The sequence below is a fragment of the Carassius carassius genome, chromosome 11 (assembly GCF_963082965.1).
Source record: "Carassius carassius chromosome 11, fCarCar2.1, whole genome shotgun sequence".
Taxonomy (NCBI): Eukaryota; Metazoa; Chordata; class Actinopteri; order Cypriniformes; family Cyprinidae; genus Carassius; species Carassius carassius.
The window spans coordinates 7,165,511-7,433,014 of NC_081765.1; the positions used below are offsets into that span (position 1 = coordinate 7,165,511).

General features: G+C 39.1%; 1 protein-coding gene and 1 long non-coding RNA gene across 4 annotated transcripts; both read left to right on the top strand.

The window, feature by feature from the left end:
* The first annotated feature begins 117,453 nt into the window (after positions 1–117,453).
* LOC132152698 (ephrin type-A receptor 3-like) lies at positions 117,454–224,267 on the top strand. 2 transcript variants are annotated; one of them, XM_059561511.1, is made up of 18 exons: positions 117,454–117,651; positions 126,553–126,617; positions 133,895–134,552; positions 169,176–169,331; positions 173,783–174,118; positions 182,844–182,968; positions 189,258–189,420; positions 191,499–191,601; positions 192,084–192,148; positions 193,126–193,251; positions 194,460–194,645; positions 198,818–198,879; positions 203,002–203,211; positions 206,444–206,593; positions 209,482–209,675; positions 216,958–217,113; positions 221,767–221,859; positions 223,692–224,267. In XM_059561511.1, the coding sequence occupies exons 1-17, from the start codon at positions 117,567–117,569 to the stop codon at positions 221,840–221,842; spliced, it is 2,916 nt and encodes a 971-aa protein (XP_059417494.1). In that variant the 5' UTR covers positions 117,454–117,566; the 3' UTR covers positions 221,843–221,859; positions 223,692–224,267. The 2 variants fall into 2 exon arrangements, with proteins under 2 accessions (XP_059417494.1, XP_059417493.1); XM_059561510.1 differs by lacking the exon at positions 221,767–221,859.
* Positions 224,268–226,058: 1,791 nt separating this feature from the next.
* On the top strand, positions 226,059–226,904 carry LOC132152700 (uncharacterized). Of its 2 annotated transcripts, none has more exons than XR_009436567.1 (2): positions 226,059–226,661; positions 226,802–226,904. It is a non-coding gene; the product is annotated as an uncharacterized LOC132152700 (long non-coding RNA). The 2 variants fall into 2 exon arrangements; XR_009436568.1 differs by having other exon boundaries at positions 226,059–226,657.
* Positions 226,905–267,504: the final 40,600 nt, after the last annotated feature.

Consider the following 267,504-nt stretch of genomic DNA (forward strand, 5'->3'; position numbering starts at 1 on the left):
GACCAAATGATCTGTCATTTAAAAACACAGTATGATTGACAAATATCTGAATTCTGGGTAGACATGTTCCTCTCAATGTTTCTAATGTTCAGTCCACTACAATGAATACACTGTCACATTTTAGTCCCCCTGTATAAATATTTTAGCTCCTCTCACAGAGATATTAATTGTCCCTTTCCTCCCATGAACTCTTTACATTCTTGCGTTTATGAGACGAAGTGCATGTCTGTGTTTTGAATAGCAGTGGTGGAGTGATTCGTTCCTCTGATACAAGGATTAGCTGTGCATTTACTCTGCTCATGGTTTACACAGCTTCACATTTTCCCATGCATTTCATTAGAGAACCACACAGGATCAACAGGTTGTGCTTATTTAAAATGCAGAAACAACTTCTAGGCAATACATCCACTGCTCTATTGTAGGCTGCTTCAGTCCATCATGGCAGAATGTGACCCTGGTGCTATAAAGTCACACTCACTCATTGCTATCCTGTGACAGATGAGAATACTGCAAGTCTGTGGGCATGGCCCAGGCATCCATCAGCCCGCACGGCCTGCTCCTCTCCTGATTTACTCCTCAGTATAGATGGGGCGGTACGGCAGAGGCTGTCCCAGCTGCTGCATCATGCCTCCCCCATCAGCGAGAGCCCAGAGCGCATGCTTCCTTCTGCATCTGCTGTGTGAACGCCATCCATCCATTTCTATGGAGAGGGGATTCTGCTCTAAACAGCTTATGAATCACAGCTGCTTTGAAGTGCTTTGATCCCTTACTTTACCGTTAAAAAACCTCTTCTATGACTCCGACGAGCACCAGGAATACTTAAACTTTCCAATGAGCAACATCAGTGCTATGTGTTGGAAAGAAAAGCTTTTTACACAGTGTTAAAGCAATAAGCTACTGGACGCCTTGTGACACAGTGATTGTACCTAGTGATTTTAGACTTCAGCACACTTCACTCAAATAATACATAATTTAATAGAATATACTTGTGTGAACTGAATGTTTCAGGGAAACTTAATTATGTGTTAATTGCAATTGAATGAAAATGTATTATAGTTTAAATTTAGATTGAATGCAATTAGTTGAACTTTAGAGTGCTTTTTTGACCCACTTACTGTAAGTAGGACTTTATGTGTGATTTGTTTTTGAAATGTGGTTAAAGTGTACTGCTGATTCTGACAAGCATTCATGATAAACTAATGCATGCTCAATACATTTGAGTACACTTCTTTCCCACAAGGTTTATTAAATCAGATTCCAGTTCCAAGATCAAAACCAATTCAAATGTGGTAAAATCACTCTAACACAGCTGGAACAACGTTGAATCTCTGTGCATTAATATAGTCATGTGTACCACTGGTGTGAATTTACCTGCATTTTGAATTCATACACGGTTTATTTGATTTATATATATATATATATATATATATATATATATATATATATATATATATATATATACATACATACAGTATATATACAGTATATATACAGATTCACAAGCCATCACACAAGAACATGATCACTTACAACAAAGGAAACGACTTTGGATAAAATATTTCTGATTCACATTTTCCGGTTTGAAACTTGATCATAAGTCTAAAATCCCAAAGGGCACTGCAAGCAGAAACCTTTCCTGAATTGAACACAAACCAAATTACTGTATTCGGTCATTGTTTATTCACCATTAGGACAAAACTCTGTGACTTTGCGCTCTGTGTATCTCATCATTGACATCAACCTTACATGACGTGTCTATATTGCATATTCGATACTTTTGTGGTTTAAAAGTTTTCAGCACCAAGGAATTTCTTTAAGTACCTGGAAAGCTATTGTTAACACACATTAGCCATCTTGATCACTGAGCAATTACACTATTTATTCCTGAGCCTTCGGCCAAATCTGTAATCTTCCGCTTCAGAAATACAGGCATCACTGCTTGCCATTGCAATACCAAGCTGTGAAAGAAAGCATTTTATCCATGTAAATATAACAGCTCTGACCGAGCATCAAAAAACAGATCTATATCATTAAAAACTCCGGCACCCAAACCACACAAGTCACAGACAAGAATGTCAATGTCAACATGCAAGATTCAAAAACAGTTTCCACCCGCAAGCCATTTGTATTATGAGCGAGTGTGGCTATCTAATATCATGTATCTGCCTTTTACCTCTTAGGATATGATGCCAAGCAGCTACACATCTTTCATATATAGGAGCTCATTTCCAAATGTGCACTTTTTATTTATTGTTATTGCCTCGTATAACCACTATGCTGCTTTGCAATATTGATAAATGTGGCTGTCCGCGGTCTGTTGTATATTATATTGCAGCTGCATGAAGTGGAGTACTTCACTCTGCAACACCTCAAGCTATTTATCTCCATTGTTCTACCTGTACTTTTGCTCAATGAGAATTAAGTTATTTAAACATATTTTTTTTCTTTCCTTTGGTTTTTCGTGTGTCATTATATTTAAGCAAGTTTAAATCCAATGATTATAATATTAACAAAACTTGTTCCATTGCTCTATGTAACACTTTATTCCCATTGGTCAATCATAGCATATACAGTCAAATATATTTCTATAATTTCAGTATAAATGTCCCAAGCTAATTATTTCCTAAACAGCTGAAATGAGCTAGATTCATTTCTCTTGATTTTTTTTTCACAGTCTTTTTCTTTCTTTCTTTCTTTCTTTTTTTTCCGATTGTGGTTCATATATGGGTAACATATAGGTTGGTTCATAAAGTACCTTAAATTTTGATTAAATACTAATCAAACAATACAAAGTAATATAATATGTATATTTAATATAGGAAACATACCATACTTAACCAGTACATTTTAGACAAACCAAATTTGTACTACATAAAGGTCAATATTACATAATATATGTATATTTTAAATATATTTTTTTACTTATTATAATATATATTTATTTTTAATATAACATTTTATTAATTTCACCATAAACAAAAAGCTAAATTAGCTATAATATGGAAGTATATATTGAACTTAGGTAAATAATAATAATAATAATAATAATAATAACTTAGCTAGCTTGCTATTAAAAAGACAGCTTAATAAATAAATAAATAAATAAATAAATAAATAAATGAATGAATGAATGAATGAATGAATGAATAGATAAATAAATAAAACTTGCAAAAAGTTGTGCAGTCAGTAAAGCTAGCCAGTGTGTTTTGATGCACATCAACATTCTTCTGTCAAGCGAGAAGCTGAACAAAACCAGAAACCATCATTTCACATAAGTGACACAACTGTTTCACTTTATTTAGTGCATAACAAATATTTCACGTCCATTGTATTTATTTATTTGTTAAGTAGTCATGTAATAAGTCAGGCTGTCATTTTCACAAACCATTTCAGGTTGATTTAAGACCCTTACACTTCCTGACAAGAGTCCTATCAGAGTTTAATGTGTGATAACAACCAGCTGACTTTACATTATGCCTTATATATTAATCAGCATCTTCGTAAAGTAATTACATATGAATTTTAATGAATACATATGTTTTGTTTAACAGGGCATGTCAAATGAAAGTGGCCAGTTTTCAGTGAGGTTCTTAGGTTCATATACAGACTCCAGATGCTGCTTTAAGCTAGAGGCATTGTATGCTTTTATCTTTTTCCTGTCTCTTTTTCTCCAGCCAGAACTCTGCTGCGGAGACTGTTTGACCGAATACGAATTTCAATGGGCTTTGTATACAGCAGATCAAAGACTTCGGCGTGATGTCTGCCAGTGCTGAAGTGCCTTTGTGAGCCATTCCGCTGCATCATAATTGCTATAAATAGTTCATAGAAAGTCACCCTGCAAAGATATCAGAGGTAGGTTTGAGACGGCTCTATTGCTGTTCAGTCCACTCAGAGCCGATGCCTTCCCAACATTGGGAATAAAAACGAATTTTATGAAGTTGTAAATAAAACAAAGATTATTGGAGTATGTTTTAAAAAGGAAATACAGCCAGTAAAGTATTTTAGTCTTTCTACTTCAACATTTGAAATTACAAATGTTGATTACAAATGAAATTACAGCTGAAATTAAATAGAATGTAATAATCTAATAATAATAATAATAATAATAATAATAATAATAATGCTGAAATGCTGCACTATTTTGGGGTTTTTACCAGGTATTGTGTATTTCTCTTGTAGTGGTGTTTTATCAAACATATTTTTGTCATATTTTAAGTGTTGGAACCATTTGCTGATAATAGATTTATACATAGGAATCCAGACTTATGGATTCAGTCAAATATGCCATGCACTTGTGAGGAGGAAGTTGTGGAACAACTTTAGAAGTGTTTCTTTCCATAAATTACATAAGTGATCAACATTTCAAGTCAATTTTAAGTACCCTACACTGCTAAATGTTGTAGATTGCACATTTACATCAACTGGAAAAAAAAAAAAACAAGATTAACCACATCAACTCTGGGGACCCACCGGTGGGTCCAATATTGCATATGCCTAATTCTCAAAAAATCAAAATAACAGCTGAAGTGGTTAAAGAAGAAAAATGTATTTGTGTAGATCAAAAATAATATGATTGAGTAAATCTAACAATCCGTGTTTCCCCCCTTTTTTAGTGTACAAAACTTAATCAATATATTTTCTTTAGAAATAAGCAGACATAAGCAGTACAACTTAATTTCAATGTAAACTAAATTACCTATAATAAGAAAGCTGAATTTTCAGTTAGGATAAAACTAAAAACATTAGTTAGTCAATGTTTACTGTTTTATTGTTCAATTTAGTTTACTTAATATAAATAAAGAAAACTATGAAAGCAGAAAATATTAAGCTTTTAGTCAAACTGAACAGAACAGGTTTAAACATTTAAAGAAATGAACTCAGACACATCACCGATTATATATCCTCTTCACTTAAAAGAAGAGCTATTAAAACACACACACACACACACACACACACACACACACACACACACACATTAATACTGTATGTTTGTACAGCTTTGAATTTTATTTTATTTTTTTGCTTAGGCAGACTATTAGATTTGTTCACAATGCGCCATAGTAGTACATATAGTTGTGGGTGATTGGCATTTAAGGAATAATATGATGTTTTTTGTTTCTTTCTTCAGCCGAGATGCCATCTAGTCAAGGTGTTTGTGAAGCTGTGTGGGAGATAATATGTACTTTAGCTAGTATGTAATAATAAGAGTCTCTAAATGTAGTGTCTGTCTAACACAACTTTTTCTCCCTTCCACTGCACCCATCTGGCCACTCTGGAGAGGGGTGGCACATCAGTCGCAGTGTTTTACCGGGAGAAATCAGAGCTGGCTGCCGTCTCCTCATTTCTCAGTGTGACTATTCTCTCAGAACAGTCAGCTGGTATCCTGGCATCTGTGCGAGAGATGCGAAATCCAGCAAATTCTCGGCTCTCCTAAATTTCATTTCTAACAGCGGTCCACCCTGAGAGCTGACACCCTTGATTACTCAGACAGAATATTCTGGCATGAGTTGATTGACAACTTTTCATGTACTGAGACGAAATGATGATGTCTGACCTCTCCAGAAGTCAGCGTAATGCTCCTTGAAATTTCCCAGCTAAAAGAACTTGGACTCTGTTTTTGAACTTTGGCGGCTGCAGCTTCTCGCTGGAATTAAAATCCAGGATGGATTTGGATGGGGTTCAGGAAACAAACCCTGAAATTCTGAGGCTGGAGCCTGCGCTCCACCACACGCAGCACTGCCAACATTCCTCTGCTGGATAATCAATATCTGTTCTTTCTCTTGGTATATTGGTATTGCTGATGGTTTGGCCAGACAGAGTCTGTAGAAACTGGAATCAACAAAGACCAAAATACGATGGATTGTTGATCCTGATTGTTTTAGCAACAATCTGACATTCAATCTGCCAAAACCTTGCTGGGAGTTGACAGATTTTAATATTCTAAGTGTCGTGAACATGCCGTCAGACAAATTTGAAGTCATAAAGTCAGAAAATAAAAATAAAAAATTAAATAGCCATGAAGAAACCAAACCAGATTGCACATTTACAGTCTCCTCTAGGAGGGTCTGTCAACAAATCACTTTTTTCTTCATTTCTGCAGCCGAGGAATATTGTCATACAGCCGTAATATTAAAATATATTAACACACTCATTGGACTGACATCACAAGCTGTGCATAAAACAGTGTAAGAGCTACTTGGAGGAAGTGGCACGTTCCCCCGTCACCCGTCTTTAACAAACCTGGCAGAATGAGAGCGGCCGTCTACAGCTACCTGTCAAAAAGGTATAAAATTGATGAAGGGATGATCGGAAGACAGAAGAAAATATTATTTGGCCAATCAACTTTAGAGCTACTCGGCATTCATTGCCAGCCCTGTGTGCTGTTTATCAGAAGAAAACTGTACTGTGGCGAACTTGCGATCGACCCGATAAAGTGCCATGTTAATTAAAGCAGGATGAAGATACAGGGTTTGTAATCCGCGGAGCAAACCCAGGCAGTTTCTCTGAGCTGTGTGGCTTGTTATCTTGCCAGTTCCCACTCTGCCTGTCACTTTTGAATGCCTCACGCTAAAAGGATCGCTTAAATCGCTTAAATCTTGGATTTAAGGTAGCCTGCGAGGATGAGAGAACAACAAACCAGAGGTGAAATCAAGGGCAGTGAAGAGGATTTATGTGAAGGAGCTATTAAAATATGCAAAACTGTAAATAATAACAAATAAAGACTTGGATGATCTCATAGAATGTGTAATTGTGAACAGGGGCTGACAACTCAGAATCTTATCAGTTTGTTTAATTTGAAATGACAGAGAAATTCAAAAGACAGGCATGACCATAGTGAAATTTATGCAATAGTTATGCATTTTAAAACTAAAACGCACTAGTGTAAACGTAGCCTTAAACTGACAACCCGTTCTCATCTCAGGGCGTCATATAAGGCCGTTTTGTCATGTCCTTCTGCGTTTTTTGTCCACGCATATAGCACCCTTTAACATATAGATGACACGCACATGGCTTTCGACCAACTTCAATGTAAAACCATCCGCGATGTTATTACACGCTCAGGGCTTTGCCAGTCATCAATTCACCTCATCACTGACTACACGTAACAGGCGTTTCCAGCAACGACTTACGTTTTTTCTGTGATTAGGATTGCCTGCACCTAACATAGGAGGTCAACGTTTTCCATTATTTTTCTTTCAAGAGGAGTCTATTTGACATTTCCAACACCCTTGTCGTCTGTGAGAGACGCTCGGCTTAACCACCTCTTAATGCAACCCACCTGCGTATTACAGGACGCAGTTGGACTTTGCCAGGCAATCCAAGTGCGTGATATCAGACGCTTTCAGCAACAGTAGCGTGCGTAGGCTACAATTTTGTTTAGTTTTAAATTAGACTGTGGTAGCCTACTCAATTTAAACATGAATGTGTTCTAGGTATCCTAACTAAAAACACGAAAATATAGGTTCCATCATCCCTTAATTGCCCGCAGGAGTATATTGGCCGAATTCAACACACACCCTTTATCGCGTGTGAGAGATGCTCATGGCTTTCAACCATCAACGCAACCCACAGGCGTTTAACAGGACACAGTTGGACTGCAAGCCACTTCAAGTGCGTGATATCTGACGCTTTCAGCAACAGCAATGTGCAGAACATTTGTTTTTTAATAACCTGCCTACTTTATCAGCCTTTGGCTTTTCTGCGGCACTGAGGACATATACATCGCTGTCCTCAGCTAAGTGCTGAAGCGGACAAAGAAATACACCTTCATTGTTGGCAGTAAGCTAACTTCATTTATCTCTTTTGAACATTTCATATTAGCAAAAGTGTCTGTGTCTGTCTTGAATGAATGACGTCCGCCAACATCAACGTCATTCATTTCATTGGATCACTTGCTGGTGACGGTGCAGAGTCCACAGCCGCTGATTGGCTTAGATGCTTTCACTCAAAGCTTTCCTCGGGCTGCTTATTGGATGAACCTCTACAATGAAAATCACTCACTACTCATAGGCCTGGGCCAAAATGTGTGCTTGGTAGGCCTAATTAAACTCTACCATATTATCCCTAGCGAGACTGTCCTCCTCCCAAAACGACCACATGTCGTTTGTGTAAGCAGCGTATTACGACCTATTATTATGTTTTCAAATCAGGCGCCCTCTAGTGGCCTTATTACGATAATCTCGTTTGTCGGTTGTGTCGTCATCAAATGACCTTTGACTGTCGTTACCATCGTTACCACTCACAAAAAGGAGGAGTGACCCAACAGTTCGCAGCGCGTTGTTGTCCAGGTGTGTAAACTATTTTATTTTATGGTTTATTTTTTAAGGTACTGTTCTGAATCTCTGCAATTAATGTGGAAGTACGTTATAAGTGCAGTTTGACGTTTTCTTTACAAATCTGTTGCGAATGCCAGTAAACTAATTTGTGAAATGCCCAGTGACCACAACACTTACCATATTATTTACCATGATAACTGTTTTACTGTGGTATTTGTAGAAAATTAACCACAGTGCCATGCCTTTAATACCTTTTTGTAATGTAATTGTAATTCAGTGTTTTTCTTTTCTTTTCTGTTTTGCAGTTTCTTCATATCACACACATCTCCAGCTCCTACAACAACATTAAGTGTCCAGCAGCTCTTTATGAAGCGCTCTCTCTCTCTCTTTCTCTCTCTCTCTCTCTCTCTCTCTCTCTCTGATGTTCCTTCCCTATTTTTCTGAACTGTAATTTATAATTCAGTCACACGTTTATTTCTTTCTCTTGTTCGTCATGGCATATTTCCAAAGCTCAGAATCAGATTTGGATCAGTCAGAAAGCTGCTAGTATTAACATGGAACTTGAACTCGAAGCTCAATGCTCATAGAATGTGTAATTGTGAACAGGGGCTGACAACTCAGAATCTGACTAGTCATATATTATGACCGCAACATAAATGATGCCCACTGCTCCGTCTGTGTGTGTGTGTTCAGTGCTGTGTGTCCACTTTGGATGGTTAAATGCAGAGCACAAATTCTGAGTATGGGTCACCATACTTGGCTGTATGTCACGTCGCTTTCACTTTTTTGTCACTTTCATTTGTTGTCAATGTTTTAATTGTTCATCATGTGATAAATTCTCTTTTTTCCTTCTTGCAGAATTTCTCACAGATTACTTAGTCCTTCTCCAAAAGCATCCACATCACTCTCTCGTGTGTGGCACATCTGCTCTCAGTCTTTAGCACGTCTACTTGTATTATTTCTCCTCTAGTCAACACTCCCTTCTCTACTGTGAACACTCATCAAGCACAGCGTTAGTTCAGTCAGGCCACATGATGCGGTCAGCTGTCAAAACGCTCCAATCACTACCACTCTCCTATTAGACACGGACATAAATACGTGGCACCACTGCTCGGTAAGCATGCTTAAACGGCTTGCAACCTTCCCTCCCTCCCCATTATAAGCATGAGCATATTACTGTGCACCTTCTGGTTGTTGTCTTCTTTGTTTCAGATCACTAAGGCTTTCAAGTCTCAGCTGGCATGGACCTCACTGCTGAGAGACACTCATCTTCATAACCAGGCTACAGGATAGACGTACCACTGCCACATCTACATGATAATCACTGTTTGCTTTAAAGACATTACTAAGAGTCTTATTTGTCATGTGTTTCTAAGCTGATGGTTCCAGTGGTTAATGTTTAAAGCGCTTGTGTTTTTAATTATTTTGGGAGAAAGAACCCCGATTATAGGAACCAAACTGCCAAAGATAAATTGTGTTCAATAAACTCAAGTAAACTTGCCAAAGTGGTTCCTGTCTGATCTGTCACTATCACCATATTTTATTCTACATGCCAACTAATTCAAAATGGTAATGTAAAAATTATATAATTATTTATTTTTAATATTGTTTCATTAATTGCATCAACAATGTTATTGAATTGTATATTATGTTTTATATGTGTGTGTGTGTGTGTGTGTGTGTGTGTGTGTGTGTGTGTGTGTGTGTGTGTGAAACCTTTAAGGTCATTTAATGATAGAAATGCATTTTCTGACTGAAAACGATTTATAAAAGTATAATTTTTATTAACAGTTTTAGTCTGTTACATATTTCTGTCTCTACCTATTAGTTACTTTTATCAACCAGTCATTTTATAAAGTTGTTATGATTCAGTATAATCTATAATTTTTATAATAACTACTTTTATGTTTGTATGTCTTCATAGTGGCACAAACTGGAGATAGTGAATGCTGTTATGGGCATTATTTTGTCTGAAAAGTTTGAAATATCAATAAACATTGATATGGAAATTACTACAAATGTGTGCAATTTGTAAGCCTGTGTTTTTAAAATTGTATTTATTTTTTATTATTATTTTCCTTTTATACCTGTAGTTCAACTGGTAGAGCTAAGAATGGCAAGATTTGACATACATCTCCCAGAAACACAGAAGTGATTAAATGTATACATTTAATAAACTATAAATATATATATATATATATATATATATATATATATATATATATATATATATATATATATATATATATATATATATATATATGCAAAAATGTTGAGCTTAAATATTGTACATTAATTAAAATTAATGTAAAAATGTGTACAATGTGAAATATTAGGCCCTTTTTGAAAATAAATAACTGTAATCAAAAAAATCTATAGCTGAATCAGGTTTACCCCACATTACAAATCTGTAGTTTTACAGAGTCCAGCCAGTGTAACTAATAGAGTACAGTGCATATGAGGCTGGTGTGTGTGAGTGTGTGTGTGTGTGTGTGTGTGTGTGTGTGTGTGTGGTGTTACTAGTAAGAGTTCAGTTCAGTCTGATTGCCTGTGGAAGGATCTTGTCCTGCAGTCTGCTGGTGCTGGTTCTGCGATTACGTCTGCCTGATGGTAACGGTGAGAACAATCCATGGCTCATGTGGCTGGAGTCTCTGACGGTCCTCTGTGCTTTCCTCAAAAGAAAAAAAAATACAACATAGTCTAGATGACCTGGAGAGACAAAATCATTTTGGGTGTTGTAAATCAATTAACAGTATATAATATTATTTTTTAGAATTGTTGTAATGGACATACCATTGATTCCTGTTGAAGGTTGTTGGAGGTATGGACTCTCACTTGTGAAGTTTCTTTTATGGGCGTAACATCTGTGCTGTCACAGAGCTGTTTGGGAATCTAGTCTTCACAGTTTCAGGCTGCAGTGACTGCACAAGTAGAACATAATACAAGCAGTCATAACAAATCAGTAATGTATTAAAAACTCGTAGTACATATGCAAAGGCCTCTAAGTTCCAACTGACTTGTCCTCCTTAAAAAAAATAAAAAATGTGAATAATTTTGGTGGATACAGGTGCAGGTGTCAGTACTCACCATATTCAGTAAATTTCTGCCTAAATTCCAGAAATGATGCACTGATGATTTGTTCATTCTAGGAGCTATAAAAAAATTATAATCGCTGATTTGAGAAGAGTTCAACATCAAATGCTGTATTAATGCATTGATTGAATAAAGACATACCAATGGCAACGAGCACCTTTTCAGTCTTTTCTGTTTGGGCACAATAGAGCCATGTTCATTCCTCATCCCCAACAGGACTGATGTTCTTTGTGTTTTTGCTCTTCAGCTGTAAAACAAAAATATGTATATTAACCCCATGTTTAATTACTATTTATGGTTAAACATATGAATTAAGACAGATTAGAGAATTAAAGAATATTGATCAAATTTTCCTCAAACCTTTCTTGGAGAGGGCAAAATGTAACTGCAGTAAAGTTCTGTCGAGGTGCTCAGACCGACACAGACGTACCACTGGAAATATCTGCCTTAGCAGCTTTTGGTCTTCTCCATAAACACACAAGATGGTCAAATTCATCCCTCTCCACAAACAAGACGGGTTTGAATAGAGTTTGACAGGCCTTCCTTTGGTCTTCCTTTTCAACTGAAATACAGAAAAAGGAAAATGTTGTTGTTTTAATACATACATGTTGAGACAGTGTGTTAGAAATGATCGGTGAACAAAATATTTGATAGGAAGGACTATAAGGAAGGTTATTAACGCATAATAAATTAATTAAAGTATATTAGGTATAACTAAATGTCTTTAAAATTACCTGTCAAGTGTTGAACCTGTGAAGGACTTCAGCTTCCCTGACAACTTCTTCAAGTTCAGCATTGAGCTTCGAGTTCAAGTTCCATGTTAATACTAGCAGCTTTCTGACAGAACTGATCCAAATCTGATTCTGAGCTTTGGAAATATACCATGACGAACAAGAGAAAGAAATAAACATATGTGTGACTGAATTATAAATTACAGTTCAGAAAAACAGGGCAGGAACATCAGAGAGAGAGAGAGAGAGAGAGAGAGAGAGAGAGAGAGAGAGAGAGAGCGCTTCATAAAGAGCTGCTGGACACTTAATGTTGTTGTAGGAGCTGGAGATGTGAGTGATATGAAGAAACTGCAAAACAGAAAAAAAAGAAAAACACTTAATTACAATTACATTACGAAAAGGTATTAAAGGCATGGCACTGTGGTTAATTTTCTACAAATACCACAGTAAAACAGTTATCATGGTAAATAATATGGTAAGTGTTGTGGTCACTGGGCATTTCACAAATTAGTTTACTGGCATTCGCAACAGATTTGTAAAGAAAACTTTAAACTGCACTTATGACGTACTTCCACATTAATTGCAGAGATTCAGAACAGTACCTTAAAAAATAAACCATAAAATAAAATAGTTTACACACCTGGACAACAACGCTCTGCGAACTGTTGGGTCACTCCTCCTTTTTGTGAGTGGTAACGATGGTAACGACAGTCAAAGGTCATTTGATGACGACACAACCGACAAACGAGATTATCGTAATAAGGCCACTAGAGGGCGCCTGATTTGAAAACATAATAATAGGTCGTAATACGCTGCTTACACAAACGACATGTGGTCGTTTTGGGAGGAGGACAGTCTCACTAGGGATAATATGGTAGAGTTTAATTAGGCCTACCAAGCACACATTTTGGCCCAGGCCTATGAGTAGTGAGTGATTTTCATTGTAGAGGTTCATCCAATAAGCAGCCCGAGGAAAGCTTTGAGTGAAAGCTTCTAAGCCAATCAGCGGCTTCTAAACCACGTGTGGACTCTGCACCGTCACCAGCAAGTGATCCAATGAAATGAATGACGTTGATGTTGGCGGACGTCATTCATTCAAGACAGACACAGACACTTTGCTAATATGAAACATTCTAAAGAGATAAATGAAGTTAGCTTACTGCCAACAATGAAGGTGTATTTCTTTGTCCGCTTCAGCACTTAGCTGAGGACAGCGATGTTTATGTCCTCAGTGCCGCAGAAAAGCCAAAGGCTGATAAAGTAGGCAGGTTATTAAAAAACAAATGTTCTGCACATTGCTGTTGCTGAAAGCGTCAAATATCACGCACTTGAATTGGCTTGAAAAGTCCAACTGCGTCCTGTTAAACGCCTGTGGGTTGCGTTGATGGTTGAAAGCCATGAGCATCTCTCACACGCGATAAAGGGTGTGTGTTGAATTCGGCCAATATACTCCTGCGGGCAATTAAGGGATGATGGAACCTATATTTTCGTGTTTTTAGTTAGGATACCTAGAACACATTCATGTTTAAATTGAGTAGGCTACCACAGTCTAATTTAAAACTAAACAAAATTGTAGCCTACACACGCTACTGTTGCTGAAAGCGTCTGATATCACGCACTTGGATTGCCTGGCAAAGTCCAACTGCGTCCTGTAATACGCAGGTGGGTTGCATTAAGAGGTGGTTAAGCCGAGCGTCTCTCACAGACGAAAAGTGCGTTGGAAATGTCAAATAGACTCCTCTTGAAAGATAAATAATGGAAAACGTTGACCTCCTATGTTAGGTGCAGGCAATCCTAATCACAAAGCAAACGTAAGTCGTTGCTGGAAACGCCTGTTACGTGTAGTCAGTGATGAGGTGAATTGATGACTGGCAAAGCCCTGAGCGTGTAATAACATCGGGGATGGTTTTACATTGAAGTTGGTTGAAAGCCATGTGTGTGTCATCTATACATAAAAGGGTGCTATATGCATGGACAAAAAACGCAGAAGGACGTGACAAAACGGCCTTAGGGTGCTTTCACACCTGCCTCATTTAGTTCGGTTGAATCGTACCAGAGTTCGTTTCCCTCTTTGGTGCGGTTCGTTTGGGCAGGTGAGAAAGCAGCAATCGCACTCGGGTGCGCACCAAAAGCGGACCAAACAGGCGTACCGAGACCTGCTTGAAGAGGTGGTCTCAGTACGCTTTCAAACGAACTCTGGAGCAGTTCGTTTGTGGTGAGAATGTGATCCGACCTCGAACAGACCCAACTGCAAAAAGTACTGATCATTTTTGGACTAAACCAGCTGCCGTAGTTAGCTGCGTTGTGCATTATGGGATGAGGAAGTGTTTGTTGACAGTTTGCACTTTAGCATGGCAGCTCGTGGACAAACTTGGGGTAGTGAGGAGGTGCGGAGCCTCATAGAAATTTGGTCAGATGACCATGGCCTGGTTTCATAGACAGGGCTTAGCCTAAACCAGGATTAGGCCATAGTTCAATTAGGACATTTAAGTAATTTTTATAAACATGCCTTATAAAAAAACATTACTGGTGTGCATCTTGAGACAAAACAAAGGCACTGATATATTTTAAGATCAATCAGTACAAGTTTCTTTCATTTGAAACAACTCAGACTTGCATTTTAGTCTAGGACTAGGCTTAAGCCTTGTCTGTGAAACCGGGGGCATGAGTGTCAGAGTTAAGAAGGATTAATGCACGCCTCCGCTTGAAGTTACGAGCGATGCCCGATCGCCGTTTGCAGTGCATTAGAACGTTGTTTTCAAGCCGCATCCGTGCTTCATTATAGAAATGTATTTTTTGCATATTGTGGTGTATACAAACAATGTAATAGATTATGGCAAGGGACAAAACCAGCCCGCGCAGTCGTCTCTCCATAGTTGTGTTGTTAGCTGGCTTTTCCTCTTATGTTGGAATATTCCCACACGTAAATTCTGACCAATCGAAAAGCAGTTTAGGAAATATGTCATGGCCAATGAGTGATGTAGACATTGTCATGTGACTGCATTTTGGTTCGTTTCAACTGGTACGGACCAGAGCAATCAGTGTGGTGTGAAAAGGAACCCAAAAAGCTTAAAAATGCTACAATGTATAATTGTTTGCCCTTGGTTCGGACCAAATGAATCGAACTAGAGATGTGAAAGCACCCTTATATGATGCCCTGAGATGAGAACGGGTTGAAACTGAAGTTAGGTTCAAACAACAGCAGTTTAATATAAACAATTATTTAAACTTATCTCTCATTTCAAGAAGAAGAAGAAGAAGAAAACTTACAATTACCGTACAATGTAAGTGAAGGCATAACATGATTTTAATCTGTCACCTTAAAATTACTGTTAACATATGTAAACGTGAAGAACAATTTTACAGATTAAATAATACACAGGTTTTGACAGAAGAAAAGTATTTTTTTTTTTATATAAATAATAGAGTAAAAGCAGTTATATTATATATGGTACATATCCCTCACACTGGAATTGTAATGATTGTTAAAGAAATCAATTTTATTTTTATGTGTTTATGATTTATTATTATTATTATTTAAAAAATAAAAATAAAACAATAAAAAAGTACTGTAGTAAACTGTACCGTAGTGCTTTTATAATCATAGATTATTTTTTTTTCATAAAAAAAAGGAGAATGGGTATTTAAATTAGCTTTGCTATTAATCAACATTATTGCCACAAATACTGGAAACGGGCACCTCCACATTTTCCTGTTCTCAACTCTCTTGTCTGATTAACAGTGAAAATCCCCTAGAAAAAGAAGAATGTATCTTGCTTTCTTTGTGGTGGTAATTATGTTTGCCTTAGTTTAATAGACTTTCGAGTCAATGTGTGTCGCTGGGAAATATCACTGGGAGTCATGCCTCCTCTGAGCTGCTGTTGACGCTGAACTGGTGTGTAATCCTCTTGCTGTTGATTCCTCTGCGGATGGCAGATTAATAAGTGTACCGTACGCAGCTCTCTAGATTTCAGAGGCACACAAACTCTCAGACTTTCTCTTATACTCCATAGGGACACTACTGAGGGAAGGGAATAAAAAAAAAGTTTTTTAGGATTTTCCTCGTCTGTTACACTTTTGGTATCATTTTTGACAAGGAACACCAAATTAGGTAAACAATTTTTAGCACAGTGCTAGTGTTATGTATAATATTTTTCTTTCTTTCTTTAATTTAGTGTAAAAACAGTGTGAGGTCACATATTTCTATTGAAAGAATTATAAGAAATCTACTGCAGATCATGCATATCAAAATCAGCTTACAGTAAACGTTATTGTCATAATTTTAGACCCATAGCCTATGTGGCATGTGATAAATCTCTTATCTCAACTTAATATTCACAGAAAACTATTAATAGGTTATGTTTAAGTTAAGTCAACTGAAAAGCATAGATACTGTGACTCTGTGGTTTTAAAACATTGTTTTTTTTTTTTTTTTTTTTTAAGTATCCAGACCAACCTGATATATTAAAACTGACTCAACCAACGGTTTTAGAGCAGGACTGTTTGCTTGACCAATCAAAAGTTTTTGGGAAACCTGTTTGATAATGTGGTTTTTGCAATTCCATTTAGTGATGTTCAACTTATTTCCACTGAGGGCCTGTTTACACTAGTGCGTTTTAGTTTTAAAACTGCAATTTACAATGAAATTGATCCTTGTCTACATTGGTATTTTCACTGTGTTTCAGAAATGTTTTCCATCCCCACTACAGAACCGAAAATGCATTTCACATGACCATTCATGCAGGTACAGCAATATGCATGATGTCACTGTTTACACGGTCGTCAAGGACACGCTGAGCGAATGTGGCCAGCCATGCCATCACTTTCAGAAGTCTCCATTTTTGTCCATTTAAACTAAAATGGCGTTTTTTGAAAGTCTCCGTTGTCGAGGGTCGAAAATGCCAGGGAAAGTATAAATGACAGGCATAACCATAGCAAAAGGTATGCATTTTAAAACAAAAATGCACTAGTGTAAACGTAGCCTTGGTGCTTCAGAAGAACTGGCCCTAAACTATCACTTTGACTATATTTTCTTAGGCTGATGTTAATGTAGAGATCATTGTCTAAATGTGAGAGGAGCTGGTGAGTCAGCAGCTTGTAGGTTAACCGCCTGTTGAAAAGGAGACATATTAGACCGGCCCTCTGAACTCTGACCACAAGGCCAGTCTCTATCTGCTTCTGACTGACAGCTCCTGAATCATCTGGCTCCAGTCAAGGAACGCCACCAAGAATGCAAACCAGGGCTTATCACAGAGAAAATATGTAATTCCCACATGCTAAACGAGTCAGTGCTTCTCCTTATAGTTAATGATAGCAGAGCATCAAAGGGAATTATTTGTTATCCTGACTAGACTGTTTTGAGGGCAAAAGCAGGATGCTGATTTTCACTGTCAGCCTTTTCTCTTTTGTCCTAGAATAAATCCGAGTCTATTTCTTTTAGTGAACCCATACCATGAGAAGAAGTTCTTTGAGTCTCTAGTTGCCATACTGGGAGTCTGATGAAGTCATAACTATTTTTGTACCAAGTACCAAGTTTTAGGCATTGTTCAAATGAATACAAGAGAGAAAGAGAAGGAATAAATAAAGAGGAAGACTTTTTTATGGTGAAGTCAAGTAGCGTCGAAAGAGTTTTCAGCTGTCGCTTGAAAATTGTCATGGATTCAGCATTCCAGATATGGGTGGGAAGATAATTTCACCAGCCATGAATGGATTTTGAGCATCCCCTTCTGGAGGGGATGTAGATTCGTAATAGTGAGTGGAAGTAGGCGGGTGCTGAGCCTATGGCTGTTTTATTTGCAACCATCAATGTCTTGAACTTGACACGAGCCACAACCGGTAGCCAGTTGTGACGATCGTGCACTAGGAAAACACGAGGAGAGGGAGAGATCCACTTGCAGGTATACTTTAATAACAAAAAGGGTAATCCAACAAAAACAGTCCAATGAGACAAACAAAACAAAAGAGGGAACCGGATGGAACGGACAGGGAACTCGGAGGACGAGAAGGCAAGGGTAAATCTCGGGAGACGAGAACATAGTACACGAAGGGTAAGGACTCCATACAAACAACAGGGAAATATAGGTATTTATAAGGAGACTAATGACAATAGATTGCCTGCACCTGTGCGATTAACTGGAGTGCAATTACTGTGAAGACAGTGCCAGACTAGAGGAATTATAGTGCCTATGGTGAAGTGCCTAAGGAGAAGTGAGCTCACTAGTGGACACCCAGGAAAACAGAGACTGACAGCGTGACACCAGTGCAAGGAGATAAAGAGAGGTGTAACATGGGTTCTTTTGGGTTCATTGAAGACCAGTCATGCCGCTGCATTCTGAATCATTTGTAGAGGTTTGATTGTGCTTGATTGAAGTCCACGGAAGAACATTGCAGTAATCCAGCCTAGAAATGAAAAGTGTCTGGGCAAGAAGTAGTTCAGCATGCTCCATTAGAAAGGGCCTAATCTTTCTGATGTTGTGCAATGCAAATCTGCAAAATCGAGCGGTCTTTCAAAGTCAGCTGGTCATCAAAGATTACACTAAGATTTCTGACTGAAGTTGATGGGGTAGTTGAAGGCCGAAGAAGAACCTAGCTGGATGGTGAAATCATGCTGTAGAGTTGGAGTGGCAGGGAAGACAAGAAGTCTTTGCCAGGTTGACCTGTAGTTGATGTTCTTTCATCCATGCTGAGATGTCCACCAGGTAGACTGAGATCCATGCGGCTATCGTTGGATCATCTGGTCGAAATGAAGGTAGAGCTGTATGTCATCAGCTGTAAGGGAAAACAGGTCAAATTAGCTCAAAGGGAATCATTTAAGATTTTAAAGGGAATTTGAACAGAATCACTGTTTCACGGCTGATCATTGAGACACCCTACGATTCACGGAATGAGCCGTTTAACATCAAATTTGGACTGGATATTAATATCCAAACTATACTGAAAACACTATTAGTTAGCACAGTAACAAGATCAGCAGTTTAAGACATTAACTTTTAAGCACAAAACACAAGATACTTCTCTTTTCAATATGAATAAGGCTTTATTAGATAAATCTAAGACATATAAACTAATCTAACACATAAGCACACGCACTCACACATTCACACAAGTTGCAGGGAGATAGAAAGTTAGAAAAGTTTAAGAGAATAAAAATGTGGAATCCCAAGTTAACAGCAATACGTGAAATTGCATAGACATGAACAGCCATCAATCACTTAATTAACCCTCGCATAGAGTTCCTCAATGAGGTTAAAATTATATTAGATACACCAGTATAGATCAGAGTCTGGAGGTACTTGCGTTGCCTGTGTAAAGGGGTTCCCTTTGTTGTCATTGAAAAGGGGGTTTCCCGAGGTTGCTGATTGGCTGGAAGTTCAGTAGTCGTTGAAGTGACGTCTTGGGAAGCCCATGGTTGGGCGTCGTCTGGCGATGCAGAGTTATGTGGGCTGGGTGAAGTTGAACGGGCACTCGAGGTCAGACTCGGAGACACAGCGTTACAAAACTTAACTAAGAACACAAAACACTTAAACGGAAAAGAAAAAGGAAACTAAAGTAAGAGAACAGAAGTAAAGTTTGATGAGACTCTGTGGTGTTTCTTCTCATCGTGGCTAAGTAGCAGCAGGCGTGCAGGCCGAAGAACACTGGAACCGCGCTCTTGGTTGGCTTAAAGAACGCTAACAGTGATGACTAAAAGCATGGCTAATAGCAAAAGCTAGGAAGCAAAGCTACAAGCTAAAAGCTAAAAGCAGGCATGACTAATAGCAAAAGCTAAGAAGCAAAGCTAAAAAAACGGATTTGATGGTGTCCTGAGTATTTAAACTGGCCTTTTGGCCACACCTCAAATGTTGTCTTGACCAATTAGATATTGTCTTTGCTCAGGGTATCATAAATCATATGTTATCTTATCAAGCACGTGGTCCGGATTTTCCTGCTCTTGCAGGGTCTCATTTTGGGCATGATTCCTATAACAAGAATATGATACATTTGACAAATAACTGATGGTCAGGAATGTTTCAAGCTAACAGATTCAAACACATACATACTGAACATGAATATGAATCCTTAAGCTATCCAATAGTTATTAAAAGACATACACAATAAGTGATTATAAACATGATAGTCAAATGTGTGGGTTACATATAAATGAATAAGGAGTTAAACAATGGACTGATATTCATTTACAAGTCTTTTAGAGTTAATTAAAAGACAGTTTTTGTGCCATTCTCTAACAAAAGATGTTCTGTAGGGACCAGGGGTTAAAATGTCCCCTTAAGGAATTTCACTATGGTTCTTCTAGGTGGGGGGAAGTCAATCCAAGGATCTTGTTTATTACTCTTATGGGTTTACATGTGCTGGCCTGCATTGCATCTTGATTACTTGCCCCAAATTTGTCAATCTCTTCTCCGAATTGAAATGGTCAATAATTGTTCAAGTGGTGTTAATGTTGAAAGCTGTTCTGTGAAAGAGTTGGTTGGTTGGTTATCTTGCTTCTGACTTGTGGCACTAGGAATGATTTACAACCTCCTGTTGCCTTTCTGAGGAATTCGGCTCTTGTTTCAACCACAGTCCTGATCGACTCTTTAATTTGTCTGGTTCATAGTAGGGATGCATAAAACCAGCAATAAATCGGAACCAGCCGGTTTTTGCTTAAAATACGCGATCGGATATCGGCCGGTTTTTGGTCTTTTTTTCAGCCGATTTTTCCGGAAGTGCGCCTGCGTGCACATACTATTGTAATTATGGTGTACTGGCGCACAAATAAGAGCCCCTTTTCTGCACACACTAAAGCTGCGCAAGCATACTGTTACAGTCCGCGCCCCTGAACATGAGTAGACCGTGAAGAGATGTTCAGATCAACTTCTCATGTGTTGGATGAGAAACGAAACGGACTAAACTGTGACAAAACTGAAATGTTTTTTTTTTTTTTTTTTTTGTAAATTAGAACTTTCATACACGTTTGAAAAGCCAGAAGAACGTCAGTTCTGCATTAGGATGATTATTTTTATTTTACCTTAAAATTACATTTGATTTAAAAATCACCTGCTGTAGCACACTGAAAAAAAGTGTTTCATTCATCCAATTAAAAAAATTTAGGGTAATGATTCACATCTATATTTTTTTACTTGAGACAATAAGTTATTTATTTTTCATTGGCTCAAGTAAAAAAAAATATAGATGTGAATCATTACCCTATTTTTTTTTTTAATTGGATGAATCACTTTGAAACTCTTTGCCTCTTTGTTTTATTCACACCAACATTATTTGATTTTAACATGTTGGAATAATGTATTTATATAGCATACGATTATTTAGTCTCACTGGTAAAGACCTTTTTTTTATTTAAAACCAAATTTAAAAACTAAAACAAATACTGAATGCTGATTAAGAAACATCTTATTGAATGTGTGTTGATTGTGTTGTTTGGATTGTAGAACTATGCAGTTATTGTCTTTAATTTCACATGGTTACAGTTAATGTTTTAATTTAAGGCCAGTTCTATGTAGTTTCAACCCAATTCAAATAGAAAAGGTAAATGCTGATGTGTGTACCATCTATTTTTGTATTGAATTTAGGCTACTTACTGCCGTTAATTTCAGATGGTTACAGTTATTGTTTTCAATAACCAAAAGCCAGTTTGGCCTATTAAATACCAAATAAACATGTGCATCCCTAGTTCATAGTTCAGTGGTGCCAGGGGCAGAAGAGGGAAGGGGGGGCAAGTTCGGGAGGGACTTTAGTTTCCTGACAGCCTGGTGGATGAAGCTGTCCTTCAGTCTGCTGGTCCTGGCCTGGAGACTCCGCAGTCTCCTCCCTGATGGCAGCAGGTTGATGAAGCTGTGTGACGGGTGTGTGGGATCACCTGTGATGCAGAGGGCTTTGCAAGTGAGACGGGTTCCGTAAATGTGCTGGAGGGAGGGGAGAGAGACACCAATGATCTTCTCAGCTGCTCTCACTATATGTTGCAGAGTCTTTCGGCAGGACGCGTTGTAAAAGTGCTTTCCTTTCAATTACCTGCAATGAACATACAAGGCAGCGTTTTGTACCAATTAACTGCAGCACCATCAGAGGCTGCTGGCAGAGAGGGGAAAGATATGCGCCCGGAGTGTGATTAATTCTCTTCACCTTGCATATAATTTGCATTCGCCTTCGTCCACATCTATGTCTCTGGGTTACTTTGCATTCCTTTGAGATGGTGTTAGCTGTGTTATAACTTCCAGGGTTTACTTGCCGTTGAAGGTGCTCTCAGACCCTCTCATATTCAACTCCCTAGTGGAGCTCTGATGAAGCTCTGCCTTTTGAATGTTACATAGTTGTGAAGTGGGTTTGAAGAGCCTTTCAAGGAAACGTTTGAACATCTCACAGAGGAAGCATTAAAGAGTGCTTCAGGACAGAAGAATGTGATATTGTAGATTTTGGCTTTTGGTTCAAAATGAATGAGTATATTTGGGATTAACATTTTCAAAGGTGCCGGTGAGGCTTAGTGGTGAAAATGTCCCCATATAGAAGAAAATACAAACTGATGTATATGAGCTGTTTCTCTTTCACCATCAGTTCAATTCAGGAGAAGAAACAGTTAAAGAAGGACACAGTCAGACCACACTGACATGACATTTGTATTAGTTTCCTTATTGTTCAAGATGTTTCCTCCTGTTCGTTCCCGAAGTTCCCTCCACATGTTCACTTCTGATTTTCCTCCCGCACAGAAAAAAATTAATTATGAGGACAGAAGGTGGAATGCACACTGTGTGGAAAAAAAACAAGAGATTTCTAGAGTCAGAGCTAAACAAATGAGTCATTTAAATTCATGTGCATGTCAAATGATTTTCAGCAAGGAATTGACTATGTGAGGAATCTCTGTGTGGAAATACACAGCTGTAATTAAGAACACACGAACTGCTTCTAGTTACACAAGTGATGATTTCATGGATCGATGTGTTCCAAAATGTGTAGAACCTGCAATTTATAACATAACACAAGTGCATGTTACATATAGTACATTAGAGCACATGCATATTTATACATTTATATATATTTATACATATTTGGTATGTTGCACAGGGCTGCACACTTAGATTTTTGGTCATGCATTAATGTCCGAATTTATGTACAGAATGTTATTGCTTAATTTTTTAGATAATTTGTGAGATAAACAAACAGTATAGTATAGATCAGAGGAATATGAAGACCAAAACAATCATACCTGATTGAGGGGCGTGGGCCAAACTTGATTGCAATTATATTCAACTATACTTTGTTAAAATGTATTAAACTGACATGTTATATATATAAAGTCTCAAATTATATTACTTAATATAGACTTAATATATATTAAGTCTCAAAAAATTTATCAATATTAGGTGAGTTTATGCTTAAGTTCATTATCCTCTTATAATGTGGCATGGAGGTAAAAAGGTTACCAATCTTGGCCTCCAGGCCCAGGTCTGGACATTTTTGATATTTCAGTTTCACAACTGCAACAAATTGAATTGCAACAATAATGACTGTTTTTGAAAATATGGAAACCAACTTAAAAAAAAAAAAAATCTTATTCCTTGAACTCAATGATTGACTATTGATTAAAATGATTGACTACACATATAGTTTTATGTTTTACAAAATAATGTGAAAATGTATTTATTTTATTTGTTTGATTGTTTACATGTATAAAATAAAACTACCAAAGTTGTATGAAATTTCTAAAAGGCAACAACTCATATGTCATATCTTTGTAAGGAATGGCACTGCATTGTCCGTACATGGGGTGTTTCTGCTCAGGTGGCTGGATGGTCTGCCAAATAGAAATCATTATTTGCTCTGCAAGAACAAAAATGACGGGTCATTGCTCTTTCTTCATCAGATCATAATTTTTTATTAGAATGGTTTAATTCTCTGGACCAAGACCCGTGTGCTCCTCATCCATCTCAGTCACATTACAAATGCCAATAGTAATTTCACCCTGTTACCAATAAACACCATAATCAGAGCATGGAGAGACACAGCTATGTTGACTCTGCTAACTGCATGGCAGTTTCTAATTTCCTCAATTACATAGAAGCACTGCCTGTCTCACAATCTCCTCTCTCTGACTCACTGGATCAACACAGCCCATATTTGTTCAGTTGAGCTACATTATGCGCTGCGCTGAAGAGTGTGCTCCAAACACTGTGACTGATTATTTATATGCACTCAGTGTGGCAGATAGGAAATTATAACTGGATTTTCAGGCCTAACACTCTTGGCTATGCCATACTGGAAGGTTACGATGGTTCCATGTAATGATGGCTCAAATATCTTTGGGCAGTGACTAAGTTCTGGCCTTTGTACTTGCATAAACGGGGCTTTACTCATTACGGCATAGCAGAAGAGAGATATTTTTCTTATTCGCTTTAAGAAGGTCTACAATACCTGGATAAATAATCTCATCTCGATGGCAGTTCCTGAGCAGAGCACGTGGTCCCCTGGAAGAATACCATTTGTATCCTACTATTTTTTCTCATGGGCGCTTAGTTCTGGATACAGATTTTTTTTGTACTCAATCAGAGGTGCGCCCAGAGTGTGATTAATTCTCTTCACCTTTCATATAATTTGCATTCGGTTTTGTCCATCTCTAACACTATGTCTCTGTGTAAATTTGCATTCCTTTGAGAAGTGTTGAAAATGGTTTATTTAGTGGGGGAAGTCGTGGCCTAATGGTTTGAGAGTCGGACTCGCAATCGAAGGGTTGTGAGTTCGAGTCTCAGGCTGGCAGGAATTGTGGGTGGGGGAGTGTATGTACAGTGCTATCTCCACCCTCAATACCACGATTTAGGTGCCCTTGAGCAAGGCATCGAACCCCCAACTGCTCCTCGGGCGCTGCAGAATAAATGGCTGCCCACTGCTCCGGGTGTGTGTTCACAGTGTGTGTGTGTGTGTTCACTGCTCTGTGTGTGTGCACTTTGGATGGGTTAAATGCAGAGCACGAATTCTGAGTATGGGTCACCATACTTGGCTGAATGTCATGTCACTTATTTAGAAATGGTTTCATTTGTAAACGTACAGGGCGTTTCCCAAAAGCTTTGTAAGCCTTAGAAGTTGGTAAAAACGATCGTATGACTGGTCTTTATATTACGGTCTGTTTCCCAAAAGCATCGCACCTTAAGTGGCACATGAAAATCATCATAGATCTATGCGTGTTTTGGAGTAATCTTTAAGCACTAAGTGCATCTTAAGAAGAAAGAATTATGCAGTCACCTGCAGGTGCAGCTGCAGGCAAATTACACCTTTAACTTGATTCAAGTGCAATGGGATTATAATATAATGATTTGATTAGTGTTTTATTGTACACTTTATAACTTGTTTTCTTAATTTTTTTATTAATTTATAAATGAATTAATTAAAAAGGGCAGGAAAAATTTGAAATACACATTTAAATGACGAATTAAAAAAAAGAATTAAAAAAAGAATAAACAAAGTAATGTAGGAAATGCTTCAAAGACTGGTGTGGGGGAGGCGTCTGTCCAGCTATGTCCAACCAGCTATGTATTGGACCCGAAAATAACGTCTCACTCTCTCTCTCTCTCTATACTGTATATCAATAAATAAATGTAAAAGCGACTTGCATTCATTGCATTCAGGTTAACATTTTTATCTAACATAACATATACGTATATAAAGTGTATTATATATTATTATGTAAAATAAAATATTGTATACTATAATATAATATTGTATTGTATTATAGTTATTATATACAAGTTGTCCGTCTGGAACGCAGCATTAGGTTAACGTTAATAAACGATCGTGTACTACAATTACGAGCCATTCGATAAGGCAACATATCAGCACTTGACAAACAGATAGCGACTCATAAGTAGCTACGTGCGATTGCTTTACGTGCATTGTGGGGAAATGCACATGAAACAATAATGAACGAACGTAAAATTACTCGTAGAAAACTTTCTTAAGCGCTAAAATCAATCGTTATCGAGAAAACCAGCCCAAAACTTTTTTTTTTTTTTTTTTGTGATATAATGAACTGTTTTGCATCCAACAATTTATTATTCAATATATACATTATTTTATTTTATTTTATTTATGTATTTTTTCTATATTCATCTTATTAATATGGGAGTAACCTAAGTTTATGGACAGGAAATTACTCTTATTAAAAACCAGTTCCATTTTTATGATTACGTTTTTTTTATTTAATTGTTTTGTGATATATTGTAGTGTTATGCATCTAGCAATTTCTTAATCAATATATAAGTTTTTTTTTCTACTATGATGTAACTTTCATATGTGTAGAATGTGTAGAAGTATTTCATATGTGTAGAATTTTGTATTATTTATTTAAATTTGTTTCAACTGTTATAACTGTCAGTTTCTTATGATTAAAAAAGTGAAAAGATATCTGTTCATATTATACTTATGGTGAAGATATGACATGGCTGGATAAATCCTAAATATGGGCATAGGAAATAAATACACTGAATGTGAACAGGTAACTGATTACTGTTCTGCTGACATCTCATAATTTGAATCAAAATGGGAACAGAACACATTCCCAATGATTCCAAACCCTTCCGAAGCAGCTGCTGTGCTCATATCAAGGCAGTTAAGTGGGTGACTGCTAATGAGATAAGTCTAGAAGATCTCAGGGGATCATATCATGATGAAAGCATGATACTGATGAATACTCCATGCTTTCCTTCTCAGGCCACCTAATATGAATGACGGTGGAGAGACGGCCTCCATCAGGGGGGTCTGACATTCCTCAAGCATGAACTTCATGCCTCTTCCCCCAAGACACTGACCTCAAGAAAAGCAGAGCTGTTATAGTGACTTAATGAAGATCTGTGTCCAGCGAGCCGGGATTGTTTATGCTCTTTAAAGAGGTAATGAGGTGACTGATGAGCAGCAGTGCTTTTAAAGAGAAAATATTTGGAATCATTTCTCTTTTGGCTTTCCTCTGTCTGTCCCTGCATAGTCAGTGAATGATCATAATATTGTAATTTTTATGTGATTCATAATATTTTTAAGAATAACAGCAGGGTCATTTTACAAAACAGTGAATAGCCGATGCTGTGTTTATCTGAGTAGATATTGAAAATACATGGTTATTATAGTGAACTAAAACTGAAACTAAAATAATAATTACTTAAAAAAAGTTTAACGATAATATTTTAAAAAGTAAATAAAAATTAAACAAACAAATCAAACTTAATAACATACAACAAAATTCCTAAAACTTTAATATAAAACTAAAGTGTAAACAGAAAATATAAAATTAAAAACTAACTCGAAATATTAATAAAAACTATAACTGTATAACTATTATAAAAAAAATCATAATAAAAAAAGCTGATTTAGAAGTTATTTACTTCTTGCTATATCAGCATATGCATATTTTAATAAAAAAAAAAATATGGAAATAAATGCAAAAAAATGTATCTTTTGTCACTTTGCCAAGGGAATGATCTTGAATGATCTTGAAATGTCAGTATCAAATGATTTTGTGCAGTAAACAACTATTAACTGAAATGGATTTTTGTCGTTTCTCCTTCTAAAAAGCACTTTGTTGTTTCATGACCTTGAACACAAGACACATTACTTTAAATCTGTCAACCTTGTTATATTTCCTATGATGAAATTATATTCTAACATAATTAAATATGTGTTATTTTAGCTTTACATGGTCTAATGCAATTTATTAACAAATAACCATGTTATTTTTCTGATAAAATGTTTAAAACGAACAAAAATGTATTTAAAATCAAACTGAATAAGCCACCCATTTCATTAAACGAACTAGCTGTTGACGTCCCACTTCACTTATCCATAATGTCTGTTGGTTGCAGTGTTTCAGGGTATTTTTTTCTGTCTGAGTTCTAAAACCCTGTGAGAGATCAAACAAAGTCGTCGCCGTCTCCGCCTGCAGTCTGATCCCTCTGCGCTGCGGAATACTGCCAACAAACAGCAAATCTGCCGTTACAAACCCAAATTAGCACGGCACTGCCTCCCGAGCTTATCACAGCACCATGTACATCATGTGTGCATTTGCATGTTATGATTAAAAGTGACATCTTTATTGGGTATGAATAATAACAAGCCAGGATTTTCCAGTGATTTCCGGCTGCCTTTATGTTCTCAGGAGTTCATAGAGTTCATTTTCATGTGAACGCAAACTTGCTATCATGTAAATAGAGAACGAATGAGTATTTTTGTGTTTTTGACTGTGTCCCATTTGATTTTCTCTTTAAGCGTGTTGCTCTCCCTGCTGTCTTGAGTAGAGACAGACGAAGACAATATAATGTTGAAAACCTTCCAATGCAGACCATAAAATACAGTTGCACTGTCACTGAACCACACTTCAATAGCGTAATGTTTGCATCACTTGCCCCAGACACATAATTTTGATTTCACACTCCTCTGCTGTCTTCCTCTGTCCTTGACAGTTTCCATTTGATGTGAACAGTTGCATCTGCAAACAATTCAACAAAAACTAAGTAAATCTTGGCAAAGTTCAAAGGAAATATTTCCAAAGTTTTCATTGACCATCGTAAATGTATTTTTGTAAACATTAACAAATTTTGATTTTGATGTCTGCAACACTCTAAAAATGGGACTGGGAACTCGAATATGGTCATGTGCAAAGCAACTCTCATACGATCATGTGCAAAGCACACTGGGAGCTGAAAAAAGGCTAATGTTTATCCTATGTTGTTTAAGCCATTGCAGTTTTTTTATTTACTTGTAAGCAAACTTCTTTAATCACATTAGCTGAAAAACATTACCTAGTTTTTGAGAGATTAACCCTCTCAGGCTCAAATTAAGTTTTAGTAACTTAGTAACTTTAGTAACATTTAGTAAAATTTTAGTACTTCAGATACATAAAATATGTATCTGGAGTAATAAGGTTTTTAGTTTTTAACTGTAGCAACGCCTATCTTGAGAGGGTTAATTAATAACTTGAGGCAACTTTTAATTAATAATCTGGAGACAATTCATTTTAGGTGGAATGTACTCAAACTCATACATCTAGCTTGCTCATGTAACACTGCAGTCTTCAAGGAGAAAAGCCATTTAGCCTCCCTCCCTCTGAAACCACATAGATCTAACGTCCGAAAGCTTTTCCAGCTATTAAACAAGAATCAGGAAGATCACCACAGAGGACTAATTGCTCCAGTGAGTCCGTCTGAGGAATATGCCCCACTAAAGAACTCGCATGATTTTCCAGCAGCTTCCAAAGTCTTTTTGCCCCTTGACAAAGATTGATTGAGTGATGAAAGCATCAACACAAACTACTCAAACAAAACAGATTTTGTGGTAATTAAAATATCAACGAAAACAAGAAACATTTTGCGGCATAATTGAAATGAATGAGGTGGAGATTTCCACTCGTGTTGGAGTTTCCTTAAATTTCAGTCAATGTAGTTAATGAAACCCATATGAATGACTTCCTACGTTGCTCCAGGGGAAATATTTCTGTATAATGTGCACACTTTGCTGTTTCCTTGTATGTCATCAAAGAATTTGTATGTCATATCCTGAGATTTTATCGCAATGAAAAAAATTTTGCTTCTACAGCAGATGTTAGATTAGTTCTTCACTGCAATCTACTCGATCGGTTACTGTATGATCAGGGATGCCAATGTCCTTCAGATGTTCTGGATCCTTTTCAAATGCTTTTTTCTTCTTCTCACCCAGAGTTTATAAGTAAGTGGCTTCATTTAAAAGACTCTGACGGTTTCCTATACATCTCTCTGTCCTCAAATTTTTTTTTTTTTTTTTGACATTGACTTATGAGTGACCTCAGAATTTGCATTTAACACCCTCCGGAATATTGAAGCAAAAAGAAAGAGAGATAAATTCCCCCTCCTCCCCCATCCCAACAGATTTCACCCTCAAGAAGCTGATAAGTGTGGAAAGACTTAAACTAATTGGAAATTGCTAGAAAAAGAATTTTTTAAATGTATGAAATCTTTTCTTAGCACTAAGCACTAATTCAGAATAAATGTTTGGATGTGGTTGTTTCTGAGTATACATGAGCAATATGATCTGTCTTTCTCCCTCTAATTTTCACACACACACACACACACACACACACAAAAATGTCACTGATACTGAATCATTCACTCAACGGATACTTTCCCTGAATTCTTCAGAAACAAAACGAAAACTAAATCAGCTGAGTTTTTAGACCCAGTTGAGATTTGAGTCACTGAATCATTTGTTCAAAAACACACTAGTTCAGAAACAAAACATTTTTTTTCTGATCGTTAGTGGATCATAAACAGACAAAGTAAGAGACAATGTGTCTAAAATGTGTTTTTTTTTTTACTGTGTAAAGCCAATATCACACAATTGTTCTGTATCACGGTTATTCTGACTTCACTAAAACAGCAAAAGACTCCTTGTTACAGTAGTTCTAACATGACTTTTCAGATTTGTAAGGGAGATACGGTCAAGCCCGATTCGGACAGTAAATTGTTTTTCATGGGGACATTTTCAACATTTACAGGGGCTAGTCAGTGACTTTAGGGGGGAAGTCATGGTCTAGTGGTTAGAGAGTTTGACTCCTAACCCTAGGGTTGTGGGTTAAAATCTCAGGCCGGCAATACCATGACTGAGATGCCCTTGAGCAAGGCATCGAACCCCCAACTGCTCTCCGGGCGTCGCAGCATAAATGGCTGCCCACTGCTCTGGGTGTGTGTTCACAGTGTGTGTGTGTGTGTGTGTACTTTGGATGGGTTAAATGCAGAGCACGAATTCTGAGTATCGGTCACCATACTTGGCTGAATGTCACGTCACTTCACTTTTTTACTGCAGTATGAATTCAGAATGTCTGTATTTTTCTCCCACCACCGAGTTAGAATTCCTGCCGAATTATCTACTGGTTTTTGACAAAGACCAATGTTTCGAAACCATATTTCTGTTTTTTCAAAGAAGAAAATGATTAAAAATGTACTCTTTAAATCCTTTTTAACCACTGCCAAATACCATATGGTAACTACTGCATTTTATTTACAGTAGACAATCATGCACCTGGCCACGTGAGCAGAACAAACTTCTCCGCTGTGAAAAATCGCCATTATCCATAAATCACAGACCATGTAAATTTATTTTTACAGTCCTCCCCATGAAAAACATTTACTGTCCGAATAGGGCTATGGACAAATCCCTTGAACTAGCAGCATAAGTATTAGCAAAGAATATAACACACTCGTTTTACGACACTCATTTTTAATAAAATTTTTCTTTAATGCATTTTAATACTGTATAATACACTACTTAGGCATACACAATTTGTTACACTACTTGGCTGTAACAGGGTATACCATTCTGATTACATTTATTTCAACTGTAGCACACAGGATGCAGAATTCAAGGAAATATCGGAGTTAAATTAAATGACAAGAAATCACATGAAAAGTAGTTTTAATAACTCATTATTATTTATTCATTTTCAATAGGAAGTACCCATTAACACCCAACAACTTATAGGGTATTTACAGAAACAATATGGAATGTTAATTATCAGTTTTAATCGCCACTCACTGATTCATATTCTATATATATATATATATATATATATATATATATATATATATATATATATATATATATATATATATATATATATATATATATATATATATATATATATTTGCATAAATTATAAGACTTGTGTGCGTTTCTTTTCAAAAACTTTACCTTTTTTAAACTTTGCTCATTCTCTCCCTACCTCCTCATTCTATTTTTTCTTTTTTTTTTTGTCATTTGCTAAATTTGGAAATAGTTAGTCTGGATAACATAAATCCTGAATAATATTGGTTTTAGTGTTAATGATGAGGATTTGCCATGGTAGTCTTCTACCCTCTCATGTGCATCTGTGTTTAATGTCATGGGGTCACAGCTAAACTCTGGTCCCAATATTGTTGGTCTCAAGTTATTTGTCATGGTCCCAGGATTCAGTTGTAAATACAAGGTCAAATCATCTGTCTTAATTCCTCAACCTGGTCCTGATTTATGTGTTTGTGTACATGTGTGACACATGATATGGGCTCATGCCCTCTGCACTCTCACACACACTATGAGAACCACTCTCAGGACAGGACAGTGAGATGCACTTTGACCTCTCAATAAAAAAAACATTTTAGCTTAGAAGAAGTCCCATTGTGGAATGCTGACAAATTGGAGCTGAGGTTTTTCAGTATGCTTTATTAAAATTGCTTTGCCCTGAAATGACATTGCAGTATCAAGTTGGGTTGAAGAAGTCACTCAAAACACCCTATGTTGACACACGGTTTTGCCGTAAACTTATTAGCCTGGGCTAAATGAGGCCAGCGGCTTTTCTGGGCTGTCTCGCTGACCTATCTTATATTCATCACTCTTGCAAAACCTGGCCTTTGTGGTGTGAGAGGAAGTATTGATTCCACTGCTGAGTATGCATGGCACTGAGGTGGCATTCTGAAATGAGCAAATAAAACTAGAGGAACTGCACAGAGTTTTATTTAAATGATCCAGAGTGATATGAAATCGAAAAGGGCAGACACTGTGGCTCATTGACGACCCTGGGAAGCATACAGTAGGGCAGGGAAAAGGCCTTTTGCCTTGTGGGAGATGCCCCGGCCAGTCAAGCAAGTAAGGCAGCTAATAAACGGAAGTGAAGTTCAGGCGGCACTCCAGGGTACGTCTAGAATTTCCACCACATTGTTTCCTGACTGACACTGAAAGGCAAATCAAAGTTTAGGAACAGCTGTCAGCACACTGCTGGAGGGAAAGAGGTGGACACTAAGCAGTAAAATATGTGTTTTCCATGACAACTCATCTGCAGGAACAAAACAAGGTGCTCCCATTTATTTATCCCGTTAGCACAAGAAACCAACCCAGGCTCATTGGAGAAACCTGCTTGTGGCGACATTTCTGCAAATTGATATAGCGTTGCAATGTGTCGCAAAATATTTTCAAAGTGAAATGTCCAATTACTGGCTCTAAAAGTACCTTTATTTTTATCTGAAACAGCTGAACATATATCGGGCAACGTTGTTTTAAGTATTGACACAAAATGTAGTGAATAGTTTTGAAAATGACAGTTCCTACACTAAACTCTAACCTAAACCTTAGTTTAATGAAACAAACATGAGATAAAAACGTATTTGCTGAATCAACTGTGCCATTTTAGCTGTAGTACATAGTATTATGCAAGGAACTACACAGTCCAGTGCTGTTCAATAAAAAAAATTTCAATGATGCATGCATCTTTGAACACTGGCATTGATGGAGCTACTTTTGCATCCTTGGCTGTAGTTCCGTAAAGTAAAGTTGCCTTATCTGATCAATGTCTCAAGAGCCTGGCTAACCTTTATTACCTCGTGTTCTGGAACATCACTGACTTCCTTTTTGATCCAAATCGAAGTATCCCGAGCAAAAGCCTTAGGGCGCCTACACACTAGAGTTAATGTTGCATCCGAGAGTGCTGTGAATCCATTGATTTCAATAGAGATAGTATGTCGCAAGGACATACAGTGGATGAAAAATGGTTGTGAAAGTAATACTCTAGAGTTGGGAAATGCAACCAAAAGTTGAGATTCACGGTTGCATTCACGGTTGATTTAAAAGTGTCATAGTCCTTTTTATGCTCTCTTAAAAGGTTTAAGTGTGCCAAATGCTCCATTAGATCGTTGCACAACTATTAATTTTACTATTCGCACTGAAAATTAGTCAACAAGTCAGTGGGTAAGACTTTACCTTTTGTAAATAACTGACAGGTATGGCATGCAGCATCAGTGGTCATTACTGTTTTTGGAGAGTCCATCACAGTGTAAGGAGACATTGTTGTGATTGGTAAAATACAACCACGGCCCACTCTCATAAAGTTTCTGTCAGCCCTTTGTCACACTTAATTCATTTCTGATGTATGCAACTTTTCAATATTGTTATATTTTCCTTATTTTTCATATTAATTCATACAGTATATTCATGATGAGTTATTCTTTATGATTCCTTTATATTACATTCATATTTCTCATATTAATGTTTTATGTTAAACATTTACTCAAGTATTATTCATTATTTATTTGTTCTCTTTATTTCCATTAATGTGCATATTACATTGACATAAGAAAGTACATGTTATGATATTCGGATAGGAAGTTGGAAACTTATTCTCTGCAAAAATATTTTTTATATGCAAGGATGTTTGCTTAATTTGTCTTCTTCCTCCATGGTACTACGTATTATTTTCCAGGAGCTGGTATTTGCTATTTGCAAGGTGATACTTGAAAATTGTCCAAATCTGCTGTTTTGCTCAAAAGGTGTACAACCACAGGTACATTTGTATCTGATCTTATCTATGGTCCTCAATGTCATGTCTATGACCTAGCTCCGAACTCCAGGTTTATTTGGATGGAAGCAAGACGTAGATAGTGACACAATGGATAAATTCATTTGACGACTATAGATCAGACCAAAACATCTCGTGATGCTGTAGTAACATGTAAGTCTCATATATATTATTCCAACTGGCTTTCAGACAGTTATTCTTCTACTCTCCTCACACGCTCCAAAGGCCTTTGTCTATTGACTTCTAAATATTACTATACTTAGGTTAGGTTGCTATCTTAGAAATGTAACAGAATATGCTCAGTTTGGATCTTGTATTCATTTTAATCTTTTCCATTCATTTTGATCTTTTATTACAATTTTAATCTGTAATAGTTACCATTTATGATTCTATTTTTGAATGAACAATAATTTTTAATTGCCTGCCTGGATTTCTCCTGCATCAGTTTCAGAGCTGTTTTCTGCATTCATGTGAACACTAACTCCAGGTTCATGTTATTTTCACAGTAATTTTGAAATGTATTTGTCAGTTACAGTTTACAAAATGAAAGTTTTGTAGCTACTCCAGGAAATAGTTGACAACATTTCCCTCTTTTAGTCATCTAAAGTCATGTGATCACAACATGGTGACTATGTAGACTATCTATTTATACAAATGTACATTTTAATCAAACTTAATTGAATACTGACTAAATCTTTTATGCATATTTATAAGATTTCCCCAAGAAATCAGCTAGAATTAACCTGTTGCTTCCTAGTTTTTCTGACAGCAAATTTGACTAACTTGTAATTAAACCTTCAGACGCAGAAAGTAGGAAATTTCCAATATCATATGAAGACAGCACATTGATTTTGGGCAGTATTAATCGACCCTCAGTAATCTGTAGCAGGAAATTGCTAGGGTGATAAAATCTTACTAACAACCAGTATAATCATAAGAATTATTTGGCTTTCAAATCACAATATAACCCCAAAATAATCAGTGAGAGAATCATAGTTTTTCTTTCTTTCTTTCTTTCTTTCTTGGTCAAAGTTTTTAAACTCCTTTGAGGGAATGCTAATAAGCATGCATTTGAATAATCAGTGATTATAGATGGTCCCTTGATTTCATGCACATTTAAGATGAGTTGAAATTAATACCGCATTACAGTAACACCTGCTTAAGAGAGATGAATGGTGTGTGTGTGTGTGAGAGGGAGAGAGTATATGTGTGTGTTTTAGAGGGACAGGAAGTCATTGCTGTTACCCTACCAAAGCCTTGTAAGATGGCCAGAACTGGGCTGAGGACACGATGCCAGGCTGTCCCCTTTGAAAGGTATTTAATTAATAGGCTCATTACCTTTCAATCTAACCTTGTTCTCCCTTAGCAGGAGCTGAAAGAGTCTTGACTGCATAAAGAATGCAGCCCCTGGACTGTTAGCAATGGTTCACTGATGGTGCGCAATTGATGTTGCTTTAAGCAAGAGAACAAACAAAGGGATAGGCTGCAGTGGTGCAGCAGGCCTCCTCCTGGTTAGGCCATTCCCAGGAAGCCACTGAAAGACCATTATCTTTTCATCTTCCTGGCCCAGGCGCTGTCAAGTCCTGCTGATGAGATGCAAGTCTATCAGCATGCAGGTCACAGGGGAAATTATTCCACCCCGATGATGCTTAAAGACAAGGACCTGACAATTGTGTGTGTGTGTGTGTGTGTGTGTGCGCAGAGGGGCTCCTCTAGCAAACATTATCAAAGGCTTATTTTTTATCCTAATGATCTCTGAGGAAATCTTTCATTACTAGGCAGATTGTTTGACATTATTTATGAAGGTGTACCTAGTTTCTTCACTTTGTCATTTTATTATTTTTTTTATTTGATTAGTCTTCGCTATGTGATTGCCCTGTTATAATCAGTGCAAAACTATGTTGACCTTGTCTAAAAGCAGATGAAACACTTCTGCATACATTTAGAGGCAGGCAAGCTGAAGGTGCAAAGAGTATAAATGAGAACAATGACCAATGCAGAGGTGCAACAGACCACTGTGTTTTAAAATAAATAAGTTAATTTATGTACAGTATAATTCTCAAATGGATTTAGGTCATCTTAGTGATAACAGCTGTTTTAGATTTGTAAATACTTAACTGTAAAGAAGGGAGGGGTGGTTGAGCTAAAAATTCTCAGTATATTTCACCCTTTGGAAATATTCTGTACACTCTCACTGTACCCTAGAGGAGTAATTTTAAGAGTATTTGCACAATTAATTTTTGTTCTGAGATGGATGTTAGCTGAAATTATTACTTAATGTAAATTATTAAAATTAAACATCTATGATATATTGCTTTTTATGTATTTAATGTATAAAAAATGCAATATTTTTTAAGTGATGATGCGAGGCGATGAATATTAGTCATATTTTGAATTAATTCATAAAATTGTATAAAATTTGCAAACTCTAACAATATTTTTGAGGTTGGATTACATGAATCAAAACCAACTGTTTTAATGCATCTCACATTTGCAAATCACTAAAGAAAAAAATTCAGAATGAACAAACTGGAGAACTAATGACACTTTAGAAAATGTAAGTCTTTAAGAAACTCAAGCACACTAAAACCATCCCAATATTCACAATGTTACATAAATTTAGCAAAGATATTAACAATCAATAAATATTGCCTAGCCTTATTTTAAAGATTTCGTTCATAATGAAATTCTTCCCATGGTTGTAAAACCGTGCTCCATAAGAGCAGATGTCAGTAAGGACTTGTAATTATTTTTATACAACCCTAAGAATGACCCCCAAACCACCCACTTTCACATTGTCATCCCACTGGATTCAGAAAGCAAGTGAGCTAATTGTTGGGCTTGTTCAGACCACCCCAACATTGATAAAGCTGTGAGACAGCCAGCCTGTGAATCCTGAGGGACCATTGGCCAATCGGCTGATGGATTTGATGAGCTTTATCATCAGATGTTTTTATTGATGTGTCGTTTGAAGAAAAGTACACAATCGTGCTGGAGCAGGGCTCTGACAGATATTGTCCTCATTCAGACTGCGTTGTGCTTATTCGTGCGTGAACATTTCCAATACGACTCACTTTGAAAAGTCAACAAAGGATGCATTTCACATCTGATGCAGCTGACCTTGCATACATGCTGTTGGTTTGAAATAAACCACTAATGTGAAATCTGAAATAATATTTAAGGATCATTCAGAAGTATAAATGAAATCACTTTAGGCATTTGTAAGCATTAGCAAGAGAATATAGTGTGATACAGATGAGTGCACTCGAGTCTGTTGGTGTTGATGGTTAGCAGTTGACAAATCTGTGCTTGAATGCCCACAGCAGTGTAAATGCACTCTGAAACTAATTTTGATTTTACTGTAACTAAATGAACAGCTCTTGAAGGGCTAGATCCAGCTGAATAACTAAATTAAATAATTAGCTTTGCACAACAGAAACAGTGAATTTGTGTAACGACTGGGTGAAGGAGTGGCAGGAAGCAAGTGCGAGATTAATGATATTTAATGAAGACAATGATACAGACAGTACTTGAGACACAAACAACGCTGGGAGGAATGCACAGTCCAAGATGGTGGCGATGAGTGACGAATCCGGAAGGCGGAGGTGAGTTGGCAGCAGGAGAGGGTGACACAGGAACTGCTGGGAAGCGAGCCGAAGGTAAGTGGTGTTGCTTGGTGGTGGGTTGCATAGAGTGGACGGGGTTCCGGGGAGACACGGACATCCAACGCAGAAACACACAAGAAAGCAAAGCATAGGTTACAAACATGAAACAACACTCTCACGAACACAAGATGCTAGACAAGCCAATATATAGGGATGAGTAATGAGTGACAGCTGTTGCTGATGACAATTAACTGAGATGCCCACAAACTAATCAGTGCTGACGCGTAACACACAGACTTCACCCACAAAGTGCAAAACAGCACACATATCCTCGTGTTTATCTCTTGTGCGCATTTGTAAAACCACATCTTTACTAAGGTGGTTTATTGAAGTCAACAACATATATTACATAACATTTAGATTTATTCATTTAGCAGACGCTTTTATCCAAAGCGACTTACAGATGAGGACAGTGGAAGCAATCAAAAACAACAAAAAGTGCAATGATAACAACATATATTAAATGGCAGATATGTTGAGGATCAGAGACATTCACCTGTTTGCTGTGTTAATTTTGCACCTTCTTTACATTGTAAAGTGTCTTAAATAAAATTTCAATAAAAAAATAAATAAATGAATAAATAAATATACAAAAAAGAAATTTCTTAATTTTTCATAATATTTCACCAACTGACATTTCAGAGAACATCTAGATAGTAGATCATCAAAGCCCATTAATGAAAATGGACATATCTTATATCTCATTTGTAGTATTATAACTAGCAATAGTTTACATTTATTAAAATAAAAATGTGTGTATTAATATGTTGTGCATTTTAACGGAGTTATATTTTATGTAAGGGAAAGTGTGAGGAACAGTCCTCATTCCTCAATCATCGTCTTGAATATAAGTAAATGGGTGTATGGACAAATTTAATGGTGCATTTCTAGTGCTGCTTTTTATAATTTGACAGTTTGCAAGCTCCCAAAATTATTCACTTACAGTATATTTACATAAAGAGTATTGGACCTAATAATATTGATCTAAATATTTACCTAAAAATTTACCTTGCATGTCAGTCAAAGAAAATGAGACATGCGTATGAACAACTGAGTATGAACAAGAACAAGAAGAGTAAATTTTAACAGAAAATTATTTTTTCTGAGTGACCTATCCATTTATAGTAACATGAATGAAGACTTTGGAGTTCATTAATTGAAACACAAGAGCTAAATATCTGCTTCTGTTAGCTGTTCCTTTTATTTATTTTTCATAGATTTTTAAAAACCTGCTTCAGTATGACATTAGCACTGAACTTTCCTTATTCCTTAGAGGCATTTAGGTGATATATGCATCATATCAGCATCTATTGTCATTTAAATTAGTCTTTTTCACTGAATGGAGGAACATTTAATCTCAACTGACATTTTGCAGTTCAGGTGAACACCTTTGGGGGAAATTCCTGTGGCACTGTTTTATGTTGTACCTTCCCAGCAGGTATGAAAATCATTCAAACGTTGAATTTTTTAGTGAGCTGCTTCACTTATGGGGTAGTCAGTGCAGTTTAGAATGGCTCAATGTGGGTAAAATATTTCTGACCTTGATGATATTTTATCACACACGAGGACCTTTGTTGACATACAGTTAAATATCAGTAATGCATGATGAAAGTTTAAATTCTAATTATAACTTGTAATATAACTAAATATAAACCAGTTGACATTTTTGCTGTCAATGTGATCTCTTTAGAAATTCTAGTTATTTGTAGATTTTCTTTTTCTTTTTTTCTTTTGTTGTTCAATGAGATTTAAATTTACATTCATTCATTTAGAAGATACTTTTATCCAGAGCAACTTAAAACTGCAAGAAAACCCACTAAAAAAATGATGGTAATTTTCTGCCATGACATTTGACACTTTAGGCTTACAGCCCCATTCTCTGCCAGATGACTTCCTTTTACCGGTGCCAGGATCTGCCATTTCTGTTAAATTTACATTAAAATGTACTGACTAAGGTGGGAAAATCTGTGAAATCATCAGAGTGATTCTATCCTTTTACAAGCTGTGGATTACAGTTTGATATTTTGCTCAGCTTGGATCTGGTACACACTCTTCATCTTTCACAGCATCACTGCAATCCATCTGTTCCATCTGTGATCTGCTAGAGATTCAGGTGCCTCTTTCTTAGACTCTTCTTTTCTTTGCTCTAGTCTATGTGGGGTGTGTTAAATTCAACATTAAACATCGCATAATCCAGTTTTTAAGATCACAAACACTTTCCTTAATATATATATTTTTTATTTAGAGCATCATTAAGACACCATTTGGATCTGTGGTTCCTCTCTCCTGATCGCTTATTTCCTAATTCTGAAATGGGAACAGGTGCTGCAAAGCTCCCAAAAAAAAAAGTCATAAATGCAGTCCTCCTGACTTGTGAATTCTATTTTAAGTCCACCTAAGCAATTATAGTGAGTTTTGCTCAAAGGAATCTTTATTCATAAATGCTGTGATCTGAGAGAAGACCATGCATTATCTTTGAATAGGTGTTGGAATGACACGCGATTGAGAAAATAATGACACTGTTAAATAAGGAACTTTGTAATCACCTCAAATTAAAATTTGTACTTTATAAATCATTGTTTTAGGAATGTCAATGTCAATATTTTTAAGAAGTACACTTATTTTGATGTGTTGCCATACAGGTACATATCTACTATGTAAGTACGTAACTATGTCTAAAATTCAGATAATTGCCTTTATTTTTATATGTACGCCAAAGTGTACTACTTTATATATTTGCGTGCACTTTGCCTTTAAGGCATACCCCATTTGTCCATTGTTATTGTGTATAGATTTTGTGTCTCAGTCCATTAGGAGCTAAACACCTTATCCCTGATTCAGCTTTCCATGATGAGTCATTGCTAGACCATCAGGGGACATGAATCTGAGAATGGTGATCTGAACATAAACGGATAATTCAGCAGGGAAAAAACAACTGGGAGGCAGGAGGAACAAAAGAGGTATGTTGACAACATGAATTGCCTCAATTCCCAACAAAGACCTCCGAACCTCCAGAGCCTGAGCTAGTCGTGGTGAAGTAAAGCAGTAAATAAAAGACTCTTGTCGGAGTGATCCTCCCTCTATAAAGCCTAATAGAAAGGCTGGCTTGCGTTTATGCCTAGGTTTACTGCACGCCGTAAAACATGGAGCAAGGGGCTGTAAACGTAGAGTAATGAGATGGCTGAAAAATGGCTCTTCCTCACAGAGACACATCTGGATATGAAGGATCTGAGCTTGCCGAACAGCCTTTATATCCAAGCAGATATTCAATGACTAATATGGCAACTCAATTATCTACCTGACCCCTCATTAGTTCCCCATGCCCTGCGCGGCGTTGTGGACACGGGTTTTATCTGCATTATGCTTACGCACCTGCTCTCCAACGCGTTTCTGGAGCACCTCGGCCAAAGCACTCGAAATCTCTGTCGCCTTTCATTACTCACCCCTATTATATCCCAATCCCCACCCACAGTGGGGAACTGGCAAGCCTGATCACCGTGACAATTTGTTTTCACTGGCAGCCCAGGGTGGGGGCAACTGCTCTTTCTCCAGAGAGACTCAGATGAAGATATGAGATGGAGCACAGTTCAAATAATACAATCAGCTCACCATACACTGTAATACATTTTTATTTTCTTAATTTTTCATTGTTAACCTTCAAATTTGTCTGTTCAGTCAATCTACATATGTTACCTTAAGTTTATCTTTCATTTGACAGAAGCCAGACAAATTAGATAGATACCAACATGAACAGTTTGCCTGATGCCCTCATTCTCAAAAAACATTAAAATATTACACAAAGTCAATGAAAAAAGAAATAATTTAATCAGTTTAAACCCTACCCCTTTCTTTCAACTGAATGCAAGCTCACATTCAGATCTGCTTCAATCCAGTCAGCAACGGATGAATAGTTCCTAGTCCCTGTGTGTGCATATTAATTCATTTAAAATAAGTTTAAGGACATTTTTGTTTACTGGGATTGTCCGCCACTTGATGTCCTGCTCTGTATAAATATATACAGTACAGACCAAAAGTTTGGAAACATTACTATTTTTAATGTTTTTGAAAGAAGTTTCTTCTGCTCATCAAGCCTGCATTTATTTGATCAAAAATACAGAAAAAAGTAATATTGTGAAATATTATTACAACTTAAAATAATAGTTTTCTATTTGAATATACTTTAAAAAAAATAATTTATTCCTGTGATGCAAAGCTGATGCATCATTACTCCAGCCTTCAGTGTCACATGTAACATCCAGTCTATCACATGATCATTTAGAAATCATTCTAATATGATGATTTATTATGAGTGTTGAAACAGTTCTGCTGTCTAGTATATTTGATGAATAAAAGGTTTAAAAGAACTGCATTTATTCAAAATAAAAAAAATTCTAATAATATATATTCTAATAATATATTTTCTTTACTATCACTTTTTATCAATTTAACACATCCTTGCTGAATAAAAGTATTGATTTTATTTAAAAAGAAGAAAGAAAAAAAAGAAAAAATACTGACCCCAAATTACTGACCAGTAGTGTATATTGTTATTACAAAATATTTATATTTTAAAAACATAGCTTCTTCTTCTTTTTTTTTTTTTTTTTTTTTTGAGCCTGTCCTCCAACAAAAAACGACCAATATACATTTTCGTGCACATCCGTTCCCTGGGATCGAACCCATGATAGCATGATTACCTATCAATGTATAGCGCAATAATCTACCAACTGAGCTACACGAGACGCAAATCAGAGCGCACATAAAAGAGTACAAAACATTAATATGAAAACGACCTTGTAGTATACGCTCTGATGGGTCGTATTTCAGGGATTTGGACAAACGACCTATACGGGCGTATTGGTTGGAGGACAGGTTGTTTGCATTACACAAATAAATGATAATTTAAAGTATAATACATTTAAAAAAAATTATTTTAAATTGTAATAATTTATCACAATATTACATTGTTTTCTATATTTTTGATAAATAAATGCAGGCTTGATGAGCAGAAGAAACTTCTTTCAAAAACATAAAAAATAGTAATGTTTCCAAACTTTTGGTCAGTTCTCTATATCTTCAGGCAAAATAAATTGAGAACCACTGGGCTATCTTATCTTAGGTTTGTCCGATAGGTTTATATTTACTAGTTTATCCTATATGTAACACTGCAGAAATCTTTTAAGCCAGGCTGAAGTGCACTTTTGGCTAAGTTGAGACATGCAATGTCTGGCCTCATTTTTTACTTATTTGAGCACATGAGAAGAGAGTATTTCCATAGTGTTGATTAAGGACAGTGGGTGGTGGTCTGTGAGAGTGCCGGCACACTCACTGAGAGGGAGAGTGAGAAAGAGGGTGTGTGTGTGTGTGTGTGCGTGCATGTGTGTGTGTGTGTGTGTGTGAAGAAAAGAAAGAGAGAGGTGATGAAGATGAAGAGCTTGGCAGGGGAGTAGTGAGTGATTCTACAGCTCACAGGCTTGACGATTCCACGGACAAATACAATGCAAATAGGATTTTACACCATGTTGTCAGGCAGAGCTTGGAGCTCCAATCTGGCGAGATCACAGTGGGAACTGGAGGCTAACAATAGCAGACAGTGTTTCACACAAAAAGAGCCGTATGTTGAGCCAAAGTGAGCGGGCAAGCAAGTTCATAGAGACTACACTGAACTTTTCTGTCGAGTTTTACCCAGTAAGGCACAGCACTTTTCAGATGCTTCCACAAACTGAACTATGAGGTGCAAAAAATACTATGTTGTCATTAAATGAAACAGGCTGTTGTCCAAAACCTTGAAGTGCTTTGCTGTCTGTAAAGACAACCTCCTAACTGAAAGGGGACCGATTTAGATGCCATACGGCAGCAAATCCATATGTTGTACAATGTGTTTCTTACATGAAGCACAAGGGAGACTCGATTTGCAATTCTTGTTTGTGAACATTAGCATGTTGCTAAGCTAATAATGAGATACTTGAATATACAAAAACACAGCACACAAATACAGGGATGTAGTTAGAAGGTGTATTTTTATTTTTGTTTATAATGTAATGGTTAATGTAGAGTTCGGTTTTTGAAAAAATTACAAAATAAAAAATATAATAATAATGCTACAGAAAACCATTACTGTACTGACTGATTTCTGTCAGGAAATAAATTAAGGTTTCCAACTCTCAGTCAAAATCTTCCATTACATGCATACAGTATGTGTCCATATACAGCCTGAGAATTTAATAAAAGGAAATTCTTTCAACTTTATAAATAATGCTGAAAACTCAAACCCAGACCAGAGAGGGATTTACAACCAACCAGAACTATTTGTGAGTCTGGTGTTCCTGTTTGGATATTGGTAAACCAAACTGAGACGTCAGACTCTCTTGGGAAAAGGGAGAGAAAGTACCATGACTGCTCTGATGTGCTCAGAGAAGGAAATCAGTATTTATATTTGTTCTTTATTAACAAAAATTCTACACTGTAATCAGATATCATTTTATAGAAGTAACAGTCCTTTTCTGTGATAGAAGCCCACCCATGTTATTAGTCAAATTGTGGTAAGTAGCCAACAATAATACAAATATGTCACAACTGTAAAAGAAAGTTTTTCACATAATTATGACACAAATTTTTACTTATGTTAACAAAACAGACTTAAAAATTTATAAGAATCTTGTTGAACATATTTAGAATACAAGCCACATACATTTGACTGTGTTAATCAAGAGTCAGTCATCCATTAGTTACAGTTCTTGCTCAATCGAATGAAAGGCCACATAAAGCAAAATCACTTCTGCTGCTTTGGGGCGACCCAAATTACAAAGAGATTTATATCAGGATACAGGGTTGGTCGTGCAGAAAAAGACCCTGGACTCTTGGTGTGGAGTTTTGTAGTCATGAAAGACCATTAAATGAGGGTTAAACACTGGAATGTGCATGGCCTAAACAAACTGCTCAACATTTATGACTCCATACAATTTGCATAATCAAGTGCAAAATAATTGGAAAATTACTGCCATTTCTCCACTGTTTAATTCAAATAAAATAGTTAATTTTTAAATGGAGGAATCCCACAGAAAACCAAAAAATCTTTCTTGCATCTTTTTTATCATCCAAACCTAAGTGTACTTAATTATAAGACACATTATAATTTATGTTCATTATACAATTCTCTTCTGAAATTCCGAGGTATTTGGCAAGGCCGTACAGTCTGTGGGTTCCCTTCCAGTCGGTCACTCTCGACACCATGTCGGTGACCGACGCAAAATGGGATATCGCTTTGATAGACCAATCTACTTTGAGTGTAAAATAAACAAGCCAATGCACATTGACATGCAGTTATTGCATCTAGCTGCCGCTGATCACAGCGTGAGTATAAGAAGGGAACAGGTTTTCGCTTTGAAGCCGAGCGACAGTATCGTTCTGCTTACATCAACTGTGTCAACGGTGAACTGCGAGTTCAGCACGCTCTGGGAAGCTTCCTGTGTTGGCGAGACGGCGTTTCAGCGGCGGTCGTTCCAGTGTCAAGTGGGTTGCACACTTCAGGCTGCACTACCCCCTGTTGTGTTGCAAGCGGACATCTCCCCTGTGCGCCTCAGCACTAAAAGAGAATTTCCTAAGAGCAAATTTCCTCTAAAAGAGCTCCACGGGTGCGTCTTTATAAAGACGACGGTTCGTCCTTATAAGGATGCCGTTTCACCCGTGCGTTTCTGGATGCGTTCGTTAGTGTCTGCTTGCTTTAACTGCTCCAGAGTGTCCGTACTGTAGACCCTGTTGAGTTCCTCCATCACCCTAGGCAGCTTGACGCACGGAACGTCCAGCGCCAGGCCTTCATGATGAATCCGTGAGAACCATGGAAGGCTGGGTTCCATATTGAGACCTAAGCGATACTCGTATGTATATAGTCCACGGTAAAGCCTTAGAGCCCGTGTTTCCCCATTAGACTTCTGCCTTCCCAAGAGGATTTTACTCACCTCAAATTTCTCCATATACACCTAAACGGATGCTATATGTGTATTTGCTCCCGAGACCTCCTTCGGGAAGGATGGGGCTTCCGCAGTGTCCCTGTTCCTTGGCCTACACCTAATAGGGGCGCAGGTGGCTCGCAAAGGGCACTGGAAGGGGCAGCACCCATGGCGCTTTGGTAGATCCCATTTTGCGTCGGTCACCGACGTGGCGTCGAGAGTGACCGACTGAATGGGAACATCTCGGTTCCGTATGTAACCCTCGTTCCCTGAAGGAGGGAACGGAGACACCACGTCCCGTTGCCATGGTTGCTGTACCACCACTGAGCTGCAGGGTCTCCGGCTCAGCTCCTCAGCGAAAACCCTGAATGCATTGCACCTATTGCCTTCTTATACTCACGATGTGATCAGCGGCAGCTGGATGCAATAATTGCATGCCGATGTGCATTGGCTCGTTTTGTTTATACTCAAAGTAGATTGGTCTATCGAAGCGATATCCCATTTTGCATCGGTCACCAACGTGGCGTCTGCGTTCCCACCTTCAGGGAATGAGGGTTACCATACGTAACCGAGACGTTTCTGCAACAAATATTCAGTTCTTGTCTAAGCACACTAGCCAGCCAAACAGCTGTTTCTCAGTAAACAAGCAGAATTGCTGTTAATGACCAACAATCTATGTAAATCCTGGTTCATGAAGCCATCAATCTCTCTGGGAAACAGCAATAGGTAATATCCACCAGGACTAAGCACAACAGTTAGTCCAGCCCAGCCTGTCTGTTGTCTCTTGGGACTGGCCATATTTTTAATGTGAGGAAAGAGAAGAGAAAAAACTAAGCTGCATGTGGCACAGACAGGAGCCCAGAGAATCCCAAACCAATTTGTGTTTGACAAAAACAAATGATGCCATGAGTCTTGATCTTGAGGTTTGTGAAGGTTGCAGCAGATGGGAGTGTGCTAGAAAAGGAGGGAGCTAGATTTTGAGGTGCTTGCTTATGAGTTAAATTAAGAATTAAGGTCTGGAGGTGACAGTGGGTGGCTTGTGTGTGCTCAAGTGTGATCATTATGAGGACACGGCTCCAGAAAGCTCAGACTCATCGACACACCTGTGCTTTGTAGTTCTTAAAAAAGAGAGCTGTAGAACACATTCATTAAATTCTGGAAGTGTGGAGAGCAGGACCTAACCCTGATCGATTCTAATGCCCCTTTCAACTGAACGCAACCTGTGGCTCTGAATTACATAACTATGTGGCATGAAATTGCTTTCATGTTTTCTTTGGCAATACCATGTCATTACAACAATGAACCTTTAACATCACTACATTAGATTGTTTTACTCAGCTCCTTTAAAATTTCTTCAGGTTGATATTTTGGAAAGCTTTGCTTTTATGTGTTTAATACACTAGAGATTGAATTAGCAGGCTCTTGTTGAGATGTATTGGTGGTGACCTGTTTAGACTAGAGATCCATGGGCATCTGTCTAGTTCATAGGCACTGAGGCGTATCATGCAGCTCAATAGAGACATGTCAAACCACAGCTATATTAGCCCTTGACTACCAAGCCTGTTGAACTCCTCACCCACCCCTTTAGAGGGTATTCACTTCTTTCATTAGACAAATAATAGCATGCCTTGACCGCCATTTTGTAGGTCAGCTAGCAGGGCTTTTGTGTGCATGCTAAATAACTTAGGAAGCCACCTCTAATTAAAGCTGTGTGCATAGGAATAAATATTTCCCTTTTTGAAGATGAAATAGCTGTAACCTGTGGGCTATATTAAGCTGTTACTGTGCACCTAAATTGGCCCCTATTTTTCAGAGCAGCTTTTGTGACATGAGGCATTCAGTATCACAAGTAAAAAAAAAAATACAAAAATTAGCGAAATTAGATGTAAATCCCACAATTCATTTGACAAAGTGTGCTGTAAGGGTTTAATTCTTCCAAACAGGACCAAGATGGTGAAAAATTACTCTGATATACAGACAAAGGCAGTAACAAAGTTGTTATATATAAGACTATTGTTGGATGCTGGCAGGGAATGAAATCAGCGAATGTGCCGGAACAATAGGGGAAGTTTAAACAGGCTGCAGCATTTTGGTAAGACACTCAAAAAGAGACATATGAGTTGGTAAAGGAGGGAAAACTAAGGTGCGAGAAAGAGAGAGCAAGAGTGAGAGCGATAGAGGAGGGACCTTTGGAGAAGGGCTTGGTAAGTTCTTTTGCTCCATTATACCCTTGAAACAATCCTTACTTAGAGCTTGGATTTGCATTTCTAATAGAGTTCAGGCCACTGTTTGTGAAAGCATTTGCTTGGGCCTGCCCTTGTGGTTCAGCCTCGCGTTGACACACTGTGTACTGCCCCAGTCCCATCCTGCCACAACCCACAGCGCTATCATGGGAAAATTCACCAACTTAAAGGAGCTTTTGGAAGGCATGGGCTGGAATGAAAAGCATAAGGCAGCCGCAGTGGTATTTAGTAGGGGAAATTACTTGGGCGTACAATGGAACCCACTGCTGTTAATTATTATTGCTAACAAGGCTCTCTGAAAAAAAAAAAAACCTGGGGTGACACATGGCCTTGAAAAGAAAAAGGAAATGAATATGAGACATAAAATTGAGCCTTAAATCTCCCAGAAGCCTTTTGCTGCTCAGCCTTTGGCCAGACTCTTCAACGTTCTCATTTCAGTCTCTGAAGAGTACTAATTCATAAGAAAACGTCCTACTTGATTTGCTTCTGTGAACAAAAACATATAATAGCTCTAGGTGGTATTATGGGTGAAATACTACACAATTTGTCCAGCCATTTTGTTATGATTTTGCTTAGAAAGGAAATGTGAGCTAAGAATAAGTTATGCATTTCCCATATTTTGGGTTTGCTGAGGTGGAAATGGATTACATATGTAGAAGCTAAGTAGTGTATGCCATTGTTGTTCTCACAATTAGATATGATTTTGGCCTCTGGGGGAATGATCAGGCCATGCCCAAGTAAACGACACTCACTGACTGCCTTGTAGTTTTCATTCAGTGACCCTCTGACATCATAGTTCAGGATAGTCACAAGTGAAGAGATTGGGACTGTTTCTTTGTAGTGCTGTTAGATGATCAGTGCAGAGTGTCCTCCTTGGTAGAAATCATGTTTAGGGGTTCTAGAAATTGCAGTCACCGATTTCTACTGTCCCCTCGGTAGAAATCAGTAAAGTGGCTGGGACAGGCCCCCTCAGGCCGGCTTGTGGACTTAATTATTTTTTTTTTTACTGCAGCCTCAAGGCTTCGGGCAAATGGTGAGCGATGGTTGGGCTAGTTTGTTTGATGTGTTACACTCGTCAGCTTTTGTCGGGGCCCATGTTGCACTGCGTTGTTTATGTTTCGTACATCTTGATTTATCTTGTATATCTTTGTTTCGGTTTCTCCTTTTGATTGAAAAATATATAGATACTATTGATAGCTGCTTATATACAGTTTATAATAATAATAATACATTTTATTTGTAATGCGCTTTTCTTAGACCCAAAGCGCTACAGTAATAAAGTAATAAATAAAGTAAAACAAAACACCAAAAGCAATACAACAATTCATTATAGAAAGACAGTCTTGAATAAATGTGACTTAATCAACTTTTTAAAATCATCCAACGTTGGTGCATTTCTGACGTGCAGAGGAAGTACATTCCATAGCTTAGGGGCTTTATATGAAAAGGCTCTTTCCCCCATGGTCTTTAGCTTGCATGATGGCTGGTTAAGTGAAAGAGAGTTAGTAGAGCGAAGAGAGCGTGATGGAATATAAGGGCTGATGAGTTCACAAAGATACTCAGGTGCAGTCCCATGAAGTGCCTTGTATGTTAAAGTAAGAATTTTAAAATCAATTCCCGCATTTACGGGAAGCCAGTGTAATTGTGAAAGAACCGGTGTGATGTGTTCACGAGGAGAATTACAAGTGAGCACACGAGCGGCAGAATTTTGTATATACTGAAGCTTGCTCAACGATTTAGCTGGAAGGCCAGAGAACAAGGCATTACAATAATCTAACCTAGTTGTTATGAAGGCATGTATAAGCCTTTCTGTGTCTGCAAAAGAGAGAAAAGGTCTAAGTCGAGCTATGTTTCTCAGGTGGAAAAATGCAGTTTTAGAGATGTGTTTTATGTGTGCTTCAAATGATAATTGTGAATCAAAAATGACACCAAGATTTCGCACCTGTGAAGTGGGGATTACCGTGCAGGAATCAACAATCAAACTGATCTGCTCGGCCTTACGTGTGGCTGCCACTGTACCAATCCGCATCAGTTCAGTTTTGGAGCCATTCAGCTTCAGGAAGTTGTTATGCATCCAGTTACTGATCTCTGCTAAACAACCACGTAAAGCTATTAATGAGCAATGGACATCAGGACTAGTGGTGATGTAAATCTGCGTATCATCCGCATAGCAGTGATACCCAAGACCATGTTTCCTAATGATCTGCCCAAGTGGAAGCATATAAATATTAAATAATATTGGACCCAGTACTGAACCCTGAGGAACTCCCTGTCGAACAGGCACGGTATCTGATTTATAGTTACCCAAGCCAACAAACTGGGCACGTTTAGTTAAATAAGACCGAAACCAATTGAGGACAGCTCCAGAAAGACCCAACCAATTTTCCAGCCTGTCAAGCAGAAGAGAGTGACATATAGTGTCAAAAGCAGCACTGAGGTCTAACAAGACCAAAATACTGTATGCACCTGAATCCGCTGTGATAAGAAGATCATTTATGACCCTAATTAAAGCGGTTTCAGTACTATGCCCTCTTCTGAACCCAGATTGAAAAGGTTCAAAGAGACTGTTAAGAGCTAGGTGATTATTTAACTGAACAGCCACAACACGCTCAAGAACTTTAGCCAAGAATGGGAGGTTAGAAATCGGCCTGTAATTGGATAAATCAGATACATCACAACCATTCTTCTTAGGGACTGGTGTAATGGCAGCTATTTTTAGTTCTGGAGGAACAATTCCAGAGGTCAATGACAAGTTCACAATTGAAGTCATAAAAGGGCAGATTGATGCAAGGCAGTTCATGATGACCGAGCAGGGAACCGGATCTAAAATACTGGTTGTAGAGTTCATGGACTTCACTGTACTTATAATAAAATCATCTCCGACCATTTCAAAGTTTGAAAAGGTAGTAGTTGGGAAGTTTGAAGGCTGGATATTAACTAGCTCAAGAGGAGTGATGGTATTTAAAGTGCTATATATATCCTCAACCTTACCAGTGAAATAATGAAGAAACTTATTGCACTGTTCAACAGAGGAATGAACAACGGCCTTAGTCGGTTTGAGAAGATTGTCAACAGTCTTAAACAGCGATTTAGTATTTGTTGCAGCGTTACCAATAATGCTTGAATAGTAGCTCTTACGTGCAGTATTCAAAGCAGAATGGTAAGCAGACTGTTGTTCAGTGTAAAGAAGCCTGTGCACCGTCAGGCCAGATTTTTTGTACTGCCGTTCTAATTGTCTTCCGGCAGCTTTCATTAAACGTAAATCCGGGGTAAACCATGGACAGGGTTTCCTAAAAGTAACAAGCCGTTCTCGCACAGGTGCGAACTCATCCAAAAGTGAGGAAAGCATGGAATTATAGTGCTCCACGGAGTTAGTAGTGGGAAGCCCAGAGACAAAAGTCGAAAAAAGAGTGAAGTCCATGTGCTTGATGTTACGGAATTTGATAGTGCGCTCAGAAATAGATCGTGAAGACATAACATTTATGTCAAAAGTAATAAGTCTATGATCACTTATACTCATGTCGATACTATCCAGAGATTGGATACCAACACCAGCAGAACATACCACATCCAATATATGGCCCAGCCTATGGGTCGGAAAAGTAACATGCTGTTTAAAGTCAAAACCATCCAAAATGTCCAAAAAAGTAGCAGTTTTGACACAGTTTGGATTATCAATATGGAAATTGACATCGCCAGTCAAGACCATAGACGGACAGAGTGGACTAAGAAGTGTCAGCAACTCAGTAAACTCAGAAAAAAATAAAGGATTAGGTTTTGGTGGACGATAAATTAGCAGCACAAGAATAGGTGAAGCACCATTGACTTTAAAAACCAGACATTCAAATGATGAAACAGTAGGAGCATCAATAACATCAATTGATATATTAGATACAAATATTGCAGCCAAGCCACCACCCTTACCCGAAGCTCGAGGCACGTCAATATATTTATATCCAGATGGGGCACACATGTTCAAATTAAGATAGTCATTGTCTTTATGCCAAGTTTCACTGAGACAGAGAATATCAATTGTCCTGTCAAGGATAGTGTCAGTGATAAGTGCCGTTTTATTGTTTGTTGACCTCGTGTTGAAGTGAGCGAGTCGCATAGTGCTACAGCACACATTCGCCGCGGGTTTTTGAGAGAGAACCTCTGGATAGCGTAGGTTACTATGGCCGATTCCACGGGAACCCGAAGTACGACGCAGCGAGCGCCTGCGGTTAGACCAAAGTGCAGTGACTCCAGCACCGGCAGTAGAGCGACTCTGACGAGACCCTCTATGATTATAACTAGGCCGGCGGAGGAGCTGCATGGAACGCAAAGTTTGTATGACGCTGATATCTGGACGGTAATGGTGTCCCAGGGACAAAAGATCAGAGAGAGAGTACCTCAGCATGGTGAAGTCCAGAAGTACGGTCCACTGCTTTACGCTGGTTCCTGATAAAATCAGATCGCAAATAATCCAGGTGATCATATGAAGTCGCATGATAACATCCAAGAGTTGTTACACAGCCATTGCACACGGAGAACTTGACGCAACTCCAGTGACTCGTTTGATCTCACACGGAGACAGCAGCAACAGGCAGAGACAGTGCAGGTGAATCACGGCAACCAGATGTGAGCAGCAGCAGATAGACCAGGGGGAAACACTTTAAAACGCTGGCTCAGTAAAGGTAAATATATGGAAATCCAGCAGCAGGTTAAGACTCAGAAGAGTTTAAAATTATTCAGAAGAGTTTAAAATTAATTAAAATAATAAACAACTAAAAATACGGCAGGAGAAGTGGCAGCCAAACGTGCGCCAACGTCCTCTCCGAAACCGGAAGTCAGTTTATATTCTCTCATGCATGCGCAGAACAAACGTGTGACTTTCCATTTTATAATATTAGAATTACATACAGTATGAAAGACAGTGAATTCAAATACATTAACTTTGACCCAAACAAAACAAAATATTACAGACAAAAAGAGTGTTTTAATTAGAATTATTGCCTCAAAATGGATTACACCAGTGTTGCCATACAGCTGCCATTGTCCTGTAAGCCCAACCATTCAAGCCTGTAAAGTATATTTACCAGGTAATCTTTTAATTACCGTGAACTGAACTGTGCTGGGTGGGCAAGATAAATAACAGGCTGCACAGGCACCATATGAAACAATGAAACAAATCTATATACTTAATTAAAATAACACAAATGGGAATGATTATTATAGACAAATACCTCACAAATCAAAGTGTCAAACACAATCACTTCCAAAAGCCTGCTCATAAAGCATTCCAATAGACAAATGTGACACTCTTGTGGGCCTGATTTAAACATTACTTCAGTAGGTGAAAGCACTTTTATTTAGAGCATTCACAAACAGGCCCTTTCTCATTAGTATTTATGAGTTTGGATGCACACTGCACTAAAACGTTCTCATGATTTAATACAAAAGTAAAACTCTTGTCAAATTAGCTTAATTTCATCCCTGCTCTTATTTATATTAGCCTGTTAATGTAAAGGAAGTTACTTAAGCAACTAAGCATTTTTCATAGACAAATGTGCATACGATATTAGAACTGAGACTGATATTTAAAATAATGATGCTGATAATAATAATAAATAAGGATGGAAGTAAATTAAATAATTATTCAATTAACTGTGTGTAGCAATGTTAGCAAAAAAGTTTACAAGCAATAGGGATAACCGCACCCTGGAGAGGATTGTGAAACAAAACCCATTCAAAAATGTGGGGGAGATTCACAAAGAGTGGACTGCAGCTGGAGTCAGTGCTTCAAGAACCACTACACACAGACGTATGCAAGACGTGGGTTTTTAGTTGTCGGATTCCTTGTGTCAAGCCACTCTTGAACAACAGACAGCATCAGAAGCGTCTAAAGACAAAAAGGACTGGACTGCTGCTGAGTGGTCCAAAGTTATGTTCTCTGATGAAAGTAAATTTTGCAATTCCTTTTTGGAAATCAGGGTCCCAGTGTCTGGAGGAAGAGAGGAGAGGCACAAAATCCATGTTGCTTGAGGTCCAGTGTAAAGTGTAAAGTGATGGTTTGGGGTGCCATGTCATCTGCTGGTGTTGGTCCACTGTGTTTTCTGAGGTCCAATGTCAACGCAGCCGTTTACCAGGAGGTTTTAGAGCACTTCATGCTTCCTGCTGCTAAAGCTACCAGTACCTGGTTTAAGGACCATAGAATCCCTGTTCTTAATTGGCCAGCAAACTCGCCTGACCTTAACCCCATAGAAAATCTATGGGGTATTGTGAAGAGGAAGATGCGATATGCCAGACCCAAGAATGCAGAAGAGCTGAAGGCTACTATCAGAGCAATATGAGCTCTCATAACACCTGAGCAGTGCCACAGACTGATCGACTCCATGACACGCCGCATTGCTGCAGTAATTCAGGCAAAAGGAAAAACTAAATATTGAGTGCTGTACATGCTCATACTTTTCATGTTCATACTTTTCATTTGGCCAAGATTTCTAAAAATCCTTTCTTTGTATTGGTCTTAAGTAATATTCAAATTTTCTGAGATTATGAATTTGGTATTTTCCTTAGTTAATCATCAAAATTAAAAGAAATAAACATTTGAAATATATCAGTCTGTGTGTAATGAATTAATATAATATACAAGTTTGACTTTTTGAATGGAATTAGTGAAATAAATCAACTTTTGATGATATTCTAATTATATGACCAGCACCTGTATGTATGTCACACACCTGGACTCATTTTGTGTGTTTTTGCCCCTGTGACCCAGTTTCTGTCTTCCGTGTCTGGTTTGATTAGTTTCCAGGTGTGTCTCTTCATTTCCCCATGTGTTCCATGTCCCTGTTAATTTAGTCATTCCATCCACCTGTGTTTTGCCTATTATCCCTTGTATAAATGCCTTGTCCTTTCAGTTCTGTTTTGTCGGGTCTACTCGTCTAAATGTCAACTTGTCTACTTGTCACCTGTTACTTGCCACTTGCCTCTTGCCACCTGTTATTTACGACTCACCTTGTTTATGTTTTATTTAATAAATCCTTGTTTTGTTTATCCCTCGGCTCCGTGTTCCTTCCAGCAGCTTAAGCCGGGACAGAAGACCCGACCCGAAAAAGTTAAAAACTGCGTGTTTTCCCTCCGTTTTGTTTTCCGTTTTTTTTCACAGTCTTTTTTCTTTCCGTAGTGTTTCATGGATCCCCTCTATCGCCCCGAATACCTCCTCCTCCTGCTGGAGCAGGAGGGACTGTCTCTCGAGGACCATACCAGATGGTTTCTCTGGCTAGCTAATGCCACCAGCTACCCGGACCACGCGCTCTGCACCTTTTATCACGCCAGCCTGAACCCTAGGTGCAGAGCGTTGTCGCCCGAAGATGGTCCTCGGGAGGATTTCGCCGCCTTTATAGAGTGGAATCTGGTGAGAAATGGGTCACCTCTCACGGTCGGCCCAATGGAGGATCTCGCCAGGTCCACTCTGGACCCAGAGCCCAGCCTACAATCTCCCCACGGTACGAGGCATAAGCCCGAGCCCACCGATGACGGAGAGCCAGAGAGCAACCCGTCAGACCAGGTGCGAGAGCCGGCGACACTGCCCACCACGAGGGAGCAGAATGTGGAGCGCCAAATGGGTCAAAATGAGGGGGTTTCCAATGCACCTATGCCAGATCCTCTGTTAAGCCCAGGAAGGGCTCCTGATCCTCCTGTAAGCCCAGGACGGGCTCCTGATCCTCCTGTAAGCCCAGGACGGGCTCCTGATCCTCTGTTAAGCCCAGGAAGGGCTCCTGATCTTCCGTTAAGCCCAGGACGGGCTCCTGATCCTCCTGTAAGCCCAGGACGGGCTCCTGATCCTCTGTTAAGCCCAGGACGGGCTCCTGATCTTCCGTTAAGCCCAGGACGGGCTCCTGATCCTCCTGTAAGCCCAGGACGGGCTCCTGATCCTCTGAGCCCAGGACGGGCTCCTGATTCCCCGTTAAGCCCAGGACGGGCTCCTGTTCCCCCGTTAAGCCCAGGACGGGCTCCTGTTCCCCCGTTAAGCCCAGGACGGGCTCCTGTTCCCCCGTTAAGCCCAGGACGGGCTCCTGTTCCCCCGTTAAGCCCAGGACGGGCTCCTGTTCCCCCGTTAAGCCCAGGACGGGCTCCTGTTCCCCCGTTAAGCCCAGGACGGGCTCCTGTTCCCCCGTTAAGCCCAGGACGGGCTCCTGTTCCTCCTGTAAGCCCAGGACGGGCTCCTGATCCTCCTGTAAGCCCAGGACGGGCTCCTGATCCTCCTGTAAGCCCAGGACGGGCTCCTGATCCTCCTGTAAGCCCAGGACGGGCTCCTGATCCTCCTGTAAGCCCAGGACGGGCTCCTGATCCTCTGTTAAGCCCAGGAAGGGCTCCTGTTCCCCCGTTAAGCCCAGGACGGGCTCCTGATCCTCCTGTAAGCCCAGGACGGGCTCCTGATCCTCCTGTAAGCCCAGGACGGGCTCCTGATCCTCTGTTAAGCCCAGGACGGGCTCCTGTTCCCCCGTTAAGCCCAGGACGGGCTCCTGATCCTCCGTTAAGCCCAGGACGGGCTCCTGATCCTCCGTTAAGCCCAGGACGGGCTCCTGATCCTCCGTTAAGCCCAGGACGGGCTCCTGATCCTCCGTTAAGCCCAGGAAGGGCTCCAGCCCCAGAGCTTACTCCAATGCCTGCTCCTCCAAAATTCCCACCCACTCCTGCCTCCTCCTCCGCTGTCGTCTGGCTGCCCCTCTGCTCGCCCTCAGCCTACCATCATTGTGGTGCGAGCTCAGCGGGACCGCCATCCTCCAGCGACGCCTTGGTCGGCGTCTCCCTCACCTCCGCCTCCAGCCTCTGAGGCCTGGACTCCGCCTCGGCCCGTTGACCCGTCGGCTCCACCATGGCTCCTAGCTCCTTCCTCTCCGCCGTGGCCCGGCAGTCCGCAGGCTCTGCCTGGCTCCCTCGTCGCTCCGCCTTGGTCTGGCGTCGTCCATCCTATGCCTCGGGACTCCACTCCTCCGGCTTCGCCTCATCCCTCCGTCCCTCCGGCTCCGTCAGGCTCCTTCATCCCCTCGGCTACACCTCAGTCCTCGGTCACTCTGGCCTCACCGCGGCCTTCCGGATCCACATCGCCGCGTTAGTCACCGGAGCCATCTGTTCCGCCTAGGACCTCCGGCTCCTCCCCGTCACCCTGGCTCTTCGGGTCTCCGTCTCCGCCTCGGGCTCCTCCTCCACTTGCTCCGTTGCCGTGGGTCGAGTCCCTGGAGTCAGTGACCATTCCTCCTCCATGGCTCCTTCCACCGTCGGCCCCACCTTGGGCCGTTATGGCTGTGGCCTGGGTCCTGCTGGGTACCTCCTGCTTCACATCCTTCCTGTCTCCTCCCTGGCTCCTCCCTCCGTCATCTCCTCCCTGGCTCCTTCCTCTGTAGTCCCTGTCTGCTGGCCCCCTCCTGGGAGGCTGTCCTCCACCGGAACCTCCTCCCAAGTCCCCACCCACGCCTCCCTTTGTTTCTACGGTGCGAGGACGCACCTACCGGGAGGGGGGAGTACTGTCACACACCTGGACTCATTTTGTGTGTTTTTGCCCCTGTGACCCAGTTTCTGTCTTCCGTGTCTGGTTTGATTAGTTTCCAGGTGTGTCTCTTCATTTCCCCATGTGTTCCATGTCCCTGTTAATTTAGTCATTCCATCCACCTGTGTTTTGCCTATTATCCCTTGTATAAATGCCTTGTCCTTTCAGTTCTGTTTTGTCGGGTCTACTCGTCTAAATGTCAACTTGTCTACATGTCACCTGTTACTTGCCACTTGCCTCTTGCCACCTGTTATTTACGACTCACCTTGTTTATGTTTTATTTAATAAATCCTTGTTTTGTTTATCCCTCGGCTCCGTGTTCCTTCCAGCAGCATAAGCCGTGAAAATGTACTGCTTTACTGTCAAGATTATCATCGTTTAATTTGGTTAGTTATATAGAGATATTTATTTATTTCTGTATTTCAGTACACTGTAAAATAATGTTTTAACCGTTTTCTATTATTATTAGTAGTATTTGTTTTCAAGCAAAAATATACAACATCTTCAAAACAAGATGTATTTAGGATTCAAAACTGTGAAAAAAAATAAGGACATATTCTATAAATTGATCTTATTTTCATGATTACATTTAGTATTATTAAGAAACTATAAAAATAATAATGATACTAAAAGCCTACATTTCCATTTTGAAAATCATTACATTCTTTATATATTGTTATAATCATATTCTTTCAAGCAAATATTTAGAAGTTGCAATTCATGCTTTTGTAACGTCATGATTAGACTATTGCAACTGTCTTTATTGTGGTCTTCCTAAATCTTCACGACCTTGATTACAAATTGTTCAAAATACAGCTGCAAGACTTTTGACTGGGTCTAGAAAGAGGGATCATATTTCTCCTGTTTTGGCATCCCTTCACTGGCTTCCCATTATGTTTCGAGTTGATTTTAAGATCCTTATGTTTGTTTATAAGTCATTGTCTGGCTGTGCATAAAGATATTTTTGTGATCTTATTGTGCCAAACTGTCCTGCTAGGGCACTTAGATCTTCAAATCACTTGCTTTTCAATGTGTCACAAAGTCGCTACAAATTAAAGGGTGATCGGGCATTTTCTGTGGCTGGGCCCAAGCTTTGGAATGCTCTGCCTTATCATGGGAGGTCTGCTCCTTCATTGGACATTTTTAAATCTACTCTGAAAACACATTTTTATTCTTTAGCTTTTGGAAATGTGTAATTGTTGTTTTTGTATAGCGTAGTCCTGCTATGCACTATGTACAGCACTATGGATCAATTTTTATTGTGTTAAATGTGCTTTATAAATAAAGGTTAGGTTTGTTGTTGTTATTAGACGTGGATAAACTATAGCTTAAAAACTGGCCTTTCGACTCCTGATCTGCATAGGAGCAACTGAGAAAGTATGTTGAAACATGCACACATTTCACTAGTAACATTGCTGTGAACCCCATAGGGGTCTTTGTATTGATCAAATGTTCAAGCAGTCACAGAACCTGCTTACAATAAAATGACATTAACAGCAACAGCAGGCACACAATGACTTGGTTTGTGAGGCATACAGGAAGGACACTTGTGCCGTGTTCCTGCGAGTCCCTTGTGTCTTCAGAGGCGCCCACAACTGAGCATATCAATTATTCCCCATGCAGCCCCTCTGCTTTGACGGCAGTAAGTTCGGAGGCCCACGGTGAGTTGGGCTCCTTACCTCTAAGTGTCTGAGGGCGGACAAGCCCCTCAAACTATTATTGTAAGGAATGGCTCTGGCTGCAGTTTCTCAAGGAGCCGATGTCCACAGAATGAAAGAGCAATTTGTGCCATCTGTGCAGAACTGGACATGTGTTTCCCATTCTCCAGGCCTGTTGAGGCAGTCAGAGACCACATTAACATAAAAGAGAAGGTACGTCTGTTCTCCTATTTAGCCCCAAGCCTCTCAGGTTGATGGGAGAAGGCAGGCTCCTAAATTATCTGATTTATTATTATTTAAATCTTATTTACTTTCCATAGAGTGTTTTGGAATTAGACAGTGTGTAGCAGCTCCAGGGTGTCTGGAAATCTTACAGACGGTCTCGTTAACCTCAGGTTTGGAAGATTCCCTCCCCCGTTTTCTTAAACACACTCCCACAGAAGCTTACCACAGTTTGGCGACCTAATGGTCCAGTTCCTGACAAAGCCATCAATGTACGGGTACCGCAGGAAGTAGGTGAAATAGTTCTGGGCACACACTGCAGGGGCTCTGAAATGTGCAAAACTAAAACCTAGTTAGGCACGATTACTTTTATCCTTGTCCTCGCTGCAGACCTGGCTTGAATCTTTCCCACGTTCCCAGTGCGTGATATTGAAGCAAAAAACTAATTTGCTTTGGCTAAAGCTCAAGTTGTGTATTAATGGATGTTGCAGAAGTTTATCAGTGAACATGTACGGAACATTTAAATTGTGTCTTCTGGCGTATTCCAGGATAATGGGAAAACATTAGTTTTGCTCAGAGCCAAGTTAGTTTTATTCATAGTTTACAGGAATAATTTGCTCTGAAATAAAAACCTTGCCATCATTTATTCAGTTTTATGTCACTGTAGGCTCATATCCTGTTATTTTTCTTTTATTGGAACACAGAAGAAGACATTTTTCAACTGAATTTTACGGATCAACAGCAACAGTTCATAGTTACCACAGCTGTCAATCTGGAAGGACAAACATCACAAGTTTAACAAGGTGGGAAACATCCCCCTCAAAAAGTTCAAAAATTATATATAAAAAAAAAATAATTGTCAAGTCATTATACCATGTGTAGACGGTAAGTTTTTGTCCAAAGTGATAACATTAACTAGCATTTTCAGTAAAAAGAAAATAATTCTTTGTTTTTTTTGCATTCTACAAGGACACCTTAAAGTAATCTGTAACTAATAAATGCATTCCACTGAAAAAAATAATTGCTTGATTTGGAGTTGTTCCTTTTAGAAGTTACATACAACAGGATCTTTTTGCAAACAGTAAAATAGATTATTGAATTTTGGAAGACTATTCAGTGCAAAACCTTCACCAATTCTACGTTTTACGTACATCTCACTGAGGGGTATGTGAGGTTGCCAGTAAAGAGAGCAGGATCCTCGCTGTGCCAGTCAGTGCCCTCTCCTGGACAAGCTGTGGCCAACGGGCAGGAGTGTGTCGGAACCCGAGCCATACCAGACTGAATAGAGAGACCCAGCTGCTTTAGTGTAAACATCACTAACATGGACTGAAGGTAGCAAATGATGTCACTTCTCTGAATGTTTTCGTTCTTTGTCAGTATTTGTACCAACTTTCGTGATTCTTGTCAAATGAAAACCGCACTTCCAATGAAGCCTGAGAAGGAAGAAATGCTGCATTTAAAGACATTAAAACAAGAGAGCAACAAAATGCACACTATTTATTCAAAATGCACTCAAACCTTGCAAGTCAGACTACTGTAGAAAACAGTCGATACACAACTTGACAGAGGTAAAAAGTAAAGAGCAGTTTGCATAATGTGAAAGATGAACGACCATGGTCAGAAGTCATTATCACATGCAGCGGTGAATTTCACCTTCACGGCTTCACAGAAGAAGTTTGTGTTCAGTCAGATCTCTCTCCTGCGGAAGCACTTACGCTGTGTGCCAGCCAGCTAACAAGACAGTTGGAATAAATGAGCCTTTTGTCAGAGAGTAATGAATAGAATTTTGTGCAGTTTGATTAAATCATAATGTGTTTCGTAATGAATCTTCCCTATTCCATTATTCTGTGTGTTATTAGTGCTAAATATAGCTGTGTAATAGATTCATTTTTTCTCGAGCTGCTTTACTATGAGGTGATTCTTTTATGCATATGTCAGGTATATTTAACCAGACTGAGAATCATTCAAATGCAGCTAAGAAGGTCTACACACTAATGATTCACAGCGGAACTGGCTGAGAAATGTCAGCTGCTTTGAAACTTTTTCACACACGGAGTAAAAGTCCAAACAGAGGGAAATATAATATGTTATCCTGTGGTAAAATGGTCTGTTTTACAGTCTCCCTAAAAAAAAAAAAAAAAAAAAAAAAAATGTTTTAAAAGCTTCACATATCAGCCTTGTACAGTATATTTCGTTTTCATCCCCTCTTCCCTCTCTTCATTCTTCGGGGAATTTGCCCAGAACCTTTTACATTTCACATCAAATGCTAAAATGCTCTGTGATTCAATGTCTGGTCAGCTAACATTTGCCACCACAATGTAGATATTTTAAATGGAATTTAAAATCACTAAAATAGATGAAATGCAAAATAATTTGATTACCATTTTTATGAATTAACTGCAGAATTATGCTGTTTAATATCAATGAATTTAAAACTAAACATTAACCCCAAGTCACTAACATTTATTTATTTATTTTTAACTCTTGCATTAAAGGATGCAAGAAATTGGTTAAAGGTGACGGTAAAAACATTTACATTGCAAAAAAAGATTAATATTTCAAATAAATGCTGTTCTTTTTTACTTATTCTTTATCAAGAAATCTTGAAAATAATCACAGTTTCCACAATAAATAAATAAATAATAAGTAGCAAACCTGTTTATAATAATTGATAACAATAATATTTTTTTTTTTTTCAGAAGTGAGTCAGCATATTAGAATGATTTCTGAAGGATCATGTGACACTAAAGAGAGGAGCAATGATACTGAAAATAAAGTTTTGCATCACAGAAATAAATTACATTTTAAAACATACAATTTAAAAAAAATTATATTTTGATATGTAACTACTTTACAAATAAGCATAAGTGCAGCATAAGAGACTGTTCACTCTTTATCATAACATAAACAAAAGTATATTTTGCAATGTTACTGTTTTACAAATAAGGATAAGTGCAGCATAAGAGACCTCATTCACTTTTTATCATAAAATTTTTTTAATTATATTTGGAATTTTACTGTTTTACAAATAAGCATAAGTGCAGCATAAGAGACTTCTTTCAAAAACTAAAAATAAATTAAAAAGTTTTCTAATCTTTAGGTTTTCAGGTTTTTCAACAAAATATTTAAAAGTACTTAAGGAGATTTTATTTAAATATTTAAAAATACATAATAAAAAAAGAAAAATACAAATATATTAAATAAATTTTGTTGTTGTTTTTAACTTAATTTGTAATATTTCAGTATTCACTAATTTGATGGTAATCCTGTAGTCTTCTATTATTTGCTTTGGATAAAAGTGTCTGGTAAGTAAATAAATGTAAATAACAAATATGTGTTTAATTTCCCAAAAGAGGGGGAAAACATTTAGATTGGATACTGTCCTCATTTGACGCTTTGGATAAAAGCGTCTGCTAAATGAAAAAAATGTAAATGTAAAAATTGCAATTCATTTGTGGAACGTTTGAAGTTACGATGTTTAGAATTACATTTTCACACTTTCTAAACCAGAGCCTCATCATTAGTAGCTTGTTATCAGCACTGCAGTGCTTGAGAAGCGACTGTCCGCTGGCCCTGATGTGGAGGCCCACTTGCCACTGATTCCGTAAGGACGTTTGTAGTTTTCTCACGTCCCTCACTTCCACATTCCAAGAGGCTCTCTGGAGACTCTGATCTCCAACCGCTCTCCCCTCTCAACCCCCGCCTTCCGGCCCACACCTGCTGTTTCCCCGGCAACAGAGCAGGTGCTCCCTTAGTGTGGCCGGGTCGTCTCCCTTGACAGCCGGCCCTCCCAATCCATATCGGCCTCAAAAAACAACAACAGATCCGCCACACAGCCACTGCACATCAGCAGAGCCAACCCAATGTTACAGTGGTTAAACAACTGGACAAAGTGAGAACCAATATCGCCTACATACACGTGCACAGCAGGACACTTTTTATCTATCAATTAATTATTCATTAACTTGGCAGAAGGGTTTTTCCTACATGTATGCTCAAAACCATGATGCATAATCTCAGATCAGACCTTACGTTTTTAAAGAGAATGTGTCTGGTTTTGGACTGCAGGACCTTCTTCTCTATGTTAATTCTTGTTTTCTTCTGAAATATTGTAAATCTTACACAGAGATAAATCTCAAGAGACCCGCTGTTAGTTCACAAGGGTCACTGGTGGCATGGGGAGGTGTAATGAGCAGCCATAGCAATTTAACACAACGTTTAGTATGGAGATTACAAATATATAGTTGCACCTGTTTGTATTAGCAAGTTTTATAGGTTTTATTGGCCACTTTCAGATCAGTGTGATGTAAATAGATACTGGATAAAAAATAAATGGTAAATGGACTTAATTTATATAGCGCTTTCAACAGACCACATGGCCATCCAAAGCGCTTTACAATTTGCCTCACATTCACCCATTCACACACTCATTCATACACCGACTGCGGTGTCAGCCATTCAAGGCGCCATCCAGCTCACCGGGAGCACCTGGGGTTAGGTGTCTTGCTCAAGGACACCTCGACACTTGGTCAGGTGGAGCCGGGGATTGAACCACCAACCTTCCGGTTTGTAGACAACCACTGAGCCACTGCCGCCCAAAATAACTGTTTCTATATAACAAAGTATATGCAAAAAATGCTCAGCTTCAGTTGTAAAGCTTATTCTTTATGCTTTAGGCCATCATTGAGCTTAATTTACGTTTTCCTACATCCAGAGAAGAAAAGAAGAAGAATAGTATGTCTGGATTAATAAGACAATAATTAACAGTTAGAGCCAGCATGATTACTCTGACACTGTATGTAATTGTTGTTCCAAAAGGTATTCGGTATAACTAGCTTCTAGGGGTCATTCATATACTCATTTTGAAGCTCACATGGAAATGAAAATAAACACAAATGTGTTTTCAGAAGTCAAACTTTTTTAATTTCAGAAAGATTCTAAAAATGTGTTGGTAATGATGTAAGTTGGTTAAAAAACGGTGAGATGTAGTCTTCACACTCTCATGGCAATTCTAAAATATTGAATGTTAGAACTGGTGCCTAATTAATAAGAATCCATATATTCATATTTGTTCTGCTTATGCTCCAGCACTGGCAGTTATGTTTAGAGGTGGTGGACCTTAATGCCTCCTTTTTTTTAAACGATCATGATCCATGAGCAATCTATGAGATCCTATACCAAATTTTGTCCAAATTTGGGACAAAAACCAATGTCATAATTCAATGTGAAAAGTTCAGTGAAAAAAAAGACAAACGAAAAATATTTAATAATATATATATATATATATATATATATATATATATATATATATATATATATATATATATATATAGCTGATTACCGAATGCTAATGTACAGTACAGTGTGTGCAACCTAATCTCACAGGAAAACATAACTATTTTACGAGGTGACAATTTTTAGTATGAATTGGTACAATGTGAATAATACGAAAACTTATGATTTTTAGAAAAAGTAAACAAGAAGGGTCTACCAACCCACCCTAAAACATAAAAATCATCGGGGAATCAGCAGATCATTCAGAAATTATGAGAGAGATTGTATGTATTCATATGAATTATTGACCAACTCATCAAAATGAACTGAAAGGTCATTTTGAGGTAATTAGCCTAATATAAGATACAGTCACACCAGCATCATGGGTTTTTACTAGGTCAAATGAGTTCAGGGGACCCGGGGCCATCCTCTGGCACCACTGTTATGATAGGCAGCATGTTTGTTTCCTCTGGAGTTTGGAGGCTTTCTCTGGGGAGCTCCTATCTAGTATGACCGGGACTGGGGTCAGGCCCTGTGATAAGGGCATTTCTCTCCCTCCTCAGTGGTCAGAGGAAGTCTGGAGATGGAGATTGTCTACACTGGTAAGTCCTGTTAAGATGGCTGCTCATGGTAACCCCAAATGTGCATCATTCGCTGCTTGCTTTTCGTCTTTAGCAAGATAAGTCTGCAGCGGATAAGTCTGTTTGATCTGTCTTATGTTTGGACCAATGAGATTTGCATAATACATTCTGTCAGCAGTCCACACACACACACACACACACACACACACACACATATATATACATATATATAAATATATATATATATATATATATATATATATATATATATATATATATATATATATATATATATAATGATGATGAATTTTTGTTCAATTAATGAATTCAGCGAAAGTGTGTTATTGGATTTGTGCTGGTCAGGCGAAGTCTGAGCAATTAAATTAAAATTATTGAATAAACTCTGCTAATTTTTTTTATCAATATTACTTCTCTGGCTTTAATTTTTCAACTTCTTGGCTGATAGAAGACTGTTAATAAAGTTTTGGGTACCAGATAAGACTTGCTGTTAATGGGTTTGGTGTATTACAAAAATATGATAATATAAAAATAATATTAAAAAGATATTTTCTGACATTATCTAACATTGTTGTGTTGTTTTGTTGGGCTTAAAGTCAAATACGTCTAGATGGTGCAACTGTCTGGGGATTGTGATGTCTGAAATTTTGAAAGAGCTGAAAAGATAAGGGTGACCAGGGAGCTTCAGTAGAACAATAGTGATGAGATGTTGAAAGGCCATATGGCAGTAAAAACTAATTCCTGTCAGCCGTTATACTGTGCTTGTAACTTGTGTTCTTCAATTACACGTACAAATGCAGCGGTACGCGCTGTAGCCTATATAATTCATTAAAAAAGCGAAAGAAACTACAAGCATAAAATGCCATAGTTATGTCATCAGTTAAGTCATAAAGTTATCAAAAAGTCTATTAAAGCTGCCTTAAAACTGTGCATGCATGTACAGTAAGTATTTGTTATATATGAGTAATTTTTAAGAACATGTCTCTGAAGTTCAGTGGTTTTCAAAACTGTCTTCACCCGATTCAACTCGTCAAGTGCGTCAGGAAAGGTAAAGTGTTGTGAAAACAAATACAATGTGTGTCACCCTTACAAAAAATAATTTTATTCAAGTGTGCTATTAGTATACTTCTTTTAAACAAAAAAAAAAAGGAAATTATGCTTTTAGTTTACTTTTTATGTACTTCTCAGAAATGGGCTTTATGTACTCCTCAGAAATATACTTAAAATGACATTTAAGTATACTTAACCTATGCTTACAAAAAATTATAAATATATTTGAGCTATACTCCTAGAATCTGTGTTTTCATTATTAGACGGTAGGGGCCTCTGCACAGAATTTCCAAAAAAAAAAAACCAAGTGAAGAAGAAAAAAGAAACAACAGATACTAATCTAACAGGATAATCTGACATGAAACAGCATCAAAACTGTAACATTATGGAATAAAATGCAGACTGATGAAGAGGTAATAATTACAGTCAAGCTTTGGGATGTTGATCGACTCCATCTATGTTTTGATTATCATTCTGAATTTAATTCATAGTATTTTTTTCAGCTTTTTGTTCAAAATTGTATTTCTTTATTTTTTACAAACCTATTAAAGTGTTTAAAAAAAGAATGCATGAAACTAGAATAAAATGTATCTGTTTTATTTCAATATTCCTACTTTATTCTAAAGTATAGTCATCATTGTGTTGCGTAATGTGGTGTTTCTATAAAGCCCTTTATAAAGGCATTCCCTAGCAAGAAAATTTTTGCTGCTTGTGAAGCTGCACTTTATTTTGGCACCTTTGTATATTCTTACTTCAGTTATTTTCAGCAATGAAAGCATAGATGGATTTTTGGTAGGGCAAACAGATGTACAAAGTGTCTGACAGGAAGTGTTCCCCTCCCCTCAGGACTTAATTAATTAATAGAAAGTGTTGGTGCAGGTGAGGTGTTAGAGAGAAAGAGACATACAGAGAAACGGCAAGCGACGGCGGGGAAGCTGAGATGAGGTGAGGCACGGCACTAACAGACAGGAGTGAGTAAAGTGAAAAATATGCAGAGTTATGGAGACGAACGTGTGTGAATAAAAGGTGAAAGGATGACAGATGCAGGGAATGGTGAGCTAAACTAGAAAAAAAGGGGAGGAGAAGATGAGGCTGTTAAGGGTGTGGTGGCTGACAGGACTGACCTTATGTGACAAAATTCTCTCAATAACATGGCAGATATAATGTAAAAAATAAAATGAATAGCTTCAGTGTGGTCTAAAACTGATTTTAATACATGGTTTAATACATGCCTGATTACAACTGGAAAATGCTAACATTATTTCTGCATGTGTACACATGGTGTCAATTTAATAACCTTTTGTTAACCCAACCACAGATTCGCCACAATGAATATGAACTGGGTTTGAAATCTGCATTACATAGAAAACTAAGTAACTATATGATGGGAATCGTTCACCCAAAATGAGTCATTTACTCACCCTCATTTCATACCAAACCTTTATACTATTATTTTATCCACTTAGGTTTCACTTATGGAACCCAGCCCTCTACCGGTTCTCAAGGATTCAGTGAGTGAGGGTTGGTTCCAACATGTCTGGCTGCCGAGGGTATGGAGGAGCTTGACAGGGTCTACAGTATGGACACTCTGGAGTAGTTTTAGCAAGTCGACACTAACTGGGGCCTCTCAGTGCCACTACCTGTTTGAGGTGAGAACACAGGAGGATACCGGCTCCACACACAGGCTATAAAATCAAGCGAACATGTTGGGGGTCGCCCAGCCTGCAGCTCTACAAATAACTATCAGCGAGGCACCCCGAGCCAGCGCACAGGAAGATGCAACACTCCTAGTAGAGTGAGCTCGCAACCTGAGTGGGCAGGGCATAACCTGTGCCTAATAAGCCAGGGTTATGGCATCCACAATCCAGTGGGCCACCCTCTGCTTAGAGATGGCCTTCCCATTCTGCTGGCCTCCGTAACAGACAAAGAGTTTGTCTGAGGTCCTAAAGCATTTAGCAGTTTGGGAAAAAGCAAAACCAGGACTTGGTCTGCCTCCTCCAGGGGCAGCACTTGCAGGTTCCCTGAAGGGAGTGATGGGAACCTTCTGGGTCAGGGGCCTCAGGATTACCTGGGAGTCAGCCGGCCCAAACTCTTGGCACAAATCATTAACCGAAAATGCCTGCAGATCCCCTACCCTCTTGATGGAGGCCAGTGCAAGCAGGAGCAGAGTTTTTAATGAAAGAAACTTTGACTGAGAAAGAAAGCTTGACTGAGTGCAAATGCTGTTGTGTTTTAAGCACTAGAAACAGGTCCCAATGGGGTATGGAGGGGTGCTGGGGAGGATTTAACCCTGACCCCCCTAAAGGAACCTGATGACCAGGTAATGCTTACCAACCAACTTCCTTTCCATGACTTTCCGGGTGGAGGTATACTGCCTTTGCTCCAGCCATTGCTGCAAAATGGAAAGCACGACCCTGATCGGGCATCTCCGTGGGTCTTTTTGATCAGAAGAACACCACTCGATGAACAGGTTCATCTTCAAGCAGTAAGCGTGTCTCGTAGATGGTGCTCTTGCCGAAGTGATGGTGTCCACTACCTCTTGGGGTAGGTCACCAAGAACCTCTGCGTCTCATCCAGGGACCAGACATGAAGTTTCCAGAGGCCTCGATGCAGGTGCCAAAGGGTGCCTTTTCTCTGAGTCAGTAGATCCTTCCTAAGATGAGTGTTGCCTCATAAGCACACTGCTAACAACTCTAGGCAATTGATATGCCATTGCAGATGGGGGCCCATCCATACTGCATGCCATGCCCCCCTCAGGACTCAGCCATGAAGCTAGTGCTGAAGTGGTCTCATATGCAATAGCCCTAGCGGTGCAAGTGCCGCTGCAGCTGCCATTTGCCATATGAAATAGTTTCAGTGGGACCGCCCTCCTGCCCTTGAATGAATTCAAGCAGGTCAGCACCGACCGCACACATTCTGTGAGGTAAATGGTAAATGTTCAACCGAAACCAACTCCACTCTGAAAAAAGACATCCTCTGTGTTGGGAAGAGTTTGCTCTTTTCCCAGTTGACCCGAAGACCCAACAGGCTGAGGTGCCAGAGCAACAGATCTCTCTGCTCGCACAACTGATCCCAAAACTGTGCTAGTATAAGCCAGTCATTGAGATAGTTCAGACACACTCTTTCTGTTTAAACCTAGATTAAAGACACAATTCTTTAGATGTAGATCAGATCAGATCCAGTTAAATCTCATCAAATGTACATTATCATTCTCTGCTTGGTTTAAACAGCAGCTATACAAATTATTTCTTCTTCTTTTTTCTTCTTTTTTTCTCTATTTACTTCTCTGTTTCTGCCTCGGGATGGGAATCCCAAGGTAACTAGTATGCTTCAGTCTGGATCCACCCCTTACGAAGATCTGAGATGACCGAACACCTGAGAAAGAGATTATACCAACCCCTCCAAGGACCTTAGATGATGCCAACCCTGAACCTACATAAAAAACTACTTTTTGATCACAACAAATAATAATTGCAGTTAATAGTGTTCACTGTTTGTTTGAATGCATGTCATTAACTAACTGGATAATGTTTTTACTTATTTTGTTGTACATATCTGATATATGGACATTTCCTTGACATAGTCAACACTGATCCACTTCTCCTAAATGTAATGTAGAAGGAAACTAAGAGCACTGGAGATCACAATAGCCTCCGTGACTGAGACCAGTTAACTAGGAGTACCGGATATCAGAATGGCCTCTTTGACTGTTATAAGGGAACTAGGAGTACTGGAGATCAGAATGGCCACTATGGCCCCAAAAGTTTCTTGGGAGGAGCTATGGGGCTGTGTGCCACCCACACACACAACATGGCTGTAGCCATCAATAACAGTGCTGCCTTCTCTGGGCTTAGTTCTGGGGCTTGAGTGGCCATCTGGTTGAGCACTGGTATAGGAGTGGACTCCAATGCAGACTAATGGGCTGGAGCACACCCCAGTGCAAACTTACGGGCTAGAGCGAGCTCCGGTGCAGACTCGGGGGCTGGAGTGGGCTTGTGACTGAGCACTGGAGCTGGAGCGGGCTCTGGCGGAGACTCACACGCTGGAGCATACTCGTGACTGAGATCTAGGGCTGGAGGGTTTTGGAGCAGACTCTGGGCTTGAGCTGATATTTGACTGTGCTCAGGGGCTGGAACAGACACTGGACTGTACTGAGGGCCTGGAGCAGACTCTGGACGGTGCTCACTGGACTGTGAATGGACTCAGGAGCGGATTCTGCAGCAGACTTTGGAGCGGAGGCCCTGATGGTAAGGTCCGTGGAAGCCTTGGATGCAGGCTCGGGATTTGCTGGAGTGCCCAAATGTTTTTGGAAAGGGCCTGGATGACAGAATGAAATGTCCTCATTCATTTCCTCAATAATGAAATCTGAATCATTCAGCCAGAGGGCATAATTAATATATTCAACCATTTTGTCTTCCAGTCCCTCCTGAAAACTAGCCTTAAGCATATGACCACTCTAGCTCACCTGCTGGTAACACTGCAAGAACTCCTCCACATATTGCTCCAGAAGCCTACCGCTCTGAAGGACGGGAGAAGAACCAATGATTTTTCAGCCCATTCTCTTCTATCTGCCTTATCCATCTTTGAGTCTTTGTTTGGTCCTTTATTCTGTCACGGGTAGGTGACTGTAGTGAAGCAAACGACAAAGGAGATACTCAAACAGTCTTTTAATATTATAATAAACACAATAACCAGGAGAATAACGAGAAGCAACGCAACCATTTACACAACGATGTTAAACAATACAGGACACTGAAACCCTGGGACCTAAGTACAAAGGTAAAACAAAGGACCTAATGAGTTAATTAACAAGGTAACAGATGAATTGGATGAATGAAACACTGATGATGAGGAAAACCTACCCCTAAACCTTAACCAACCGTTAAACCTGACCTAAACCTAGCCATTGCACCAAACCTGTCCATAACCTTAATCAAATCTCCCTCAGTAGCAACAAAACATTTGCAATGTAGCATGAACACAATAAGTACACTATACCAATCTATTTATTATCTTTGACATAAGTACATTGTAGTTAGACACCTATATAAAGTGGGACAACATTTTTCATTGTTAGTCCATGTTAACTAATGCAGTAAACTAGTGTTAAAGGGTTAGTTCACTGAAAAATAAAAATTATGTCATTAATGACTCACTCTCATGTCGTTCCAAACCTGTAAGACCTCCGTTCATCTTCGGAACACAGTTTAAGATATTTTAGATTTAGTCCGAGTGCTTTCTGTCCCCCCATTGAAAATGTATGTACGGTATACTGTCCATGTCCAGAAAGGTAATAAAAACATCATCAAAGTAGTCCATGTGACATCAGAGGGTCAGTTAGAATTTATTGAAGCATCGAAAATACATTTGGTCCAAAAATTGGTCCAAACAAAAACTACGACTTTATTCAGCATTGTCTTCTCTTCTGGGTCTCTTGTGAGCATGTTCACAACACTGAAGTTTGACTCAAGTTCGTTATCTGGCTCGGCTCAGTGTTTATCTTCAGTTCTCTCTTCACAGCAGTTCAGTCAGTGTACTGTTTGAGTAAATGAATTACTCTGGGATAATGGTTTATTTTAACTCAGAGGGTGTGTCAGCCACGTTTAAAAAGTTATCAGCTTAAGTCATTTGTGGATTAATGCTTATTGGAGACGCAAACTATGATTCAGTTCGATTTGGTGAACTGGTTCAAGAAGAACCGGTTAAATCCAATAATTTGCTCATGAACCGGATATCACTAAACTGCAGTGTTGTGAACGCGCTAACAATAGACCCGGAATAGAAGACAATGCTGAATAAAGTCGTAGATTTTTTGGACCAAAATGTATTTGCGATGCTTCAATGAATTCTAACTGACCCTCTGATATCACATGGACTACTTTGATGGTGTTTTTTTTACCTTTCGAGGTCTTACGGATTTGGAACGACATGAGGGTGAGTCATTGATGACATAATTTTCATTTTTCGGTGATTTAACCCTTTAACAAATTGAACCTTATTATAGCCAAGTGTTACCAAAATACCTGAGGTTTTACAAATAGCATCATATACAATATTAATCTTTGGTATAACAAGACCGTAACAGTCATTCAACATGTGACAAGATGTTTTCGCTAATCTCATCAACCAAAGCTTTACCACCGTCTCCTCCACCAAGCATAAGTACAGAGCAAACAGCAAATAACATAAAGAATCTACTTTCAGACATCAACATGCCAGAATTTCTAATCCCTGTAAATTTCTTCACTCATAAACCGATGTGAGCTCAGCAGGATCATCTTAAAGCCCTTATGGATTGCATTAAAGTTCACAAGACCTTGTAGCACAAGTCACAGTCTCCACAAACAATAGTCAAGTCTGCTTGGAGCTATCAAGCGGGTCCATGCATTATGTGTGTCTGAACTTGATTCATTGAAATTGTATTGAAATGATGGCATGGCAGTTCAAAATGCACATTTCAACTCTAATGAGAAACAAATGTACATTTGCTACTATAGGGTTAGAATGAGCAAACACTGTTCCCCTGAGAGCATGGTAAAGTTTCTGCAGTGTCAGGGGCACTGTGTCCTTTGCCGAAACGCTGAAGTCAATTATCTTAAGTCAAGTTACATGAACAATGGATAATGAAACTGTTATGCCCCCTCTTTGTGTTGCATAAAAGACATCTAGTGGTGTAAACTAGTATTGCATTTGATTACTCATATTTTTGTCCCTTCTCTCTTGCCGTTGATTTCTGTTTGTTTCTGACTTTGGTCTACTGAGAGGACATGCAGCAGTTACTCTTTTCTCTTTGCCTTTGGTAGTTTTTGAAGGTTTAAGTCTGTAAGTATTTCTGTAAGAAGTATTTCTACTTTGCTATAATCTTTGTTCATTTGTATCACTCTATTGTTCATTTCAGAATAATATCAATGTTGTATTAATAGATGCTAATCGCGATTAGCATTTCTCCATAGACATCCATGTTAATGTTAGCTTAAATGCTTATTAGTCATGCAAGTCTCATTATATGCCTATTTTTTCTTATGGAATAGTTATATATGTTAGTATTGAGTTGCATATTCATGTATATGTGTATGCCTTGTAATTATGTTTTTACAGTTTTACAAAATTGAAAAGATCCTCACTAAACGCCTTTCTCTACTCCGGTTTCCTGGGTCTTTATTTCATGGGTCTTTTGGTAGCTATCTGCTACACTAACCTGTCAAAGCAAGAGCAGAATAGTAAAAAAGACTTAAAATTCAGTCTGCCATCATAAGAAGATTGAGTTATCAACACTGCAGCCCAGAAGCTCAACATAGATTCAAAAATCTATCATGGAGAAGAAAAGCGAAGAAAAACCTCTGCTAAACACAGAAGATGTGCATGCTCAATGCTCTTATCATTCTAGACGCTCAACCCATTCTAGTCATGCCTCATCACATGGTTCTGCTGCCACAAGAGCTAGAGCTAAAGCGGAAGCTGCAAAAGTCAAAGCTTCATATGCACAAAAAGAAGCAGACAAAGAGAGCAGGCAAGGATAGAAGCGGAAAAATTTAAGAGAAAAACTGAGCTTGAAGTGGAACTGAAACGTAGGGCAACTGAGTTGCAGGCCAACCTCAAAGCACTGAAAATTCAGGGCGATGCTGAAGCAGCTATTACAGAGGCTGAAATCCTTGAAGCAGCTTATGAGGAAGAAGTTGGAAAACCAACACAGCAGAATTTGACCAAATTAGCTCTGTATCACACACATCAACGCACTAGTGAGTATGTGCAACAACATTCTCAGGAGCATGAGGAGCAACAGTCTCAACTCATGGAACCACAACCCATCTTTTCACCAGAGCACCAGCTAAACATGGACAACGGTAAAACAGATAATCGTGGAATCCAAACACACAGTTCAGAAGAAATTAGCGATGTCATGTTCCAAGAATTAACCATCACAACGCCAGAGCATGAGCACAGCCTACGCTCAGCAAAGCCATGCACGTCCTTTGAAGTCATACCAAGATGAACGCCGCCCTCTACAGACTCACGACACACAATCTAAAGGTAAAACCTACTTCATGCCCTTAAGATCACCCCTTCATGATCAGTCAGAAACAACAGACTTAGCCAGATACCTGATTAGCAAAGAAATAGTTAGCTCTGGGTTACTAAAGTTTGACGATAAACCAGAGAACTATTGGGCCTGGAAAGCTTCCTTTGTCAACTCCACCAGTGATCTAAACTTAACCCCCAGGGAAGAGCTAGATTTACTGACGAAATGGCTGGGACCACAGTCTGCAGAGCAAGCCAAACGCATCCGTGCAGTTCACTTCAATAATGCCAGTTCAGGACTCAAAATGGTGTGGCAGAGATTGGAAGATTTCTATGGATCAGCAGAAATGATAGAAAACGCTCTGCTTAAGGAGTTAGAGGAGTTTCCAAAAATATCAAATAAGGACAATAAGAAACTGTGGGAGCTAGGGGACCTGTTGCTAGAGCTGGAGGCAGCTAGGAAAGATGGATTCTTACCTGGACTATCTTACCTTAACACACCACAGGGAGTCAACCCCATCGCACAGAAGCTCCCCTATAACCTTCTGGAGAAATGGATCTCAGTTGGTTCTAAATATAAAGATGACCATCAGGTTCAATATCCCCCCTTTTGCGTCTTTGTAAAGTTCTTTAGAGACCAAGCAAAGACACGAAATGATCCCAGCTTTGCCAAACTTACCATGGGTGCTTCAGGCAAGATGGATAAACCTCAGAAACCCACCAAACCATCTGTGTTCACCAGGAAGACTGAGGTTTCCTCAGAAAATGGTGATAAGCGAAACATTTTGGAGAAAAAGGATGAGGATCCAGATAGATTATGTCCGTTACATAATAAGCCCCATCCTCTAAGAAAATGTCGTGGCTTTCGCAGCATGACCTTAGATGAACGAAAAGCTTACCTCAAAGAGAAACATATCTGTTTCAAGTGTTGTGCCTCAACAAGTCACCTCGCCAAAAATTGTGACACATCTGTGCAGTGCAAAGAGTGCAACTGCTGCTGTTAAGGAGGATCACGGCAGGGAGCAGCAGGAAGATGAGACTCCAGAGGTTATGTCAAAGTGCACAGAAGTCTGCGGGGACACATTTGACTCCCGATCATGCTCCAAAATATGTTTGGTCCGAATCTACCCTGCAGGTCAAAAAGAGAAAGCTGTTAAAGCATACGCTGTCCTTGATGAGCAGAGTAATAAGTCCCTGGCCAAGACCGAGCTATTCGACGTTTTGGGCATTGTAGCAAATGCTGCACCATACACCCTTAAAACATGCTCAGGGATTGTGGAAACATCAGGACGACGTGCAAGCAACCTCACAGTTGAGTCAATAGATGGAAATGTACAGATCTTGTTTCCTTCACTCATAGAGTGCGACATGATGCCAGACTATCGTTCAGAGATCCCCTCAGCAGAAATAGCACATCATTATTCTCACCTCAAACCAGTGGTGGATAAAATCTCAGCCATTGGTCCAGATGCAGCCATTCTTCTTCTACTTGGCAGAGACATACCCCGAGTACACAAAGTACGTAAACAGTATAATGGACCCAACAATGCTCCATAGGCTCAACAACTTGACCTCGGCTGGGTCATTGTAGGAGAACTATGTCTCAGAGGAACCCACAAGCCTAACAGCGGCAATGTTTACAGGACTAATGTCCTATCTACTGGGCGTACGTCTTTCTTTAGGCCATGTCATAGTGTTATTAACATCCAAGAAAAGTTTGACAAGAGGAGATCAAATCACAGTATACAAACCTTGAAAGAGAAGTACATGCTGGTAGATAAAACCGATGATCTTGGAAGCACAGTATTCAAAAGAACAAAAGAGGATGAGAAAATAGCTTTGTCTATTGAAGATCAAGCCTTCCTTGAAATCATGGACAAAAACGTCCACATGAATGATGAAAACAGTTGGGTAGCTCCCTTGCCATTCCATCAAGACGCCGTCTCCCAAATAATAAAGAGCAAGCAGCCAAACGTCTCTCATCTCTGTGTCACACATTGGAAAGAAAGCCAGTCATGAAAAAAAACAATATATGGATTTCATGCAGAATATCTTTGACTCAAATCAAGCAGAACTAGCTCTGCCATTGAAAGAGAATCAAGAGTGCTGGTATCTACCAACATTTGGTGTCTACCACCCTAAAAAGCCAGACCAAATACGGGTGGTGTTTGACTCCAGTGCCAAGCACGAAGGTGTCTCCCTCAATGACATCCTCTTAGAGGGACCAGACCTCAATAATACTCTTCTTGGCGTCCCTCTTCGTTTCCGCAGGGAGCCCTTTGCAGTCACAGCAGATGTGCAACAGATGTTTTACTGTTTTACAGTCTGTGAGGAACACCGAGATTTCCTAAGGTTCTTGTGGTTCGAAGATAAAGACTTCACAAAACCAGTGACTGAGTATCGTATGACAGTACATGTATTCGGTAACAGCCCTTCACCAGCTGTGGCCATTTATGGCTTGAGACGGGCAGCGCAAGAAGGACAAAAAGAACATGGCCAAGATGCTAAGCAGTTCGTCATGCGGAACTTTTACGTGGATGATGGACTCGCCTCATTCTCCACTGCAGAAGAAGCTATCGACATTCTGAAAAGAACAAGGGAGATGTTAGCTGAGTCAAGTATCATGTTGCACAAGATAGCATCAAACAGCAGCACTGTTATGAATGCTTTCCCATCTGAAGATTGGCCAAAGATCTTAAGGATCTGGATCTGTCATCTGAACCTTTGCCTCTCCAACGCAGTCTAGGTCTCAGATGGGACTTGCAAACAGACAGTTTCTCCTTCTGCGTGTCTGATGAGGAAAAACCATTTACTAGAAGGGGCATCCTTTTCGACGGTGAACAGTATTTATGATCCCTTGGGGTTTGTGGCAGCAATCACGATTCAAGGAAAGGCTGTGGTGAGAGATATCTCCATTGAAGAGTACGATTGGGACACTCAACTACCAGACGACAAAATAATCCAGGGAAAGCCTGGAAAGATTCCCTGATGGAACTTAAACTACTTTAGATCCCGAGGACCTACCTTTCTGTTTCTTTGCTTGCCACTGTACACAGAGAGATGTGTGTTTTTGCGGATGCTTCAACTCTAGCTATATCAGCTGTAGCCTACCTTAAGGCAGATGATACAGAAGGACACAGTCATTTCGGCTTCATCATGGGGAAGTCCATGCTGCCTCCACGTCCTGCGCACACTGTCCCTCGTTTGGAGCTGTGTGCAGCTGTCTTGGCAACAGAGCTTGCAGACCTGATAAAGGATGAGATCGACGTGGAGATTCACTCAGTCAAGTTCTATATGGACAGCAGTATTGTACTTGGTTACATTCATAACACGTCTAGGAACTTCTATGTCGATGTTGGAGAACAGCCAGGCTCATCCAAAAGGCTAGAGCCTACTCAAAAAATACAGACCATAGACAGAGAATGAATGAGCTTCCTCAAGCAAAACTCATAATTCTGAGAAGCATACAACAGGACTTCTTTAAAGAGGAAATTAAAAACATCTCAAAGGGTGAAGTCTCAAGACACAGTTCAATCAGAAGTTTGGATCCCATCATTGACGATAATGGTTTGCTGAGAGTTGGAGGCCGAATATCGTCAGCAGACATGTCCTGGGAAGAAAAACATCCGATCCTTCTTCCCAAAAAGCATCATGTCTCTACTCTGCTGTCAAGACATTTCACTGAAGGCAAAGTTAGAACAGCTGGACTGTGGATAACAGGAAGTAAGAGATTGGTGTCAAGTGTGATCCACAAATGTGTGATCTGCAAAAGATTAAGAGGAAAGTTGGAAAAACAAAAAATGTCTGACTTACCTCTGGACAGACTCACCATAGATCCACCGTTCACGAATGTTGGACTTGACGTTTTCGGACCTTGGACCACCTCGTCGCGCAGGACCAGAGGTGGTCATGTAGAAAACAAATGCTGGGCAGTTATGTTCACCTGTCTGAGTACACGAGCGGTGCATATTGAGGTCGTAGAGACCATGTCAACCTCCAGCTTCATCAATGCTTTGAGGAGATTTACCGCTATCCTGTAAGATTGCTCCATTCCGAAAGGGGCACAAACTTTATTGGAGCTTGCAAAGAACTGCAAATAAACTCAGAAGATCCAGAGTTGAAAGCTCACCTGCGAGAAAAAAGTTGCACCTGGACATTTAATCCTCCACACTCCTCTCACATGGGTGGAGTGTGGGAGAGGATGATCGGTGTTGCACGCCGCATTTTAGATGCCATGTTGTTGAAGGAGAACTGTCGCCTCTCTCATGAAGTACTTGTGACTCAATCATGAAACTCAAGACCTCTAGTTCCAGTGTCCTCTGATCCAGGGATGCCAGCTGTTCTCACACCAGTGATGTTACTTACTCAGAAGAATGACCCAGTATCTGCTCCTCTGGGGAACATGGATCTCAAAGATCTCTATAGCAAGCATTGGAGCCAAGTCCAAAGCCTAGCTGAAACTTTCTGGAGACGCTGGAAGCATGAGTACTTGGAGACGCTCCAGCCCCGAAAGAAATGCAAATCAGAAAGACCGAACCTGCAAGTCGGAGATGTGGTACTCCTTAATGAGTGGCCCACAGGTGTTATTGCGGAAACCTTCCCCAGCCGTGATGGCAGGATTCGGAAAGTCAATGTGAAGATCATAAGACAGGGTACTCCCAACGTGTATTCAAGACCTGTTTCAGACATTGTGCTGCTTCTCAGTAAAGGGACATAGTGGTATTATTTAATACCAGGCGGGGAGTGTTATGCCCCCTCTTTGTGTTGCATAAGAGACATCTAGTGGTGTAAACTAGAATTGCATTTGATTACTCATATTTTTATCCCTTCTCTCTTGCCGTTGATTTCTGTTTGTTTCTGACTTTGGTCTACTGAGAGGACATGCAGCAGTTACTCTTTTCTCTTTGCCTTTGGTAGTTTTTGAAGGTCTAAGTCTGTAAGTATTTCTGTAAGAAGTATTTCTACTTTGCTATAATCTTTGTGTATTGTTCACTTCAGAATAATATCAATCTTGTATTAATAGATGCTAATCGCGATTAGCATTTCTCCATAGACATCCATGTTAATGTTAGCTTAAATGCTTATTAGTCATGCAAGTCTCATTATATGCCTATTTTTTCTTATGGAATAGTTATATATGTTAGTATTAAGTTGCATATTCATGTATATGTGTATATATGGACAGTTTGTAATGCCTTGTTATTATGTTTTTACAGTTTTACAAAATTGAAAAGATCCTCACTAAAGGCCTTTCTCTACTCCGGTTTCCTGGGTCTTTATTTCATGGATCTTATGTTAGCTATCTGCTACGCTAACCTGTCAAAGCAAGAGCAGAATAGAACCAAAAATAAGAAAACCGTGAACTAGTGTCCCTAGAATCATATGCACATATGGACATCTACATCTGACTATTCAGAATATTCATTCTGTAAACATCTTATATGGATATGAGGACATGTGAATTTAGTCCGATGCAGAGGCAGAATAATGTAACCATTACAGTACACTGCAGCTAGCTACAATTTTCACATGCTTAAGTCCTGTTCAACCAAAGATGTGCTTTTGGTCTATGTTTACAATAAATAACAAAAATAGCACATAATGCATCCTGTGTGAACAGCCCCTAATAAACATCAACAACCCTCTGCCAATGTTTATTTACAAAAAGTTGCCAGATGATTTCTCTCTGGTCGCTAATAGTAAAAATAATTTGCTTTTAATACCAAACAGGCTTTTTAGCAAGTTGCTAGCATTCATGTTTCTTGTTTCCAGCTGCAAGATGGCATAATTATCACTATGTAAACTATAAGAAATTACCTTTCTATTCCATACACACATGGAATGACAAGTTGGATAATTGCTACTCACTAACAACTTTCAACTTGTTCTCAGCCCCAAGGTGTCAAAGAGGTGAACCATGGTCAAGCAGCTTGCACCTCACTGCTAAGACACTAAAGACCAGATTTAGGTTGTTAAAAAGTAGTATATTTGTGCTGCTACTGGCAGATTGCATTGGCTATTATGGAAGTGATCTGGCATTTAAAGAATGTGTTCTTTATTTTGAGCCTTGCCGGTATTATCATCAAAAATTTACACTCCAGCATTCCAGCGTATGACATAAGATGTAGGCATAGCGTACGCTCCATAGAGAATAAGTTTTGTTTACAGCAAAGGAAAATCAGCAAAGGCTTATATCAAAAAACAAGTACTTGCTTTCTGCTTCTAATTTGTGACAGAGCTTGATAGATGAGGAGAATAATATAATTTAATTGCCAAATAATGATGATCAAAGCTTGTCACATCAATTAAAAAAGACTTATAATGATGCTTCAGCTAAATATTTAGTTAAGGGTATGACTACTTATGCAATGAACTTTTTCCAGTTTTTTTCTTTAATATATTTATGAAGTTGAGACAGTTCTGTTTTTGCATTGTCTATATTGTCTGTGGATTTTAGATTGGTGTGGGGGAAAAAGTAATTTTAAACATTTTAACATAAGGCAGGAACATAAAATATGAAAACAAAGAATACTTGAATACTTTTGCAAGGCACTGTAAATCATGAGGTCATTTTCATTTTTGGGTGAACTATCCGTTTAAGTTTAGATTTATATTCACTGTGTTCACAGAGCAATGGGGACTGTTAGTGATTAAGTTTTACTCTGTTCCTCACATACAGAAATATATAAATAATATAAATAAAAGTATATAAACATCATTCTACTTTACATGCAAAGAAAGAAACTCAAATGTGGAGACATGTTAGCCAAAATGATAATACAAGATGCATAAGGCCAGCAATTGACAGCAATGGAGTTCCTAGTTTATCAAAGACATGAGGCAGTTAACCATGCTTTAGTTTTTGATGCGTTGGGATTAAAAACGTTGTAACTTTGTACATTTCTAACTTGAGTTGTAAGTCATCATTTCTGTCTGTTTAGGCTCCTCCTCAAACTCTGTCCCTCCATCCCCTGTTCACGCCATCTGAATTAACTTATGAATATCCCATTTCTAACACCTGTTAAGTGATCTTGACAGCAGATTTAACATAGAAAGCTGTTTGTCTGCCTAGAGCCAATTGAGTGCACCAGTATGGCCTAAGACTAATGCCTTAAAGACATCATCCATTCACTGCACACATTAGACTAATTGCAATATTGGTCACCTGGTCATTTGCAAATCTCTTTGACCATGGTTAATCACATGGACTGAGAGAATGAACTAATTATCTGTTCAATGTTTTCCCAGCATTGGCAAGTAATTTGGTGGCAGTTGAACTCCTGCAGTTTACTGCCAAAGGAAAATATTTAGACCGACCCACTAATGACAGAGACTAACAATCTAGTTTAGCAGCTCTAACCCTCAACCCCAGCTCTTACTTCAGCTGCAATTTACATTCTAACCAGTTCTATATGACTAACACTTGGCTTTTTTGTTTTTTTGCGTGTTAAGATTTCGATGTTGATGGTTAATTGGAAAGTGATTGCTGTTTCATACATTGTACAAGATTAGTAGTGTTTCTTGTAAAGATGCAATGCATTTTTCAAATGGATTGAGATGCACGGTCACAGCATTTGGCCCGTGTGATGTATTATTACATGCAGATATGTTGGTATGGTGCTCAGTTAATTAATATTGATGCGCTATTGATTATGTTGTTAACAGCATGGGAATCAAGATTTATCAAATGTTATCCAGAAGTGCGATCAGACAAAATCGTTTGTTGTTGTTGTTGTTTTTTCTGTTTTGTTTCTGATAGCTGTTTTCTCATATATCTTGTTAGACTATCATTTGTCTTGTATTCTTTCCAACACAAATTCCAACACAACACTAAACAGGCTATAGAAGCCTGTTTCCTCAACAGAATATACAGTATATGTATTAAAAAAAGTGATTTTAATCATGCAGTTCTGAAGTCTAAAGTTCTGTGCCTGTGGTATGAATGGAGATAAACAAACTCAGAGTTTTGGAGTAAGTTTTGAGTTGACAAAACCCGATAAAAAGACTCGAGATAAGCTCGATATAAACGTTTTCTCCCAACTCAGAGTTTGAACTAGAGTTTGTGATTAACTCTGGAGCACGTGCACCTGAACTGTCTCAGGTTATGTATGTAACCATAGTTCCCTGAGTAGGGAATGAGACACTGCGTCCTCTAGGGGTCGCTTTGGGGAACACCTCGTCGTGACCTGTGTCTGAAGCATACATTGAAAAACACCAACTTGTTGGCCGGCGACATCCTCCGAAGTCACTACCGGCGCGACTATAAATAAGCACGTCATTATCTTCTTCGTCTGAAGCTTGCATCCGAAGCATGGCAGGTAGCTAGAGGGCGCAGTGTCTCGTTCCCTACTCAGGGAACTATGGTTACATATGTAACCTGAGACAGTTCCCTTTTGAGGGAACTTCGAACTGCATCCTCTAAGGGTCGCTTTGGGGAACAGTATACCCACGCCGTCATGCTGAGGGGAGTGCAGGCCAGAATCATGGCGAGCACTAAGTACCAACTCTACCATTTCCATGGAAGTTGCCCCTGGGATGTTTAGACGGCTGTCTGTGACAGTACCCCTTACGGCCATACTGGCTGAATGGAGCCCAAGGAACCAAGGTCTAATCATCTCAAGAAAGGGAATGAAGCGGAGCGCGTAACCCTTATCGTACAAGATTTCAGAAAGTTTGCAGAGTCTTGCGTGCAAACTTACCACTTGTGGATTTTTAGAAAGTGCGCAAAGTGTTCACGTGCACACTGGCCACCATGTGGTTTTAGAAAGTACACAAAGCTTAGCGTGTGTACTTAAAGGTTCCTAAGCATCGCAGAGGCCCTGAATCTCATGGGAGAGGCAAGCTCAATTTTACAAACCTCGGGTGAGGGGAGCATCACCTGAGGCAGCATATACAAGAAGACTTCTGTAACTGCCACCTCCACTACCCGCAAGATGCAAGAGCACCCCTAAGCGGCCAGGAGACCCCTCGGGGGGACCTGGACGGATATCCATGAAATTTCCTCAGAAACCTGTGATCTCAGCCGCCTAATACCGGAACATGAAGCCGGATGGCTGGTGCTGGTGAGTGTTTAGTAAATACTGTAACTGAGCACTGCAAAAGAAACTCACAGAGTTTATTAGTAGACACGTAACCACCAGCAATTAAATACACATAAGTATATACAGAGAGGGTTACATTTACTCACCCACCCTCCTGCGCTGGAGCCCCGCTCAAGGGGCGCCTCCTTTTAGTCTGGACCATCAGTCAGGTGGTTGCTATGGACATAGAACCATAAAAACATTATAGGTCCAGCATAGGAGACTGTTATGCGAGAGGTTTCCACATAACCTCTATCAGGTGGAGAGCTGGTGGTTACAGGAGAATTAGGAAGGGGAGGATAAAAGCAGAAGTCGATTAACCCATATATGCGTTATGAGGCTATTTTCTCCTGATAACCTCTTAGACTCCAGAGGGTTAAAAATCCCCAAAGGGAACGAGTAGATACCTCTGTATCACTCCAATTCGGACGAGAACGCTGCCTCGTCTAGATCATACCCCTTAGGTTCTGCTTACCTCCTCGTGACCCACAATTCCTCTAACCCCTGCCCGCAGGTGGGGGAGGAGCGCGAGTTGCGAGGCCCCAGCCTGACCTGCTACTGCGTATGCCTTGCCATTTAAGCGAGATGATTTTCTGAAGGGGCTTAGATGGCAAGGAGGGAGATTAAGACAGGATGTTTCCCTCTGCAGAAAGAAAACATTTTCACAGATAAAAATTAGTTATAAATAATTTATACATTTTCTTTGCTCTTTCTATAGGGGGCATTCCCTCATAGCCGCTTTGGCGCATCACCTCGATGTCGGCAGATTACTTTCATGCCGAAGCCGATGGATACGAGAAGAAAACGGCATCTTTCATTTCTTTTTAAACTCTGTATGGAGATCATGCAGAAATAAAAGGCTGTTAAATAAAAGGGTTATGGTCAACAGGTAATTTTTGCTCAATAACCTCCAACAGCTCTACATACGCAGGGCAGGAGAATTAAGAAGGCTCAGCCTCAGCTTCCTCAAAAATCCTCAAAATGCTCCTTCTTTTCCTGGGTAAAAACCCAGCAGAGCACTAACCTCAGTATCAGAAAGTGTTAAAGAAGGCTCTCTCTCATCCGCCGCCCTTTTTTTTTTTCTTTTTTTTTTTTTACGAGCACGAAAGGGAAAGTCCCTCTTTAAACCATTCAGACAGATCCACCTGTATTCTCACGAGCTCATTCTCTTCCGTGCCTCAGCGCGGACAGGTCCTGAATCGCGGGAAGCAGATGGCTGCCTTTTTTTTCCTTTTCTTTCAGAAGAGAGACGAATGTGAGCGGAGCTTTTTCCATTGAAAAAACGCTCACAATGCACGCAGGTTGCCTCCTCAAAGACATCGCGTGCATGCTCTTCACCCAAACAAATGATGCAAAGATCATGTGTGTCATCGGGTGTCAAATAACGCAGACAGGGATGCACACATCGTCTAAACGCTTGCTAGTTGTCGCCATGATAAACAGAGAAAGATCGCCCTTACCTGTTCTTTCAGATGCACACTTCAAGCAAAACAGTCAGTGAAGATGAAGTCAAGTCAAGTCACCTTTATTTATATAGAGCTTTAATCAAAACACATTGCATCAAAGAAACTGAACAACATTCATTAGGAAAACAGTGTGTCAATAATGCAAAATGATAGTTAAAAGCAGTTCATCATTGAATTCAGTGATGTCATCTCTGTTCAGTTAAATAGTGTCTGTGCAATTATTTGCAATCAAGTCAACGATATCGCTGTAGATGAAGTGACCCCAACTAAGCAAGCCAGAGGCGACAGCGGCAAGGAACCGAAACTCCATCGGTGACAGAATGGAGAAAAAAACCTTGGGAGAAACCAGGCTCAGTTGGGGGGCCAGTTCTCCTCTGAATTCCAGGCTGCAGCAAAGTCAGATTGTGCAGAAGAATCAACTGTTTCCTGTGGTCTTGTCCTGGTGGTCCTCTGAGACAAGGTCTTTACAGGGGATCTGTATCTGGGGCTCTAGTTGTCCTGGTCTCCGCTGTCTTTCAGGGCAGTAGAGGTCCTTTCTAGGTGCTGATCCACCATCTGGTCTGGATACGTACTGGATCCGGGTGACTGCAGTGATCCTCTGATCTGGATACAGACTGGATCTGGTGGCTATGGTGACCTCGGAATAAGAGAGAAACAGACTAATATTAGCGTAGATGCCATTCTTCTAATGATTTACCAAGTACATCGAGTTTTATGGGAAGTGTTCCCGGTTCCGGTTTACCTAATTAATGCAGCCTAAAAATCCTTTAACGGATTTGGATATTAAAAGCATATTAGTATGTTATGTGTAAACCAGGTTAAAGAGATGGGTCTTTACTCTAGATTTAAACTGCAAGAGTGTGTCTGCCTCCTGAACAATGTTAGGTAGGTTATTCCAGAGTTTAGGCGCCAAATAGGTAAAGGATCTGCCACCCGCAGTTGATTTTGATATCAACTAGGTATTATCAAATTGCCTGAGTTTTGAGAACGTAGCGGACGTAGAGGATTATAATGTAAAAGAGCTCATTCAAATAATGAGGTGCTAAACCATTCAGGGCTCTATAAGTAATAAGCAATATTTTAAAATCTATACGATGTTTGATAGGGAGCCAATGCAGTGTTGACAGGACCAGGCTAATCCATAAATGCATGGATTAACATTTCTGCATTTGACATTGAGAGCATAGGCCGTAATTTATATATATTTTTGAGATGGAAAAATGCAGTTTTACAAATGCTAGAAACGTGGCTTTCTAAGGAAAGATTGGCACACCTAGGTTCCTAACAGATGACGAAGAATTGACAGAGCAACCATCAAGTCTTAGACTAGGTTATTGCCAGGTTTCTGTCAAACAGAGCACATCTAGGTTATGATCGGTGATCATATTATTTTAAAAAAGTGTTTTCGTAGAAAGGGATCTGATATTCAATAAGCTAAGCTTTATCATTTGTTTATCCATATTGCATCTGCTTTTTATTTGTTGAACCTCAATTAAATTGTTAATCTTAACTTGGTTTGGACGTTTTTTGTATTTTCTAGTTCGGGGAGAAGACACAGTCTCTATAGTGTGATATCTAGGTGAAAGAGTCTCTATGTACTGAGAATTAACTGACCTCTGTGACGTGAGGCAGCTAGCAGATGGTCGGTTTAGCCAGTCTGTCTGTTTCCTGACCTGGGCCCCAGTTAGTCAAGTATAAACACTAAGACTACTTGCCATATTTCTAGAGAGAAGAGTGGCGCCACCCCAGGAGGGATGAAGACCATCTCTTTTCAACAGGTCAGGTCTGCCCCAAAAGCTCGTCCAATTGTCTGTGAAACCTATGTTATTCTGTGGGCACCACTTAGACATCCAGCCATTGAGTGATGACAATCTGCCATGCATCTCATCACCACGGTAAGCAGGGAGGGGACCAGAGCATATTACAGTGCCTGACATCGTGCTTGCAAGTTCACACACGTCTTTAATGTTATTTTTAGTGATCTCCGACTGGCGAAGTCGAACATCATTAGCGCCAGCATGAATAACAATCTTACTGTATTTAAGTTTAGCATTAGCCAGCACTTTTGAATTTGCCAAGATGTCAGGCACTCTGGCTCCTGGTAAACATTTGACTAAGTGTCTCTATATTCACGTTCCGTACAATAGAATCACCAATAACTAGAGCACTTTCATCAGGTTTCTCAGTGAGTGCATCACTTAGTGGGGAGAACCTGTTTAATGTTTTGATCGGAACAGAAGAGCGGTGTTCTGACCCACGACTACGCTGCCTCACTGTCACCCAGGTGCCCTGCTGCAGGGGCTCTGTTGCCGGAACCGAACAATGTACAGGAATCCCTGAGCTAGACGCATCCAAAGCCATATATAGAGCCCTAACATTCTTGCTGTCCTCAATTAAAGTTTGGATGCGTGTCTCTAATTCTGAAATCTTCTCTGTCAGCCTAACTATTTCCCTGCATTTATCACATGTGAATCCCTCATCTGCAACAGAGATAGATAAACTGTACATCTGACAAGAGGTGCAAATAACAATAGCAGAAGAAGCCATTACTCACCGTGCTTGATGAAATATTCTTACTGCGGTTGTTTGATGAACTTGTGAAAAACTGGAGCGAGAGGAGAGGAGAAAAGAAAACAGCGATAGGTTCGCATGAAAACGTTAATGACAAGCTAATGAGTGCTAACGCTTTGCAGGTGTACTGCACTCACGGATATAAAATAAAAGTGAACGATCAAAATTGATTGATAATATCAGAAATATGGTGTGAATTAAGTTATATTTTATCACTTTAAAAAACAGAGATTGATAGTAGGATAAAGATTCTAGAGAAAAAAATAAACACAGCTACACAGAGCTACGATTAGCTACAGAAGGCCAACAGGAAGTAGAGAAAACACTGTCCAACAGCGACACCCACAGTCAGGAAGAAGATAATGACGTGCTCTCCCGGTGCTTATTTATAGTCGCACTGGTAGTGACGTCGGAGGCTGTCGCCGGCCAACAAGTTTTCAATGTATGCTGTATTTTTTTTTCAATGTATGCTCCAGACATGGGTCACGACGAGGTGTTCCCCAAAGCGACCCCTAGAGGATGCAGTTCGAAGTTCCCTCGAAAGGGAACGTGTGACACGTGCAGTAAACAGCCAATCACAGGGAACAAGTGGAGAGCATTAGCGAAGAATCATTTGGATTAATTTCTGACGTGAGTGAGCACAATTTACTTTTCTGCTTAAGATTAAGAGATGTCGTCATTACAAAATGTAATACATTTAAATGCATTTACAAGGCAGGAATAAATGCTTCTGATGCAACAGAAATAAAATATATGTCTAAGCAATTTGTATACACTTAATTTATATGTCTATGAAAATATATGTCTGCATTTTAAAGTTGGATATAATAAAGCTTATCTGTGTGTGTGTGTGTGTACAATTTAAATATGAAGCAATTGCCACTTCATTTATTAATTATATTACTATATTATATGAATTATAAACAATTACAATTAATATAAAATAAATATAGTAAATAAGTAGCTGATTTAATTTGTAGCGAGAGATAAGGGGGAGTGGCTTTATTGCATCAGATATATAATAAATTTAGCTCACAGGAGCAGTATCACAGTGTGGTGTGGGAGAGAAGCACGTAAACAAGGCAGATGATAATACAAAGTTTTTAATAATCCACATCCATAAGGTGAAGGCAGAAACACACGTACACATCAACGAGACCAGACAACTAAACACTGAACAGAATGCAACTTATTAGAAGTACATAAAGAGGGTAATTGACAAGACACATCTGAACATAATGACACAATTAACACAATTAACTAAGTCAGAAACTAGATCACCTTTAGAGAACATGAGGAATGAAAATGCAACATAATGAGTCCAGGGGCGTAACATTACTCCCCCCTCCCGGAAGGTGCAAACCCGCCCCATGGAACATGGATGGGAACCAAGGAGGACATTCTGGTGGAGGACGGACCACCGGGAGGAGGCCAGCAGACAGAGACTAAAGAGAGAGGAGCCAGGGAGTAGACAGGAGGAATCCGGAGCAAGAGGAGCCAGGCGGGACACAGGCCACGGCCATGATGGCAGCCCACGGTAAAGCCAATGGAGGAAGGATCCATGATTGAGGAAGGTCCGACGACTCCAGGGGGCTGACCGATGGCAATGGAGCAGGTGGAGGAGGAATCCGAAGTGGAGATGGCGAGCCGATGAGCCAGGGCGACACCAAGGATGCTAAGGGACAAGGCGGAGCAGATGGCGACTGAGGTGGAGGCGGGGATCAGGGGGGCCTCGGTGGAGCCGGAGCAACTGAGGACTGAGATAGAGCCGGAGGGCAGGAGGAGCCTGACAGAGCCTGAGGGATTGAGGGATGAGGCGGAGCCAGAGTCCCGGGGTGGTGGATGGGCGACGACAGACCAAGGTGGAGCTGGAGGGACGAGAAAACCCAGCAGAGCTGGTAGACTGACAGGCCACAGTGGAGAGGAGGGAGCTAGGAGCCACTTGGTGAAGCCACTAGGTCAAAGGGCCAAGGCGGAGTCAGGGACTCAGAGGCTGGAGGAGGAGACAAGGGATCCTCCAGCCACTAGGTCGATGGAGAGTGGCAGACCTGTGGTGAATCCAGCACACAGATGGTGGACTGAGGGTGACCAGAAGGGCTGCCAGACGACAGCGGTGGAGAAGGCTGGAGCGGGTGGGAGGGTGGTTGTTTTCGAGGAGAGGACGATGGAGGACACCTTCTAGGAGCAGGCACTAGAGGACACATTCTAGAAGCAGGCACTGGAGGATTGGAAACCCCCTCAGGGCTGGACGAGGAAACCAATGGCAAAAGAAGGCGGGATGGGACCAGCAGAGACGACATAGAGAGGAGGCAGTTTAATTTCCAGTTCCTCCTCCTCCTCGTCATTTTGGCCCTTTTGCCGCACCGTTTTTTCTGCTCACCCTCAGCCGTAGGGCAGGGGGCAGAGCTCCTCTTCATGCACACACCATCTGTGGCTTTCTCGTTCGTGGCAGACGGTGTTGCTGCCTCACAAACCTGGACTGACATCACTGCCTCTGGCTCCGTGGCGATCTTCAGCTCTGTCGCTCCATGTGGCGATGGCACGTCAGTCACAGCAGGCTGGACCTTCATCAGTGGTGGGCTCGGGCATGCGTTCCGTGCATCGGGGAGATGGTGGGCTGGGCTCTGTGTCTGGAGTAGGGCTGGTGTCATCTGCGATATCCACAGTCAGCACCCACTCCACAAAGGCTATAGGATAAATTCCCTTGAGGACCATTTCCGGACAACCACGCTCTGCACTTGTTGTTCAGGCTTGTCTTGTAGAGAGTGCAGTGGCAGTAGTCCAGGTACTGGGTATGGCTGGCCATTTCCACATCATTTTGTATGATCCTCGAGGGAAAGGCTCCTCTGCTCCAGCAGGAGGAGGGAGACGGAAGGATCAAACATAATGAAAAAAAAAACAGGGGAACACGCCACTTTACTTTTTTTCAGTCTGGTCTTCCGTCACGGTGTGGTGCGGGAGAGAAGAGCGTAAATGAGGCAGATGAATATACAAGTCTTTAATAATCCACATAGGGGTAATCCATAAGGTGAAGGCAGAAACACACCTACACATCAACAAGACCGGACAACCAAACACTGAACAGAATGCAACTTATAAGGGGAACCTAAAGAGGGTAATTGATAAGACACACCTGAACAGAATGACACAATTAACACAAGACAGAAAATAGGTCACAAAGAGAACATGAGGAATGAAACGCAACATAATGCAACTTACCAGGTCAAGAAAATATGATTATATTACCCCAATTTTACAGTCTTTGCACTGGCTACCTACTAAGTTCCGTATCAGTTACAAGTTATCATTACTTACCTATAAGGCCCTAAATGGTTTTGCTAACTAGCCTTCTACCACGTTACAATCCATCACGCTTCCTAAGGTCACAAAACGTTACTAGGTAGTTCCTAGGATAGCAAAGTCCACCAAAGGAGGTAGAGCTTTTTCATAATTGGCTCCCAAACTCTGGAATAGCTTTCCTGATAATGTTCGGGGTTCAGACACACTCTCTCTGTTTAAATCTAGATTAAAAACGCATCTCTTTTGCCAAGCATTTGAATAATGTATCTTAAATTGTGAGTATAGTTGTATCTGATCAAATGTGCATTCTTATTCTTTAGCTTGGGTTAAACTAATTAATTTTTACTTTGCTGGATCAGCAGCTATGCTAATGATGTCTCTATTTTTCTATGTTTTGCCACGGGATTTACACAAGCTCCAGTCTAGATCCAGAACACCTGAGAAGAGATGATGCTGACCCCTCAGAGGACCCCAGATGATGCTAACCCTGAATCAACAAACATAACTAACAAATATTGCTACAAGTGGGGCTGCATCATATAATAACTATTAATTATTAATAATATTAATAATGTTCATCGTCTGGATGACTACATCTTGTATTAATTTTTCTAAAAATCCTGTCATACGTGCACAAACTGACAGTCACCACTTATAAGCTACTACTAAATATTGTAGAAATGTAATTTTCTTTAAAGTTGCTTTGTAACGATTTGTATTGTAAAAAGCGCTATTCAAATAAACTTGAATTGAATTGAATAATGACAAGTAGGGTAGCAAAGAACCCATGGTAACGAAACACGCTGAAAACCAAGCCACCCTCTTGAGTCACAATTGCTAGTTTATATCTCACAATTCAAAGTTTCTCAGTTCTCTTTTTTTTCAGAATTGTGAGATATAATAATCCAACATTTTTAGGTAAATTTTTTCTTTTATTTTCTCAGGTCTAGACCAAACTTTTCCAGTGTGTTTGTGTGTGTGTGTGTGTGTGTGTGTGTGTGTGTGTGTGTGTATTTATACATTAAACCTTATTTTGCCAAAGCGACATTTCTCATATTCATTATTTTTTAACTTGATATAAATAACTAAAACTAACACTTAAACAAAAAGGAATGAATAACTAAACAATTTAAAAAGCAATAACTATTAAAAATTACAAAATATGTCAAATAAAATAAAAATTCAATAACAAAGAACACTGCTACAAAAATTCATGCACATATCAACATGTCACACAAAACCAAACACTTACACAGCATGAGACTTAATTTCCCGTGAGACCTGTAATAAGTAAACTGAAAAGTGACTGGACTTTCGAGTGACTAACAAGACCACAGAGACGTTGTCAGAGCTGCAAGGGTTTGTGACAGTCACACCAGACCCTGTATGTATCTGTCACAGATGTCCGGAGCATGCTCTCACGCCTCTGCTTTGAGTTATGATGGAGATTTGCACTGCGGGACATAAAAGCCTTATAATGCGAGGTTTGTGATAAAATGCCCTTGGCACCTGCACTTGTCTCTTGCCCAAGTACAGCCTTTTGAAAAAGAAGCTTTTTTCTGACCTCTCCACGGTCACTCATCCCCTGTGAGACCTTTAAGCTTAGAGTGCAATAAAAGAGCTATTACATGCTAATACACATAAACAAGCTCCTCTGCTCCATTCATGACAGACGCCTATGTAGTATACTGGAAATCTGGTCCATGCAACAGCTTGTTCTGCACAAAAACCATCCTCTTAAACAGGAAGAGGCTGTCTGAATGACCAACCACATTTGTTTATGTTTTTTTGTGCTGTTTTGTGGTGTTTATTTTATGTAGTTGATACTACAATATCAGACAGCTGTGAAATTAACAGAAATGTGTGTGATCAGAATTCCTGTCAATTCAAAAGCAGTGCAACTAATACAAAGTAGTCAAGATTTGAGAGATTTGTGTTTCTTCAGCTGCTGAACTGAAATTATGCACATGAAAGTTTATGTAACTACATGAAGAATTGAATAAAATTTCTTCAGGATTTGATAGGTTAATACTACCATTCAAAAGTTTGGGGCCAGTAAGGTTTTTTTTTTTTTTTTTTTAATGCAATATTTTTTCTGCCCAAAATATATTCTTAATACATTCTAAATAAATGTTGAAAACAGTGAACTGTTCTGATGAAAAATGTAATATTGCTAATTTTATGTTCTTTGCTGATTTTTATTAAAGTGTCCTTTTTATGTGTTAGACTCTGTTCCGTGTTTTGCTCCCCACGTGTTCCATGACCTAGTATACCCTCGTGCAATCATTGTTTCATTGGTTCCAAGTGTGTCTCGTTATCAACGTCGTCATGTTTAAAATGTTCCCTGTTCTTAGTTTTGTCGTCCGGTATTGTTTATGTCAACCTCCTCTGTTACGTGTGTTTTCCTGGTTCCCTTAACTTTATTAAAGTCTCGTTGTTGATGTACTCCACCTCTCCTCATTCCTTGCTCCACACTCCCTCAGTAGCGACATTAGTCGTGACATTATGCCATTTCATTTTTCACTGAACCACAGTAGTACTACCCCAATCTTTTTTGTGTTCCCCTCAGTTTTACTGAAGAATGCTTTTTTAATCTCGGGGAGTTCAACGCTGGATTTACAAAATGTTTGCTCATGAAAAAGGTCCCAGTACCCAGCTTATTTAGACCAGCTAGCCCACTGAATCACAACCTGTAAATATAATAAATAATAGCTTCATATAGCTATAATAAATAATTGTTCAAAATACGGAACAATGGCAAGAGGGGATCGTTTCACAGCAGTCCAACCAATCACAACAGACTGGGTTTACAGCTTATGGAAAGGAGCCGATATTTTTGGATATTTTAGGATATTTTTGGCCAAATGGATGTATGTATAAATGTATGTTTTGAAATGTATATAAAAATATATTTACATTCAAAATGTATTTTGCTGTATGGGAGGATAGATTAAATTGATCAAAAGTGACAGTAAAGACCTGTAAATTGTTATATTTTTCTGTATATTTTTGATTAAACAAATGCAACAACCCCATACTTTTAAACGGTAGTATATGTATGGGTTGTTGTTAAACTGTCTGTTACAGTATAAAACCTTATTGTTTTACATTGTATACCTTTGACACACACAACTAAACAAGATTGAAATGTAAATACATTGTTTAACATGTTCCATATGTATACGAGAAAGATGTTAAATTGAGCTGCCAATTTTGATCAATGCTAATGGGCTGTGTTTGTTATACAATAAGCTTAATAAACTTAGATCGTACCTTTCTGTGGCTCTTTTCATGCAGTAGGCGTCACGCAGGCTGCGGGATCATAAGCAAACCAAAACAAGCTGAAGTGATAATGGTGAACTCTGACCTTGCGTTCTGTGGAGGAATCTGGAGAGGATAGCACTGTGGTGGGCTTGTGGTTCAGTGATTTCCTGCTCATCTTCAGCAGCTGTGAGAGAGGTGTGGAGTGTGTGGCTCTGGCACAGGACCCGTGTGCTTCTCATTAGTGGTGTTGAGGAGCGGTTGATGAGTGCCATCATAGACAGATGCTAATGGAAAGCCCCATGCATGTGATCAGGCTTAGCAATATTCTCTTGGCAGCATGTAAAAATAGAAACGGCCAGATATGATTTGTTTACTTTGTTCTACATTAAGTTTTTTTTTTTTTTTTTTTTGGATGTCTTAAACATACATTGCTGTTCAACAGTACAAACTGTTGCTTCAATTGTGTTGCTTGCAGAAAATATTTTTGTTACAAATGCAATTTTGCAGGCTTTAGAGTTGATTTTTTATTTTATTTTTAAAAACATTTTTATATATATATATATATATATATATATATATATGTAGTTTCATAAACACTTCTATTGTATTTTATATGTCAGTGCCATTGATTTTTTTCTCAAAATGCACACTGAATATATAATCATAATGTAACACCATAATCAGTGCCAACCTTAGGGGTGTGTAACTGGTGCGGTCGCACCGGTTCCTGCAGCGAATAGACGGCAAAGAAACACACAGCATCTCTGTAACATGGCAGCGGCAGCAACAATACTACAGTGAGAATCAAATTTACTCCTTTCTTTATGTGAACATTTGGGATGTGTTATGCAAATCTTCCCACACAGTGATGTAGACATTTGGGGGCGTGTTTAAACGAGGTGTTTTAGGAGGGTGTGGACAAGTCTTAACTTTTATAGAGAATATCTCTTTAGGTTTGAGACTTTAGTCTTTGCAATTTTAGGGATCTTATCTATGTACGAACAGCTTGTAACACTGCAAAGAGAAAGAAAAACTTGAAATCGCATCATATGACCCCTTTAAAACATTTACAATGTCAGTGAAATGGCTTTCACCAAAAACATTTTTCAGTACGACAACCTTAAATTCACCATAGAGTGACGTGGATGATTTAAACTGTAATTTCATTTCCGAACTCTCTTGGCGACTGCCGCCGTCAGACTTGTCACTGGCATCTGAGATGTCCTGAAATAGACGAAGGAAAAATTGTGTGATGGCTAAAAAGGGACATGAAGGCTTATGTTGCTTTGAACTTGCTGGACTATATGCTCTTATATAAACTGGACTATCGCGTGAGCTGTATGGCAGATTCTGGGCAAAGCGGTTTGGCAGGAAGAGAGCGACTGCCATTGGCGACACACCCAGGTTCTCACTTCATCCATTCTGACTAGCCAGCTAGCATTATGCACGCATCATTTGCCCCGTGCGCATCCCGTATGGCCCCAGGACAGGAGAATAGAAATCACACAACATATCCTGCCATAAGTGCTCCTGCATCAATACACTCTGTTTGGAGCTTTATTTTGTGCTGTGAAATGTCTTTATGGAAGTAGCAAGCATGAGGAAGACATGCATGATGTGCGTGCTTGAGAGCTCGCTTGTAGTTGCTCAAGTCTCATCTGAATGAGTGCACTGTAAATGAAAGAGACTAAATGGATTATTAACCATTAAACCGTCCCATTCCAGACTTTTCTATTTACTATTGTAAGCCAGGATAAGACTCTTCTTTAAACTTGGTCAGCCACACCTTAAAAGAACACCCTCATGTATTACCCTAGGCTAAAGAAAACATGAACTTGGAAACAGGCTTTTAGATATTTTTTGTGTTATCTCCCCCTTCATTTTGCATTCATAAATCATTATATAAATAGAAAAAATATATAAATATGAACTGTCAGTGCATGCTGGTAGATACTGTAAATCTATTATTTGGTTCAATTGACAGCCATTAAAAATTATATTATATTATATTATATTATATTATATTATATTATATTATATTATATTATATTATATTATATTATATTATATTATATATAAACTCATCAAAAAAACTTTTCTGTATAAGTTATATGAGATGCAACAATTTTCTTTTTCAAATATAAGTCATTTAAATTAATTTAAGTGGATATGACTTGTTTAATCGAGTTAAGTTTCAAATTGGTGAAAGAATTTTACTGTGTGTGTGTGTGTGTGTGTGTATGTATATATATATATATATATATATATATATATATATATATATATATATATATATATATATATATATATATATATACAGCCATTACAAATTTCATTAAATTAATATTATAATTATATATTAACTACCATGTCTGATTCTAAAAAGCATTTTCTCCATTGACAAACTCCATCTTATTATTTTATAATCACATTTATACATTTAACAGATGTTTTTATCCAAGACTTAAAACTTCTTATGGAACTTAAGGTTGTTGTTGTTGCTGATTTCATATTATTTATTTTACATCACATTTATGAGACTATTAATCATGATATATATGTATATAAATACATAAGTAAATAAATTAACAAACGAAAAGTGAAACAATTGATAAAAAAAAAAAAAAAAACTTGAATGATGACATTCTAGAAACTGATGACAAGTTACTAGAAACTTGCGGAAAACATGAACAAAAAAACTACGACCAGTTACAGAACTACCCATTTAGAGCTAATTTAAACATTCTTATAAATTGCATAACTTCTAAATATGTAGTACTGAAATTTCTATGAACATTAAATATTTTTATGAAATAACAGGTCTTGGCCCTTAGCTCTGTCAAATGTCTATTCATTAAATTCCTCACATCACGGCTGTTGTTGTGAAGCTAATTAGCTGGCCTTTAGTCATGTCAATATTTCACCTCTGCAAGAGAAGAAATGTCAAGGTGAAGCCCTAGGGTTCCAGAACTTGCTGGATATTTGTTGTAATGTTTTTGCAGGTCATCCGGGCGATTACTTCAGCCTCCCACGAGCAGAGACGAGGGCCAGTATTCTAATGTGCTAGTGAAGATAAATACTAGAAATCTCCTCCCTGTCAAAATGCATTGCTGTTGACCGGCCAGGGTGCTGTAATGATTCCTCAACAGCCTTCTGCAGGGAAGCAAATCCACAACACGTGGAGAACCTGATTTACTACACAAACACAAAATGAAGGCTGCTCATTAGCAGAATCCCTCAGCATCAGCTGCAGTTCCCCAGTCTCCGAAACTCATGAAGACATAGAAACATTTTATATTTATTTAGGTATATATTTTTTTTACTTGTTTACTGCAAAATTTCCAATACATAAAGTACAAGTTTGCACGGCATACTATATAAAAGAGTTCCTAAAACAAGAATAGTGTTATCGTTAGTGTTATGTGTACTGTATATGTGTGTATTAGTAAATGCTGAAATAAATATTAACTAAGAATAATAAAAAAAAAAATGTCATTGTTAGTTCATCATAAACCCTTTACAACTTTACAAATGAACAAATGTTTATGATTAAATTGAAGCTCAGAGAATACTGAATTTATGCAAGCCATTAGTTAATTTTATTGTATTTATAATAAAATAGATACATTTCATACATTTAACAGCATCATGCTTATTTGACTCAATTAATGTGTTTAACTAATTTCACATTATAATGAATCAAACGACAGCACAACTATCCTGAAACTCTTTCATGTAACATCATTTCTGTTTTAAAATTATTTCACACTTTGTGAACTTTGATCATTGTTAAATTCAGCCTTATAAATAATGCAATTTGACTTTTATTAGCCCTATTTTTATTTTTTATAACACATTTTCATTATTTACTTAAAAGAGTCTGTGGGATTGTGTATACACAAATAATTGTTTATTATAATTTATGATAGTTATGTATTTAGTTTAACTAAGAAAATAAGCCAAATTACAGTAGGTTAAACTTGAAAAACCTGAACATTTATAGAGATATTCAGACAAAACGTAAAAAAATAAAAATTCAACTAAAAAAACAGTGTAGTGATATTCAACCTGCCAAATATTTGTCAATTTCAATTCCAAGTTATGTATTTTTAAAGATTTGAAACTCTGTAAAATTGTACATATTCTATGCAAAGGATTTATGTTTTAGATGTTGTCAATAGATTTCCTTTTCATATACTTAAAATGAAAAAAAAAGAATAAATAAAATAAAAAAATAAGATCACCCTGGATATTACCACTTTAAGACACCCCCCATGCAGTCAAGCCCAGCCAAAAGAGCAGTGCAAGACAGCTGTAATTATGCTGTTTTCAGTTAATTACCCCCTGAAACCCACATCTTTAGCAGAGGTCTCCTTGAATATGCAGATGCCACTCTGTTGAAATTAACTCTGCTTACTGTAGGTTTTCAAGGGCTCCTCTTTCCTCTGCCTTTGATAGAGTGGAGCATATCCTGCTATATTTAGAAAGAACATGAAGGCTTCTCTCCCAAAAAAATAAAATAAAATAAATAAAATAAAAATAAAAAATTGCTGAGCTGTGCTGTCATCAGCATAAGTTTAAGGTGTCTCGTGATTGTGTGTCGTGTTTCAGTACACTGCTGCACTCACCCACACATCTGGGTTGATAAATGCAAATGGCTTCAGTTTGGCAACCTATAATCATACACCTGACAGCCACTCATTATTAGTTGATACGATTACTTTAAATTGAGCTCAAATTATCGTTTGCTTGGAAAATCGTTTAGGTGTACATGGGAGGCGTACATTTTATTTATTTTTTTATTTTATTTTTGTAAAACTGCAGGTATATTTAGTTCAGTAGTTTCATAATAATGCAGTTTTTTTAAAAGAGAGATATTCATTTAGATTATTTGTGTATATAGTTGTCCTAAAAAGTATTTTGACACTGACACTAATTGAGTCCCTTTGAATGAATGAATGAATGAATGAATGAATGAAAGTCAAAAAGTAAATACATTTAAATAACAAAAAAATAAATGCATTTAAATAAAACAAAACAAAAAGTAAATAAGTAAATAGATTTGAAAGAACTTGGTTTGATTTATAAAATTATGATACATTTTTTCTTAATTAGATTTAAATTTGTACATATATACACATAAATACATACATAACACATACTGTACTATAACACTATAGAATTTATTACATTTAAAACTAAAAGCATAAAATAATAAAATAAAATAGAATGAGATAAATATAATTAATGAAACAAATGTTGTCTAAATATTTAGAATTATATTTTATATTGTTTTATTGATTTTGTATAAATTACTTTTATTAAATGTTATTATATTAATAATAGTTTAAAAAAAATATAAATTATAAGACAGTTAAAGGTACAGGTTGTAGGACCTGCCACTAGAGGGCGCACTATCAAAACAATAACAATCGCCTGGTTTGATGACGCTAAGAAAGAGTGTGGAATGCAATGCAAAGACGCGATCAGACGATGGATCAGACGCATTCTCGCGTGGGTCTAGAGACGCGATGCCCCGCATTTGCCGTGTATGCCCAATAATACTAATCTTGTTGATTGTTGTAATAGCATACGTTTTCTGTAAAGATACGAATCAAAACAACTCACCTGTCGAGTAAAACACAAGCGAGATCGGCATCTCTTTCTAGTTAAAGTTTGTCGCGAAGCTCTCTCCATCTAGAAAATGCAACACTGATATGTATCCTCGCTCTTTCTCTCCTCTTGTCCCAAACTCTTCTTGGGTCATTTGGTTGGCATGTACGCTTATGTTTAGGGGAGCTGTCCTTGTTGACAGAACCAGCGGCAGACGGTAAACAGTAATTATGTTCCATAAATAAGTAACACAATCCACCATAAAACGTGCAAGAAGAAGTAAATAAGGAATTGCTTGAAGCAAGCTAGTGGTTTGCTGGACGCTAGACACTACTTCCGCATTTGTCCACGACATTGACGTCATTGACCGGCGACTGCACTGCCCCGTGTCACTGTTTAGAATGGGCATTTTCTCATAATTTACAACAAGTAGTTGAAAACATTAGAGATATTGTTAATAATCAGCTGGACAAAATATATAACACTAGCCTAGTGGTTTTTGGATATTTTACTGCTAATATCTTACAAATTGTACCTTTAAGTTCATAAGTAGTTCATAAGTTCTTTTGATTTTCATTTGTGTGCGTGTACTGATCCATCTAAAGGAATAACAGCCTGTGTGTTAATGTGCTCTCAATAATAGGATGTAATGAGGCTGCACACACATTGCTGCGTTTGTTTGCCTGTGCTCTTTCTTTCCAATATTAAGTGCAGCTTTGAAAATCTTGTAACCTCCAGTCAGAAACATGCCAGATTAGACTTTGTGTCAGGGCTGTAAACCTAATTAAGGGAGCAATTACACTTAGCTCCAAATGAGAAGTAGACACAACTAATTGCTTCCGAAGGTCTCTGTTTTCCTAATAATGTACCTCCAAAGTGGTCTGGAATTAGCCTTATTTTATTTGCAATGAAAATACATATTATGGTGTCAATACTGACTTTTTATGTGAATTGGCACCCACACAAAATTTGCTTGGCAGACCCTGCGGATTGTAGCTAATAAATGCAATTGTCAGAAGAGTAATCATGGTAATGCTATAGAGTATAATTGAAGCCTGTCATATGTGAAGACTGGCTTGTATCATTTTACCCATCTCTTTTTTATGCCGTTTCAGCTGCATGGCTGTGATTCATTCAGCTGCAACTAAAGGCTGTGATTAATGAACTCACAAGAGCTAATTCTTTGACTTTGAGCAGAGGCAGATCATGTGGGTGGTGTGTGTGATGCAAGCTTGTCTCCATCCAGAACGTTAACAGTAGGTCTGTAGTATAGCCCCCATTCCCACTATTCAGTTTAGACAACACAAATGTGCTGACTGAACAGAGCCCTAATAAGCGAGAGCCCAATAACGTGCTATTAGACAAAGTGCTCATATACATCGTTTGCACACATGATGCCTGTGTCACAAGGTGACGATCTTTAGGGGCGGAACCAAAATTCGGGAAGTTTGGTTCCGCCCGGAAGCGTTTCCGCCCGGACCGGAAAAACAGAACACCGGAACTTCCGGTAGCGCCGTAAGAAGGAAAATCAGGGAATTCGATGCACCTGTGCCTAGTTAGGGACAGCGGTTGGTGATTGGAGGATACGCTGGACAAGGCAGTACTTAAGGCCAAGTTATTTCCCAGTCTGGGAAGCTCTTTTTGGTGTGTGTGAAGCACTGGGTTGTGCCCGTCTTGGTACGCTGCTGGTAGCTGTCTAACTCTCTCTCTCCCTCAGGCTGGAATTGTATGATTGTGAAGACATCGCGAACCTTAAAGGTTGAGAAGTGAACAGATTATACGGCGAACTGAGACGACGTGAAAAAGGGGATTGGAAGTGGCATTGATGTGAGTACTAAGAGCCAGTCGAAAGTGCCCTGTATATTGACCTGGCGTTGTGTAGATCTCTCCAGGAGGAGGAGGGCGGCCCTACCCCTAATATAGTGTGGTGGGAGAGCCGAAGGAATACTTATTGAAGTAGTCACAACGACGACATCACTAGCTAGGCCGCATATTCCATCGCCAGATCCGAACCAAGCGAAGTGAAGGAAGACGGGTGTCCTTTCCGTACACTGAGTGTGGTGGGTGAGTCTTCGTGCTGTGAAAACCTATAATTTTGACGTGGTGCTGTATATTGCTGTGGGCTGCTGTGTATTGCCGTGTGTCTTGTCAGATAAACCCCCGCCTTCACGCACTTCGGCGTGGGAGGACAAGGAGATTGCTGGTCCTAGCCTAGTTCAGTACAGTATATGTTGTGAGCGTGCTTCAGATCTCCGGAGATAGCACGGTACGCTGTGTCCAGCCCAGAGGTGAAAGCCATCCAAAGCAGAGTAACTGTGTTTTGTGTCCAAGTTGATACCTGTGGAGAGGAAAGGAAAGAGAGTGAGTAACACAAGGAGAAACAGAGGAAACCTGTACTTACAGTGCGCTGTGTTCAGCCCAGAGGTGAGAGCCATTCAAAGCAAACTAACTGTGCTATTGTGCCCAAGTTGATACCTGTGGAGAGAAAAGGAGAGAGAGAGTGAATAACACGAGGAGGAATAGAGCGAACCCTGTACTTACAGTACGCTGTGTCCAGCCCAGAGGTGAAAGCCATCCAAAGCAGAGTAACTGTGTTTTGTGTCCAAGTTGATACCTGTGGAGAGGAAAGGAAAGAGAGTGAGTAACACAAGGAGAAACAGAGGAAACCTGTACTTACAGTGCGCTGTGTTCAGCCCAGAGGTGAGAGCCATTCAAAGCAAACTAACGGTGCTATTGTGCCCAAGTTGATATCTGTGGAGAGAAAAGGAGAGAGAGGGAATAACACGAGGAGGAATAGAGCGAACCCTGTACTTACAGTACGCTGTGTCCAGCCCAGAGGTGAGAGCCATTTAAAGCAAACTAACTGTGCTATTGTGCCCAAGTTGATACCTGTGGAGAGAAAAGGAGAGAGAGGTGAATAACACGAGGAGGAATAGAGCGAACCCTGTACTTACAGTACGCTGTGTCCAGCCCAGAGGTGAGAGCCATTCAAAGCAAACTAACTGTGCTATTGTGCCCAAGTTGATACCTGTGGAGAGAAAAGGAGAGAGAGAGTGAATAACACGAGGAGGAATAGAGCGAACCCTGTACTTACAGTACGCTGTGTCCAGCCCAGAGGTGAGAGCCATTCAAAGCAAACTAACTGTGCTATTGTGCCCAAGTTGATACCTGTGGAGAGAAAAGGAGAGAGAGAGTGAATAACACGAGGAGGAATAGAGCGAACCCTGTACTTACAGTACGCTGTGTCCAGCCCAGAGGTGAGAGCCATTCAAAGCAAACTAACTGTGCTATTGTGCCCAAGTTGATACCTGTGGAGAGAAAAGGAGAGAGAGTGGGTAACACGAGGAGAGACTGAGGAAACCTGTACTTACGCCGCTGCCTGTGGAGAAAGAGAAAGCGAGTGAGCACCCAAGGAACGAACTGTGTGAACCAGTACTTACTGTGAGCTGTAATCAGCGAAGAGGTGAGAGCAGAACCAAGCTGAACTAACTGTGCCTGTGTGTCCCAGCCGTTGCCTGTGGAGAAAGAGAAAGCGAGTGAGCACCCAAGGAACGAACTGTGTGAACCAGTACTTACTGTGAGCTGTAATCAGCGAAGAGGTGAGAGCAAAACCAAGCTGAATTAACTGTGCCTGTGTGTCCCAGCCGTTGCCTGTGGAGAAAGAGAAAGAGCCCGTTGCCTGTGGAGGAAGAGAAAGAGAGTGAGCACCTCGAGAACGAACTGTGTGAACCAGTACTTACCGTGAGCTGTATTCAGCGAAGAGGAGGAAGAAGGAGGGCGCTACGGATACCTAAGACTCAGGCCGGGGCCCGAGTCCTACGCCCCGGATCCCCGTGGCCCCCTTGCTCCCTGACCTCTTCCCGGCCATAGCCCATCTGGAGGGTCGAGTCAGAGTTTAGTTTTAATTGCCCTTTCCCTATTCCCCAAGCTATTTTTAAATATTTAAATAAAGATTGTTTTATCACTTACTTGTTCTCGTGTTGTTTGGCCATTGGGTCGGGTTTGGGGACCTCCTCGAGGTGGAAGTTGAGAAGGGGTGTGGCTTAGTTAAAGCATAGCCAGCCCCTGGGTGTGACAGATTTGGCGTAGTCGGCAGGGTTTCCACCTCGAGTTGAGTAACCAAGGTCGTCCCATGACCGACAACGCGGGGCTTTCAGCCCAACCCCGTGCCATGCCCGTTTTTATGGGGAGCCCCTGGATTCAAAAATATGGGGGGACAGAATCCGAGGTACGATTGTCTGAATGGAAGGCTCAACTAGAGTACTTGGCCGACCTACAGGGCCTTAGTGCAGCCCAGCGGCTTCAATTTGTGTTAAACTCCCTGGATGGAGAAGCGCGGCGAGAGGTGCATGCCGCCCCCGAAGCCGTTAGAGCCAACGCCCAAACCGTGTTCCAGTTCCTCACTGAACAGTATGGTGACCACACCCCCGTAGCTGTCCTTCGCTCCCAGTTCTTCAATTGTAAGCAGGGCCCCCGCCAACCGATTAGAGCTTTTGCCCTGAGGTTGCGAGAGCAATTCGCCCGACTACAGACCCGTCGGGACCACGGGTTGGGAGATGGGGAGACTCTATTGCGGGACCAGTTTCTTCTGGGGTTGAAGGAGGGTCCGGTGAGACAGAGCCTACGTATCCAGTTTCGAAGGGACCCGGGTCTTACGTTCGAAGATCTGAAGAAAGAGGCACTGGCCCTGGAAGGTGATGAGACTGAGGTGAGTGGTTCCCCAGTGTGTGCGGTTGTCAGTGAAGTAGCACCAGCACAACCCGGAGGCCCTGACTGGAAGCAAGCACTGAAGGCTGAACTTTTGAAAGATGTCCGCGATCAGATGTCTGAACTGTCTAAAGCCCTCGTAGGAGAATTGCGCCAAGGACGGGCGCGGGAGGAACCACGGCCGGCGCCCCGAGACCGAGTGTACTCAGAGGGAGGCCGAGAGCCGTTCAGGCGCCCGAACCACTTTAACCGGCCCCGTTTCGAATGGGACGAGCAAGGGCGACCCATCTGTAACCGCTGTGGCAAACCAGGTCACTATAGTCGTCAGTGTGGGCCCCGCAGGGCGTCAGAAGGGGGTTTTTAGGTCGGCCGGCCACTGTGGGTCGTGTGGCCGGGACCCCTCGAGAAGACCCTGGAAGAGGATATGGCTCTAGGAGCCAGATGATTGGGCGTAGCCCCGTGGCGAAGGTGAGAGTGTGCGGCAAGGAGATTCAATGCCTGGTAGACACAGGCTCCCAAGTGACGTTGTTTGCTGAGAGTTTATCCGAAGAAGTGTTTGGGAAACAAGGGGCACCAGGGGCGGAGGCCCCCTGGCTTACTCTGAAGGGCGCAAACGGCCTCGACATCCCATATATTGGCTACCGATTGACGGACCTAGAGGTTCACGGAGTGATGGTCCCCCAGAAAGGTGTGATTATCGTGCAAGACCATTGTCTGGGTGCACATCGAGCCCTGTTGGGCATGAATGTCCTCGCTGATTGCTGGGAAGAGCTATTTCGGGCTAGGCCCGTATCGAAGATACCACCTGCAGAGAGGCCCAAGTGGGAGTGTGTGGGAGCTGACTGTCGAAGGGTGCAAATGAGCCAAGTCCGCAGGGAACAGGAAGAGGTAGGAAGAGTGATGTGTCGTTTTGCTTTGTCTGTCCCCGCAAAAAGTGAGGCTGTTGTGTGGGCGCGAGTACCGCCCCGAAGAGCGGGCCCAGAAGAGTGGGTGCTGGTGGAGCCCCATGTGGATTGTCCACAAGTGGAAGTGGCACGAGGATTATCGACGGTCCGGCGGGGGAGAGTCCCCGTGAGGATACGGAATGTACATCCATACGCGGTGCAACTACATCGGCACCAACGATTAGCCCGTCTGACAACGGTTACATCCCACCAAGTAAGGGAAGAGAGGGATATTAGTTTTCGTCAGGTGTGCCCCACTGTCATCGAGGTGGCCCTGACACAAGTAGACACCCCATGGGGTGGTATGGAGAGGAGTGTGCCGAGCCACCTGGCGGGTGAGTCGTTACAAGGGGAGGATTTAGAGCAAGCACAGACACAGAAGTTACAGGCCCTCCTTCGGAGATGGCAGCATGTGTTCGCCACCCACGACGAAGACTACGGATGCACCCAGGTGGTACAACATCATATACCTACCGGGGATGCAGGGCCCAGCCGGGAGAGGTATCGCCCAATTCCGCCCACTTTGTATACCGAGGTACGTACACTCCTGCAAGGCATGCTGAAGCAAGGAGTTGTTAGGGAAAGCAGCAGCCCGTGGGCGGCCCCCATAGTGCTGGTGCAAAAGAAGACGGGGGCTTGGAGATTCTGCGTGGACTACCGTAAGCTGAACCTCGTGACTAAGAAAGACGCTTTCCCTTTGCCACGGATCGAAGATTCGCTTGCCAGCCTCACGCAGTCGGCATGGTACTCTACCCTAGATTTGGCCAGTGGCTACTGGCAGGTGCAGGTGGCCGAAGCAGACCGGGAGAAGACTGCCTTTACAACCCCGTTTGGACTATTTGAATGGGACCGGATGCCTTTCGGGCTCTGTAACGCTCCGGCCACCTTCCAGCGGCTGATGCAGCGGTGCTTGGGAGGTCAGTTAATGGAGTCAGTATTAGTTTACCTGGATGATGTGATTGTCTACTCCCCAGATTTTGATTCACACCTGAGGCACCTCGAGGAAGTCTTTCGGGCCATGGAGAAGTACGGATTGAAACTACAGCCCAATAAGTGTCACTTACTACGGAGAGAAGTCAACTTTCTGGGCCACGTGGTCAGTGCGGCTGGAGTGTCCGTAGATCCTGGAAAGGTATCGGCCGTGAAGGACTGGAAGGCCCCGAGGACAGTGAGGCAAGTGCGATCCTTTTTAGGATTTGTGGGATACTATAGGCGTTTCATAAAGGACTTTTCAAAAATTGCTAAACCCCTTAATCAGTTGCTGGTTGGCACAGGTCGTAACCGGGGCCGGGGGTCGCCCAACGTAGACTGGGATGCAAATTGTGAGTCGGCGTTCCAGACATTGAAGCAGGAGCTGCTACAGGCCCCTATCTTGGCATACGCAGATTTCACAAAACCATTCCTTTTGTATACAGATGCCAGCAATCTCGGGCTGGGAGCGGTGTTGGCTCAACGGCAGGACGGAGTTGAGAGGGTCATCGCGTACGCCAGCCGGAGCCTCCACCCAGCCGAGAGGAACGATGCGAACTATAGTTCTTTCAAATTGGAGCTGCTGGCGTTGAAGTGGGCCCTAAGTGAGAAATTTAAAGACTACCTCTGGGGTGCCAAGGTGACGATCATTACAGACAATAACCCATTAGTACACTTACAGACGGCGAAGCTGGGAGCCGTGGAGCAGCGGTGGGTGGCCCAACTGGCCAACTTTGACTATCAACTACAGTACCGACCAGGGCGTGAACACACGAACGCGGACGTCCTCTCAAGGCTGCCCGAAGCGGAAAGCCCCGGAGGGGCCAGCCCGGAGGAGGGCTATATGGTAGGAGCAGTAGAGGCACCAGGCAGCAGACAAGAGGCCGTGCCTGAGAACTGGGGATGGGATCCCCGTCGGTGGAGGGAGAGACAGGCCAGGGATCAAGATGTGCGGCTGGTAAGAGAATGGCTGGAACAGGGCCGACGGCTGACGCCAGCGGAGAGGTTAGCCCAGACGGATACTGGGAGGAGGCTGCTGGGGCAATGGGACAGGCTGGAGCTGAGAGATGGCGTTTTGTGCAGAAGGGTCAGTGACCCGAAGTTGGGCGAAGAAGTACGCCAGATCGTGGTACCCGCAGATGAGGTAACGGCTTTAGTTTCGGCGTACCACAACCAGTTGGGGCATCAGGGACAGGAGAGGACCGTGTCCCTGCTTAGGAGATTCTTCTTTTGGCCCGGGCTAGAGGCATCGGTGCACGCCCTAATTCAAGCTTGCCCGAGATGCATATTGTTTAAGTCCAGACGGGAGGTCCGAGCGCCAATGGTACCCATCCATGCGAAGGCCCCCCTTCATATCATGGCTATGGACTTCTTGACACTGGGCCGACCACGAGATCGCTACCAGAACATCTTGGTAATAACGGATTTGTTCACAAAGTACGCTTGGGCTATCCCCACCCTCGACCAGACTGCAACCACCACCGCTACAGTTTTATGGCGGGCCGTCTTCCAGACGTTCGGATGCCCGGAGTTTCTGCACTCCGATCAAGGAGCCAACTTTGAGTCCAGGGTAATTAGAGAACTATGCCAGTTGTACGGTTGCACGAAAACTCACACCACTTCGTATCATCCTCAGGGGAACGGCGGCTGTGAGAGATTCAATCAGACCCTATTGGGGCTGCTGGGGACCTTGGACCAACAACGGCAGGACGATTGGGTGAGTGCCTTGCCAAACCTCCTACAGGCCTATAACAACAGTATACATAGTACTACGGGTTACGCTCCCACTTACCTGATGTTTGGCAGACACATACGAATGCCTACTGACCTGGTCCTAGGAGTGATAGCCGACCAAGAGGAAGCAAGTGTAACGGAGTGGGTGGGGCGCCATCACCAGCGCTTGCATTTCGCCTACGAGCAGGTGTCAAAAAGGATGCAGACGGCAGGAGAGAAAAGTAAGCGGTTGTATGATCGGACTGCTAGAGAAGCCCCTCTACTGCCAGGAGAGAGGGTGTTGGTGAGAGATAATCGGCGGCAGGGGAAGGGGAAACTGAGTGACCGTTGGGAGGCCACCCCTTATGTAGTCTGCCGGCAGCAGAGGCCGGGGCAGCCGGTCTATACCATCCGGCCAGAAGGGAAGTCAGGCCCCGACCGTGTGGTGCACCGGAACATGATTCGCCCATGCCCTAACTACCCTGAAGCCGTGGAAGAAGTCCCCACGGAACCTGTACCAGCGGCCCCCTGGATTGAAGGTTGGGCTGTGGTACCAGGGAGACCCGTGGTGGCACCACCCCCGATCGCCCCGAGAGAACCAGAAGCAGCCCCTGAACAAGCTGAGCCCGATTCACCAGTGAGACGATCCCAGCGAGAGAACCGAGGCCGACCCCCTGCCCGCTATGGGGAGTGGACAGCCCGAGGACGTTCTAGGGACTAGAACGGATTGGCGGGGGAGGATGTCACAAGGTGACGATCTTTAGGGGCGGAACCAAAATTCGGGAAGTTTGGTTCCGCCCGGAAGCGTTTCCGCCCGGACCGGAAAAACAGAACACCGGAACTTCCGGTAGCGCCGTAAGAAGGAAAATCAGGGAATTCGATGCACCTGTGCCTAGTTAGGGACAGCGGTTGGTGATTGGAGGATACGCTGGACAAGGCAGTACTTAAGGCCAAGTTATTTCCCAGTCTGGGAAGCTCTTTTTGGTGTGTGTGAAGCACTGGGTTGTGCCCGTCTTGGTACGCTGCTGGTAGCTGTCTAACTCTCTCTCTCCCTCAGGCTGGAATTGTATGATTGTGAAGACATCGCGAACCTTAAAGGTTGAGAAGTGAACAGATTATACGGCGAACTGAGACGACGTGAAAAAGGGGATTGGAAGTGGCATTGATGTGAGTACTAAGAGCCAGTCGAAAGTGCCCTGTATATTGACCTGGCGTTGTGTAGATCTCTCCAGGAGGAGGAGGGCGGCCCTACCCCTAATATAGTGTGGTGGGAGAGCCGAAGGAATACTTATTGAAGTAGTCACAACGACGACATCACTAGCTAGGCCGCATATTCCATCGCCAGATCCGAACCAAGCGAAGTGAAGGAAGACGGGTGTCCTTTCCGTACACTGAGTGTGGTGGGTGAGTCTTCGTGCTGTGAAAACCTATAATTTTGACGTGGTGCTGTATATTGCTGTGGGCTGCTGTGTATTGCCGTGTGTCTTGTCAGATAAACCCCCGCCTTCACGCACTTCGGCGTGGGAGGACAAGGAGATTGCTGGTCCTAGCCTAGTTCAGTACAGTATATGTTGTGAGCGTGCTTCAGATCTCCGGAGATAGCACGGTACGCTGTGTCCAGCCCAGAGGTGAAAGCCATCCAAAGCAGAGTAACTGTGTTTTGTGTCCAAGTTGATACCTGTGGAGAGGAAAGGAAAGAGAGTGAGTAACACAAGGAGAAACAGAGGAAACCTGTACTTACAGTGCGCTGTGTTCAGCCCAGAGGTGAGAGCCATTCAAAGCAAACTAACTGTGCTATTGTGCCCAAGTTGATACCTGTGGAGAGAAAAGGAGAGAGAGAGTGAATAACACGAGGAGGAATAGAGCGAACCCTGTACTTACAGTACGCTGTGTCCAGCCCAGAGGTGAAAGCCATCCAAAGCAGAGTAACTGTGTTTTGTGTCCAAGTTGATACCTGTGGAGAGGAAAGGAAAGAGAGTGAGTAACACAAGGAGAAACAGAGGAAACCTGTACTTACAGTGCGCTGTGTTCAGCCCAGAGGTGAGAGCCATTCAAAGCAAACTAACGGTGCTATTGTGCCCAAGTTGATATCTGTGGAGAGAAAAGGAGAGAGAGGGAATAACACGAGGAGGAATAGAGCGAACCCTGTACTTACAGTACGCTGTGTCCAGCCCAGAGGTGAGAGCCATTTAAAGCAAACTAACTGTGCTATTGTGCCCAAGTTGATACCTGTGGAGAGAAAAGGAGAGAGAGGTGAATAACACGAGGAGGAATAGAGCGAACCCTGTACTTACAGTACGCTGTGTCCAGCCCAGAGGTGAGAGCCATTCAAAGCAAACTAACTGTGCTATTGTGCCCAAGTTGATACCTGTGGAGAGAAAAGGAGAGAGAGAGTGAATAACACGAGGAGGAATAGAGCGAACCCTGTACTTACAGTACGCTGTGTCCAGCCCAGAGGTGAGAGCCATTCAAAGCAAACTAACTGTGCTATTGTGCCCAAGTTGATACCTGTGGAGAGAAAAGGAGAGAGAGAGTGAATAACACGAGGAGGAATAGAGCGAACCCTGTACTTACAGTACGCTGTGTCCAGCCCAGAGGTGAGAGCCATTCAAAGCAAACTAACTGTGCTATTGTGCCCAAGTTGATACCTGTGGAGAGAAAAGGAGAGAGAGTGGGTAACACGAGGAGAGACTGAGGAAACCTGTACTTACGCCGCTGCCTGTGGAGAAAGAGAAAGCGAGTGAGCACCCAAGGAACGAACTGTGTGAACCAGTACTTACTGTGAGCTGTAATCAGCGAAGAGGTGAGAGCAGAACCAAGCTGAACTAACTGTGCCTGTGTGTCCCAGCCGTTGCCTGTGGAGAAAGAGAAAGCGAGTGAGCACCCAAGGAACGAACTGTGTGAACCAGTACTTACTGTGAGCTGTAATCAGCGAAGAGGTGAGAGCAAAACCAAGCTGAATTAACTGTGCCTGTGTGTCCCAGCCGTTGCCTGTGGAGAAAGAGAAAGAGCCCGTTGCCTGTGGAGGAAGAGAAAGAGAGTGAGCACCTCGAGAACGAACTGTGTGAACCAGTACTTACCGTGAGCTGTATTCAGCGAAGAGGAGGAAGAAGGAGGGCGCTACGGATACCTAAGACTCAGGCCGGGGCCCGAGTCCTACGCCCCGGATCCCCGTGGCCCCCTTGCTCCCTGACCTCTTCCCGGCCATAGCCCATCTGGAGGGTCGAGTCAGAGTTTAGTTTTAATTGCCCTTTCCCTATTCCCCAAGCTATTTTTAAATATTTAAATAAAGATTGTTTTATCACTTACTTGTTCTCGTGTTGTTTGGCCATTGGGTCGGGTTTGGGGACCTCCTCGAGGTGGAAGTTGAGAAGGGGTGTGGCTTAGTTAAAGCATAGCCAGCCCCTGGGTGTGACACCTGTGCTATATCATATACCCCACTGTGATTAATCTGCAACATGTTTAATTTCTGGACATTTTTCAAACACAATGCAGCATTATAATTCCCAGTGTTGTGCTTGCATTAGTCCTCGATGGCTAATTTGTCAATGTATGATGTGTAAATATCCATAATAATAATAATTGTTATTATATATATATATATATATGGATGGATACATGTTGTATAAAATCAAGATAATTATGTATGAACAATCCTTCAAAATATAGATAGGAATAAAATGGTAAAGTTTTGTGGTTTTGGAGATTAAATTAAAATCGACAGACGCAAATAGTTAAAATGCAAGAAAATAAACAAGTAAAGGAATATTTTCCCAGAAATGAAAATTGGCTGAAAATCTACTCACCTTCAGGCCATCCAAGATTTGGAGAAATGTAGCATTACATCACTTGCTCATCAGTGGATCCTCTGCAGTGAATGGGTGCCAACCAAACAGCTGATAAAAACATCACAATAATCCACAAGTATTTCACACCACTCCAGTCCATCAGTTACTGTCTTGTGAAGCGAAAAGCTCTTTGTTTGTAAGAAACAAATCCAATTATATTACAGTGAAGAAACAAACCTATCTACATCTTGGATGGCCTGAGGGTGCTCAGCTAATTTAAATTTTTGGGTGAGCTATTTCTTTAAAAGTATATTTTAGATGTTTTCTTTCCACTTGTCTGAAACAACACGGTGTGAAAAGCCAAACAAACCAAGACTGACCAGTGCATGAAGAAACAAGGTGTTTTTTTTTTTGTTTTTTTTTACCTTTAGTGCCCTGCCTTAAACTCAAGTGTCCTACTGTAAAGCTGTAGAAGCTGCAGTTTCATAAGTGATGACCCATTTTATGTGTACTTTTTGAACTATTTGTGCACTCATCTGAAGCAATGGAATGACCCAAATCCCTGCAGTTCAGTGTTGATGAATAATGTGTTCTCAGCTATTTGCAGGCTATAGCGATAGCTTGCTGTGACTTGCCAATAGTGTTTGTGGAAAGAATGCTAAACAAAGCATTACTACTCCGGGTATCATATTGCATGAATAATAAATCAATTTCAGCACAAATGGTATAAATATTCGTCATACCTCACACGTATATAGCGACATCATAAACACATATGTGGAGATAGTATATACTAGCCACGCATTTGCATTTTAGATTCATTATCCTACTCATTAAATGCAGCAGTGTATCTAACAAGCATGCAGCACAGATGATTCGTGATATGCAATAACAAACTGACCAAATAATAGGGAAACTCATCCTCTGTGAAATGAGGGATAGGTGTGGCCTGAGGGAAAATCTACAGCAGACGATTGCAATGCAACTGTTATGTTGGCTGCCAAGACAAAGGTGCCATTCCAAACTCTGATTGGTATGATCCAGGAGCAGATGGTGGAGGGAAGGCATCCAAAACTGGCACCCAGAACACAGCATGGCTTCTTGACAAAAAACAGCAAAGTCCGTTAAAGTGTAAGACAAAAGGAAGGCTTCACTGAGAAAAATCAGTAAAACAGAAATGTACTGGGCTTCTTTATTGTTAGCAGTGGCAACAGAACATTACTGTATATTTGACATTTAAAACAATAATATGAAATGATCTACTTGTTTTGACATTGTATTCGTATGAATTAATTTGATCGAGAAAATTACAGGCAGCATTATCTTTTGAAGTGGGCTTTGGAAGTTCTTTTGGCTGTGCTGATATCAGCAAAAAGTATCGCGTTTAACTTTCACACGCTATAATAAGGGCCTCACATGACCTCAGACAAAACCTCAATGCTTCTGGGAAAACCAAATGTTGTTTCCCTGCTTTTAATTGCTACTTTGGTTGATTTGTCTCTTTGTTTTGTGTTTCTTTACTAAATCATGCTCCAGACACGTTGACTTGTTAAACATGCTGAGATTTGATTCGTGATTGTAACACTTTGGAGCAGATCGGATTGAATTGACAAAGGATTCTGCTGTGTAAATATATCCATTAAGGCTGTCTAAGTTTTGCTCACACTGTTAGAAATGTCTGTAAATTTAACAGTATTTAACTGTAAAATGAACTGTATTTTACTGTAGGACAGTTATACAGCATATTACCGTATTTTAAAGTTACATTTTGGGGAATACCCTCTTGGCGACACTAAAATACAGTATTTTTAATTTACTGTAAATCTAAATACAGTAAAAAAAAATGAGCGCGAAACCTGACCAATCACAGAAAAGTTTTATTTCCCGCTTGGAGCAAGAAGAAAACAAGACACACAGATGCGAAAAGAACCAGTCAGATGCAAAGGTGTGTACAAATATTCATACTTTTACTTTAAATATATTATATCTTTGGTTTAACTAAAAAAAAAAAAAATATATATATATATATATATATATATATATATATATATATATATATATACATATATATATAAAACGCTGCCACTCACTGGCGCCATGCAACGGTCACCTCACTTTTATGCTGTGAAGAGAGCTAGAGAGAGTTGTGGTGACACTGTGCAAACATTCATATTTCTTTCCTTTCTTTCCCTTTCACCGTCAAAATATGGACATTAACGGGTCTCTGCCTTGGGTTTGACCACTCCAGGAGCTGGTGAGTGTTCATGTGAAATGTTGGCCGAACAACAAAACTTTCGTGGATTTGGTTTAAAGTCAGTCGGTTTTTTTCCCGCTATTATCGCTTGCCGTTAACTGATTACGCCATATAAATGCACGTCATGCATGTAGTGCTAGAGTAAAACCCGCAATGTTCGTGTCGTGTGCAAACACAGGCATCTCTGTGGAGACATTATACACCTTTATTAATCATGCCAAAGGGCATAAAAACACGGCGAACTTCAGGTTTTCGTGTGCAGTTCCTGAATGCCCATGCACTTTCTTTCCAAAGCCTCTCCGCCCTTCAGTTTCACATTTAACGTTACCGCAAAAACAGAAATCTAAAGTTAAGGAAACTAAACAATCAAGAGAAAAATATGTCTACTTCAAATGTAACATTTGTTCTGTACATCAGCATCGGGAGAATAACATTATAATCTCGTTCGCGAAAATGCGCCGCAAATGGCACATAACGCAATGGAAATGTTTTCAGGGGACCCCAATAAGTGACGAACCCGGCTGTGTACAGTCAATGCACGATCAACGGCTGTCCGAATTCACCAGGTGGGAAGGAAGTCGACCGGAAGTTGAAGTCGGCCGCGTGCCGCCATCTTGTAGCAGAACTTCACTTGCGTTAGCATCCCATTGACTCCCATTCATTTTGGCGACACTTTGACAGCGAATAATTTTACATCTGAGGCGTTTAAAGACTCCATTTGTCCATTATTTATTTCTAAAGATACACGACAATGTATGAAGGGCTCCATTACCTTCTATGTTATATTATGGCCCCCTAGAAACAGTTTTTGTAAAAATAGGCTAACGATTGCGTCATAACCACTCTATTTTCGATGCTTCAAAATATTCTAACTGACCCTCTGATGTCACATGGACTACTTTGATGATGTTTTTCTTACCTTTCTGGACATGGACAGTATACCGTACACACAGCCTCAATGGAGGGACTGAGAGCTCTCGGACTAAATCTAAAATATCTTAAACTGTGTTCTGAAGATAAACGGACGTCTCACGGGTTTGGAACGACATGAGGGTAAGTTATTAATGACATCATTTTGATTTTTGGGTGAACTATCCCTTTAAGGAGTTCCTGGATTTCAGCTGGCAAAACTATTAAGCTACTAAGAGCAAATACATTCTAGTACACAGGAGTTTTCTGAATTTGTCAATTTTTAAGATTGTTCTTATGACTGAATCTGTTCATGTCTGTTGTTTTAAAATGCTCTTAATATGAAACTTTTATAATAAATGAAATGTTTTCAAGTTTTTGGAAAACTGAAAGTACAATCTGCAAGAATATTAAAATGTTATTTCAAGTATTACAATTTAACTATTGAACCAATAAAAGAAGTTAAGCAGTCTTTTCTTTCTTTTTATAGTTTTTACTACTGAGACCTGAGACCTGTTAAAATACAATAATTTGTACAGTTTTACATTATAAAAGTTGACAACAAATTACAGTAAATTTCACAGTGTAAAGTAATATTTCACTGTATTAAAATATATCAAAGGAGAAAAAAACATAACATTGTGTTTTACAGTAAAAAATATATTATTGTAAATAAATTTACAGCAAGTTAAATGGTACTGTAAATATGAATACAGTATTTTTACTGTAAGTTTAATTTAAAGTAAGTTAATGGTAAACTGCTGCCAGTAAGTTACTGTAATTTCTACAGGAAATTCTTTACAGTGCAGGTTTGATGTTGAGTTTGAGGTGAAACTCCGAGCTCGAGACAGAAAGTCACTGAGAAAATGGCTTTAAATCACTGGGTTTTATCCTGGCAAGTAATATGAACATGCTTTTAGAGAAAAACACTGAATGAAATGACTGACTAGAGCCTAACAACAAATGAAAAGTGTATCCTCAGCTGACAAGAATGAGCTTCCCATACTGCTGTTCAACATGATTATATGTATTTGTATTTTTCTTTTTAGCTGCAGGGGCATACATATTTCAACATCTGTTCTCTCTGTTTTTGTAAAAGTGGAGAATGCTGTGCTTCCTTTCAAAGTCTTTAAGTCACACTGGAACATTAAATCAATACTCAGACTTGATTGCAGTGTCAGAGAGTTTTCCAAAAAAGATTCAAAAGCACAGCTAAGAAAAAAAATACTATGAAACAGTTTACATAAGTCTGACAGCTAATATCATATTCAGTTTTGAGAAGGAACCATTGGGGAAAAATAATGAAATGAAAGTAAACAGTTCCTGTAATAGTCCATTTTCTGATCTGATTTTATTCATTTAAAAGTATTAAATTGAATATATTATATATATATATATATATATATATATATATATATATATATATATATATATATATATATATATATATATATATATATATATATATATATATAACATTTATTTTCAGAGCAATTTAATACTTTTAAAGTTTATATATAGAGTTTTTTATGAATATAAATAAATTTTATTTATTTATTTGTTTGTTTATTTATAATAAAATTAAAGTTATTTTTATTTATTTATCCACTTTATTCATATCCTGTGAGTATTTTTATTATCAAAGTTCAAGTGATGTTTACTTCTTTTCTAAGTGTCTCTTGAAAGTTGTTCCAGTTGGTTTATGAATGTTGTGTGTCCCGGCTCGGTCAGCTCCTACAGGCCGGCTCTCCACCCAACAGCTGGTTCGCTTTTAAAGGCCTAATATGACAGTGTGCAGCCCACATAGTGTTACTGTAGGAATATTAATGCAGTTAATGTCTGAGACCTATTTGCTCAATAAAACAGCTGCAATGTATATTATTAGTATTACTTAGTTCTTCTAGGCTGAACATTGTAAGTTTGACCATAACATTTATTTGCCCAAAGAAATCCATGTGTTGAAGCTCTGGCTTTGGTGACAAATGTGTAGAGCTTAGTGCTGTTTTTAGGCAAAGGAAGTACATAAATTCCATGGTGTGACATATAATAACGGGAATTTGATGAGCTTCCTCTTGTGTTTTTGTCTTCCGCGAGATGACATGACCTCTGTTGAACCTGCTGGTCCAATAAACGGCGCTGTCTGGTGTATAGGACCCAGTGAAAAAGGAGAGAGAGAGAGAGAGAGAGAGAGAGAGAGAGAGAGAGAGAGAGAGAGACTCCTCCTCGTCTCCGGTGTCAAACTTGACATCAGCCTCTGAGCCGAGAATGGTAACTTGTGTCGGAACAGAAGCCCTCACATGAGTGGCATGCTTCATGGAGTTATGTACCTTGTTTTGCCCCCTCAACTGCTATCATGGATTGCAAAACCTTAACACTTTTCAATTTTCTCTTCACGTTTATTTCCATCGCAGAATTCATAATTCATCCATCCAATGAAGGTAAGATAACGTCTGGGGTAAGAGGCATATTATACCTCATCTCTGCGTGTCATAGACTCTGTCTTTACAATACTGTTAATTGACTTGCGCTGGACCAGACAGGGCAAAATGAAATCGAAGTGAATAGTTACCTGCTTTACCATCCAAGCTCATCCAATAAGCCGCAGCGAATTCGATCATGTTGCTTAAACGCTTGCTCGTTCACTTTATGTCAAAGCAGCTGCTCCAAATGAATCAATAACATCGCAGTCTACTGTGCGAGACGCATTGAATTGCTTGCGCGAGAAATGGATGCAAAGGTATCGCTGCAGATTAAACTTTTAGTGTGCTGCTGTTTATTGTTATTTGTTAGGGTCGCTTGAGCTACATGATAAAAGCATGCTTTGAAACGATAGATCGATCACGAGCGCGCAACGACTGAGCGCAAAATCCAGTCCAAAAATCAAACGAGCATACCGCGTAATCTTAAAATAGGCTATATGTGAAGACTCTTTGTGCTTTTGATTTATTAAATTGCTTAAATTATTTTGTCGCTATATTTTATATAGTCAAGCTATAAGACATGTAGTAAGTTTGTGCGCCGAGTTTGTTCAGTTGCACCGTGCTTTTGCTTTAATACGTGAAATACTTAAACTTATTGGATATACTTTGCTTCAAATGCGCCATTTGGGTCAGCAGATATTTACCTGCCATCGGGTGTCTGTCACATAATAGCCTCGTCCTCTTCTTCTTCTGTTCTTCTTCCTTTTTTTTTATTTAGGCTATTTTTATTTAGTTAGTTATTTAAAGCAATACACGTTGATGTTAACGTAAATCATATTTTAAAGTGTTTATTTTTACTGTTATAAGCTGCATACAGATTTTACTCAGAAATATTAGGTTATATTAGAGTTTATTGGTGCCGAAGTTGTTTCAGTTAACTAGTGCTATTCATCACGATTATAGTCTAACTTAAACATGGTAGCACATGTGTTGAGCTTCTTCTTTCTTTTTTTATTATTATTTTCAATCACATATATGGCCTACTGGATAACCTGTATAACGCCAGTAAACTAATGAGATTTCAAATAAAGTGATCAAGTGAGTAGGCTACAATCGAAATAGTCTTTAAAGTCAACAACTTAAAATATTAAGCATGTCAAAAATTGAAATCAGCAAAGTTAGGTACAGATGCAATTTATTTTTAACAAACAGTTGTTATTTCTAGGACACTGTATTCTTTGTGAAACACTTCAAGAAGCGGCGGGATCGAGATGTAGACACTTGTAGGCCTATATAGACCAAAATAACGGATTAGGCCTATGTTTTATTTCTTATTATATGCTTTAAATGCGTGTGCACCCCGTTTTTATGTAGCCTATCTCATGCGAATCCCTGACTGTTTTGTTCACAGTAATTAGCATTGTTTGTCCCGTTCAGAGATATAAAGTTTTCCATAGTCACGGGGGATGGGGAAATGAGACGTGAGACATTAAACATTTGTGTATAGCCCATCATTATACATATTAGAAAAGTTTCCGTCTGTATTGTTGTCACATATTCGATATACATGCCTGTTTATTAGCATTAATAAACTTAAGGTGCTCTTGACTATATTTGGTCTAGTTATGTAGAGAGAAAAAATAAGAGACTTTTGTTAATCTTATTCAGTGAAGAGATACAGAAGATGGAAAGATTCGTTTATTTTTGTGGCTTTATGTTTGATATGAAACACATATTCAGGCCAGTTTGCTATGATTGGGTTTAGAGTATTTTTGTATCAGAGTGTAGGATGATCTTTGTAGAAAGATAAGATGCGCTCATGTGCTGTCAGCTCAGAGGATGTCTCGTGATGTTTCAGCTGTCTGTTCTGTGGAGCAGAGCGGCTTTTCTCTCTTCTTGTGATTTATGGGCTGTGAATTACCTTTTTGCTGAAAAAAGTATGTAACGGGACATGTTTTTCACCAGAGAGTGTCAGTATAGAGCCGCAGCTATTGATATCATTTGGAGCAAGTGCATTTTTTATTTTATTTTTTTTTACAGATTGCAATCGCCTAAACAGTACGATTGTGCTGTTTATAATCTACTAATATGATCTTAATGAATTAGATCATATATATTTTTTTAATAAATAACTGAACGTGTTGAGCGTCAGAGGCCAGTTCGAAGACCTCTGGGTAATTGCGGCTCACCTCCCAAAATTCGTGTAGCCTATTGACGCAGTCAAATTATGATTTGGTTAAATAAATATCTTCAACTATACATTTCATGTTCATAATTACCCCTATCTTAGAATAATACATGTACACAACGAGCATTAATGCAGGAAAAAATTCGATGCGAAGCTAGACTCTATTTCCCTCTTTTGTTCAAGAAATTAATTATACTAGTGGAGTTTGAAAACTTTTTTTCTTCTTTTTTTTTCAATTTTTATTTTTATTTGTGTGTGTGTTTATATGTATTATTTGATTTTAGTCTATCCCATAGAACTATTTATTGACCTGACACCAATGACTTTTCAGATTAGACGTCTCTGATCGATCTGAAATAGGCCGATTTACTACAGGAGCTGTGCACTTTCACCCTTAACATCGAGTAAAAAAAAACAAAAAAAAAAACACCTTTAAAGCTAAGTCTTTATTGCATGGAATTAATTGTAATAACCAGATCCTTGTAGAGCGCACGTCGTTGCGAACTCATTTGCGCGGTCAACGAGTGTGTTACAAACTGTATGTGTCTTTGAAGACAGAGAATAAAGCGAAACATGTCACTATGCCAATTTAATTTAACTCAGCAAAATTAAGCATTCAAATAAATTTTAAAAGCTACAGCTGGTGGCGATTACAAAGTTGGGGTACAATTTATGTACTGAAACATCTAGGCCAGTTAACTGTAGCCTAAAACATCTATAAACGACACCCACATACAACAACAACAACAATAATAATAATAATAATAATAATAATAATAATACTTATGAATATCCAAGCAGCTGAGTTATACATTTTATTGACTACTTTTACTGCATTTCTTCGTATAGGCTGTGTTTGGAAACAACAAAGTAACTCGAGGCCTACATACATTGTCCTGTAAATGCACACAGCATAGATGCACTAACATTTTGCTCTTTTTTTTTTTTTTTTTTTGCTCAATAATTAAAGCAGATTAAAATTCTATTTCGTGTAATAGTTGAGATTTTTAACTTAATTTTTTTATGCTTAAAATACATCACCTTCTGATTAAAAATGTATTTAATTTATAATGGTAATTTTCTCAACTAGTAGCAGGAGGCTTAATTCCAGTGTTATTTTATTTTATTATTATTTTTTACAACAACACATGGCATTAAAACAAACAAACAAAAACAAACAAACAAACAAACAAAAACAGGAATTCTTCTTCTTCTTCTTTTGGATCTGGGCACTCTTCCTGGTGAAACATACTTTTGTTTAAAGAATCAAATGAATCTTTCTGCCAGTTAGCTAATGTATATCACCTATCCTTTCTTCCATACGCTCACGACGGAGTCCTTACTCGCCGATTTCAACTAAAACAACAAAAGTCTCCCTGAAATATCTCAGGAAATCTCCCCAAAGCCCATCAACTCCAGAATAAAGCATCTGCCAAAAGCATCAATATAGATGTAAATGAATCATACAACACAACTACGTTACTAAGGTTTCCATTTTCTAACTTGTTGCCAAGATGGCGCAGTCTGCAAGCCACAGTGCTTCGCTCGCTCAGACTATGTGATGGCAGCACGACATGCTGTGGTGTGATGTCATGGTGCACTATAGTTTCCAGACGGGACGGCTAATGTTTTGCAAGTGACGCTACTTTTTTAGACATTTAGAAATTTGCTTAAATGTACAAATGCATGCAATGCATATCGAATCATCAGTATAACAGTAACATGTGTGGTCCAACTGATGGGTGGATTTTGGATGGAGATGGTGGACAGAAAAGCTGTAAGCATTCGGAGGAGCTGAGGCAGACACCCTGAGACTCGACTGAATTATTCATGGCGTAGAGGTTAATACTTCATTGCCATCATGGCCACTATGTGCGGAAGCTTCGATCAAGCTGCAGGACCTGCAATTTGCTTTTGTTTTTCCATTTGAATGTGTTTATTTTGGGTTTTTCAGATAATTGAGTTGGGGAATTAGTAAAGTAGGAGCACCGAATCCAGACGGCTCTTGAAACTAAAACCCAAAATATGGATTGACTTGGAAGGAAGCCATAAATCATTGCAATAACCTCCCTCCCTGAGTATTGACCTCTCAGAAAGGTTTTGGGGTTCGTGGCGACCCTTGGTAAGGGTAGACCAGCTGCAGGGCAGGGTTTAGTGTGGGTGAGAAAAGGGATCATTGGAGCAGCAGTGGATATTTTGGACACACGCCTTTTGTTCTCACTGGAAAATCCTTTGAAAATAATCCGCCATGTGTCTTATACCCCCACAGTCAGATTTTAATAAAGCCAGGCATCAGCTCCTCTGCCGTCCCAGGACCCGGCGGTTCTGAGGTGTTCAGACACCTGTCTCTCATCTTAATTCAATAACAGATTTAATTAACTACCTGAGAGGTGAAGAAGATGGCGAGAAGTGAAGGCACTGTGCCATTTATGGGCCATATGGTTCTCTTATACCCGTGCAAATCTCATTCAGGTCGTAATCGACAGCCGTGATCACAGCTAAGTTCAAGGTTAGTATCTATTTTCTGCGAGAGCTTTATACATATCGCTTCAAATACAGTGAAATCCTAAGAATTATGTGACAAAGGCGTTGTAAAAAGAAGATTTGTAACACACTTTATGTGTGTTTTTTTTTTTACAAAGAAGATATTGGAGTGATGATACTTATTCAGCATGTGGGTTGTTGCCGCAAAACATTTTTTAAAGACAATTTTAAATAAGTAACAGTATATATAAAAAAACAAATAAATAATTAATTTGTTTAGTAAATACAAGGTCATAAATGATGGCTTTTTTTTAAGAAAAAAGCTTAACATGTTGCTTTAAATGGATTTTCCACAACAGGACATTTCAGTTTACCTAAAATATTTCATGTCAGCTATGCGTAATATGAAATGAAAGTGAAATTTTTATGTTTTTAAATTTAAATGTATATTCGTACTTACAGTATTTAATGGCAGCCATCCATAGTATGATATAAAAGTGAAATTATGATGCATTTGAATTTAAGTGTATGTCTATTTTATCTCTAGGTTGATGGGTAAAATGAATGGAGTATTTTTAACACAGACTTATTGTCTTCTTTTGTTAAATTCAATATTATGGTCTCAGTGTAAATATATTTGAGGTACTATCACTGCTGTGCATGTTTATTATAGCAAAATATGGTGGGTAGACAGGTTTGTGATTTGTTTTTAAATGTTTTTACATTTACCCTTTAAAAGATGCTTCAGCTAAAATAAGTAATTTGTCATTAGTCACTTAACAAATACATTTCACATTGAGCTGTTTGAGAAGAACTATCTATCTTAGATAGTTTGTGAATGAAACATTACCATTGTCTCTTTTTCAGCACTCTTAATGTGTGCGATCAATGTGCCATGTACAGAGGAAAGGAAAACAATAGCTAGTAGTGCCGGGATGATACATTAGAGAGACAGAACCCCCTTGGCGGCCTGTGGTTGGAATCCTAGATTATTGTCTCGCTCCTCTATTGATCTCCCTATTTTGTCTGGTGTGGTTGGTTGGATGAGATGGCCGTTGAATCAGCTGTTCATAACCAGCCCTCTGCTTTGTGTTTTGGTGGAGAGGGTGGGAATGACGTTGGCTGTGATTTCCTTCTCTTACAGCTGCAGAAATTCGCCTCACCCATGTAGCTTTCTAATTTTATGGTCTCAAATTTCCCTGGTCTGCTCAATTTGAGATGTGGGCTCGGCTCATTGAGAAATTTAAATTGGAACCAACGGATCTGGATGTGAGCTGCCATTATCTGAAATAAGCAGATAGCTTTATTATAGTTAATAGGGATCGTCTACAGTATGAGAACAGCCAGCTGTTTGGCTAGCGTTTAGGTGCGCTGCCGTTTTCTGCTGGAATTTGATAATGGGTCTGTAACACACTCTCCTCACAGCCCCTCATATGTGGACTATAGCAGTCAAAATTATGGATGCACCTGACTGAATTATGCTTCTCATGATCTTTAAAACCTTCTCATCTATCGAAGAAAAAATTATAATTAAATGTTTGAAATTAGTTTGGTAGATATACAGGCAAATATAAATTTTCTGTGTATGAATTTCTTTACAAAATTTAATTTAATTTAATTTAATTTAATTTAATTTAATTTAATTTAATTTAATTTAATTTAATTTAATTTAATTTAATTTAATTTAATTTAATAATATGAAATATGAAATTCTGCATTTTGTACAAAATTAAAATAAAAAACCTTTTTTTACTCACACACACACACACACACACACACACACACACACACACACACACAAAGTTACAAATTAAATACTGCAAATAAAACTAATCTAAAAAAAATCACAAAGTTCACATTATTCCCATCAACATTCCATAAAAAAACTGCTTCCTTGTCATATTTTGGTCTCTACAAATTTTATTTTATTTAATAAATTATACAGTAATAATAATTTATAATAATATTCAAATAATCATTAATAAAGTAAATAAATAATAAAGGTAAACAATAAAATTAGTAATTAAAAAAATAAATCTTGATTCAAGTTTTTCAATTCAATTCAAGTTTATTTGTATAGCGCTTTTTACGATACAAATCATTGCAAAGCAACTTTACAGAAAATTAATTTTCTACAATGTTTAGTAGTAGCTTATAAGTGGTGACTGTCAGTTCATGTGCATATGACAGAAATATTCAGAAAAATTAATACATGAATTTGGTTGAGTGAATTTCCAGAGTGTGCCAGAGAAAAATCTCAAATAGGAGATATTTAAATGTTTTGGTCACTGAAATGTTGAAACTGCTCAATGTTTATGTAATGTTTTTGATCACTACCAAATTTCCATATTCAAATATTTTGTTATTTTATCATTTTGATGACTTCACTATTGCTCTATAATGTGGAAAGTAATAAATGAGTTAATAAAAATAAATAAAGAATGAATAGGCTAAATGTGTCCAAATTTCTGACTGGTATAGAAACAAATTTCTTATGTTTAGAAGGTGTACTGGCACATCAGGACTCGGACATCATGTCACGCTTTGTGATAAGAAAATAACTATATGTTTGAAGGCACTTTTAGAAAAGAAAGGTTTATGTCATCCATGTCCCATATGTCCATTTGTGGTTTGGCTGGGTGTTTTAAGGCCATCGCTGTAGGGAGAATGAGTGACACAGCTATAGTAGGGGCCATAGACGCCCTGCTGAGTGGCCCACATGTCAGCTGGGATTATGTGTTTACTGTACGCCGATGGAGGCTTTTGTTCTCTCTGTGTGCCTGTAGAAGCCTTGCTCAATCAAACAGGAGTCGTTGTTATGAGAGAAGGAGACACTGAGATGTCAAGAGCTTGTCACGACCTTCTCGGCTGCAGCACGCCATGCAGCCAGCCAGCCATCTTTAATAATGCACTTTCCTTTCCTGTCTGTCGTCTCTCGTTGTTTTAGCTTTCATTTTCCATTGGTTTTTATCTTTTGTTGTTGTTGTTCTTGTTTCCTTAATTTTAATTGATTGGATTGGACGAGGATTTAATATTGTGGTATGAGACTAAAAATCTAAATGTATTCACAAATATAAATAAATATTGAATACAAAGACAGATACAGATTAAACAGGGTGTGAGTTAAATAAAACAATAACATCTGAGAATTTTTCCAATATTTATATCGCATAAATTAGAAAAAAAACTTTAATAAGCAAAATATGAAGGGAAAAAAAAGAATATGTCCAATGAGTATATTTCTTTTCAATTTCAAATATTTATGAATTAAAACATTTTTTGAAAGTGGTTATTTTTTAATATTGTTAAATAAATTCATAATATGTTTAATAAACAAATTAAATATTTATATATATTGTTCTGGACTATTTATTTAAAATTTGATCAGTATGACTAAAGTTGTATGTTATGTCTCATATCTTATTAATTTGATTTATCATATGTATATCATGTAGTTATTTGTGCGTAAATATTCTATATATATATATATATCACAAAGTTAACTGCGAAAGTGTTTTGGAACTAAATGTATTGTGAAAAAAAAAATATTTTAAACATTACTGAATTAAATACATTTTTATTATTATCATTTAATTAATTAAAGTTATTATACCATGTTAGTGAGAAAATGTATCATTTTGCTAAGACCTTGTTTTAAGGTGGCATAGTTAAATTACATTAACTTTTATAGTCAACCCTAACCCTAAACCAAACCTTAACCCACTAGTATTTAATATTGCTCAGTACTCATTTGTGTTATTATTAACAACGTCACCTTAAATGGGGGTCATGTTCTAGCTATAATCTCTTATCAACACATCGCTTTAAAATATTGAATCCTTTCGGATGGTGCTTGTCAGATAAAAGCAACCATTTGTGATTTGTTCGCCTTGTTCGTTAGAGATGATTATCAGTGAAATAATACTCTGAAACACAAAGGATCAAAGATGGGTCAGATGTTAACGATCCCGTCATGCACGGGGTAACGAGGGTAACTTTTCTCCGGCCGTTTAGCTTGTGCGGCTAACTGAAAAAATACTCGTTTGAAGGATGAACCCATTGACTCCATTGTTTGCTTAATTGGATTGTGGCATAAAGCAGTGCAGCTGAGTAAATACTGTGTCGATCGGGACGCTGCACACTGAGAGCCATATCCCAGTCCGAGTGGACGTGTGGCGGGGGTGAAACCCAATCTATAAAGGGTTGACTGCTTATTTGTTTCTCTCCCCTTCTCTCTCATTTTCTAGTTAACCTGTTGGACTCCAAAGCAAGCCAAGGGGAGCTGGGCTGGATATCATCCCCATCCCATGGGGTGAGTGCTGCAGACCTAATCCATATTTGTTAGTGGAAAAGAAGAGAACAGAGAGTTCCTGCTGTGAGGATGCTGTTGGGGAGCTGAAATGCTGTGTGTAGATTTTGGGGCATTTATTATTTTGAGTTCAGTTTCAAAAATTAAAATGATAATTCCAAGTGATTTAGTTTGGATAATTTTACAAAATATTTAGGGGTTTGACAATAATTGTATGTTATACTATATATATATATATATATATATATATATATATATATATATATATACTTAATTATACTATACAGTATATTCTTAATAAGAGTTTAACTAATAACATTCAAATTACATTTAAATTTTTAAATACTAATTTATACCAGTGGAAAATGCTCATCAAGGCTGCATCTTTTTGATCAAAAAGATGGTAAAAAAGAGTGATACTGTGATATATATTATTACAATTTAAAATTACTGATTTCTATTTGAATATATTTTAAAATATGATTTATTCCTGTAATCAAAGCTGACATTTTAGCATCATTACCCCAGTCTTCAGTGTCACATGATCCTTCAGAAATCATTCTTATATGCTGATTTACTTAAACATATTTTGTTTCTTATAATTTTCAGTGCTGAACACAGTTTTGAAAAAGAAATCAAAAACTCAACATTTATAATAATGAGAAGACCCATTATAAATAACTGAACACAATAAATAATTGATATTAAATGAGTGTCAAATATTAGAATGAATAGCACATTTGCATATATTAGCATATTAGAATGATACAGATATCAGACTGATTTCTGAAGGGTCATGTGACACTGAAGACTGGAGTAATGATGCTGAAAATACAGCTTTACTTCACAGGAATAAATAACATTTTAAAATATACTGAAATAGAAAAAGGTCTTTTAAATTGAAATACTATTTGATCAAATAAATGCAGTCTTTTTAAGCATAAGAGACTTATTTCAAAAACATACCAAAAAAATCTTAATTATACCAAACTTTTGACCATTTATATAAAAAATACAGAGAACACATATTATAAACATTATAAAATAATGTATGAGAATACTAAGCCCAAAGGCATGTTTTTCTTGTCAGCGTAGATCAAGTCAAGCTACTTTAATTTTGTTGTCAAAACCTCAAGGTCGCAACTTCTGATTATAACCATGTTTATTTGTTGAGCTGTACAGGTATTGGTCTCAAGGGTTACTCGAACCAAACCCTTCCTTAAACGTTATTATGTGTTAAAATGACTTGCTGGCAGTTGCTAAAGGTAATCCAGTAATTTGTTCCATATAGCTGCCAAACCTTGTTTCCCCTTGTTCTTTTTCACTGTTGGCACAGTTAAACATAAAGCTTTCCTTAGAAGCAAGGGAGAAGTAAAAGAAAAGTCAAGAAAAAGATGAAAACAAAAAGGTCATTTGCATTTTATATTAAGTGCTTTGCTTTTTAATGTAGAGTGCATTTATGGAAAATTGAGTAATTGCCCTAATTTGCTAGATTAATTTCTAAATGTTCATGAGTTCAACTGAGAAAGCATCATTAATCTTTACAATAGCCATAAAGGTGATTTAGAACGAAAAGAGAAATCCCTTGCAGATATGCGCTGAATGCTCTGGGATTTATTAAGTCGACGTGTAGCCATTGTCACGATTAAAGCGAAAATCAGGTTCTCAAGGTGAATTAACTTGAATTACTCTGGACTTCTCCCTAGTTTGGAGCGGTAAGCATGCTGCGCTGAAAGCTATGCCCTTAAAAATGATTTCAAATAATGTGCCTCTGCAGCGGTGACACTGACGGATGGGCCGCCCGCCTTCTGCCAGTGTAAGCACAAATCGGCCCGGTTAAAGCAAATTAAGAGCTAAAGCCCATCGGACGCTCCCTGTGCGGCCGCCCACTCAGATAAGGCCAGTAAATATAAACCGGCCCTGCACAGACAGCTCTTTAAACATGCAGCGCTGTTTATTACGGCCTCTCCAAACTGCATCAGGCCTCAGCCTGGGATCCATTACCCAAGGCAGTCAGATTATTCTGTCTGCGCAGCGACTGCTCACATGAACTGCTCTGATGTGTTGCGCTGCACTGAAGGCTTTACGCAATTGTTTCTTGAATTTGTACAAAGCATATTTGCTGTGGCGTCTGCGGAGATGTCGATAAGAGCTTGATTGGTGGGTGTAGATTTGGGATTTGAATGCCTCGTTTCTCCAAAGCTGCTTTACCTCAGCAACAGAATGAGAAGTGCAAATTGCTCTTGAGCACTGCCTTGGCTTGGTATTGGCATTGTTTTTAATTCCATTTAAGATTTTTGAATGAATAACAGGATTGATCTGTCGCTCTGGGAGTATTGGTGGCTTTACTGGATAACTGGGCAGAAATGTAAATATTCTGTGCTGCAAATATTTTTCATTGTTTTAAAATAATTTTCTTTGGTTAGTGTAGCAGAACCAGTTTTTGAAATCTGAAATATATAAAGATATCTATACATACAGTGTAAAATCTTCATTTAGGATTGATCTGTATGAATAAAATTATATATTATGGTATGAGCAGTTTTATTTCACGTTAATTTGATTTATCATATGTATATCATGTAGGTATTTTTGTACAAATATTCAACGAAATATTTAATATGTATCAAGTGATTTTTTTTTAGGACAAAGTTAACTGGGAAACTATTGAAAAAAAAATATTGTGAAAAGTGCTACACACACACACACATATATATATATATATATATATAAAACGTATACAACTTAAAATAATCTTCTCTTCTCTTCTAGTTTAAACCTCTAACCACATGTAAGAGACACTTTAAAAGAGACACTTTTATAAAGTTAATATTTTTCAGATAATATTAACCCAATTTTGTTGGTACATTAACAAAAATTGAATTCCATTTATTTCATTTTACATAATATTCCACTTTTTCCTCACACTATATATTTTAAACAAACTATAGTTATGTGTATGCACGCGCAAACACACACACACACATAGGATAATTCAACAAATTACATTTTACCTTTCTATTTTTATTTTTAAGTCAGCTGTGCAAAAAGAAATTTAAAAAATGAAATCTCAATGCAATGAAACTAATATAACAGATTGTTTTGACTCAAACTTCATCAACATTCGTTAATAACCTAATTCCTTGTTTAATTTTTGTCTCTAAAATCTTGAGTAGAAGCCAGAAGATCTGCTGCATCGTAGCATAATCGACTGAGACTAAACAGGCAGCAAACACATTTTTATTATTAAAACATTTTTATGATGCGTTTCTGAAGTCACTCCGCCAACGCCTGCAGCGAAAGACAATATTTCCAACATGATTCTGAAACTCATTTAGTTTTATTCCCCCTGAAAGGAAACTGTGAAAGGTCTCCAGCTGTACAAAGTGCAGAGAAACCCCCCTCTATAAAGGTGGATTAGCACGTCATATGGCCTCAGCGGGGTGAGCGGCCAGCACACAATGTGTTATGGTTCCTCTGTGGTAAAAGCTGTGATGAAAAGGTATTGACTGATAGGGTACAGTTGTCGCTGTGGCCTAGTGCAAGAAATCTTAGATGGTGAAGCACTTGTCATTTCTAGTGTTCCCTGCTATATTGTGGGAACAGGGTGGGCTCACGGGCCTCACGTATAAACATAAGCCTTTTTCAGTTTTCTTTTTGGAGTGATTTGTGTCTTCAATTTAGTTTTGGGTGGTGTATTTCTTTGTAATATAATATGGATAAGTTTATGCTTGTTGAACAGTGTTGGTAAGCTGATTTGAAACTGTAGCTTCTCAAAATACAAGCTACATATAAACTGAAGCAATTTAGTGAGCTCCAGTTGGGTAGTTAGCAACACAACAACCAGCCGACAAGCAGCTATCCACAATGATTCTATTTATTATATATATATATATATATATATATATATATATATATATATATATATATGTATATATATATATATATATATATATATATATGTATGTATATATATATATATATATATATTATTTTTTTAATAGGTCAGATGATATATGTTGAAGCTTTCTTTCTCTTTCTCTTTCTTTCTTTCTTTCATGCAATCACTTGTAAGACAATATGTGTGCTTAACTGTACTGAATCCCAGACAGCAAGCAGTTTCGGCCCAGAACCGGCCCACATCTGGCCAGTGTGACATCATGTGGGCCAAATGTGGGCCAGATCTGGGCCGAAACTGCTTTCTGTCTGGGATGTACATTTGTAGTGTACTTCAATTCTTTAAGGTATACTTTACAAAACTGCAGGCAATAATAAAAAGTTTAGTTTGTATTGCTATTGTAAGTTTTATAGTAGTTTGTTATTCATTTTTACATTTAAAGTTAATATATTTTAAATGTAGTTAATTACAACTTTATAAATGTATAATTACAAATATATTTAAGTACGTTACATAAATAATAATGACAATATCAATATATATTTGTCAGTGCATTCAGCAGAAAACTTTGACCATAATTCAAAGATTGATTCATTACAGAGATGTAATGTAGTCCTACATAAGTTTAGCTAATTTAATTTTATATAAATTAAAACTATAATATGTTTGCATTTAATTGCAAATAGCATGCAGTTAAGTGTTGGAATCCATTACATTCAGTTTTTTAAAGGATTGCTGGAGTATACTTTCTTCACAAGGGATCACAGCTAAATGTTGTTATTCTATTTTTTATTTCTTTTATTTTTTATGGATCAATTTGTTTACATGAAGTGTTTTCAAAAAAAAAACATTCATCACACAGCTCTTTACTAGATAATTTGTTAAGTATTAAATCATTTTGCAATACACTTTGACAAAACTCAGTGATCTAGTATTTTATCCTGCTTCACTGCTACTAAAAAAAAAGCTGCACTTCTTAAAGCAGCTAAGCTATTGTTATGCTACCAAAAAACTGTATTTCTTGGTAATTTGGGATGCTATTTTAGTTACTTGCTCCCCAACACTGTTACTGAATAAGTTAAATCAATGTCAATTTAATTTAGATGGTTTCCAAAAACATTCACCAAAAATGGATAATAATTAGCATTAGCTTATTTTCAGTTAAATTGTGTCTATTCCACTCCAGCTTGGAACAAAGTGTATTTGTTGTGGTATCAAGCCCGAAGAGCACAGTCGTCTGAGATCAGTCAGAGCTTCGTTTGTGTCAGTTAGTACAAATGTGAACTTGACAGCGAGCAGTACATAAGTACATCTTTTCTCCGTGCCCTCTCGGCTTTCTGGCATTCATACTCTAATGGAGCCCTCGCAAACAGAATCCACTCTAATTTTGTCCATCATAATGAAGAGAGTGAGATTTGATAGAGAAACCGCATGCACCTATTCAGGAAAGGTGCATGCGATCCCAGCAAAAGCCAGCGGTATATGTCAGACTTCACTAACTAATGCAATTCCATTGTAATATGAGCGAGAAGAGGATTATAATTTTTTTACATATCTGTCTGAAACATAAGCTGTGCTCCACTTTGTCCACAAGTGCCAGGGAATCTATTAGTTTAAAGTACCAGTTGGCATGTGTACACACTGAGTGTACACCGGGGGAGTTGGGCCTCAGGCCTGCTAAATGTACCAACTGCTGATTTACTCGTTTCTCTGTTGCTTTCCTTGCTGGAGGGGGATTACTATTGTAAAGTGATATTCGGAGAAACCTAAAGTCATCTTCAGTCTGCCCTTCGAGTGAAAAGGAAATACAGATTGGTATCCAATCTTTGCCTGGCACTCCTTGAGAAACCAATGCGGCCTGTCCGTAAAAGAGATATCCAGAGAGGGCTTTTACAGTTTTTTCCTCTCTATAACCGGGTGGTATGTGTTATAAAGTAAAGTTATTTGAAGGAGATGGCTTGTGATGTGATGATGTCATTCATGGCAGTAGACAGTCCATGTAATACACTATTCTCAAGTGTGTGTGATTTACACATCGTATATGACGTTTCATTTATTTTGGCAGCCGTGGTGGAGTATGGTCATTCTCCATCCAGTTTGATAATGCTGCACAGCCCAGGCACCTGGACTTCATTTAAAACTTCAGCTATGCTGGTGAATGCAAGTTGGCTCAGTAAATAATTTTCAAAATGCAGCTGAGACTTATGACCAGATTAAATTACCATTGATTTATTTCAGTTTGCATCATATTTGTTCACTTCGCAAGTTCATAAACACTATATCAGAAGCAGATTCTGTTGTTCTGTAATTATATATTTGGACTGGCTTACCTATCGCTTAACCACTGATGAGTGAGCAGAAAAAGATTCATGTTATTGAAATGATCATGAAATATCCATCCATGCATATGTTGCAGTTCGTTTTAAAAAGAATTGACCATGCAATTTTTAATTAAAATTACATCATGATCTTCCAGTGAAATCCTGCTTATGCCCCACCCTTTTAAAATATTAAATATGGTGAAATATTAAGTCACATGACTTGAGGCAAAGTCACATGATTTTTTTGATGACTTTTTTCCAGTGTAATTTATGCACATTGTCTTATAAATAATAATAATAATAATAAAAAATTAATTAATTCATTCATTAAATGTATCATTAATTATGCAATATCCCAAAGTGTTCATTCAAATATGTGGATGGAAATCCAGCAGTCAGTGAGTTCAATCAGCTTGCTTTACTTCCAAAATAAAGGCTGTGAATCTGTAAACAATAAGATGCAAAACAATATATAAAATCCTTGAGATCTTAACAACATGCTGAAAAAAATGCTCCTTTTGGGGTGTTTCATTAAGCACCCTCACGGTTGAAACACAAATAGGCAATTCTTCAGTTTGAGGGCACACTTGTTCTGCTGGGTAATGAACAGCTCACAGCCACTCCAGAGGCCTTGTCTCACTCAGCCAAGGGCTTTTATAAACTTCAGCTTGACGGAGAGCCATATAGTACTCCATTATCGTAATAGAAAACACTGCCTCTCAGTTCATCATTTATTTTGCTTTGTGTATGTTAAACCTCAAGACTTCTGGCTGCATTGTGACTTCGGACACCCTTAGTGACAAAACAAAATGGTTTGTCAGGCTCGCTTTACAAAGGAGAGTACTCAGAGTGGAGGGCCTTGTTAATTATGTCCCACATTAATTATCCAGACAGGGGAGATATTTATGCGAAACGATTCATTATTCCAACTGTGTTTGAGAAATAAATAACCTAGATGCTCAGGTGTTTTACATTCGTCTCGGTTCTGTTGATATGTAGGAGTACAGTAGTCATTCATTTTCCTCTGAATAAATATGATTAACTTCTTTCTCTTTTTGCAGTGGGAGGAAATTAGCGGAGTGGATGAGCACTACACACCCATCCGGACCTTCCAGGTGTGCAACGTGATGGAATACAGCCAGAACAACTGGTTGAGGACCAACTGGATTCCTCGCAATTCGGCGCAGAAGATCTATGTGGAGCTCAAGTTTACCCTGAGAGACTGCAACAGTATTCCCATGGTCCTCACCTGCAAAGAGACGTTCAATTTACACTACCTGGAGACTGATGAAGACCAGGGAAGTAACTTTCGCGAGCACCAGTTCTCCAAAATAGACACCATCGCCGCCGATGAGAGTTTTACTCAGATGGACCTGGGCGACCGTATCTTGAAGTTAAACACAGAGGTCCGTGAAGTGGGGCCCATGACTAAAAAGGGCTTTCATCTGGCTTTCCAGGATGTGGGAGCCTGCGTGGCCCTAGTTTCAGTGCGGGTGTACTTTAAAAAATGTCCTTTCACAGTGAGAAACCTGGCTATGTTTCCCGACACGGTACCCACGGACTCTCAGTCACTCGTGGAGGTTAGGGGCTCCTGCGTCAACCATTCCAGAGAGGAGGATCCACCAAAAATGTACTGCAGTACAGAGGGAGAGTGGCTGGTGCCTATTGGGAAATGCCTGTGCAACATAGGATACGAGGAACGGGGATTCGCTTGCCAAGGTAGAGTTCTTCTCTAACATGCACACTTTTCTCCTTACAGTGCCTTTTTCATTTCACGGCCCATTTTCTTCCTTTCATCAGCGTAATGTACTAGCACCAGCTCTGTATACAGCGGCTCTAAATGGGACAATTGAGTTTGTCCCTGGAATACCATTCATTTGTGTATGCTGCTCATTGTCTGTAATGGCGAAGCATTTGGCTCACGATGGAAATGTTTTTAAACTCCATGGTGAGTTGAGTATCTGTCCCGCGCTCAGAGAACAAATGGATTTTTCCCAGATACGGACACACCTCTGATCTGTCAGCCGTGCTCTGGTTAAATGAATATGAGAGTCCTGTGTAAGCGAAGAGAGAGAAGATCTGTGGCACAGACCCCCTTAGAGGGCAGCTTGAAGCAGTTAAGCTCATGAAACACTTCTCTGCATCACCTCATCAGTCGCACAAATAGATTTACGTTAGTCATAGAAGAAGGATAAGTGTGTGTGTTTGATGTGAAGCATATGAGATGATGTGGACATTTTTAGAGTCTAAAGACACAGATTCTCTTTATGGGCTCATATTTAAAGATTTTAAACTGTTGAAAAGAGAATCTCTTGGCAATCTTCCTTTGTCTCGGATTACATTCAGAAAATCAGAGTTGTGATGCTAGAGTTCGGGTGTTAATGTAAATCACAGAGCAGGCCAAAGGACCATCTGTGGAAATATCATAGCGTTAGGGGTACAACATCTTGTCCCTGGGTCAGTACCCTTACTAACGGGTAAATATTTACCCCTGAAATGTTTATAGTAGTACCTTAAGGTGTTACTCTGCATTCTTTCCTTGCATGCCTTAAGACAGTGGTTCTCAATCCCAGTCACGAACCACGTTCTGTACACTTTATCTCTTTTCACTTCTATTTGACCATATTGTTCCCTGCGTAATGGACTTCACAGGATATTCCACCATGATTCCAGTTCGAAGGGAGCGTATGTGTTCATTCCATTCAAAGTGCTTTAAAGTGCATGAGACGTGCATTTAAATTGTATTTATTTACAGAGGTATATTATGTCACAGTTCACATTTCTTTAGTAAGTTTCATCTGTGTGTGAAGACGCTGCAGTAGCGAAGCAGAAATCTGTGAATAAATGTTCTAAAGTGTGGTAAACTTCGATGTATATCCTGTGCTCAGGCAGTAGAGATCAATTAATGAGCACTGTGTAGGGAGCCTGTCAATCAGAACACAGTTCATGCATGCAGGTTCTCTTTTAATGAGCTGAAGATCTGAATCAGGTGTGTTAAACGAGAGACTTGCAGAGCGAGGGTCGTCACGAGGACTGGAATTGAGAACCATTGCTTTAAAGTACTAATATGCAACTTTAGGGGTAGATAAGTCACAGAATTGTCCAATTGAGGTTGTTGTACCTATGAATCAAGTGGTCGAAACATCCTGTGGCGTTTAGTTCCAATTTGCCCTAATACACCTACCTGGAAGACTTTGATTAGTTGGATCAAAGTTAACCTCAAAAGTTAAATTTTTATAAATACCATCTGTGTTTGACTCCATTTTGGTTTCTATTTTCATTTTTGAATTAAATAATACATCTGGAATGGCTCATAAAGCAGTTTGCTCCTGCAGTTCCTGTAAGTTTTTTCACACTATTTGAGTCAGAACCATGGTACTTTTGCAGCATTGATGTGAGTGCAGTAGTTTTACGGTTGAGTATTTTTCCATCTAAACTTTACATGCCACACAACCACATTCACATTTGTGTGTCACAGATTAATTGAAAGAATGCAGAGCTGCTCTCAAACAAAATGTATTCAGAGGGGAGAAGTCATTGCGAATAGTCAGGAACATGCTCAGGAATGGGAATGGGAAGCTCTACAGCTCTACTGTACATCAAGCATTTACTCCAGACAATCTGTTCGAACAGACTTGGGTGCGGACACCAAGTTTGGAAATCAGTTTTGTCCCCAAAAAGCACAATAGGCTTTAGTGTGAAAGTACCCTAAGAACATTTTGACGGATGTGTATATGTGTAAGTCTTGCTGTGGTTGAAGGAGCTGATAATAGATTGGCTGGCAGCTAGTTTAAGTGCTTCAGTCCTGCCCATGGTATTAGTCGAGTTAAGCCGTCTCCCTGGAGAAATCACTTCTGCTCTTCATAAAATGCTCTGTGTCTATCCTCTACTCCAGCACTACCCAGAGATGTTTAAGAATTTTGCCATGCTTTCTGTCCAGCTGTACTCCTCTTGATGTGATAGTATCCCTGATTCCTGCTTGTGTTCAGTTAGACATCTGTGTTTGTATGTGTATTTATGTGTCTGTTATGGAACACTATATGTGGAACAGCTGCAAAATGGGTCATGAGGGTGGTTACATCAAGATGCATCTGAAACTTGCATGCCATAGGCAAAGTGATGAGGAAAACAAGACCACACTACAGTTTTCGCTGTTCTAAAAAAAAAAGTAGCTGTTATTCCTGAGATTTTATTACCCATAAAAATGATGGGCTGACCTTGACCTGTTGTTCTAGTTTTGTTATTGGCCATGTAATTGAAAGAAAGTGGTTAAATCATTAAGGGTTCGTGACTTCTGACCTTGTGCTTAAAGTTTGAAGATCAAAGAACTTTCATCACTTTCATCTTATCACACTATGATTGTAATTCTTACATTTTAAATTTGTTAAACTGCTAATTAAAATGCAGACAAAACATCATTCAAATTTGTAAAAAGTAAAAAAAAGTCTTATCTTCAGTCTGAATCTGATTCTTTCCTTTACTCTTTTTTATTATCGTAATGTTTTATATTTAATTATTACTGAAGTGTTAAAAAGAAAAGCTCCCACAAAACTTAATTGAACTACTGAACTGAATTAAACTGAGTACTAATTTCTAAACTAGGCTATATCACTGTAAAGGTTAAAATAAACACTGTCAGCTTGGTGGGAGCAATATTATGATTTCTAATACTTAACTGATCAAATACACTACATTACATTAGATATTTTGTGGATTTGAGGGCATCGGGTGGACTTTAGTACATTTAGCCAGTTTCAAGTTTAAATTCTTTATTATTAGTTTTATTAGTTACTATTATTATTATTATTATCATACTAATAATTATTATTACTAGTATTACTGAAATAGAAATTATATATATATATATATATATATATATATATATATATATATATATATATATATTATTTTTTATTTTTTCAGTTACTGGACAAATAGTTCTTAGGTTTAACTATCATGTACATTACTAGCATATTGGCTGTTTATTAGTACTTATTAATACTTATAAGTATTATTACTAGCATTTATAAATCACATAAAATAGGAGTTTATTGAGGCAAAAGTGTAACCATTCTTCCTTGTATAGCAAAATATTATATGCTTATCTAAATGACAAAAATAAAAAGCAAACATATACATATAAAGTAATAATATAATAAATATCAATATTAAAAATATTATACAGAATCTTACTTTTCAATTCTGTTTTCAGAATTATATCATTGATAATCTTAAGCAGACACTATGTCTCTTCTAATTCCTCATGCATCAAATGTGATTTATATGAAACACATGTGATTTTGGCGTTGCTTGTTTTACCCCATCAGTGGAATGAAACATGGTATCAGCCAAAAACATGGTGAAACTGAATACAAATGCTGATGGCTGAGGCCTGACCATACATTTCAAATAGTTGTGCATGGTCATGCATTTTTACTGGCTAGTTTTCTAGCCTGTGGTTTGGCAGTAGTCATGTAGAACTGATGTCTCTGAAGGTGACTGCTCCTTACAATTTATCAATCCAAACACCCATTTGTGGCGTGCAGAACCAGATGCCTATCAAGTGATTCAGCGTGTCTCTGGGATGTAAATGACAATGACAGGGCAATGGGAGGGCTTTGATAAGTACACGAATGAGTGATTGAAGTGTGAGTGGATGAATGAACTGAAGTAATGAGTAATGATTGAATGATTTTGAAAGAGTGATTGAAAGAAATGAGTGAACTTTTACTAAACAAATTAAAAACATTCCAATAAAGATTAAATAAAATAAAAATATAAATAGTAGATGTAAAAATGGAAAGATGTAAAATAACTACTAACTGAAAATAAATAAAAATTAGATCTAAACCAATGCTAAAACTGAAATAAAATACATTAAACATAAATAGTAACATTTAAGAAAAGTAAATAAGAAAACTATTAAAATTAACCTAAAGTAAAAACCTATGAAAACTGAAAATAGCTAATGCAAAACAACTAAAACTATAACTGAATTAAACATTCAACCTAAATAGTAATATTAAAATTAAATATAAGAAGCATATAACAAAATTACAAAAAAATAAATAAATAAAACTGAATATATATATATATATATATATATATATATATATCTGAAATAAAAATAAAGCATGCATAGTAATATTAAAATAATAATAGAAAAAAATGTCAAAAGCATGTAAAAATGCTCAAAATTAACCTATGAAATAAAATGAAAACTGAAAATATATATTCAAAAGCTAATAAAAAATATTAATAAAATAATAATCAGTGAGTATGTAAAATTATGTGATTGATTGACTGACTGACTGTGAGTGAGTTGAAGGAATCTCATCATCATCATCATCATCATTTTTGTTCATCTAATGAGTAGATTTCAGTTTTATTTTAGAGTCTCATCAATTAATCTCTACTGTTCCTGATCACCCTGTAATGGAAGTGATCATGGCAACGAGCTTTGCATTAAGAGCATGATTCGCCATGTCCACCGTGTTCTGTTTTCTGAAGAGTTGTGTGAATGTTTGGATGTATTTGACAATCCCTTATTAGTTTCAGTGCAGCCTAATGGACACTAATAAGGGCTTATATTACCAGAGCGTGACAGCTGCTGCGTCACACACTCATGTGCAGGGGAAGGGTCTAAGTCACAAATCTCTCAGCAGGCCCGCTGTGTTAACGGATTGATTACAGCAGGGAGCCTGAGTGTGATATTTTGAGTTGTGCAGACCTCCATTTCAACACTTGTTGTGGACGAGTCATATGGCGGATTTTGACGCTTCACTGAGGGAGCACCTCTTAAGTAATTAATGACCTTTTGGTTTTTTTGAGTTTCAATTGCTGCATGCAGTTCCTAGGTAATACCTTTGTAAATGTTTGGATTGAGAAGTTTCATTTAAGAATGCAGCAATATATGCAAGGTGTGTCAGGCCCAAAACGGGGCAACTTCCACCAACAGGCAAAATTATTCCTGGAAGTAGCCAATTTTCCATTTATTTGTGATTAAAACATTTCAGTTTATTATTATGTATTGATATTTTGGTTAGAATATGGTTAGAATATTTGAACTACAGTGTATTTTATTTAATCTTTGCTCTAAATGCAAAAAAAAAAAATACCCTAACAGTTATTTATAGTAAATACATTGAGATTCATGAATATGAATGAGAAATAAAAATAATTTATTTATTTATTTATTTATTTAAAAAAAAAAATGTACTACTATATGTTGACTAGCCCTAAAAGAAAGTGAGAACCTTAATGTGCGTGTGTTATTTTTAAAGAGATTTGCTTTCTAAATGCAAATGAATCGTTTCTCTAATGCACTAATTCTCTAGTGCACGTGTGGGTGTGCGCTTGATTGTGAATAAATGTGATGTTGTGTGTTAATATGTGTGAACTTGTGGCTAGAAGTGATATATTTCCCACAGACCAAATGAAGGTTACTTTAATTATCGGTGTCAGTAGAGCCACAGACCTAGAGGTGATTCTTTAGTGGATTTTCACGTTCATTAATAGTAATAATAATAGTGTCAGCACTACGAGTGTGATAATATTGCACCGTATCATAAACCTCTGTGTTGTTTCCTGTACATATTTCACTGAGTTTTGCTGTATGGCTGCTACACCGCACTGTTTAGTTAAATTGGTCCAGGATTGGAAATTACATCCCATTATGATAATGAAACAGAGCGAGTCAACGATCTAAAATCTGTGTGAAATTCTTCTAACCATAATTTGATCTTAAAACAGCAAATAAAAGGAGTATTTGAGCCGGATGTCTGTCTGTTTTGCGAAGCTTCCCATGTTCGCAGCTGCCACGGGGCTCCTTTGAGAGTGCCAGTGGTTTACATTCTGGCTGGATTTACTAAGATATACAATCCCTGTGCTCGCTATCCATGATTAGTTATCAGATCTTATTAATGCGGCGGCAGAAAGTGCAATAGGTTATTTTAACAAGGCCTTAAAGCTGGATGGAAACCTCTGAGCCAAAAGCTGGATTCAATTCGACCTGACGAACGCTGTTCTTGGTTTTCAGGCAGATTTGAGGGCTGATATGGTTTAGTTATGCACCCCCTCAAAGCAGCTATACTTCTTTCCTGATATATAGTTCTACTGCTGTGCCTCACTTTGAAATTATTATTTTTTTTTAAGTATTCTTATGCTACAAAAAAAAACAACAACAATAAATTCCCCCAAGCTTCTGTTTAGGATTGTTCAAATCTGCAGTTTGTTTCTTTCTTTTCTTTTCTTTTCTTAAAGTTTAAAATAACTGTTTATTTCTTTACTTCTTATTTCTTTTTTCCAGTCTTCAGTGTCACATGAACCTTCAGAAATCATTCTAATATGATGATTTGGTGCTAAAGATAGATAGACAGATTGCATATACCTCACTTCGCTCATAGCAGACAATTAAAATCTGACAAAAACATCCTGAAATGCACTGTTGAAGACAGTTTAAGGATTTGTTACAAAAGCTCTGCTTTGATGGCTGTAAGGGCGGTGCTTTAAAGGAGATGAATTTATCGTCTTTTTTCTCCATTCTGAACAGGATTTTTTTTTTTTTACAGCGTCTCTCGCTGCGGTTCTGTTGTTCATGAGTTCTCAGTCTTTAGTTTCCTTTGAGTGGCTGGTGGTGATAATGAGGCTGAGTTTTGCTTGCCCGGCTTTGTTTCAAATCACAGCAGCAGGACAGCTCATTAATTTTATGCACTCATTGCTAAGACTGAAAGTCCCTAAAGAGCGCTCAGTCAGTTTGTGCTCACCTCAGTGGACAATTAAAAACACTCCTGAAAAATCTTAATGCAGCAGTGAGGCCTCCTTCAAGGGTCATGCTCTCTCGCTCAAGCAGATGATGGGACTTTAATAGATCTTCATCTGTGCAGATTTCTCATTTCGTTGCACAATTAGTACACGCTTAATCGTAAGCAGTAATCATGGGTAACGTAGTACAGGGAGGCAGGAGTGTTGTTTTTTCCACCTCTGGATTCTCACAGCTCATTTTTCTGGCTGCTCTCATCTCATGCCATATTTTTACTCTGATTTTCCAATCCGATCCGTAGTGCTTAATATGACTGATATTTTAGAATGACTGGACTCCTATAATTATCGATGTTACAAGTACTTTTGAGATCTCCAGTCACCACTTTGCCATCCACATAAATGCTGCCGAAATAACAGCTGCTGTCGGTCACACTGACCAAATCTCTCCTACTTGCAATGAGAAATAATGATCTTAATGTGCTGCTTTTTGCCTCAATGCTTTTGATTCTGTTGTCTAGTGCTTTCTTGGGGCCATTGGCTGTAATGAGTGGATAAAATGGGGCTTGAGACTGGACCTGGATTTGCTCGGGCATCAGATGATACACTGCGAAACACACATAATCACTAGGGCTGTGACTTAATCAAGCCTTGTATTGACCAGGTCACATGTGTTTAGTTACAGCACATTTATGTAGGGATTGGAAAGAGCGAGAAAGATAGGGTTTGAGGACATCTAACTGGAATCTCTGAGAACACATGTACACATACACACTGATTCAGTGACTTCCTTAAGTTATGTGCTTTGTATTTGGCCTTGTTAGTTGCCATAGCACAGTTTCCCCCTTTAGTATATCTAATTTTAATTTAATTTAATTTAATTTAATTTAATTTAATTTAATTTAATTTAATTTAATTTAATTTAATTTAATTTAATTTAATTTAATAAATGTAATATATAAAAATTAAATTAAATTAAATTAAATTAAAAAAAAAATTAAAAATAAAATAAAATAAAATAAAATAAAATAAAATTAATTCAACATCATGATCAGCTTGGTTTTGAATGCCAAACCAATTTTATTTAATTTACTTATTTATTTATTTTTGTGCTACATCTGATATAAATCTTGATAATTTCCAACCTTTTGTATTTTATATATCTCAATATTTAAGTGTTTGAAATTATTATTATTTTTAGAGGAATCATCCAAACTGCCACTGATGCCAGGAAGATTTAAATTACATTACTAAATCGCATTAGTAAATCGCTTTTATCCAAAGCGATTTACAATTGCTATATATGTCAGGGGTCGCATGCTTTTGCTCAGGGATACATTGGTGTCTCACAGTGGATTCGTACCCGGGTCTCTCACACCAAAGGCATGTGTCTTATTCACTGCGCCAACACATACAAAATGTTTAACGCAAGAAATGAAATACAGTAAAAGCATACAGGAGTAAAAAAAAAAAGGCCTGCTTTCTGATTAGTTCTAAAAGAGTTCATTAAAATAGACAGCTTGAACTGATTCACAGTATTGAACTGAACTTACCGACTAATTTCGTTTAGCTCCTAAGGACAAAATTAAAATATCTCTGACTGAATCATTTCTGTAGGAAACATAATAATTAAATATAACCAAGTAAATTAACAAAAATGCTTTAAAGGTACTTTCCAATATTCAAAAGGTATACTCACCATATCGTCGAGTTCTAGTGTGCATTGTGTAACAGGTATTTTCTTCAGGCACAGCTCTTGGGATTTAGCCCTTGACATTGTCTTCTTTTGAAACCGGAGGGCAGTGGTTTGTGCTATAATTCATAATGACAGAGTGTCAGACCCAGTAAATAAGCATTGCTGAGAAAAAAAAATATAGCAGTCTCAGAAGTATGTCTTTTGAGTTGATTGATGAGGAATGTGTTTTTGCTCATTTTTACTTTGTACGAAGCATAGAACAGTAACTCTTGAGTTTTATCCTTTAAAATAACATAAATAATAAACCTTGTCCTTGGTTATTTGTGATTTCATCTGGTCTGGTAATTGTTTAACACCTTCGCAGGACAGAACGGCTTCTCGCACACATGACCGAAGAGCGCTGTTATTTCATGCTGGAATTATAGAGCGGGCCTTTCATGCTGGAATTATCCTTCATAAACTAAGGTCAGGTCCCAGATGGAAGCTATTATTGTACCTCTGACTCATTGCATTTGGTTTCTCTATCAATTTCAAGCAAGGGGACACTCGCTCCCTGAGTATTTTTCAAGCTGTTTTTCCAATGAATATATGACCCCAAAGCATTTTCTACCATAGAGTCTTAATCTTGACATTTTCCATGGCTAAATCATGTGAGATTACTTTGGGATGTGCTTGCAACATAATTACCATGAGAGGTTACTAGTCCAAATGGTCAAGACATGAAAAACTGTCTGCATCCGAGTAAACACCCAAGGAGATATTTGACTTTTGAAAATCCCATCATTCCACTTTCTATAACAAAAACTAATTAAATCTGAGAAACCCTTGTAGCAATAATACTGTTTCCACAAAACATCTGGGATCTTGTGGGAAAGCAGCCCTCTAAATAACCTGTGTGGGTTTACAGACATTAAGTTTGAATTGAAGACACCATTCTGGAGTTCTGACCCGAGAATTAATTAAAGCGAAGAAAGCCACAGATCACAAAGCACAAGACGAGCGCTTACAGTGCCAGGGCTGTTCCACCACTCCATGTGCATGAGTCTTTTCAGGGTGTCAAAGCTTGTTTGCTTTTCCAACTGTTCCTTTATGGCCTCACCTTCCAAAGCGCCGGAGTAAAAGGCAGTCTTTTTCTAAAGTGATTTTTTCACTTCAGAGATGGTATCCGCAGGCCCTGGAATGCAGGCCCCCGGCGGCAGATGCGAGCAGTGGATAGGGCTGTTTATGCGGAATGGACCCCCGATGGTGGATGGGACACGGGCTGGAAGGGGGTGTGACTGTGATCGATGAGCGTGGTGCTGGCCTGACAGTAGGACAAGGCCTTTTTGACAAGCACTGTTCCAGGCCTCTTTCTCTCTCTTTCTCTCTATGCACACAGGGGGAAGCACACCATTCACAAGAGCAGGCACAATGGACGCGTCTCTCAGTGCTGCATGTCTGTATTTCTGAAATCATACTTGTATTTTGACAGCACTGTTATTAATGAGATCCTCACTCCTTTATTGCTCTCATGTTTTAGAAAAGCTACAGTATGATATGTTTCTTTGTGTTTTTGTCTTGTTTTCCTGTAAAAATATGAATCCTTAAAATATGATACTGTTTAGTGTCATATTACTGTTTAGATATTATATTATATTATATTATATTATATTATATATTTTTTTACTTTAATATTATTTAGTTATTTCTTTATTTATCACCAAACCATCATATTAGAATGATTTCTGAAGATGTGATTAATGATGCTAAAAATTTTGCATCACAGGAATAAATTACTATTAACATTGAAAACAGTTATTTTAAAATCCAATAATTACAACTTTACTATTTTTTATGTATTTTCATCAAAAACATGCAGCCTTGATGATCATAAGAGATTTTTAAACAAACAAAGAAACATTTAACAAACATAAAAAAATAAACAAATAATATCAAACCTAAATCATAACCAAGACATCCTAAATAAAACACATTTACATTGAAAAGCAAAACTGCAAAGTCATAAGACTAAACTAAACTAAATAATAATAACCTTTAATAAATTAATTAATAAATTAATTAAATTAATTATTTACATATTTTTATATATATGAATATACAAATATTTTAACAATGAGGTATGAAAAAATAAAATGAATTAGGAAATAGCTTCTTACATAATAATATTAATATCACTGTTATTGAATTGCTTCATTTTACTGTCCAGATATTTTGACTAGAAAATCAGATAAGAAATGTGATAGATGACAGATAGGCTATCCACTGAGGGCAAATACAAGCAGGCCATTCTCTGAATTCTTACACCGTCACATCCTCTGACGCATCCTCTTCCAGAAACAGAGTTTATTTTAAAACAATGCGAAGCCACGCTGCTATTTCTAAGTCAGACCTTGTGTCCGCTTGGTCATTCCTGTTGCCTGAGCTCCCATAGCAGAGCACCGGGACAAGCGCAGAGAAGTCCTTGACCACGCTCTTTGAAGTTAGATGTGGGTTTGCTTTGTTTGTGTTTGAGTGCTTCATCTTAATCACAGCGCTCTGCAGTGAGACCTCAGCATGTCTGCCAGGGATTCATTTGTGTGGCGCCTCAGCAGTGTTGTCGATTCAGTCAGATCGTAATAGTTAACCAGAGAGAAGTGGGCAGATGTAATGCACATGACAGTATAACCTTTGTCTCTCATTAGCCTTTAAAGTGCACTTCCATTTACACCGCAGTCATTTACCGTACTATTACACTCTTTATATCCTGACCCAGACGGGTTCTTTCAGCGCAACTGTTTCTGGCAATTATCTTGCACCGTAATCACTTTCTATGCATTGTTTATGCTTTAGGTACTAAAAGTGTTAATACTACGCCTGCGTTGTGCTACACATGTTTGTTTGTTGCTTTTGCAAATAAGCACATGCAGCATGTTGTGCGTCAATGTCCAATGGGTCACTTGCTTTTGTTTTTTCAGGCATCCTGGCAAGGATGAAAAACAGAGGGACACAGTATAAAACTCATGAATATAAATTATGTGATATTCACCCAGTAGGCCTACATGGATTTCTTGCATTTAGTTTTTGCAGAAATTTCACATTTGTGGATGAAGGGGTTTTCATTTTTGCAATGATTGCATATCAAAATGAAACTTTTAAAATATAAAGATTATCTCCCCCCAAAAAAGAGGGACATGTCCCCTCCTAGAAATGTTGGTTGCTACACTGCTGCCTCCTGGGATATCTTCTGGTGTATATGTGATGAAGAGTGCATGTTGTGCTCTCTCCTGCGTGAAGAAGGCAGACATTCATCACCCAGTTTCTCAAAATACTTCCTCCATAAAGCTGTTCTTTCAAGTACTTATTGGGAAAATAATTTTTTTGCTAAACCAATTATTACATTTTTCTTACGGGATCAGTAATAAGGCTGTTATCTAAATCTATTTTAAAATGCAAAGCGTTGGTGGGAATCAGTCTGGTGAGTCCATGCATCATTCCAGAGAGACCACAATTTCTGCACCCTCAGCTTATTAAAGCATTTCAAGCTCCAGTGCACTTGTACCGCTCTCCAACCTTTGAGTCTGCTCTCCACCTTGAATGCCAAGCATAACAGTGGATATTCCAGAGCAGCAGTGCATGGAGGCTACAATAGCTAGCCGAAAAACCGTTGTGCTCTCTGGCTTAGAATGATGAAAACCAGGAGCTTGAATCTGAGCCAAGACGCAACAGAGAGACCTTTTTTTTTCATTTAGGATGTTCAGTGGAGATGCTATCAGGTGCTAAAGCTGTAAAGTACAGCCCTGAGGCATCATTTTGCACTTGAATTTATCCAGCACATCTGAACTTGTAATCTATCTGTTCCGAAAAGCTCCAAGCAGATCAGAACGCTCTTTGATGCATCTGCCACTTAAAGAGGGGACAAAAGAGAAGACCTTTAAAGGTTGTGGGATGCCTTTGAGATGTGCAGTGACCTTTCAGGAAGCCACTGTCTGTGAGCCGTGTCTTTAAACACATATGGCCAGGGCTAGGGACTGTGAAGAGAGACTCCAAATGCCGTAGAGAGCAGTCCAGCAAGATTAATATACTCATCATGGAAAACTGACCTGCAGACATTTCTTCTCATTTCAGCTTTTCCTTTTAATCTCCCGACATTTTTCTGCTAAGATTCCACAGTCGAGGTATTTGTCAAATAGAATGAAACCTATAGAAGTTTTAGTGATTTGGTTTTTAAAGGTTGATTATCTGCTTTTTAAATTCTCAAGCCATCTTGGTAGTTTTAGTCATCTCAAATGCAACTTATTTTAACAAAAAAAAACACCTACTTCGACAGGAAAGATCTGTCTGTTATTTAAAATGACTAATTGTGGCAACGAGTTGCTGTCTTTATCAGTGAGTCATTTGAATCAATGTAACTGAATTAAAATTAACTGCACTCAACCTTTTTTTTTTATGCCGATTCACTGAGCAAAACAACTCCCTTTCTTTATGAGTGAGTAATTTTAATCATTCACTCAACCAATTTATTCACGACCACAGATTCATTCAGTAATGGAACATGTGACTGCCTTTGCATTTCTTATCCAGTAGATTCAATCAGAAATGCTGTTTCATTGAGGAACTAAACAGATGACATTTTAATTATACACTCAACCATGTTGAATGTAGTTTCATTCAGAAAAACAAAACAAGTGACTGTTTTTATGAACAAATCATTTATTCAGTCATACAGAAATGATGATTTATTCAGGAATTAAAGTGATTATCCACTGAAATTCAAAACATAAGCCCCATTCACACAGCAGCAGATTTGAGTCCTTAGCACGGTTACGTTCACACACAGTACAGTTATTTTCAGGCGTGACAGCTGCATTCTGTAACCAAACTCACAGCCGTAAATTTTCAGGACTCAACCGCATTCTTGGAAAGCCCACGCTGTGTGAACGGAACCGGACTGAACAAATAGTTGTTATCATGTGTGGTCCCAGTAACTAATAACGATAAAAATGAGCTGTGTATCATCTGAATGGTTTAGATCCAGTCTCCACTGGAGCGGCTCCCATCAGTTTTGTGTTCTGCACGTGACTCAAATGCTCTGCTCTCAACACAAATATAAAATCTGCTGTCGGTTAATGAAGAAGTGAACTTATGGCTCAGTTGGACTCTTGTCATGCCAGAAAGTGATAAGACCTTCATCTTTGATTCTAATTTGGTCACTTTCGCTATGGTAACTGGTAAGGAATATGGGCTTGACTTGACATCCTGTTGCACGTTCATACAGACAGTATTTGAGAAGCTACTGTAAGTTGCTGTGTGAACGGGCCATTTCGAGACTCACACCTATAAGTAAATGCAGTTGTCAAGCCCAAAAACTGACAGTGTGAACATAGCCATAGAGACTCATCCTATTTATTCAAAATGCTGATTCATTCGGGAATGTCTTTAAAAGTGAATCACTGATTCTTTGTTTTTAGAGATTCGCTCAAAACGCAGATGCATTCGGCAACAAAACAAGTGACTGGCTTCACACAAAATCACATAATTCCCTACTATAAAGTAGTTGAAAAACAGTATCTGACAAAACAAACGTGTCTAAATTCACAGTACACAAAAGAGTAAACATGCAATACCCAGATGACCTCACTCAATATTATCATATTTATAAAAGCAATAGAACATAAAAGGAATCATTCTGGCTCCTTGTTACTTCAAAATTTTCTTTTGACTGACAGGGTGGACCTTTAATCACAGCTGAAATCTGTTGAATTGATGAGATGCATTTGTTATCCATCTTTAACTTCTCTTGATTCTTTGGGCTTTTTCCAGTGGAATTTCAGCCTCGTTGCCAAAGGCCACTGACTCAAGATTGTGCTTTAAAGCATAAAGACTGTGCTCATTTATTGTGTTCCTCAGAGATTATGATGCCAAAGAAAAGACTCACTCCCAGAGTAGAGCAGTAAAACCATGACATCAGAACCTCTTCATTTCCCATTAAAAAAGACTTGCAGCGTTTACACAGGTGAAACCGACTCGTGTTATGGAGACTCATGTCTATGAAACGAGTAATAGTCATGTTTAATTGCAGATTATATCTGTGTTTTGACACTCTCCATGCATTAAGGCTTAACAGTACTGTCAGATGGATGACTGGAAACCACAACAGCGGAGCACAACGACTCTAATAAGAAATGGAAAACAGATTATGAGGTTGTGTTTGTCTGAAACAGAGCACTATTAACAATTTTCAGACACTAAGTTGTTTTTTCATCCCTGCACAGTCACAGTTTAGAAAGTAATATCATTTTGTGATTGCAGACCTACGCAGAAGAAAATGATATTGCTCAAACTTTCCTTTTTCAGGAGACTTAATGGAGTTCTGTTATGTTTCATAAATGTTTTGGGTCCGTAAGATTTTTTTTTCAAAAAATGCCAAATTTAATTCAGCAAGGATACATTAAAGTCATCAAAAGTATAACGTAATATTACAAAATATTTCTTTTTCCAGTAAATGCTGTTCTTTTGAATTTTTATCAAAGAATCCTGAAAGAAAAAAAGACATTTTCAAATGTTTTCAACATTGATTAAATTTTTCTTGAGCAGTAAATCAATACATTCGAATGATTTCTGAAGGATCACGGTACACTGAAGATGTGACATGTGACTTTAGCCATTGTCCACATGCTGTGCTTTTAATTTCACTGCAGTCTTGATGAAACAGTTAAGATATTAATGAGTTCACATTTGCAATATTTCTTTCGTCTGGGTATTGAAGTCAGTGTTAACATCCTGTCATGTTTAATGAGGACAGACCTATGAATACATTGATTTACATTTAAATAGATATGATTGCTGGTTAAGTGTCATTTGCATGTAGTTATTATGCAAATTTGTGTCTAGTAGTGATATCTGATCACGCTTCATATGATTGTTAAATGTAAGGTGTTAATCACAGGATCATACATAAAACATCCAGCATCGGATGTTTTAATATCTTTATGTAAACTTTATTATGTTTAATATGATACATATGATGCATTTTCCATAGATCGCAAGTATGTTTTTCTCTGCACTATTATCACTAAAAGAATACTAATCTTGCATAACTGTTTGCTCAGTGTAAATTACAGCTGAGATTTATAGAACAATGTGCAAATGGAAATTGCATGCTGTGGATCAATGGTAATTAATGCACCATAGTGTAGAGCATCATAAAATTGTCTCCAGGTGTATGAAGAATCTGCATGGCTATTACTCATCACTTTAATTGGGCTAATTATGATTGCTGCTGTATTTAGGAAAATTAATGCCAGAGGAGGTCTTGAAATGCATTATCTGAGCAGAGGGAAGTTCATCCAAAGCCAATATGTTTGCCAAGTGAGATCCATGCCAGTAAATAGATGCTATTTATCATCATTGCCCACTCTCATGCCAGTCCAACCGTTGGGTCAGGGAATCTGCGTCAGGCTCTATTTATGACACCGTGGAAGCCATTTACATGCATGTTCATTATTCACATTAAATAAAAGCTTGGGTTGGCTGAAAAACCATCCGGATTGAGCCTCTTTTGCTTTGTCCTGTTGAAGGGAATGTCTGGACGCCAAATAGCTGCATGGCATAAAGGCCCTCCAGGCGGAGTTATGGGGCCCAGTGGCTCTCTGACACAGTTTTTGCAATCCTGCACCAGCAAGAGTGGTCATGGGCTTTGCAGGACTCATTGTCCGAGTCACGGTAGTGAGCTAGAAGAGGTGGAACAGAGTAAAATACCATGTGTGCGCCCAGTAGGGGGACATTCCTCCAATCCTATGATTTTCCCATCACATTCGTCCTCTGGAAGCCCCACTGTAATCATATTGTTCGAGTCTTTAGCCCCCTAACAAACCTCCTCGTCAGCAGCATGTCAACTCCAGCCCCCGTGTTACATTGTGAAAGAACAGACATTTTGTGGGTTCATCACTGTATTAACAATTCCTCTCTGCACAACACCTCTGGAATGAATGATATGCAGGTCCAGATGGAAACTGCATGGGGGAAATCTGCAGAATGGATCTAGAAAAATATTTATATATATAAATTATTTTTCATGCCAACTTTAATGAACAATCTAGGGACTTGAGATTTCACAGGAAAACTTAACCATTTTACAAAGTGCCAATTTTGTATGAATTAATAAAATAATAAATAAAATTTAAAATGTTGAACCTAACTGACACTGGGCATAAGCAGATTTTATGAAACCCTATGAATGAGATTCATACAAATTCATACAAATGAACCACCAATTTGTAAAAAAAAAAATAAAACAGTTACAAATTTCTGTGAGATTTTGTTGGATATGTATACGTTTTTTAATTGGTTCAAACTGAGATGGATTCACCTCATCCTCATGACATTTTTAGGATGCACCCCACTCTGTTTTTCTGCATTACTCCATTTTTCTTTCCCACTTTCACATGTAGATAGCATTAAGCAGTCTTATCCACTATTACCTTAGTGTATAATTAGTGTGGTATAAAAGGTACGGCATAATCTATACTGGCTGACCATTTTTTACCATCACATGATATACACTGTTGTATAGCCCAGCAGTAGACTTCAGTCCACGATCTGATAATTAAACAGATCCCACTGGGACACCCAATCACTTGTTGTAATAATCTAATATAATGACAAAATCTTCTTTGGATTAGGTATTAGTGTTCATTTTCGCTGTCCCTTACAATGATTCAAAATGTGGTAATTATTTTAATGATTCTCTGGTGTAAGGACCAATTATAAGACAAGTGTATCCCTTTGTTTCTCAGCTTCTTTAAATGAGTACTTATGCAAATAGAATATTTTATTCTAGTGTTTCAGCGCTTACTGTAGACAAATGTTTATAATTCAGTAAAATTAGTTACAGTATTAGTGATTTAGGAACTGAATAGTTTTGAAAGGCACTGTACAAATATTCTACATTGGATAATCTATCTGTAACTACACCATATACATGTTTAATTTAAATATTATTCTCTAGTATTTATTTAGAACTTGTGGAAGCCAATTTCTAATTGGTTCGCTTTCTTCCCTCGATACACATGTGGGAAAGACAGTGAGTGTGCATGTGTGTAAGTGAGCATGTGTTGGCATGTGCGTGTCATGGCACAGTGACATGCTGTGTGCTCTGCACAGTGTCCCCTCGGCAGCGGGAGACAGACAGCATCTCTGTGTGTGCGGCAGCAGGGCCTTCTCAAGATCGATGGGAGGCTCATGGAGAGGGTCGCTGTCAGCTTGTCTGCTGTCTGTTCCTCAGCGCCAGCCAATCAAAGTGGCCCAGTCCTGACAAGGCCTGTTTGAGTGTGCATCGATCAGGCTGTGGTAGAGGGGCCCGCTGAAGGGATTGTTTTTCACAGTAAAGTGTGTTCTAATCTCCCCTCTTATGTCTTAAGAGATCTATCAGTGTAACTTATAGTGAGCTGCTAAAGGCCAGAGACCAAGGCTGCTCCCTTGATAGGACTCCATCTATAAAATCTCCCTCACTTCTTGACTTTACAAACCCCATGTTTTCCCACCAGATGCTGATTGTCAGATGAGTTAAAGGGATGTTTCAGGCTTCATGCAAACTCTAAGTGAAGTGACATTCAGCCAAGTATGGTGACCCATACTCAGAATTTGTGCTCTGCATTTAACCTATCCAAAGTGCACACACACAGCAGTGAACACACACACAGTGAACACACACCTGGAGCAGTGGGCAGCCATTTATGCTGTGGTGCCCGGGGAGCAGTTGGGGGTTCAGTGCCTTGCTCAAGGGCTATAGACAGTATTTGTGGAATGATGCTAAATCCTAATTATTTTTATTTATATAAATACGGTAAGATACTTACACATACAACTACTGTTTATATGGCAATAATATAATTGCATATTGTCAAAACTAAGAATATATATATATATATATATATATATATATATATATATATATATATATATAAACTAAGGCTGCATATATTTGATCTAAATACAGCCAAAACATTATTATTGTGAAATATTATTGCAATGCAAATTTATTGATATATTTATTGATTTTTCAGCATCATTATTCCAGTAGTCAGTGTCACATGACACTAACGCCACATTCCTTTAGAAATCATTCTAATATGCTGATTAGTTATTTTATTTTATTTATTTATTTATTTTTACTTTTACTTTTATGATAGTTGAAAATTGTTGTAGTAAAGTAAGTAAAGTGTGGAAACTGCTATACAGTATTTTTTTTCAAGATACTTTGATGAACAGAAAGTTTGAGGCATCTATTTGAAATTTGTAACATTATAAATCATTTTGATCTATTTAATGAATTAATTTATTATTAATAATAATAATAATAATGATAATAGTAAAGCTTTCAAAGTGTAAACATTAAGTATAAGTATTTTAAAACTTGTGTAGTGTAAATGCACTACAATTATATAATTATGTAGACAAGTGTATTCAGAAACATTCATGTAGCATGTGTAAAATATGCATGCATTATATAACAATATATATACCACGATAATACACCTGGATGAGTAAAAAAAAAAAACTGATGTACAAAAAACATTGAAGGAATTAGTAGAAATGTGTGTAGACTACATACAGTACATTATATTTTACACTGAATATATTTTAAAGATCCGTCATGTATTGTAATTGAAGATTAAGCCATTGTCTCCCACTCGATCCAAATCCAGATTTCCCTGCTAAATTGTTCTTTATCTGAAGTTGTGTTCTGCTGTATGAGCGTTTCTTCAAGTAGCAGGAACTCTAAGGAGACAGAAAGAGTGTGTGAGAGGAAGAGAGAGAGATAGAACGAGAAAGTTTGAGTGTACGCAGGTTGTGAGATTGAATCTGGGAGATGTGTGAGTCTATAACAGTAATTTAGCGTGGAATGTAACTTGTGTCTTGAGGTGTGAGGTATTCTCTCTGCACTGTACAGTGCTTTGATTGAAGGGTGAGCAGAAACAAGCTGAACACTGGGTTTTGTGATAGAAGACATGGCCATATGTCCCCCTTTATATTAAAAATATAAAGAGCAGATTTTGCACTACAGTCTCAAGTTTTGTCTATATATATATATACAGTACAGACCAAAAGTTTGGACACCTTCTCATTCAAAGAGTTTTCTTTATTTTGATGACTATGAAAATTGTAGAGTCACACTGAAGGCATCAAGGGCTATTTGACCAAGAAGGAGAGTGATGGGGTGCTGCGCCAGATGACCTGGCCTCCACAGTCACCGGACCTGAACCCAATCGAGATGGTTTAGGGGTGAGCTGGATATATATATATATATAATTATTTATGCAATAATTCAGCATAACAAGAAATCTATAAGCAATTTTTTATTCATTTTTTGGGAACGTGTGTAACAAGATTAGAAAAAAAGTAAAAAAAAAAAAAAAAAAAAGTTTTGGGAGGCAAAACGACAGGAACACAACATGAAGGTAAAGTATGTCTGTCAAAGAATATGCCATTCTATCTTAATATATAGCTACAAATTTACTTAAATTTACTTATAGACCTCTTCTGGTAGAGAACTGTGTCAGGAAATCTCAGTGAGTCCAAGGAGACAAAATCACGTGAGACCAAGCGTATCAGCACCAGCAATCAACCCAGGTGAGCAATCAATCCTGTGAAAGAGGACCTGGAGCAGAACACTACTTCTGACCTTTCTCCAAGGCAATTGCCCCCAGAATGGTGCAAACAGTCTGATAATTGCCCCTCTCCTCGTATAAAGAGGGGGTTTTGTGTAAAATGTCAGCCCTCCTCAAGCATTCCCTTTCTTGGTACTTTCAAGATACCTGAGGAGGACTCAGAGTAGCACGCTCGTCTCAGAGACGTTACCTTGGCGTTGGGCTCATCTCAAAACCCCTGCGTTTTTTCCCTTCTTTTCTCACTGTCAAAGCACAGACATCAAGCAACCCACTGCATTCACATTTAATCTCTGACAAAGCCTGAGGTTGTTTGCAAGCACTTGTGCTTTTCAGAAAATGTTTATTCTAGACTCATAAATTCTGCTGCTTTGCTCTATCATCAGAAAATATCTGTGGCTCAGGAACCGAGCCTCAGGAGGGCATTCTATGTAACACAATGTTAACAAACAGAAGAGCATACAGTGAGCACTTGTCAGTGTGAGCTTGGGTATTTATGAAGAAAGAGAGGGATGTTCTCAACAGCTGTCTGAGGGTACGTAAGAAGAGACTCTTGATGTTTCGGTGCTGTCCTGCCACAGTGTCTGTGGATCACCTGCGGTGGCGTGTCTCCTCTGACCCTGACAGCCTCGCCGTGCTGCCCCGGGCAGGGGCCCACTGATTTATGGCAGTGCAGCTCCGTGTACCCAGCCTGCATGGCACGGCCCCTCGTGAGACAGACTTTCCCCTAGAGTCGCCCCCTCAGGGAGACGAATGGGGACTGGCTGGCAGGCAAGCCTTAACAAATGTGCGGACACCCTGTGGAGTGGCTCGACACACAAGATTGATTTGTGGGCCCCTCTGCCCGGGCTGGAACGGGGCACCTGCCGGAGGAATCTAAATAGCATCCTTGCTCTGTTAGCTGCCCATAGCGGCGTGGGCGTTAGAACCATTCCTGACCCTCGCAGGAGCTGCTGAAGAACCTGATCTTTTCTCTGTATATGTTATATTCATGCAGCCAAGGCCTTCTAATGGGCTTTCATGCTCACAGCTTCATTATGTGCAAGTGACAAATCTTCAGTGCCAGAATCTGTATCACTTTACAGCTTGTGGACTGATTGTCGTACTGTGACAAGCAACTCCGATGTGGCATTTCATTCGCTCTGAACCAGTGCCTTAAACCTGAAGTTACCTAAAACTTTCCCTCTTCTGCCTAGCAAGCACTGGTATTTCCTTCAAGAAATGCAAACATAGTTTTATTAGTGATTTGGTCAGAACATTGGGTGTGCGATACAAGGGTTCCCGGGTCATTTGGAAACTAAATGGGATCTTGATTATGATCTCCAGTAAATGAGTGATCACTCATCTGCTGTTTGAATAGCATCATGTTTTCTCCTGGAACAGCAGGTGTGAGGTAAGCGGGAAGGTGACTACGGGGACTGGCCATATGGTTACAATGGAAAGCTGTGGTTTGGCAATGACTTTCTAGAAATTCAACAGATTCTAGCGCAGTGGTTTAAATCCTCTTGCTGAGCATTACTTTAGTTCCCTTGATAAAGTTACTGAATACACACTGGCCAAGCAAGACTTCAGCTGTGTAAATAAATTGTGAAAATAAAACTGCATGTCACTCTTTGTAAGAATGGGTATTAATCAAGGCTATGATGTATGAAACTGGGATTTGTGAAATCACATTTACACATTTTTGGCTTTCAAAGGAAAACACCCCAAAATGAAAATTCTTACAACATTTACTCGGTCGTTTCAATCATTCTGTTGACTTTCAGTGTGTAAAACAACAGCTAGGATATTTCTCAAACAATCACTTTCTGTGTTTCACATAAATTCATCCCAATTTGAAACATGAGTGTTTCTAAATGATGAAAGAATTTACATCTTTGAGTGAAGTATGCCTTTAATAATGATCCTAGGGCTGAGAATCCTGCTATTTTGTTTCTAGTGCATGGAATGCAAATACATTCTTTGTCAGGAGCTGGTGAAAGAGGAAGTGGGCTATCCTCACTTGGAGCACAGTGTTGTTTTTATGAAGTGTTGGAGATGACCTATTTCAAAACTCTTGAAAGGAGGACACTTATTACTCAAACATGCTGGTCATTCACACAGGCTTTTGTTTAGAGTGCTTTCTCCTCCATTACCAAGCACAATCACACAAGCAAGAAACACACTCTACACTCGCTCCAAAACCTAGTGAACTGCCTGCATAGGCACCATTTTTGGACATCATACAGTAGGAACAGTCCCCATTGCACAGTTCATTGCAAAGGTAATTATGGCAATTACATTAATTACACTGCCTCCGAAGATACCTAATGTTATCCAGTTTCTAAGGTATCATCTCGGGGATCCTTCGTAAAGAAGGCAGTCCTATAAATGCTTTGTGACGAGTTCTGTGAAAAAGTATATCAAGAGGGAGAAATGTTCTATTTAAATAAGTATTTCTTTCACATTTGTTCATGCTTTGTATTTTTTTAAGCTCATTGTAGTCTTGCATTGTTAGCTTAGCAACATGGTAACATCAATCTCGAGTGCACTTGTGCCATCACACTTTTTCAGCGGTGTTGGTTCTGGAAGCATTTTTCCCCATTCATTTTACCCTTCATTTTCCCATTCATTTGCATTGTTAGCTTAGCAACATGCTAACATCAAATTCTATTGGAATGAGTTGTAAGTTGTGGTCTTGCATTGTTAGCTTAGCAACATGGTAACATCAATCTTGAGTGTACTTGAGCCATCACACTTTTTCAGCGGTGTTGGTTCTGGAAGCATTTTTCCCCATTCATTTTACCCTTCATTTTCCCATTCATTTGCATTGTTAGCTTAGCAACATGCTAATATCAAACTATATTGGAATGAGTTGTAAGTTCTAGTCTTACATTTTTAGTTTATCAACATGTTAACATCGAACTCTATAGGAAGAACAAGTTGTAAGTTGCGTCCTTCATACAAAGTGCTAGTTTCTGCCTATGTAGAGAGGTCTAAATTATTAGCTGCTAAATACTATGCACTTATACACTCAAACATGTAGTGTATGAATTATACAAGGTTATTTTGGCATTCATAATCAGAGACTAGTAGAAGTTTTGGAACAGAGCCAAAAAGTTAAAGTGAAACTGATGTAGACGTGGCGTCCCATACTTGGAGTTTGTGCCCTGCATTTCACCCATCCAAGTGCACACACACTGCAGTGAGTATTAAACACACACACACACACCCGGAGCAGTGGTCAGCCATCTTTGCTGTAATGGGGGTTCAGTGCCTTGCTCTAGGGTCTCACCTCAGTCATGATATTGAGGTTGGAAGAGTGCACTAGTCATTCACTCCCCCCACTTACAATCCCTGCTGGCACTGATACTCGAACCTGCGATCTTTGAGTTACAAGTCAGACTCTCTAACCATTATGCCACGGTTGCCTCACCACCCACCCCCAAAAAGCATCCCATATCCATGTATTCTTTGATGACGTGGATGGAATAGTGGCACAAGCATTTTAATCATTTCTTCGGTCCATTAGATTTCTAGCCATTTTTTATTACCAGAGATGGGGAAACATGATGGGGAAGAAAGAACCTACAGTGAGCAGATGTGCCACCTGAATTTTTATGTTCTGTCAGGGTCTCGGAGATGGGCATATGGAACACCTCCTTGTTGTCTGCTGTTGGCAACTAGTCCTCCCACACAGGGACACAATGGAGAGAGACAGTAATTCTTCAGTGGATGGTTCCCTCCTCTCTCTGTGGCTGTGTTGGCCACAGTTATCTCACTTGAGCTCTGTGCGGAAGCGCGTCCTAACCACAATAGCCAGAGGGAGGTCATTTGGATTAGAATAGGAGGTTTAATGGCTGGTGTTGGGCACTGCTCCTCTGTGAAAAATAATACCTCTGTTATCAGTTATGCCTGCGGCTGACAGTAAGCATACATTAACAGTGGCCAGCACAATCCCTGAACCTTTGGCTGACCTGCGATCTCTTTGTCTGCAGTGGAGATTTATCAGTGGCAGCCGATTCCGTGTGGTCCGGCATTTCCAGAGGAATGGAGGGTCCTGAGGGGCCCCCGAAAAAGAGGCGGCCATAAACCTGCCACAAAAGGGGATTAGGTGGTGGCCGATGCTGGGCTCACATTGAGCCGGCTTCTGTAGCAGAGCAGTTCATTCAGTATAATGGTAGCAAGGAAAAGGGATGGCTCCGACAGGAGGACTTGCATTCTGAGGGGCTTTGAAAATTATGCTAATAGGCTTAGTTGCTTCAAAGCTACTTTCTCTCTTTTTCTTCCCTCTTTCTTCGTCTCCTGCACTCAATTTGCTACAGGCATCATGGTGGCTTATTGAGACGTGTCAGGGGATTTTGGCGAAATTATGTACTAAAATTACTGACTGACCCAGTCACATCTAGCGAAAAGGATGCAGGAACAGTATTGCATGGGTTTATGTGTTCGTGTGCTATATTAGAGCAATATTCATGTAGCATATTATTAAAATTGTAATATCTTATGGCGGCACTTTTTTACAAAACAGCAGAAACAGCAATATGATAAAAGATATCAACTTGCAAAAAATAGTCAAGACATGCTGATCAAGCAACTACAATATTATTTATTTTTTTCACTCAACTATGTTGTAATAATGGGATGTTATGACTTTAAAATTATATATATTTTTTCTCTTAATAACAATATATGTTGAAAAAACAATATATTTTATCATAATGGGGAATTCGTGGCCTAATGGTTAGAGAGTTGGACTCCCAATTGAAAGGTTGTGAGTTCGAGTCCCGGGCCGGCAGGAATTGTGGGTGGGGGGAGTGCATGTACAGTTCTCTCTCCACCTTCAATACCATGACTTAGGTGCCCTTGAGCAAGGCATCGAACCCCCAACTGCTCCCTGGGCGCTGCAGCATAAATGGCTGCCCACTGCTCCGGGTGTGTGCTCACAGTGTGTGTGTGTGTGTGTTCACTGCTCTGTGTGTGTGCATTTCGGATGGGTTAAATGCAGAGCACAAATTCTGAGTATGGGACACCATACTTGGCTGAATGTCACTTCACACTTTTTTTTTTTTTTTTTTCACTTTCACTTTTAATAACGAGATGTCTTTAAAACAATGTTTTTTTTCTGCTATATTATTACGAGAAAATCTGCCATTATATCGATTTTATAAGTTCATTATAAGAATATCTGACTTTTTATGGGTGTTCTGTATGGTGCCCGATTAGAAAAGATGATAAACACAAAATGATAAACACTTAAACCATGCAATTAGTCTTGATCATGGAAATGTTATTTTATTCTAAATCACGTCACATTATATTATTACAGATTAAAATGCTAAAAATTAAACATATCCCTTTCTTTATGGTTTCAGTTATAGCAAGCTAAAATCTTAGTCTGCTAGCTAAGCATAAGATTAGAGATTAGCTAGAAAAAGACATCAAATAAACATTTTTGATCAGGCATTAAGGAAGACTGATAGGATTCTGCAGGGAGAAAGGTTCGCATCACTGAAACTATTCTTATTTTAATAGTGTGTTTCTGCATGCCTGTGTTCACTGTGTATGTGTTTATGTTTGTGAAGCTCTGTGTCAGTCCGTGAACTGTTTAGAGGTCCCAACATACTCATGCATGTTGCCATGCGCAGTTGTCATGGGGGGCCAGCTGTTCCCTGCATTAGTTTATAGTCTGTACACATGCATCCAGCTGTGAACACAGAGCTAAGCTTTCCTTCACACAGAGCACACACTGACCTTAACCACTGACAAGAGCACTGAAGTAGAGTTAAGCCTTGGAAACAAAAGTTTGTTCAAATGTGCTCCATCACCAAAAGTTCAATTACTTTACAATAAATCTCTGCTTTTATAGCATCTCTATAACATACTGCTGAAACAGTGCACCGAAACTGTTCCACATAGAGAGACGCAGACCGAATAGTTATTTATTTATTTAATTAATTTATTTATTATTTATTTTTTATAAAACAAAAAACTCAGTGCTAATTTCCAGGGGAAGCATACTTTGTGTTATGTCTTAAATGTAATTAAGTAGAACATAAAAAATGTTACATTTTAAATAATTTTTGTATATAATGATAATAATAATTCCTAATAATAATAATAATAATTTTTCAACCCAGAGTGCGAAGATCTTTAAAAAAAAAAAGGTTCAAAAGAACAAAATTGTCATTTCCCTATGTTTTCAATTTTTCATTTTTACATATTGTAAACACAGCACATGCAAAATACATATGAATATTGAATATATGGATATGTGGATGTTCTTTATGTTCTCTGTTGCAATATGTAAACATGTAAAATGAAATTGTTAACAAGTGAAACCATATTATAAATTAATAAAAATTACTTATACTACTACTAATATTATTTATATTATATTATCATTATAAAAATATTATTTTAAAATAATAGTCATTATAACATCATTATATATATAAAATATCTAAATAAATAAATAAATAATAACAAAATAGACCTTATGGTAAAGGGTTAATATATTAGTACTATATATGTAACACACTTTCACAAGTAGTGAAGCCAGAATTTCTCCCACTTGGGAGTTTTACATTTCTCACTTGGCATATATTCTAATTAGCCTTTGATGGCTGGAATCAGATTCAGTTTGGGAGGTGCTTTCAGCCTCACAATGAAGGCCTGAAGGGCTGGCATGAGACGGCACATTAATGCAGATGAGCATGAGTGTTATCATGCACTTGTGTGGCCATCCTGCGGCAGGGCTTCTGGCTGCCGTGTCTCTGCGTAAATAGGAACCATTGCCTAAAAAAGATGTCAAAAGATGAAGACAGCGAGACACTCCAGGAAAATATGCAGCTATCTCTCCGCTGACAGAGTGGTAGGATTGTGCCATTGAACGGGAATGAAATGCTGCTTTTAATGAGGTGGAGCTGCATCTCTATCCAGGTTCACAGACGAGAAGCTTCGCAATCCTTCGTTTGCTGGCTCTCTAATTATGAAATATGCCAGTTAGATGGCCCTCACATCTGCTCTGAGTCATTACTGAATCATAATTAGTGCACTTTTAGCTCAGCCATAATATAATAATTCTCTTTGACAGATTTACAAAGAGGAATCAAACACAGAAGTCTGTAATTAATTTATAAGGATCTATAAAGGCAAATGCATTGCCTAGTGTGGTCATTTGCTGTGTGATAATTATATTAAAATGACATCTGCATTGCTGTTTCTCATTCCTAACGGAGCGCTTGCAAAGCTATTCATTAGCCTCACCGCACATTTGTAACATTTTAGTTTGGAACCCAACACCAAGAAACTAGCGAGCATCTCTAAGACGCAGTAATGTCAGAGCAAAAAGTTATTGTCACCCTTGATGCAGTGCATTCATCTCAGCCAGAACTAATCAAAACGAACCCCCAAAAACAAATTACAAATTCATTCTGTTAGCTTGCCAGCGGATGCACGAGGAGCTGCCGAGCTGGCGCTTTCCACGAGGCTAATTCATATCAGCTTTCTCAGGCCTCTGTTGGTGTTTGTGCTGGTAACAAGGTAATGTTTCTGAAGTGGAGGCTCATTCATTTCTAAAGGGTCTAAAAGAGGATCCTCATGTTGGAGCTTCACTTTGGGAAATTAGCGCTGTGCGTTGTGTGCGGCCTAATTAAGCGGTCTGATCTGGAGCTGATTTGAATGAGAAAGCCCGCTGATGAGCGCATTGGGAAGGTGTAGGCACACTGAAGGCATTATAGCTATGCTGCTAAAACGGGGCGGAAACACATGTTTGGAACTGTAAACTGTCCCAGAAGTGCGGTGCGCATTACGATGCTAATATCCATCTCCAATGCAGCGGGGGGCCTCGAATGGCTGTCCCGCAGGATGCCTTATCAAATCTAATTTTACCCAGAATTGGGGTGGGAGAGTGAGGAGGAGGGTGAGAGTCCCTCTGACCTTGTGGATTGGAAGGGGTGGGAGTTGGTCTGTGGAAGGAGATCCTTTGTTTTGTCAACAATCTCAACAACTCGCTCTGTTTACCGCTGGCACCATCGAAGTGGAGCAAAACCATCACTGACCTTTCCTTTCACTCGGAGAAAGCTGATGGAGAGCCTGGCTCCCAGTCCACAACACATTTATCTGCTTTGTGAACTGTATAGTCTTTAAAGTGAAGAGTTTTGGTTCCCATAACTTTCTGGGAATGTTAGGGTGTGGTTCTCATATTGTTCATAGAAAAGAGCTTTTGAAGTTGTTTTTAGTGAATAAAAGCAAGGCAAGTGTTTGGAAGTAGAATCCGGCGTTTTTTCTATTTATCTATCATTTGAATCCGTGTCAATAGTTAATAGTTCTTAATAGTTACAGCTTTATTTAATAGTAACAATGCTAGGTCTTAAAGAAACTGTAAAGATTATTTAACCATTTATTATTATTATTATTATTATATATATATTTTTTTTTCTTTTTTTTTTTGCAATGTGACTTTTTCATGATACATATTTTTTCTTGTTACTTTATTGGGAAATAATATATATATATATATATATATATATATATATATATATATAATACTAAAGTGTATATGGCACTGCCTCTATGAAATAAAAAAAAAGTCTTTAAAGTATAGCTTTAAAATGTACTTTATTTTATTGCAATTATGATAATCACAGTAAAAATGGGAATTTAAAAAAGTTCTTAAAGTAAAACGTAATGCAATGCATGCGATGAAAGCAATTTACTTATTTACCTATTTATTTTATGTGCAAAACGTTTAATTGTCCTAGAAAGTAGGTTTAAATTTGTTAATGCTAAACACAGTTTAATTTTGGGTGAAAGGGCCTGTTTTTGTTCTGAACCACCACTGAATGCAAAAGCTGGACAAACAAAAATGCAGACGATGATGTGACATTAATGTCCTTGGCCACATTCGTGTTCTTGAGGCCTTCTGTATTAAAAAGCCCCATTAACGGGTTGTTTGGTGGTGTCATTGGTGTTGTTTACAAGGCAGTGTGTATTGATTCGAGGAGAGGTGGCCTCATTCTCCTCTGAGAGCGCCATTGTAGAGGTTCCAGGATAAACAGAGGAGCACTGATCACGTTTCGGGCCTCTCTGAGGACTACAGCTGAGCTCTCCTAAGTGCCCGCGGTTACAAATGGACGACTGAGAGAGGAGAGCTGGGTTATGCCAACACAACTCGGACACATATGTGAATTTGTGATTTATGAATGTGTGTTTAATCGAGCATTTGTGCTGAGGAATTTCTTTGTGTATTCTTGTTTGTTTATCCTCAACACATGATCACATGTAGCTTGTTAGCATGTTTTGAAGATGTATAAACATTGAAATTTGTCATGCAATGTGAATATGCTTCGAGAGGCTCTGTCAGGTTTCCGGCTGTGCAGCAGTGCCAGGCAGCCATTGATCAAGGTCAGAGGTCATTTGAGAGGAGAGCTCTAGAGGTGTCAGTGTTGGCAATGATTGAATTAGCAGTGGAAATGAATCCCATGCATGCACTTTAATTGGGTTTGGGGTTTTTCCCATGATGCTTGCTTAGTGGTTCTCAGCTTAATGTCTTGTGATAACCTTCATTATAAACTTGATGTATAAAACTCTTGTGGAAAAGAGCCAATCTCTGCTTTCACAGTATAAAGGTACAAAACATCTTCAGATCTGTGACAAAAAAAAACTGGCTTGCACTTTAATTAAACATGATTGTTATGAATGCATAAATAACTGATTGAGAATTGATTCCATGTAATAAATAAATCTGTTTAATCCGAGTTTCATATTTAACTATAATGTATAGTAAATCCATTTATTACTATTGAAATATGATATGCTTCAAGAATGTGCCATGCAAAATGTATCTGCATTTGGCAATAATTACAAATTAGTAGTAGTAGTAGTTTTAGTTTTCATTAATTGTTTTTTATTTATTTTCTTTTTTCTTTCTTTCTTTTTTCCCCAGGTCTTGAATGAATGGAATTGAATACACATCTTTTATATATATATATATATATATATATATATATATATATATATATATATATATATATATATATATATATATAAAATAAAAAATACAATTATTATATTAATCCTTAAAAAAGGGAGGGGGGGGGGGGTGAAAAGGGATGTTGCCCTGAATAAATGCTTTCCTTTTTTAATGATTTTAGACAGTGTTTTAGACTTTTACATTGATAATGGGAATGAGAGTCTGACCTTTGTGGACTTTGCTGTCATCTCTCCAGTGGAAGGACATCTAAGGTGGGCTTCTCTTTTGAGAGCCAGCGAGTCAGATACAGTTTCCCAGGCAATTAGTTTGAACAGGAGGTGCTGAATGAATGCATTTGTTCCTTGTATCCTCTCCCTCTCTGCCAGACACTGTATAAAGACCGTACCGTAAGAGTATCTAGCCAGCACTTACTGTCATGTCGTCACATTATGCTTCTATTGATTGATAGGATCTTGTTTAGTCACAGGGAGCTCTGCTCTCATATCATATCGGCAGTTACCGATAACACAAGACTCTTTTCAGCTTTGTGTTCTATAGTCCAGAGGAACATTTATTTGTTTTTTTATATATATATTATATATATTTTTATATATTTTATATATATATATATATATTCATTTTTCTATGGGAGGAGTTCTTTCACAGCTCTTTGTTTTTACTCGACCTCCACAATATCAAACCTCGTCAAGATAGCAAAGAAAAGATCGACAAAGTAATAAGATCATCTCTCATATCCTTATTAAGGGTGGCTCCTGGGGGAGCACGTGTGTGTTCTTGTTAAGAGCGAGTGTGTATGGAGCGTGTGCTGGGAGGCCTGGATGAGATATCACCTCAGCGCCCCTCTGTAGCGCTCTCACTCCCTTCCTGTGCCTGTTAGCCCGGGAGTGATCCCCAGCGTCTCCTCGCAGCACACGTGTAATCAATAACAGCCCCCCAGCTCGGCCCCGCTCACACACACAAAGCGCCTCCACCTCAGCACGTCGTGTTAGACACACAAACTTATACATCATCCCACACTCAGCGCTCCCCTGAACATCTGAGGCGTTCAGAGTATGTGGAGGAAGAGCAGGCACAGCTTTGGGTAATGTCATTCATGGCCTTTCACTGCAGTAAGAGGGTTTGGAGAGATGAGAGGCTGATGCCGTCGAGAGCCATTGGCTTCCCGGGCTTCTATTAAAGAGCTGTCAAGAACAAGCGCTCGAGTGACGGAAACTGGGGCACCTTCCTCTCCATCATCACCTGCTTCACTGGCCCGCACTGCTATTTGTCGTGCATCTCCTTTGTTTATTTTTGGCCTGCGTAATTTATTTCTATTTATAAGTAGCGGTCATCACGTGTCAAGGGCGCTGTGAAATCAAGAATGATTGGAAGGAAATCTGTTTTTGTTCTGTGTCTAGCTACATACGAACGAGATCTCAGTTGTTTCTCCAAGAGAGCAAATAGAGAATTTTTAGAAAACAAAAATGATAATCTAACAGATGAGACCTCAACAGTGTCTCGCACTCTGCTTAGATTTGCCGTGCTTTTGTCATTTCTTTTTTTTTTTTTTTTTACAATAAATGATTTACTTTACTTCAGCTGTATCTCAATTACTGAAAATGGTAATTGAAATATTTTTAATAATTCATTTCCTCGTGTCATTCCTAATCTGTAAGAGTTTCTTTCTTCTGTTTGTGAATAATGTCTGTAACCAAACAATTGATGTAGCCATTGATGCCATAGTATGGCTACCGGTAACTGCTTAGCCACAAGGATAAGCAGTTTTCTTTCAAATCAAAGCTAAATACACGTAGAAACAGCAAATCCTTGTGGTGCGGCTGGCACAGAAAAGCATAAGCAGCATACTGTGATATGGAGAGACACAGAGGAGACCGTTGACAAAGAAATTATTGAATAAAGTTGTTATTTTTGTTTTCTTCACTTACAAAAAGTGTTCCCATCGCTTCATATAACCCTGATTGCACGTCTGATGGAATATTCTAACGATGTCTTTCATACCTTTTCTGGACCTTGACACTGTTATTTACTTGGCAGTCAATGGGACAGACACAAGCTTATATCTTAAATTGTGTTCTGAAGACGAACAAAGTTTTTACGGGTTTGGAACGACATTAAGTTATTAATGACAACATTTTCATTTTGGGGTGGAGTAACCCTTTAATGAGAAGCATACAAAATAAGAGAATATATAACAAAGAACTTAAGTGTGTCTTTCCTAAGCTGTGAAAAAGCCCCCTCTGTACTATAATGTGTCCTCAGACACATTCTTGCAACATAGATGTGTGTTTATCACATTTGGGACTCCGGTTTACAGTGGTAACAGTGTGTCAGATTAGATTTCCTGTAACAAACACTATTAAGAGCACCTGCATTTTTTTCATCAGCATAATATTGAGCAGTCCCTAATGGAGAGTTTTAGAGGAGAAACAGGTTAATATAAACGTGCATTCTCATGCATCACAGCGACTCTCCATGCCGACTTCTGCTCACACTCTGCATACGAAACCTCTCAGGAGAAACAACAGGCATGTAGGTGCGCTGTAGTGGTGGGAATGTCATGTAGACTGTGAGATAGCTAATAAACATCATTGATATGTTTGATGTGGTTGCGTATCTGACCCGCCACAAAAAACATTATTAAACCATAAGGTATTCTGCTGTATTCCCAGAGGAGAAGACTCTGACCTCGCTGCTTATATTATAATAAAGCCCCTTCGGTTTTCTCGCCGTGAAGCAGAATTCAGTTGATTCTAGGAGGATGGTGCTGACTTGAAGCTGTGGTTCACCAACTGTATTAAGTACTGAACCTCAAGCAAGTGGAAAGTGAAATAAAGATGCATGTGAGCAACAGTAAATAGCCATCTCATCATGATTTTCCCTCTTCATTATGGGTAATGGAATGGGATTCTCATGAATAGGGACGGATGAGCTGATGAGTACACTTTTAATAGCAGAGATATTTTTTTTTCAATTTTTGTATTTGCATAATTCATGCAACCGGCCCTGAATGTGACATTAAAGGAGATTTTAAAAGTATTTTTAAACATACTTTATCACATAGCTCTGACTTAAGCCTCCCAAATTTTCATTTCCTAGATGAAAAATTATTGCTCATATTGAAGGTTGCACTTTCATAGCTCAAAACACTTGATTATGTTTCAGGCAAGCATAAACTTTGTTCCTGATGTTTCTCTTAAAATCCCTCAAGGACTGCTCTTTGTGGTCATATGCTTTTTTTTTCACTTTAATGATTTTTATTTTATTTTAATTTTTTTAGGAAAATCTAATAACTTTTAAAATATAATGTGATATAACCATGAAAAAAAAAATTAACAATAACATTCCTTAAACAGAAGTAGGCCTATTGCCCTGAACCTGCCATTCAAAAATGTGAAAGTCAGTCATACCTATATCATATATATATATATGTATTCATCAAAAAATGAAGCACATTGAATGAAGCACAAAAAAAAGCTCAACTGCTTTTAATAATAATAAATGTTTCTTGAGGAGCAAATCAGCATATTATTTCTATAGGATCATGTGACACTGAAGAATGAAGTAATGATGTTGAAAATTCAGCTTTGCATCACAGGAATAAAGGACATTTTTAAATAGAATTCTTTTTTTAAAAATTAAAATAGAAATCAGTTATTTTAAATTGTAATAATATTTAACAATAGTACTGTTTCATATACACATTTTAAATAAATGAATGCAACCTTGGTGAGCATGACTTCACTAAACTAAAATAAAAAAATATTTTAACTTTAGGTTGTTATCATGTCCTGTTTTTCCTTTAAAACTATAGATTTTTATGGCTTTTTCTTCATTATGATAGACAATAACATTGTTTAATTGGGTTTATTTAGTTTTGCTTCGAGTTCATATTGAGACTTCAGACTTTGATATTCTGTGAGTTGAAGACATTCTTGAAGTTCCAGAGAAGCAGTCTACCATTGCTCTCCATTTAATCTTGTTGTCATTTTGAAACAATATATCTTTCCTATGAGGTCATAACACCCACTCACATGTGCGTGTGGCCGGCCTTACCCACGTCTCAGCACTGTTGGTACAGATATTAGTTTGTTTAAGTCCGTGCAGATGATTAAATAACTTTCCATTGTGTCCGCCGATGCATATGGTCATGTGAAATGATACGCTCCATTAAAAGTGGCAGCATAGTAATGGGGTAATGAATGGCCCTGTTGTCTAGAGACTCCCAGCATCCTAATTTGTCTTCCCTCCTGTTGTTGTCTCCACAGCCTGCCGGCCCGGCTTCTATAAGGCCTCTTCTGGGAACGTCGAGTGCTCCAAGTGTCCTCCGCACAGCTACACACACCAGGAGGGAGCCGTGCATTGCGACTGCGAGAAAAACTACTTCCGTGCAGAAGAAGACCCTGTCTCCATGGCCTGCTCTCGTACGTGCTGCTAACATACATAAGTACATTTTCTCCAGATTCTATAGGTTTGACTTTACCTTGAAGCATCCTATTGTGTCAGACTGACCCACACTTGATTTTTTTAACTGCTTGTAACACTGGTTGCAATATTAATTTCTTCTTGAAATTTTGTGATTTTTCCTCATTTCGTGTCATGAATGTGCAAGCGAAAGTTTCGACACATAGATTTGTTTAGCAAAGGCTAGACAATAAGACGTTTGTTGTGACAGATGTGTTGTGAAGAAGAAAAACAAACTTTATTGTAGCTTTTAAAGGCTAAAATATAAAATACACGATATTGATGGCATTACATGATACTAAAATATGAAACATATGAAACTGAGTACTCGTCTTCTGAATCATCCAAGACCATTTTTCATATATTTGATTTATTTGATCTATTTTATGTTCTTTTTTTTTTTTATTTCCCCTGGGTCGCCATCATCTCTCAATTTCATGTTTTTTTTTTCATGGAAACCAATTTGGGTCAGTTTGACCCAAAACACAAAGGCGTACACAGATTTTCAACACTACAGAATCTCCACAAGCATTTAGAAGTGATGTTGTTGTATGGATAATTCTTTATGTTACTTGAAACGCGGCGTTCCTTTTCACCGCGCAGCTCTCAGAAGCGACAGAGCTTTTTTAAGGATGGTGTTTGTTCAAGGATTGATGAATTTGTGTTGGCTCATTCTGACAAAGCTTCCAATGTCCCCTCAGCGGCCTTCAAGCTATCCCACCGAGAATAGCCCGTGTTGGTTTATTTTTAACTGTTTCAACCGACAGGCCTCCTCTGGTTTGCGCAGCGGAGTTAGCTAACCCATTCTCTTTTTTGGAGAAGTACGCAGATGGTAGACAGATGCATGCAACGACTGCCAAGCATTCCAAAACACATTATCCATAAATCACCGCATTGCTATCAGTGCTGATTCATATCACATAAAACCACCAAGAGCCTTAGCCTATTGAATTCCACGGCCAAGTTTAATAGGGTGTATCTTAAGTGACATCCGAAGTAGTCACCACGTCAGATCACGCCACGCTCATGCAAGTCGCTTTTTATTTCGGCTGTCGGAAGCAATACTGAGTCTTCATTTCCACTTAAGCATTCATTGCCAATGTTAGTTTAAGACTTTGATGGGTACAGTGTGCAGAAAAATGCTTGAACGGAGTGTACGACTTTAATTTCTCCACTTCATACTGTCATAGTCCCCGAGTTTGTACATTTATCTTGATAGAATCTGCTCGGATGCAGGCAGTGGAACAGATACGCTTTAAGTGCAGCTCTGAGAGCGGAACTGCAATTAAAGGAAGCACGACGCACGATATTATCTGCAATAATTGAGGAAGGTCATTCAGAGTTCTTCAGAGATGTTTTTTTTTTTTTTTTTTTTTTTTGCATGTGAATATAATTCAGGTCATGGCTGCATTATATAGGCGGTTGTTCCATGAATTATTGCTTTGTAAAATGTACAGTTTATGTTGCGTTCTATGTCGTGTCAGCGAAGGTCGGCATTTAATCACCGGTGGATGTTTTAAAGGCATACATATTTATGCCTGTTTTTAGTATGTATAAATGGAATTGTTTATTTCTGCCTGTCTCTTTTTTTAATGACCTCATAAAGCCGATATTCTGCAGTGTAAATCCTTGACGGGAGGAAAATGTGAACTGCGGACATGTTATATAATTGTGCCAATTGTAAATGATGTAAACATCTCCCATATGTCAAAGAGAAAATTTCTTCAGATCTGTGGTAACAATGAAGGCTGTAGTCACTCTTTTGGAGGCTGCGTGTCAGACTGAAGTGTCTGTGTAATGGATAGCTTACCCTGGCACACCTCACATCCTCCCGCTAACAGGCCAGCCAGTCTGTGAACATTACCTGCTCACTGTGATTTCTATTATACATCAGGATCAAAGGACGCCTTGCTCTGGCAAAGATGTTACCTAGTGACATATAACGACTTTTCCCTCCATCCTATAAAAAGAGACTTCGGTCTATGCTGTTGCCACTGCAGACTGAGGCACATTAATGCATTTTTTATCTGTGCAGACACAGACAACCTCTTTTTATGATCCTCTTTTTTTATATTAAAGAAAGATCGAGAGTGTGTAAAATAGGAAAACCACTATTAAAATAGTAAGAAAGATTGTTCAGCCAAATATAAAAAAATTCTCACCCTCATGTTATTTCAAGCTTGTATTTTATTTTAACCCACTTCAGTATTAATTTTTTTGTTTGTTTGTTAAGCTATGATTTTTATTTATTTGTTATTATTTTAGTTTACATTCTGGTAATATAGCTGCAGGTACATAATGTATTATTATTATTATTATTATTATTATTATTATTATTATTATTATTATTATTATTTATGACTCCATTTGGTAAGATTTTATTTCTCAATTGCAAAAATGTGAGTTTGGCAAGCAGATTAAGAGATTTCCCTATTCAAATACATAGAAGTTGGATTTTTTCAAATAATATATACAGTATATACAGTATAATCACCTGTTCATCATTTGTACTGTAAACATTTAAATACTTTTTTTTTATCCAGGACAAAAAAGTTTATATTTTCCAAAATAAGACAATTAGCATTGCATGAACAGCTACATTTATGTTGGCTAAACAACGTATTTTTAATGAAAAGAACTAAAAAGCTATTGTTGAGAAAGCTCCAAAGTCTTACTGCATCAAGTTGCCTTATTCTTTTATTTTTATTTTTTTATTTTTTACATTTTCTCAACTATTTATTTTTTACAGTGTAAGCACAACATGGAAGAAATATCATAGCTTTGTATAAAAAAAAAATAAATAAATAAATAAAAACAGTTGCATGCTATATTCTATGGTTTCTGAAGACATACGATAGTTACATTTGAGCACCAGACTGATGTTCAAGACTTTTTAAGTGAAAGTCTTTCAGTCTACCCCTCCACAAGAGCTGGTGAATGTGATTATAAAATTACATTTTGAGTGAATTATTCCTCAAGGAAAGTTGCTCTTCTTTCTATAAGTGCTTTTGAAAAGGCCATTGTAGTGGATCCTGTATTTGACCTTGAATGAAATGTCTGATTTATTATCTTGTCAGAATCAAGGGAAAGCAACAGGGAGTGTTCTGGAATGTTCCGGAGCGAATTTGTGGAGGAGATTCCTTTGTGTAATGTTCTATTTCTTAATGTAGGCTCAAATCCTATCCCTCCCCCACTTTCCTTCTCAGACGAAATGACTGTTAAAATGGTTCTCAAGCTCTAGAAGTAGGAAACCTTCTCTAAACTCTGGACCTTCAGTCTATGAATTCACATCAGATCAAACTAACCCAACACTGCAGTTTCGATGTCTTCACTCATCTCCATCGTTAAGGCAAGAATTTGGTTTTCACGTAATAATACACAGAGGTCAGATATTAAATTCACAAAGTATTCCAAAATTATTTACAGTCTGGCTTTGAACTGGTGTCCATCACTTTACTTCAGTCTGAGATTTCACTCTTGTTATATATACGCAGAAGTCTGTCACTTATTCAAATAACAGCTTGCTGTGCAGGCCTGCTATTCCAATCTACAGAGGCCACTGGCCACACTTCATACCCCGTTTTTTTTTATCGGGACAATCTTTTAAAGTTAATATAACAATCCAGTGAAGACACTTCTGAACTCTGGAATAATTCTAGAGACTTTGCCAGCATTTTAACAAGGGGAAGGACATGGCTGCCTAAATTCTGTATCCATCCATAACTGATGACTTCAACGATTAAACCCACACTTTTTAAAGTAAACGTACTGTACTTCCCCAGAGGGACATTTTATTGCTCTTTCATAGCTCATGAGATTTAATGGAGTTCTCAGTTGTGTTTCATTTAAGTATAAACTTTGTCCAAGATGTTTCTCCTGTCAACTCTTAGGAAAAATCATGGGGGGGAAAAGACACAAATGAGACAGTTGGTCACATAATTTGGAGAATTAATAAATGTAGATGAATAAACCAATAAATAAGAATAAATGTTCTTTGGAAGAATTTAATGCGTTCATATTGAGACCATTGCATTTTGATATGAGAAGGGAAAAAAAGTCTCTGTTTCCTGTCCATTTAATCTCATTGCTGTCTCTATGCTGTTTCTTCATTAATTCTTAACTATTTTTCATCATGTGAACAGTATTTTAATAATCTAAAGAACTGAGGTCCACTATAAAGAACCTTTTGTAGTTTTGTGGATGTTAAAGGTTCATGATGGAACTATCCATTCCAATAAAGAACTTTTATTTTAAAGAGTGTAGAAGAAACAGTTCAGATCGGTTTCCTGGGTCAATATTGGTTCACAGTGTCAGTGTTGAATATGCATTTTAATACAGCTCAAATGGTTGTTCATCCTATTGTACAAAATTATGATTAAATATTATATCACATATCTTTTTTTTTCCTCAGGACCTCCGTCTGCCCCACGCAATGTGATCTCTGCCATTAATGAGACGTCAGTGATTCTTGACTGGATCTGGCCGGCTGACAGCGGAGGCAGGAAGGACGTGACTTTTAACGTGGTCTGTAAGCGATGTTGGCCGGGTCCCAGGCAGTGTGAACCCTGCCTAGGGGCCGTGCGCTTCCTGCCCCGTGCCAACGGCCTCACTAACACGACAGTAACCGTAGTGGACCTCTTGGCACACACAAACTACACCTTTGAGATTGAGGCCCAAAACAGAGTGTCCTCCCAGGCCCCCACGATCCGCCAGTATGCTGCGGTCACAATCACTACCAACCAAGCAGGTGAGTCTCTCTTCCCAGAATTAATTATAATTTCCTCACACTTATGTTAATCTGAAACCCCTAGGTTCTCTCAGGCATGAAACAGAAAAAGGTGAATATTCGAAGAATATCCTGCCCTTTTCCATAAAACAAATTTTGAACTGGAACTGTCAAGCTCCAAAATTCACGAAAATCATCCTAAATGCATTATAAAAGAGGGCCATATGATTTAAGTGCTATATTCCATGTCTTCTGAAGCCATACAGAGCTTTTTGTGTAAGGAAAGGAAAGAAGAAAAATAGCAAAAGTAAATCATAACCAATGGTGTTTCATGTCAAATGGCTTCAAAGTGTAATTTCCTCGATACTTTTATCATCATATACTGTAAATCGCTAAACTAGGCTAATAGGAAAAAAATTTCTTTACCTACATTTTTGCAAAACTCCCAAAAAATATGTTTTTACACAAATTATGATTGCATCACATAACCTGCTCCTGTATGGCTTTTCTAATGTAGTAAACTTGCTCGATAGCTCACCTGGTATAGTATTGCACATGCGATATGTAGTGCTCAGGTATGAGTCACGTGAAATAGGAGCCATGAAAAAAAACTGTTCAGAGACTTAGCGAGCTAAAATGTCATGGTCGCTTCAGCAAATGCATTTTATTATGTTACTTTTGCTTTTGTTAATGGGGTCATATGATGCAATTTCAATTTTTCCTTTCTCTTTGGAGTGTTACAAGCTCTTGGTGCATAAAAAGATCTGTAAAGTTGCAATGACTAAAGTCTCAAATCCAAAGAGATATTCTTTATCAAAGTTAAGACTCTGCCACACCCCCCTAAAACGGCTCATTCAAACATGCCCCACATGTCTATGTCACCATGTGGAAATATTTGCATAATGCTGCATAAACGTTCACACAAACACACACACACAAAGGTGTGGTTTCAGTAACCGCAGTTAGTGTTGAATCAGCTATGTTATGGAAATGATTTGTGTATCTAGGAGAAAGCAAAAGCACTTGATTTGGCCTTCAGAAAGTAGATGCACTTAGGAATCTTTAAGATTACTTACAACAGAACAGCAATGCATTTTATGAGGTCATTCTGACTTTGCTACGACAATCTGGCACTTCTGAATCAGCTACTGTAAGTATGTTTTGTTATTCATGATTATGAAAAGGAGTTTTAAATTTCCGACGAGTGCTTGCGGTGTTCGGCCAATCACAATGCACTGGGTAAGCTGGCCAATCAGAGCACACTGCTCCTGTTGGAAGGACAGTTTGAGAGAGGCGGGGCTTAGAGGACCTACAATAATGTACAGTATTTGAAAAATAATGTGTTTTTTGTACATTGAAGCATGTCAACATATTCTGTTACACCAAATACACAAATAATGAACTTAAAAAAAAGCATCATGTGACACACTTTTGGTTAGGTTTTGATTAGGTTATTTTCAAACGTGATAGATTATTAACTTTTTTCAGCGACTCACCGGAAATTTAATTTGCATTTAACATTTACTGTAACTGCTGAAATATATACAAACAATGTATTAAAATGTTGCCAGATTCATGTTCATCGGTTTCAACTGAAAACACTTTGAAACAGATGAAAAATGAACATTAATGAATTAAATGTTGCCACGGGTTCTTTTTTCCAATGAGCCTGGGTTTTATATGACACATACTACAATATACTTTAGCTGTCATATCTTTCACATTTTTGATCATTTTGTTGTGCTCTTTTTATAATTTGTTGATTTGACATCATCAGAATAAATGTGTGAACTATCCATTTAATTCTGAAGGGTTTTCTAATGGGACATTAACACAATATTTCCAAAATGACACTTCATTCAAAGCCATGTATTAAAAGAAAAATCTCTTCAAATATTTCCATTGATTGAGCGAAATGTTTTAATGGTCCCCTGAGATCGGTTGAGACACGTATTCACAAAGACAATTCAATTTCCTCTCAATGATGTGCAACAAAGCTCAACATTCCATTTGGAAGGAAAAAATGAACCGTTTAATGCCTCCGCAAGCCTATTGCTCATCCCGCGCTATCACAGCTGTCTGTGAACATATCCTTCTGCAGGTGCTGGCCTCTAGTATGGCTGACTGAAGGTCACGACTCCTCAGGTTACTAAAGCAGAAGGATGCTGGACGGCAGGCCATCTGCCTCTCATTCCATGTGGGCTTTCTTTGTGAAGACTCGTGTTTTTGTTCTCTCGCCCTGTGGGGCTCAGACCTCTGTCAGTTCAGTGCCGGCTGTGGAGTGATAGGTAGAGGTCCTGTCAGGTGATTTAGAGTAGGCTTTGGTCCACAGATTACAGGCTTTGGGTTCTGGTGTCATGAAATAGTAGTAGGCAAAGACTACTTGGAGTACTAGAGGTTCAAAGGTTAGGGATTGATAGTTTTGCACCCTTTAACCACAGGGAGCAGGTGACTTTGCCTAAGATCTCATAAAACCCTTACTGTCATTGTCAGAGGACTGTTTTTTTTACTCAGCAGATCTTTCATTTTCTGTTGTAGAATGAATGCTGATTTATCTGTGAAGAAATGCATCTTCTTTTAGAGTTGCTACAGGCAACTCTATGATTGAACATTCATGTTTTCAAATCTTTTTATAAAATACTAGTCCAGACATTCATTATATTTAATAATATTCATATAGGCTATATATATATAATGATTTTATTCAGCAATGGCACTTAAATTGATCAAAAGAGACAGTAAAGACATTAAAAAAGTTCTCAATTCTGAAAAATCATACTGAAAAAGTTTCTACAGTTTCCACACAAATATAAAGCAGTACAACTATTTGCAACATTGATAATAGTAATAATAATAATACATTTAATGAGCATCAAATCTGCAAATTAGATTGATTTCTGAAGGATCGTGTGACACTGAAGACCACTGTTGGGGACGTTACTTTAAAAAAGTAATTAGTTATAGTAACTCACTACTTGTTCCAAAAAGTAACTGAGTTAGTTACTGAATTACTATAATAAAAGTAATTCGTTACCAGGGAAAGTAACTATTTGCGTTACTGTATTAAAAAAAAAAAAAGTTGCTATATATCAACGATTTTGTATTTTTTTTTGCAGTTTTCACAGAAATGAAATGAGTAGAACAGACAGGTGTTCGTACATAACTTTCGATATTTATTGCACGTCAACCGACAGCAGTTTAAGTGTTTTTGGCCACTAGCTTTGTATATGCGTGTGTCACACATTACATGTACACATTACATGCACGTTCTTGCCTTTGACCACAATGAATTTGAAGTAGTGCTTATATCTCCACCTTGAAAATGCCAACTTTTCATCGGATTGCTCCTGACTCGCCATTTCTGCTGCTGCTGCTGCAAATCTCTGTGTAGCTGTTGCGTGTGTGTGTGTGTGTGTGTGTGTGTTTGGCACCGCTGGTGCGTGTGCCGGCATGTATGCCTGCATGTGTGTAAAAACACTGGCTCTGATTGGCTACCATGAAACACATGACTCTGCCTTAGCCAATCATAATCGCTTATCTTGTTATTAACCCACCTGCTCACTCACTGTGTGAGCCAGGGGTGCGTTCGGATTACATAGTTTATTAAATCAATGCATAGTAACGCACCGCATTTAACGTTCAGTAATGTTAACGGCATTGTGACGACGGGAAAGGTAATTAATTAGATTATCACGTTACTGAAAAAATAACGTCGTTACCTAATGCCGTTCTTTTAAACGCCGTTATTCCAAACACTGCTGAAGACTGGAGTAATGATGCTGAAAATTCAGCTTTGAAATCACCGGAATAAATTACATTTTAAAACACATTAAACTATAAAACAGTTATTTTGAATTTTTATGTTTCACAATGTTGCAGTATTTAATGTATTTTAATGCAGCTTTGTTGAGGACAGGTCTTCTTTCAAAACATTTTTCAAAAGCTCTTAAATACTAGTCTGTATAGCTCACTAAGTCTTTTCATTAATAAATAATGTCTATAATAATAATGCTATAAATAATATTATTGTTATTTTCAGAATCACCTGAATAAAACGCCAACATATAAAAATGTGTAGTATTGTTATAAAGACCCTGGCCATAAGCACCAGAGTTTGTTGTGGGTTTAAGGTGTTGTAAGTGTTGCTAGGTCCCAGCTTCACTCTATTAAAGGTGTTTTTGTCACACAAGGATTTGTTGTCCCTCAGAAAGATGGGCAGTAAATGTGGATTTAAGGCTTCTCTTCTCTATTCCTTCACTGATGTCTCAGAGTAACATTCTAACAATCCTTAAATACATTCTTTTCATGTTTTTATTTCAGAATATTAAGGTAATTTGTTTTTATTTATTGCCTGTTTATTCATATGGCCTTATTACCCTCTAACAATTTATTAATCTCTTTAGACATAGACACTCCCACTCTCAATACTTACTTGCTTTCAAAGGACAAAGAAGCATACTTTGGCTTAAGCGCTCCAGTTTACTGCACTGCAATGGTATTAATTTCCTCACACAGAGACAGCACTACATCCTCATTTTCTGTCTTTTCGATTAAAATTTTCATTTCAGGCTGTTTCAGAAACCAAAACTAGGAAGACCGTGACCCCTCTCTCTGTTCTTCTCTACTTTTGCTCTTAGACAAATAATCCAGCTTCTTTTACTGTCCTATAAAACACAGCCAGAACAAGGAGATGGATGTGTGAGCGGCCATTCTGGTGATTTGGGCCTGCAGAGAGCACATTTACGAGGGGCTCAGAGGGTTGTCAGCACAGCCCAATCCATCTAAACAGAGCCAGCATGTGCTCCACAGCCCAAGTTAGACAGCACACGCAAGCTGCCCTCCATGTAAGAACTGTGCTCTTTGCTTGGCTCTCAACCTCATCAGAGCTGTAAAATGTTTTTGTGTTGAGACCTGAAGGTTCTGCCATTTTATCGGGCAGATTCACTCGACCTAGTAATCGCATTAGGGAGTTAAGACATTTATAATCTAACAAAGATTTAAATTTTAAATAAATGCAGTTTATTTGCACCTTTTATACATCAAAGAACCCTAAAATAAATAAATAAATAATCAGTCAAACAATCACAGTTTCCACAAAACTATATTACTTTTTATTAATTTAACTTAACTTAATTTAGTGTATGTTTGATCACATAAAAGCAGCCATGGATGGCAAAAGAGACATTAAAACATTAAAAAAAAAAGAATCCTGCCCCGAGACTTTTAAACAGTAGTGTATGTTGCAGTATCAAGTAGTATCCCAAAAAATATTATATTTTTAAGTTCACTATATGGCATTAGAAAACATGGTTTGTATATGTATCTTTAGAATCGCTAACATTACATCAGCAAGGGTCAGATATCATTCTTACACTTCGATTAAAACTATGAAATGTTGCAGTTCCTCATAATGTTACCGCTCAACAGCTGAACTTGTGTTTGGCACTTGGCAAGTGTTAATTTTGGACCCTGATCTGCATGGAAGTGTTTAGCTGGATCATGGCATTACAGAAAGTTTTCCATGACTCATTCATGCATTCTTGAAATACGTTGTTGCGTTTTGCCTCTTCTGTTTGGCGTGTGGAGTTTTTGGTGGAAAAGGCCAGGGAGAAAGAAAAGGAGGATCTGAACCCACATTAATGGCATGCTTCTTACCCACATCCGCTGAGCCATATGGAGGACATTTTGAGACAATGTTCTGCAGAATGTCATTATCTTGACAGCACTTAACTAGGATTATTTACAAATGCTTACATTTTAGCAGTAGCATACAATCAACTGAATGAACAAATATAGAAATAAAACATTGTATACGCTTCACTATATACATTATACAATGATTCTTATTAAAGCAACTCTTTTAAAGTTCTTCAGTCGAGAACAGTGAGTGATTTTTCTCTTTGTGAGAAATCAGTCACAATCAGACGCAAAAGACAACTTAGTCCAGTAATCAGGCGCTGTTTGACAGGCTGCAGGTGTACGTACTCATTAAAAGTGCATGTCAGGACAGCACGCAAATGAAATGTTTAACTTGTAAGGCTTTAAAAGACATACAAATAATGCACTTTTGTGATTGTGAAGTGTCCCACGAGTATAACTCTACCGATGAGTTAACATTTGATGTGAATACAGTATGTTTTACAGTATATTGAGACAGTGATGCCAGAACTGCAGGTGATAGAAAAAAGAGCAAAAATCATGATAGAGTATATCACACCCCTAAGCTGAATATTACAGAACAGTAAGTTCCCTTTTTTTCATGCAATTTTCATAGCTGAATATTCTTGCAATTTCCCACTTATAATCCTATGGTTCTTCTTCTGGAAGGTTTGTGGGAACTGATGATTTATTTTGGCTTTAAAACAGAGGTGATCTGTTCAGGAGAACGCCAAGAAATATACACCATAAACCTAGTGAACATCCTGTGGAAAGATCTGTTGCCACACAATTAGCTGTTCTCACAGGAAACACATAGGAGACTTGATTGACAATTGTTTTCAGTAGAGTTTGGCATTAGCATGTTGCTAAGCTAACAACTCAAAACTGAAATCCATCAACATACACAGTATTGAATCAAACTGTCAAATTCTTTGAACTATTTTATTCAAAATTAGCCATAGTTTTAATTATTTCATTCAGCCAGCTGCCAAGACACGATGTCTCATTTCTAAAATTACAATTTAAATCAATAAAGATTATTACAATTATACTGACAAATTAAAAAATATATAACATTTTTTTTATAAAATTGAAATGAAAACAAAATATAAAAGTAAAATCAAATATAAAAATGTTATCAAAAACTATTCAAACACATCAAAAGAGTACCTACAGTATGATGCCATAAAATGCTCCCTAAAAAGACTGCCCCCGTGTTTTAGAAACATAATCAGATTCTCTCACTTTGCTGTCACCTTCGTTCAGAAGGTTTGTAGGAACCAGTGATTTTCTTTAGATTTAAAGACAATGCTGATCTGGTCACGCTGAGATAGACAGTGTCAAATGAATCTGTTATCCAGACATTATAAATCATAACTTCCATAAACTGCGGCCTCTATAAAACTTCAATAATTCCTCCCTTATCAGAGTGCCGTAGGGCAGGGGCTGAAACTGAAACAGACTGAGCCCATCTGGATTCATTAACAAAGAGAAACAGACAAAAAGATAAAAAAGACAGAGTTCCAGGGGTAAAGAAGCATTTCAAGACTGTATAATCGTAATCAAGGAAAGTATGAACATTTGATAGAACAACATGTTTTTTCCTGTGGTCTAATAAAATTAAGAGACAGGCAAGTAAGATGCCTCTGTGGCCAGTGGAGCTCAAGAAAAAGAACTCAAGCACCAGGCTGAAGGAGAGAAGGACCTGACTTGAATTACCATCACAGATTGTGACCATGTGAAATGCCAGAGCGGAGGGTGAACGCGATTTCACCAAGTACAACATGTTCCTATATTTTTGGACAGTAATATTGTCACGTACTGGAACACAGGAGATGGAAGATCCAAGTGCAGTGTAGGTTTAATAGGGTTATCCAAAATCAGAGTCAAAACAAGCCGGGGTCGTAATCAAACATCAGTCCAAAACAGAAACAAACGAACGAACAAACGAACAGGAACAGGAACTCGAAGACTAAGAACGCGAGGACACTAGGTGATGGAAAGTAAGGACTCCATGCAGACAAACAGATAAGGACTGGTTAATATAGGGAGGATAATGACTAACAAGTGAAGACACCTGAGTGCAATTAACAGGAGTGCAATTACTGTGATGAAGGGACAAGGCTTTGTGGGAATTGTAGTGCCTACGGTGAGGTTCCTATGGGGAAGTGAGACCACTAGTGGAGACTCAGGGAAACAGAGACCAGACAGCGTGACAAATATTGATCCAGGAACATGTCTTACTTGCCAAAATCATGGCGACCGGAGACGTTGCGCTGGATGCCTGTAGCATACTTAGAGATGTGCAAAACTTTGAGACTAGTCGGAGGGTTATGTAAATGACTAGATTGCTAATCTATCTAAGGGATGCCCTGAATAATTAAGCTGGTTCACCAGACCTTGATCAAATGGTGGTGTTTACATAAGAAAACAGCTAGAAAGAGCACAGTGGAAGAGTTTTGAGACACATTTGTAAAATATACATTTAAGTTGTAAGACTGTCAGAAACAGTGTAAGGCATGAATGGCACAGTGAAGATCAACATAAGAAATGTTTCCTGAGCGGCAAATCAGCATATTAGAATGACTTCTGAAGGATCATGTGACACTGAAGACTGGAGTAATGATGCAAATTCAGCTTTGGTCACATTAATAAATAACAATTTATAATATATTCAAATAGGAAACAGTCATTTTTAGAAACTGGGTTACTGTTAAATGGATTACTTCATAATTGGGGGTCCTTGGCATCACAAAACCCTAAATTAATGAGCCAAGCTTTAAACTTATAGGTATTGACTTGACATGAAAGTGGCCACTGTTTGCAGGAACCAGCCATTGCCTGATTACACCAATTTGTCTTTCAGTTCCAACTTTCCCAACTTTTAAACTGGCCCCCAGTGAAGAGCAAACTCAATAAGGTCAACAGGAACCAGTTCACAGGATGCAAATTCTTGAATGAAAATGTCAGCTGAACTTCCCGTGACCTTAGGCTTTATGTGCTTGTAATACCATCACAGCCTGAGTAGAAACAGCTAATCCACTTTTTTTTTTCAATTTTGTGTGTTTCTCTCTCTTTCTCTGTGCAGCTCCATCTGCAGTGACCGTCATCAGGAAGGACCGAACATCCAGAAACAGCATCTCACTGTCATGGATGGAGCCAGAGAGACCCAATGGGATCATTTTGGACTATGAGGTCAAATACTATGAGAAGGTGGGAGCAGTTTAATTTTGAAACACTGTGGGCGTTCACTGCATTAACATTTTTATTTGAAGTCATCACTTTGCCCTTATATTTGGCATCATTAGCAATCTTGGTCCAGAGTGCACATTCATATACCTGGGAGCATTTCAAGTCATTAGTTGATGTGGCTTAATTTGATTGTTCGAGGTGAAATAGAGTCTGTCTGCTCAGCTAAGAGATGTTTGCCTGAAAATAAATTTTTAACCAATGTTACCTTAATTTTTGCTTTGGTTGAGTGAAACCTATTTCTTTTAGACAGGCCCTTCAGCCAACTAAACAGAATCTCTTCAGTGTTCACGTGTTTTTTTATTTTTTTATTTTTTACAAAGAAAACATAGTATATTTTATAAACTGTAATATAGTGTATTATATATCCAGTATAAACATACCATATAAATACTTAAAAATATTTTAAAAATATATATATATTTATTTAATAGGCTTTTTTGGTAGACCAAATTATATAATATATTATACAGTATAGTAATAATAACAGCAACAACAACAACAACATAATTATGACATTTTTTTAAATTGTCAGGCAGTAATTTAATTGTGGCAAATAAAAATAAAATAAAATAACATTTATCTACAATACTGAAAAAAAACAGAAACAATTTGATGGACTTCAGTTTAAATTGTGTCTGTTCATGTAGTTTTGTTTGGAGAGCTCTCTATCATTTCAGAGTCTGTCTTCTGCACAGATTTCTGTCCGTCTGTGCAGAAAGTACACAGGCAGTTTAGAGGAAACATTGCTTAGTACTCACTGACCAGGTCAGTTCATTTTAAGCCTTCTTAACAATTTGTGAAAGTGCCAGATGATCTCGGCTTTGGTCTTGCAACATTGGAGGCACTGATCTAAACACCACCTGCCCATTATAGCCCAAATAGTTTGACTATATGACCACACAGAGACACACATATTGAAACTGTAGACAGGATAGGATTCGGTTGTCTCCAAGGCATGGTTCATCTCCATCATGACAAAGAGGTCTTAAGTTCAAAATTGAAAGCTCATGCAAGTGTTTTAGACCAGCAGCTCATTTGATCCTGTACTCTTTACACTCCAAATACTAGGGCTGAGTGATACAGCAAAAAAAAAAAAAAAAAGATAGATAGATAGATTAATCCTTGTTAAAGTCTGGTCATATTCAAGCATCCTGCCCTCACATTGAACAAAATTTACAAAGAGTGACTGGTTTGTCCACGTTTTGCTTAGTTTTTGACTTTTTGAGGATAGTGGCTTAACTCTCTTGAGCCAGCATTTAAATTCAGTCTAAATATGCTGATAGCTCTTTTCCATCTGCTGGCAATGATAGAGTGTTGGTTAGATTTGTTGGATCCTGTGCTTCCTACAGAGGACCTTTGTGATGCGTCTTTCTGTGAGATCAGTGAGGCCCAAATCTCCGCCAGTGGAAATGCTTTCGCTCAGCCATAATCCCCTTATTTGCAAGCAAAAGGCAGCTCATAGCAGGCTATTTTCACCTTCTGGCACAGGTACACTCAAGGCTCCTGAAATCCTCCATGTCTCATTTGACCCTGGGTGGCACAGTGTTCCTTGTTCACAATGAAATCTAGTCCGTCTCTCCATTGATTCCTGTTTATTACACAATCTTATGAGGCACTGCTTCATCAGGCATAGCTGGAGTCACCAAAATCCTACACAAGTGGTGCTGCCATGTGGAAAAGCTAGGGACCCCCTCGGTAAGACCCTTGGTGCCCCTTGATGTAGGCTGGCAGAGGATAACAAGCCACCTTCACCCTCACAAAACACACACACACTGAGAAGGAAAGAGGGCCTGTCACAGTTGGTAAACCGTGATCTCTGGGTTTTGCACTTTGTGGGTGAAGTCTGTGTGTTACGCGTCAGCACTGATTAGTTTGTGGGCATCTCCGTTAACTGTCATCAGCAACAGCTGTCACTCATTGTGTGTTGTGTCTCAGTTTTGTATTGTCTCATTGTCTTCATTAAATCTCAATAACCTCGCACTTGCTTCCTGCCATTCCTTCACCCAGTCGTTACCGGGCCCCACAACTTATTACCGGATTCACTGACAAACGCAGACTTGAATATATAAACCTCATAAATAAGAGAGCCAGATCTGCTAAGTGACTTTTCAAAGAAAATGTGGCATCAACAGGCCAAGTTCAAAAACTCCATGATGTTTACACTACATAATGTTGTATAGTGCACAATCAAACAAACTGCGCTTAATGGATTCACAAAAGGGCATCTAGAAGCACGGTAACCCGAGTGATGCTGCTCCTGTGAGAAAGCCTCATCCAGTCCGGAGGTCTTAGAAGTCCATGTTGCTTTACTTAAAGTAAATCTCTTTTTGATTATACGCCAGGGGGGGAAATCCTCTCCTCTTTGTGTATATATATCAAATTAACAATGCTATGAGAGCGGAAAGAGCCTTACAATTCAAGCATCTCTAAATACTTGAGCACTCTGGCTCATGTTTCCCTGACGTTACAGCATTGCCAATCGCTTTCGTCTTTTTTGCAACACTCTAAAATTGACGTTATTGATGGGTAGAGCTTTTTAATGTTCTTCATGGAAGTGGAAATGGTACACATTTGTGATTATTTCATCCGTTTATCGTATTGATCTCGGAGCGTATTTGAGAATGTTTATTTCTCCTCCAGCTTGGATGGAAGGAATGCTTTGGAAAAGCCATTTCATATTTACAGAATTTATTCTTTAGCGGAAGGCTGTAAGCCCAGATTGCAATATTTAGACTGTCAAAGTAGAACATGACAAGCATATTAAATTCCACCAATAGCACACTTGTCGAAAAGTAACAATTGCACGCCTTGTCAAACCCCAGAGCTGGGAGGTGGCTGATGTGGACCTAGGACACATGGTAAGAATATACATTTTTTGCAGCAAAAATTTTGACACACCTGTGTATGATTTCCAGCTGATCACATGATGTCGTGAGCAGTGAATGGTGACAACCTGGGAAAAGATTTATGACTGGAACGGAGATGCATACAATATGATGCAAGGTATTGGTTTCGTCTTCCATGGCAGAGAGAATTTATATCCGAGGCCTCCTCAAACCATAAAACCTGATGCGCTCCATTTGTGGTTTTGCATTCAAAGTTTAGAGGTTTGAAATGGTTTCTTTGCTGCGTTCAGAAAAGGAGTAGAAATGATTGCCGTCGGATACAGATCAAATGTGATGTTTGCATTAGTCACTGGCTTTCCACTGGAGTCATATGTACGTTTCTTTCCATGATGGGTTTTGTCAGTCGATGTCCTACCGCATTTATAAAACTGCTATATATACAGATCTACAGATTAAATCTCTTTTTACAAACAGATGCTCACTGGTGACACTTATAGGCTCTTTGGGCTCCCCGGAAAAAGCTGTTTTGGATTAGTTTTTCATTCAAAAAGTGCTGTGAGTTGAGTCATATCACCTCGTTTCCAAAATATTGCTTCCAATTTAGGCTTCTAGGGCTGTATTGCAGAAACTTCCTATCTTAATTCTTGACTCAAGATTTAAAAAAGTTCTGTTTACTCAATGGAAATGGTTACTATACAGACAGGATTCAGAGTTAGGATGTTTCTATAATACAGCTTGTACATTATCATAAAACTTCCAAAGCTCAGCCGCATTAACAGATGTAAGTCCAACAAGACCATCTATAATCTAACAGAAACCCATGTTTTGTAATCATCACAGCACGTTCTGGCTCATTGTGAAAGGAAATGTGATAAAAAAATAAATAGATAAAAAACCTGCAATTCTGATCAAATATGGCCTTTCATTTATTTTGAATGCTGTAAGTAACATGTTCAGTTTAAACGAGCGGTCTGGTTTTGATTGTATAAGTCTGGTCAATGTCAAATATTATTACTTATGTGCTGAAATGTGTATTTAAGCAGTAAAGACGCATATTGCCTGTGCGTGTTTGTTGCCTTTATATTCCATATTTCTTTGGTTTAAAAATTTTTATATACATGTGAGGTCATATACAAACATTTGGGTGCACTTCACTTAAGATATATATATATATATATATCATAAATATCATTTTATATTTGAAATATATTTGATCAAAAACAAAGTAAAAACTGTTGTTAAATACTATTACAGTTTAAAATAGCTGTTTTCTATTTTAATATTTTGTTTTTGCAAAATGATTCCTTCAATGGCAAAACTGAATTGTCAGACGGTATTACTGTTTATATGCTGGTTTTGTGATCAAAATTTCTTATAATTATCAAAGTTGAAAACATTTGGGCTGCTTAATCATTTTGTGAAAAATGTAATACATTATTTGATTAAATTGGAAGTTCAAAAAAGTATATATATATATAAATTATTATTTTTTATTTTTATTTTTTTCTGAAAAACAAAAGCAGTGTTTTAACATTTTGAAAGCCTTGTTGCTTGTGTACTTGCCATCAAATCAGTGCAGCACTGTTCTAAATGTGGCTGCCCTATCATTGCTGTTTTATTTGTTTCAAAGAAATCCAGCTTATGTAACTATACACTGCTTCTCTCATCTAGTGGCCTCTGTCAATTATGTTCCATACCAGCGTGCATCAAAAATCCTATTAACGTGTAGTCTAGACATGAAACCCAACAGACCTTTAATCTGTTACATGTTTGCCAATACAAAAAATCTCATTTGCCATTAATTACTTCATCGTGGGAAATTTAATTACCTACAGTGAGGACAAGTGGGCTAATCTTAGAGGTCAGTGATGGAGCAAAATGCAAATGAACTTTTGAAGGTTTGCCGTAACACCTAGCCATGGCTGAAGAATGATAAGTTATATGAATGAATGTGTTGGATAGTACCGACAAATGAGTGTTCTCTCTGTTTGTGGGATGTTTTCCCTCTTTTCAGGACTTCTACAATAAATAACAGAATCCTCCGCTCTTTCTCATTTCACTTCTGCCTCTTTTTCCAGTAAGAGAAACATCTGGAAACAATGGTTTGAAAGCAAAGACACCCTATAAATCCTTTTTTTTTTTTTTTGTAGAGAGGATCAACGTACCACAGACATTTTTAGAAAAGCTATTCAAATTTGAAAAGAAGGTGGCAGTATATTAAGATGAGTTAGCACTGTCCCAAGCAGCCTTAGATGCTTCTGATGAGCATGCATTTTCCAGTCTGGCGGGACGTCCCTCTCCTGTCCGCTCGAAAGGTCACATGTCAGACAGCCGGATGTCTCTGTATGTCTCTAATGAGATATGATTTACTTCAAATGCTCACTATTCCTGTTTAAGACAAGGCTCTGTGTAAATGTCCTTAGGTCACTCTGAAGTCCATCTCAGTCCATATTAGTAACATTCCTGGGAAGATATATTTATGTCGGTGGTAATAATGCATCTCACTTTTTATAATCTATTCAAATCCATTTGGATAAAATCAAGTCCGGCCAATATTTTCTTATTCAATAGCCTGTACAACTCAGAAATATACTACTGTTGAAAAGAAATACTTGTAATTCAGAAAGAATTAACTAAAAATATATTAAAAAAATTAAAATAGTAAAATATGAACCAATTGCATTTTAAAACTGAAAAATGGTTAAATATGTTACACTGTATAATATTTCACAATATTACTGTTTTTACAAGGAAAGTCGTGGCCTAATGGTTAGAGAGTCGGACTCCCAATCGAAAGGTTGAGTTCGAGTCCTGGGCCGGCAGGAATTGTGGGTGGGGGGAGTGCATGTACAGTTCTCTCTCCACCTTCAATACCACGACTTAGGTGCCCTTGAGCAAGGCATCGAACCCCCAACTGCTCCCCGGGCGCTGCAGAATAAATGGCTGCCCACTGCTCCGGGTGTGTGCTCACAGTGTGTGTGTGTTCACTGCTCTGTGTGTGTGTGCATTTCGGATGGGTTAAATGCAGAGCACAAATTCTGAGTATGGGTCACCATACTTGGCTGAATGTCACTTCACTCACTTCACTTTAATATTTTTAAAGTCTCTAAGATTTATTTTTAAAACATTAAAAAATCTTACCGGTCCCAGATATTTATCAGTAGTGTACTTGAGATTATGAATTAAAATATGATGTGAAAAGCTTCTTCTATCCTTGTTCTTCCATATTTCTATGAAATATTGCATCATAATAACCAAAAAAAAAATTCATAAAAGGTGCATTTGAGTCACCATTAATCTGATTTATTAATCTGGCATTTATTTAGAAGGCTAAAGATGCTCAGATTTTTATGTTAAACTAAAACAAACATATCTCTGTTTCCCTCTTGCTTTGTTTCCTACAGCAGGAACAAGAGACGAGCTACACCATCCTGAGGTCAAAGGGCACAAACGTTACTCTGAACGGGCTAAAACCTGACACCACCTACCTGCTGCAGATCAGAGCGCGAACCGCAGCTGGATACGGCAGTAGCAGTCGCAAGTTTGAGTTTGAGACCAGTCCAGACTGTAAGCATTTACATACATACTTCTTGTCATTCTGTTGTCTGTCTAAAGTCACATTCCCTTGCTGTCACAACGCCAGATTGAGTTCATTCACAGCTGTGCAGCACAATGAACAATACAGACAAAGGCTCGCAATTCCCAGAGTATAAACCACTTGGTTAAAACGATACATGCAGCATCTTTTGTCCCATGATGGCAGGTGTTGTCTGAAGCTCTATTAAGCACTTAGACTGAGCATTTTGTTAACCCCTATGTTGTGGTGCAGCTTTGCTGAAGGCCTTTTTATCTAATGAAACAGTTATAGGAAATCAATGCATACTCATGTAATGAAATGACACTGTGAGTGGCTCTCCACAGGTTTCTGAGCACGATCAGCGAACTATAGGTGCCTCTGTATGTATAGCTTTTGTGAAATGTACCTCAGTATGCTACTGAGATCACCATTTATGCAGAAATGTTCTGAATATGGAATTATGTTTCTCATTCATCAGATATTCCATAAAGAAAGAAAATGTTTTATGAATAGAGATAAATATGTAGGTGTATAAATTGTGTCAAATAATCTGATGACTTGATTATTGAGTACTGGGATACAAAAGCTACAGATCTAAAAAAATATGCACATTTCCTAGGAATTATTTTGGATTAATCTTTTCAGCATCAGAGCTTATCATTTACATTGGCATGCAACCTCCTGTTGCTGCTTCTTTTTATCACAAAATGTGTTTTTCTTTGCCATCACTCAATACAGTATGTGTGAACAACATCTGATAAAAAAACAACTGTGCTGTCATGTCACATATTTATGATAAATATTTAAAAGCTAACATTCAGCTTTGCTTGAGAATACAAGATTGTTTCTAACTTACTGTCAGCTCCATCTACTGAAGAAAAACAGACATGTTGACGTTGTGAAAAAATAATAATTTGTCACATCACAAATGTTTTAGCTACAAATGGGAAATACTTATAATGTTGGAAATTGTCTAATAATTACAAATACTTCACTGTTTATGAGTGGACATATCATCCTTGTGACAGAAAATGTGCGCACAATTATTTGAAATTTAAATTCATTGTAAAAATCACCAGTCTGTGTGACTCTGTTAAACTCTTGGCAAGTCAAAGTAAAACGATTAAAAAGACCTTCAGGACCTTCATACACTTTAGCATATTAAAAAACTAAAAACTTATTACAGAACTCAAATATTCTGTCATTTCAATTGAAACTTACTGTACATGTCATGTATTAAAATATATTTGTAATTACACATTTATAATGATGAAGTTGCAATTTTAAATGTAATATCAAGTAACACACTACAGTTGAAGTAACATGTGTCAGTCAACACATCGCAATAAGTGTACTTTAAAGCATGACTAAGAAGTTAAAACATATCGATTTCAAAATGGAATTCAAATTCAAATTTTTCAATTTACAAGTTTACAAAGTGCAAAAGTATACTTAAGTGTGTTACAGTATAAACATTTATATGGCGTACTCTCTTTAAGTACACTTAGGTAGACTTTTATTTGATTAATATTATATTATCTGAAAGTACTTTTATTTTAAATATACTTTTAAAAATCGATAGCAAACTACAAATGCACACTCAATACAATTAAGCACACTTCTTTTTCACAAGAGGATATATAGTGCATTATTACATTACATTTATTCACTTAGCTGACGCTTTTATCCAAAGCAACTTACAATTGCCACATATGTCAGAGGTCGCACACCTCTGGAGCAACTAGGGGTTAAGTGTCTTGCTCAGGGACACATTGGTGTCTCACAGTGGATTCGAACCCGGGTCTCTCACACCAAAGACATGTGTCTTATCCACTGCGCTAGCACCACCCCATAAATTACATTTATGCATTTAGCAGACGCTTTTTTATCCAAAGCGACTTACAGTGCATTCAGGCTATCAATTTTTACATATGATGGGTTCCCGGGGAATCGAACCCCCAATCTTGCGCTTGATGATGCAGTGCTCTACCAATTGAGCTACAGGAACACTTATCTGTCCAATGTGAATTTAAAATCTCTCTTTATCTCTTTCTGTCTTTTCCCACAGCCTTTTCCATCTCCAGTGAGAACAGTCAGGTAGTGCTGATCGCTGTCTCCTCCGCCGTGGCCATCATCCTCCTCACTGTAGTGCTCTACATTGTGATAAGCAGGTCTGTCTGTCAGTCAAAGCACAGTCACACAGAGGTTTAAGTGTGCCCATCTTGAAGCTGTCACTTTGCTGTCTCAAGTCTCTCCACAGGACCCTTGATCTCCCACCCTTCAGATATGAAGTATGAAAATGTGTGCCCCTTCATGTCTGCTGCTTATATATAGTCGTAGACGATTCACTTGGCAGAAGCCGTGTTTTTTTTTTCCTGCCGAATGTAACGGGCACCGAAAGAGTCGAGTGTCATGTCATGCAGAAGGGCTGATTTTGGCAGTCGGCACCATTGAAAGAGTTCATGAATCTATGGCTTATTATAAGACCCCAGAACACTGTCATGCCTCATAGCAAAGCAAAACAGTCAAGTTGATCCTGGCTCTGACTTTTGTCTGTTCAGGTTTTAGTCACTTGTACATCGTTTAGAAAAGCAAAATGTTCCAGGTAAAGCCATTAAGAATAATTAACGCTTTTCATCACTTTAATTGACAGGTTTTGTAGATACAGCAAGTCCAAACATCCAGATGAAAAGAGGCTGCCCTTTGGCAACGGCCACTGTGAGTATATTTATACCTCAATAATTCTTCAGTCTTGCAAGTATTCAGGTTCTTTCCAAGTGTTTAATACTCAGTCCTTACAAATAGTTCAAATCAAAACAGAGTTTTGCTGTAGTATTTATTTTTAAATGTCAGACAGCCCACAAGAACCCAGTGACGGTGGAGGTTTTTATAATATCCCTTTGCTCCCGAGACACAGCAAGCCAGTTGTCCATATGCTACCATTTTTCACATTGGCAGAGGTATCAGGAAGGAAATTTAATGGAGGCCCACACAATTTCTCTTAGATTAACCTGCATGAGGTGCCCTGTAGGACTATAGCTTAGCTAACTGATTGGGTCTTCCATAATAGACCTATCCATCTTCAAACCCAGCAAATTGCATTTCTTGACAACCCTAGCTTCCTATACTTAAGATTCAAATCGACAACCTCTGCAACGAAATATGGTATTTTGTCGCAAAGCAAATGCTGCTCATAAATATCAGTATTTTTACAGTGCAAGACACTTTTTGCAAGGCAGTACTGTAAAAATATTCCTCACACATACTAATTTGAGTTTTTTTCTAACTTGCCAACCCAAAGCTTTATACTTCTGCAATCAAATCAATAAACACACAAACACATTTGAAGTTGTATAAATAATTTCAGTCTTAAAGTCAACATGAATTCAGAATTGACATTTATTATTTTTATTGCAGTGTTTATTATACATTTTGTAATAAATATGTAAATAAATGTTTCAATTGTAGTTGCAGAGATGCTGCTGTTAAACACATATCCAATGATGCTATAAAAAAATAGAAAAAAAAATCAGAGAGTCACAGCGAGCAAATTGCACCCATGAAGCACCGTAAATGACATAATCTAGTCGGTTTCCCCATACTCTCAAAACACTTAAATGTAATGCAAAATTTGCATTAAACCTACAATGAAGCATTGGTATTTCGTTCATCTTGTTTATTTTGTTTGATTTTAGTAAGACTGCCTGGCATCAAGACCTACGTGGACCCGCACACTTACGAAGACCCGAGTCAAGCCGTGCACGAATTCGCTAAGGAACTGGAAGCGTCCTGTATCGCCATCGACAAAGTGGTTGGGGCAGGTATGCGGCGTCATCCCTCACTCTTTGGTGCAATGAAACGAAGTTACCAGTCTGGGACCAAAATACTCTTGTAACAAACATGGCAGGTGGTGTAAATGAGAATGATTTAGCACCGCAGCTGGAGTTGTGTGGCTTTGAGATGGGGAAGTGCTCATCCTCACTGGCTCAATGCGTTTAATAGACTGCCTGCTGCCAGAGCAGAGGAGCATGGGTAAGCAGGACACGCCTCCGGCTGGGATATTATATTTCACCCCCCACAGCTCTCTCTCTCTCACTCCGCATCCCTGATGTCTTAAACAGCCAAGCACATATCAAGATAATGCCTTGTGATTCATGGCACTGTTATGCAGCAGTACACAGCAAATAAAGAAACTGTTCACTTTTGATGTACCACTGTAAAGTCAGCATACAAACAACAAGGGTCACGCCCTACAAATAAGCACATTCCCTGCTTCAGATGTCACTTCTATTGTAAATCTGCATTTTGCAGCTTTTATACACCTTGGCAAGCGATGCAAAAGTGCAGAAAGGGGTTGTTGTTTTTTAATTAGCTTGGAAAATGATCTATTAGCGTGGATTCGGTAGACCTTTAATTTGTCTGCATACTGTAGTTTATCAGAGTGATCACTGCTGAGGATTAAGCCAGGTTGATATTTAAGATGGTCAGCATCATCTGAACGCTGGCCAAGTCCAGCATGGCGACTGTTTAGACAGCTTGCAATTATTCCGGCTAACTTTTTCCAGACATCAAGCCTGGATTTCACCCATCTCTCTAAACTTGCATGGGAAATAAAGTAATTGCACGTCGAATTACGCAAACAGGACACGGCCCTGGCTTGGATGTTTGGGTGGTGATATCATCTGTACAAAAATGTCCATCCAAGACTCTGTCAGCATCATCCATTGTGGAGATCTGATCTCCTGCTGAGCACTTAGAGGTTTGCCTTACACCTGCGTACGTTGCCTAGAAATCAATTGAAGTGGGATCTGAAGCTGGATAAATCTCCAGTTCATTCCTATTGGATGTTTTGTCCCATCTTCCCAGAGATGACTTTATCTTGTTTTGTAGACAGACAAAGCTTAGGTGTAATTCTTAAATCTGACAACTCCAGTGAGGAGAGGTAATTAACATGGATGCAGTTTAATTAGAAATCAGTGCTTCTCATGCATGCTTCATTTTTTTTTCTAAAATAAGCGTCTCTCACCAGGGGAGTTTGGAGAGGTGTGCAGCGGGCGATTGAAGCTGCCGTCTAAGAAGGAGATCTGTGTGGCCATCAAGACGCTCAAAGCTGGATACACAGAGAAACAAAGGCGGGACTTCCTCGGTGAAGCGAGCATCATGGGACAGTTCGACCACCCCAACATCATCAGGTTGGAGGGTGTGGTCACACTCAGTAAGTTCCACTCCGCACTCAGTACACACACCTGTTTAAACTTTACTTCTGATACCATTTCTATTAGCCCATGTTAAAAGTAGAAAGCTGAGTGATTTATTGGTTTTTTTTGCTGTATGTTTATGAAAAGCATATGATAATTCTCAGGTGCTGTATGCTGAGTTGAATCCGTTCAGAAGATCCATGTATCATGTTTAGATTTGTTAGTTCAAAGCTCGTCCTTTTGGGAGTATCTCATATAAAACATTAGCTGTTTCCAGTTATGGAATATTAGTGGATGTCATAAAGTTGGCAAATCTTTTGCACACAAAGCCACTGTTTCATTGACCTCTCTCTTGTAACATTGGGCCAATGTCCAGCGTGAGAGACAATTCACACAGGGCTGTAAATCATGCAAGCTTGTAAATCTCCCTAGATCAGTTTCAATTGTGTTGCATGATCAAAGTGAAAAGCTCTAATCCATTCCACATTCCTCCTCAAGGGCTCAGTAGGGCTATTTTTCCTAATGATATAGGTGAAAATAGAAAAAAAAAATCTTCACACTTTACCTTATCTGACTTCAAACAGACTGCTAGTATTAAAGCTGTGGTATATTTAATTTTGCACGTTTTGGTCCATCTCGCGCACAGCCTTTAAAATTTCATATAATCCATTGATAGTGAGCACAGATGGATGTGTGCATTACCAAGTGGACCCAATGTATTTCGAATTTAAATGTTCAATCAGTTGCATGTGCACACAAAAATCAGGGTTTTCAGGAGTTTTGTTTGCATGTTCAAGCAATTAAACCACTAAATATAAATTGTCCGCAAATGCACTTTGCAATACATATAGTATCGGTCAATAGTTTGGAATAATTATGATTTTTTTTTTAAGGTTTTTGATCAAAATAAATAAAACAAAATAAATAAATGTAAACTGAAATAGCATTACACTTTTAAAGCACTACTTTAATTTTAAAATGCAATTCGTTACTGCGATGCACTCCAGTCACCTGTCATGAATTTTCAGAAATCAGTCTAATATGCTGAATACTGATCAAATAAATGCAGCCTTGGTGAGCATAAGACACTTAATGTTTCAAAAACATGTAAAATCGTAATTATTCCAAACTTTTGACATGTTGTGTATTGTTCAAAAGCACATGTTGAGGTAAATAAACAATATCTCATAATAGCATATTTTTATTTAAAAAAAAATAATTTATATACGTAATATAAAAAAAAAAAAAAAAAAAAAAATATATATATATATATATATATATATATATATATATATATATATATATATATATATATATATATATATATATATATATATATATATATATATATATATATATATATATATATATATATATATATATATATATATATATACACATACATACATTAAGTAAGTATTATTTAGTCTTTTTGTGATTCATTGAGGCTTTAATAAATCCTCACATATTTACTTAGTACTGTTCCTGGCCAAGTTTTGCTTCATTCTGCTTAAAGTAGTTTTCTGAAAGGAATGTAACAGTTTCCTTTCATGTGCATAATTCCTCATAAAATGAGGATTATGTTGGTTCTTAACTGTAAATAATGGTGAAACTTCATTGTAAATGAATGTCATTTGTGACTGTTGCTGGGGAAGAACGACCCTGTGTAATGTGTGTGTGTGTGTGTGTGTGTGTGTGTGTGTCTGTGTGTGTCTGTGTGTGTGTGTGTGTGTGTGTGTGTGTGTGTGTGTGTGTGTGTGTGTGTGTGTGTGTGTGTGTGTGTGTGTGTTTGTGTGTGTGTTTAGAGAGGTGGTGCACTTTGCGCGTGATTGAAAGTAAGTCTGCAGTGTAGAGTTTGGCCCGTGGGGCCAGGAGAGGTTGGCATGTTTCATCTGTACCTCTGACGTGATGTGATTTATTAACTCTGCCCTATTAATTTTTAATAATCCAGAGACTTTCACACCCCATTTAACCTGCTGCTTTTGGCCCTGCATTAGGCAAAATATTAGCGGAGCTGTGATTGCTGCTTCGCTGAGATGAAGGGGCCAGGTTTCTGATTATGAGCGGGATTCCAGGATCAAAAGTTTAGAGGAGAGACGTGCGGTTTAAGGAGGAGGGATTTTTTTTTTTTTTTTTTTGCTATCAGAAACCATAAAACAACTCAGCTGACATCTAAAGACCAGTACATTACAGTTTGGGTAATGATTTAACTGTGCGCAGAGAAACATTTTACCAAAAATAATAATAATAATAATAAAATCTATTGTTTTCCAATAAATATTTGGATATCATTAAAACAATATATATTTATTTATTCTCTATTTGTTTTTTGTTTTGGTTTGCTTTTTTTGTTGTTGTTTATTTATTTATTTTTTGGTAAATAGAGTTTAAGCCAATGCACTTTGTAGGATTTATGGTTTAAAAAATGTTATTAAAAATCTTTAAATTAAAAACACATTTTTTATATATTTTCCATTGGTGTAAGAAAAAACAACTTAGTTCTGGATATACTCTCTAAACACTCTAATATTTTGTATAGCTTAGTCTCATTGTTTTATACAAAGTAAATTTATATCATTTTAAGATGCAAATAAAATAAATAAATAAATATATTTGCAGTGTTAATACCACTCTTTGGAATAAATGACTTGATGACAGCAAGACTGTTGTTACAGCATATTCATGTGTTGTGCAGTGTTGCTCTTCTGCACTCATTTTAATTGCATGTTTCATAAATCTCATTCATCACAGTGCCGTGCTGTCTGCTGTTGGGATGCAGGGAAGAAAAAAAGACTAAATTAAGACTACTGCACATACATATAATGACAACATGGACTGGCCATCAGGTTATTATTGATATAAATTCGTTTTACATGCAGGCTTTGAAATAAGGCGCAGATAAAGTGCAGATGATAAAAGTAGTGTTTTCTAGTGGCAGGATGGAGAAAATAAAGCTGTCAGACAGTGACAGTTGACCTTGTGGTCTTTCCAAGTTCAGGCCAAGACTCTTTTCATCCTGCAGGAAACTCTTATTTAGGTGAAGTCACAGTAAGTCATGGTTATGATTGCTGACCCGCTGTGTCAGAGGTGCACCTCTGCTCCGATTGCCCCACTCTTGTTATGTGCTTCAGATAATGTCTGTGATGTGTTGAAAACATGGTGTGTAGCCATCAACCTGATCTATTCACCCTCTCAAGCTCTATACAAAAAATAAAAATCAGTTGCTTAACCCGGAGCCTTTTATAACACCCACATGTGGCAGCGGGTGCACTATAAGAGTGCATCTCATGAAACCTGCCAGGAACTCAGCCCAGAAACAAATTGTGTTTTAAATTATATTTTGCTTGAAATAGACAGACGTCATGACATTTTGATGGCAATTAAGCATATAAATGTATGCTTATTGGGGAAAGTTACTTTTAAAAGTAATGCATTACAATATACTACAGTACTTACAGTAGTTACTTTTTATGGAAAGTAATGCGTTACATTACCGTTGTGTTAATTTTGCATTACTTTTTAAATATGAGCAGGGCTTGATTGTTTTTAATATAAGAAGTTATATTTATAGCAAATGTAAAAGCTCTTTCACACCAAAAAGTGTAATGAATAGACCTCAGGCTGAAGGAAAATAAATTCACGTCTGTACTGTAGAAAACAGGAGAAGAACACTCTTCTGTAATTAAAAAAAAAAAACAATGTAGCACAATTCTCACGTCATCCAAAGTCATTTTTGCATATTAGTATGGTTGAACTGGATCATCAAAGGTCAGCAGCAAAGACATAATACATTTGTGTTATTTAACATTTAATTATTGCAGGTTTGCGTCATATTCTGAGTTTGCATTTCGCTTTTAAACATGCTTAGTTGTCTTGAAATAGTGCAAAAAATGTCTTGACAGGTTTCATAAATCTCCTCTTGACGTATAACTTTGTAAGTCATCATGCTGAGCATATATATCTAAATTCAAGGGTCAAACTTATCCATGCCTTTGAATGTATTATATTTTTCTCTTGAAAACTCTGTCTTTGAAGATGTTTTCTTTTGTCCAGCATAAACTCATTAGTTTGCAAATTGGGTAATTCAGCCTTCCAGGAGACATGACACCATTGCAGCAAAGCACAGCTCAATTTTGCCACATCTTTTCTCGATTAGATTGAGACATGTCTGAATTTTCTCTCTCCTTAGGTAAACCTGTGATGATAGTGACCGAGTACATGGAGAACGGCTCTTTGGACGGCTTCCTGCGAGTGAGTGTGACATACTGAGCACATTTAATGAGACACCATTATGTATGATCATAGGAAAGGCACAGAGGGCTCATCTTAAAATCATTTAAAACCCATCTGCATCTTAGCTTCTCCTGCTTCCTCTCACAGTACCTGCTTATCACAGCATGTCTGAAATTCTCCCAAGCTCTCTGAACATTTAATTCTCATTTATACAAACAGACACAAATTGCTTTCCGCTGGTTCACCTATGTCTCTATTTGCTGCGGAGAGATTAGACTTTTTTTTGACGGTGCCTTTGTGTTCGCAACGTCGCCCAAATTCATCACATTCATATTCGCAGCTGAGGTCTCTTTAAATAGACACTGACACTACCTGTGTTTCAAATGTTTTGTCGTGTCAGAATTTCACTTGAGCTTATATCTGCACTGGCCTCAGTCTCTCAAGCAGAACAGAACAGGGTTGTTTTTAGAAGAAATGCTCATTGAGAGAGCGGATTCGCTCGTGTGCAGACCCAAGCAGCACTGTGGAGACTGGCGCGCCGCCTGCCAGCCCGACCGTGCCAGTTGAACAGACTGGGCATGCTCTGTCCTTCAGACGACTTCCTCTTTGCCCATTGCTTGCACTACGAAAATAAACAAGCAAACAACAGGCTGTGGGACGGCCCATCTGAAGAGTGCTGATAAATGCGCTAATGAGCTCATTAAATGGGTCAGCTTAACCTTTGGCTGTGGCCGTCCTGCCTTGGCTCTAATACACCTGACATATGAATTTATCAGCCCTGTGTCATTTTTTAACAGTTTACCACCAGCAGCACTTGCCAGACAATCTGCTATTTGGAGAAAACAAAATGAACATGCCAGATTCGATGCACTGGATGGACATTCGCATTCATAAAAATATTTTTTGTTTTGTTCAGCAGTGAATTTATTGAGAGTTGAACAAAGGGGTCCAATGTAGAGTTTTATAATGTCCAGTGGTTTAGACTTGGGTACTACAATGAATGATAAATATACAGTGTGATTGTTGTGTGCAACATTCACAGTTGAGAAATTCACTTCTAACCATGATATGCAAACCTTTTAAGACCTTATTGAATTACAATAAGCTGTGGCCTGATATGGAAGCCACGATTTGATGTGTTTTCAACTTGTTGTTTTTTTTTTAATTGTGGAATTTCTAGTGGAGATCTACATTACCCATAATTCTGAAGAGCGCTCTACCAATCAGAGAAGTCACTGTTACCATGGAAACACAGCACTGACCGCCCATTTCTGTGAAGCTTATATACAGTATTTGTATACACTACTTTAAAAAAAAAAAAAAAAAAAAACCTCACCAAGGATGGATTTAGTGATCACAAATACAGTATAAACACTAAAATTGTGAAATATTATTAAGTTAAGATAACTGTTTTCTATTTTAGGATATTGAAAATATTGTAATAGAAGTCCTTTGTTATATTATTATTTTTGATCAATTTATGATCAATATAATGCATTACTGATATTATATATATATATATATATATATACTAATTTCTTAAAAATAAATCCTACTAATTTTCATTGGTAGAGTATATTCAGAATATTTTATAATAAACTTTATATACATATTTTGTATTTGTAATCACTGACTTACAAAGTCTTATTATTGACAATAATTTAGGTACACATACTTTATACACATATTTTAATTATTTTATGCCCATTCAAAATGTAATTGTTGTAATTCCTGTTAGAACGTATGTAAAAAAAAAAAAAAAAAAAAAAATACTTCAAGAATCCAGGCAAAGGAAAAAGTGTACACTAGCATCTCTACTAAAATGAGTATGTGGAGGCAGGTGATTTAAACAATCAGAGCAAACAGGGCGTGGAGTTAGCAGAACCTATACATGTGTCTGCACAGGATCCCACTCCCAGAACTGAGTGAAAAGTTGCAGTGTTCTGCAGCAATTTCCTGCGCACTGCAGCCTGGCCTGCACTTTATCAAAGAGATCTGTCGTCCTCCCTCCAACGCATTTCCTCACCACTGCTCATGTCACTATTATTAGCAAGCCTTTGAACCTCTCTGAGCTCCTTTCTCTTCCAGGTGGTCCAGGGTTTATTTTCATCCCAACTTAGTTTGTATGCAGTACATAAACACTTATGTCCTTCCAGACCTGTTTGAGTTTCTTTGTTCCATGGAACACAAAAGCAGACAGTTTTGGAGGATGTGCAGTCATCCAGTCAGAAATGGAGCAGTCAAGTTCAGGCTCACCAAGGATCCTGAAAGTCATTCATATGACCCATGCAGTATATTTTAAGTCTTTTGAAATAATAAGTATGAATGATGTGATTCACTGAAGCATCTTGACATCTGCCTTAGCTTTTCTTGGTGAGTTTTTGAAAGTTTATGAGAGAACAGAATATGTGAATAAATCATTCAGACCACATTTCTGAAACAAATCAATCAAATGGATCAAATAAAAAAAATAATAATAATAATCAGACTTCAACTATTTGTCCACAACTTGCATATTCTCACGCTTTCACAGAGTTGGATATCAATTTAAGCAGTTAATAGCAACTTAAATTTTCTAATATATCTATTTTTCTCATCTTTAGTTTTATTCTCCATAGTATTTTATAGTGCTTTGACTTCCTTTCGGATGCTTGAATGCACCATGTTATATCAAGGTTATGAACTTTAACTAAAACTAAAGCCACTGAAAAAATCCTTACTTTAAATAAAATAAACATTAAATGGATAGTTCACCCAAAAATGAAAATGTGATGTTTATCTGCTTACACCCAGGGCAATCAAGCCCTGATGTAGGTAAATTTGTTTCTTCAATAGAAAACAAAAGGAGATTTTTTAACTCAAACCATCGCAGTCTGTCAGTCATATAATGTAAGTGGATGGGAGTCACGGTTTTGAGAGTCATAAAAAATACACAAACAAAACCAAATTAAACCCTGTGGCTCGTGATGATACACTGATGTGTAAAGACACTAAACAATCAGTCTGTGCAAGAAACTGAACAGTATTTATATTGTTTTTTTTTACCACAATGTCTAAACTGTCCTGAGCCTCTTCTTTTTCAGCTTGTGCCTGAGGCATCTTCTTCTTCTTGCTTTATAGCGGATCGCAGACTTATAATTGCATTAATGCCACCTATCTCTCAGATGGACCATTGACAATCTATCTACATCTACAATCGCAATTGGGAGTGTCAATGGTCCATTTGAGAGATAGGTGGAGGTAATGCACTTATAAGTCTGCAATCCGCTGTAAAAAATAAAATAAAAAATAAATACTATATAGGCATATTATAAAAATAAATACATAACAAATTAAAAACACTAAATAAAGTTAATAAAAGTTTAATAAAATGATACAAATTACATTGAAATATTCACAAAATTTAAATATTAATTCAAAGTATAGAAAATTTGTAATAGTAAAACATTGATGATAAAATAAAGCATGGTTTGCATTTATTTTATCTGCTCTGAAGAGAATCATCAGTACAGTCTTCAAAATTCTGCCTTTTATGTTTTATGGAAGAAATAAAATCAAACCAAATTTGGAACGACTACATGAAGATGAGTAAAAGCATTTTTGGCATAACTATTGCTATAAGACTGCTGTTTTGATATAGAAATGCATTTCTCCAGAGCTCCCTGACAAATCAATGCTATCTCACTCATCCCGCCAGTCTCTCTATCTCCTGCTGAAGCACTTCCTCCCCTGGTGTTTATCTTTAAGTCCTAAGCATATCGTTCTTCATATAACAGGCCTATTCACACGCACCAGTGTAAACACTGCGAGCCTGCCAGTGGACTTCAGTTCAGATATGCAGTCAGCTTTTGTGCATCCTATTTATATTCTTCAACACGTTGCTGCACACCATGGATTGAACCAGAAAAGACAGTGAAACGCTCCTATTTATTAAGTCAAAGATCTGCTTCTCTCAACAACATAATTTCATGAGTGGTTTTGAGTTAGCTCATTACAGATGACTTCAGAAATGTCAGGCAGTATTTTGAGATATGAGTCAACAATGTTCCATTGTGTTTTAGAACCCATAGCATGACTTATGTTTATACAGTATATACAAAACGCTGTATTTGACTTTTCCCTTCTTCCCGTCTCTGTCAGAAACACGACGCCCAGTTCACAGTGATTCAGCTGGTGGGCATGCTACGTGGCATCGCATCTGGTATGAAGTATCTGTCGGATATGGGTTACGTGCACAGAGATTTGGCCGCTCGGAACATCCTGGTCAACAGCAACCTGGTGTGCAAAGTGTCAGACTTCGGCTTGTCCAGAGTGCTGGAGGACGACCCAGAAGCTGCCTACACTACAAGAGTAAGTCAACACTAACACAAGCAAATGAGATGTTGCTTGTCCATGCTGACTTTGTCATACAGCAGAGAGTTAAATGAGTTTAGAAGAAATTCAGAAGGAATTTAAAGGGAAATGCTATAAAATTATTAGTACTGTATACCTCATATAAAAACATTATTTGTATATACAATAATACTTCAACTTGACATTTTTTCGTAGTTTGAATAAGTTACAGCCGCCTTCTCGGCTATTTCAAAGGATAGGTCTAATGAATTCATTTATCTCATTGATTTAAAGCTGTTTTTAAGTTGAGAGGATAGAGGGATGTATACGTATATGCTGCCTTACAAAACTTTGATAATTAGTAATCCGAACAGCCTTGGCGTGACAAGAGGGACCATGACCATAAAAACAAACTCACCAACAGTGGTTACAAGAACAAAGCTAGACAAAGGACAATGAAACGTGAGGGCTATATCTATCAAACAGAAGGGTCACCAGATACAGTCCAACCAATGAGAATGTGATACACACAACAAGGCGACCAATAGGTGAGTTTGACTTGAAGCAGTGCTGCGCAGATCGATCAGTGACATCAAAGCACCGCGAGAGCGTTTTGAAAGTATAAGGATCGTCTGCTCTCATAGTATTTTGATGTCATACAGCAGCAAGGCAGGAACCAAGACTAGAAAATACAAAATAAAGTACTAAGAAAAACTAAACAAGAAACAAAACTCGAAACCAACAGCAGTATTGGGTAAGTTACTTAAAAAAGTAATTAATTACTAATTACTAATTGCAACATCAATATTGTCTTTAAATTAATTTTACTATTACTCTGCCTGAAAAGTAACTTAATCAATATGTAACTTAATTATTTGAATCGTTATTTACTTACTAAAATCCCTATAAACTTTGATGCATAGAAATGAAACTCTTAATTCAGTCAGTTTGAGTTAAATGTGTAATAGGTTAGCCTTTTAGCTTAAAAACAACAGTAGTACTTAGGCATTTTAATAATAAAAATAAAAAAATACCTTCTTTGGTTAACAAATAGAATTACTCTGCAAAATATCTGAATAACAAAAAAGCTTAAGAAAAGTAAAGTTTTAAGTAACTTTTATATGTGCTTCTTAAGATGAAACTACGGAACTGACATATTGGAACTGAGTTTGACTCCTAACCCTAAGGTTGAGGGTTCGGACAGACATTTTCTGTGTTCACATAGCAAACAAAGTTGCTCCAAGGTTTAAATATGTTAACTGTTTTCACTTAGAACATGTTTTATTGCTTTATCCGCAAGCCTCAAACCGAAGGTTTTCTCTCAGCCGTGATTAGACCCAGACGCATTCTGTGCTGATTCTGTTGAATGATTTTAAACATGGTAAAATGTGTTAATTAAACAGGGCTGAGAAGACTAGACTCTTTTTCACAGAAGATAAATGTTATGTGTAAAACATATGAATGATCAGTTTCCCAATTCTGCAGAAACCTACAGAACAAATTCCACATGGGCCAGACCATGGTTGGCCAACGCAGCTCACTGTCTCCTCTAAGCCGGCATGTCTGAACTTCATTCCCTGGGATTAATAACCATATTCTCCACTCTCATTCTTAAGAGCAGCATCCATTATCAGAAGAAATAACTAATGCAAAAATACACTTAGCCTCAGGCATAAATCCAGAGCATGTGAGGCTTTAAAAGATATTGCTGCTTAAATTACCAATACAAGTGTCACCTAACATAAGTGTTACACTGATTTGTGGCATATGCTGGGGAGGGGAAGGCCAACATGTTATTAGTTAGATAAACCCAAATTTGTTGGGTTTTCCTTTTCTCTGACAGCCAACGTAAATGTATGTTTTCACCATTACAACTAGACCCCCCACCGCATCATTGTGCGGCTACGAGAACCTCGAACCCACAAGAATGCTGGTAGCTGTCACCTCCCCCTTCTATTAAACCTAAAGGATACATTGTGTCACATTTTACATTCATTAGCAGTGATCTTGCAGGTCCTGTTTGTGCTCAATGGGGAGCCCTGCGCACAAGTGGGTTTATTTTTTAAAGGCCTTGTGTTTGGAGAATGTGGGGTAGAAATTGTGTGACTTGGCCAGGTTGCTGGTTGGCTTTGGCTCTACCTTGTTCTCTCTCAGTCTGCCTCCTTCATGAAGGTTGAGTGTAGAGTTACCCCAGCAGTCGATCTGGGTAAATACAACACAGATCCTCAGAGAGAGAGAGAGAGAGAGAGAGGACCTGAGGAATGAGGACAGGGTCGATGAAGGTGGTGCTGTACCACTAACCAAGAGCAAAGACAGAATAAGTGGAGGAACTGGACAACTCATAGTAAGATAAATAAAAAAATTGTAACACTCATTATGGTGGTTTCAGGAATTCCTGCTTTTATAGTTCAAAAAGCTAACTGATTCTTTGAATTAGTTGTTTTTATGCCTTAAAGGGATAGTTCACCCAAAAATTAACATCCTGCCATGTTAGTCACCTGCATGTAGTTCCAAACATTCATTCATCTTTGAAACACAAATGAAGATATTTTTAATGAGACCTAAGAAATTTCTGTTCCTCCGTTGAAAGTCCATGAAACCAGAATACTGAAGCTTCAAAAAGTTTGTAAAGACATCATAAATGTAATCCATACTGTATGAATCGAGCAGTTTAAACCAAGAGACACATCACTTTATATGATGAACAGATTTTCAGTTTATTCACATACAGTACACTAGAAGTACCACCAGCAGTTATTTCATTCTTGCTTCCACAAAGACAGTTTTGAAAAGGACCATTTTTTCATAGTTTGAAGTACATTTAAAAAATTTAAATATCTCTTTCCACTACAAAGAACCTTTTGTGTAATGGAAAGAAATGTTCTTCATAGAACCACCAATACCAATAAAGAACCTTTATTTTTAAGTGTATAAAGCTCATCAAATATTGTAAACAAAATCTCAGCTGAACTTGCTTAACATGCTGCTTGTTTCAATGCTGCTCGGCACCTCAGAGGTTGTTTCAAACTTTGAATTCCATTCATTAGATGCATGGCGCACTCAGAAATCCCCCCTTCATCTGCTGTGACACCTTACATTATGGCCTGTTTTAAATGCCAATGCATACAGACTACATGATTTGGCATGTGGACGTTAGAGTACATGTTTGTTATTGAACTAATATGTGTTTGGACGTTGTCACAGATGTAAAAATGTTTCCTTGAGAGATGGATATATTATGTGTTTACAGGGTGGCAAGATTCCGATCCGATGGACCGCGCCAGAGGCCATCTCCTATCGCAAGTTCACCTCTGCCAGTGACGTATGGAGCTATGGGATTGTGTTATGGGAGGTCATGTCTTATGGAGAAAGGCCTTATTGGGAGATGTCCAATCAGGATGTGAGTAGGGTGACTCTCAAAGCAATCCAGCTTTTATTTAGCAAAAATAAATCAGTGTTACATACCATACTTTTCGGACTGTAAGTCGCAGCTAAGTATAAGTCGCATCAGTCCAAAAATACGTCATGACGAGAAAAAAAAAATTATAAGTTGCGCTGGACTATAAGTCGCATTTATTTAAAACCAAGAACCAAAACATAACCGTCTTCAGCCGCAAGAGGGCGCTCTATGTTTTCAGGAGTAGGCTACAGGAGCACTGAGCAGTAGAGGTCTTCACGGGTCCAAAAATTTGTGCCCGAACCTGAAAGAGACCCGTAATGTACCACACCGAACCGACCCGAACCTGTTTATTATTTCAAAAGCTGGACCCGGACCCATGTAGATCCGAGAAATGCCTACCCTGACCCGACCCGGACCCGTCTATTATTTCAAAAGCTGGACCTGAACCCGCCGGGAAGACACAGACCCGACTGGACCCGATTGTCATACATTCCACCTTAAATTGTTATTACAAGTCATTAAACCTGTTGCGAAAAAAATACAACTTTTTGTCTTACCTAATTTAAGGAACCGTAGTCTCTCTTCCTTGTACCTGACCGCCTGTGATGCATTACAATCCTCCAACAAGAAAGTTATCCATGTTATTCCTCTCGTTATTCCAAATCCAAGCTTAATCCACTCATTATTTCAGCTTCAAAAGTCCACTTGATGTCACGGTGACGGATGACAAATGCAACTGTGCACATGTACATTCTGACTTGAGTTAACTCGCATAATAACTTTGACTGTTTGCCCTTTTGAACTATAATAAGGATTGCTCGTTCAGTGCCATGGCCGCTGACGTTATACTCTCTGCTCTGCGTCGAGTCTGAATCTGACCACTAAAACTTTAAGATTAAACGGTTCATTTATATTATTATAAAATTAGAGAAAATGTAAAGCACAGTTTGTCCCTCACTGGTTGCCATAGAAACATGACACGCAATCGAGACTGCACATGCGTGCTAGCTGGATAAACCTAAATATGCTTTTTAATATGCTTTCACAAGCAGTGTTTGATCACGGCCGGGTGTTCTCCGAGTCTGATGACTCAGATCGCACAGGTATTACACACAATGTTAATCAGACCCGGGACCCAAAGTATTAGATTCGAACCCGACCCAGACCCGGCTGATCATTTAAAATATAGACCCGAACCCGTACGGGTCCCGGGTCGGGTCCCTGGTCGACGGGTCTCAGGTGCACTGTGAAGACCTCTACTGAGCAGCATATAGCTCTCGCGGCTGTAGACAGTAATGTTTTCTCTTGGTTCATTTCTCTTGGTTCATGTCAAATTAATTTTGATAAATAAGTCGCACCTAACTATAAGTCGCAGGACCAGCCAAACTATGAAAAAAAGTGTGATTTATAGTCCGGAAAATACAGTATGTACGATTTGATTTTTTTAAGGCTCTTTAAAATTGTGCCTTTTGTATTCCAAAGAAAAAATAAATATATCTTAAGGGGCCATTCACACAGAATGCATTCCTCCATTAAACTGCACTCATGTCTTGCAGTCATTGCAGTGTCTTGCACATGACACAGCATTCTAAAAACGCAACATTATAAAGAATTTAAAAAAAAAGTTAAACTTTAAAAAAATGTCTCAACAGTTTTTTTTTCATTCGACTGCCCACGTCCAACATTTTTCAAGGCTCTAAGAGGCCATTGACCCAAAACACATTTTTTTGGGACTGGGCAGTGGAATAGGGAAAAAATGCAAGGTCTTGTTTTGATTGATGAAGTAGTTAAAAAAAATCATTTTAAATTAAGCAGAGTGTTTTCAGAACTATATGTCATGTGCGAGACGCTGCCAAAGACACGTGGCATAAGCACAACAGTCAAACATGTTCATCTAGCGTGTGTTTACATAGGAAAACAATGGACAAGTAGCACTGTGGAATCAAAAAACACATTCTGTGTGAAGTGAATAACATGGAAGATAGTAAATTGTCCTTTCTGGGCAAATTCATGATGCTCTTAATGAAAAAATGTTGCTAGCTAAAGCTCGTTTTACAAAACTGAACACACAACAGTGAAAATTCACAGGCCAAGAGAAACTATTATTCTGTAGGTCTTACATAAAGATAAGAACAAGAGCCATGTGTGGAATTGTGGTAAAAGTGTAGTGGTTTGTTATGAAATCTTGTTGTGTTATTAGTTCTTTAGCGCTGACCCTGAACAGTGGCCTCGTTACTGCAGTTCAGTAACTTCACCCTAAGCAAATAAGGCCCTGAGAGTTTATTTGAACTGGTTTATTGCAGCGCTGATGATCAATTGATGAAAAACAAAAGTGAGTTCTCGGGCAGTTCTGGAGCACTTATGAGGCACTTGATTTTGTGTTGTTGTTGCATGGACGGAAGTGCTTTATTTTTGTTTCATCCTACTGGATGGTGACAGTTGGCAGGCGAGAGAGAAATATGTCCTGAGGAGCTCAAAGGACAGGAAATTGAAGAAAATCCGGCAAATTGCAGTGCCTCTTCTTTAAAGGAATAGTTCACATCAAAATTTAGATTTTGACAGAATTTGCTTTTATTATATAATTTATTTTCTGAAACACAAAATGAGATGTTAAGGTGTGGTCACATTTACCATTGTTCGCCAGTTTTCACAGGTGACATCTGGTTATTTCAGTTGAATCAACGAGTGAGGTTGAAAAAAATTTACATTTCGCAACGGATTCAAGATGAAAACTGCTTGGTTTGAAAGTGATGCCTGTGTGAGTTGTGCTTCATACATCGTTACAGCATTTGACAAAGGACAATGAAAATATTTTGCCTGCAAAACTTTGCTAATGTGACTGCACCTTCAGACAGAACTTCAGCTAATATTACTCTTTTGTGCCTCAGGTAATAAAAGCGGTGGATGAGGGCTATCGTCTTCCCCCACCCATGGAATGCCCTGCCACACTTTACCAGCTAATGCTAGACTGCTGGCAGAAGGACCGAAACAACCGGCCGAAATTTGAGCAGATTGTCAGCATCCTGGACAAGCTCATACGCAACCCCAGCAGTCTCAAAATCACAGCCAGCACTGCTTCCAGGTACGTCACCCAGGAGGACTTGCTCTGGACCGAGCCCTAGATACTTGTTATGATCCCAAATTGCCTTCTGCTCTTACTCTGTTTCATGACACATTCAGATCATCTTCTCATGCTCCCTAATGAGAGGAAATACTCTCTCTTCCTCCTGAATTCTAATTTGTATCTTACCCTCAGGTCTTGATTCATTGCACACTCTTACAGCTGGTCACACGCAGTGTACTGTACATGAGACCACAATATTTTTCTGCAGATTATTTTTCTAGACAAGATCAGTTTGTTTTTGGAGCCAGGTTGCAGGAACAGTCCTCAGACAGGCGGTGTTTGTGAAAAACATTTGCTGATGTCCTGTTTCTTCAGTATCCAGGATGTAGTACTAATGTTATTTAAAGTATTATACACAACGTGGTCGAAAGTTAACACTTTGGGCTGAAATGGATCTGTGACTGTGAGTCACCAGTCGTGGCCTAATGGTTAGAGAGTTGGGCTTGTAACACAAAGGTTGAAGGTCTGGTGTCTCAGGTACATCAGGGATTGTAGATAGGATGAGTGAATGAGCAGTGCTCTCTCCACCCTCAATACCATGACTGAGGTGAGACCCTTGTGCAAGGAACCGAACCCCCAAATGCTGCCCAGGTGCTGCAGCATTGGCTGCCCACTGCTCTGGGTGTGTGTTTGTGTTCACTTGGATGGGTGAAATGCAAAGCACAAATTCCAATAACGGGTCACCGTACTTGGCCACAAATCACCTTCTCACCCAGTATCAGTTCCTGACATTTATCAATGCAATTTTGACCATATTCTTTTATTTGTATTACAGTATAAGGCTTTATGCATCCTGATGTTACCAGACTACACATTCATCTTTTCAACTTAGATATTAGAACAGGGTATTCTTCTGGGAGTCTGCGACCCCCAGGAAGTATGTGGTAGTATCTCAAGGGGTTTGGCAATCTCAAAATAATTTTACCCTACCTTTTATCCTTTATCCTACTCTATTTGCATCTGTTGCAATAAGACTCAATTCTCTAGAGAGCTCATCAAGGATTATACTGGTTATACCACCGTGCAGTGGTATAACCAGTAGCTCTGATATTATGAAGTATGTAACAGTGACTAATGGTTTCTTAAGAAAGTGAAAATGGGTCCCAGGGAGTAGGCATGTAATTTTCCTGATTGGCTTTTAACATGACCGATCAGGGAACAGCACTGGGCCCAGGTGATTTATGGCTCAGGCGAGACATACTCTGAGGTTCTGCTGCCACATCCTCCCTCCTTTCCCATCATGATACTAAGCGGCCTCTTTTATTTAGAGGTCACTGCACCAGAGGGGAGAGAGAAAAGCAAAAGAAAAGAGAGGGAACCAGCAGAGAGGCCAAGTCTTTACCTCTCTTCTTCCTCTCCCTCTGGCCTGTTGTGCTCCTGTCGACTAAAGCCTCAGATCTCTGATTCCAGGAGCTGATGTAGTCAAATGCTGTGTGTATACACCAGAGTTTGAGTTAACACTCCTATACCCAACATCAAAGCTTTTTCTCCATATCAACTCTTTCTTTTTCACAATTAAAGTTTAAGAAAGAATGGAGCTACACATCACAACAAACAAAAGAGGACTGGACATCTCTTGGTTTTCCTCTCTGCTTTTCTTCCCCATTTCGACAATTATAATTACAAATACAAATTATTTATCATATTAGTACATTACATACAAATTATTTAAATCGGTTAATCTGTAGTTATGAGTCATATTTATTTCAGCATTAAACATAAATGTGTCAGTTCCTTGTTAATGAAAGAATACTAAATAATAAACCTACAGATAATTATTAGGTTCTGCGGTTTGTGTGGGTGACGATTATAGCATAATGATGAAGGTTTGGTTTGGTGGCTGCTGTACCTTTAAGGCTAAATGTGAAGCGCCTCTTTGCATGTAAAATTACATACTGCACTACTGCACATACTGTAGTTACAAGCTGCATGTTTGACCAGTGTTATCATCCCTGTCCCATCCTTAAATAAGTCTTTTTACAAAGATGCATCACATTCAGAAAGGTACTCAAAACAACTGGCATATAAATGTGCTGCCCAAACTGTGAAGGTCGGACTAAAAAGGTCAGAGACATTGTTAAAAATAAACTTCAACCTCTCTATCCTTACATTAGGAAAGGATTACTAAAAATCCTGAGTGCATCGGTTCAGTACTTGCAGACAGCTCTGTTCAATGAGCTGTGTCAACACTTACTGATCCTCTTTGCCAAGTAACTTGAATCCATTCAGCATTCTTTTCCAGTCAACTCAGCGTACATTATTCTTTTATTTTCATCACACAGTAATGGAACACTGGGAACATGTGGGTCTGAGTGGACTTCCTGCTATCTTAATTTGTTTATTTACATGAATAAAAATAGCAGTCCCCAAAGGGATTGTAATCTCATTTCCGTTTGTTCCCCTGGTTCTAATCAGAGGCTATTAGACCTGAATTGAGGATTTATGCTTTGACATGATCACATAATTATTTTATCTTCCATGCCCATAAATTGTATGTCAGAAACTGCAGAGGCCAGAAATGAAGACCTTTCAAGATCTTGCTATGATATAATTTTATATAATTTATGAAGTATTAGGATTATTTTTACATTTTCTATATTTTCACAAGTGTGAAGTAAATTTTGTATGCAAGGAATGCATTATTTAATTAAGTTATTTTAAATTAATTTAAGTTATTTAATTTACTTAGGTATTTGATTTTTTTTTTTTTATTAATTTTAGATGCTTCATTAAAACGTTCAACACTTTCACAATGCGATCTGGAATTGCTTTCATAATGTTGTTTTTAGAGGACATCCAAATGTGATTATGCAATAAAATGTCTATAACTGCCCGTAAATGGATTACACTTTTCCATACTGCATTTGCCAGTAACAAGTTTGTTCATTTAAATCAGTTGCTAATTACACTTCACTTTTTCATGCTGAATTTTTGTTTAGTTTTATAAAGGCTTTGGTTAATGAGCTAGCCTTTTACCCAGTAAACAATAAAAATCTAGCATTGGAATGTGAACAATGGAAAGTCATCAGGAACGTCTCGGTTACGTATGGTAACCCTCGTTCCCTGAAGGAGGGAACGGAGACGCCACGTCGGTGACCGACGAATATGGGATATCGCTTCGATAGACCAATCTACTTCGAGTGTAAACTAAACGAGCCAATGCACATTGGCATGCAATTATTGCATCCAGCTGCCGCTGATCACTGCGTGAGTATAAGAGGGCAGCAGGTGCAATGCATACCAGTTTTTTGCTGAGGAGCCGAGCCGGGGACCCGGCAGCTCAGCGGCAGTACAGCAACCATGGCGACGGAACGTGGCGTCTCCGTTCCCTCCTTCAGGGAACGAGGGTTACCATATGTAACCGAGACGTTCCCTTTCAGTCGGTCACTCTCGACGCCACGTCGGTGACCGACGAATATGGGATCCCTATCAAAGTGCCATGGGTGCTGCCCCTTCCAGTGCCCTGTGCGAGCCGCCTGCGCCCCTATTAGGTGTAGGCCGGGGCTCAGAACAAGTAGCTCCACTCACCGTTGTCAAAGCACTACCTCACTTGGTGAGATTGGATAACACTGGGAAAACGTACCCGGTCCGCTTGGAGCCGGGACGCTGCAGAAGCCCCATCCTTCCCGAAGGAGGTTTTGGAGGCAAATACACATATAGCATCCGTTTAGGAGTATAAGGAGAAATTTGAGGTGATTAAAACCCTCTTGGGAAGGCAGAAGTCTGCCGGGGAAACACAGGCTCTAAGGCTATACCGTGGACTATACACATATGAGTACCGCTTAGGTCTCAATATGGAACCCACCCTTCCATGGTTCTCACAGATTCATCATGAAGGTCTGGCGCCGGATGTTCCACTGCGTCCAGCTGCTTAGGGTGATGGAGGATCTCAACATGGTCTACAATACGGACACTCTGGAGCGGTTTAAGCAAGCCGACACTAACCGGGGCCTCTCAGTGTCACTACCCGTTTGAGGTGCGAACACAGGAGGATACCGGCTCTACACGAAGGCTATAGAACCTAGCGAACGTGTTAGGGGTCGCCCAGCCCACAGCTCTACAAATATCTGTCAGCGAGGCGCCACGAGTCAGCGCCCAGGAGGATGCAACACTTCTAGTTGAGTGAGCTCGCAACCTGAACGGGCAGGGCACATCCTGAGCCTGATAAGCCAGGGTTATGGCATCCACAATCCAGTAGGCCATCCTCTGCTTAGAGACGGCACTCCCCTTCTGCGGGCCTCCGTAATAGACAAAGAGCTGGTCTGAGGTCCTGAAGCTTTGTGTCCGGTCTACGTAGCATCTTAATGCTCGGACGGGACAAAGCAAAGCCAGGGCTGGGTCTGCCTCCTCCAGGGGCAGCACTTGCAGGTTCGCCACTTGGTCTTTGAAGGGTGTAGTGGGAACCTTGGGCACGTAGCCAGGCCGGGGCCTCAGGATTACCTGGGAGTCAGCCGGCCCGAACTGTAGGCACGAATCGTCGACCGAAAATGCATGCAGGTCCCCTACCCTCTTGATTGAGGCCAGTGCAAGCAGGAGCAGAGTTTTCCATGAAAAAAACTTTAGCTCAACTGAATGCAAAGGCTTGAATGGGCCCTGCTGTAGTGATTTAAGCACTAGAGACAGGTCCCAAGAGGGTATACAGGGGGGCCGGGAAGGATTTAACCTCCTGGCCCCTCTAAGGAACCTGATGATGAGGTCATGCTTACCCAGAGACTTCCCATTCACGGGGTCATGGTACGCAGCAATAGCGGCAACCTGGACTTTGAGGGTGGAGGGAGACAGCCTTCGCTCCAACCCTTGCTGCAGAAAGGATAGCACGACCGCAATCGGGCATCTTCGAGGGTCTTCTCGGCGAGAAGAACACCACTCAACGAACAGGTTCCACTTCAAGGCGTAAGCGTGTCTCGTAGACGGTGCTCTCGCCGAAGTGATGGTGTTCACTACCTCTTGGGGTAGGTCACCAAGAACCTCCGCATCCCGTCCAGGGACCAGACATGGAGTTTCTCTGTGAGGCATGCTGTCTGTTCGACCGAATCCAACTCCATACCAAGAAAAGAGATCCTCTGCCTCGGCGAGAGTTTGCTCTTCCCAGTTGACCCGAAAGCCCAGCAGGCTCAGGTGTGCCACATCCCTGTGCTCGCACAACTGATCTCAAGACTGTGCTAGTATCAGCCAATTGTCTAAGTAGTTGAGTATGCGAACACCTTGCTCTCTGAGAGGAACGAGAGCTGCCTCCGTGATCTTCGTAAAGACACGGGGAGACAGGGACAGCCCAAAGGGCAGGACCTTGTACTGATATGCCCGTCCTTCGAACGCAAACCACAGAAAAGGTCTGTGGCGCAGAAGGATGGACACATGAAAGTACGCATCCTTCAGGTCAATCGCTGCAAACCGATCTTGGGGACGGACGCACCCGAAAATGCATTTCTGTGTCAACATTTTGATCGGTAGCCGATGGAGGGCCCGACTCGCCTTCACCATCCCCCAGAAAGCAGCTACCTCTCTCTGGGTCACCTGTCCCGGGGCCTCTTGCTCTTCTGCTCACCGCCAAGTTTGACGGGGGCCAGGACGGGAGGGGCAGCCTGCCTGCGCCCAGCTCCACGGCACCACCTGGAGGCTGCTGCAGATGCGGCGCGTGAGCAGGGGGGATGCAGGGGGCTGCCCTCGGCGACGAGCAGGCTGGGGTACTGCGGCCGGCGGGCGGGTAGAGGCAGCAGCTGATGGTGAGGGGGTGGTGAGGGAGGAGGAGCCCACCAGCCGGTTTCTGGCAGTAAAAGGTGCCGTCCACAACCTGGTGAGCTCGTCATGCACGTCCCAGAGGGCGGCAGCGCAGCCGAATCTTCGTCCGACAGCTCTGCCTCCGATGCTGAGATCGACATCCGGTCGGGGGGAGGCCCACTGGATACCACTGGTACGCTCGTTGTAGAGGGCCCAGTGCGTTCCGTGGGTTGCTCCACTGGATCGGAGGTGCAAGAGTAGTGGTGGTCCCCAGAGGGTTGGTCCCTGCGGGGTTTGTCACCACTGTGACCCTCAAACCATCCGCGCTACTGCCGGAAGTGGTTCTCGTCTGTCGGCCGCCAGAATGAGCCCCAGATCACGGCCACGGGACTCCGCCCCCTTGAAGGTAGCGGAGCCTGGTTCGCAGCTCCGAGATGGTCATATTCCCGCAGTGAGAACATGACTCATCCACGAAAGCCACCTCAGCATGCTCGACGCCCAGACACGTAAGGCAGCAATCGTGACCATCACCCGTTGCCAGGTAACGACCACACCCAGAAACGCACGGGTGAAACGGCATCCTTATAAGGACGATCCGTCATCTTTACAAAGACGCACCCGTGAAGCTCTTTTAGAGAAATTTGCTCTTTAGGAAATGCTCTTTTAGTGCTGAGGCGCACAAGGGGAATTGGACATTTGCAACACGACAGGGGTAGTGCAGCCTGAAGTGTGCAATCCACTCAACACAGGAACGACTGCCGCTGAAGCGCCGTCTCGCCAACACACGAAGCTTCCGAGAGCGTTCTGAACTCGTAGTTCACAGCAGACACAGTTGAGCAGAGCGATACTAACGCTCGGCTCCGAAGCGAAAAGCTGGTATGCATTGCACCTGCTGCCCTCTTATACTCACGCAGTGATCAGCGGCAGCTGGATGCAATAATTGCATGCCAATGTGCATTGGCTCGTTTAGTTTACACTCGAAGTAGATTGGTCTATCGAAGCGATATCCCATATTAGTCGGTCACCGACGTGGTGTCGAGAGTGACCAACTGAAAGGGAACAGAGATGTCTGTGTATTCGAATATACATTCCTAAATGTATTGCTTTCTTCCTGGGGAATGCTTGCCATAACACAGATGGACAGAATCAGTCCCACTTCTCTGCAGGTATTTCCATGTGGAGACCTTGCATTTCAGGCTTGAAGGCCTTTGTGTTTAGCCTCTGCTTGCACTTTTATAAGCTTGTTTTCGCCATAAATGACATTTGACAAATGGGATGTGAATTGCAGATGACCACAACTTCAGTGTTGTATTTTTTTCAGTGTGAGCAAGCTAGAGTAACAGTCATGTGGTGTGTTCTCATGAAAAGCTGTTATGTATTTGTTCTACAAGGGAATACTGCAAATTAAAGTTATTTGTGCTTCATAAGTGTGAAGTTTGTCATTTTTTGTATTTTCAACAAATACTTTAATATTCACAATACATCTAAGAGCACTTTGTGTGTCTTTCATCTCTTTTCTCAGACCGGTGAATCTGCTTCTGGACAGGACCAGCACTGACATCACTTCCTTTCACACAATGGGTGATTGGCTGGAGAGTGCCAGGACATTGCCCTGTAAAGATGCATTCAGTGGGGTCAGCTACAGCTCCTGTAATACACTGGCCAAAACTTCAGCAGAGTAAGAGCCTTTTTTTTCTATTATAACTCTATAATCTATATTAATCTTAAACGTTTTGAATAATTATAAAAAACAAAAATTCTCAAATGAAGTTTCTTACTCCCACTAATGCTGCATTGATTTGATTAACAATACAGTTAAAATAGTACCACAGTGAATATTACAATAAAAAATATTTTTTTACTATAATTTATTTCTGTGATGCACAGGTGAAAAGGTGAATGAAAGTCATTCATAAAGACTTGTAGTGTCAGAAATCATTCTAATGTGATAGTTTGGTGCTCAGTTATTAATAATTATTCTTAATATTATTAAGAATAAAATAAAATTCAAAAGAACAGAGTTTATTTGAAATAAAACAAAACAAAACTTTGTTATATTATACATTTATTTTCTGTCACTTTTAATCAATTGAATGCAACCTTTAAATATATTAGAAAACAAATATTTTAAATTGTAATAATATTTCACAATATAATATTTTTATATATACTATACAATGTTATGTTCGCTGTATTGTTGATCAAATATGTGCAGCCTTGGTGTGTAGTGTATTTGTGTGAACAGTATTTGTTTATACTGTACATATCATCAGTTTTGCACAACAGTCAAATATAAAAATAATATTTTTCTTCAGTTTTGATATTGTTAAAAGCACTTTATTTGGTTTTAGAGGTTGCCTCTTGTTTAATAATTCTTCTCTTGTGTGTTGATCCCTGTGCTGAAGAGTACTGTTCCTTTAAGTCCAAGGCAAAAGACAAGCAATATAATTTAAGATTGTTGGCATAAAGCAGTTTAAAACTGTTGCAGAAGAAAAATTTATTTACAGATCAGTTTCCAGTAAATAAAGCCCAGCTTTGGTTAATCTTGTAAAGGTGGCCATTACATTTGTTATTAATCTCCAGTGACAGTGGATTAGTAATGTTTTTGTAATCCAATAAATGGAAGGGAAGAGAAGAGAAGAGAGAAAAAAAACAATAAAAGTGCTATCCTCCCATAATCCCGAGTCTTGGAAGCAACCTAAAGGGCTGAGTTTGGCACATTCCCCAAAGTCAAATAAAAATCTAATAATAAAGACCCTATTCTGCTCCTCGGTGTGGATCTGCATTTATGGGAAATGCTGTGTAGATTTTGATTAGGAACCTTGCCTTGCCTGGTTACCATCTCCTGAGTCCATATTTTTGGTTCAAATTACGAGGTATTTGACAATGTAAATAATTAGACATTCATAACTTCTGAATGATCAAAAGGGCCGGTCTGGGAACAGTGGCAGTACTGTGCTGCATGTTACCCTCACGTCTAAACATCTAATTAAGGCTGCTTGTGGTTATATTTTGTTCAGATGTTAGCGTAAATAATCAAATGCAAATAGCGGCCCTCATCCATGACCCAGATTGAGTTATTTAACATGCAGTTCGTCTCCCAGTGTTTCGGCCTTCTGTATGAGTGGACACCACCACTCTTGGACTAAATTCAAATTTTTGTGAATTTTAAGAACAAATATGTTGATTTTGTGCTTTAACTGCTGAAAAGACCAAGATCTCATTATACTACATGTTGGGTTCTGGATGCTGCTTAACAACTGTAATAACCTTCTGCTACCTCATTAGCTTAACCAGCAAACCACCAACCAGATTCACCTGTAACTGTGCGTTTACATCGCAGGCGGCGAGAGGGTCAAAAATCGCTCTTGCCGCTCTGCTCACGACGCTTCAGAAAGATTTGTGAGCGCTCAGATGCTCTGACGTAGACCGAATGCTTATTTTGTATTTAAAGCGGCCGCAAAGCAAAAAAAAGCTTGTTGATCTCGTGCAGACTAACCACAAGGAGGGTAACGTTATAAGTTAACCTCATTAAATATTGTTGTGGACGAAATATTAAGATCCTTATAATATAATACCTAATAATGTATAAAGCACTGTAAAAATACTCTGATGCAAGTAAAAGTCTTGCATTGAAAATGCTACTTAAGTTAATATAATCAAGTATAAACATTACTTAATGTAAGTATAATCAGGGAAATTTGTTTAAAAGTAAACTGGGACTACAGTACTATTATTTATTTATTAGATTATTATTCCTATAGCGTTATTGCACATCAGCAACTCACCAGGAAAAAGAACAATCTCAGACACCTTGGTCCACGTATCACTTTTATTTTTTATGTCCCTGTACGCAAACAGGGACACATCATAAATTATTGCAAACGCGAAACAGCAATAATCAATCTGTCCTCCATTGTGCTTGTGAACTAATGTGGTCGGAGCTGCGTTCTCTGGAATCCTCTCAAGCAATGGACTTCTACGTTCCGATTGGTTGCTGCCCAACCGCGTCATAGCTCATTACCTTTAAGTTGCCTTGATTTCAACTCTCCTCAACGCTCTCAACGGCCAAGTCGCACCATGCTGCTCCTCGACTTCCGGCCACTTTGACGCTCTTGACGCCGGCGGTGTGAACGCACAGTTACTGTATATATATTATACACATAGGCTAACAACAATATTTAATGAGGTTAACTTATAACCTTACCCTCCTTGTGGTCAGTCTGCACAAGATCAACAAGCTTGTTTGCTTTGCGGCCGCTTTAAATACAAAATAAGCATTCAGTCTACGTCAGAGCATCTGAGCGCTCACGAATCTTTCTGCAGCGTCGTGAGCAGAGCGGCAAGAGCGATTTTTGACGCTCTCGACGCCGGCGGTGTGAACGCACAGTAAGAGCTTGCAAGATCAATCAGCTTCAATAAGTTTTGATGGTAAACAGCACCCATCAACTAAGCCAGCATAAACACATTACTAACCAGCCAAAGAGAAACCACATCGCAATAAACCACTACTAACCAGTCTAAAACAGCACTAAATCAGACCTAGACAGTATAAAGTATATCAGCATCAAACCAGCATTCGACAACATAAACCAGCACCAAAGTAAAAGCACACCAACATTAACCACCACTAATCAGTACTAACCAACACTAACAAGCATAAAAACCACAAAAAGTCAAACAGACAAACTTTACACTAGCATGGGCATTTGTATTGGTCTTTTCAGCAGTACTGCACCAATTTGAGAGACCTAGACAAATCTGTAGTCATAAAGATCAAAGTCTGCACCCAGAAAATTGCTTCATAAAATTGTTCAAACTTAAATAAGTTTGGGTCTACGGGGAAGATGAAGAATCGCGCAAGAGAGAGAGATCATTATTGATGATTCAGTAACTTATCACTTTACCTTGGTTGTATGCCTCTGTTTTTTGCTGTTGATGAGGCTATAGTAAGTTTACCAGATGTTTGGCCTCTTATTGCAATTTCATGGTAAACTGTGCAGAACATTGGGCTCCTTAATCTATCATTGAAAGATTTGCCTTATTTAGCACAAACTGCATTAGATTGTAGACAAATCTTAATTTATACATTATACCTTATTGTGTCTTTTTGAGATTTCTCTGCAAAACAACATATTTAGTTTGAAAAATGTAAGTTAATAGAACTCAAATTATATATATATATTTTTCATAGTGCATAGTAAATAAGTTGGTAATTATCATTTCAAACAAAGCTCCCCTGAGGGATTCCTTATTTATTTTATTTTTTTTCAAGGTTGATACTAGAATACTTAAAAAAAAGAAAAAATATAATAAAAGTGTACACTTTGTCTACTTTTATGTACTTATCAAATATATTTAACAAATTTATACTTAAGTATAATTGGTTTATACTGAGAAGTAAACATATAGTCAAAATTTATTTGGCCTATACTTGTGACTAATCTTTATAATTTAGTGTTCTAAGTATGCTTGGCTTGTAGTTGTGCTTCGATAGAGTGGCCTAAAAATCCTTTTTTTTATTTCTTTTTTTTTTTTTTTACAAATATTGGCTTCTTTTAGTTACTCCAGCATATGTTGTCCATTCTGATAAACTTCAAGTTTATTATAAGAGATCAGCTTTGGGGTGAAATAGTTTAGAGTGAAATACTGTGGCACATGGGTGTACACAATGTTCCTAACCCACACAGAAACTGATCGACATTTGGATAACGGTTAATACATTTTATACAGTGTAAGATAACTATAACTAAGTATGATATTTAGTCCACTGAAAGAACATTTTCAAGTATACTTTAAGTATAAAAGCTATTAAACTGGTTTACTGAGCGAATACTTTGGTGTACTTTTTAAGTGAACTAGACATACAGTATATACAGTAGGTAGTAAACTAACAGTATACTTATAGGTTTACTTGTAATATAGATTTCAGAATACTTACAGAAGTTGTATACTCATGTTCTACTACTGTTAGATTTATAAAGAAAATGATATGACCAAACTAGTTTGCATGTCTGTTTCCTGCAACAAAATGTCTTACAGCTGTTATAATGGTATAGCAGTTACTTCTTGATGTCATCTGTTTGCAATCACAATGTATCCTAGCATTTTAATTAGCATTACAGAAAACATGCTTCTGAGTTTGTTAATCCACTTTACTGAAGCTTGAATTTTACTCTGTGTTGTAGATCGAATGACTTTTGTCACACAGAAATGTTGCAGGCCAGTCTTGATTGACATTTGAGCATTTGTTAAGCTGATGTCAGTGCATTAGCGGTGTGTTGACCATAAACAGCCTGTCAGTTGATCTAAAGCTGTATTCTGCCCATAGAATCTGTCTGACTGAAGTCAGACCAGCAGCCACGTGCCCTGAGTGGGAGCCGTCCATGGGAATTACAACACTTTAAAGCGTATAGACTTTATGGTGGGTTCTGATCATAGCTTTTCTATTGCTGGCTGCTCCCTTTAGCTCTTGATTGCACTTATGTCCACTTCTGGACTAAATCGCTGCTGCACCTTCTAGAAGTGTTGCTAACAGAACTAGTGCCTGAGGTGTGCATTGCCTAACCTAGACTGTAACTTAAATTTGCTTGCACTAATATGCTATAATGATTTTTACTGCACAGCTTCTGCATCCCTTGATCTGACAGAACTAAGAATTTTTGTTGTTGTTGTTGTTGTTGTTTTCCAAAAGCTCCTGAACTTGAGTTGCACTTTAAAGTGACTGGTTTGTCATATTTTGCGATGTACAGTTGGTTCTAATGGGAAGAAAAGGTGACTTAATATAAGTTTCTGTAAAACATGAAATACGCAGTACAAATTGGTGCAGTTTCCAGGTGAGATGTGAATTGAGTTGAATTATACTTCATAAGGATGAGGCTTTAATAAGGTTAACAAGTCCAGCATGTCAACAAATAATATCCTAGTGACTTAAATACCACATACAGGAATATCTTTTTTCTTTAGCCTAATTAAATATAATTGTGGACTTAAAATTCAACCTGAGACGAGACCACTACAGTACATTTTCCAATGCATTTCAACCAGTAATTATGTATAAGGGCCATTCTGTCCATTTGTGTCCATTTACTGAGAGTCAAACCCATAAACTCAAGATTAAGTATAGATATACCACAGACATTTGTTTCTGGATAGTTGGTACAAAATTAAAAATCTGTTTTAACTTTTGCCTGTCCTGCCAACATTTCCACTGGCCTGGCACAAATACTATGAACTGATAATTGGACTAAATATTTTTTGTGTAAAATAGATTATCATTATTATTATTATGTGGCATTTTTAAATTTTATAAATATGCAACACCACTATTTATTATGTTAACATATCCAAAGGTTTGAGGTTAGTTAGATTTGCTCAAGAAATTAATACATAATTCTCTATTATTTGATTCATATACAATACATATATTTCAAATAACAGGAATAAATTACATTTTACAATATATTCAAATAGAAAACAGTTATTTTAAGTTGTAATAATATTTCGCAATATTACTGATTTTACTTTATTTTTGATCAAATAAATGCAGGCTTTATGAGCATTAATCTTACCAACACCGAATGTGAACGATAATGTATATTCTAAGTCTTCTGAAGCCATTCAATAACTATTTAAAGAGAAACCAATTTTTACCCCTTCATAACCTTGTCGCAGTGAAAGTAAACAGCAGCACTTTTTAGCACCAATGCTGTTCATTTCACCTGTGAACTACAGCGACACATCTTGCGCTGTGCAAAAACGCATGTAGAGTCATGTTTTTCCTATGAGACCAAGTCGGATATGTGCACACGGGATGAACTTATCCATATGGTAAGTCTAGAGAGTCTTTTCACGATTGTAAATAATGCAAGCTTCTGTCAGCTGTTGCATGGATCTCATTAAATGAAAAATGGCGTTCTTTTCCCCTCCGGGGTAACCCTGACAGTACTGTTCCTTTCAAATTACAGTAGAAAGAACCAGCCCAGAAAATGAAGCAGCTACTCCTATTTCTCATCACAGGAAGCCATAAATCAGCCCAGTGTTTAAGTTATAACACAAAGTCTGTCATGAGTCCAGCTCCTCAGCCCTTCTATGCACATGGTGTCCTCCTGGAATACTTCGTCCTATATGACTGACACAAGCGGTCTGAGGCAGAGCCCCGCTGCTGGCTTGTCATTAATGTCACCATATGTCAAACCATGAGCGCTACTGTATATTACCCATCCTCACTGTCTCTCTCTCCTCTCTGACACGCAGGGACTTCAAGAAAGTCGGTGTGACGATCGTTGGACCTCAGAAGAAGATCGTGAGCAGCCTAACAACACTTGAAACGCACTCAAAGAAGGGTCCAGTTCCTGTCTAAAATTAAAAACGAGTGACGGAAATGAAAGACACTTGTACGAGATTGATGCTGCTTTGGCTTTAACAGACTGGACATAGATATTAAATGAAAAGATGAAGTGGAACTACAATTCTTGAACACATGTGTGAAGCAGAACAAACTTCCTGGAGAAAGATCACGTCTTCACGGGCACAAGGTGCAATGGTGATGAGTGTGTCTCCAAGCGATTGACATGTTGCCTTATCGGCGATAGAGAGACGGATGAGTGCAGACCTCATGTTCAGGAGACTACTGTCACGCTGCATGGCTTCTCCTAGAGGACAGAGGCCGGTCCGATCCGAATGGATTTAACGAAGAGCTCTTCACCTGAGGAATCACAGCGGAGCATTAAAAAGCCTTCAGGAAAAACTTTGCAAAAGCATCCGTCTTCCCTTTGGAAGGTAGCACTTCAGAGAGGCAATAGCTTGCACCCCAGAGTTTTGGTGGTTTCGGCAACTTGAAGAAAATCCCCCTTTAATTCTTCTAAATAATGCAGGAGAAATGCTGCTGGTTACTATTAGAGCAATCTGGTAATGCTTGTTAGGATCTGACACGTTTGATAATAAACCATTAATCTGCGCGTGCAGAGAGCCATTCTTGAGAATCCGGGATGGAGTACAGGAGACTTTGGGTAAACATGTCATTTTAAAGGTTTATTTGTTAATGTAGCCCAAGACACATGTTTGTTTGTACCACTGTGTTCGGATGATATATGAATTCATTATCAAATAAAAAAAATAGTACACTATAAGGAAACAACTGTTTACTAGAATCAGTAACAGTCAGTAAATCATAATGCATAACCCAGACAGAATAGCATGCTGATGTGTTTTGTAGGCCAACCCAGAAGTTAGTATCATCCTTGTTCCCACAACAAAAAGCAGACTTTCCGATTGGTTTTTGGATTATTGCAGAAAATTGGCTCTTACACATTTTGTTCATCATGATGACCTTTTACAAAGTAAAAAGCCACAATCGCATTGCTTCAATGTCACATCACTTCCAACTCTTTCAGTCTTTAAGAAACATTTTCCCTGAAAGTTTAAGTAAAAATAATTTGCGAGAGCGCCGTTATACACACATGGCGGTAAAAGTGGACTAGTCTCTAGATGAGTTTACCTGCTTAGCATGATGATGTTTAATGTCCCCGACAATATGTGAAAATATATTGAGCTTGTGTTGTTCTATACAGGCCTAATTTCAGACATTTAACCAAAAGACCATTTAAAAATGATGGAATTGGGAGTGCTATAATGATAACTTGTTTCTGGGTTTGGCTTGCAAATATCTGTACCAGCAGGATTTTGATCTCAGAAGTCTTAGATATGATGCATAGAATGTGAAACAAAACATTTTGCACCAATTCAAATAATTTTTGTCAAATTACCTCATCTTGGTTAAATCTGCAACATCTAATTATCATCTTGAAATTAAATCCAGTTCCTTTGTATTTTTAATCCAATTTTGTGAAAAATTCAACCTGAAATCATGTTGAAATCTTGAGGTATGACTCGCTCCACCTCAGAACTGGCTTCTCTTTTTTTTTTGTCCCCACAGATCCTCTCCAATCACCTGATTACATTCTGGCAACATCTACTTTTTACAATCAAAATCAGTTCCCAATCAATTAACCTTTTTAAGGTCCTTTTTCCCCCTTGTTGAATATCCTGGAAATCAGATTTTGGAACGAAAATAAGTTGTGAATATCTTTTCACATTGAGTTTAACATTTGGCAACCAATCAAATAATCAGTCAAGAAAGCACAAATCCCGCCCCAATGCTGATTTCATTGGTGGACTCAATCAGGCAGTCACCTGTCATGAAAAGATCTATTGACAAGACCAATGAAATAGAGTTTGCGCTGAACTGGTTTGTGAGAGGAGATAGAAAAAAAAAACCACTCAGAATATCACAACTACTTCCGGCAATTAATTGTGCTGGAAATGGAAGATTAAATCAAGCAGGTTGTATTGTGGGATACAGTATTCTGGGCTGCTCTGTTGAAAACTGCACAGTAGTAGCTCTTCTAGATATTCCATGCATGCAGTACATTTGCACACAGTGCGCAGTATACATACTGAACAGTAAGAGTAGTATGGTAGGGTGCTAATCCAAACGTTACCATGCTCTGTAATTTCTTATAGTTTATGATCACACAGAGATTTGGACTATAAAATCTTCTAGAAGTTCCATGTGGAGGGTTATTCTGAAAGGACAGCTGCGTTCTGATCAAGAATCATTAGGATTCACAGCCCTCAGTCTTCAAAACACAAGGTTCTACATCTTTATTAGTTTGAAACTGAATACTGGGCTTTATTACGTCAATATCTGAATATTGTCATCCTGATCATGAAATCAAAAAATGACCATCTGACTATGTACTGCACTACCTAATGAAGGAACAGTCTATTTGTCCTCTACATCCCTTTGATTCTGCCTGTAAATGTTGCTTTCTCCCTGCTGTTAGTACACATGTGAACCGGACCTGTGGTGATAGCAGTGGTGACTCTAGAGCTATTATCATTTAATGTCTGTACGTATGTATAAAAGAATGAACAAATATCTGTGCAAACTTTGTATTTTATGTCATTTTGTATTATATTTGTTTTACATAAAAAAAACTATTATAATGGTTTATTTATTTCTTAACAACAAACCACCATACACAAAAGTGCAGGGTTTTTTTTCATAGCATTCAGTAAGTTATGACATGGTTATGTTTCGACCCTACCAGTGTTTTTATATTTCACATTGTTGAAGATGATGTTTTGAAGAGCAATACTGTTTTGCGTCCCGTTCCCCTTCTTTTGATTGATAGGTATATGTGTGTGTGTGTGTGTGTGTGTGTGTGTGTGTGTGTGTGTGTGTGTGTATGTGTGTGTGTGTGTGTGTGTGTGTGTGTGTGTGTGTGTGTGTGTGTGTGTGTGTGTGTGTGTGTGTGTGTGTGTGTGTGTGTGTGTGTGTGTGAGAGAGAGAGAGTGTGTAGATGGCTGTGTCTACTAATGTAAAATGATTTGTAGTGGAAACATTTATATTTTTATAATAAACATTCTTAAAATATTTTCTAAAGAATGAATGCTTAGAAGAAAGTGTCTGGCTTTGGTGTTTCTTTGGCGCACATACACAAACACACACACACACACACACAACCTTTCTGAAAAACATACATTATAGAGTCAACAAAGTGAGAAAAATTGTCTATTAATCAAATTTAAAAATGTGTTCAGAAAATGCTCTCCTTAATCACTTCTATGTTAAGATACTTAACTTTTTTAATTAGTTGAACAAATAGTAAAAACAATTTGAAAAAAATGATTGTAAAATGTCAAAGTGGTGTAAATTATTAATTAATTTAAAAACAACTTAACTTTTTTTTTATTTTTTAAGGTATATTTAGTAGATTTCTTTATTTGTAATTAATTTGGGCTTTTTTTCATTTAATCTCTATAAAATGAAAAAATCTAATTTCCAATTTTTTTTACTTTTTAAATTTGTAAACTTGTTTTGAATTCATTGTCTTTATTAATTTACATTTTTAAATAATATTTTAATGATTTACTTGATTAAAAAAAAACATGCTAAAGTTTTTCTTTTTGTAATTGTTATCAGAATTAATCTCAGATTAATATCAGATTAATTTGTGCAAGCACTTTAACACCTTAACAGTGTGAATATCAGCAGTGTTTTGGGGCTCTGCGCAGGTGTGAAGGAGGACGCACACAGGCGTCTGATCTGGGTCACAGATTCTGCTAGGATCACATAAGACACTATTATGTTTAGGCCTCAGGGAGCCCCACATGGCTGCTCTTTAGATGCTGCTCTGGACACACGCACTGTACAGAGGGTGGCTAATAGATTTATTAAGGTCATCTCTGTGGTGCATGGACCATAAATGAACACCTGCTGATGCACCACCCACCTTGGACAAACAACTATTATAGGGTCAATGATAAATAAGGATCAGATGATGAATGGGGGGGGGGGGTCTAGTTTAAAATGTGTCAAGTTCTTGAAAATGTAAACTTTATATTGATGTTGGTTTCACACATACAAAAAATAAGAGTATAATAGTATATGTGTGTGTGTGTGTGTGTGTGTGTGTGTGTAATTAGAGTATAAAATGTAAAATTGTGTAATAAATAAAATATACAAATAAAATATATACACTACCATTTGAGAGTAACAGAAATATGGAAACACGTTTTACTATGGAATAAAAAAAAATTGTATCACAATACTGAGGCGTTTTTTTATTTATTTATTTATTTTTTTGAAATAGCAAGATTATATTGCAATTCTGCATTTATATCTCACAACTCTGTTTATAACTTGCCAATCTGAGATATAAATTAAGAACTGTGAGATCTAAACAGAATTGTGAGTTTGAATTGTAAGATATAAACTCACAATTGTGAGGGGGGGGAATCTGAATAATGAGATAAAATGTCAAAGTTACCTTTTTCTTTTTTTTCTTTCTTTCTTTCTTTCAGCGGAAACAAGCATCTATAGTACAAATTTTTACACTGTACACAAAAAAAAAAAAAAAATCCTGAAAAACACAAAACAGCACACCTGTTTTTAATTTTTCAGCATTGATGACAATAGTAAATTGGCTGATTTACTGATTTACAGAATTATTTCTGAAGTTCATGTGATGCTAAAGACTGGAGCAATGATGCTGAAAATTCAGCTTTGCATCACAGGAATAAATTACATTTTAAAATGTCATTTAAATAAAACCTTTAATCAGATAAATGCCACAGCATAAGAGACTTTAAAAAACATGAAAGAAAAAAAAAATCTTACAGACCCTAATCTTTTGAATGGTTATACATAAAACCAACATGAAAGGTTGAATAATAACTTGCCACATGCATTTTAAAATAGGTTTTGTAAGGTTTCTACTCTCCTCATTTTTGCACATCCTTATTTTTCATTGACCCATATCCATTACATACAGTAGTTTTTATTTTTCTTCATACTTTCTCTCTATGTTTTTTTCCTTTAATAAATCTTATTCTGGTCATCAGATGATTATTAACAGTCAGACACTATCTAATTAGTGGGATTTAACTGCTCGGTAAGGTTTCAGTCATACCACTGTTCAATACCAAACAAACTAAAATAACTTGCAAATCTCTAAGATATTTGGCACACACCGTACCCATTGACAGCCACAAAGAAAGCATTTAATTAGAGGAAGTAATTTTTGCCATCCATTAGAGGTAAGTCTAAGACTCCTGTAGTTTCATTGTGCAATTAAAAAAATTTCCATTAAAATCATAGTCTTCCACTCATTGGCTTATTTGTTGGAACGGAGGCCTGTTTGAACAAAGCAGGCATTGTTTGGGATAGGCCATGGTATCTGAAAGGGAAATCTTTGGATCAGATTTCTCCAAAATATGAAAAAAATATATCCACAGTAAATCTAACAATGAAAATGAGTGTTTGGGAAACGTGACAGTGCTTTCTGGCAAAGTGAAGGCTTCCTAGGGAAAGTTTTAGTTTTAGCACTGCACACATGGCACATATGGCTCCGCTAGTTTGCAGGCTTCTGTTCTCAGAAGAATATGGATCATCTGAGAAGGCCAAGTTACAGCCCTCTATCGATAAAACATTTCATACCCTTACAGATATAGTTAGGTTTGTAATTTATTGTGTGATATTAATGCAACCTATATTTAGAATTCCAAGGCAGTCAAACATGGCTGTTCAGCAGGATGAATGATGCCGGCTCGACTCGACTCGACCTAGAGAGCTTGAGAAGGAGCAGATGTGCTGCTGCAGATGTGCCTGATGTTCACAGGAAGAGCAGGGGAGAGCAGGCCATTGCTCCTTGGTTCAGAGGCAATTAATTCAGTATGTGGGATGCAGCTCAATTTGTTCAGCAGGTGATCTGCTGCCGCTCTGCTCCAGAAGGACTCGTGTGGGTTGAGGATAATGAAATGAAATGTAAAGCAGGCATGCAGGTATAAGCACAATGCCTTTGACTCACTGTATCTTTCCCACAGAAGTATAACAAGGCCACAGGAGTGTTGTGTGTGATAAATTTAAAAAGGTCTGATGGGGTAGGTGAACTACATTACTCATGTCAGATGGGTGCTTTTATGTGCTCCTCGGATACTGAACTGGGATTCCTTATGAGGACGGTTAGTCAAACACCTGGTACACGGATATGAGATCCAATGGGCATCTCTAGTAGAAATGCCATTTTTTATTATTTAGTTTAAATGTTTTTTTGTTTGTTTGCTTTTTTTATGAGTTAAAAGTTCAAATGATTTTAACTCCATATAATGGTCTTAAATGGTGAAGTGGTTTCAATGAAGCTTCGAAAAGCTCTGCACGATCCCAGCTGAGACATAAGAGCCTTATCTAATAAAAAGATGGATCATTTTCTTAAAAAAAAAAAAAAATAATAATAATAATAATACAAATTTCAACTAACTTTTTTAACCACAAATGCACTGTATGATCTCATGAATAATTTTAACCACAATTACAATACATCATAATGCTTATCTATTTATTGTTATACCTTTGGACAATATAGTGCATTTAAAAACATATAACAAACAAACCTTCATATATTATAATGCATTTAGATTTTTACATCAACATTCATTCAAAAAACCGTTTCTTTGGAAGAAAAAGAAACAGATTTCCAGTATGGTCTCAGAGCAGTTAGGACAGCACGGTATATGTCGTAGAGTTCAACTCTAATGATTACAGTCTGATTTCATGGCTGGCTTCATTCCAGCGGGGTTGTGTGAGTAGGTCATAATAATCTCATGCTATGGTAAGTTTCAGTTCAAAGTGGTGAAATTTTAGAAGGTTTTGTGCAGGCTTTTTCATGAATTTCAAAAACAAATTGCAAAAGAGTCCACTGTCCTCAACAGTGCTACAAGTAGGGGATTAGGGGAGCTCCTCCGAGACAAAGTAGGTGGCAAGACTTTGAAGTCAAACAACCTCTAAACTTCCGCTCATGTGCAACAGATCAGATGACGAGAATGACAAACAAGGCAGCTGAGTTTTCTTGAAAAAAAAGCCTCCAGCTGTTTGCAGCTGTAGCACAAAGCAGTACAGCACCTTGCAAAGCCATAAGCAGCCTTTCTTTTGGCAGTCTCAGGGCTGAGTGAACGTCGTCCACATAGGTCACATCCTGGAAAGAGTCGTGGGTCAGTGATAAAGTTGGCATGTCATGTATTTATCATTTACTTGTTTTTCTGTCCTCAAAGACACTAGGATTCAAGAAGAAAAAAGTAGAAGTGAATCAATGCCACAACCTCTGTTTCAGTTTCAATAGATGCTTGTGCGTTGTGCTGAAAAAGAATTATTATTATTTTTATTTTTATTATTTGTTTTAATTTTTTGAGTTAGATTTTTAGTAAAATAACTCAGAAAATATATTTTGAAGATACTGTATCTTTAGTTCCTTTTTCTGACCTAATTTGAGATATATATATATATATATATATATATATATATATATATATATATATATATATATATATATATATATATATATATATATATATATATATATATATATATATATATATATATATATATAGTGGTTTATATAGTGAAAAGTCAATATCACTCCAAGTAAGAAACAGGTCGGGGGATTAAGCACGCTTCTCTGTTCTTGTCTGCTTAACAAATGATCTGTCGGATGCGCAGGGGAAATTATCATCACAAATGCTCCACAATGAGGTTTTTCCGCTTACGGCCGAGGAAAGAATCTTTTCTTTCCATCTCTATTTCATACAAATCTCAAGGTATTAAATATTACGCCGTGACATTCTGCACAATTAATATTGCATCTTTGGGAAGCATATTAATCTCTCTGATGGCTTGTTTGTTTTTGTTTTGCTTTTTCTCTTGCACCACAAATATTTGAATTGGAGATGAAGTCAAAGGATCACTTGTTTCAAACTCAGATCTGTGCGTCTTGTTTGGCTGGCTTTCATGTCCCAGTTAGCCCCTGCTGGTAGATGCAGTAACGCACGTCCTGATTTTGCTGAGTTAGATGTGTTCCAGGGTCAACATATTTTGTTGACCCTGGAACAACATTTTACTCCAAAAATGTATTCTTAACCATATCCCTACACCTAAACCTAACCTTAACTATGAGTAACCCCTAAAATCAGAGGAAATGATAGATGAATGACACTGATGTACAAGCACCAAACAGTGATTTTAAGCATAAACTTCACAAAATCTATAAACTGGTTCTTCAAATCTGATTGGTTAATCACAATGTTGTTCCAGGGACAACAAAGATGTTGTCCCAGGAACATGTCTCACTTGGTAAAATCAGGTTCTGCATGCAGTAACTACATCATTCGGGATGCAAAAGCATCCCTCTCAATTGATGGCTGCTTAAAAGTAGCCTTGCATTTTGATTAAATACTTAAATCTAATATATAAATATATATTTAACTATATATAAATTGAAAAAATACATGATTGATTGATGAAATCTGTCTCCAAAAATACGTTTGTACAATATATCTAGCCTCTTTCTCGCACCTCACACCTCACATTTGCTACTGAATTGTGTTGATAAACATAAATATGCCTATTGATGATCATTTGCAGCATGAAAAATGTATTAATATAAAAAAGTTTTTGCAAGTAAAATTTATATATTTTCTTTTAAACACTACACAATTATATTGTTTTTTTTTTCATAAATAAAACATTAAGCTTTAAGATAAAATGGTTTAAGATAGATTTCCTTGCATTCTTTAGTTCATGTAAAATCTTACATTTCAAAGAATTCAAAATTGGTTAATGTCGTAATAACATGATAATAATACAGTTATAATAAAAAGAGCTGTTTTGTGTATTTACTCTACAGTGAAACGTAACTGATCAGATACAATATGGTTTAAGTTAGAAAAATGTTTATTCCAAACCGACCCGGGAATGCAAAAGTTGCATATAGATTTTGAATGCATTATGAGGGTTAAGAGTTCAGAAAGTCTCTATAGCCCCTTTCACACTGCACATCGGACCCGGCAAATTGCCGGAACATTGCCGGGTCCCCTTCTGTGTGAAAGCAAACACGTCCCAGGATTGATTCCGGGATTGATCCTGGGTCGGGGACCTAGTAACATTGCCATGTTCAGTGCCGGAACGAGCTCTGTGTGAACAAAAGCCAGATCTAATCGCAGTGTGAAAGGGGCTTATTGGATATAAAGTATGCAGTTTCTGCAGAACTATATATAGTGTCATCTAGCTGAATAAGAACATAAAGCATATTTCCAAACAGCCTTTGCAATCTTTACACACATCACGCACTTGCAATTATTCTTATCTTACCATATCTTACAAGAACTAACATGTGTGGCAAAAACTTGAAGAAGAAAAAACTCAGCAAGTTTGGCATCTAGATTAAAATCCAAACCTTCCATTAAATTCCTCCATCTTGTAAAAACACTCGCCAATGTTTATCCTTGTTTTATGCCATTTTCTTTCTCAAATCTTTGATTTTGAAATTCGAAATCTGAATTTGTTTTCCCATGATACATGTTAGCAGGCTCTAAACACCCTCTGGCTCAGCTCACTAGTAGCCACGCCCCAAACTCTTGCTATTGGTTGAGTAAGAGCAAGACACATTTGGGGTGAGTTAATACTTGTATTATAGTCCGTGAACAATAAACTGTATTAAGAGAAGGTGTTTTAGCAAAAAAAATCTTACAGGTAGTGTATCTGCTGCAGGACCAGGTAAGTGATAATGGTTCCAGATAGCTCTATGCAGACCTCCTTGGTTTAAGGCAGATGTTATTGTTTTTTTCATGTCTTAAAGATTTACCAGATGATTCTGTGACTGATTATGTTGAATCATCTGAAGTGGGACAACTGAAAACCACTCTAGCACACTTACTCATTTTCCAAAAATTTGCCACGGAGATGAAGAACAGACGTCTTCACTTCCATGGTCCAGAGCAGACATCCTTTTCCCCGGTTTGAGAATTAGCTTGGGTCCATTACATCACTGCTGCTTTACGATATGCATGTCGACATGAACTAATTATGAAACCCTAATCTGTACATCCCACAACAATACATCACGGCAAGGGTTTTTAAGCGTAACAGCTATTGAATGCAGGCGTAATTACATTTGTCCTGAGTTTGCAGATTAATACTACGGTTGTCTTCAGAGTGAGGCTAATAAGTACAGAGAGCAACAGCTGGGTTTGTGATGTCTGTCGCGAGCGCAGCCTCCATCTTCACAATGATAATTGATTTCAGACAAAGGATGAGTGATTTGAAGAGGCTGCTCGTCACACAATAACCGAGCCCGGCTACCACAGCTCGAACTCGTCTCCGGGCGAGATGCTCTTGATTATGACATTTCATTGGCACCACCAATGCTTCTGCAGTTCAGTTTTTACAATTGGCCTCCCTGTCCTAAGCTCCCACTCTCTGATCTCATATTGGAGATATATTTCATACAGTGCTGCCACAGATCAAAAGCAGTTAACTGAACCCTATAGAAGATTTACAGACCTCTAACAATCATCATCTTTCCCCTTTGACTTTTATGGTATGGACTAGAGGCTGGTGATGGAGTGCCCTTCTCCTTTCTGATCTCTCAAAACTTCCCGGCTGACCCTGAATGTGACTCTTGGAGGTACGACTGCAGTGATCTGTAGCTCTTGACTGTTTGACGCATTTTACCATCTATCCGTCTAATGAGCATGATATTAATTATCTTGACTTATATAGTTTAAGTTTAGACATTTTGGTTGGTGATTATTCTTTGTTGCAGCATGCTTGTCCTGCATATTCTTTTTTTTTTTTTTTTTTGTTTAAGGGTATGTTAAAATACTTTCTCTATTCTCTGTTAAAATGCTGTTTTACAGTTACACTGTAGTTGTAAAAATAAATGTGGCTTCATGTGGTAAGTGTGGTAAGTGTGGTAAGGCTGCTGCACCGAGGGCCAGCTGACCGGGCAACATCTGGACACCAGGGGGACGGGGTGGACGAGGCTCCCCGCGGACAGCAGCGGACTGCAGACAAAGACGCCACAGAGCTGCCTGGATGCTGCATGCTGGGAGGAGAGCCCACGAGAACACAGCTATTAACCAGCCTGAGAAGAGCAGAGGGAATCAGCTATACACAGGCCATAACTCTTGTAAAACAACACAGAGCTGTGACTGTTTTGACCTAAGAGTTCTCAACATGTACTGTAGGTTCACGGAGCTGCCATCCGCTGAAGCGGCTGCTCTAATGTCTGCTCTGAGGCATCCAAATCCACAGATTTTGAGGAATCCAAGTGTTTTTGTTTTAATTGAATTCCTCTCATTAGCTTGTCTTGCCTCCCCCTGCATGTGCAGTATGTTTCCATGCTCTTCAGACATGACCAATTCTTTCCTCCCTCCACCATGAAATCCGGTCCAGCCTTAAACATAGTACTTCCTCGGGAATTTTGAAACCCTAATCTCACTGCTGGACTGATTTCAAATTAGGCTTTTCATATTTGGTCAAGACAGTGACCCTCAAAACAGGGTACAAGATATTCTGCTTCTTCTTCTTCTTGCTGGTTTATATAAGTAAGTAGTTTAAACCCATTATTTTTGTGTTGTTGTAATTTTCAAGAACATATAAAATCACTAAAATTAAAAAGCTAAATAAATGATGATAAAAAAATCTATAAAACCAGTATGACCTGAAAGAGAAAGAAAAACATTATAAATATTTGAAGAAATACTACTATTATTATATAAACTATGCATATATACTATGTACCATGTAGTATATATATATATATATATATATATATATATATATATATATATAAATATAAATGTACTCGTTTCTTTTTTTTGGGGGGGGGGGGGGTTAACTCTAGATAAACCTGTGGAACAGACCAAACTTAAGGTTTAAGGGAGGATACAGAAATTTGATTAGTTTACAAATTATCATTTAACAAATTAACAGTTAACATTCTACATTTCATCATTGGCTAATTTTATTACCTGTAAAAAATATAAATAAAATTGGAGACCAAAAGTTTTCTGCATTCATTAGAGATTGCTATAGTATTCACATCGTTCTTGATACATTTTAGGCTCTTTCTTTTTTATCTCCATAATTTTGCATCTGTGCAATTTCTTGGAATCATAATACTCTTAACTTTGTAAACTGCAAGAACATACCTTTTTGGAGATTTAAAAAAGCGCTGAGACATGGTGGCTTTATTTATCTCAGGGGAAACAGAGATATTATTTCATGTTTGCGTCTTGGAAGAAACATGTTGTGGCGATAACAAATTCTTTCATAAATCACAGACCACTTATTATGCTATTGTTCATTAAGTGTAACATGTTTCTCCAATTAGGCGCTGTCACAACAGGGTTTGTTCAGTCGGAGTGCACTGCCAGACAAAAGCCTCCCGTTGGGAAGAGTGAGCGTGTTTTCCATGGATTCTGCATTGTTGATCCCCGGCACAAAGGTACAGCTATTTATTCCTCTCTTAATTATGCCTGACATTTACAATTACTGACCATTTGGGTTCTGTCCATGACTCTTTCACTAGTGCTTTGGTTTGTCAAACACTATTAGGAGCACTTAGATCAAGCAGGGCTTCATGGGGACAGTATAAAGGACTTTACAAGCACATTGCAACTTGTTTCCAAACCTTCTCAAATTTCTATTAATGTCATAAGCAGATCAAGGCATTTATTATTTAATTAGTTTACCAAAATCTAGATGTTACAGTGATGAATTTGAAGAGTTGAAGACCATGAGAGCGGTGTGAAGTGAGATGTCTCTCTCTTTAGAAGAATAGGATTTCTTGTGGCTGGCCCTTTCAAACAAACAGGCCATGCTACCCAATGAAGAGAGGTATGACTCTTACCGTTTTAATTATGTGATGGTCCACTAACACTTTTAGAAATCTTCTGAAATGTTAACTGAGGACATAACTTATGCAGTCAGCTGAAATATAGAATTTTTGTCTTTCATTTGAAGAAATTATCTTTTATGCACTTTAATGTGTACAATAGATGCTCCACACAATGTGAGATTTTCATCCATGTGTTTCATTATGCAAGTCCACTAGGAGAAATGAAATATGATTATGGCCATCAAGTAGATTTTTGCAGTCATAACAATGAGCTTAACCATGATTTTTATTTTATATTAACTGTTATGCCATTATATCATTAGATTTTTTCTTTTTTTTTTACCATACTTTTGATTTGATCTTGCTCGAGCCCATAGCCAAAACAGCTAATTAGGTTTGTAATCTAAAACAATCAACACCAATTGACTCTCTTTTCTTACTTACACTTTCATATAGATATTTGTTAATGAGTGTTTTGCAAAAATAAATGAATATATAAATAAATACTGATTTTTTTTTTTGATTATTTTATATTTTGTATTTAACCATGACCCAGATTTTTGATCTTGAACTATGTGAAAATATATAATAATAATAACCGTAACCCAGCAGTAATACATTACGTTACCCAACACAATACAATACTTAAAAGACATCTCATTAATATTGTGTGTGTGTGTGGGGAGGGGGGGGGGGGTAATAGAGTTATCTTGTGATCTGTTGGACATTGTTAGTGGACAAATTCAATAAAACTAATGAGACTAGAGAAACATGTGTTTTAATAGAGATCAAACTTTCAAAGTCCACTGGGCCAGAAATGCAGATATAAAAAAGTCAGCATTGTCACAATCTGCAAATCTCTCTAGCTTGAACATATTAAGATGTCTGAACATTTGTACTGAAGTTATGAAGTGTAATCTTACTTAATTCCCCTAGCAGTCAAAGGTTGTACATGTCCCTCATTGTATTTAGAAAAAAAGCAATCTGGCTTGTTATTATCCAATCTCATCTGGAAGTGGCTTTCATTTGCAAAACATTCTGAATCTAGTGTGTGGCCCTTTGAATCAAGTTCGAATCAACTGAGCTCACTGATTATATTGATTCCTAATTGAAATCTGCTCCTGAAGCGCAGCCAACATTTTTAAGGTCTTGATAATGCAAGATGTAAATAAGTCAGATGGTCTGCACAGCAGGTACTGACACTGCAATCATACCTCGGTTTGTCAGTTCCATTTTGAGTGCAACCAATCATAAAACTGGCAGTAAATCCTTTTGCTTGCAGTGCTTTGAAAAGCATGCTGCTTACGTCTGAAAGCTTAACATGATTTGATGTTTAGATATGTTTCCAAACATGTTTGAAATAGTCTTCTAAAGATATTAAGATATTTTATATATATATATATATATATATATATATACTTCTTATGGAAATAATACACTTTAAACAAATTTTATAACTAATGAAATGAAAAATTTGTTTATATTTGCATTAAATGCAAGTAGCTGAAATTCAGAGTGCTTTTTGACAAAGTGCATTGCAGAGTGTGCTAACAAGCAAACTAAAATGTATTTTAATGTAATTTCTATTGAAACTTGTATGTGAATTATTTAAATATATTAGTAATTACACGTCATGAAGAAGTTGCAATTTAGCACACTTAAAATAATTTAAATGTACTGTAGCATAGAATAACATAATATTTACAATTATAATCAAGTACTTTACATGTGGTTTAGCTTGTTTGTCAACACATCAGAACATAATGATTTAAAATGTACTTTAAATTTACATTTCTACAAACTGCAATTTTCTAAAATCTGTTTAGAAACATAGTCTTGAAAGTGTGCTGTATTAACATTTAAGTGTCCTTTTATTTAATATTATGTAAGATGCCAGTACAATTTTTTTTTTTTTTACTTTTAAGATTTTAAGTACTCATTAAGTACACATTTTAAGTGTGCATTCAATACAATTAAGTGTGCTTCTTTTACACAAGGGTATCTATGGAGCATCATTTAGCATGTATGGTATGATTATTCATTTAGGAATTACAAGACACTTAACCCATAACACGCACGGCTAAATTTACTACCTTCAATTAGCACTGAGTTGCAAAACTACTTGTTTTGTCAATATAAATGTTAATTATTATATATATATATATATATATATAAAACAGTGCTGGCATGGTGATTTCACACCCAGTGCCAACTTCATGATGGAAACCCAGAATCCCAACAGAAAACCACTGTGATTTAGTGTCAGTGTGGGGGTTTGCAGTCTTACCTGAGATGTAGACAATGCAACTGGAGTTCCCCTTCAGTCGGTCACTCTCGACGCCACGTCGGTGACCGACGAATATGGGATATCGCTTCGATAGACCAATCTACTTTGAGTGTAAACTAAACGAGCCAATGCACATTGGCATGCAATTATTGCATCCAGCTGCCGCTGATCACTGCGTGAGTATAAGAGAGCAGCAGGTGCAATGCATACCAGCTTTTCGCTTCGAAGCCGAGCGACAGTGTCGTTCTGCTTACCTTGAACTGTGTCTACGGTGAACTGCGCTGCCGCCCTCTGGGATGGTGGCAAGGCCTGAGTCGGACCCCGAAATGTCAGCTATGCTTTCCCGGGCCGCCGAGAGGGTAGGGCTCGAGTGGAATCCTCCACCGCGTCCCGAGCCCTCGCGGCTGGATGATTGGTTTCTCGGGGTGGCGCGCGCTGGTTCTCAGCGCCCCACCCCAGTGCCCTTCTTTCCGGAAGTGCATGATGAGCTCACCAGGTCGTGGACGGCACCTTTTACTGCCAGAAATCGGCCGGTGGACTGCTCCTCCCTCACCACCCTCGATGGCGGTGTAGCGAAGGGGTATTAGGGGATCCCGTCGGTGGAGCGGGCGGTAGCGATGCAATTGTGTCCTAAGTCCGCCTCCTCCTGGCGTGGAGACCCGGTGCTTCCTTCCCGGGCCTGTAGGCACTCGTCTGGTCTGACCGGCAGTGCCTATACGGCTTGCGGGGAAGCTGCTTCCGCCTTACACGCCATGGCGTTACTGCAGTTGCACCAGGCTAAGGCACTGAAGGACCTGCACGAGGGTGGTCATGACCCGGAAGTTCTAAAGGAGCTCCGAACTGCCACTGACCTCGCGCTCCGAGCGACGAAGGTCACCGCGAGTTCCCTGGGTCGTGCGATGTCCACGCTTGTGGTCCAGGAACGCCATCTCTGGCTATGTCTCCGACAAGGAGACTCCGACAAGGTCCGGTTCCTCAATGCCCCCGTGTCCCAGACTGGCCTATTCGGCGACGCGGTCGAGAGCTTCGCCCAGCAGTTCTCGGCTGCCCGGAAGCAGACTGAGGCGATACGACACATTCTGCCCCGGCGGGCACCTGCTGCCTCCTCCCGTCCGCCGGCCGCAGTGCCCCAGCCTGCACGTCGCCGAGGGCGGCCCCCTGCGTCTGCCCCCGCTCCCGCGCCACATCCGCAGCAGCCTCCAGCAAAGCAGCGCCGTGGAGCCGGGCGTGGGCGGGCAGCCCCGCCTGTCCAGGCCCCCGCCAAACCTGGTGGTAAACGGAAGAGCAAGCGGCCCTGAGACAGGCGACCCAGAGATGGAGGGATTTGCTCTTCGGGAGATGGTGAACGCACCACTCCTTCCCCCGGAGGAGGGCCGGGTGGAGAATCTTTTGTTTCATTTTTTCCCGCCGTTGGCCTCACGGCCGACGGTACCCAAATACTCGATAAAAGAGCAATTTCCCTTATCTCTGGGTCCCAAGGGGGCACGGAGAGTTGCGGACGTCCAAACTCCGGACCCCACTCATCCTCCTCCTTCGCCAGATGACAGCAGCGGGCGGTTCGAGAGCGTCAACGAAGGCCCTACTCACGCTCCCTCTGCCAACCCGTGGAACCAGGTGAGCCCTGCACCCCACACTCGCACCACACTCCGGCCTGCTCACAAGCCGCCCGAGTTGGGTCCCTGTGTTCCACCTCGCTGCCCCACTGCGGGTAAGGCTGTGGTTCTGCTGGTCCCGCTTGTACGGTTTTTAAGCGCCTGGTCAGCGCTACCCAGCCCGTCTCGCTGGCTTCTGCGAACCATCAGCCTCGGCTATGCGATTCAGTTCGCCCGGCGTCCCCCCAAGTTCTGTGGTATCCGCTTCACTGCAGTGAAAGCGTCCGATGCCCCTGTCTTGCGGGAAGAGATCGCAGTCCTACTAGCGAAGGACGCAATAGAGCCGGTCCCTCCAGCCGATATGAGGACAGGGTTTTACAGCCCCTACTTCATTGTACCCAAGAAAGGTGGTGGGTTACGACCGATCTTGGATCTGCGAGTTTTGAATCGGCTACCGTTCAAAATGTTGACACAGAAACGCATTTTCAGGTGCGCCCGTCCCCAAGATTGGTTTGCAGCGGTCGACCTGAAGGACGCGTACTTTCATGTGTCCGTCCTTCCGCGCCACAGACCTTTTCTGCGGTTTGCGTTCGAGGGACGGGCATATCAGTACAAGGTCCTGCCCTTTGGGCTGTCCCTGTCTCCCCATGTCTTTACGAAGATCACGGAGGCAGCTCTCGTTCCCCTCAGAGAACAATGTATTCGCATACTCAACTACTTAGACGATTGGCTGATACTAGCACAGTCTCGAGATCAGTTGTGCGAGCACAGGGATGTGGTGCTCCGGCACCTGAGCCTGCTGGGCTTTCGGGTCAACTGGGAGAAGAGCAAACTCTCGCTGAGGCAGAGGATCTCTTTTCTTGGTATGGAGTTGGATTCGGTCGAACAGACAGCACGCCTCACAGAGGAACGTGCGCGGTCGGTGCTAGCCTGCTTGAATACGTTCAAGGGCAGGACAGCGGTCCCACTGAAACTTTTTCAGAGGCTCCTGGGGCATATGGCGGCCGCGGCGGCACTTACACCGCTCGGCCTGTTACATATGAGACCGCTCCAGCACTGGCTTTATGGCCGAGTCCCGAGGTGGGCGTGGAAGCGTGGCACTCACCGGGTCCAAGTTACACCGGCCTGTCGCCGAACCCTCAGTCCGTGGTCAGATCTTGCATTTCTCCGGGCGGGGTGCCCCTAGAGCAGATCTCCAGGCATGCTGTGGTTTACACGGATGCCTCCATCACCGGCTGGGGGGCCACGTACAACGGGCATGCAGTCTCAGGGGTTTGGACGGGCCCGCAGCTGCATTGGCACATCAATTGCCTAGAGTTGCTAGCAGTACAACTTGCCTTGAACCGTCTCAAAGGTCTCTTACGAGGCAAGCATGTGCTGGTCCGAACGGACAACACTGCGACCGTTGCGTACATCAACCGACAAGGTGGTCTGCGCTCCCGTCGCATGTCGCAACTCGCTCGCCACCTCCTCCTTTGGAGTCAGAAGGTTCTGAGGTCACTTCGTGCCATTCACATTCCAGGCCTGCTCAATCATACAGCCGACGAGCTGTCTCGAGCAATGCTCCCGGGAGAATGGCGACTCCATCCCCTGACGGTCCAGCTGATTTGGAGACGGTTCGGAGTCGCTCAGGTCGACCTGTTTGCTTCTCCAGAGACCTCTCACTGCCAGTTGTTCTACTCCCTGACCGAAGGAACTCTCGGCACGGACGCACTGGCACACAGCTGGCCACGGGTCCTACGCAAGTATGCGTTTCCCCCAGTGAGCCTTCTCGCACAGACACTGTGCAAAATCCGGGAGGACGAGGAGCAAGTCTTGCTAGTAGCGCCATACTGGCCTACTCGGACCTGGTTCCCCGAACTAGTGCTCCTTGCGACAGCCCCACCTTGGCCAATTCCTCTGAGGAGGGATTTACTGACTCAGAGACGGGGCACCATCTGGCACCCGCGTCCAGACCTCTGGAAACTCCATGTCTGGTCCCTGGACGGGACGCGGAGGTTCTAGGTGACCTACCCCAAGAGGTAGTGAACACCATCACTTCGGCGAGAGCACCGTCTACGAGACACGCTTACGCCTTGAAGTGGAACCTGTTCGTTGAGTGGTGTTCTTCTCGCCGAGAAGACCCCCGAAGATGCCCGATTGCGGTCGTGCTATATTTTCTGCAGCAAGGGTTGGAGCGAAGGCTGTCTCCCTCCACCCTCAAAGTCCAGGTTGCCGCTATTACTGCGTACCATGACCCCGTGAATGGGAAGTCTCTGGGTAAGCATGACCTCACCGTAAGGTTCCTTAGAGGGGCCAGGAGGTTAAATCCTTCCCGCCCCCCCTGTATACCCTCTTGGGACCTGTCTCTAGTGCTTAAATCACTACAGCAGGGCCCATTCGAGCCTTTGCATTCAGTTGAGCTAAAGTTTCTTTCATTGAAAACTCTGCTCCTGCTTGCACTGGCCTCCATCAAGAGGGTAGGGGACCTGCATGCATTTTCGGTCGACGATTCGTGCCTACAGTTTGGGCCGGCTGACTCCCAGGTAATCCTGAGGCCCCGGCCTGGCTACGTGCCCAAGGTTCCCACTACACCCTTCAAAGACCAAGTGGTGAACCTGCAAGCGCTGCCCCTGGAGGAGGCAGACCCAGCCCTGGCTTTGCTTTGTCCCGTCCGAGCATTAAGGTGCTACGTAGACCGGACACAAAGCTTCAGGACCTCAGACCAGCTCTTTGTCTGTTACGGAGGCCGGCAGAAGGGGAGTGCCGTCTCTAAGCAGAGGATGGCCCACTGGATTGTGGATGCCATAACCCTGGCTTATCAGGCTCAGGGTGTGCCCTGCCCGTTCAGGTTGCGAGCTCACTCAACTAGAAGTGTTGCATCCTCCTGGGCGCTGGCTCGTGGCGCCTCGCTGACAGATATTTGTAGAGCTGCGGGCTGGGCGACCCCTAACACGTTCGCTAGGTTCTATAGCCTTCGTGTAGAGCCGGTATCCTCCTGTGTTCTCACCTCAAACGGGTAGTGGCACTGAGAGGCCCCGGTTAGTGTTGGCTTGCTTAACCCTATCAAGTCGATTAACGCGGATACTCGTTTTGAGTCATTTTCTCCTGATAACCCCGAAAAGAACTTAAATTACACTTTCAGTTTTAATCGTACAGATAAGAGCAATACATCAATCGAATCTGTAAAGGGTCTACTTTTTTTTTGGATACAGACATAATAACAACAAAACTTTGTGCACTTATAAAATAAAGATAACAAACAAGGTGCGCTGTCTGCAGCCTTTGTCTGCGCTGATCTTCTTTTACAAACACGTCATTTAAATGAACTGTAACTCCGTGAATACTCAACGAAAATACATGAGAGAGATATCTATAGAAAGCTTGACATGTCTATTTTTAAACTAAACAAGTGCCGCCGAAAACGATATTCTGTGATAAAGTAATGTGATAAAGAAAGATATTCTGTGATAAAGTAATCCATATGAAAACAAACTGAAGCGCGCGGCTTGAATACGCCCATAACAGAAGAAAAAGCAGCGAGACTGTTCAAGTTTTTTTTTATTTTACTGTTTGCTTCGCGATGAGAGGAATAACACATAATTCACCCCAAAAAGATGTGATGTGGTTGAGGATTTGAGAAATGGATTTCCTCAGAAAAAAAGAATGAAGCACTTTATTCAGCAGAGATCATAAACATGAGTAAGTCTCTTTTTATTTATTTATATACTTGTACTAGTTTTCACATAACGTGTAAACGTTTTACTAGTTAGACTTTTTCCAAATTATAATTCCTGACTAAATGTATAATCAAGTGAAACATTATGAAGTTTCAATAACAATATACAACACTATACCCTTCGAAAGCTTGATGTAAATAATATAAATGTAACAAATAGATAACTGTAACAAATGTAAAAACAATGCTTTTCTTTCCATTTATTCCCCCTAAAAACCCAGAAAAATATTCTCAGCTGTTTTCAACATTAATAATAATGATGTTAATAATAACAACAAACGTTTTTTTTTTTTTTTTTGTAGAAAATAAGATTAAAAGGAATTCTGAATGTTAAAAGGATTTCTGAAGGATTGTGTGACTGGAGTAAGTATGCCAAACAATTTGTTTGAAAGTCAGCTTTGATTGTTTCTAATAAACTGTTTAACTGCTCCCCCAAGTGGATATTAAATTATGTTGTGGGATAATTAAATATATTCTTAATAAACTACAAACATAAAATTATATAGATTTATTTTGTTCTCACATTCTCTCTTGTAACTCCTCACTCACAGTGGCACAGATGACTGAATGGCTCATTATGCAGCTCATTATGCAGGCCTTTGTCTTCTCAGGTGTAAATCACAATGATATTCATGGTAGTTGACGCCTACTCGCATATGACTTTTACCAACAAAAAGTGTCTTAGAAAATTTAAATCAATATATTGTTTTCTGTGAGTGAGTAAACAAGATGATTTTCACATCATTTAGAAAGAAAAATTCTAGGCTACAAGTTCCAGTTCTCAAAAATCCCGGGAACCATTGTTCTTTATGTGTTTTTTTTGCCTTATTCAAGCGTTTTAACATTTTTAGTTTTTCACTAACCACGCATAATATTTTTTTCCTCAAAAACACAATCATGTACATACATGCATTTCACATATTATTACAGCCCAGTTTGTGCTGATTACAGTGAGATTAGTCTTTACCCATTTATATATTTATAAGAAACTGTAAAAAGCACAAATGTCAAGGCATGACAAAACTTCTCCAGGCCCCAAAAATACCCTTAGACTCCAGAGGGTTAAACCGCTCCAGAGTGTCCGTATTGTAGACCCTGTTGAGATCCTCCATCAACCTAAGCAGCTGGACGCAGCGGAACGTCCGGCGCCAGACCTTCATGATGAATCTGTGAGAACCATGGAAGGGTGGGTTCCATATTGAGACCTCAGCGGTACTCATATGTGTATAGTCCACGGTATAGCCTTAGAGCCCGTGTTTCCCCGGCAGACTTCTGCCTTCCCAAGAGGGTTCTAATCACCTCAAATTTCTCCGTATACTCCTAAACGGATGCTATATGTGTATTTGCCTCCGAGACCTCCTTCAGGAAGGATGGGGCTTCCGCAGCGTCCCGGCTCCAAGCGGACTGGGTACGTTTTCCCAGTGTTATCCAATCTCACCCAGTGAGGTAGTGCTTTGACAACGGTGAGTGGAGCTACTTGTTCAGAGCCCCGGCCTACACCTAATAGGGGCGCAGGCGGCTCGCACAGGGCACTGGAAGGGGCAGCACCCATGGCGCTTTGATAGGGATCCCATATTCGTCGGTCACCGACGTGGCGTCGAGAGTGACCGACTGAAAGGGAACGTCTCGGTTACATATGGTAACCCTCGTTCCCTGAAGGAGGGAACGGAGACGCCACGTCCCGTCGCCATGGTTGCTGTACCGCCGCTGAGCTGCCGGGTCCCCGGCTCGGCTCCTCAGCGAAAAACTGGTATGCATTGCACCTGCTGCTCTCTTATACTCACGCAGTGATCAGCGGCAGCTGGATGCAATAATTGCATGCCAATGTGCATTGGCTCGTTTAGTTTACACTCAAAGTAGATTGGTCTATCGAAGCGATATCCCATATTCGTCGGTCACCGACGTGGCGTCTCCGTTCCCTCCTTCAGGGAACGAGGGTTACCATACGTAACCGAGATGCTCTGTGATGTCTGCTCCAGATGTAGATTACAGTGAGAAGTAGTGTGGATCACACCTGCAACAAAAGGCCGGGATGTCACCACACTTTAAATTCACTCCTCGACCTACAATTCTTGCCAGCCCAAGACTCAACTCTCTAACCATTAGGCCACGACTATGCCAGTGGGATTTATCAAAGAATCACTGCTCTTAAAGAGTCATAATGTGGCTCACAGCCTATTTTCAAATAAACATATTAAAACAATTACCATCATTATATTCTCTAATCACTTTTGGATCTGGGCTTAAAGCTAAATTGGTGGACCGCCAGTTCATTTAAAAATGAAAATGCAAGTTTGGTTCGGTTCCCCATGCAGATGTTTTCCTAGCATTTTTAAGCCATCAGCCTACAGATGCTTTTTTTTATTTCGACTGAGCTTACTTTGATGTAGCCACTTTTTACCTTCAGAACTTGCAGTTTACTTTCAGCTGAAAGACTGATTGCAGTGTGGTAAGTCACATTGCTTGGAAAATGAAACTCTGTTCAAGTCAATGAAGGCTTTCATTGGTGTATTTTTTTCTCAATGGCCCATAGAAGGCTTCTGGACGTGCACTTGCATATCATTAGTCAAAGACATTGAAATAATGCATGAGGCTTATTTGTAACCTGGGGTAATATTTTCTACAAATTAGGATGAGGTCTGTTTTCTTTGGTCACAACTATAAGGTAACAGACCCGTTCCAACTCTCTGCTTAAATTATGTTTCCCAAACAAGTTTGAAAACAGACGACCCTCGAGATCGTCTCCCAAGGAACTACTCGCACTTAAATTTAGAGCATTAATATCCAAAATGAGAATTTATCAAACTTAACATTTAACAGCTAACTTGCTCCACGGAGGTTAAATGTCACTGACATCACAAATAAATTTGAAAGATTATGGATCTATGCTGTTTTGGGGGGCAAATGTGCTCTGGAATTAAAATCACATGCAAACCAGAATGACAATAATTAGCCCAATTCTACAGGACTATGGAAGGTTTGCAGAAATGAAGGAGAAAGGCTTGTGCAAACAATATCTGTCATGTGGGTGGGTATGGCTCACCATCAGAGATAAATTAGAGGAATAAAGTAGAGAACTGAATCTTGGGGGATCGCAGTAGACTGTAACCGTAATGCCTTGAGCAAAGGGCAACATATGTGTGCGGCATGATAGCCTCGCTGAAAGCGAAAAGAAACATTCTGCTCTCACAAGGTTATAGTTCTCACCACAAATCGGATGCAGATTATAATGTTTAGTACTCAGAATTTAGCACTAAGAAGCAAATGCTGAAAAAAAAATTATATAATATAATATAATATAATGGTGTGTTATTTGATCTTTTAAAGTTAATATATTTTAGCAAACTGCAATTTCATCATTAAAAAGGGTATAATTGCAAAGAAATTTAATTGCATGACATACAAGTTTTATTATAAAAGAAATTAAAAAAAAAATCAGTTTACCAAAATTGCTTGTTTACCATAAATGCTTATCAGTACATTTGGCATAGGCTCTAAAGTTCAGTCAATTGCATTAAAAATAAGTTTGTTTTTATTGTTATTAGTAATTGCAATTAATATGCATTCAGTTTGTGCTTCTTTTAAAGTATATTCTTTTAAACAAGATATTTACATAAGTAGGATACTAAAGGTGTCACATATGCAAATGTAATATGTGTACATGTAATAATTTTACAAATATTACACATATTGCCATATGATGTAAAAAAAAAAAAAAAACATGAAAGCAATTATATAAATTAACATACTATATATCTTGCCCATAAAATTATGTAAGTTTATGTATATGCAATACATTTCTGGACATGAAACCAATCAACCCATGCATTGTATCATATATAATAAAAATGTATAAATAAAATATGTATATAAATAAAATATATTTAAAAATAACAATACATAAAATATATTGCTGCCATATATGTTTGCCACATAATACTATATAAAAAAATATTTTATATAAATATTATTACCATATGTACATACTGTATAAAATTTTTACTGTGGGGACGTCCCTGTGTAATACTGTCATTTATGTTTTTAAAGTGCTTATCATATATTTTATGTCTTGCAGTATTTGTTTTCAGTTTTATTTGCCATTTTGAACTCGTTTTTTATATTTGTTTGCAATTTTGAATTTGTAAGATGAAATAAGTGCGGTAAAGGGTGATGATGAGAAGTTTCTGTTGGCTATTTCATGCGCATATTGCAAAAACAGTTACAGACAATATGTATTTCAACACTCGCCGATCCTCCCTGATGCATGCAACATGACTTTGATATCATACTTCCTTCTATAAAAAAACAGCAAGTGAACTCTTATCCAGCTGCTATTTGTGTTGGGTTGACCTTCACGTCAGTCAGAGCTGCACCTGAACTCATGAGAGCAGAGAGCTTTCATTCAGCAGCTTCAAATGAAACAGGTCTTTCTGATACACTGAGATGGATTGGCTTTGTTTGTGGATGAAGACTTTCATGAACAGACAAATCCTGTGCACAATCAAATGACTATAGAGAGAGGACTGACATCAAAAGAGTATCCATGGTTTACATTAGAGCACCGCATTGCAGTCCTGCAATCTGTTCCTCATAAGACAACAAGCATTAGCCACCATCATTTAGCTAACAACATCAGTGGATTTAGTTGAGCAGCAATATGAACAGAGCAATACAGTGTAATTCAGCCAGTTAAACAAGAGAAGCATTGCTGGACTGTCGCCAGCAGCGACTCGCTGCATCCTTCTTCAGAATTGAGCTTTCTGTCTGTGTGCCTTAAACATGATATATTTAGTGTTTTATTTCACTGTGTTCTTTTGAAGACATGATTTGATCAGATTTGGAGTATTTGTGATGGCATTACTGTCTTAACTGAGTTGTGTTCCAGTTTTTAAATGATAAAAAAAAATGCTCAGAAGATGGAAACCTTTGCTATTAGAACTCAATTAGGTTTCAAGTCCAAGTTTTTAGGATTGGATTATTTTTCAGAAACATCTAGAGGAGCCCTTTATGAATGGAAAACAAAAACATAATAGAAAACTGTAGCTGGATTATTTTATGGCGAGTTTACAGTCATTCATCGACAAATCTAGAAACATACAATGGGTATATTTATAAATGTATCTCTGGTTTGGTAAGGGCCATAGAAAATATGAGAAGAAATACACTTAAGTAAAGAGTTAAAAGAAAATACTAAATTATGAACTGAATACTGTTTGGGACGCTTAATTGCATGTTAATAGCAATAAAATTAAAATGTATAATAGCTTAAATTTATATAAAAGGCAGTTAGCAGAACTTTAAAGTGCTTTTTGACCCAGTTAAGTAGGACTTAAGTACATCTTTATATGTAATTCCATAATTATGTCTATTGTCTTTGAAATATAGTTAAAGTGTACTGCTGAATGTACAAACATTTACATTGAACTTAAATATATTGTGACATTCAAACTGTCATGTCTTGTATTTAAATATTATAAACTATATTAAATATATTCATTTTAAATGTAACATTGTAAATGTAAATGTAATATCGCAGATGTGCATTTATTAGGTTTCTAACTTTGCTCATTCAAACAGAATTTATAGACAGAACTACCTTTTTTTTTTTTTATAAAAACAACATTTAACAGTATCTGTAAAAGAAACGTAAAGTTACAACTCTTGAACCCCACCTGGAAAATATTCCAGATTTTTGAAAACCATTCATTTCAAATAACACGATCCAAAAACATTTAGTCTTGTTTTCAATTTGGAATCATCTGAAGGATCCAGGTCAAGGTTGAATTCCACTCTTCAGATAAAGATTGAACTCAGCTTTTCATTTTCACTGTAATCCAGCTTGTTTCTTCATTTTAAGCCACAGCTCTCAGTGAAAAATGACTTTGCTACTCTCTCTTTATCACCTGGCAGCGATACCCCCTCACACCGCGAGCAACACCTCCACACTTCTACCCAATTCCGTTTGCTCTTCTCTTCCACTGAAATGACTAAGTATTCCCTCCATTAGTGGCCTTGGATCAGCCCCAGCCTCTTAAAATACAGTTGTGGGCGCTCTCATCAGTCAGCACGGGCCATTTTAAAGCCAAGCATTTACACAGCGCCTGAGTGATTCATCACAAAGACAAACCACTGCTGTATTCCTGTAAACGATTGTTTCCCTTAAGATAAAAACAACTAGGGATTATGCATCACTTTTTATGGATGCTTTCGCCAAACAACGGGCTGCACAATAAAGGTATCTGAAATTGGCCTCACAGGATCAAGCCAGCAGTTCACAGTGGGACTGATGGGATTGATAAGTCAATGCTTAAGGTAGAATGCAGAGATTTTGCGTAAGTGATGACAACAAATAGGGAACGTCCCAAAGAAGATGACGGGATCAATCCTTTAATCCAAATGTTATTGTGTTTTTTTGGCTCGGATGCTTCCGCACCCTAAACGCTAACACATTAAATGCATTCTGAAAAGAAAGGAGAAGAAATAATGAAAAGCAGACATTTTTCTGGAATTGTTTGAGTCAATTAAAGAAGAGTTTGTTGTTACTTCATAGCAAGTCAGAAATCCGTTCTGTGAAATGACTCCAAAATCAGTCACACGGTTCTGACAGTGTGTTGTAGAGTATTGAATGTTCCATGTGGGCTGTTGTTCTGATGCCACTGTATCCACTTCAGTTAGTCCTAAGGCATTTACACGCTCCAGGGCACTTTCTTCTCACTGGCATTCTGACACAACACTTTGATTTGGGATGTTGACAGATCACCCCGGTTCCCTGACACAAATTGGTTTAATTGGTCAAGTGGTGGTCAGCTCAGAACTGCGGGCTTGAGGGTATGTGGAGGGTGGGATGTTGTAGGTAAACAAAAGAGGAGACTACCACTGGGGAGGTCAACTGTGTTCTGCCACTTTCCCCCACACAGCAAGGCCTGAAAAGCTGGAGCTGCATATGCTATGTATATGTATCATCATACATCACCCCTGTTACAGATAACAGTTGCATTTCCCTTTCAAAATCTGCGTTTGATTTGAAAAAATTAGATCATAAAAAGTGTTTTGTTTTTTAACAGTCACTGATGGCGGTACTATGGGTATGGTCAGTAAACTTTTGAACAGGATGATTTGTGTTGAAAAATTTGCATATTAGCATATTTTAAAGAGGAGTACTGATTACTTAATTGCATTAACTTGATTGCATGTAAAATAAATTTGTGTTATAGTTAAAATGTATATTAAATTCAACTTAGCTGAAGTATAAGTAGGGCTTAAGTACCCTTATATGTAATTTCATAATTCTATTGAGTTTGAAATATGGTTAAAGTGTACTGACAAATGTACTAACAAGCATTTATGGTAAATTATACAGTGAGAGTTAATGTGTAATTAAAAATGTAAATAAAGTAGCAATTTAGTAACTTTAAATGAAATTTTGAATAACTTTTAAGTATTTTTCTTTTAATTTGACAATGTATACTTAAAAAAATGTGTGTGTTAAGAAACAGTTTAGTGTTTTTTTTTTTTACTTGACCTTTTATTTCATTAATATTGCATTTTATGCAAGTACAGTTGTGTGTAAATGTGTAAATAATTGTGGGAAAGCTCAGAGATGAGAAGTCTAAACAATAAGCTAATGAAGCATACATACGAAACACACATATTGGCACCTATATAAGTGCCCATTCTTCTCTGTTTTGTTCTGGTCTAAATGACTTCAGAACCATTGGAGGCCAGAAATACAGAAGCTGTGAACATGGACCGCACAGAGGTGAAATGCATGGTGGGTGGTATTTCATGCTGGACTACATTTCAATAAGTCACACCAAGCCGTGGTGGATTTTGGCCCCAGTGGCATTTGGCGGAGTTGTTCTAGTTGTAAATGTATTCCATAGAGGTTAGTTCCTTTCCTTGCTATGCTCAAATTCAGCTGGTGACAAAGTGTGACAGGTGAGATAGTTCAAGAAGTCTGACCTTCACTTTGTGCCTTAGGAAGTGTTGAAATAAGAGGAGAGCTAGTGCAGTGTGTGAAAACGATCAAGGAATGTTCCTGGTTCAATACAAGATAAGCTCTTTTGACAGTATCTGTGACATACTGTCAAATACCACAGAAAATATTTTTACTCATTGTAAGTACAGAAAGGCACTTACCACCAGGTCAACATTCCAAAGGGTTTCAAGCACTAAACTAAAGTGGTCAAATTATTATTATTTGAAACGGTTGTTTAAATCACATTTTATCGTGGAATTACTTTTCTAAGTGGAAGGACTTGTGGTTATTTAATTCCTGTTGATTTACAGTCCAAGTAAGATTATACGTTTAAACGCATGACGCAAGTTACAAGATTGGATAAGACTTTGCACTTATTGCATTTAAAAAATGCAAAATGTCCCACATTTTGCCCAGATTTCAGGGCCAGAAGGAAATGATCAAGGAACATTATAAAAATGAAAATAAATAATCTTTAGCAGCAGGTTTGTAAAGTTACAGTGCTTCAGGAAATGTGCATAGTTGCAGGTGAAACCCACATCCAGAAACAATACAAGGTTTGGTAGACTTCCAATGGAGCTAAATCCCAGGACACACCAAACCAACATATAAAACTAGCAGTTACAAACAAAATGGACAACGTCTAAGCCCTTTAACCAGAGATGTCCTTAGCTGATGTGTTTCCTAATGCAAGGTATGGTGCGTGGCCCCCTTGTCCCATTCAGGGGGGCACAATGCTTTTTTAGGTACTATAAGGGTTCATTATTCAGGCTTTGTATTCATCTACTGCAGCTGTCTAACAAGAGTTGTGTAATATGTAAATAAGGGGACTTCATTTACACTACAGAAGACAGAAAACAACAAAAGTCTGTTTTAAAGGTGCTTGTCCATTCCATAATCAAGACTTACCACCATACTTCTTTATTCATTTATAAACACATTACATGCATATGTTCAATAATTTAAATATACACAAGATAACTTTCAAGGACTTACCCAGATGCATCTATGAAAACACATTATATCTACTTCAATTAATCACACTGTTATTCCCCAGTTGCAACACTTTGCTATCCTTCATTATTTCATTCTCAGCATTCCAGAGACTCCTTCACTTGGGTTTTGGGATATGCTTCATTATGTATGTAAGCTACTGTGTCTAAAGGGGCTAATACATTTCCCAGTTCACTATTTAATCACAGGGTTTGATCTTCATCCATGCTTTTGTGAGATGGTAATAACTGTTGTTGAGTTTTATGGACCATATTGCAATAGAAGTTTCCAGATAGAGACAGGGGATCCAAGCCACAAGCTTGATGGATTACGGTGAAGGGTGAACAATGAGAGTGGGAAGAGGTGCGAGAAGACATAAAAGCCTCTATGGAATGATGATGGTTGGCTGTTCATTGATTGCTGTCATTGCACATAGCAGTCACGACATGCATGCAGAAATGTGCCATTGGCAGTGAAGTGAAATGTTTATGGCTTCTCTTCACATGTATGTTATTTTTGAGGAGGTCGAGATACCTGGAGAAAGCTATTTGTTATTGTATCCTCTTTCATCTGAATGGAAGTTCTCAGCTGGAGGTATGTAATGTATATTTTGCTGTCTTTACTCAGTTCTGTGCACATTTGTTTTTTTGAGCCAATCTCCAGAGTTGTAAATTCCTTGCGACCAATGACTCAGGAGCCACAGGAAAATCGGGCGAGAGTAAACCCCATAATGAAGCTGATTTTATGATCAAATAACTGAGGTAAAAAATGCAACACTATACTTCCATAAACAAGATCAACACATCTAACCAATGATCTACATGTATTTTAGGTCATTTGAATGAAATTTATCCTGTTTTCGACTCTTTAGAGTTAAGTTCATTGCTGTTGACAGTTTTTCACGCTTACAAACTTATGTGAATATGTCCTGCCTTGATCTGTGATAAATTCCCTTTTCAGCATCATAGAAGCTGTTTTAATGTAATGTGGATGATATCACCGAGGGTAGATTTGTCATTGAAACATATTTCTGCCTTTACTTATCGCTGTCAGGCAAAATCCTTTTAATACCACCTGAGCTGTTATTCAAAGTGATTTAGTTCACACATGATTTCCATTTGGAAATCAGATAAGCACCCTACCATAACAATATTGTATGTTTTGAGCTGGTCATGGGTTTGGTAATGACTTGAGGGAAGCCAGAGACTTCTGCAGTCATAGAAAGAATTCAATTTATGGTGGATGGTCGCTGTGGAGATGCAGATAGAGACCCGTCCAAGAACACATCCTTATCTTAATAGGATTAGACATTAATTTCCCATTATTCCCTCAAAGACTGAATTGGCAAATCAAACTCCTATGAATTTTAACCAAAGCTCTCAATACTGTAATCCAGGCCTTGGCGTAATGCATTTTATTTATGTCTTAGCTGAAGACAAGACTGAAGAGATGATTTCCTCATAAAACAACATTACTAACTGACTGATAAAATGGATGTTAAATGATTTTTTTTTAAATATATATTAGAGGCTTTTTTATGTATTGCAAAATGTAACTTATTCCTTTAATGCAAAGCTGAATTTTCCTCATTATCCAATCTTCAGTGTCACATGATCCTTCAGAAATCATTCAAATGCGAGTACTGAAGAAACATTTTTATACTCTCACAGATGAAAACAGTTGCTTAGGGCTGCACAATTGCAGTATAACAAAAATCATAATTGTCGATTATTACACTGACTGTTTATACCATTTTGAAGCAACTGCATGGCATATTTTTATATGAAAATAAACAAGTTGAAAACACTCTAACTGAAAACTTGTATTGCTCTCTATAGTATTAAGACTCAAAAGTCAACCATACATTTGACTGGTTTCTTCTTTAAATAAATAAAGTAAAAATATGCGTGGTATAATGTTATAATAAAACTAAGAGTAAAACAATGGAAGAACACTTAAGATAAGCTAAAGAAATAAAGATAAATATCTTAAGCACTCAGAATAACATAAGTGGACTTTGAGTGATTAATTGCTGCTTTGAACAATAATGTAATTGTGGCATCCATAATTGTAATCACAATTTAAAAAAAAAAAACAATCAGGTGTGCAGTCCTGCTTAATATTTTTGTCAAAACATACAACTTTTTTTCTGGATAAATTGATGGATAGAAAGTTCCAAAAAGGAGCACGTTTTTGGAATATAAATCTTTTGTAACATTACATGTCTTTACTGTCATATGCTCATACCATTAGCATGAAACTCAAATGATACTTTATAAGTGTATTATGAGAATATATATATATATTCCAGAAATATTAGATATATGTAATCCCAACATTCCTCAGCGAAGAAAAACTAACAGAGATATAGAACAAGATGGCTTTCACAGACCCACTATGATTGGAGCAGGAGAGAAAATCAAGTTCTCAGGATGTCTTAAAAACAGGAGTTCAATCTGTCTTTGTCATATATCATCAAACAGAGTCATTAGGGTGACTGTGCTGCAATTAATCTGCTCAGAGCAGCTGTCCGATTCATATCTCCTTTAACAGTAACAGTACATTTACTGCTGAGTTCACAGAGGTGCACGTACAGTAAATTATTGAGCTTCCAAAGAGGAGTGTAACTCTATGAGGGTGTACCCTCTCCTGAGTTCAGCTAATGCTCAGACCAGTAAATCTGTCAGATGATGGTTTTCTAAGACGGCAACAATGGGGCGGTCAGAAAAGGGAGGGTGGGACTCAGAAGTTCAAAGTTTGGGTCTGTAGGGATGAGGGCCTCTGAGATGCTGCACAAATGATGTGATAGATCTGGCCGCAAGGTTGTAAATAGCCGGCACACTAAGGACTAGGACACCGGGAGGTATACTTTGTACGTTAACATCCTCTCTGAAACATAACCCATCGCAATGTTTTCAACTTTCTCTCTTCGCAGTCCATTTTATAGCTGTGCATGTACATTTTTAAAGTATTTGCAAGAGACAAGTCAAGGATCGTGAAGAGATTTATGCTTCACCTTTTACTCATCTATGAAAAAAGCCTCTTTCTTATAGTCTTTCTTATGTTTGAATGTAGTAATAAGCGGGTGTTCAACATTGTTTTCAACTAAAAATGGATTTCTGTGTTTTACCCATTCATTTACGGCAGCGCTCTTTGCAAAGTGACATCACCAACTACTGGCATTTAAAATGGTATTCACTATTCACTCACATGAAAAGCGCAGTCAAATCAGTGGCCTAAAGCATGCTGTTTAATTCTACATGGAATCACCTCACATGGGTAAATGAAGACCAGGTAAGGTTAAGGTGATCACTGTTTTCAAAAATGTGTGCATGATGCTGCATCCATTCCAGCAATTATCAGTATGAAGACAACAAAGAATGTCATATCAGCCAGTAGGTTACAGACCTGATTTGCCTGCACAGTTGTGAAATGTTTACCTTATCCTATATGGACTCAGGACAAAGAAATGTAAGAATATATATAGTATTATGGTATTAATACACAGCAATTATTTACTTTCATGGCAATTTACCATGTAATTAGTATGGTGTTTCTATCATTTCAGGTACATTTGGTGTCATTCTTTTTTTTCAAATAGTTGTATTTTTAGTTATTTTAATAATTTGTTACTCATATGGTCACGGATCACAGGATGTTACAGGCCATAACAATTAATTAAAGTGTCTTAAATAGCTAAAAATCATGATTTCTTGTTGTCCAAATTAGTCAGTGTCAATTCTGTTACCATCAAACTCTGTTACCAAGGTTGAGTAACAGTATGTAACAGAATAAGACAAAACAGAACAAGAAAACATTAATTTCAGCTATTTAATACACTTTACAGAAAATATTATCAAAGACTATAGAATACCCAAGACGTGTGTCACGTTCGGTGTTATGGAAAACACAGGAGAGAGAACCAATTGCGAGTACGTCTTTAATAAAGGGAAATCCAAAGAGAATACACAGTCCAGGCAGGGTCAAAACCGGTAAATCCAAACATAACATTAAACAAGGCAAGGCAAGGCAAGGCAATAACGGACATGAATTAACATTTAACATTAAACAAGGACTCCGTGACTAAGACTCAGACAGACCAGGTATAAATACACAAAAGGATGATGGGGAAACAGGAGACAGGTGGGGAACAATCAATTAACTAAACAAGGAGGAAGGTGACCAAATAAGGAGACAGGAAGTGATAAATGATAAACACTGGGGGAACTGAGGACACCTAGTGGAAACCCAGGGAACACAACCCAGACACTGTGACAGTACCCCCTTACTAAGGAGCGGCTCCCAGACGCTCCAAGACAGACACAAAACAGAGACCAGGAGGGAGGCGGACAGGTGGAGGCTCAGGGGGAGGGACGGAGGGCCAGACTAACAGAAAGGAACAGGGACCGACATTAACACAAAAACAAAAGGAGAGAAAAAAAAAAAAAAACAACATGAAGCCCCCCAGGGCGGAGCAGAAGACCACCACAACCTTGTGGTCAAGGCCAGAGTCCTCCAGGGCGGAGCGGAAGACCACCACAACCGTGTAGTCAGGGCAAACGCCCCCCAGGGCGGAACGGAAGACCACCACGTCCGTGTGGTCAGAGCGGAAGCCCCCCAGGGCGGAGCGGAAGACCACCACACCCTTGTGGTCAAGGCCAGAGTCCTCCAGGGTGGAGCAGATGACCACCACGCCCCTGTGGTCGATGCCGGAGTCCAACAGGGCGGAGCAGCAGACCACCCAGTGACTTGACTTAACTCTGAAAGTTCAACGGTGACTGGCCCTGACTCTGGAGAGGTCACTGGCACCTGACTCGACTCTGGAGAGTTCACTGGCCCCTGACTCGCCTCTGGAGGGTCAACTGGAACCTGACTTGACTCTGGACTGCCTGTGGAGACTTGAGATGCCTCGGCTTCGGGCACCGCCTCTGGAACGGACTCGGGCACTGCCTCGGTCACGGCCTCGGGAGCGGCCTCGGGCACCGCATCGGGAGCGGCCTCGGACACTGCATCGGGAATGGCCTCCACCTCGGCCTCGGGCACCGCCTCGGCCTCCGGAACAGCATCGGGCACCGCCTCGGCATCGGGCACCGCCTCGGCCTCCGGAACAGTATCGGGCACCGCCTCGGGAACGTCCTCTGGGCTTTGAGGAACGGTAGACGCCTGTCTCCTCCTCCTCCGCCCTCTCTCTTGGCGAGTCGGTGACACCTTGTCTGGAGACTCAGGCGTTGAGTCGGCCATCTTGTGCTGTGGCGCTGGGCTGGCGGCCATCTTGTGCTGTGGCGCTGGGCTGGCGGCCATCTTGTGCTGTGGCTCTGGGCTGGCGGCCATCTTGTGCTGTGGCTCTGGGCTGGCGGCCATCTTGTGCTGTGGCTCTGGGCTGGCGGCCATCTTGTGCTGTGGCGCTGGCTCAGCAGTCATGACGTCAACCGTCTTGGGAATCTCTAGGATCTTGGACAGCGTAGCGAAATAGTCCAAGAATGAGTCAGCGGCCCTCTTGGGCGTTGGCGCTGAGCTGGCGGCCATCTTGCACCATGGCGCTGGACTAGCGGCCATCATGGGCAGTGACGCCACTGTGGCGGACGTGCGCTTCCTCTCTCCTCTCCGTCCGCCATGGTGAGACGGTGGCTCTAATCCATCCCACACGAGCCCCGGGTCGAAGGGCGGCCCTGGTTGAGAGCGGTGCTGAGTATCCTCTCGACCACTCCCTCCTCTGCGACCTCCTCTGGTTCCCCGGAAAACCACCAGGCGAGTTCCTTCAAATCCACTCCTCTCCCGCACTGTGGCTGGGGAGGAGACATAAGCCGACATACCGCTGGCTCTTGTAGTGACGGAGTCCTTCTGTCACGTTCGGTGTTATGGAAAACACAGGAGAGAGAACCAATTGCGAGTACGTCTTTAATAAAGGGAAATCCAAAGAGAATACACAGTCCAGGCAGGGTCAAAACCGGTAAATCCAAACATAACATTAAACAAGGCAAGGCAAGGCAAGGCAAGGCAAGGCAAGGCAAGGCAAGGCATTGACGGACATGAATTAACATTTAACATTAAACAAGGACTCCGTGACTAAGACTCAGACAGACCAGGTATAAATACACAAAAGGATGATGGGGAAACAGGAGACAGGTGGGGAACAATCAATTAACTAAACAAGGAGGAAGGTGACCAAATAAGGAGACAGGAAGTGATAAATGATAAACACTGGGGGAACTGAGGACACCTAGTGGAAACCCAGGGAACACAACCCAGACACTGTGACACGTGTCACAAGTATCATTTTGAATGGGGAAAAAGGCAACACTCGATATGGCTGCTTTATGGAACGAAGCCCCGCCTTTTGAGTAAAAGAGCCAATAGCTAATCTGTGAAGTCAGCCCATCACTGCAGCTGCTGTTAGAAGTCCAGGTTGCTATAAAAACAGTCAGCGTTCTAAGACGTAAACTGGTCTAGCCTGAAAAATAGCTTTTTAACAGTGGTGTATTGTAACGAAGTAATAATACTACGTTACAGTACTTAAGTGTTTTTTGGGAGTATCTTTACTTTACTTGAGTTTTTATATTTCAGACAACTTTTACTTTTACTCCACTATATTTCCTAATTAAAATGTTTACTTTTACTCAGATACATTTCCCCGAAACATATTCATTACCTACTACAATTTAGTCAGAAATCAGAAGAACACAGACTCCAGGAAAGGAGGTTTGATGAATCAGTGGTCCGGCGTTTACAAGTTAGACTCGTAATTACACCTTTGCTCATGTGCAAACAAGTGCACACACAACCGCAAATGATTCATTTTCCGCTCAAGTCGAGTCAGGGGTGTGTAATAGCTACAGCATCATCTGCGATAAAATGGTAAATGTTGTTGCAATGATGTGCGATCTTACATTATCAAGTATATCACTACATCACACAGAGTGCACGCATATGATTTATTAGTCTATTAAAACTCAAAATTCCAGGCATTCTAAATAGAAGACAGCAAAAAAATGCTTCTGTATGCTTTTTTGTTTCTAGTTAACTTAATCTATATCACACAAACATAACAGTTTTTCTTCAAATATCAGCATGAACACATTTAAAAATCATTTTATACAAGTTCAGTAAAACAATAAGTGACTGTTTTAGACATAATATTGCTCAATTTTGCAAACAAAAGTAGTTCCAAACAAAGATCACACCACTATTTTGCGTCTCTAAACAATGGACGGTGTTTTCTTATTGAATTAGCTTTTGAACGAATTGGTTGAATAAATGATTCAGTGATTCACTCATTAACACAGTCAAATGCTTTATTTCTGAATGAATCAGCCATTTGAATAAATCGGTTGAATCTCAATGACTTACTCATTAACAGTCACTTGCTGCAACCTATTGGCGGTTTTAATTTCACATTTCGACTATTTTGTTCATGTTTTGAATTATTTCAATCAGAATTTAAATCAGAATTCAATGTTTTTTGTTAAATGAAATTGAATCTTAAGCTTGGCGAACAGTTTTGGATGTTTCCCCATTCAAAGAGATAGTGATCCATGACAATGAGCCTTTGGTCGTTCTTTTCTATACGACATTCAATAATTTTCAAGCTCTGAACACAACAGCAGATCTGTAAAGCGAACTCAAGTACCTGCACAAAGACCATATTTTCAATTTACATTTGTGTGAGGATATTTTAATTTACAAATACAATTACTCTGTCCTGGTTTGCTTTCTTGCATCCTAGGAGGGAGGAGCTAGGATACAAGGAAAGAAAACAAGAATGCACAAATAATAAGGAACTGAGAAGCACCCAGACAGATAAACAAGCAAATGTTTTTCTCACCCAGGACCAAGGTCGAGGTAGTTAGCAAATGAAGCCAGGGGACAGGGAGGTCATGACCCTCGCGCTTTTGAAAAGACAGTAATCAACCCCCACACTTTTGTTAAGGGAAAATGATGGCGTTATTTTACTGACAAATGTAGAGCGCATTTGTAGCACAAAAGTACATTAATATGACAGAATCGCTGTTTGGACATTTATTTGGAGTTTGTTTTTGTTTTTTCAAGAGTTTGTTTTCAGTTCTAATGTTAGTTTTTTTTTTGTTTTTTTGTTTTTTTATTCTCCTCTAGGGGTGACCCCGAATAGTCGACGAATCGATGCTTTGTTTCGCGGAGCCTAAGTCGACTACCAATCTAAGAGCCGAATATTCGCGGGGTGTTACTGATTATGCCATTTTGACTATATGGGGAGCTCAAATGTCTGATATCACATAGAACTACCGGTTTTCTCCCAATAAGTTAATATATACAGCCTATTATGATAAAGCAGTAAGAATCTGAAAAGAAAGAAGCTTCAAATATAATTCATATTTTAAAGTGTGTGAATAAATCCAACCACCCCTATAGATTTATGTTTCACTTTCCATAATCTGTGAGCGACAGAGGAGCATCTTGGTGGCAGGGATTTAAAACTGCCAAGACTAAAACTGTCACAGGCAGAGACTGGATTTTTTCGAACAGGAAGGATATAAGATGCATTTGGTTTTGAGTCAAGTGCTTCATTGTGATATCTCTTAAGCGCACAGCGCGAGCAGGACAAACTACAATGCAGAATATTAATAACTATGACTGGGACTGTTATATACATACTATCATAATGAGAAGATCATTATACTAAAACGCTATGAATTTTTAGAGTTTAGATGCCGTGTTTCTGCACATTGTTTTGTGGCGAACGCGTCCACAAAAGGAGTTCATTCAGAGCCCTGTAGATCTGTTCATGTGCATTCAAATAAAATTGTTAATTTTTATTGTTTCGCCGACGTTAAGTGTAAGCTATCTGTTCATCAAAACATAAAACATTATTTACCCCATTTATATCTTCAAGGTGTTCATTACACATTTTCCCTGTGTGTTAACATCAGTAATTATGTTAGTCGAATATCTGATTTGACTCTTGTTAATGTATTTTGCCCCGTCCTCAAACATAGGATTCAACGATCAGTCGACTATCTGCAAGATTCGAAAATTCCGATTCGACTAGGAAAATCCTTAGTCGGGGACACCCCTACTATCCTCTAAAACAATAAAATACAGTTATATAACAGATAACAACATTGTCTGCAAATTCATTAAACTCATAGAATATAATGACAAATATTTGTTTTGGTGGTATTTGGTCTCTACATTTGAATTATTTAGAGAATAGTGCATCTGACTCTGATCTAAATATTTCTTAATTGTCTTAAATCAGAATGTGTTAGACTATTTTGTATTAATTGTTTAGTGCAAGAGGGGTATTATATTCTCTTAAGGGAACATTTTATCAACAGTTTCTCCATGAATGCATTATATTGAATTAACTGACCATCTTCATCTATCAAATCGACAACATAAAGAACTTTTTTTCTCAAACCATTCTGTTACAGACACGCCAGGTTCCACCTCCTTCCAATCACAGCGCACTCCCTCACCTGAATACTAATCACTCCCACCTGATCCTCATCCACCTTCAATCACTGCAGCACTACAAATCAGTGTTAATTTTGGCAGGCATTTTTGATTTAGTCTTAGTTTAGTTTTGAGACGAAAATGATTAATAGTCTTAGTCACATTTTAGTCATTCGAGTCTTTCATAGTTTTAGTCTAGTTTTAGTCGACGAAAAGTCATTGCATTTTTGTCAAATTTTTGTCAATAGTTTTAGCCAAACTGTTCTATATGTAGTTTTCAAAGTAAAATAATCATTAATTCTTCTCTCTTTAAACCAAATCAATTAAGCTTATGAGAAATTTGAATCAAGGACTGAATTTGGAAAATATTTGGGTGAACTATCCCTTTAACAGAAATGAAAAAGGAGCCACCTTTAAAACTATTATATATATATGTATATATATATATATATATATATATTTAAAGAAGCACAATTAGTTAATTTGTTGGTTAACATTAATGACAGATAGGTATTTCATTTGGAATGCGGTCCCTTTAAGACGGAAGGCATGCATGAAATACTGACACATTCAATTTTCACCCACCTGTTCACCTTCACTTAATCCATAGCTGTATTTATGTGAGATACTAAACACACTATAAACATTTGGACTGTTGTGTGTGTATTTGAGTGCTGAGAATTGATCGCGCGCTGTATATGAGAACTGAGGAAGTGGAGCGCGCGTGAGAGAGATCACTTCTGTCAGCGTGATTCTGCCTATCCCGCCTTATCTAACTTTAAGTTAATCGACAACTAATTGTGACTCCCGGGAAAAACGAGACATCTGGTTACCTTACCCCTACCACCTTGGGCACTGAGGCCATTGTTTCAGATCGCTAGTTTGCGTTTTATTAGTCTATCCATCCACTACAGCTGCCATACTGAGAATAATTATGCGAATGGCCATTATCCGGTCGCAATCCAATGACAGGGACGCACATTTTGAAAGACAATAGCCTATACGATGCATTTTGAATGTCCGGTAGTCCTCAAATAACATTATAGTCCATTCTCGTCTAGTTAACAAAAAAGCGGCATCAATTTCATCAATTTCGTCATCAGATATTATTTTTAGCTCGTCTCGTCTTAGTCACATAAAAAATGTTCGTTTTTTTTTTCGTCGTCTTCTTCGTTAACGAAATTAACACTGCTACAAATACCACACACACGCACTCAGTCAGCGTCCGGTCTCATTCGCCATAAGGTCTAACCTGTATGCTAACTCTAAGGACTAACCCTTTCTCTACTTACCTCTCTCCAGCGATCCCCAGAAGCTTCCAGTCTTCATCGTGCGTGTGTGTGGTACACCCTCTTCCTCCAGCATCAAAACCCCTCATCAACGGATCCATTCTTCACTGCCCCCAGCACCATCACTTTACCCAGCACTACCCACTCCTCTGCTTGTGCCTCAATAAACTGTGTTTCTGTTACCCACAGCCTCCTGTATTGGTATTCCGTAACAGAAGACCAGACCTAGACTGATCGGCACAAGCATGAGCCTCACGGACCCCTTCCAAGACCTGGTTGACGCATTGCGTCGGACACTCACCACTCTACCCACATCCCCAACACCTGCGAGCACTTCCGCCAACAACTCTAGCACTTCCTCACCTGCCATGCACGCCAGGCCCATGGCCAAGCCGGCGCCCTACTCTGGTTTGGCGGAGGATTGCAGCGGATTGCTACTCCAATGCTCGCTGGTCCTGGAGATGCAACCGCACTTATACCCTACCGAAAGATCTAAGGTGGCCTTCCTGATATCTCAATTGCAAGGTAAAGCACTTCAGTGGGCCGATTCAATTTGGACACAGAATAACCCAGTTATCCAGTCTTATTCTAGCTTCATCGACCATTTCCAAGAAGTTTTTGGCAGACCAGCTTGGGACTCTTCTATTGGTGAGAAGCTTTATAACTTGCAACAGGGAAAAATTTCTGTCAATGAATATGCTCTTCAGTTCAGGACTCTAGCGGCCACCACTGGATGGAATGAGCAGGCCTTGCTGACTACCTACCATCAGGGATTGGAACCTCGAGTGCGGTTGCATTTCGCTGCATACGAGGACACCATCGGGCTAGAATGGTTCATTCAGGTCTCCATCCGCTTCGCCACCCGTATGCAGTCGTGCCTCCAAGAGCGCCAGGCGAATTCCAACCAACTCTCTGCCGAACAGAGGCCTTCAATTCCCTCGAGGGCCTTTACGACCGCTCCACTCCTGGGCCATCCTGACCCCAATCAACCCTTCATCATAGAAGTCGACGCCTCTACCACCGGAGTGGGAGCGGTTCTGTCACAGCAGCAGGGGAATCCCAGTCGCCTTCTCTCGGAAGCTCAACCCGGCGGAGGTGAATTAAGACATCGGCAACCGTGAGCTGCTGGCCATCAAGTTGGCCGTGGAGGAATGGAAGCATTGGCTGGAGGGAGCCAAACACCCTTTTCTAGTCCTCACAGACCACAAGAACCTTGAATATCTACGGGTCGCCAAGAGGCTGAATCCGAGACAGGCCCGCTGGGCGTTATTCTTCACCCGCTTCCACTTTACCATCTCGTATTGCCCAGGGGCCAAGAACGAGAAGGCTGACGCCCTGTCCCGGTGTTACGCACCGAAGAAAACTTAGAAGAACCTGAAACCATCCTTCCTGAAAAAAAGTCATCAGCCCCATTACCTGGTCTGCAGAGACCCTTCCTTCCTCCAATCCTGCTACCAACAACCTGCCGGGTTGCCCACCGGGACACCAATACATCCCCAGGACACGGCGCACTCCACTCATTCACTCCGCTCACACATATCTTGGCACTGGTCACCCGGGGGTCAATGAAACCCTCTTGTTGCTAAGGGAACGCTTCTGGTGGCCCAACATGGCTTCTGACGTCAGAAGGTACGTGAACGGATGTATAGACTGCACCATCTCCAAAAGTCCACCCCATCTACCATCAGGCAAGCTCCACCCTCTGCCCGTCCCTAATCGCCCGTGGTCACACCTAGGAGTGGACTTTATCACTGACCTTCCTCCTTCCGACAATAATACCTGCATCCTAATCATTGTGGACAGATTTTTTCTAAATCGTGTCGTCTTCTCCCTCTGAAAGGTCTGCCCACGGCCACGGAAATGGCCGAGTTACTGTTTAACCATGTCTTCAGGTACTTCGGCATCCCAGAAGACATCGACTCAGATAGAGGTCCTCAGTTCATCTCCCAGGTATGGAAAGCATTTCACTCACTCCTAGGTGTGGCCATCAGTCTTTCCACCGGATACCATCCCCAATCCAATGGGCAGATGGAGAGGAAGGTTCAGGAGATTGGACGCTTCCTCTGTACCTTCTGCCATGGCCACCAGAACTCTTGGAACCAGTTCCTAGGTTGGGCCGAGTATGCACAAAACTCCCTGCGACAACCTACCACCATACTCACTCAATTCCAGTGTGTGCTTGGTTACCAGCCACCGCTCTTTCCATGGTCAGATGAACCCTCGGACGTACCCTCCATTGACTACTGGTTTCGAGAGAGCGAGAGGGTCTGGGTCGCAGCTCACCACCAACTGCAACGGGCCCTACGTAGGGGCAGGATGACAGGCTGTCCACCCGGGACATCCGCCTGCAATTACCCTGCCACAAACTGAGTCCCAGATTCATTGGCCCATTCACCATCCTAGAGCAGATCAATCTGGTCACTTTCAAACTTCAACTACCACCAGAGTACTGGATTCACCCCACTTTCCATGTGTCCCTCCTCAAGCCTTACCATCCCTCTGTTTCTCCCTTTACAGAACCTAGCGTAGCCGAAGCCCCCCCTCCACTCCTCCTTGAAGACGGTGCTGCCTATGTAGTTCGAGACATCCTGGACTCCCGGCGGCGAGGTGGACAACTTGAGTACCTAGTGGACTGGGAAGGATATGGTCCAGAGGAACGCTTATGGGTCCCATGCAACAACATCCTGGATCCGAACCTACTAGACACCTTCCACTCCAGTCATCCCAACAGACCAGCTCCTAGAGGAAGAGGACGTCCACCATGTCGGGCCGTGGGGAGGAGGGTACTGTTACAGACACGCCAGGTTCCACCTCCTTCCAATCACAGCACACTCCCTCACCTGAATACTAATCACTCCCACCTGATCCTCATCCACCTTCAATCACTGCAGCACTACAAATGCCACGCACTCAGTCAGCGTCCGGTCTCATTTGCAACAAGGTCTTACCTGTATGCTAACTCTAAGAACTAACCGTTTCTCTACTTGCCTCTCTCCAGCGATCCCCAGAAGCTTCCAGTCTTCATCTTGCGTGTATGTGGTACACCCTCTTCCTCCAGCGTCAAAACCCCTCATCAACGGAACCCCGCTCCTCTGCTTGTGCCTCAAAAAACTGTGTTTCTGTTACCCACAGCCTCCTGTATTGGTATTCCGTAACACATTCTTGTTTAAATAGCATCTTCCTATTTATTGTAATTATATCATTCCACAAAGTGGCTCCAAGTTGTGGGTAAATATAATTTTCCAGTACTGCAATATCTGTTTGTAAACATTTTAGAAATCCGTGATTTAGAAATCTCAAAATTGCATTTCAACAATTCTAAGCCACGAACACTTTTAAATATAACCTTTGGTATATTTAAACAAACTGAATTAGGCCGCGTTAAATAAGATTTAATCCAAATAAATGATCAGGCAAGTTTGATGATGGTGGTCCGACAGTGAGCCTGAAGTGGTGGTCCTATATCTAGAATTAATTACAGTTTGGTTAGTGCTTGCAGCTTTCTGTACACTATCCTCTGCTAACATAATTGCCAAATCACAAT

Excerpts from the sequence above, each read along its gene's own strand:
- LOC132152698 (XM_059561510.1), top strand. The coding sequence starts at position 117,567 with ATGGATTGCAAAACCTTAACACTTTTCAATTTTCTCTTCACGTTTATT. Across the intron at positions 182,969-189,257 it reads AGGTCAAATACTATGAGAAG|CAGGAACAAGAGACGAGCTA; the intron begins GTGGGAGCAGTT and ends TGTTTCCTACAG. Across the intron at positions 193,252-194,459 it reads CGACAAAGTGGTTGGGGCAG|GGGAGTTTGGAGAGGTGTGC; the intron begins GTATGCGGCGTC and ends GTCTCTCACCAG.